This window comes from Eublepharis macularius, chromosome 6 (genome assembly GCF_028583425.1).
Source record: "Eublepharis macularius isolate TG4126 chromosome 6, MPM_Emac_v1.0, whole genome shotgun sequence".
Lineage (NCBI taxonomy): Eukaryota > Metazoa > Chordata > Lepidosauria > Squamata > Eublepharidae > Eublepharis > Eublepharis macularius.
In genome coordinates, this window is record NC_072795.1 from 91,009,361 (window position 1) to 91,297,718 (window position 288,358).

General features: G+C 42.3%; 1 protein-coding gene across 1 annotated transcript; it reads right to left on the reverse strand.

Moving 5' to 3' along the window:
• Nucleotides 1-1,117: 1,117 nt before the first annotated feature.
• C6H10orf90 (chromosome 6 C10orf90 homolog) lies at nt 1,118-166,413 on the reverse strand. Its single transcript, XM_054982518.1, is given in 10 exon segments — nt 1,118-2,110; nt 11,773-11,872; nt 14,203-14,266; nt 66,330-66,531; nt 72,538-72,734; nt 77,432-77,458; nt 77,461-77,718; nt 97,357-98,470; nt 104,669-104,763; nt 166,254-166,413. Coding segments are annotated over 10 exon segments (2,256 nt in total). The 3' UTR covers nt 1,118-2,071.
• Nucleotides 166,414-288,358: the final 121,945 nt, after the last annotated feature.

Below are 288,358 nucleotides of genomic sequence, written 5' to 3' on the forward strand. Positions count from 1 at the left end.
GTTGTCATGCTGATGTACCTGCTGCAAGTAGGGTACACAGGGAGCATCACCACAACTCTAGGTGACTACTAGCTACTAGAGATGGGCACGAACTGAAATATGAACCAAAGTTTGTGACCAACTAGGCTGGTTTGTGGTTCCCAAACCGGCGGTTCGTCAAAGCCCATTTCTGACAAACTGCCAAAAACTTTAGGCTGGTTCGTTTGGTTCATTTTTGGTTCATCACTGCAGACAGCCTGCCGCTGGTCAATCAGTTTCCTAGGCAACAGGGGATGGACTTCCTGCAGACCTTCTGTTGACCCAGAAGTGGCCTTCTGCTGGCCCAGAAGTGACGATTTGCTGACCTGGACATGATGTTTTCATGAACCAAGTGAACTGGTTCGTGAACCGGGGCAGGTTTGTGAAAGTTCGTGATTTGGCTATTTGCTGCTCTTATGGAACATTACTTATTACTGTCCTTGTACTCTTTGCAGGCAGCTGTCCACCAAAGTTGCACAGGATAGACAATTTGTATTCCAGGGATTCTACTGTTTGTGTCACTGTGAGTGTGTGGGGTGGGGAACTATGCTTCCTTTGCCCCCTCAATTGTTGCTTTCTTCGTGTGGATTGCAATAGACTAACAGGGAGGTGTGCTGGGATTGCTGTATTGTTTGGCTCCTTTCATCTATGTTGTCATGAGGGTCTTGCCAATATGCAACTCCACAATTGGTTGGGTTGCTATGGACTCTGCTGCTCATTGCACCTTAGAGATGAACTTTTTTTGTACCTATTTCCTGTCTGCTGAGTGAACATAGGATACTTAGCTTAGGTCTGGGCTGCCTGCCACATTATGAAAGTAACTGTGAAGCAATAATCACTTCACGTTCAGAAGCAAGAAAAAGCATGGATATTTTTTTCAATTGGATGGATAGCAACATTACTATACTGTCAGAAGGATATGGATTTTGTTATGTTTTGTAACAATGGCTTTGAAATTAACAATATCAAATAAAACTGACAGGCTCTGGAGCATTTTTCTATGTAGATTTTATTATTTCCTTGTATAAAACCTAGTTTTCTGTATTTTGGAATGTATAATTTAAAATATTTTTGGAGCAAATATTACAGACACTTTTAATTATGTAATCTTTACACAAGCATTTTTCTTGGTAGAAACCACTGAGTAGCTTTGTACCATTTTTTAAAAAAAATGCACTTCTATAAATACATTATGCCATGTGAAACCAGGCGAAATTATATGGTGCAGCAAAGAACATGTTTCAAAAAGCAGAATTACTACTTAGATTCTAAAGAGCACTTTTTAACAGGTAACCCTCTTATTTGGGTTCCCTGTACAAACAGGAATGTGGTCCTTCAGAGGATAAAATATTGGTCCCTATTGCAATGTGAACCATTAATTTAAAACTGCAGCCTAAATGATTAGCTAGTATTGCTATTTTAGCTAGTTTCTAACCATAACAAAATGATATTCATGTTTCCTTGCTTTCAAAAGGAAAGCAGTGAAGCAGTTGGGAAAAATGGGAAATATAGGTGGGATCCAGAGGACTGTGAGTGGAGTTCCGCTCAAGGAATGAATTTTTCTTTTCTCTCTCTTCTTGCTGCTGGCCATGCCCACCCCCCAAAGCAGCCCTAAATTGTGAGGAACCCTCAGAAACAAAGTGAGATGAGGTATAGAGAGCTGCAGTGGGAGGTGGGAGTCTGCAGCAATTGTAGGCTCTTCTTCAGCTGAGGTGGCATCTCCTTGTGCATGGAAGCTTGGATCCAACCCAGTATATGTATATTGTATACATGCATGTATATATTTGGAGTGAGGGTTAATTTACACACAGGAAATAAATGCCTCATTATCTGAATAAAGCTATTATTACATGGGTCATGATGAGCCACTATATTCCAGTGATTTTGCACAACCACTTGGATTTTTATTTTTAAAAAATCAAGCTATCTTTGTATACTGGAATCAAGTGAATGAAATCTCCATATAGTGACGTTCATCATATAAGTTTGTATGGCTTTTTAATTATCAAAGGCATTCAAAGTCCAAGAAGCATGACTCCCAAGGAATTGTTAGTCATTCTGTATTTCTTTGAAGAAGCTGGTCCAGTAGTTGCTACGAGTAAAACAAAACAAAAAATTAAAACGTTTTAAACATATTGCTTTGCCTAGTTGGAAATAAAATACTAGAGGCAACAGTCATGCTATATACCTGTATTTACACAACATGTCCTGAATGGAACAAGACTCACCCAAAAGTAATACAGAAAAAAAGGTTTTTTACTACTACTACTATGACGATGACTACTACTACGACTACTAGGGGTGTACAATTCAGGTTCGGAATTCGGCAGAAATACCAGATTTTACCCAATCTGGTAAAATCCGATATTGCCAAATTCAATCCGTATTGCTGAATTGATTCAGAAATACTGTGCTCAAGTTTGAGAGCCGTGGCAGTGTGCTGTTCCTTTGCTAAGGAACAGCAAGAAACAGTGCTTTGTGAAGTCCACACTTTTTTTTACCTGATGTGAGGAGGGAAGGGAGTTTGAGTGAGTGAGAGAGAGAAGGGGGAAAGTGGAGGGTGAATAAAGAAGGGAGGGGGGGTGAGCCAATCCTTGCAGCAGCTCTCCTTCACAGGGCCAATGGGATTCTTGAGAAGGAGAATGCCTTTTTTAAACTGCTGCAAGGAGTTGAATTGGAAGCTTGCCTCCATTGGCTTGGAGATCGAGAAATAGACTGCTGGTTCCGCTGGCTTGATTCTTTCTCTCTCGTGGTCTGGGCTGGGACTCTGGCTAGCACTGGCCTGCTTTTGGACTTCTGTGACTGCTGCCTGGATTTTCCTGCTGGTACTGTGCTGAGACCTGCACTTGGACTTCTATGCTTGACCTAAAGAGGACTGTATCTGAAGGACTGGTTTGAGAGTCATTAGACTCACTGGGTTTTTTCTCTCTTGGGGGGAGGGGGTTGGCTTGGTGAGGGGGGAGTGAAGAGAAAAGTTTTTTTGTTTGCATTTTAAAAACTGCTTTTTTGCTGTGTGTGGGGAGATGCTTTGGTTTGGCTTTTACTTATAGTTAGTGTTTATTTTGGTGTTCTGTTTTATCCTATTGTCGTGATGCTTCGTTTTATAGGTTTTTCCCCTGCAGTTGTGCTGTAAATTTTTGCTAGTTCTTTGGGGGGGGGGCTGATTTGCCCATATTGCTCTTTCTTGGTTGGTGTTTCTGTTTTCTGTTGGCAGAAATTTGACTTGTTCAGTGTAGATTTCTGTTGGTTGGTTCAAGTTGTTCTTCTTCTGGGGGGTGTTTGTGGGTTTGTTTTAACCTAGCAATGTTTGTGGCTTCATTTTTACCTAGTGATGTACCTTCAGTCTTGTGCTGTTGTCTTCTGCTGTTGGCTAGGTACTGCTTGCTTCTGTTCTGTGGTGTCCCCCTACTGGCTAAACCCAGCGCCTGGCTGCTGTGAATAACAATGTTTCTGTTGGGCTAAGTTGAAGGAGTGTCCCTTGGTTTAGTTTGATTTGGGTGGGATAGATGTGATTCTCTAGTATGAATTTGGTCCCCTTCAGTTCGGTTCTGGGGCTGGGGGGTCCATTCCCTTGCTTCAGTTTGCTTCTAGTTGCAAGACTTTCCCTTGCTTCATTTTGGTTTGGGTGATTCTTTGGTGTGATCTTGATCCTTATAGGGAGAGTAGCTGATCAGCCTGCTCAGGGGGCATTGGATTTTTGGGGGAGCTTCAGTTTGGTTCTGTTGGGCTTTGCCAGGGATGAGTTTGCATTTGAGAGCATGCCTTGGCTATGACACCCTTGCCTTGTGCATATGTGCCCCTGGGAAAGAACTTTTAAAAGTTCTCATAGTTTGGGACAATGGACAGTGGCTGATTAGCCTGCTCAGGTGGTGCTGGGGTTTTTGGAGGCTTCCATTTGGTTCTGTTGGGCTGTCTGTGTGTGCAGCTTTATTTGGCAGTGTGCTCTGGCCATGTCAGCCTTGGTCAATGTGTTTCTGCAGTGGGCTTCAGCTTTGAGTTTTTTCCCAGAATAGAAGCAAATGGAGTGGCTGGGGGCAACTTTGGAGGGGGGCATAAAGTGGCCCCTCTGGGGTCCAATCTCCCTGAAACTTGGGGATTTGTTAGAGGACAGTTAGGAGTAGGTCCCCTCCAAATTCAGTGCATTTTGCTTGCACTGAATTTGGACATTTTGCTTTCCTAGGGCATTTTGCTTGTCCTAGATAACCCCTATAGTTTTCCCCATAGAGAATAATGGAGATTGGAGGTGGTTGGGGGCACTTTCTTTGGGGGGTCATAAAAGGCCCCCAGGGCCCAATCAACTTGAGGAGTAGTTAGAGGACAGTTAGGAGTAGGTTCTCTGCAAATTCAGCCTTAAAATGACCCCCATGACCCCAGAAAGCTTCAAATTGTGTGGTTGTGTTTCCCTTTGGAAACAATGGCCAAATTTTATGGAATTTGCTTTCTATTGCTGAGCCGAACTGGGGAATGAATTTGGCATTTGGAGAATGCTGAGGTTTTTTCCTGGTTCAGCTTTACCAAGCCAAATCAGCTGATTTTTTTATTTTTTTATTTATTATTTATTAATTTTATTTGATTTATACCCCGCCCTCCCCACAGATGGGCTCAGGGTGGCTAACAACATTTTAAAAATTCATTAAAAGTCACAAAAACATAAAATCAATAATAATTTTTTAAAAGTCATTAAAATAGTCCAGGAGCAGGCTATTTAAACAAATATTGGGAGTCCATATACGGGCATAGCAGATGGTCGAGGGCAGCCCCAGAAGAAGTGGTAGTCTTAGATGGAAGAAGGAGGACACCCGCTGGCACTCAGCCAAAGGCCAAGCGGAACATCTCCATTTTACAGGCCCTAAAAAAATGTAACAGGTCCCGTGGGGCCTGGATCTCCACCAGGCCGGGGCCAGGGCAGAAAAAGCCCTGGCCCTGGTTGAGGCCAGACGGATGTCCTTTGGGCTGGGGACCACCAGGATTTGCTTGTCTGCAGAGCGGAACACCCTGGAGGGGACATAATGGAAGAGGCGGTCCCGCAGGTATGCAGGTCCCAGTCCGCGAAGGGCTTTAAACACCAAGGTTAACACTTTGAACTGCATCTGGAACTCCACTGGGAGCCAGTGCAGCTGACACAGCACAGGATGAATGTGTGCTCGGATTGGTGTTCCAGTAAAGACGCGTGCCGCTGCATTCTGGACCAGCTGTAACTTCCGGGTCAGACCCAAGGGCAACCCAGCGTAGAGTGAGTTGCAGTAGTCTAGCCTGGAGGTGACCGTTACATGGATTACTGTGGCCAGGTCCTGGGGCAAAAGATAGGGTGCCTGTTGCCTGTCGAAGATTAAAAAAGTCAGACCTGGCAACGGTCGTGACATGGGCCTCCATCGAAAGTGTGGCATCCAAGGTCACACCCAGGCTCCTCACCATCTGCGAAGGTTTCAATTGTACCCCGTTGAGGGCTGGGAGCCGGATCCCCAGCCCGATCACCCCACGACCCAAACACAGAACCTCTATCTTCAGGGAATTCAATTTCAGGCGACTCTGATGTAACCATACTGTCACAGCCTCAAGACCCTTAGCCAAGGAATCCAGAGCAAGATCAGACTGGCCATCCATCAACAGACAGAGCTGAGTATCATCCGCATATGGTGACAACCCAGCCCAAAGCTGCGGGCTGACCGGGCAAGGGGGCGCATATAGACATTAAATAGCATTGGGGAAAGAATCGCCCCCTGAAGGACACCACATACCAAAGAATGGCGAGCGGACATCTGTTCCCTGAGTGCCACCCTTTGTCCCTGATTGCGAAGGAAGGAGTTCAGGCATTGCAGGGCTGTTCCACGAATCCCCACATCAGCAAGGCGGTGGGTCAGAAGATTATGATCGACTGTGTCGAATGCTGCTGTAAGATCTAAAAGTATCAGCAGTGCCGCCCCGCCCCGGTCCAGGTGTCGCCGCAGATCATCTGTGAGGGCAACCAGAGCCCTCAACGTACCATGGCCAGGCCTGAAGCAGGATTGGAATGGATCCAGGATAGAGTAATCATCCAGGTATACCTGCAGCTGTTCTGCTACCACCCTCTCAATTACCTTACCCAGGAACGGGATATTCGAAACTGGGCGGTAATTGGCTGGATCAACAGGATCCAGTGATGGTTTCTTTAATAAGGGCTGCACCACTCCCTCCTTCAGTGAGTCTGGGAAAAACCCAGAACTCAGAGAAAGATTAGTGATGTCAGCTAATGGTGCCCGAATCCCATCACCGCTAGTTTTCACCAGCCATGATGGGCACAGGTCCAGTGGGCATGTGGTAGGTTTCACAGCATGCAGGACCCTGCCTACCTCCTCCTGGGAGAGTGGCCTGAATTGATCAACCCTGAGGACGACCAAGGGGCCTCCAGTACACATACTGCATCAACCGTGGTGGACAGATCCTGGCGGAGTGACAAGATCTTATCCGCAAAATAGTCTCAAAAGATGTATTGTCGAAGGCTTTCACGGCCGAAGAATGATGGTTGTTGTGGGTTTTCCGGGCTGTATTGCCGTGGTCTTGGCATTGTAGTTCCTGACGTTTCAAGCAGTATTCAGACCCACCCGAAAAATACAACAGATGCTACAATCAGCAAAAGACAGTAGAGACCCCCTCACCTCTGCAGGAGTATACCGTATACCCTGCAGCTGTGGACAAGTGTACATCGGGACCACAAAGCGTAGCATCCAGACAAGAATAAAAGAACATGAAAGACACTGCAGACTTGGACAACCTGAAAAATCAGCAGTGGCTGAACATAGCCTAACTCAAACAGGGCACAGTATCTTATTCCAGGACACCAAAATACTGGACAACACTTCCAACTACTTTGTCAGACTGCACAGGGAAGCCATTGAAATTCACAAGCATAAGCAAAACTTCAACACCCTGGGAAAATCTTACAGGATGACTCAGCTCAACCCCACCCCTCCTGAGTAGATATAAATGACCTGCCAACATCTTTTCCACATTGTGACACTGAGAGATCTCTATCTTTTGGTGCTACACCTCTGAAGATGCCAGCCACAGCTGCTGGCGAAACGTCAGGAACTACAATGCCAAGACCACGGCAATACAGCCTGGAAAACCCACAACAACCATAGTCTTCAAAAGCCTCATAGCTTATTACCGAATGTACATTTTTATTTGTCCCATGTGTGAGGGACATTAAAGACCAAATCACTCTGGAAAGTTGTGCTGGGCGAGAACTAGTGGATGCAATGGAAGCTGCATAATAGTGTCTTTTTGCAGCTTTCACTGCCATCTCATAGGCCTTCATAAACATCCTATAACGTCTTGTCACTTCGTCATGGAGTCGCCACCACAGTCGCTCTAGCCATCTCAGCTCCCGTTTAATTTGCCGAAGCTCATCAGTATATCAAGAAGCTACTCTAGTTCGGGGGTAGAGAGGGCGATGGGGAGTGATCTCATCGATAGCTTCATAGAGACGGGCATTCCAGTCCTCTATCAGCTCATCCAATAGATCCTGCAGAGTGTTCTGGAATTCAATTGGATCCATTTGACTCCACAGGCGAGCATAAATCAGCTTGTCACCCAAGCGGGGGGGGGGGGGTCATGGTGCCCAGACAAGTCCTCAGGACAAGGTGGTTTGACCATGGCACTGCTATAGGTTCATCCAGATCCACCTGTATCCCCACCACAAAGATCAAATCCAGCATGTGTCCTGCTTGATGTGTGGGCGTCAATACAAATTGGGAAAGTCCTAATGCCGCCATGGAGGCTATCAGGTCCACGGCCTGTGAGGAGGTAGCATCATCGGCATGGACATTGAAGTCCCCCAAGACCAGAAGCCTGGGGTACTCCAAGGCCCAGCCAGCCACTGCCTGCAACAGGCCAGGCACAGCATCTGCTGGTGCGCTGGGTGATCAGTACACCAGACAGATGGCTATACTCCCATCAGCATCCCACACCAGGCCCACACACTCAGTGCCAGCAATCTTTGGCATGGGGAGCAGCCTGATGGAGAAAGACTCTTGAATGAGCACTGCCACCCACCCACCTAGCCACTGTCCCATGACTGGTGAACGACCGAGAAACCTGGGGGGGGGGGGAGCTCTTTCAGACTGACAGTTTCACCTTCCCGTACCCAGTTCTCAGTCACGCACACCAGGTCCACCTCTTCCATTGCAAAATATTGCTGAAGGATTGCGGTCTTGTTATTAATGGACCTGGCATTGCACAGCAGCAGTAACGGTAGAGGGCATTGAGTCCTAGCCCCACTACCAGCATCCCTTGGGATGGGGCAAAGGTTGGAAGGAACCTGAGCATAACCATATCTCTGGCTTCTTCCCTTATAATACCTAGCCCCACCGCCATACCTCCTTCATCCCATAACCACTGGGATCCCCAACCTCATATTGACCACCAATTCAAATGACTGCCACCCTCAGCCATTAATCCCACAACACCTATTGCACAGTAACCCGAGTCTATATAGACAATAGTTTTATCCCTAATAACACTAATGCTATCAGTAATGTGAAGAATTCAATTCTAAATTTCCCACCCCCTTTAAATTATTAATTTCCCAGCTTCTCTGCTAACTTCCTATAAGAGAATGTTTAGTTTAAACATTCCAGCAAAGGGCTATACCTAGTGCAGTCTGCCATTCAGACATGCAGTACAAATGGAATTCCCACTACCCAAACCACCCACCCCAATAACAGTAACAATCATAGGGAGGAGAAGACAACAATCGGGTAAGATAGGGAAAATAAACATAAAACAATCAACCCTACTTCCTCCCAATAGCCCAGTACAACCTGGCCACAACAGTCACAATTGGCAGTCAATTCAAATTCAACAGCAGAACCACCCCATCCACTCAATAGAATGTACAACAATTACAAGCCATGGCAGTCTGGGGGGTGGGGCTGAGCAGCTGAAAAAGCTCACCCCAGGTGGAACAGCCTCCCCAGCAGCAGCAGCACAGGTAATCACCCTGCAGTCACAGGCAGCACACCCTGTGCACACCCTTATTGTTGTTGTTGTTGTTATACATAACTGTAACTTGTTTGCAAATGTAAGATGACTCCTCTTTTTTATGGCATGCTTGGAGAGAGGGCCATACATTTTGAATATGAGTAAGTACAGTAGATTAAAGTCCAGTTCTAAACACATTTGCAGTCTGAGCTTAATCATGTTAACTCAGATGCATTGTGGGGCCATTGATGCTTCCAAGAAAGTCTGCTCAGGACTGTAGCTTTGCTGGCATGCAAAGGCTGCAGTAGTCAGTGGAGCTACTTGTGCCACTTCTGTATTCAGAGGGGAAGACATTTGCATAAGCACTTGGGTGGAACCTGAACCTCTGGAGAGAATGTTTTCAATCCAGCCTTATTTCTGATCTCTATGGATTTCACATGGGAAATATGTGGAAAATGAGTGGGCAGAGCCCCCAACGTGTTAGATGCTCCAGCTGAGATTGCACTAAGTGCATTTGAACAAGTCTTTTCTAGTCATTCAAATTGTAAGGCTCTTTGACCCCAATTGTACTGTTGGAGTCCTAGAAGTTCTTTACCCCCTATAAGGCACTTCCAAATTATACAGTTTTGTTGATTTAGCTTTTCTTTTTTTTCTTTCAAATATCTGTTATTCAGTGTCTCTTAAAAAAAAAACCTGAATTTTTACAACTGGCAGCAAAAATGTAAACAGATTGTCTCACAAACCCATTTGAAGTGTAATTATTTCATAATGTACTTTCTGCCTGGGGCAAGAAATTAAAAGGGACACATGTGGCTGCCATTGAAAGCAGCAGCCCCATGTTGTCTCCTCCACTCTCTGTACTAATACTGAGTAGCTCCTGCACCACTTCATTGGCTGCCAGGAAAAGAGTGAGAGCAAGGAAAACTCACAATGCGGTGAAATGGAACCATGTGTTTTGTATTACTAGACATTATGGAGGAGAGGAAAGGAGACAATACTGGGTGGCCTTTAAGCAGCAGCTGAAAATACATTCACAACATTGCTCCAGACTTTAGTTATCTGCTAAAGCCACTTCCACCAATACCACCACAATTCTATGATTATTTACCAATAAAGTAAAAGGTAAAGGCAATCTCCTGTGCAAGCACCGAGTCATTACTGACTAGAGATGGGCACGATCCGAATTACGATCCAAAAAACCCCATGATAATGGCGATCACGCGATCGTGACTCAGCGGATCGTGATCAGCCACGGCCAACGATCCAGCGATCGGGAAGGGGGGGCTGGATCGGGGCTGGATCGTGCTCGGATCGGGAAACCAGACACTCAGGCGCCACTAATCTATTCCTGGGGCAACGGAGCCAGGGGAATGCCTGAGATGTGTTTCCCCTCCTTCTGTCACCCTGGAAACCCGAATGGAAGCCCAGCTTTCCTTGATCAGCAGGGCTTCCTTCCAACCATGGAGCAGCAAAGCAGTCACCAGTTGGGAGAAGACACCCAGGGGAGGGAGGGGGAAGGGGGTGTTCTGTAGCCATGGGTACTCCAATCTCATCCCTGCAAACCCTGATAGGCAGCTCTGACGGCCAAACACAGAAGGCCAAACACAAACACAGATGCCGCATCACCCACCATTCTTTTCTCACCAGCGCGCTCCCTTTTGGCCTGGCGGGTGGGCACATGGGGGGTGCCACCGGCGAGCAGCCAGACCCCCTGCCCCCTGAGGGGAGGCGGCTCGTCGCCGTCTCCCCGTGCCCGGTGGCCGCCTCCAACACTCACCTTCCCATAGCTAGGAATAGCAGCGCGCCCCGCTTTGGCCTCCACGATCCATGATCCACGGATCGGGAACGGGAGATAATCGGTGTGGATCATTTAGTCGGGATCATCACCGGCACCAATCCACGATCAGCTGGATCGGCAATTTTTTTGGGATCGTGCCCATCTCTATTACTGACCCATGGGGGGACGTCACATCATGATGTTTTCTTGGCAGACTTTTTGTTACAGGGTGGTTTGCCATTGCCTTCCCCAGTCATGTATGCTTTACCCCCAGGAAACTGGATACTCATTTTACTGACCTCAGAAGGATGGAAGGCTGAGTCAACTTTGAACCAGCTATCTAAACCTGGCTTCTGTCAGGATTGAATTCAGGTCATGAGCAGAGCTTGGGTTGCAATACTGCAGCTTACCACTCTGCGCCATGGGGCTCCTCAATAAGATATTACAGAAATATCCAGATAGTTAATATTAATGAGATAGTCAACATGAGTGTCTAAGGGGAGATGAAGAGAGGGTGAAGATGGGATGGTGGTGAGTTGGAGTAATGGCAGTGCAAGTGAACATCCCTTCTTCCTTTGCTTCTTGGTGCTTGGCAAACAGGGAAAGGAAACCTGCAAGCACAAAGCTCTATTCTGTACAGAACTGGGCCTGGGAATTATGTTTCTCTCCACTAGTTTCTCAAAGTTCTGCCGTATATTACTTTCCTGCATATAAGTACATGATTAATCTGGGGACACACCTATGGGGGGGTCTTTCTTTTACTGGAATATTAGGGATCAGAGACAATGCTACTTACATTGTCCAAGATACAGAAAACAAACTTAAAACTGATTGTTAAGAAGGGTTTTATAGTTGTTTTACCTGTTTACTGAAAAGATATGATAGGGATATGACAATATGATATGGACATGATAGAATGCTAATTTTTTAAAGGAAATGCAAGAGAACATAGCCCAGCCTCTCTTTTATAGAATATGATGATTTTGTACTACGGCCATTCATAAGAAAATCATTACCTTCTTGAAGACTTCAACTCGCAGCCTGTTGCTTTGTAAGATGACCCGTTTTTGTTTTTCTTCTTGTTTCTTCTTCACTTCGGGCAGGTTATTATAAATCCTGGAATACACCGTCAAGCTTAATTGGCTTTTGAAAATATGAAAACCTCTTCTGGCAGTATATTTTATGGCACATTTCAAAATATATTGTAATTATATGACAATAAGTATTTCTAACATACCCCTTCATAAAAGGGTTGGGCAAGCAAAAGCACTTGAAGCAACAACCATGAAACCAATAGATTGAAATATCTATGATCTCATGAAGACTCTCTGTTAAGGATTAATGGAATTTTTATTTGGGGGGAATGTCTTGTTTTCATTATGGAAGGCTCTGCCACACTACTTCCTCCAGTGGCTTTCTTGTCTGTCTTCTCCATATAAAGAATACCAACCACGGAGACTTGCTTTCAGAGGCCCAAGCTCCTGCCCAAGAGAATGCCTATCCATGGCTTGCCAAAGCTACTGCTTGCAACCAGGAGGGGATCAATGCATTTTGCCATCCCATGTGCCCTCTTCCCATGTCACCTCCTACCAGCTTAGGTGGGTTCCAAATGCAGCACCTCTGCAATCCACTTTGGAGCCAAGTACTTGGCACAAGTACACTGTCCCTCCCCACTTGTGCTGTCCCTGAAGGCTCAGGCAGGCTCTAGAGGCAGTGCCTCTGCAGCCCATCTTGGAGCCCAGCCACATGGAATGGCATGGGTGAGAGGGCATGCACTTTTTCCCATTCTGCCCCTGACAATACGGGGCCCCAAGTATCCGCTTGAATCACTTAAACATTGAGCTGGCCCTGCCTGCACTTTAATCTTTCCAGATGTAAGAGAAAAAATACAAAAGGCAGATTGTGCAACTGCTTGTTGGAGCCTCTGACCATTGTGAAACTGCTTTGAGAGTCATTTTGCATGGCCTCATTTTACAGCCTTAGCACAAAAAAAATGGAATAATTAAGAAGGTGTTAATACTAAAAGAGAAGACAATAAGAGAGAAGACATTCTCTAAGGCATATATACTTAAAAGTACATGTTAATTATGATGTAGATATATAAAATTATCACTGGAATTAGAATACTATCACTGCTATCATTCATAGAATTATTGCCTATTGTTAGATATCAAAACAAGAATACAAGTATTGATTATTTCTTCCTTGACTTGATGTACTAAGCATATTATGCCAGATTATCTCAATTTATCTAAGCAAGTCAAGATAAACATCATGGAGAACTTGAATTAAAACATGGAAGAATTAATAATAGATATATGGAGTACATGAATTGATACATGGACATAGATAAAAGTACCACTAGCCCATAGAGTGTATAGATGTCAGTTAGGCCTACGCAGCTCTCCTTCTGCTAAGTTTCTTCTCTCTGTATAGGGACCTCCTGCATTTCTTCCACTGAATTCCAGGAAATTAATCTTGGATTGTGATAATATTTGGGTGTGGGAGGCCAAGGCTGAAATTCCTTCCCAGCTATAAAATTGAGTGGCCATGCAGATGGAAGCAGGTTGGATTGGTAGCAGCTCCAACTACCACACCAACTACCAATTTAGTTAAACACTAAATAAACGAACTGTAATCAACATTTAGCCGTGGACCACTTGTATGCCTGAGCATGTATGTTGCATTCCCCAGTACAAATGAGTACCTGCCAACCACTCCTATGGGAAGTGAAGCACCTGGAACACCAGTGCAAACTTCTATGCAGTTTTTAGTAAAGGCTACGTGTAGCACAAGCAAGGAATTGTATACATTTGTTAAAACAAAAAGCTTATGGTGATTCAGACCAACTCATGTGAAAGATTTCCCACATTCAATGCACTGAATTCTGTTCATGCAAGAATGTCTTGTAAATAGCATGGAATTAGAAATGGCTGTTACTGACCATTTTGGGCCTATATCCCACAAAAAGCTCTGGATAATCATGCAGGGCTGGGTCAGCCATAAAGGCAAACTAAAAAAGTGCCTACAGTGCCAAAATTCTATGGATGCCCATCTTGGCACATCTTGGGGTCAGAGATGCTGCCTGAGTTTTTGGAGGAGATCCACAAAGGCATCCCACAGTTTGTTGTCTGGGTGATATTCTAGGGCATACAACTGAGAGGCTTCTGATCTCCATCAGGTGCCCAGGGCATAAACACAGAAGAAGAAGAAGTAAAGAGGCAAAAGCCATTACAATGAAAATGGAAAAGCACAAAGAGCATTCCAGCCAGTTCAGTCATTTATTACGCTACTGTTATACCGCTTGGCATATAAAACAAAAGAAAAGGGAAATTTCATGAGTCAACAGTAGCATTTTTGGCCTCTCCCCATCATTAGGGGGAACTCATGATTAAGTGTAGAAGAAATACAAATCAAGATCAATGCAGAATTCAGATGCTTCCTACCTTTTTGATCGCATATGCATCTCTTTCTCTGATATGTACCTTTCTTTTGGCTTAAATAGGTTATCTAGTAACAGGAAAAGAAAATTAAAATTGCACCATCGATATTCAACAGAACTAATAATTCAATTACTTTTCATATGAACTCACGCTAAAGCACACTTTGACCATCGATAGCCTATGCCTGTCAAGCCAATTGGCTCTGCCCTTTGTGGGTAAAACAGTCCCACAGTACTTCTGTGAAAGTCAAGTGCATGCTTCTTTTCATGGGTTATCAGTCACCAAATGTTACCTACTTGAAGAAGGACAATCCTCAACCTATAGCAATCCATTTGGACAATTCTTTGTGGATAATATTGCTCAGCCTCGCATGCAATAGTCCAATAAAAGTCTGTACCAGAAGTATCCAAACCACCTGCTTGTCACAATTGCTTACGGTTGTTCAGTCTTGTCTGGCTTGAGGATGCTGACAGGCTACTTACAGTGCAATACTAAGCAGAGCGACTCCACTCTAAGCCCACTGATTTGGTACTCTGGAGGCCATCAGGTACAATCTAAATCTTTGCCCATCATGGCTGATGGAAGGTAGCCAAAAGTGAACTTGGAAAGCTCTGGCAAGAACTCCAAATGCCTTTCTGGACACTGAGACAACTCTCATCTTCAAGTCACTGTGAACTGTACATAAACACTTTTTTTTAAAAATGTGGCAAGTACAGGAAGGGGAAGGAATTGGAATCGGGGGCTGGGGACTGCTAGAATACAGTACAAGATCTAATATGTGCAACTGGCTTTTTAGCAGGTTGTTTGAACGTTGGTGAATAGTTTGTTGAATGTACACCTATGATGCTTATAACTGGTGAACAGGGCATAAGCATTCCTGGTTTTAAGTAGAATTTTATCCATTAGTTGCATTCAGGTTATGGAACAGTGGCCTATAAATGTCTTCAATTAATTGATGGTGAGTAGTTTGTTTGAATATGAAGCAATCTTGCTTCCTACACCCTCACAGTTTTATACTTTCCTCAATACCCAGAGCTTGTTCAGAAAGGGGAAAGAAGGATTACACATAACCCTCAATATCCATGTGTCTCCCACATATGCTCTGCTGAAGAACAGTTACACCTGGCAGCCTGAAAGGGTCACTGCCACAGAGAATGTGTCTATCAAAGTAAAGTTACACCCCTTTTTCCAATTCCTCTATTTCTCATGTCCAATTTTACATTATCTCTTAACAACAACAACACAAAAATTGGCAATGCTAGAGGGATTATTATCTCCACTCCACCCATAACAGGAATTTGGGCCATGATATTGGATGATGATATTGTGCATTTCTCTCAGAAAAACAGATACGTTTAAAGGGGAGTAGGAGAAAGGATTGTATAGAGTTCAGCTTATGTATTGTATTAGGGTGGAGGGAGCCCTTGGGGAAGATTGGCTTTGTCACAAAACATGATGCTACAGTATCAGAAAAGGTCCTAACGGACACTCTGAACTCTAGCCAAACAACAGGATTTTGGTTCATTATTCCATGAATCAACATGGCCATGGATTGAAAACAAAGTTCTACATCACTAAAAAGCTAAGAGCACAGTGATGTATTTTAGGACATTTTCTGGCTCTGAAGTCATTGAAGAATTTTACATTGGAATCCAGAGAACCATCTCCAAAAGTTAACTCTAGGGACTGTTTAACAGACAGCAAAGGTGAGGCAAGAAGATAACTGGAATCTATAGTCTTATAAATAATCTGTAACAAATCAAATCTCTTTTTACAACAGATGTATGAACTAATTTTATAATGTTTATTTATTTACTTTACTTATATCTTGCTTTATTTCTCTCCAATGGAGATCCAAATTGGCTTACATTGTTCTCCTCTCATTCATTTTTTTCCCTCACAACAACCCTGTGAAGTAAATTAGGCTGAGAGGGTGTGACTGGCCCAAGGGCACCCAGCAAGCTTCCATGGCAGAACAGGGATTCAAACCTAGGTCTCCCAGATCCTAGTACAGCACTCTAACCACTACGAGACACTGGCTCTCAGCGTGGCTTTTATGAGAAAAATACTGGAGAGCAGTCCACACTATATAATTTTGACAGCCTGTGCCTAGTTGAATGTTCAATGGCTGTTGAATGTTCAATGAACTTCCAAGTAAGTCTGTTCAGAGTTACAGCAATGTACATGCTTCCTCTGAAGAAAGTTCCACTCAGTTTAATGGGGCTTTCTCATGGGCAAATGCATTGTATTGCAGCCATAAAATACAGTCATGTGCATGCTTTCTTGAAGTGAATGCAATAGAACTTAATTCTGAATCAATGTCCATAAACTCAGCCAGTAGGGTTATAATCCTGTGCATGTATGGAAGGGAGTAAACCCCCATAAACATAATGGGGCTTAGCTCTAAGTAAGCTGGGCAGCAAATTTAGTAGCCCTAAGCATACTTGCTAGAAAAAATACCATGGAACTCAGGATTAAACTGGATGTGGCATTTCCCATGAGCTGGGTAATGTTCTCAAATGTTGTGGTCTAATTCAGCATGGCAGCACAGCACCAGGGGAGGAGGGTTTTCAACTTCCCCCCACTGTTTTCCCAAACTGAAATGGCTGAGCAATTAGCCCCCCCCCCAAGGTGTTTCAGTTTGAGAAAATGGTGTTGGTAGAGACTAAACTCCCATCTCCACCTGTGCCACACTTCTGAGCAGAATCAGTGCCCAGAGCACTTGGGAACATGAGTCCCCCAATGGAACATTAATCTAAATTCCCAACCCAACTCATGGGAGATGACCCACCTAGTCTGGCCTTCAGTGTAACCTTTTCTGAGTAGACATGCACAGGATTAGACTGAAAGGCCATGATCCCAAACAGCCTTAAATCGTATTGAAATCAGTAAAACTTACTCTCAAGTATTTGTGCTGATCATGTCATCCTGATCCAAATCAGTGGAACTTTGAAGAAATATGAAAAATGCCACACAGTTCTTGTTGGCTTAGTTTTATACAGATTTCAGTGCAGCAGATCTGTTGCCATGAATACAGATCATCTATCTGCAGATTCTGTTCCCAAATTTTACAGACACCACATGTACTTCGTGGATATTTATGGAGGTTGCACCAGGCAACCACATCTAATATCTCAATTACATTCCATTTACTATTTTTCTGAGGGAAGACTGCTTTTTGTTGAAGAACTTAGCATTTTGCACAAACCAGTGTATAACAGTTCCTACCTCATACTGATAATGTTTAATAATAAGGAAAAGGAAGTGGAAAAAGAAGTCCTGCAAATCAAATAGTTCTTCAAATCCTTCTTTAATAGTATGGAAATTCATGTTGCAAAAAATCATGAATCTAAAGTTATCTAGCTGTTTCATGTTATAAACTATGTTTTTTCAGGTGTTTCAGTTCAGATACATTTGTACAAACTTGCTAGAAACAGGCAAATGGAAAACCAATGTCCAAACATCCCAACCCTGCTAAGTAAGTTGTCTAGAACCTCCATTCCTAAATGCTTTGGTTTGGGTTTTTTTTTGGGAACAGTGCCTGCAAATTAAACAAATGTTTATTAATGAGCCATGTTTTACATAGCCAACATGATGGTCTGTGTGACTGGAAGCAACCCTAAGTAGGTCTATTTGGAAGCAAGTCCCATTTTATTCAATGGGACTTTCTCCCAAAAAAGTGGTTTACAGCCTAAAGGCTGTCAGCCAACCAGAAAACATTCATAACCCAACTTAGTTTTACGTCAATGTTGCCAATGGAGACCACTGATATGGGGGATATCCAGTGGTATCTTTTCCTGAGTTTGAAAGGATTAAACAGCAATGTCCATTGTCCTATGTGCCAGATAGTTCCGCCTAAAGACCCATTTTTAAAACAAGGCTTTAAAACTGGTTTTATGATTAGCAGAATGAAAATATTTGGATCCAGTAGTGCACTGATTGCTAAGCCGTGCAAACTGACTAGATAATTTGGGGTCAATCAATAGAAACTAGGACAATAGGAGACATGGATTTTATCTCTTTGTTAGGTAGAGAGCATGAAAACTGAGAAAGTGAGGATAAAAGCAATAATGTATGAAAATGGCAAAAAACTCTGCCTCTTGGGAAAATAAATCAGCTATTTTGAGATATATTTATAATCCTGTAGCTTTAACATTTAAAAGATGTAATTCTTGTTTCTGGTAGTATCTCAGTGAGAGATCAGTATGCTATTCAAGAAAAGAAAATTATTAAGGAAATGCCTGTACAGTAAGGCTAAAGCATGAGTGACTATCCAAGAGGTAGAGTTGCCAGGTTTCCTGGAGCCCAACCTGGAGGATGGGGGTTTGGGGGGTATGTGGGGGGCTCATGAGGGGGGAACCGGAGCTCTTCCTTGTTGTGTCAGGAATGATGTCATTCCCTGCGTGGGGGGCCTTCCCTTCCTTGTTGTGCTGGGAATGACGTCATTCTTAGCACAAGAAAAGCTCTGGAGCACGCTCCCACATACTCCAGATCTCCTGGGCCCATGTCCCATGCTCCCACCCCACCCTGCTGGTCAGTTTAGTGGTGATGGGGGCAGAGGCTGGGAGTGGAGGATCCCCAACTCCCACCAGGAGATTGGTAACCCTAACAAGAGGGAATATATCAAGTGCTTCTCAAAAAGAAAAAGAAAGGCAATACAAATTCAACTGTAAATTGCTACATGTATGTGCTACACAAAAATTTGGTATCTTAGCCAGTCCATAGCAAAATACAAAAACAAAAGCTATGTGCAAACCTTTTTATTAAGACCAACCAAAATTACACAAAACCATGTGCAGGCTTCCAAATACAGTTCTATGCTCCGTGCAGTTTAAACAGGAATGCATATATAGGGTCAAAACAGGTGAGTGATCATTTGTTCGAAACTGGAAATAAAACTCCCATGTTGTGAAAACACAAAGAAGACAATGTCATCCACAGAGGACACAAATCATTTTCTAAGAAATGGCATTATTATCACAAGCAGGTTTCTTTGAACATAAAATGAAAAAAGGAAAGGAAATAGCTTGGACATTGACACTTTAAGACATTTATTTAGAGACTTAGGCAACATGTAAACAGGAGAAAGTTACCATGTTTCATTCAAGTTCTTTAACTCTGCTGAGATTCTGATTTTTAACAAATACTCTCAATTAATAGTTTATTTGTGACAACTGGCCAGTGAGGCAAAGAAGCAACACCAAGAAGCAGATTAAGATAAATAGCTTATCTTTATAACGTGTTTTAACAAATGCTAATGTTGGCCCTGAAGAATGGAGATGAATGTGGTTCAAAGCACATTAGCTAGTGGGGAAACCACTTAAAGCCACAGAGAAGATGGGTTGGAAAGGAGCAAAATAGGAGGAGGTTTCTGGATTCTTGCCCTCTGTCAAAACTGCAGACACAGAGAATGAGGACTCACTATATTTACTTTCTGCAAGAAGAGCTACAAGTGTTGAAGCAAGTCTTGGCATTGCATTCTTTGATCTGGAGGCCTTACTTGTCATTATAATTATGTAGGGGACTAGCTGTGGTTATTCCATGATGTAGGAAAGGTAATTTGCATGTGTTCTACCACACTCTCCTTATTGTTGTTATTTGGTATGTCTTTAGGACTTGGAACTGAAACTCAAGTTGTTAAGCCATTGGCCATCTTAAGCTCTAGTCACATCATGGTTTGTTACACTGCCTAGGCATACTGATCGTAACAATCATCTCATGCTTTCTATTGGATACAATACAAGCTGATTCAGTTGTGCATTAAAAAGAGAGGAAAGCAGAAACATCAGTAGCTTATCCTGACTCCCCAGTTCTGCTGTAATCTCAGCCATGGATGGGATCATGAAGGTCTTCCTTAGACCAAATAAGAAGTGCTAATCAGTGGTGCCTTGTCTAGCACAGTGGTGACAGTCACGTGCAACCTGTGAAGACCTGCATAAAAAATTAATGAAAGCCATGCGAGCTTAAAACCCTCTGAATGATCCTAAGAGTTCACCAGAAAAGCTAGATCATGGCCTTCTTTGGCCTTCTGTGGCTGCCAACACCATGCAGTCAGGAGAGTGTGGTAGAAGGATATGGAAAACACATGATCAAATACTGCTATGAAGTAGCATGTCTCTAGCATGTCTCCCCTCAATTGTCTCTTTCTAACCTGAGAAGTCTCAGAATCTTCAGCCTTTCTTCATAAGAAAAACAAATCATTCAAGTGCACGTGCACAACTGGAAGATTCTAAAGTCAACTGATGGTCATTAAAGTTTGTAAGCAACTGCAGAACAGGGAATAAAGCCAGAGGGTTGGGTGGGGGGAGGTTGAATGGGAATGAGAACACTCTAATTTTGCACAGACTGTATGCCCAAGCATTGGTTAGTTAATTGACACTATAACAATGTGGGTTTTTTTTAAAAAAAAATCCACATGCCACTAGTGATTATTTTATGAATGGAAAGATTTCCAGATCATGTGAGGAGGGTTCTATGCAGATTTATGTTTGTTTCTTAAATCCATGTGCTGCCAGTCTGCATCAACTGTAATACAACATCATAAGTACTGGTTCCTATGAATCTGTTTGATGGTTAGTATTTAGAAAACTCAGGACTGTAAATCATCATAAATTAAGAGGCATTAGTACAGAGCCAAAATATTCAGCAAGAGCATGAATTTTCTGATGGGTACTAGCAAAGAATAATACTTGCCTTTTCTGCTATGATGTGCTACCTCCCAGGTCTTTTCCAGAGGGTAGGAAGGCGAGGTATTTGACAGGTCCCCAAGACCACTAACAGCTCCACTGAATCTACCATGGTCACTTTGTGTAGAGCACCCAAGGAAGTCCAAAATAGCGAGAAAGAAATCTTGCTTTGCCTACTCTGTTTCTTCCAGATTATGCTTTTTATTTGTATGTTTGGAGTGTGTCAAAACCTTCACTGCCAGTTTTAAAAGTGTCTCTTAGCTGAGAACAGGTAGAGGGCAGGAAGAAAAGCCAGATGCTTTCCAAGCCACACCTAGCCTTAGGCTTTAGTCGTGCAGATGTGGCCAGAAGACTTTCTGTTAAAAGCTTACCCTCCTAGGGATGGGGCAGGGGAGGGGGAAGAGAACAGAGACTTGGAGGGCTAAAATGCCAGAAAGGTTTCTTTCTGGAGCCTCCAGGAAAAACCTCTTTGAGTTGTATGTTTGACCTGCCCAGCAGGTGGGCAAAGGGAGAGAATAAAACTCCTGGGCAGGAAGGAAGGTCTCTTTGGCTGATTTGAGCTGGGAACTGAAGAAGCTGAGACCTGGCTCCTTGCAGGCACAGCGGCCGTTGACCATGTGGAGGGCAGAGGCCTGAACCAAGAAAGGTATGTGGACATCTCAATGAGTTGGAACTTTCTAACATAGAGAACCTGCCTAAATAGAAGATCTATGCTAGGCGTGTACAGCAGGAGGGACAGAGGAATTGCGTTTTTATGCATTTCTGTTTGAGTTCCCTTGCTTGCTCTGGTGCTGTGCTTAAAAGTGTATGAAGGTTTTTTCCTTTTCTTTAAATTATGCTTTTTAATTCTTAAATACTGGTAGAAGTTCACTGTACTACATAGACTCCCATTGTTCAACCATGCTACCTAAAATAGGTGCCATGGGAAAAGGGTGGTCTGTTGGCAATTGGCTGATCTTCCAGTGATGTACAAGTGAAGTAGCCAGTCTTTGCAGTAGCCAAGTGCTGGGTAGCAGGAGACTGGGCAGAAGGCAGGGCCCAGAGTGGTAAGCCTGCCTAGGGGAGTGGGGAGTCTTGGTCCTCTCCATAGGCAATTCCCTCAAAGGCCAAGTGGTGGTGGCGGGTGCAAAAGAGAAGGATTGAAAGCCCCTCTGAGGGTTGGTGGGACATCACATGGGTTGCACACCCCAGAGGGAGACTTGGGCTGTCACTGGGTAGCCCTAGGCACCCTAGAGGGCAAGGAGGAGCAGGCCCCTGGGTCAGTGAAGCTGTTCTGCCACACAGATTAAGGTGATCTACTGATGGTCCTTTGCTAACATCCCTCCAAATACAGGATACAACAAATCATAAAGGAATCATACTCATAAAGGAGCACAAATCATAAAAGAACATACAGCAGAGGCATACAATTGCTGGGGGAATCTCTTCCTTAAAAGACTGTGTGTGTGAGCTGTACATGACAATCAGATCCATGAAGGGTAACTCAAAACACCTCCCCGAATTTCCCACAAGTAATTTATCGCATACACTAATGGAGGCTATCAATTCAGTTGTTTCTAAGTACTCAAGTAAATATGTATCTCCAAAACCCACAGTCAGATAAATCCATAACGAGTCAAGAGACACTAACAAGCATCAAATGCAGGGTTGGATAGCAGCTTTATGAATCCCTATATTGTGCTTTTCAATAAAGAACCAGACTCCAAGAGGGAAAAAATGAGGTATATTAACATATAAAATAGCACAGACATATGCTCTTGCAAATAAAAAAAATCCGTAAGTGCTTGTGTACACTAAGATCACAAGGCTGTTCATTACATGGATTTAAAGTACTATAAACAGCTGGTAGCCTTGTCACTAAAGTAATCACATCACCATTTCTGAGATTTAAATCCAGTTATTTGAACATTGTTTCTATTCAGTTCATCACAGTAGGATCTCTAATTTGTTCAACGTAGTCAACAGCAAAGTAGTGTATCTTGGACTAATTAGCCTTCTTGAAATTAAACAAAAAATTATACAATACAAAGGCTACTAAAAGAGTTTCAGGTTGTTTGCCACTGGAGTGCTCTTATGATGATAAAATCTTCTGCTGACTAAACATGCTAATTTTTCTCAAATTACTTTTGGCATCCTGTGAAATCCTCTACATGGATTACAACTATATTTAATAAACAGCTTTCTTGTAGAGATGAGAAAGTAAACCAGAATTGCACAGATGTTGTTACTTACATGGAAATAAGATTCCAATTGCCATTCTATGAAGAATGGGCCGTTACATTACAGCATTGGCCAAAGAAATTGTGTGATTCAATGATCCTGTATTCTTAAGAAGTACTTTATCTATTTAGAACATTTTAAAGTTGTCTCTCCAGGGAGCTAGCTGCCCAAGGTGGTTTGCAAAATAAAAATAATAAAAACAAAGTATTAAAAGATAATTATTAAAATCCAGTATCAAAAATCCTCACTCCAAAATAAAAACAGAGATTATTAAAACAAACCACAGGCATCTTAAAACAACAACTTCCATGTTAAAATAGTGTTAAAAATCAATCCCTGACTGAACAGAAACATTTTAGCTTGGTACCTCAAAGAAAGCAGTGTAGGTATGAGGTGAGCCTCAAGGGGACAGGTATTCCACAAGCAAGGTGCCACGGCTGAAAAAGCACTGACTCTGCTTGCCACCGACCTCACCTCTGAAGGCGGGAGCACAGAAAGCAGGGCTTGTGAGGCAGATCTTAATTGCTGGGCTGGACAATGTGCAATGGCTCCAGGTCATTTAGGACTTGGCGTCCTCCTTGTGGAATCTCCCGACTGGGGGCTGGTCATTGGAATGTGTTCATCATTTGACCACCGTGATTAAGTAAAAAGGAGTGACTCGCTTCATTAAGAGACAATTTTGGGACGTCTTCCCCATAGGGGAATGTGGACTTTCTGTTTGTGCAATCCTTGTGTTCATTTTGTATTGAAAAGGAACAGTCTAGTGGCCTTTGTGATTAATATTGTTCATAAAAGTGGTTAGTAACTTACAACATAAGTGTGTGCTGTACTTTGTAGACTTTATGTTAAGTTGCTAGTCCTTACTGTTGTGGGTCTTTTGATTTGTAGGCCAGGATGCAGCAGTAGCCCCAAGCTTGCAAACTGTATGGGCTGAGCTTCAGTTTCTTAGCCTCATCCCTCCCATTACCATCTCCAAGCACCTGTTCAGGATTTCCACAAACTCAGCTGTTTAGGAGAAGTGGAGTTGGGCATCATTAACGTATTGGTGACACCTTACTTCAAATCTCCCAGTAATTTCATGTATATAGCATGGGGGACAAGATGGAATCTTGAGGGACCACAAAGACATTTCAATAAACATGTAGTAGGGTATACACATGCAAGTTTGGAAAGATGAAAATCAGCAGAAATCGAATACAAAGCTGAAGAAATGCTGAAACAGAGCATAAGCAATTCTAAGACTGACGTATTAAACAACACAAAAACTACCAAGTAGGATTATACTTATAGTAACAGTAATAGAGTCTAGGGTCCATCGTACTTACAGCAATAGTAGTAAAGTCTTTCATCCCTCTGTATCCCTTGGCTGATGGAACTCTTTCCTTACAGTAGAGCCTTCCTATCTGAGTAAAAAGCCCACTTGAATAATTCAGTTTGTCATGGTTTGTGGAAAGTCAGGAGAGTGGGAGTTTTCCTAACCTCTTCAGGTAGACCATTCAGTAAACTGCAGGCCACCAAAGAAAATACATGTGTATAGGCATCTGTTGATTTTGCCCATCTGTAAGGTGGAACCTACAAAAGGCCCTGTTCAGATGAGCAAAGCTACCATGGAGGAACATAAGAGAGAGAAGCAGTCCCATAGATATGATACACCAAGTCCATGAAGAGCTTTGTATGTGATAGCCAATATATTAAACAAAGCCTGGTAACTGATAGTTACCCAATGGAGTGACTGCAGAATGGGAGTAATATTCATGCTCCTCCTAGTTCCCGATAATAGCTGAGCTGCAATCTGCACCAACTGGAGTCTCTGAGATGAGTTAGAGGGGAGACCTATGTACAGTGCATTACAGTAGTCATCTCGATGTTGTCATGGCATGGATCCAGGTGGCCAGATTGGCCATATTGAGGTAGGAAGGCTATCTTCCAGGCTGGATTGAGTTTATGGAAAGCACTTTTTGCAGCTGCCTTAACTTGATTTTCTAGCAGTAGGGCTGGACCCAGTATAAACCCTAGGCTCTTAAATGAGTCCATCAGAAATGGGAAATACAATGTCCTTCAAAATCTCTGCCTTCCAAACAAGCATTACTTCTGTCTTGTCTGGGTTCAATTTCAGCCATTTGACCACAGCCATTAAGTAGTAAACTAAGATCTCTACTGCATCCTGTGGTTTGGATAGCAAGATATAGAGCTGGGTATCATCTGCATACTGAGAGCATTCAATTCTAAAGCTATGGATGAGTTCACTTAAAGGCTTTTACAATAACACGGGGGATAAGATTTCATCCTGTGGAACCCTGCAAGATAATTCCATACTGGGGACAGCTGGTCTCTAATAGCAACCTTTTGTGTCCATTCCATGAGAAACGATTTAAACCAGTCCAAGACTTATCCCTTGACACCCACTTCTGCCTCCAGACACCTCCATAAGATAGGATGGTCTACTCTTGATCTACTGTATCGAAAACTGCAGACAGATCCAGGAGGTGAAACAAAGAAACATGGCCTTTATCTACATTCACCACCAAAACAGTCTCCATCCCATAGCCTGGCCTGAATCCAGACTAAAAAGAGTCCAAAGCACCAGAGTTATCCAAGAAAAGCTGGATTTGGTCAGCTACTGCTCTCTCAAGACTGAGCCAGCACTACTGTCTGGAATCAGCCTGTCAAGTAAGAGCAAAACCACCAAAACGTAGCGCTCCCCGAGGCAGGCATCCTGGAATCCCCATCAGGCCCCCTAAGACCCAGAGAGCCTGGCAATGCCCATCCAACTCACCAGGAGAAGGAGTGGCGGCTAAGCAGCAAAAGTGGTAAGAAGAAGGTGCTGAGGACCCGGAGGGACGAGTGGCCTGACACTCGGGTGGCAGCCGCCACAGGAGAGCCGCTATGGCCACAAGGAGGGCACCGGCCCGCTGGGGCCGCAACAGTGTGGGGAGGAGGAAAGGGCGCGGTGGCTGCACAGAAAGCCTACCCGGCAGAGCAAGGCTGGGGAAGCGACGCGGCACCCTCCACTGAGTCCGGCAAACCACCACAGCTGGGCCCAGCCCAATCCAGGGGTGGGGCTCGATGGCCGCCCGCCCACGTGCCTGTGGCCATGGCAAAAAAACCCAACACACCCAGCCAAGGATAGGCTAACGGGCCTGTCTGACAGGTGGGCCTGCGACAGGGACCCATGGGCCAGTCAGGGGGAGGGTTCAGGGACAGGAACCAGGGATAGGAACTCTCAGGGATCCACACCTGAGCACAGGTGATTGGGCTCACCTTGGGAGCTGGCAGCTGGGGAGCAGGGAGGAGCATCCCTTAGGGGGAGGGGATAAAAAAGGCCAAAGGTGTCCCAGCCAAGGAGGAGAGACAGGGAGGCTGACCCTACTGTGAGGGCAGCTCCCTGAGGGGAAGGACGGTTGACCAGGCTTGCTACCCTCTGCTGCAGTCCCCAACCCATCTGAGGCCACTTATGAAGAGAGAGCCCTTGCCAGCACATGGGCTGCTTGAACGGCTTTGCAGGGAACCCCACCTGTGGACCCACCGCTCAAGCCTTCCAGCCACCGGTACCATGATGGACCCACAAGGCCCCGGCTTGGGCAAGGGGCCACTTCACATCTCCCAACTCAACTAGCTTTTCAAGAAATATACCATGGTCAATTATATTGAACATTGCAGAGAGGTCCAGGAGACTCACCAAGGTCATAGTTCCCCCCATCCTTCTGAAAAAGATCATCCATCAGGGTGACCAAGGCCATCACAAACCCAGGTCTGAATCCAGAGTGAAATGAGTGTAGATAAGCCATCTCCTTGAAGACTACTTGAAGCCACCACCCACACCCAGCACCTTTGTTTTTGTTGCACAATGGCACTAAAATAAGAAATATGGCATAATTTTTACCCCAGATTTTTAATGATCCCACACAATGAGCTTTCAGTGAAAACAGCCGTTGCCCTTTCACTGTAATGTCAAGCGAGCCCCTGCATGGACAATGCCAGGGTACCTTCAACAGCTATCAGTTTGCTGAGGACATACTGAAATATGCAATACAGACAAACAATAATTATATTGGCAAAGATGGGTATTCAATGTGTAGCAATGAGGCCAGCAGTTAGCACTGCAGGCTTTAAATGGCTTCCTTTCTTACAAATACCTTTCTCAGACCTTTAGTTAAATCATTGATCCGTCTCACTATTGAAGGGTGCACAACAAAATTCATGGGTTATATGTACACACAAACAGCCCTTCACAGTCATAAGAGCTTCCAAACATCATAACAATATGTTGTGCTAGCAATCTAGTTTTAGGGGATATGATAAAGAAACCAGAAGTGCCTAAGTAGGTGTGATGGACTGTACTTTTTAAAAGTCTAGAAGTGCTGTACAAACAGTTGAAAGACTGGTAAGAGTCAACTCCTCACAGACAGCTTTGAGTGACAGGCTACTCCAAGGAACTTGATTGGGTAGCATGAGCTGGAAAGAAGAGGGACTGTTTTGAGCCCTAGTGTTAGCAGTCAGACCCCTCCTCCCACTGAGGGGTTGTTTACAGACATTAAATCATAAACACCCTTCCTCAAGTGGAAAAATACTTTAGAGTGGCTAACTGACTAATAGCCCCCTCCACACCTTGAAAAGATGCATTACTTAGGACAATGAAGCTCCCAGGGAACTCCTGACTCATCTCATCAACACCGACCTTACTTCCCCTTATCCGTTTCCCTTAATCAAGCAACACCCAAGCTATTCAACAAACCTGGGAGCCTTTCCCATCCAGTACTAAAAAGGTAATGAAGCACCATTTTCACCTATAGTCCACCTCAGGTAGACCCATTAAGTCTCTCAACTCCACTGTCCATCTCTGGAGACAGCAATCAAGTTATTATTTCTGGGGCAAAGAAATCAGCTTGCCCCAGGGAGCTTTTTGCCCTATACCTGGACTCCCTAGCCACTAGTGAGTGTGTGTGTGTTCTGGATCTGTCCACACATCCCCAAATCCATTTGGGCCTCTCTTCCTCTTCATGAAATGCTGGTCATTTTGCTACTGCCTTCTATAGACCTCTGAGACTGGTAACTATCGCCTTCCCTGAAACTCCTTCCTCCCTGATTTTCTCTTAGCCTTGTATGTGTGCCGTGTGAGATTTTCTGTACATCTGCCCTTTTATTTCTCTTTTAATAAAAAAAACCTTTCCAGTGGAACATCTGCTTGCTTTATTTCGAGAGTTCTCTTAAGGGAACAATCCCCATAAACATAGGTGTTGAATCCCAGTTACCCCTCTCACTGGTCTCCTTTAAGCTAATTTCCCCAACTGATTAGGAGACCACCTATTTGGGTAACACTAGCTGAGAGGACTTGAGTGTGAACAGTTGGGAGATGGAGTGCTAACTGAAAGCAGTTTAACACTGACAGGAAAACTTGGGAAAGGTGGCAAGGAAGTTTGGGAAGTAGGTGCAGAAAGGGGATAGATCTTCTAAGAAGACGAGACTTTCCCTACCTAGTCCAAACAGGGAGTGAAGAGATCCCTCGTCGGGTGTGGTTGGAAACTGCCTTTGGAAACCTTAAGATTCAGTTTTTAAAAACTGAAGGAAAGCACTGCTATTTGAAGAGAAGGGGTTTGGGGTACTAGAAAGTGGGTACCACAATCTTAAACCCAAAAGAGAAAGAGAATCCTGAAAGAAAGTGTACTAGAGCGTTTGGGGGAAAGATGGAAACAAACATTTCCAAATATAGGAATTTAAGTATCTATGAAGAGCATAAGAACTGAAGTATGTGCATGTGCTGATCTTACCTCAGAGATTTTTATGTTGAATTACTTCAGAAATTCCCAATCCCTGATTTCACCTGACTTTTCCTCTCTAAAATAAATACGATAGTTACCCTTGAATTTTAAATCAGCCTCTGGTGCCATTTCTACTGTTTAAGAACAAAAAGAGGGAAAGAGGAGAGAACGTCATAGCAAGAAATAGTGAAAAACATATTCCTCCCTAGAAACAATTAGAAAGATTGCACCTTGGAACTACAGGGTCCACTGAGAGAGAGAAAGAGAGAGAGAATGTACATTATATAAAATAAGCTGGTTTCCATCACAACATTGTAGAGGTCTCTGTTTTCTGAATACTGTTTTACAGCTATTGTTTGGAAAGAACATACAGCTCCCCAAGGACCAAGAAACCTGCAGACACATCATACTTGGCACCATCATTTTAGTTTCCCCCAAGTTGCCATGAAAATCAACACAAGGAAGAGGTTGGGTAAGAGTAAGGAGCAAGCTGCTCTACCCTTGAAAAACATGTCCTCTCTCTTTTTCTAAAATTGTCCTTGTTGCCTCATTGTACAGTCTGCTCAGATTCAAGAAAACAGTTATTTTTTAAACATCTAAAATACCATGGTTAAGCGCTACCAAGGTGTAGAGTTTCTGCAGGAGGATATTCACTTCGAGGAACACTGTGGAGTAGGAGGTGATTTCAAAGGTATACTTTTCTGTTCAGCTCAATAGTCAGATCAGAACTGAGGTCATTAAGCTATTGCCTCACATATCCCACATGAGCAGCCAGAGCTAATGCAACAACCCAGGGGAAAGTCAGTGCATTTTTAAAAGGAAAGGGACCAACCTGATTGTTTGTTTTTTGTCTTGCCAAATACCAAGTGTATTCACAGATTATTTTGTCTTTAAAAGTTTGGTTTGAAAAGTATAAATGGGAGAGAGAGAGAGAAATGGAAGAATAAGCAAAAGTCATTCAGACAGATCAAAAGGCTATTTGGAAACACAGAGCATCCCCTCCACTTCAATGGAGGTAGAATGTGTTAAGCACAACCTGGTGTCTTGAGTGTCCCTCTAGCCAATCACAATGAGAAAGATATGCCGCGTTTCACACAGCCCTCTAGAGTTGCCCCAAAAATGATGCATAAAAGGATCAGAACCACTGACAAAGAGTCTTCCTGCCATTATTACCTACCTATGTATATTTATAAAAGAGAACAAGGAAGACATGTGAACTAGCTGCTTATTAATGCACACTGACTTATTTCTTTCTTCTTGTGGACATATTTCTTCTTTCTTCATGAGGACTTATTTCTTTCTTCTATGTGGACTGTTCCCCCCTGCTTCTTCAAACATCCTTTTCACAGATAAATCTGCTTCAATGATTATGAGAACTTTTCAGGTTAATTAAACTGAATTAATAACCAATATGAAAATAGGCTTGTGAGAATGCTATCATAACAGGGCTTTTAACACTCACACTGTGAAAACACAATAGAAATTTATACTTAGCAGAAGTGGCAGATAATATGGACTAGTGTGTGACTGAGAAACCACAGAGTAGATTCATTTAAAGAAATCTGGGGAAATGTGATTTTTCCCCAAGATGGAGAGAATTCTAGACACTGACACTATGTCAGCTTCCCTCAAGTTTTGATGGGATATGTAGGCAGCTTGGCGGAATGTTGGACAAGTGACAGTTGAAAAGTCCATTGGACAGCAGTCGGAGAGCGAAGCTGCGAGACCAGGATGCCTACATTTCCCATCAAAACTTGAGGGAAGCAGACAAGTGTCCAACCTGTGCCTTTTGTCACTTATGGTTCTGCTCTGAGGTACATAAAATTTCCCTTTCTTACTGATACTGGTCAAGGTTCCAAAGGGGCATTCTTGGGGTGTGCATGTGCGTGCGCGCGCAGAGCAGCTAACAGCCATTCTGGACCTGTGGAAGGCTGACCTAGCCAGATGGGAGGAAGGAAAACAGAAAAATCTGTTACATTATCAGCTCATTTCAGATAGAGTCTGAGCCTTCAAAGAGTGAGAGATCATCTCTGAGCCTGGCTTTGAGTACAAAGAGGCTAAAACAGTAAATGGTTCAAAATTGAACCTCCATGGACAGAGACTGGAGGATTCCTGTCTAGGGATATTTTATAGGTTTCAGTGCCTGGCTTATGAGAGAAAGCATGCTAATTTCAGTGAATACTGAAGAGGAGACTGTTGTCTCACAGCCTAGTTTCTGGGGAAAGCTAGGTAAAGAACTAGAATTTTCAGAAGGCACTTGCACTTATATTGTAAGATTCCTAATGTTGGGGAAAGGCCAAAGACTCATCTCAAGAATAAAAGCACGGCTGTGTGTTATACTTGTATATAGTTCCAAGCCTCTTTGCTTAACAATCTTATTCCATCCAAGAAAGTTAATAAAGGTTATTGGATATTTCCCTTGTTTATCTCAAGCCTCATCTGAAACAGCAGCATTTAGAAGCCACTGGAGTTCAGTCTGTCAGGTAGAGGTTGGAGAAGAGACCGCACTGGTCAAGCTTCACTTCACGCTACTGCTATTCAAACATCATTTAAGACCCCAGCCTTCACAGCATGATCTTGATTGTGTAGAATCCTGAAAATTATGGCTTTCACATTTTGGTTCCCAAAACAGAGAACAGCTTTAACATACTGATGTGAACCTTTGTGGCAAGGTCAGGTTTGTAACATTAGAATACTCCTGTCTCCATAGCTGTTCCTGGAACATCAGGCAGTAGCAGTGGCCAGAAATGCTTTTTTATAATCCCATTTTGTAAGAAGGCTGTGACCCTTTTTATCTGCTCAAGACCTGGCAACCAGTATCCATGTTTGTTGTAATGCATTCTCTATGAAGCTTGGTGATTGTCCAGAACCCATCTCATGCAGAGCTCAATGTTCTGCCTCAAAGAGCATATTATCTTCCAGGCACAACTTCCCAATTCCAGTCCTTGCAGAAATCTGTCAGCTTCGGCTCCTCATCCCTTGAAAGTTTATATTGAGATCATCTATGACTCACTTAATTTATAATCCTGTGTTTGAAAAGTTATGATTTGTGTATAGGGACTCCAGGATACTAAGGGCTGATTCACACAACACAGTCATATATGCAGTGAATGAATCCTGCTCTGGTCCTTGTGTACAATAGATGTTTCAACCTATCTTTGCTTTTTCAGATAGCTATCTTCTTTACACAGTTGGTGGGATAGCTGAATGAATGACTGTGCAACCAAACAACCACTCACTGATGGGCCAGGTTAGAAAATGGGAGTAATAATTCCTTAAGCAATGGAATTGCAGTAATGATTATGAAAATCAGAAAGAATTTATGTACCACCTAATTGAACCAGTCATTTCTGCTATTCTGAGAATAGTTAAAAGCTCATAAACAAAATATTATAAACAAATTTATTTGAAGAACTAAGTGAGATAAATGAATGATGGGAAAGTTTCTTGTCAGACACATTCATCATTAATAACAATTACAGGAGGGAAACAACTGCTGTTTGAATAATTAATAAATGCATTCAATATTACATTTTTATTATTCATTTAAGGAGATAAAATTTATCTTCAGTTGTAGTACATAAAAAGAGTAATTTTTCTTAAGAACACCTTTCTATATTTGCAATTTAAAGGTTTTGCAAAGCAATCTAAAAGCAATCTAATTGTTCCTTCTCAAATAATGTTTTATATTTTATTGAGTGAAAAGGATATGCATCTTAGATGCCTTCCTTGACTAAAAATAGATTTTAATGTTCTTGATTTGTGTATTATAAATTATTGCCTCTTCCATTTTCTGTGGGAAAAGGCTTTCAAATAATACAAGTGGTGGCTTAAGGGTTACCAAACAGAAGTGATTTTAATAGCCATCACATGGGGCCATAAGGTATGAAATGACATCAATCGGACCTTGTAATCACTCTTGCAGAGACCTCTTCCTGCCATACAATTTATTTCATGTTTACCACGGACTTAAAAAAAAAAGTTATGCAGCAATGTGGAAAAACTTGTCTCAGCAGTGGCATCCACGTGGTAGCTGTATCATCATAAAGCAGTTACCTTAAACGGTTTGTCCAACAGTTTTTGCTCTTGAACATATGGATGAATTCAGTTCTCTATCTCCTGTGCCACCTTAAAGATTAAGGTCTGGATCTTATACCTTTCCCTGACTGTACACTTTACTTCTTTTACGAGTTCTCCAAGGAGCCAACCTGTGCTTCACATAGACACACATCAGTTCTGGGGAATGGCTTCTATAAAAAAGGAGAGTACAAATGGGTTTGTAAAGCTGCCACTGGGGAGGGAGAACTCCTGCCTTTCTCCCAAGCTTTTTCCCCCCATGCAAAAACAGTGTGTGTGGGGGGGGGGGCGGAGTTTTGCCCTTTCTGCTGCTGAACATGCACACAATACCTCCACGTGGAGCAGCAGAAATGAGAATGTCTCTCCTCTGCTCTTTTTTTGCATGGGGGAGGGGAGCTTAGAAGAAAGACAGGAGCTCTCCCTCCCCAGTGGCAGCTTTATGAGCCCGTTTGCACAACCCTCCCCTTTTTTTTTTTTTAACAGAAACCAATCCCTGGAGCTGATGTGTGTCTGCAGGGAGCACAGGTTGGCTCTATTAAGAACTTGTAAAAGAAGTAACATGTAGCGTGACTCTGACTCCCTTAATCCACTCTTCTAGTCTTAGGAACTTCTGCTTGCACAAGACCACAATATCTGAAGGTGCTGAAAAGTGCCTAGTGCAAGGGAAAGATGTGCCACAAGATTACCTTTGCTACAGATAAAGAAACAAAATAACAAACGAACAAAATATAGGATCCAAAAACAACACATTTATTGTGGCACAAGTTTTCATCCTACCAGAGCCACTTCACCAGATGCACAATAAAGTCATTAGTTTTCTAAGGCATCACAAAATTCTGTGCTGGTTTAGTCTGTGCAACAGACTAACATGGCTAATCATGAATTTGTCAGGATAGACTGCATTACACAACTTGGGTGGGGAAGAGGGACAGACAGACCTATGTACAATGTAGCAAGAGGTAATATTCCTTTTTATGAAAAACTAGCTCGATACTCGTGCTTCGCTACGGTATTTAACTACTTTAAATCCAGTTATAATACTTATCGGTATGTAAGTTTTTTTGGTTTGTGTTTTTTCAAAAGTTGGTTTTGTAGTATAATAGCATAGTACCCGAGTTTCACAAAGCTGTTTGAATGAAGTGAAGCGTGTTGATGCTGAAAACCGATGAAGTGAATTTTGAAATGTAACATTTATTGAAGACATTTTAAAAGGAAAAGATTGTAGTGCAATAAATAAAGCGAAAAATATATACAACCAGGTTTTTTTCTACTGAAGGACGTCTTTGCCACATCAGTGGTTTCCCCCTCAGATGCTAGCATCGCCAGGCTGCTGGGTGAGCTCACTCTGCAGCAGGCCCCAGAGAACTGCCCATGTGAGAAGCAGTCCTCCCTCAACTCAATTCCTGCCACCTTAAGTGTCTGCCCCGGGACTTATTGATCGATGTCTGCTAGGAGGCGTCTTGGGGGCAGTAAGAGGTTATGGCTGCAAGAGGTGTGAGGTGGAGTTGGACTGAGAGAGGGGTGGTGTGTAGGATTGTTAGGTCCAAGCTGGGAAATTCCGGGAGATTTTGGAGGTGGAGCCTGGAAAGGGCGGGGTTTGGGGAGGGGAGGGGCCTCAGCGGGATATAATGCCATAGAGTTCACCCTTCAGAGCAGCCATTTTCTCCAGGGGAACTGGTCTCTGTTGATTGTGGAGAAGAGTTGATTGTTGTACAAATTGTTTTGGTTTAATCTAGATAACATTATATTGTTTCAGGTGTAACTTCTTATCAACAATCATAATTTATAAGCTTGTAATTGGGGTGTGATACAACATAACATTACTTTAGCTGCAACCACACGGCTTATAGAGAAAGCCTTTATCAAAATATTGAGAAAGCCTTTAACTCACTAGAAACATCATACTTACAGACTCTACTTCAATATATGGGCTTTGGAGAAAATTTCCTTCATTTAGTGAAAACCATCTACTCTTGCCCAACAGCACAAATAAAGGTAAATGGTGTAGCTTCAGAACCTATCACACTGCATGGAGGGACTAGACAAGGATGCCCTGTATCACCTATAGTTTTTGCTATTGACTTGGAACCTCTAGCTGCAGAAATATGAGAATTCCCAAATACAAGGAGTGAACATAGCCTCTCATGTCTTCAAACTTAGCATGTTTGCAGATAATATGCTTCTTTACATCACAAACCAGAACAATCCCTTCCCCATCTGCAAAAAACCATTACAGCTTTTAGTCAGATTTCAGGTTTGAAAATCAATCAATCCAAATCCCGCCTTTTACATGTAAATTTATCTTCTATTTCTGAAGCGCATTTATATCAACTATATGTATTGCAATGGATGAACAGACATCTCTCCTATCTTGGGATACACATTCCTCTGAATCTTAATCACCTTCTAAAAGTCAAACATTTTAGGAAATTCCAAGAGATAAAATTGGATCTACAAAAATGGGACAGATAATTGCTTTCTTCAGGGGTCATTTCGTAGAAAAAGAGCTGGAGAAACTCATTAGCATAACTCATTAGCATATGCCAGGCCCCTTGACATCACTGGAAGTGTGTCATTAGCATAACTGATTTGCATATGCCACACCCCCTGAAATCATCTATCCTGGCTGTTTTGGACCCAATCCTGGCCATTCAGGGCCGAAATTGGGCCCAAAATGGCAAAAAGAGGCTGAAAATGGCCAAAAAGGGGCCCAAAATGGTCAGGATCGGGACACTGCTGAGTGGAAGAGTGATCCACCACCTGACAGAGGCCCGATCCGGGCTGTTTTAGCCCCAATCCTGGCTGAAACGGGACCAAAATGGCCAAGGGTCAGGTGGGCGGGGCCACCTGACATGTGACCTCTTTGGGGAACTGCTGGAACTGCATTCCTGTGCATTCCCCCTCGAAATCAGCCCTGGCTTTCTTGGTCAGACAGGTTCCATCTGATCAAATCTTTTGTTTTTCTTAAAATATTGTTTCTATTCCGAACTATTCTCATTGCTATACTCTCCAAAACAGTGCCAATCAACAATTAATAAATTCCTGTGGCATCATAGAAGACCAAGAATTGGCTTCACTATGCTACATCAACGCGAAGCAAAGGGGGGGGGGGTTAAATGATCCTAATATCTCCACCTAATATTAAAAAATACGTCTTTCAAACATAGTACAAAAGTTGTGAATAGGAGACCTTGCTGACTGGATAAAGACTCTACATCCACTCATCACTCCCACAACCATTCAAGAAGTGATATGGAACAGTCAGCACTCTCATCCAATCTTGATAGAACAGAACATTTTTCTTAAAGCCATGCTTAGGCTGTGGGACTCACTTAGGTCCAAACTGGTCCCCAAAATATCACGATTTTCCTCATTCTTATTCCAAGAATGGTTTCCTGTGGGCAAAGAATCTGCTGTAGCCACCATATGACAACAAGCTAAAATCACACACTTGATTGATATTTCCTCAAAGCAGGGTATTTTAGCAAAAACTGAATTGGAACAGAAAATTCATCAGAAAGTTCTGTGGTACTTCTACTTACAACTTATCCATATGATAAACTATCTACAAATCCCAAAACTTCTGAGTACTCCTGAATCAGACTGAATGATTGCTGAGCAACTCAGAATCTAAGTGCAAAGGCTAATCACAAAGATATATGATATATTACTCCATATAGAAAAACCAAAACCTTTAAGTTATCAATTGAAGTGGCAACATGATTGCAAATAACGGCTCCCAGACTCACCTGGGGGCCTGAGTTGCGGGCGATGCGGGGGGAGGCGAGCGGGGAAGCAGCATGGTGGCCGCCATGTTGGGGAGGGGTGGGGAGTGTCCAGGGGCCAGGTATCTCCGCCCAGGCACATCCGGCGCAGGCCCCTGGTCAGATGGCTCTTCCCCACCCCTCAGCACTTGGCCCGTGGCGGCATCCCGCCCAGCCCTCCCTTTTGTCACAACTTTGGACTGAGCAGGCTGCGGATTGGGGCATTGGGCACCGATCTGTTTGGGGGAAAACAGGGCCCTCAGGCTCAGTTTCCCTATTATGGGGATCCCCATAAGGGGTCTGGGGAGTGAGGAATGGCCGGTGCATGCCCAGACGGGGGGTGTCAGTCCGCCGACAGGGGATGATCCACACAGGGGTGTACACCCACCTGGCATCCCACTGACTGTCATCCCATGGTTCCCCCCTCAGCAGGGGTCTGAGGGGGCGTGTGGTTCATCGGCTTGGCAGGCGGGTCAGCCGATGCTCGGATCTGTGCCCTATGCGCGCCTTTGCTCCCGAGCTGTAATCTCAATAAAGTTGTGGCCTCTTTACCTCCAGCACTGTGTCTGAGTGTTTCTTGTCGCCGTGCCCCCTCCCCACTCTCCTCCCCCCATTTAGCACTCGCCTGCAACATCACCCTAACAGCAGACCAGTGGACAATTATATGTTCCTCCACATTGTTCAATTCCTCTGTCATAAGCACCAAACAACAAGCTTATAAAATATTGTAGCTTACCCCCAAGAAATAATTACTTCTTCACGGTCACCTCTTTGTTGGAAGAATTGTGGGGAAGTAGGTTCCTATGCACACTGTTGGTGGAGCTGTGCATATATTCTGGAACAAAGTTCTTTCACAAATAACTCAAATAATAGGACATACAATTTCATTGCTTCCTGAGCTTATTTTTCTAAATCACTGGCAAGATAACTCTATACCAAAAATTAGATGTGAATTAATCATCAGCCTCTTAGTGGTAGCAAAAACAGCAATTGCTCAAAAATAGAAGTCACAATCTGCTCCAACTATATCCACATGGTATTTGAAAATACGGGTTCATCTGAGAATGGAAAAGATCTCAGATAGCTCCCATTTCTTAAGCGCATTACCAAGAAGATATCCTATCCTAAAACCCAGTGTATCTGAAACTCTTATATCCATAAAATTTAACTATCTTAACAGTATAAGATATCTAAGGTTACTCTCTGTTGTGGGCAATGTTCAGCTGTGGAGTACATACTGATATCATTAGTAGATTGTTACTGTTCATATCTCTCATTTGCAGCTTGTGTTAGCTTAAACTACATTTTTTAAATTAGCTCCGATTAGGGGTGTGCATGGGGGGGGAAATTCAGTTTTCCCGCTTCAGGTTTACCCGAAGCAGGAAAAGGATTTGTAATACCCCGCTTCGGCTTTGGGTATTTAAATCACTTCAGTATGCTCCGTAAATATTCGAAGCATACTGAAGTGAGGGGGGAAAGCTGTCTCCCTGCCCCCCACCCTGCCCCCTACTTAGGCTGGCCCAATCGGGGAAGAGTGGCCGAGCTGGCAGTGGGCGGGGGGCGCAAGCAGGCAGCAGTCTGCAAGCCCCACGGGGAAGCTGTATCCCTTTGGGAAAACACATTTGACCCCTTTTTACCCCCTTAGGGGGTGAATTTCTTAAAATCCCTTCTTAGTGGGTGTTCACATCATGAAAGGAATGTTCTTCCCAAATTTAATGTTTCTAGGTCCAGGGGTTTGGGCTGGGTGTTGAGTCAGGACACTTGTCTTTATATAGGGAGAAGATTATTGCAAAGGGATAGCTGTGTTAGTATATTGTAGCAAAATCAAAAACCAGTAGCACTTTAAAGATTAATAACGTTTATTTAAATATGAGCTTTGAGGGTCACAACTCATTTCTTAATTTTAAAAAACTGTATTAAATTTTTTAAATGTAGTATTTATTAAATTTATGCCATCATCCTGAGAGGCAGAACACATGTGGAATTATGGGGGGCAGGGACTTCCCCAGCACCTACGTTTGCTTAACCCAAATGCCAGTGATAACTAATTTGAGATGAAAGATAAGATGTTTAGATTTCCATCCATTTGTAACTGTTGCAGAGGGCACCTTGAAACAATTTCCTTTAGGGAGTTCTCCTGCCAAGTTATATTAGTGACGATATAATGATTCAGTGTGTATTATCTCCCTTCTCTGCTGAATTAAAGAATGAAAAAGGATTCACCAAAATTACACAGGAAAGGGGAAAGGGGTTTTTCACCTTTTACTTACTGCAGGAAGGCCACTTTAAAAAAATTCAAAATTCATTTCTAGGTATTGTATTATGCTTCTTCATAAAATATATCTGTCCCTAAACAGCCAAATCCTGCTAAATTTAAAAGAAATCAGGGCTGTTTTCAACATAGGTTGTGTCATGCACAGAGAATTATTCTGCTCACATTAGGAAACGGGCAAAGTAACGTTCATGCAGAGCTTTGTATATCCACCAAAGACTGCAGCACTTATGTGCTACCCATCCATATATTTATATCAGTTGTGGCACTTACGTATCTCTCTTCCTCCATGTACATGAAGACAACAGCAAATTGTCTGAATTTAAAAAAATCAATTGTGTGTGGACAGGTCAGGCAAACTGATAGTGACCATTCAGTCAGCATCAGGGCTGAATGAGGATTTGAATCTGTTCTCCATACATCCTCCTAACCTCAAAAAGTTACTCACTTTATCACACTGGGTAAATATACAGGAAACTACAGTCTCACTCTGTGATCTCTTGAGTACAGAATTAATTAGCTTGTAAGAAAAACATCTGCATTTTCACTACGTAAAGCTTTGTCAGCAGAATGAGTCAAGGCAAAATCCTCATAACATATTTCTTTAATGAGGTATTTTTTCTCTAACTTGGCATAATTTTTTATTTCAGAAATCAAGACCTTTTAAAACAAACTAAAAGATAAAATACGGAAATTGTAGCCAAGGTAGTAAATTATATGCATTTTTAAAAGTACACAGTATCATAACAAATTCAGATGCCCCCCTCCTCCATCTGAATTGGATTGGGGAAGTCAAACTATTTGCCAAAATCCTGGGAAATAGCTCGGCTCTCCAAGCCCTGTTCTGGGCTCAGAATAACTCACCCACTACTTTCCTTTAACTTGGGGCAATTGATGGTGCTGGCAGCTCTGATGGCCAATCAGCTGGCAGTTGCTAGGCAAAAAGATAGCATCTGACTCTCATGTTTCCATCATTGCCCTTGTCCCTTCACCAGTACATTTGACAGTCTCCAGGGTGTACCTGAGGGATCCTGGGAAATGCAGTATTCAGGGTGCCAGATAACTAAGGGTGAAGGGACATGAAGGACAAGCTGGGAGGAAGTGAGATTGCTTCTGCACATTAGCTGGCTAGGTGGCAAGCTGCCACCACTTGCCCGCTCCACCAGCATCCATGGCTACACTAGCAAGACCTATCAGAGTCAGGCCAACTGGATTGAGATTGGCATGAGGACTCCCCTCCTCTAAAAATGTTACGTTTGAAATCCATTGTGAGTCACGAATCCTAGAGGAAATTTCCAAGCACATCAGCCAAGAGGAAGAACCAACCAAGGAACCAGGGGATTTAAGTACCAGCAGCTCCCAGACTTGATCAGTCTGCCTTTAGAACCACCATGATCATCCCTACAACCCAAGACTCAAGAGTCTCTCTACATGAAATCTCTTACATGAGAACGTTCAAGTGTAGAGAGACACAATGTTAGACAGGAAGGAGAGGTGAAATTGACAGAGGCTTTGCGGAGGCGAAGATGAAATTAACAAACCCTCTGAGGAGCGATCTCTAAGGCCTTTGTCTTTTTACACTACCCTCCTGTAGAGAGGTGAAATTGACAGAGCCTTTGTCTTTGTCTTTTTAAACTACACTTCCTGGCTAACACTGCATCTCCGTACACTTGAGCGTCCTCATGTAAGAGGTCTCACGTAGAGAGACTCTCCAGCATGTGCTGATTCCATGCAACTGTTTGGTCCACATGATAAAGAGTGCGTGCCAAGAAACATAGGGCTTTCCACAGGAGGAGATCACTGAGTCTTTTCAGGACCAGGACCGCATTCAGGACAGCAGGAAGCAAAAGACAACCAGAATCACTATAATTCTCCTCAGGTAATGTCAAGAAATTGACTTGTCCCAGGCTGTTTCTTGGTTCAGGTCAGCCTTTGGGTCTAATAGAAACTTGCAAAATCATCATGACTCTGCAGTTTCAGAGCTGGGACTGAACTACGCAGGTGCAATGTCATAGCTTCAAGGTCTCTGCACCTGTATTGCATCATTCTAGCAAAGGACCTTGGGTGAGAGTATGCACTGTCTTGATTGGCTAATTATGATCAGGCCAGTTGCTACATTTTTGGATTAAACAAGAGTTCTGAGAGCCAAGCTACAAGTGACGCCTGACACAGGTTGGACACTTGTCAGCTTCCCTCAAGTTTTGATGGGAAATGTAGGCGTCCTGGTTTTACAGCTTGGCTCTCCATTACAGCTGCAAGACCAGGATGCCTACATTTCCCATCAAAACTTGAGGGAAGCTGACAAGTGTCCAACCTGTGTCAGGTGTCACTTGTAGCTTGGCTCTCATTCTAGCTTGTGCCTTTGAGTTCTTTGGATCCCTGTGGCTTTTGGATTCTGCATGGTTACTGAAGGAATTTCTGCTTCCTGTTTTGTGCCCTGGACCTGCTCACCTGGACTGGTGCCAGCCCAGGATTTGTGTGTCTGGACTGGAACTCTGTGTGGATTCTTTTAGTTTCACCTAAAAGGTAAACTTGGGCTAGGAGACCAAAAGTCTGCTTAAGTGTGCAGGGTAGACTCGCTAGTTTTGTTGCTTTCACCTCTCTCTGCAGAATTCTGGCTAGGTTTGTGGGGGTGGTGGTTTGCACTTTTGTTAGTAAACTCTTTGGAGTATAACTTTATTTGTTCTTTAGGAATTTGTAAGTTTCAATCTGAATCCAGTATTTTGACCCACTTTGGTCACAGCTACCCAAATAGTTGTTTAGTGGAATTCAATCTGCAAAGTGGCCTACCTTAGAGGGTTGACTTCCTGTTTAAAACCTGTCGAGACTGGTAACTTGCCCCGCTGTTCTACAACTGAAGGTTTAGTCAAGAAAGGCTGGCGGCAGATTGTTACCCTGGAAGTGAGGATTCACTCCCAGTTTAAAGTGTTTTGCTCTTGACTTCACACTCAGGGTGGCTTGCGGATACAGCCATCTGTGACAGGTAAAGTCTCACCTTTGTTAGTAAAACAATTCCTTTTGACCAGTTCTTGCCTAGTAACAACCTAGACAGCCTTTTTGCTGACCTTCTTCCCATTCATTGAATTTTATAGAAAGTTCAAGCAGCAGCTAACTGCAAGATTAGGGCAGGACTGATAGATTCAGACTCTCAGATGGGTTGTGGTGTTCCATCTTATTAGTTGCAAGCCCCCTGTAGTGCTGCCAATTTTGGTTGTTTTTTGAAAGGTCCATTCTGCAGTGCCATCCCTTTTGCTTCTGTGCACGTGGTGAAGAGAGATCACTTAGTGGTGAAGAGGTCATCAGGACTCCTCTATTGCTCTGTCCCTTGGCTTGTTTCTCTCTATGATAAACTCCTGGTGCCCAGCATATATTTCCTGTGCTTAAATCTCTCAGTCTGCTGTTTATAGTTCTGGCCTTCTACCTGTTTATTGAGTACATTTTCCTCCTGCTCTTCCTCAAAAGAGTTCAGGGCAGTGTGCTTGGTTTACCTTTCTCCATATTATACTAAAGATCCTGTTGAAATTTAACACGGGTAACAGAATTTCCCCCTATGAGTATGTGACTGGCCATAAGCCACTCAGAAAGCTGCATGACAGAGTAGGGATTTGAAACTAAATCTTGCAAGCCTTACTCCTGCACTATAGCCAGTACATCATACTAATCTTGACCCTAGTGAAGTAGTAATTCTGCATTCCCTCTTCCTGTCACATGATTCTGATGTCACATAACTTATGTGCATCTAGCTCACTGGTTTCTATGCTCAGTGGTTTCCATATCTGGAAAGACAGAAGGCCAACAAATTAACGGTTTTGAAAGGCATGTCTCTACAATACTTTTTTTAAAAAAATGAAAGCTGGGAATTCAGAGAACCTGCTGCACCTATTACTAGGAAGGTAAGTCAACATATTACTATGAAACTGACAATTTTTTTTAAAAAAAACAAAACCAGGAAGGAGTAAAGGAAGGTGGGGGAAGAGTGGTCTGATGATGACAAATGTTCAATCATCAAAAAGTGAGTTGGAGGTGAGTGAGAGTGGGCAGGACAAAACAAGCATTAGGCACAAGTAAAGCATAGACTCAAAATCAGATTCCAGAAACAGACAGGGTTAAAAGTGTCCTCAAAAGAACTGGGGGAAAATGGGGGAAACCCAAAAAATCAGAAACAAAAACTAAAGACAAATAATGAGTATGGAAATCAGGGGATAAATCTAAGCAGCACAGGGCCAGAACCAACGGAAGAAAACGTGCAGTAACCCTCAATGTTAAAAGATCAAAATTAGTTTCAAAACTTGATAAATGTGTATATCCCTGGTAGAATCATAAGCTTAGATCCTGTTGAAATTTAACACGGGTAACAGAATTTCCCCCTATGCAGCATGTCTTTCTCACCTTCCCCTCCCACTGCAGCCCCAAATACCCTCTTAAATGCTCGTCCTGGAGGAAGGGGGACCACCAGGATGAAGAGAGAGTTGCAGGGGGAAATTGATGAAAATTGTATCCCCCCATGTATTTGTTTGATGGGTTCCAGCCCATATAGCTCTATTTCATTATTAAATCAGGATTACAAAATCCTAACAACTAAAACAGGGAGTGCCTGAACTCAGCAAAGAATAATTATAAGCACAGAGATTAGGCTATTTTTTTTTTAAAAAAAAGCAAAACCACTTAAAACATCAGTAAAGAAATAATTACCAAATCTTAATGCGTCTGATAAAGTGAACTTGCTTCACAAAAGTTTACGCCACAATAAATTTGTTGGTTCTTAAGGTGCCACATGACTCTAGATTATTATGGACACATTTCCAAACAATTTCTACCCTCTTGTTGATTATATGAAACTGCTTTATCCAACCACACTGCTCCATCTAGCTATAGCTCACCAGTGTTTCAGGAACTGAAAGGTTTTTCCCAATAACTGCTACCTGAAATGCTTTACACAGAGATACCAGGGACTGAAGTGGTGACCTGCTGCATGCAAAACAGATGCTTTAACACAGAGTCATACCCTCTCTCCATACTATATTTTACAAGTGGTAAATAGCTTGTGCTGTGACTCACAATTAACTTATGGTGACTCCAGCAAGGGGCTGTCAAGGTAAGTGAGAAGCGGAGGTGGTTTGCCATCGCCTTCCTCTGCAAAGTCTTTCTTGTGGTCACCCATCCAAGTACCCACTCTGCTTAGCTTCTTGAATCTGACAAGATTGGACTACATCATGCCGCCTTCCCTCCCAGTAAACAGCATAGGTGGACACAATTTTATGTTTAGCTGGGTAGATTTGTCTTATAGTACACCAGTAGCAAGTATTGTTGTAAATGGACAATTATCTCAATCCTTTTAACCTAAAAGCAGTATAAAACAAACCTGTCCCCTCTCTTCATTAATACTTAATCTCTATATAAAGTCACAATCTATTGCATCTGCTCTGATGAGAAAATTCATGGGTTTTTGAGAAATCCTGAAGTATTCATGGAAAGACTGATAGGATTATTGAGTTTGTAAGAGTGGCAGATGTAAAGTTGATCAAACAATTGGACCTGCTAGGATTTCATATAGATTTAGTGAGAAAAGAAGCAATTAAAAGAAAGTGCAACCCAATGTGGAAAGACAGAGATAAAATACGTAAAGACTAAATTCATGACAGGCATTAATTATTTAACAGTTATATTGATCAACTAACAAAAAAAGAAGGCAAAAATTAACTCAATGGTCAAAATTAATGTTGTCAAGAATGGAGAGATCTGCAGTAGTAAATTAAGAGTTTGGCGAATACCTTCTTCTTCATGTTAAAAAGTAAATGTAGTGTAGCGAAAAAGCTAAATTTTATTTGATCTATAACAACTCATTTTATAGAGAACAACGAAGGTCTAACAATAAAAAAGAATGTATTGCAGAAGAAAGCTGTGGAAGTTTAGCCCTTCCAAACGCCAAAGAATATTACCACACCACAGTATTAATTGTTCTATATCAATGGTGGAAGATAAAGAATGGAAAATTTTACTGGTACATAAAATATGAGATTGGATCCAGCCAGTATTTTCATTCAGTCTTGCCTAATTCCCCTCCATATTACAGACTATACCCACACATCTTTTGCCCATGTAGGTTCCATGACCATGACCATATCTTTTGCTAATTCCCTTCTTTTCCAGCAGAAAAGCTGGTTGGATCCAAGCCATGATCATCAGTAGACATGGGCACAGAACAACAATAAAAAACAAACCACGAACCACGGAACTGGACCAGTTACGAACCAATTCATGGTTCGTAGTTTGTGGGGTTTAAATGCCCCTTTCTGGCCTTAATAGAGGCAGGGGAAGGGGCATTTAACAGTTTAAAGGGCCTTTTCCTGCCTCCTGCCAGATTAAAGGGCCATGGCAGGGCCCTTTAAACTATCAGCTGGCAGGTGGCGGGGGGAGATCCCCCCTGCCGCCTGCCAGCTGATAGTTTAAAGGGACCTGCTGTCACTGGGCCCTTAAAGGGGCAGTTTAAATAGCCACTTCCATGGGGAAATAGCCATTTAAACTGCCCCTGTAAATATGACCCAACAAACGAGCATGGAAAGGAGCTTCCACGAACCCTGGTTCGCGAACCCCGAACCAGCCTGGTTCGTGGTTTTTTTTTGGGTTGTATTTAGGTTCGTGCCCATCTCTGATCATCAGTACTATTCAGACAAAGGGATTTGGGTAGATTAAAGTCAAAATGAAGACAGAACAAAAGATAATATAATTTGGATCAGTACTCCAAAGATCTGGGACAAATATCAAGAAGAATTAGTACCATCACATTCACTGATAGCCTCAGTTTTTTAACATTGAGATTTTCAGACCATAAATAGTTTTAAAGTTAGGCTTAGGGAAGGGTTAATATTACCAGTTATTATAAATATATACAGGTAAACCTGCATGGCATATCAAGAAATACAAAACAAGATCCACAGGTACCCTCTTACATGGTTTCAGTACCCTCAAAGAAAGAACTGGAGTACGAAAGTGGTTGTGAAGAATTTGACCAGTCTGGAACCAGTTCTGTAGCAACAGAAAACTTATAAAGGCATTTAATTAAAATCTGTAATATACTGATAGTCGTAAAACCATGTTGAGATAAACGTCAAAGGCAAGCAGCAGAGAGAGATTTACAGAGCAATATACCTGCTGCAACATGGAAATATATTTGTATGACAGGTCCCACAATTTTAACTAATGTAGCATTAAAAAAATTTTACAAAAATTTGTCATGGTGCTATTATACACCTGCAACAATTTTTTTTTAAAATGTACAATATCATGTCATGGAAATAGTGGATAGGCCAAGAATGCAGGCTTCTTACATATATAGTGGCAGTGTAAAATTGTAAAAAAAATATTGAAACTGTTTAAAGCTGATCATATAAATTAAGGGAGATAACTAGAGTGATTAAAATAAAGGCTTTGTTTTTATCCTTAAACATTTCTGGTTAGCTCAGGACAGAACATCAAAAAACAACTGGGAAATCTCTTTTCTCTAGGGTTGGAACAGACCTTTCCCGTATAGAAGTGGCCTCCTGCCAAGAAGAATAATCTGAAAGGGAAGCTGTGTGTGTAAAGTGCCATCAACTTGCAGCACCTAACATATTCTTTTTTTTAAACTGCACTTCTATACCGCTGTTCTACACAGATTAGTGCCCCACCCAGAGTGGTGAACAAGCTAGTGTTATCCTCAAGTTATTATTCATAATACATCCTCAAGTACTTAGGAGCAGACCATAAACACAGCTTTAAAAGATGAAACTCTGAGTAGAAGTCTGTGTAAAAAATGTTTTGGCTTAGCACCTTAAGGTAGGTGCCAGGTGAGCCTCAAAGGGGAGGGCCTTCCAAAGGCAAGATACCACCACTGAAAAAGCCCTGTCTCTGGTCACCACCACACACCTAATTTCTTCAGGCATGTGCACAGGGAGCAAAGCTTCAGAAGAGGATCTTATCTTGCCAGTTAAACAGTATAGGAGGAGAGAGTCCTATGAGTAGACTGACTCCCAACCATTTAGAGTCTTAAAGGTAAAAATCAGTATTTTGAAGTGCGCCCAGAAACCAGAAGGCACACAGTGCAGATCTTTTAGCACAACCAAGGAGAAACTTGGCTACATAACAAGTACCAGAAGAAACAGCCCATAACACGGGCAACTAGAATAACCAGAAAACTCTGAGAGAGCTCACCTGACTATGAAGAAAATTAACTCCAAGGAGAAGTTAAAAACTCCCTGAACATGGAAAAGTGGGTCAGGATGTCCTCCCTGTCTAGACCGGAATTTTTTTTACAAGTAAGAGAAAAAAAATCCAATCTCAGTCAAAATCGGGAGGATATTATAAAGCCTCTCTCCCCTACCCCCTGTATAAAAAAGCTAAGTTCCATGGATGTATATTCTGAATCTCAGACTAGTTATGACTTGCAATACCTTCCCGCCAAAGATCCAGAGGAGTTAGCCGTGTTAGTCTGTAGTAGCAAAATGGCAAAGAGTCCAGTTGCACCTTTAAGACTAACCAACTTTACTGTGGCATAAGCTTTCGAGAACCACAGTTCTGACAAAGAGAACTGTGGTTCTTGAAAGCTTATGCTACAGTATAGTTGGTTAGTCTTCTTGCCAAAGGCATACGTACAGAACCCCATGTTCATTTCTTTTCTCATTATAAAAACTTTATTCAGTTTTTAATATAGAATTGAAGTTAGTTACATTAATTAATCAACCTGAAGTCATTTCCATTGGTTTCAGTGAGGAATATATTTCTTGGAGTAACAAACTCTTCTTCCCAATTGGAATAAAATGATCAAGGACAGTATCTTTAACTCAAGGGCTCATCCCTCCAAAATGCCATACACATATAAAATAGAAATTAAAATTCGCAGTTGCAAAATAAGCACAGGAAAGCATGAACAGGTATGCTTGCCCCTCATTTCTTGAGATCCTAAAGCTGGAAGTGGTAGAATCTATCTTTTTACAGAGATGGGGTGCTATCTATGTTGTACTTATTTTTCAGGAATGTAAATAAGATGGGGAAATACACCAGATTTTTTTCTGGTACTGGACTGGCTCCACTCTTTTAAACTACAACTTATCTTCTACGGGTTATGATTTCTTTATAGATTCTTCTGAGGACCTTTTGCATGCTGAGTAAGTAGCACTGATATGTGATGAAACTCTTGGAGGGACCCTTTTCTCACAGTGCTGAAAACTGACAGTCCAGTGTTACTTATTCCCATTGTGTTGTTGATGGCCAATGCACAATTACAATATGGAAACTATATGGGAACTTCCTGGCATCATAGGACCTTATGGGATAGGAGGGGTGGGGAGGATTAGATCTATAGCTTCTACAAAAAGCTTACAACCCAAGAAGGATGATACTTCCTGATTATTTTTTGATTTGGAATTCACTAGCAATACCCAGAGCCACATGTTTTTTTCAAGTAATTACACTTGTAGTTGAGACCTAAACAGCATCTTGAATGTAAAAAGGCAATTACGAAATCTAACTTACAAAGGATTTTTGAAGAAGCTGATATGTCCGCAAATGTGCTGCTCTAACAAAACCAGACACCCAAAGAACAGTGCCCAGAAGGTCAATGTTCTTCTTCTTCAGAACTAATTCTTCCCTTCTCTCACTGGAATCTTGTGGGGGAGGAAGTTTCAGTAACATCTGGGACCCTAGAACTATGGTGGGAGGTTGACTCTGAGTACTGCCATGACTTCCATAAGGTCATTTGGGAGGCTGTAGAACCTACATGTTACTTGAAGCTGACACATTAATTTTGCAGTCTGTGTTCAATCTCCTTTAAATAGCTGATGGAATGTTGTTAGAAAGCAAACATGCACTGTCAGCTGTGAGGAACTTTAGGGCATCTCCAAGGAGCTGATGGGCTGAGCAGGATTGATAGGATACTCAGCCTGAGTGTACTGCTGAGGAGAGAGCTGAGGACGGAGTGCAGACGGTTTTGCCTAGAATTCTCTCAAAGAATGCAGGAGGAAAACTCTATCTTGAACTAGCAGTGCAATCCTGTGCACACAACAGATGTAAGTCCCACTGAATACAGCAGGATTAACTTCTCTGAGTATACCTGGGCCGTTTCCACACGGCTTACCTTATTCTGCAAAATAGTGAAATCTTGTGCGAAATCTTGCGAGAAGACACTGCTATCGCATCTTCTCGCGTGATAACAGTGTCTTCTTGTGAGATTTCGCACGAAATGTCACTATTTTGCAGAATAAGGCAAGCCGTGTGGAAATGGCCCTGCATAGGATTACACTGTAGATCAGCTTTTACCCTTTTTAAAAAAAAATATTGGATGGTTAACATAACATACATAATGTTATTACATCTTACTTACTAATTATCCCCTATATATATAGTATATGCTCCCCACCCCTCCCCTCCCCCTTTCCTCTATTGACTTCTAACAGCACTTCAACGCCCTGTTTCTTGTTACAAATACTATCTCTTAGTTGTCATTTTAAACTTAATGGTAAAGATTTACATTATATCTTATCTTCCTTAATAACACTCAAAAGACCATAATTGTCCTTTAACATCCCATCTTTTTTCTAAGTATTTTTTCAATTTCCCCCAATCCTCAAAAAATTCCTTTGGATCTTGCTCTCTCAATTTCCTTGTTAATTTGTCCATTTCCGCCATATATAACACTTTTTGTATCCACTCTTCGGTTTTTGGTATTTCTTCTTTCTTCCAATATTGTGCATACAAAGTTCTTGCCGCCGTTATCATATAGTACAGTATTACTCTGTCTCTTCTATCAATGCCCTCTAAATGCAAGGATAACGATAACATTTCTGGATTCTTAACTACATTATTTTGGAGTATTAAAGACATTTCAGTACATATTTTAGACCAGAAGTTTCTAGCCTTATCACAAGTCCACCACATATGAAATATAGAGCCTTCATGCTCCTTACATTTCCAACACTTGTTGGATAGCTGCTTATTAGCAATGGCTAACTTTTTCGGTGTTAAATACCATCTATATATCATTTTATAGCCATTCTCTTTGATACTGGTACAAGTTGAAATTTTTAGAGTATTTTTCCACAACTGTTCCCATGCATCCATCATAATCTCATTATTACAGTTTATTGCCCATTTTATGATTTGAACCTTAATCGTCTCATCTTCAGTATACCATTTTAACAATAATTTATACATGTTAGAAATTATTTTATTATTATCCTCCAATAATAGTTCTTCTAATTCTGAGTTTTTATTTCTAAAACCTGCCTTTCTTTGATCTGATTCAAATAAATCTTTAATTTGTCGATATTGCAGCCAACCGTATTTAAATGGTAATTCTTCATTCGATTTAAGTTTCAACTCATTGTTTTCGGTTTTTAATAATTCTTTATAAATAAGCCATTCATCTCCTTTATATTCCAAATTCGGGTTAATTACTTCTGCCGGGACAATCCACATTGGTTTCTCTTGCTCTATAAATTTTTTGTATTTTAACCAAGTTGACAGTAGATTTCTTCTCAAATAATGGTGCTGGAACATTGCGTCCATTTTATACTTATCATACCATAAGTATGCATGCCATCCAAAAAGTCTGTTATAGCCTTCCAAATTTAACAACTTATGATTGGATAAGGACACCCATTCTTTTAGCCATACCAAACACATTGCTTCATGATACAGACGAAAATCAGGTAGTTGCATGCCACTTCTTTCTCTTGCGTCACAGAGCACTTTCATTTTGACTCTAGGTTTCCTTCCTGCCCACACGAATTCCGATATTTTCCTCTGCCATTTTTCAAACTGTTTTTTGTCCTTAACAATTGGTATCGTTTGCATCAAAAACATAACTCTAGCAGCACATTCATTTTGATTGTAGCAATCCGACCTAACCATGATAAATTCAATTTGTTCCATTTTATCATATCTTTTTCAATTTGAGTCCAGAGCTTTTCATAGTTGTTTTTAAACAAATCAATATTTTTAACTGTCAGCTCTATTCCCAAATACTTTGTTTTTTGTACCACCTCGCAATCTGTTACTTCCATCAGTTCTTGTTGCTTCTTCTTCGTCATATTTTTTGTTATTATTTTCGACTTTTTATTTATATAAAAGCCTGCTAAATCTCCAAACTCTTTGATCTTACCTAACAATCTTGGCAGAATTTGTACTGGGTCTTCAACTATAAACATCACATCATCTACAAATGAAGACCCCTTTAATTTAATCCCTTTTATATTCTCATCTTCTCTTATCTGCCTCAATAATATTTCTAAGACCATTACAAATAACAATGGCGACAGTGGACAACCTTGGCTGAATCCACATTACCCCCGCGTGTCCCGGTGTTGCACTAAATGTTCGCTAAACACCTGGAAGTATAGCGTCTTTCTAGCGCGATTCAGAAATCGTGCTTGAAAGACGCTATACTTCCGGGTGTTTAGCGAACATTTAGTGCAACACAGGGACGTGCGGAGGTAATGTGGATTCAGCCCTTGTCTTGTTCCTTTCCTTATTTCAAATTTCTCCATCAGGTCATCATTGACACAGATTGCTACTCTTTGGTTGTCATGGCCCAGTCTGAGAGTGAGGTCTCCTCTGGAGGAGAGGAGCCTCGTGTAGCCAGCCAGGACTCCTCTGGAGAAGAGGAGCCCTGTGTAGCCAGCCCTAGCCCTGATTCAGCAGAAGCCAGCAATCAGGAGCAACAGCTGCTGGCTGATCAGAGCTTACAGCCAGCAGCTGAGGCACCAGCACCCTCAAGCTCCAATACTACAGAGGAAGCTCAGCCAGGGACTTCTACAGGTGCAGCGCAGCCAAGAGCCTCCACCCCCCCAGGTTCACCCACGCCCAAGGAACGCCGCAGGCAGCGCCAGAGACTGGAACTGCAGGAGAGACGGCGCAGTGCTCGCCTCTTAAGCCAACGCCAGCTGCTGGAGAGTGATGATGAGTAGTGACAGGATAGAGCCCCAGCAGCTGGCTGAAAACCACGCCTGGCTATAAGAGCCAGTCTGGAGGAACTGCTGGGCGTGGAAGCAACGTGTCTACTGCTTGCAACCACTCCGTGTTTCGTGAACCTTGCCCGTGCCTGCTTTTGGACCTGACACTATCGGTGACTGACCTTGGACTGTGCCTGACCTTGCTTTTGGACTCTGGACTCACTCCTGGCTTTATCTCGTGCTCTGACCACTGGTTTGACTTGGCTTTTGCTCTTGGAGCTCCCCTTTGACTTTGGCTTTAAGGTTTGGACTTGAACCACCCTGCTTGGGCTGGCCCAGCCCGTGACAGATTGCTTCCACCCAAAACTCCCTGGCATGGACATGGCAACACCCACCCCAGGGAGCCTGGCAATGCTGCAGGACCAGGTACTACAACTAACCCAAGCACTGGTGACTTTGCAGCAGCAGATTGCTACTCTCCTTGCCGCCCCTGCTGCACCTCTGCCTGCAAAATGCCCAGTGAAGCCTCCTGACAGTTTTGAGGGCAATGTGGAAGAATTCCCAGCATTTCTCGCCCAGTGCCAGCTATATATTGAACTCCGGGCTAGAGACTTCCCCACAGATCAAGTCAAAGTCGGCTTCATCCTCAGCCTGTTAAAGGGGCAGGCAGCAAGATGGGCCACACCCTTGTTACTGGCCAAATCCCCTTTGCTGGGGGATTTTCCAAGCTTTGTGGCTCACATTACCGCTGCCTTTGCAAACCCACTGAAAGCTGTGAAAGCAAACCAGAAAATACGTGCCCTCACCCAGGGAGATGGGACTGTGGCCCAATATACCACTGAATTCCAGCTACTGGCTCAGGACTTGGACTGGAACGAAGCAGCCTTAGTCGACCAGTACCTGGAAGGACTGTCTGACGCAGTATTGGATGAAGTGGCTCGATCTGAACGACCAGGAGGGCTGCAAGCACTCATTCTCCTATGCCTCCGTATTGATGGACGACTGGAGAGCCGGCGGCAAGCACGTGCGCTACGCCAGCCACCCCCGCCCCAGACCTTGCCTGAAAGGACAGCGGAACCCACACCATTGAACATGCCTTCTACCCACCTGCCTCCAGAGGAAAAGGCGAGGCGTCATGCCCACAACCTCTGCTGGTACTGTGGTGGGGTGGGCCATTTTGCCGATGGGTGCCCTGCCAAAAGAAGGACCCGAGCTATAGTCCAGGAGCAGACTCCCACTAAACAACTTGTGGGAACGGCCAATGCCTCCAGTGTTCCTCCTGAACCCTTCCTGGTGCCAGTAAAGCTGTGCCTGCCTGATGGCCGATGGCTATTTGTGTATGCCATGATAGACTCAGGGGCATCCCGCTGCTTCATGGACGCCAAGTTTGCCGCACAGCACCGAATTCCCTTGCGGGCAAAAAAGACCCCCACCGTAGTTGAGGCCATTGATGGGCGACCGCTACGTTCTGGGCCCGTGGTCGAGGAGACCCAGGACCTCCTCTTGCAGATCCAGCAGCACCGTGAACGGCTCTGCTTTGATGTGGTAGGCATCCCTCAGTTCCCGCTGGTCTTGGGACTTTCCTGGCTTTGCCACCATGACCCGGTTATCCGGTGGGGCCAGTTGGACCTCTGCTTCCGGGACCCATGCCCACACGAAAATCAATGCCCAGGTCCCATTGCAGCCGCTGTACAGGAGGCCTCTGTGATGCCAGAGGAATACGCAGAGTTTGAAGATGTGTTTGAGGAAAAGGGAGCAGACCAACTTCCCTCTCATCGGCCATATGATTGTGCCATAGACTTGATTCCTGGAGTCCCCCTGCCAGTGGGACGCCTGTACTCGTTATCAGAGCCTGAGTTGGCTGCACTCCGGGACTTCCTCACCACCAATCTGCAGCGAGGGTTCATCCGGCCCTCTACCTCGCCTACCTCTGCCCCAGTCCTCTTCGTCAAAAAGAAAAGTGGAGAACTCCGGCTGTGCAATGATTACCGGGCCCTGAACAAGATCACCGTTCGCGACCGGTACCCACTGCCTCTGATCTCCGACCTCTTGGAGCAAGTCAAGGGAGCCCAGATCTACACCAAGCTGGATCTTCGGGGAGCCTACAACCTGGTGCGTATCCGAGAAGGCGATGAATGGAAGACCGCCTTCAGTACCAGATATGGACAATACGAGTACCGGGTAATGCCCTTTGGCCTGACTAACGCGCCAGCTGTGTTCCAGAGACTGATGAACGACATCTTTCGAGATATCCTGGATCAGTTTGTCATTGTTTACCTGGATGACATATTAATCTATTCACGTGATGCGTCGCAACATACTCGGCATGTGCGGACGGTGCTGCAAAGACTCCGGCAGCATGGCCTATTCGCCAAACTGGAAAAGTGTGCATTTCACCGGCCTACCGTGGAATTCCTTGGCCATGTGCTATCACCCCACGGAATCCAAATGGACCCAGCTAAAGTCGAGGCTGTACAGACTTGGCAAGCCCCCCGTTCTCGGAAGGATGTGCAGCGATTTCTGGGGTTTGCCAATTACTACCGGCAATTCATCCCCCAGTTTGCATCCATAGCCGTCCCTCTCACTCGACTTCTCCGGCCTCGAGAACCTTTCCGTTGGACACCGGAAGCCAGCGAGGCATTCCTGACCCTGAAGACACGCTTCGTCACGCAACCAGTCCTTCGATACCCGGATCCCCAGCTACCCTTTCTAGTTGAAGCAGATGCCTCCAGCACCGCCATTGGAGCGGTGCTCTCACAACGGGCAACCCCCTCTAGCTCTCCACAGCCTTGCGCCTACTACTCTCGCCAGCTGACCCCCGCTGAAAGGAACTACACCATCTGGGAGCGGGAGCTGCTGGCAATAAAGGCAGCCTTTGAGGTTTGGCGGCATCATCTGGAGGGGGCTCGGTACCCAGTCCAAGTGCTCACTGACCACCGGAACCTCGAACACCTCCAAACTGCCCGCCGTCTCAACCAGAGACAGATCCGCTGGTCGTTGTTCTTTTCCCGTTTTGATTTCAGGATCACCTATGTTCCCAGCTCCCAGAATAAGAAGGCCGATGCTCTGTCCCGAAAGCCAGAGTACAACACATCCCCCGACCTGGAACAACCTCCAATGACCATCCTGGCTCCAGAAACTTTCGCCGCCACGCAACCCCCTCCGGGGCTGGTGGAGGAGATACAGACTCAACAGCTGCTGGACCCCGTTGCCCAGAAGTACCTCCAGAACGTCCGGGGATCTCCCCATCCCCAGGCAGAGGGATTTGCAGAGGAAGAGGGGCTACTGACCCACCGAGGCCGGATTTATGTACCCCCAGGCTCTCTACGAACAAAGGTACTGCAGCTGGTCCACGATTCTAGACCTGCCGGGCACTTCGGCCGCCACAAGACAATTCATCTCTTGACCCGTGACTTCTGGTGGCCCCGGGTGCAATCGGATGTGGCCCGGTATGTGGCAGCCTGTGAAACGTGTAGACGGGCCAAAGACGTCCCCGGCAAACCTTCTGGTCTCCTGCATCCACTCCCCACACCCACTGGGCCATGGAGGACTATTTCCATGGATTTCATTACAGACCTGCCCTGCTCCAAAGGCCACACCTGCATCCTAGTGGTGGTGGACTTGTTCACAAAGATGGCCCACTTCGTTCCCTGTTCTGGACCCCCCACTGCTCAGGAAACGGCACACCTGTACCTTCAGCACATCTTTCGACTCCATGGGCGTCCGGATCATATAATTTCTGATCGGGGAGTTCAATTCACCTCTCGGTTCTGGCAGGCCCTGCACTCCCTTCTTGGCACCCAAGTCCACTTATCCTCAGCACACCACCCCCAATCTGACGGGCAGACAGAGCGCACCAATGCAACCCTGGAGCAATATCTGAGATGCTACACAAACCATCAACAGGATGACTGGCTAGCTCTACTGCCTTTGGCCGAGTTCGCATATAACAATGCAGTGCACTCCTCCACCCAGCAGACCCCCTTCATGGCAAACTATGGCCACCACCCTCGTTTCTTCCCTAGCACAGCACCATTGTCGGGAATTCCAGCCGCTGATGATCGCCTCCAGGAACTCCAATCCATGCATGAGCTGTTGCGGGAACAACTCCAGCTTGCCAAGGGAAGCTACAAGGAGGCTGCGGATCGGAAACGGCAACCTGGTGTTCCCTTGTCTGTGGGTGATCGGGTCTGGTTATCCACCCGCCATATCCGCAGCCAACGGCCCTCCAAAAAGCTAGATGCCCGGTTCCTTGGACCTTTGTGATCACAGACCAGGTGAACCCTGTGGCCTACCGCCTGCAACTACCGCGAACCCTCCCGATCCATCCTGTGTTTCTCCGGTCCCTTCTAGTCCCGGCTTCACCCCCGGACCCGCACCATCCCGGGCCACCGCCCCCTCCGCCTCCGATTACCGTCGAGGGGCAAGAGGAATATGAGGTTGCCCGGATCCTAGACTCACGTCGCCAGCGGGGGCAAGTACAGTACTTGGTGGACTGGAAGGGGTATGGGCCGGAAGACCGCTCATGGGAGCCTGCCGTGAACATCCATGCCCCCCGTCTAGTCCGACAGTTCCATCGGGCCTATCCTCAGAAACCGGGGCTGCCCGGGCCGCAGAAGAGGGGGGGCCTTGGGAGGGGGGATGGTGTCATGGCCCAGTCTGAGAGTGAGGTCTCCTCTGGAGGAGAGGAGCCTCGTGTAGCCAGCCAGGACTCCTCTGGAGAAGAGGAGCCCTGTGTAGCCAGCCCTAGCCCTGATTCAGCAGAAGCCAGCAATCAGGAGCAACAGCTGCTGGCTGATCAGAGCTTACAGCCAGCAGCTGAGGCACCAGCACCCTCAAGCTCCAATACTACAGAGGAAGCTCAGCCAGGGACTTCTACAGGTGCAGCGCAGCCAAGAGCCTCCACCCCCCCAGGTTCACCCACGCCCAAGGAACGCCGCAGGCAGCGCCAGAGACTGGAACTGCAGGAGAGACGGCGCAGTGCTCGCCTCTTAAGCCAACGCCAGCTGCTGGAGAGTGATGATGAGTAGTGACAGGATAGAGCCCCAGCAGCTGGCTGAAAACCACGCCTGGCTATAAGAGCCAGTCTGGAGGAACTGCTGGGCGTGGAAGCAACGTGTCTACTGCTTGCAACCACTCCGTGTTTCGTGAACCTTGCCCGTGCCTGCTTTTGGACCTGACACTATCGGTGACTGACCTTGGACTGTGCCTGACCTTGCTTTTGGACTCTGGACTCACTCCTGGCTTTATCTCGTGCTCTGACCACCGGTTTGACTTGGCTTTTGCTCTTGGAGCTCCCCTTTGACTTTGGCTTTAAGGTTTGGACTTGAACCACCCTGCTTGGGCTGGCCCAGCCCGTGACATTGGTTCTTATAGATTGTTTTTACAGCTTCTATAAGCTTTTTACCTAGATCCATCTTTTCCATCGATGCAAACATAAAATCCCAATTCAAGTTGTCAAAGGCTTTCTCTGCATCCGCAAAAAAAAACCTGACTTCTTTATCTGGACGCTTGTCATAATATTCAATGGCATTTATAACCACCCTCAAATTGTCTTTTAACTGTCTGTTCAGTAAAAACCCCGCCTGATCGTCTCCTACAAAATCCATTAACCATATTTTAAGTCTATCTGCTAGTATTCTTGCCAATATTTTATAGTCATTGTTTATTAGCGAAATTGGTCTATAGTTTTTAACATCAGTCAGTACCTGTGACTCTTTTGGTATCAAGGTAATATTTGCCTCATTCCACGTATCTGGAAGACCCTCTCCTTTCAGTATATCATTCATTACAACTCTTAAAGCTGGAGCTAGGTCTTTCTTCATTGCTTTATAAAACTTTGCTGTAATCCCATCCAGTCCAGGTGCCTTACCAGTCTTTGCCGCATCTATAGCTTGTTCAATTTCTTCATCTGTTATTGGAGCATTCAGCTTCTCCTTCATACTAGGTGATATGGTTGGTAAATCTATTCTCTGCAAATATTGATCTATATTCTCTTGTGGTATTGCTTTCCTTTGAAACAATTTTGCATAGTATTTATAAAACACTCGTTTAATTCTGTAGTGTTCTTTAATTTCTTCTCCTTCTTCAATTATTCTACTAATTATTTTCTTTTCTCTTTTTTTCTTTAATTGCCAGGCTAGATACCTTCCAGGCTTATTCGCTCCTTCAAATGATTTTTGTTGCAATGTCCTCAATTTCCATTCTAATTCTTTATTTTCCATTGCTCTTACTTGCTCTTGCAATATTTTAATTTCTTGTACTATTGATTTTTTCCCTGGTTTCTTCTTTAATTCTTGCTCTTTTTTATGTAATTTCTCTTGAATTTCTTGAGCTTTCTCCTCCTTCCTTTTTTTTATCTCTGTTGTTTAAAGTAATTAATATTCCCCTTATTACTGCTTTATATGTATCCCATACCACCCGGGTTGAGACTTCATTATTTTTGTTAGTTTGAAAAAATATTTTGTTTCTTTCTGTAGGTATTACATATTTTCTTGATTATGCAGTAGGTCTTCATTTATTCTCCATCGTAATTTCTTCTGTCCCATTGCAGCTTTCCAAAGCAATGGATTGTGGTCCGAGCTCACTCTTGGCATTATTTCCACTTTTTTTGTCCGTAATGCCAATTCTTTGGTTGTCCAAATCATATCAATTCTTGAAAATGATTGATGTCTCGCCGAATAATACGTATAATCTTTGCCTTTAGGATTTTCTTTCCTCCAAATATCCTCCAGTTTTTCTTGTTCTACTAGTTCAAAAAATGATTTTGGTAGCTTGCCCGATTTCTGTTTTCCTCCTCTTATTTTTCTATCCAATTGCAAATCTACAACCCCATTGAAGTCTCCCATCATTACAATCTGTTCATATACATCTTGATCTAATTTGTCTATTAATTCCCTATAGAATTGGACTTTAGCTCCATTGGGTGCATATATACCTATTATTAAAGTCTTCTTGTCACACACATTAATTTCCACTGCAAGATATCTCCCATTTTGATCTCGAAATACTAATTTTGAGTCCAAATCTTCTTTAATATACATCACTACTCCTCTTTTCTTTTGTTTTGCCGATGCAATAAATTCTCTTCCTAGTTGTCTATTTTTTAAAAACTTGACATCTTGATCTTTAATATGTGTTTCTTGTAGACAAATTATATTACAATTTTGGTTTTTTAGCCAATGAAAAATAGTTCTTCTCTTCTGTGGTGAATTTAGTCCATTTACATTCCATGATATTAATTTGTACTCCATCATTCTATTTTCTTACCGATTTAGAAAAGTCATTTGCTTTCTCAGAGAGAAACTCCTCCATTTCCTGTCTTGATTTAATTATGACTCTCAAACCATTAAAGTAGAAGCTCAACCCTTCTGGTATTTCCCATCTGTATCTAATGTCTTTCTCTCTCAACTTCTGGGTCAATTCTCTATATTTTTTCCTCTCTTGGAGAATTCTTCTAGGTACCTCTTTCATTATCTTGATCCTAGTTCCCTCCAATGATAGGGGATTCACAAAATGTCTTTGGATAATCTCTTCTCTCATTCTTTTCATTATTAACTGCACAATGATGTCTCTTGGTAGGTTCTTTTGTTGTGCATATGCGGAGTTGACCCTGTATACTAGATCCAAATTTGCAGTAATTTCTTCTAGTTGTTTATTCAAAAATTCTACTAAGATATCCGTCATTTGGTCTTGTACATTTTGCGCCATCGATTCTGGAACGCCCCTAAATCTTAGTTGTCTTTCCGTTGCCTTACATTCCATCACTGCCATCCTCTCCTGCATTACTTGATTTTCCATCTTCACATTTGTAGCTAAATCATTAGTCTTCTGTTCCACTTCTTGCACCTTGTTGTTTGTTGCTTGTAGTTCATTTCTAATTCCATCTATATTCTTAGCCAATTCTGCCACCTCCATTTTAATTACATCTTTCAAATCTTTTACCAATGTTTCATGCATCTTTTGTATTGATTGGTTCAGTTCTTTATAACCTTCTGTAACTTTCTTCTCCAGTCCTTCAATCACTGCGTCTACTGAGGCTTGCCACTCTTTATCTAATTTTTTCATCATACTTGGACTTGGCTTGGTGCCCCCCCACATGTCCGCTCTCTTTCTTAAATCCGTTTTGCTTTTTTATTGTTTTCCCCTTAATATTACTCACTTTGCTGGTCTCGATAAAAGAAAAAAGTTTTTCAATTTGGATCCAAAATGTCGGGGGCAATTTCTCTATGGTAACTGGAATTGCTTCTTCCCTCAGCTACAGTGGCGTATTTCCTGTTCCTTTAGTCCCAATTTCTTGTGATGCTTACTTTATTTTGCTTCCGGGTCTTCTTTCTTCTCGCTGTTCTTCCTGCTTCCCGCTTATTCTTGTCTTCTCTAGGCACACATTGTCTCCTCCTCTCCCAATCTCCTCTCCTCTCGCGATGTTTCAACACTGTTTCCCAGCTCCCTCCTCCTCTCTCACGCTGGTTATCTCTCTTCAAACCGCAAGTATGCATAAACAATCCTTTGTATCTCTCTTTTTGTCCTTAAAAGCTTGCCAGATTAGAGATTTCTTACTCAAATATTGTTCCTTATTGTTTCCTCTATTTAATTCTTTTTATTACTTTAGTATATGGTCTTTTTTCTGCTTTTTCAGTTCAAAAGTCCGATAACAATCTTTACCTTATGCTGCTTTCTCGGGTTGTCTGTGCTGTTTCCTCCATTTCTAGTTGGTCAAATCTGGTACTGAGGCTTGGTTTCTGATGATCTTATGTCAATTCAATGACTCCAGAGGTACTGCAGAGTTAGTAGCTCGTCCTTCTCCGAGGGGACCTCAAGGTGGTGGGGAGAATCCTTGATTCAGAACCCCCCCATCACCGAGATCACAAACTCTTGGGGCCGCGTAGCATTCAGGATTCCCTTCTCCCTGAAGGGGGGACGGTAGCAGGCATTTGAGCACCTCACTTCCCAAAAACAGTATCTCAGATAGCCCAGCTCCCTAGGCTACTTCAGATCACCATTAATCCCAAACCGGAAGTCCAGCTTTTACCCTTCACACTAGGAAAGTAATTCTTCCTTCATCCCAAAGATTTCAAACTTCCCTCCAAGTCTGGGTTTCTGTCTCTGGACCTGGCAGGTAAAAACCCCTGCCATGAACCTTAAAACCTGGACAGGTAATCTCTCTTTGGGGGAGAAAATCCAGACACCCCCACAATGGAATAACCCAGTTATTTGTGATTCTGTGGGAAGAATGGATCTTATGAGGAGATTAATTTGTTTCCCTCATAAAGCCTCAATACCAATTAATAACCCTTCAGGAAATACTGCCAGAGGGCATGGCAAGGTACTACAGGCTTGGAAGAGGCAGAACTGGAATCCCTGCAATTCATGCTTTTTCTTCTTTACTCTGTAAAGAAGCTACTCTTTTTGAAGAGCTAAAAGAGGAAGAAAAAAAGCTGAATTCCAGTGGCACCTTAGAGACTTAAGGGCAAACTAGATGTTTGGATTTTTAAAGCGTTGTGTCTGGGTTCTCTGCAACCACACAGCAGTTGCAGAGAATGGGGTATGAAAAGTAAAAGTTAGCCCAAATGGGCTCTGAATGGTGCCATGAGGGGGAGGAAGCCTCCTGCCTTCTCCCCCAAACCATTTTACCATGCTGAAACAGCACTGGCGGGAGGGAGAAGTTCCCCATTTGTGCTGCACCATGTGCAAAGAATCCTCCAGTTAGCTGGTATTGAGGGAATCCAGAATCTAAACTCAACTCTTTAAAAAACTGAATATATAGTTTGGGCCACAAACACCTTAAAAAGAGGAAGATCCTGTCTTGCATGGAAAATTTTACTCCTAACCTTCTGCTGCTACCCAGACCTTTCATTGTCACCAGCCATCAGCCATGAACCCTAGAGTTTTCAAAGATTCCCAGGTGGCCAGAGGTACAGTCAGACTCCATGCTGTATCAAACCAGAAAATCATGATCAGGCCTACATGTACTATACGCACTGATCAATCAGCCCCAATCAAGGCTTTGTTTGCAAATCTCAGGGATCTTCACACACCCAGGCCAAGATGAATGACCAGTGTTTGCACTGTTCATTCCACACCATTCGAGACCCCCTTACAATGCAGATCCACCCAGTAACCCCAATGAGTGATTCTTCAGGCAGGTAACCTCATCACCTAAGCATTCCTGATGTAGACTCTGAATTGCGCGGATGCCCGACTTACTGGGCGGACGGTTTGCTGCCGTGGGTGGTGAGGTCAGACAGAGCATGGTAGCTGCCATGTTTCCTGTTCGCCCAGGGTTCCCCTGGGTGAGCCAGCGGCCAATAGAATTCAATAAACACAAACACACACAACACAAAGAACAAGAAAGAGGGCCAATAACAGTTATTGGAACTTGGAAGTATACCAGACAAAACAAAAAAGTCTTCCTCTGCTAGCAGAAGACAGAAACAAAGGGGGACAGAGGACTCTCCCTGGGGAGGGAGTGCCAAAGTTTTGGTGTAATAACTGAGAAGGCCCTTTCTAAGGGTTGCCATCCATCTAGAATCATATGGGGGACACCCCAAAGCAGGGCCTCCAAAAATGATGGGAATGAATGGGTAGGTTCACATGGGAGAAGGTGGTCCTTAAGGTATGCTGGCCCCAAGCTGTATAGGGCTTTAAAGGTCAATACCACTACCTTGAATTGGGCCTAGAAGCAAATTGGGAGCCAGTGTAGATGGAACAAGACTGGAATGATATGATCCCTACGACCCACCCCAGTCAGAAGAAGAGAGAAAAAGTAACGTTGCCTGCTCCTGGTTTCAGAGTGGTGAGGGAACAACCCAGGTAAAGTAGTCATAGTAGTGGAGGGACAGCCTTGGGGAATAAACTGGACCTAAAAGGTGAGCTCTGAGAAGCTGTTTAAATACTAAAGGTTCACAATCTTTTTGGACAGCTGGTGGAAAACTGATTGCAGCCTACTGCTGAAGGCGAGGAGGGAGGAGGAGGCAAGGCGACAAACTCAGACCACACAGTTGGAGTAGGAGCATGGCAGTCATGGGGGTCGGATCCCCCAAAAGCATCGGCTGACCCACCTGCCAGCCAATGACCCCTCCCCCCTCTGCTGGGGATACCAAACACACACAACACAGGAAGTTCCCATTTTTGGACTAGCTTTGGGCGAATACATCTAGCTTAATGGACAGCTTCCACTAATCAGTGTTTAAACTGGCTGTTGATTGCTTATTCCCCAGTTTGTATGATTTGTATTTATGTGATGTATTGATTTCAGCATATTTCCCAACAATAGTGAAGTTTTATTTTACTGCCCTTCTAGCTACCCTCTTTCCTTGCTTTCTCTTTCTGCATGTGTATGTCCAATAAAGATAAAACCTAGTTCCATTCAAAGTTCTCTCTTTCTTTCTCATTCACAGTTCCACTCAATATACAATTCCAAAGATTGTGTCTGTGTATATACAGGTTTTGGATTCCTTGTTTTGGTGTCAAGAAGTACGCATGTAAAAGCTACATATGTGTAGTCCCTTCAGTCCCTGGGTAACAGTGTCCCAAAGAAAGGGTACTTCCCATTTTTTTCAGGCTGTGCTGAACCACAGTGAAAAACATTTGCTAAGGAAAAACATGGAATGTAATGATGAAGTGGAAATCATTGGCAATTACTAAGGTGTGGCTGGTAACAGGACCGGGGGAAAATCTGCAACAAAAATAACTCTTCCACTGGAGCAAGGCTCCTTGTGCAGGTAAAAGCTTCCATGAATAAGAAGAAAGTTTCACTGATAGTGGAATTGGACTTTGGATTCAACCTTGAGCTTTTAAATGTCATTTAGAGACAAATGTTTAATAGACACACATTTTCACCTTTGGCCCCATTGCTTTGAATGTATTCTTTTCCTTTTATTCAAAAAGGGAAATGCAGAAGTAAAAGGACTAAAGAAGCTTACAACTAGAATCCCACCAGTGGGTAACTACCCTGTTTACTGTGGTAAAGCACAGGAATGTTCTGAAATTTTATGGCAAGAAAAGCTATAGAACCTCTTAGAACCTTGTTGATTCCTATTGCAGAGGAATAGGGATGTGCGTTTCGGCTTTCTGAATGCCAAAAGAAAGCCGAAACAGAAGTGTTTCGGCTTCTTTCGGGTTAGCCGAAACATTTCGGAGAAAGCCGAAACGTTTCGGCTAGCCGAAAGAAAAAAAGCCGAAACGTTTCGGCTTCTTTCGGCTTTCTTTCGGCTTTTCAATGGGAAAATGCCTCCGTCTTCCCGGACGTCTGGGGGAGGCATTTTCCCACCGAATCAGCCCAAAATTGGTGGGGACCTTCCTCTAACCCCTCTCTAAACCCCCCCCCCCCCAAGTTTCAGACCGATTGGACCGATTGGTCCCCCTATCCTCCCATAAGAAAGCGAAGGAGCAGCATATTGTTAGCATGCTGCTGCTCATCTTCTTCATTATTTCCTATGGGGAAAAAATGAAGAAGCAGGCTTCCTTTGCCAGGGGTGGCATTTTGCATGCAAAATGCCCCCTTACCCTCAGGGGCCCTTCTCCCACCCTTCCTCCCACCCCCCACCAAGGCTCAGCCTGCTCCCACTTGGGGGGGCCATTTCATGGCCTCCCCAAGTAGGTGCTCTGCTCTCATCTCTACCACTGACAGCTGGGGGAGGCTTGTCTTGCCAGGGGTGGCATTTTGCATGCAAAATGCCCGCCAGCCCTCAGGGGCCCTTCTCCCACCCCTCCTCCCACCCCCCACCAAGGCTCAGCCTGCTCCCACTTGGGGGGGGCATTTCATGGCCTCCCCAAGTAGGTGCTCTAATCTCTACCACTGACAGCTGGGGGAGGCTTGTCTTACCAGGGGTGGCATTTTGCATGCAAAATGCCCCCCAACCCTCTGGGGCCCTTCTCCCACCCTTCCTCCCACCCCCCACCAAGGCTCAGACTGCTCCCACTTGGGGGGGCCATTTCATGGCCTCCCCAAGTAGGTGCTCTTTTCTCTACCACTGACAGCTGGGGGAGGCTTGTCTTGCCAGGGGTGGCATTTTGCATGCAAAATGCCCCCCAGCCCTCAGGGGCCCTTCTCCCACCCCTCCTCCCACCCCCCACCAAGGCTCAGCCTGCTCCCACTTTGGGGGGGGGCATTTCATGGCCTCCCCAAGTAGGTCCTCTCAGCCCCTAAAGTCCACCCCTTACAGCCCCACACAAACCCAATTCCCCCCCAGCTGCCACACACAGACCCAAATCCCCACATTAGCCCCTCACAGACCCAAATCCACCCCCACCTGCCCCACACCCATAACCCCAGGAACAGGCTGGCAAAGGCCAGCCCTCTCCCTTTGTTCCCTATGCTGGGAACTTCTAAACTCTCTTTCCCTGGGCAATTCTGCACAGCCCAGGGGTGCCACAATGGTGGGCACACTTCTGAGTGCCAGCTGGTCCCTGTGAAAGAGCACCTGAACCACAGACACCCTCCCTCAAATTCCCCCACCACCTACAGAGAAGGCTGGCCAGCCAGCCCCATTGCTCCCTATGATGGGAACCAACTGCACAACAAAGAATAAAACACGAACAACACAAAATAAAGTTTTTTAAAAATTATTTTCTCCCTTTCAAAGTACAAGTAGGCAAAGCATTATGACACATTACGCCAGCAGTCCCCCACACAGAAAAATTAAAACACAACTCACTTAACATCAGAGAATCACAAAACACGATTCCTGTCAAAAACACTTTATTTCTTGAACAGCTTTAGGTTACACAGCAGGGGGGCACACCAAAGGGCATGGCAGCAGTATCTTACACAAAAATAACACAACTCACTTAACATCAGAGAATCACAAAAGCACAATTCCTGTCAAAAACACTTTATTTCTTGAACAGTTTTAGGATACACAGCAGGGGGGCGCACCAAAGGGCATGATAGAAGTGTACTACACAAAATAATACAACCCACTTCACCGTTTTGATAGCAGTTGTGTTTGTGTGATTCTCTGATGTGAAGTGAGTTGTGTTATTTTTATGTAGTACACTGCTTTCATGCCCTGTTGTGCCTTCCTACTGTGTAACCTAAAGCAGTTAAGGAAATAAAGTGCTTTTGACAGCAATATTTTGGGGTGATTCTCTGATGTTAAGTGAGTTGTGTTATTTTTGTGTAAGATACTGCTGCCATGCCCTTTGGTGCGCCCCCCTGCTGTGTATCCTAAAGCTGTTCAGAGGTTTCTTCATGGGGTTAGGGGGATTGGCAAAAATCCCCCTGCACACACCTACAGAAATCCGAGTCAGTATTCTTGCTTTTTGTGACTAGCTACATTATACATCAGTACAGGAATGAAGAATAATGTAATCACCCTCCCTCCCAGCTTTCGAATTATATAATTTACACAAAAAGTTAACATAAGAATAGGGTATATTACCCAGCTCTTTGAATTCTGTGTAGGTATCACAGAGGAACTCACCACTGAGAGGATGAGGAACTGTATATTGCTTCTTCTTGCTTGTTACTGACAATGAGGAAAGTTTGCGAGGAAGAGAAGCTCCTTGTTTGTTTCCTGACGCATCACCCTGCTGGGCTTTCCTCAGCTGTACCATGTGTTCAAGTTTCTTTAGCCGTTCTTGGGAGCGAGAAATAAACTGAGGCTTGTGAACTTCCAGAGCTTCCTAGAAGAAATGGAGGAAATAAGTTTGACAGAGGAAATAGTTTTGAAGGGCATAGTCCACCCCCGTTGCTCTGCCATGCCTGAGTGAAAAGCTTGTTTCTAAAGTGTAAGGGTCCAGCAATTTCTCTTACAACTTGGATACAGAAAAAAATTGTTTGGCCTGAAAAACTGCTAGCATAAACAACAGTGGATATTTTTGCAAAATCTGAAGGAAGAAAACATGTCTCATTTTTACTATTACTAGCTCATGTGTATTGTGTAACTTGTTATTTATTTGTCCAAGTGTCTAAACAGAGAAACAGCAGGACATAATCAATGGTTTTTTTAGACAGTTTTGGTATTTGGGTTCAGAAGAAAGGCCTCTATTCTGCTTTATCAGACTGGTTAAAAAAGCAGCATAATCCCTTTATCATTATAACCAGGGAAACCCACAAAACAATTTATTCTGTCCATTAAAAGTTCGAGTTTTTTGCTGTCCTGCCTATTTTCTCCTGGACTCAGAAATGTTCTGCAGTAGTTTCATCTCCCCTAACAAAACAAGATTCAGGTCTGGCCAGGAGAAAGCTGTTTTAACCCAGGGCATCTACTTAGCTCTTTAGCATGTGACGTTTAATATTTTAAAAGGAGAATGAATTTTATCAAACCTCAGCAGGTTTGCCTGTATCAGGCCCATCGGTGTTGCCGGCCTGCGCACAGCAGCAGCCCCCCCCCGCGTTTGGGGGCGGATTGCCGCTTGCGGCTGCGGGCTGGCCATATGGGTATGGCTCTCAGTTGGGGACTTTTCCACCGGTGTATGGCACTGGGCCTGCTTATGGCACTGTTCCATATAGTGCCTTGCCCCCGGGGGATACGGCATTGCCCTTGGGGGATCATTTGACTCAAGCTACCCGAGAGAAAATTATCCGGGGCGAGTATGTGGACGTCTTTACCCTTCTCTTCAGGGAACTGGAGAAGAAGGATAAGGAGGATCTGGACGACAGGGATAAAGAAAAAATCCGTAGGCGGCGGATTGACAGGTCCTGGGCTCACTGGCTGCCCGGTTTCCTGGTCTACGCTGGGATTTTAGCCAGGGCTCAGCCACATAGGGCTCTCCCCCTATTCCAGTATATGAATATCATATACAGGGGGTATACAGATTTCGAAGGGGTCGCGTGGCTGCGATATGATGAGGAGTTCCGCATGCGTGCGGCCTTGACCCCGAGTCTTCCCTGGGACCAGATCTTAATTCAGCTTTGGGTGCAGGTCATGGGTCCCGCCAAGTCCTCTGCAGGGGACAGGACCGACAGCGGTCACATGATTATTTGGCCCGCCCCAGGTTTTGGTTCCCGCACCTCCGCGGGGCAGCAGGTTCAATCACGGCTGCTCTGCTGGGACTTTGCATCCAGAGGGGTGTGCAACAGGAAGTTTTGTAAGTTTAGGCATGAATGCCCAGTGTGCGCAGGACCCCATGCACATACAGCTTGCCCCAGGGGAAGACAAGGGGGAAAACGCTTCGGGGGTGGCGGCGGTCAGCAGGGGCCTGGAAAAGGGGCCCAGCCCAGTAAGGCTGAGGGTACTTGAGCGGTTGCTACAAGTATACCCAAGGCGCAGGGACGCTGACTATTTGCGTTTAGGTTTTAAGTTTGGTTTTCGAATCCCTTTTCAGGGCCCCAGGACACCTTTCATGGCAGCCAACCTTAGGTCAGTGGCTGGCATGGAAGAAGTAGTCCGCCATAAGATTTTGAAGGAGTGTGCTGAGGGCAGGGTATTAGGGCCTTTTAGTACCCCACCTGTCCCGTCCCTGAGGGTTTCTCCTTTGGGGGTGGTGCCAAAGAAGGCGCCGGGGGAGTTTCGCCTCATTCACCACTTGTCTTTCCCCAAAGGGAGATCGGTGAATGATGGCATCCCTGATGAACTCTGCTCGGTGCATTACACGTCCTTTGACCAAGCGGTCAAGGTTGTGCGCCGCTGTGGGGTGGGAGCTGAGATGGCAAAGTGCGATATCAAGTCTGCCTTTTGCCTGCTCCCTGTTCACCTGGAAGACTTTGATCTTTTGGGTTTTGCATTTGAGGGCAAGTTTTATATGGACAGGGCCCTTCCTATGGGGTGTTCCATATCTTGCTCTGCTTTTGAGCGCTTCAGTTCCTTTCTGGAATGGGAGTTTTTGGGCATTGAACTGGACACAGTTCAACAGACCTTGAGGTTGCCACTTGAGAAAGTTGTAGACCTTAGAGCTAGGTTGGAAGACTGCTTGAGTAGAGACAAGGTATCTCTCCTCGAGTTACAGCAATTGGTTGGCCATGTAAACTTTGCCTGTAAGGCTGTGGCGCCTGGGAGGGCTTTCCTCAGGCGGCTGTGCGATGCTATGGGGAACTTGCGGTTGCCCCATCATCGCTTGCGAATTAATAAGGGAATGCGGGAGGATTTATTGGTGTGGAAGGAATTCCTTGCCACCTTTAATGGGGTGACCTTCTGGAGGGAGGATCTGCTGTTAGAAGCAGAACTCCAGGTCACCTCTGATGCCTCTGGGTCCACAGGCTTTGGAGTCTTTTTCAGAGGGCATTGGTGTGCTGACCAATGGACTGCAGATTGGTTAGCCCAGGGATTGTCCAAGGACCTTACGTTTTTGGAGTTCTTTCCCTTGGTAGTGGCCGTTTGGCTTTGGGGATCGCAATTGGCAAACCAAGCGGTCCACTTTTGGTGTGACAACTTGGCTGTAGTGCACGTGGTCAACACCATGGCATCTAGATCCCCCAGGGTGATGAGGCTGGTAAGAGCCTTTACATTAAAATGTTTGCAGAGGAACATTTTGTTTAGGGCCAGACACGTTCCTGGGGTTAACAACGGGGTGGCAGACGCTTTGTCTCACCAACAGATGGAACGATTCTGGCAGCTTGCCCCCTGGGCCGACAGGCAGCCGGCGAGGATGCCTCAGGAGCTGTGGGAGCTTGGACGGCGGAAGTAAATAGAGCAATCCAGCTGTCCATTGCCCCCAATACACGCCGTGCCTACGACTGTGCGGTAGGGCAGCTGTTCCAATTCAGGGCGTCAGCGGGCCTTCAGCAGTCGTGGCCATCCCACCTGGGCACCTGCTGCACTTTTGTGTTGTGCAGCGGGGCCGGGGCCTTGCCGTGAAGTCCATCAGAGGACAGCTGGCAGCTTTAGCTTTTGCCAGCAAAGCACATGGCTTTCCTGAATTCACGGGTGACTTCAGGATTAAGAAGATGCTGGAAGGATGGGCTAGGGAGATAAAGACACCGAGTGACCAGAGGCAGCCCATCTCCCCATCGATGCTGAAGGGGCTGGGAATCGCATGGGTGGCAGTCTGTGCATCCGTTTTTGAGCAGAAGCTTTTTCATGCCGCTGCCTTGACGGCATTTTTTGGGGCCCTGCGTGTCAGTGAGCTGGTGGTGTCATCGCGTGCTGATGCATCTGGCCGGGCCTTGAGCGCCCAGGACATTAAATTTGTCGGGGCCAAAGTTAGCATTGGAATTAGAAGGTCCAAAACAGACCAGAGGCAGCGGGGGACCACCTTGCTCTTAGGCCCCTGCGCTGAGAAGGAGTTATGCCCTGTTAAGGCCCTCAGGGAATATGTCACGCTTCGTGGGGATGCCCAAGGGGTCTTATTCCGCCACGAAGATCAAGCCCCGTTGACTAAATATCAATTTTGGGCTGTGACTGAGAGGGCTCTTAAGAAGTTGGGCTTGTCAGGGGTAAAATTCGGAACCCACTCCTTCCGGATTGGGGCGGCCTCCACAGCAGCTGCTATGGGATACCCTCAGCAGGCGATCCAGAGAGTGGGCAAGTGGCGGTCAAGGGCGTTTTGGTCCTATATCTGGCCCCTGCAACCATTTTAAATGGCGAACTAATTGCTCTTTCCTCAGGTGCCGTGTCGGGCCATGCGAGGAAGAGGATATTGATTTGTGGCCACAGCATGGTGTTCTGGGCAGCTTACCAGGCCAGGAGAACGGCGAATGGATCCCAGCTTGGTTTGAGCGCTGTGGCCACAGTGGAGTGGCAGGGCCGTAGGGGCCTCAGATGGCCCAGCCTGCTGCCCCTCTTGTTCCAGGACCGAAAGGGTCCACCACCGCATGTTGTGGTCATTCACCTGGGTGGGAATGACCTTGGTTTGATGCAGGGCAAAGCCCTGTCGTTACAGGTAGCTGAGGACCTGAGCTTTGTAAGCAGCCGATGGCCGGGTGTGCTTATAATGTGGTCAGAGATGCTACAGAGACGGGTTTGGCGGGAAGCCTTAGATCCCAGGGCAATAGAGAGGGCCCGACGCAAGGCTAACCACGCCATTAAGAGGTCTTTGGGACAAGGCTTGGGCATTTACCTGCCACACCCCAAGATTAGGGCCGAATTTGCCCACCTCTACAGAGGAGATGGCGTACATATGTCACCAGAGGGCAATGAGTTATTCATAGACGACCTACGGCAAGGGCTTCGGTTGGCTTTAGGCCACCTGTGGGGCGCGAGGGTCTAAGCCGAGGCTTGGCCCTTGCGTTGGCAGGAGATTTTGGGAATAGGGTGCGGGATGGTGAGCACCCAGTGGCGTTTCCCCAAGTGTGGGGAACAGGGTCTGCCATTTATTGCGGTATGCTTGTTGACGGCTACTGTACCACTGGCAGAATCCTGCGGGGATCCCCAAACACAAGGCCTTCCCTCATGCCGTACGGCTGCGGCGTTAGGTGCTTGCTGGGGGGATCCATTGCCTGGCTGGCCGGGTGGCAGCCATTCATGGAATGGCCTATACCCGGGGCGATGGGGCTCGCCCAGGCAGGTCAAGGCGGAGGTCCAGGTGCTGACCCCAGGGCTTGACCTGTACCGCTTAGTTGGCCCTTGCCTTGTTAAGTTATGGTCTTGTTAATAAACGGCCCTTTAATCCAAGCCTGTGTCTGCCTCTTCATTCCGGTTGGGGTTGCAAAGCTGTTTTAACCCAGGGCATCTACTTAGCTCTTTAGCATGTGACGTTTAATATTTTAAAAGGAGAATGAATTTTATCAATACTAGTTTAAAACAGTCTAATTTCAAGGTATAACCCTGTCCAGATTTGATCTATATATTTATCCAGCCTTTTTATTTGGCAACACTCCCACACTCTATTCTTGTTATTAGCAACAAGCTGTCCCTTCCTCCAGGCCGTATCAGAAGTATGTCATAAAACTGCTTGCCTTCAGCTGTGAAGGATCCCTGACAACGATGGTGTAAGTTATTTTAGGAGCTGCAACTAGTAGATCAAAGGCAGCTGAACAAACTGCTGTCTTTTAACACAGAAATGAACAAATCATGATTTTAAATTTACTATACTAAGATTCTTTAATTCTTTCACAGAAGTTCTGAGTAAAGTTGAGCTGGGGGGGGGGTATCACCCCTCCCTTCTGTGTAGACAGGTTTTTAGGGAAGAACCTCCAAACGCTGCCCCTTCCATACATAAAATATTCATTTTCAAATATTTTGTACCCCTTATGTCATGATCTAGTACAACCACTCTGCTCTTCATCAATCTGTCATACCATTTAAGCCTAAGCCCTTCATTCACCATACATAGAGAGTGCTACATAAAAATCATTATGGATCTTGTGCTCTTGGATCTTAAAGCTGTGCCAGCAGCTTCTAAAACAGGAGGAAGCAGCATTTTCCTCTACTACAGAGTAACTCAAAAATACCAACCACAGTGAATGATCTCAGCCTCTGCAATAGCTCGGCTGCAGCTACAAGATCAGTAATCTGGTTTATAAATGGGGAGGGTACGATAGGATTGGTAAAGGCTGGACAAGGCAGGAGGATTAATAGGAGCATTCAGGACACTAGATATTGAGGTTACAAATGACTTCCATTCTCAACATACCCTCTCTAGGTAAGCAAAATAATGTAGCAATAATGAATAACAGATGTAAGCAACTTTACTGCTTTGCTGATTTAAAAATAAAAAAGAGGAAATTTGACTTTCTGCCTCCACAGGATTCCCAGGAAAATAACCGTTGCAGGATTGAGAGTTCACAGAGAAAACATTTTGATATTGTACCCTGAGAGTCAGTGGATTTGAAGGAATGTTCTCAGGCTCAGAGCAGACCCCTGGCTGCTGGAAGGCTTCATGCTTCTCACGATTAACATCTGGTCCATGAACTGTAGAGGTTGTTACCCCCCTGACCATCTCTTTCTTCTCACTTGCATTATATTCTTTCAGTTTTTCAGCAGCATCACAAAATTTGTAATCACCTTGAATGAGATAAATATTTATTCATAAGACACAGTTAATCGGTATTGGGCACTTTATATCTTTGGATATGGAGTGTAGCTTCTTCCACAAGCATGTACAGGAATATATTGGGGCTTCGTTGAGTTGAAGAGGTCAGTCCATGTCATGCTTATGTGACCCAGGAAGTTCATGTCAAACAAGATCTCATGATGAAGCACAATGACTCCTCCACCATCTGCTGGGACTTGTGTGTCAAAAACCAAAATTGCTATGGCTATAAAAACTGAGATAGCAGAGTTTATGTATATAGTTTATGCTATTTCTTCAACCTGAATGTTTATTGATTGTGTATTTTATTTCAATTTAATAAAAAATCTTAAAAATTAAAAAAAAAACCAAAATGGTTGCCTAATATACTGCTGATTAAGGGGGGAAAATAGATATTGTTATAGTTAAGAATTGTGCGTTTGATTCTAATTGAATTTTCTGTGGACAGAAGGCGTTTCTGCCCGCCGAAAACAAGGCTGATCATTTATATCAGTTTCCCCTCCCTTTGCAGACCCCCACTAGGCTTCTTATTCTGTTCTCAGAATTCCATGAACTCGCAGGGGCAGGATTTCATGGAGGTAGAGAACAAGAAGTTCCCTTCGGTGACTGTTGCTATGCTCCTGTATTATAGGCCCTAAGCCAACGCTTACCATTAACACAGTGCTTTTTGAATATTCAAAACATTTTGTTCACATTACCTCAAAAATTCTTATATCAGCCTTGGAAGGCAGGCCACTATTATTATCCCAATATATTTATTCCAAAGTATGGCCTGAAGGCTTAAGATACTGCAGCTGCAAAGCAGGTATGGGTTTGGTAAGTGCCTAGATGAGGGACATCCCATGAATTGAGTAGCCATCTTTGGATTTGGAAATTCCTGGAGTTTTGAGAGTAGAGAGTGCACGGTTTGGGGAGTTGAGGGAGGTCAGCAGGGATTTAAAGTCATTAAATTAATGTCAACTGCCATTTTCTCCAGGGAAATTTATCACTGTAGTCTGGAGATCAGTTGTAATCCTAGGGGAAATCCAGACCCCACCTAAAGGTTGGCAACCCTACCATATGCATGCCGTCTTGAGTTTCATGATAACAGCAGGGCAGGAAATAAAAATATTGCAAATGAGAACCTGAGGCTGAGAGTGATTTGCTGGCAACCATCTAGTGAGCTTGAGGAAGAGATGAATCTGAACCAAGGACTCTGCTCAAACTCTCAAAATATAATCCTATATATACACTTCTTTGGAAGTGAGCTTTGTTAAACACAAGAGCTTTATTTCTTTGTAAACATGCTTAAGATTCCACTACATGACATTGTGTTATTTCAGCTTTTAAATGCTTTGAGACTCTTTAGGTCTCTACTACATTGATGATGGAGAGTAACAGAATATAATTACATACTGAATTTTTCACCAGCCAAACTAAGATTTTTTTTCTACATCTTGAAGTTATTTTTTTCAGTGCTACTGTATTTATTTGCATATTCAATAGTCCTATTTTTGTGGTATTACTATTCTCTAAAAGACTAATAAACACAATGCTGAAGTATAACTCAATTCATTATAAAAGCAATCCATCTAGTATGTTTTAAAAATGTTTTCCTTATTTATAATCATCCTTGATTGCTCTTATGGTCAATATTTCTTGCATAATTTATAACCCAAAAAGAGGTGTTTGTGTCCAAAATGCAAATAGCAGTTTACAACATATTTTCCCAGCCATTCACTAAGAATACAAGATTAATCCAGAATAGCAAATTAAAATCATAGGAACACTCAAATGAACCACTTTAACAAGTGTGATGATAAGGAGAGGCTCTTCTGCCAAAGAGCATGATTTGGGGCATTAAGTATCTGGGAAGAAAGCCTACTTCATACTATTTGTTTCCAATGAACATTTTTTCTCTGGTATCAGGCTAGAAATTTGATGCTGCTTTCCCAAAAAGAAACCAACAAAGAAACATCCAAAGTTGGTTTCTGCACCTGTTTTACAAAGCTCTCAATCCACTCTTGCATTAATTATTTGCTTTACTTTAGTACATTTATAGCGAGCCAAGAAACTTGTTCTCCCTGAAGTGATGTTTGAAAAGAACATTTAAAACTGACTTTTTAAAAAATATTTCCCCAGACACAAGTCCCTTCTGCACTGGGGACATAATTCCTCACTATCCCCGAGGTTAAGCTGAAAGGCATGGAATCAGCTTATATGTGGCTGTTCACACCTCTCATATTTGGTACGTGTGTCCCCATTTGTTGTTGTTGTTGTCGTATTTGGGCAGCTCTCTTCTGGCTGGTTCTCAGGTTGAGAACTGAGGGGGACATGGAAGATGACAACCTGTCCACCCTCAACAAGGAGGCACTGTTAAAAATCTTTCTGTTTGCAACAGGTGTGGATGAAAATGGGGTGAAATTGACCAGCCTCTTCTACTTAGCTAGGTGGTGAAATTGACAATGGTCAGTCAATTTAGGTAGTATAGTCTCTCAGCAAAAAGAATGAAAAGGGAACTGGCCTTTCTCTGCTTTCAAACCAGCGATTCATCGATCCTGCGCTGGACGTTTTTTTTTAAAAAAAGGAAAGAGAGGATGGGAGGGGAGATGGAAAGGAGGAGAGAGGGAGTGGCTGGATAGATCAGAGTAGCCAATCACAATGAACTGGGCTGGCAGGAGATGGGAGAGGGAGGAAGAGGGGGGAATGCTCAAAAACGAAATGAAGAGTGTCCACAGGGAAACACCAGATCACAAAGCGGATTTTTTTAAAAAGTCATGGTATAAGCACTACAAGGAAAGCTGTGGAAAAGCCACATAGTGGCAGGAGTGACTACTCGAGTCATGGTGGCAAATCTTGTGCAAGACAGTTAGGAAAAGAACACTGCAGTATGGGTACTGCTGAACTGATGAAACAGACCCATGCAGACTCGGCTACAAAGCTCCATAGGCATTGCAGTGTGCATCTAGTGATTCCCACAGCGTTCATCTATGTGCTGCCATGTTAGTGTAGCTTCATGTGCATATCTTCCCACTGTACATACAGATTTATTCTTGAGACTACAGAGAATGGAGAAGGTTTATGCATCAGAGCTCCCATCTATATGCAGCATGACTGGATTGGGGTAAGGAATATCTGTTAGGGACTATTATACTGAAACAACACTTTAACCCACGTTGGAGCCCAAGGAGACCATGAGCAATGTCCATAGAGGAGCACTTTTGTAGGCAGATACTGAAGTAGGTCAAAGTAAGCAATAGCAGCCCAATGAACTCAGGTTCCTAGGATTCACTGAGAAGTGTAGAAAGGAATGAATAAAGTATGGATTCTAATCAAGGAGGATGAATGACACCCATATGGAAATTAACAGTGCAATCCTCAACACACCCTTAGTTTAGGATCGTCCTGTCTTTCAGCAACCAGCTGTGGGGTGGGGGGGACAGAACTCACCCAGATTTCCCTCATGCATGCTCCTGACCCTGCAAATGATGTTGCTTGGGGATGCTCTGATCTTTTGCCAAAACTATGGTTTTACCATAGAGTCTCTCTGAAATGTCAGTGTCCCTTGCCACTTCCCATTTAAATCTGAAGTGGTGCTGGTACACTGATGTGCCACCAGCGTATGAGCCCCCCCCCCGCCCCGCTGTCCAATTTTTCACACTGGTGCCTGAGACACTGGGAGGCATTTGAAGACTTGACAAGAGAACACCACTAGAAGTGAGCACTTGACAAGCCTACCTAGAAGGAAAAGAGGCCAGCTGGGAGAAGCTGGTGCTGAGATCAGAAGGTTTTGGGGCACAGATAGCATCTAGGGGATTGCAGGCTCCTTTTGAACACAAACACCACTGGTGCTCTGCTCCTGCTTTCCCAGTAAGTCCTATCTCTCCTGCTGGAGGAGGAGGGAGAGGAAGACAGGGGAGGCAGAGAGAGGGTGAGGGAAAGAAAGCATCAATTTAAATACACAGGGAAGTGCCTAAGTAAAAGATGGCCTCTAAAAAAGCAACTATCCCCCACCAAATCCTACTAATTATGCCATTCTTTTAGGATGGAGGGGTTCTTCTTTCACCTCACCATGGAGCCAAGGTGATCCAACGTATTTGGGGAGGGGGGAAGTTATATTTCTAGATGCAGCGTCTTTCTCTCTTCATCTCCAAGTGTAAGTATCTTTCTCTCTAGATCTCTCTAGGGCTGAGACTCACCAAAGCTACAAAAATGTCAACCCCCCCCCCTCCAAATTACTAAGCACTTTGGAAGATCTGTACATGCAATAAAAAAGAAAGAAACCAACACCTTTGCTATCCTGTAACATTCAAAGCAAGCAAGGATGGGGTCAGAAGCCAGAGGAGGAAGGGTGTGTGTGTGAGATTAATTTCCATGTGAAAAGCAGTAAATTGTTTCTAAGGATACTGCATTTTTATTTCTTGTTTGATTTTATCTACAGTTTATACCAATGCATTTAAATGAAACAGTGCAATCCTAAACATGTTTACTTAGAAGTCAGTCCCATTAAGCTTAAAGGGACTTACTTTCCAGTAAGTGTGCTTAGCACAGCAGCCTCAACCTGTCTCTGAACTACTCTTCTGCAGCATTTAAAAGCAGACAAGTTCCTCATTAAATCAGCTGTAGCTTTCGGTTTGATCTCATTTTAACATTCAAAGCTGTACATCTAAAAGCTAAGGATGCAGCTTATCTTTTGGAAAATGATCATTCCTGTGGATATATTCTCATCCAGTGCTGTTTTTAATAAAGCCTTCCTATGGCACCCATAACCAGAAACAGATTTTTGGGGTTTTGGAAAGCTTTGGGCCTGAATCTCTTTGGACTTCAAAGTGCCTTTGGATGGATATTTGTCTTTCAAAAAACTCCCACCTTTTACTGTGAGTTCGTGCTTGGATGATGGGTCCAGAAAAGAGGCAGGTGTTTCATGGTATTCATCTCTCTTGCGCTGTTTTCTGTTGCTTCTCGAGAATACTTGTGAGTCTATTAAAAATTAAGGGGAGGAGGAGATCAAAGCAAGAAATAGGTAACAATGTTTAAAATACCCCTTTGCATTCAAGGTTCCTTCTGCAGACTTTGGTCTAATGTTATTTGTAGTGCTGCATGTATTGTTTTTATTAAAAGGTTTAAGCCCTTAATATATCCTCACATATTTGCAGCACTGATGCTGTGTCAATGCCACCAGAAAGCAGTGTGAGATCATTAGCCTCTTCACTTTCCTGTTCCCTAAACTGCTTTTAATCATGTTATCTCTTCTCTAACAAGACTACCTGTGATTACAAATTAATAGCTTCCTAATCAGCATATGTACCAATACCTTACTTCCACAGCACTAGATTGTATGCTGTGTGACTTTAAGAAACCCACTGGGAAAAATAATTGTCAAGAGCACAGCACACGCTTCATAAAAGGCATGCTGTCAGTAAGTCCAAATTTATTTTGTGAGCAGATTTCAGCGGTTCATTGTAGGTCTGATCTAGGCACTGAGCTGCAATTTGCCTTTCTCCAGTATCTTACAGGCAGAAATTTGTCACAAGAAAAAGCTTGACTTGTAAAGCTGTCATGTAGATTTTCATGGCAAAGGATGCCGGGAAGGTTAAGTGAACAATATTTATATATTTTAAAATGTGTAGCCCCGATTTACAGCCCCTCAAATCTTTCAAAGTGGCTTTCAAAAATCCATACAACCAATCACCTTAAAGACAAGTTTCAGGAATAGAAAGAAGACGGTTTCCACAGGATGTTAGTGTCACTTGGGAAAAGTTTCCGTGCCAATATTTTCATGGCATGTGGTCGTCACGTAACCCGGGAGCACACGTACACTCTGCACATGCACAATGACATCTCAGAGATGAGTGCCAGGTCTCCTATCTCCCATCTGGAGGATAAGGGGTCCTAGTAACCCTATTCCCATCCTTATCTTTTTCATGAATATTATTCCAACAAGAGCCACAAAGAGTCACTGGCGGCCAGTTCAATTCTCTCCATTCTATCTGGATTATTTGCCCTTAATTACAGAAACTAAGCTGAAATAAAACTTTTTTTAAAAAAAAACATGAGCAGGCTTTCTCTGCTTGGCAATAAGAATTCTTTCATGCTGTGATTTCTATTAAATTGTAATGGTTTCGCTGCAAACTCTTTTTGTAAGCAGGGCTAGTTCAAGTTCTCTGGAGCCACTCAGCTGGAGCTCCATTCCATGTAATCATTCACTTCCCTCTCCTGTGTTAAGACCAATTCTATAATTAAGCCTGCACAATTCACATATCTTTCACAAGACAATGGCTTTCGGCACAGAGGAACAGACCAGTGGGGCTCACTGAGAAAAGAAGGGGAGCAGAAATGTGTACATGAGAGGCTCAGTATGGTGAACAATTGCAAGTCTGTCAAGTTAGCGCAGAAATCAGCTTGAGCATAAAGCTGTGGTAAGTGGAAAACATGGGCCCATAAATATGCAATTTTTAATTTCTTTTAGCTTTCATACGTATTAATTGCAACTGTTGTATTCCCACTTATTTTCTTTGCTAGTTTTCCAGTTTTGTTTCTTTGCAGCATTTTACAACATTTTTATGGCATTTCTACCTTTTGTGCTGTTTTAGATCACTTATACACTAGACTAAGCATATACTTTAATGTTTGTTTTACAAATGAAATGCATTTGCTTGATCAGCAATGAGATGACCAGAATGCTTTGTCAAGTGCTGCAAAACCATAAATGAAACTCACAGCATTTGAGTCAAACCAGAGGAGTCATGAAGTTAGGCAAGTTTCCCAAGATACCTATAGAATGTGGTTGGAAAGTATTTATTTGAAACTTGTTGACGTTTCTAAACAGGAGACAGTGGCATGGCGGACACAGTCTGATAACCTACAGCTGCTGGTAAAAATGGCATAATATTATGGCTTGTAACATTGTGCTGGTACAGCAATCAAATATATCTCCCAACCTCAGAATTTATTGGAAGATGGTAAGAAGGGTTGTTATATTTGTCCCAATTTAACGTTCAAGTGATTCATCTATTAACACTAAGACTTCAGCTGGACATTTCTGATCTGTGTACTGAAGTCTCTTGCAGTGAGCTGCTTGAGGCTTTGGAGTCCATTTAAATGGGTAACTCTTCTTAGGATTGCAATGAAAGTCTTCATTGCTGTAATTAGGCTTACTACTACTGAGAGCCAGTTTGGTGTAGTGATTAACAGTGGCAGGACTCTAACCTGGATAACTGGGTTTGATACCCCATGCCTCCACTTGAAGCCAGCTGGGTGACCCTGGGTCAGTCACAGCTCTCTCAGAGCTCTCTCAGCCCCACCCACCTCACAGGGTGATTGTTGTGAGGATGATAATAACATACTTTGTAAACTGCTCTGAGTGGGCGTTAAGTTGTCCTGAAGGGCAGTATATACATTGAATATTATTATTATTATTATAGTACTACTGTAGTAGAACTGATGATACTGATTTGGTTAAGGTAATACTGTGTGAAAAGAAGAACATAAACTTCAGCAAAATTAATGCAACCACAAAGCCAATCTTTTTTAAAAAATTGAAGAATACATTTCCTAAGAATAATGAATTGATAATGAAAAGTAATGAAACACCAGAGGCAGGAAATCAGACACGGAACCATCAGCTTACAAAGGCGCAAAGTGACTACTGGAGGAGAACTGGAATTTTCAGACAGATTAACAATTCCCAAACCATGTGCCATGAGATAAGCTGAAGTGTGTCTTGAAAGATTAAGTCACCATTTTCAATGCGCTATTTAATCCCCTCGAGGGAGCAAGCTCTGTGAAGCATTGATGTTCCATCACTCTGCCATAATATGGATGATGATATTATTTTAATATAGCAAATACGAATGTACTGAGATTCCCTGATGCCTTCTATACTATAGTTGACAGTAGTGGGGGGAATCCCAAAGCATCGCCATCGTTTTGCCAGAAAAGAACACTGGAAGCAGGATGCCAGGCGCTGGCATTTAACTAGGGCAAAGAAGAGGCCCAGCCATTTCCCCAACAGCTGATTAAGAATATCTGTCTAGGTTTTTTGAGTGTCTGATCACTGAAGTGTTCCTTGAAAGTGTGCCTCCAATTTTAATCCAGAAAAACCTGTTCCTAAGTACCACAAAGTCTGGGAAATGAAATAAGTCTAAAATTTCATTGAGCTATTAATATAAATGTAAGACTCTATTGTACTCAAAATTTAGTAAGGAAAATGTCTAGTAGTGATTAGTGAACAGTATATCTCCTAATCTGGCATGAAAAAAATCTAACTGATCCCTGAGAAGTAGACTTGGACAGTGGACAGAGTAAACAATATGCATCCATTGATAGTACAAAATGAAGATTCCTATTATGTGGCTGTTTAGCTTCTGAGTAGTAATGCTACAGTGGTAGTACTTAGAAATATCATTGGAGTAGTCTAGGCGATAGCCACAGCAATTTATGATGTTAATTACAAACTCTGCCTAAAATCAGTCAGTGCCAGTTATCTGGCAAATACAAGAATAATTTATGCAGTTGCATTTGGTAAATATTTTCCTTTACCAATAGACTTTCAAAAACAACCAAAGTCTGGCTCTTCCCTTCATATATATACAGTGGAAATAAACCCAAACAGCTGTCAATTAGTTATGATGAAGTATGCAGATGCAAATGACATACAGGAAACAAAAAAAGAGAAAGCCGCTTAGGAAGCTGAGATCACGTTTTCATATTCTGGGAACATTTTCAGTGTACTCTTTGGGGAATAAGGAATGAATCTCTCATTAGGACTATCTAGAGTGGTATTTCTAGCTCTTCAAGCAACAAACTGGAAATATATGCAACCCACAGAGAACAGCTAGAATTGCAATTGGATGGATATAGGGTTTTGCTATTATCCCAGTTGAAGAAAGACTTTCAAGCTAATAAAAAGACACAAAAGTCTAATACAGTGGGAAACATATGAGAACAAAACAGCTAAGAGAAAAAACAGGATACTTCCATTAATAAAATGTTGAAATTATATAAATGAAAGAAAAACAAAACTTATGAACTGTACAAACTGCACAGTTTCTTGGTGCAGTCTGATTTTCAAGTTATTTCCAGTTCTCTAACTTAAATTCTAAACATCTTGGGCTGGATCCAGGCATCCCTGAATTGGATTTTTCCTACCTTTCCTTCACTCAGCACAAGTCAGCAGCCTTCTATGAATGCTAAGAAAAGCTGATGCTGACCTGTCTGAACATATGCCATGTTGCAAGGATGACTGACAGAAGGGAGAATCAGGCAACACCAAATACCCCCTCTCTTGTTTGAGTAGAGCAAGCTTGGCTCTGATGCTTACTTCCCTTTCTTTCTGCAGCTCTCTACCTAATGATGTATGGCATTCTATTCAAAAGGGTCTCCTGACCTTCAGCAGAGATCTTTTAGGGGGGCACCAGGCAGCTGCAAGAAAAAGGGGAGATCTGCTTCTGCTAACTCCTACAATTTGTGGAAGATCTAACCCATTTTTTCTTTTGGAATCGCAACATTTCCCCCCCAATTAATTCTTCCAAGTTTATGTACACCAATACCTTGAACTATCCTTGTGGACTTCTCCAAGATGGCTTTTGATCATGCTGTAGAAAAGCAACGTCTTTACAAAGTGAACATTTTCAGGCAGCTGGTCCTTAGGTTGTGGAGGTTTCTGTTGAATGTTTTGGAAGGAAAATACTTCATAAGCAAATGACTGCAGCTGACTGCTCATTTATGGATCTACGTAAGAGTTCAGTGTGAAGTTAGATTATTCACACCGTATTAGCTGTGGAAACTGTTGAACTAACTCAAAAGTATGTTTAAATTATATCCCCAAATGCTTGATACACGAAGGGCAGCTTAAATGGAAACAATCAACAAACTGGGCCAAAACCATGCCCTACAGAATTTTCTTCTTTTTAAAAAAACCACTTAAATAATCAAACTTACAAAGAGTTAACTCAAAAGCTTATACACATCTTTGTGAATCTTGATTGATCCTAATAATGGTATAGTTTGGTGTCCTTGTATTTTTCCTCATAGATTGACTTGGCTGAATCTGTAGGTCATATAATTTTATAGAGCAAGTATCGACTGTACTGTTCTCATATAAATCTATTTTCTGCTATTCTACAGGGGGGGGGGACCCTGCTCCTCAAAATACCTTAAAATACTGATCCCCAGTGGCTTGGGAGCCACATATGCTTCTTTAACATGTCCCCTGTGGCTCTTCTGAGCACTGATCCCCAATGTGACAACTGTCCTACGTTTCAGGAAAGTAGATATGGCCATTGCCCAGTAGATCTTGTGATTCACAGGTGGTTCCCACCTCCAAACAGCAGTTGATAGATGGCTATAGCAGACAAACTCCAGGTCTTCTTGGATAACTCATCTGCTTTGGACCTGTTTGAGTCTGGTTTCAGGCAGGTTTATGGGACAGAGATAGCTCTGGTCGCTTTAGCTAATGACCTCTGTCTGAATGGAGACAACGACCCTGCTTCTTTGTTGCTCCTATTGCAGACTCTGATACAGCAGATCATGCCATTCTGTTGAGTTGTTTGGAATAAGAGATCAGTATGAGATGTACCTTGGACTGGTTTAAATTTTTACTTAAGGATTGGTCTCACAGGTTGCCACTGAAGACCAGCTATCTTCAGTGTGGGAGTTGTCTTGTTGAGGTTCCACAGGGCACAATCTTATCCCTATGTTATATAACCTCTAGGTTATATAACCTTTAGGAGAAATAATTCATTGCTATGGAATTTGATGTCATTGATATGTTTATGACACTCAGCTCAATATCTCCATCCAAATCCACTGTTGATCTCCCTCTCTCCACAACAGACATCCTGTGAAGGAGGTGGGGCTGAGAAAGCTCTGAGAGAGCCATGACTGACCCAAGGTTACCGAGGAGTGGGGAATCAAACCCGGTTCTCCAGAACTTTGAGTCTTCAGTTTTTAACTGAATCTTAAGGTCTCCAAAGGCACTTTCTAACCACATCAGACCAGGCGTCTCTTCATTCTTCAGAAATAACTCCTTTTTTGACTGGGTAGGGAAATTCTCCTCTCACTAGAAGATCTATCCACTTTCTTTGGCCTAAATGGAAATCTTCATATACGTCCCAAACTTCTTGCCAACTTTTCTCCCAGTTCTCCTTCTGTGTTAAACCACTCTCAGTCAGGGCTGAATCTCAAAACTGCCAGTACTTGACTCCTCTTAGCTAGGGCTGAAATCAGACTCCCCTCTCCCCAGCATCCAGTTCAGAAGTCTTTCTCTGTTCAGCTCATGCTACCCAATCAGATTCCTTGGAGTAATAACAACAACAACATCATTCAATTTATATACCGCCCTTCAGGACAACTTAATGCCCACTCAGAGTGGTTTACAAAGTATGTTATTATTATCCCCACAACAAACACCCTGTGAGGTGGGTGGGGCTGAGAGAGCTCCAGAGAACTGTGACTAGCCCAAGGTCACTCAGCTGGCTTCAAGTGGAGGAGTGGGGAATCAAACCCAGCTCTTCAGATTAGAGTCCCGTGCTCTTAACCACTACACCAAACTGGCTCTCAAGCTTCTCTGTTTCTGTGAGGAATTAACCCTTCACTGTCCTTCAGCTGTTTGTACAACACTTTTTAAAAGATTTTTAAAAATGCAATTCATCACACATGCATTCTCTGCTGTGCCCCTCCCAACTTATGTAATGGCCTGCATGAAAAGGTTAGGAAGGCTCCCACTCTCCTGGCTTCCCACAATCTATGCAAAACTGCATTACTCAAGAGAGTTTTTTTTACAACAAGTAATAAGGCTGTACTGTAATGAAAGCAGTCAGAATGCTGTGGTAAAGGGACAGGGAATTATAACTGCCTGTTGCCTCATGGAATCTATGATGCTTTATGGCTTGAAGACTGAACAACTATGGAATACATGTCGAATGAGAAAGGTAGCATACTATGCTTACAGAGGGTATCAGAGACATTTATTTCTAGGCCATGCAAAGCTAGGTGGGTTCATACATGCATGTTGGTCATTTAATAACTGCATCATCAAGAGGTAGCTTGTACATGTTCTGGGGCAAGTGCTCTGGGTGCCATTCTCCCTCCAATATGTAGGGGTGAGATTGGCTGGTCTACCCCCACACACACTCACTTCACCCCTGAACCATGGATGACAGCATGGTGCCACAGTAAGTAGTAAGCCCAAGGCAGGGCTCATTTTGAGGGGGGAACACACAGGAACACAGTTCTGGTAGTTCTCCAAAAAGGTCACATGTCAAGTGGCCCCGTCCACCTGATTTTTGGCCATTTTGGGCACGTTTAGGCCTGTATTGGGCCCAAAATGGCCAGTATCAGGCCTAAAACAGCTAGGATTGGTCCCAAAACAGCCAGGATCAGGCCTCTGATGGCTGGTGGATCACTCTCCTGCTCAGCAGTGGCCCAATTCTGACCATTTTGAGGCCCTTTTCAGCTATTTTCAGCCCCTTTTTGCCATTTTGGGCCCAATTTCAGCCCTGAATGGCCAGGATTGGGTCCAAAACAGCCAGGATAGGTGAGGTCAGGGGTGTGGCATATGCAAATCAGTTATGCTAATAAGTTATGCTAATGATTTCTTGCAGCTCTTTTTCTATGAAATGACCCCTGGCCCAAGGTATTGTGCCGACATCACTACTGCTATGGGCAGGCCAGGGCCAAGGTCTTCTCCTTGAGCCCCAGAGGCTGGCTGAGGTACAAGCAGTAGCCCTGGATTACCATATGCCCAACACACTGCTATAGCTAAGTCAGGGCCTCCCCCCACCATGACCTGGAGGATGGCTGCAGCAGCAACCCTGGGCTGTTGCATACCACACCAAGAAGTAGCACTGGGCACTGAGGCTGCAGGCTGCCATTGGGATCCCTGGTGCCCAGTAGTAGCATCCACCTGGTAGTTAGGTGTCAGGCAACTGTCTTCAGTGACTGGTAGGAAGTTCCAAACTGCTGGAAATCACCTGCCACTGGCAGGCACCCCCGCATGAGCACGGCACACATGCTCCCAGCAGAAGCGATGATGTTACTTCCAGAAGTGCACATGCACTTCACATTCACCCAACAATAAACATCCTGGTGAGTACTGAACCTCCACCCACCCACTGGGAGGGTATAGGAACCTGCAACCCTAGGCTGGGTGGAGTGAGCAAACAGTAGCTGGCTTGGTGGCTCAGGGTGTGTGCCTAGGCCAACTGGCCTAGGATGTGAAAAGCTCTTGGGTTGATCCTGCACATGTGAACAAAACCACACAAGTTTAGCAATATAAACACAACTTTCTTTAACCCCCACCCCCGGCAAGGAAAATAAACCCAACTACACTATTTTGAAACAGAGGTCAAAGTGACCCCACATTACAAAAAGAATAATGGAAACCTGATAGCTCTCTCGATCATGGCATTAGCTACTAAGAAAAAAATCAGCCCTCAAGAATAACTTTCTTCATCAATGCAGGACAAAGAAAAGTAACATTCAGAATTGGGATCAAAAATATCCCTCACTGAAAACGTTAAAAACCCACAAAAATATAAATGAGGCCATATTAACCCCATTATTTTTAAAGCATAAGACGCAGTTGGGAATCTGTAAGACTGTTTATTTTTAACAAAGCAATCATTTTTAACTGTTACAATACTGACAGTGCAATATGGAACAACAGATAATGCACAAGCGAGGTCACAGGTGACATAGGTAGAATATTTTCAGAACTGTTCATAACAATACTTCTGGATATCTCCAGAAAGCACTGTAGGGAAAACAACACAACACAATTCAATCTAGATGGAAACTAACTGATAGAGTGCACAAGGCTAAGGGACCAAGGAAGGAATGGAACAAACTAAGATTTATACAGGGTAAATCAGCAGTTTCAGCACTGGGCAGCTGGTAAAGAAGATGACAAAACCTTACTGCAATTATTGTTGGGTCGTTTCGTGGTTCGCAAACTGGTGGTTCGTCAGAGCCCATTTCTGACAAACCACGATGAACTTTAGGCAGGTTCTTTTTTCGTTTAATCGCTGCAGACATCCAGGCACCATCAATCAATTTCTTAGGCAACCTGAGATGGGCTTTCTGCAGTAGAAGTGTTCACTGGACTGCTTTTCAACTGATAGGAGGTGTTTGAAAGCAGCAACACTTTTCTTACCTGCAAGAAAAGTGTTGCTGCTTTCAAAGGGCATGCTACTTTTTTCTGCTGAGAGGAGGGGCATCCCCCTCCTATCACCTGAGGTCCTTTTAGCATTGGAAATTATTCGTTCTGCTTCCCATGTTTGCAGGAGCTTGCTTATTCCCTGCTGGCTTCAAAAGCCAAGAAAGGGTTAAATGGCTGGTCTTTCTCTTCCTCCTTTGGGGTATGAACAATCTCTCTTTTTTTCCCCCAAAGGCAAGAGAGGGTTGTAATGTTGTAACATTGCAACATTGTAATGTTACTGCACATTCCTCCTGGCTTTAAAAGCCAGGAAAGGATTAAATGGCTCCTTTTCCCTCCCTCCCAGACATGTTTCAGGCTTTGAAAGAGAGGGGGGGAAACCCCAAGCATTTTGCACAGTCCTTTGGAAACAAAGTGGCAGGGAAGCTGGTGCTTCATCCCCTCCCAGCTTCCCTGCTACTTTGTTTCCAAAGGGCTGTGCAAAACGCTTGTTTTTTTCTCTCTTTTTCAAAGCCTGAAACATGACTGGAATGGAGGGGAAAGGAGCCATTTAATCCTTTCCTGGATTTTAAGGCCTGGAGGAATGTGCAATAACATTACAGTGTTGCAATGTTACAACGTTATAACCCTTTCTTGCTTTTGGGGGTGAAAAGAGTGTGCATACCCCAAAGGAGGAAGGGAAAAACCAGCCATTTAACCCTTTCCTGGCTTTTAAAGCCAGCAGGGAATAAGCAAACTCTTGCAAACATGGAAAGAACTGATACTGAAACGCTTTTAAGTCTCAGTGTGAAAAGGACCTCAGTTGATAGGAGGATGCCCCTCCCCTCAGCTGAAAAAAGCAGTGGGAGTTTGAAAGCAGCAACACTTTTCTTGCCACGTAAGAAAAGTATTTCTGCTTTCAATCCGGCAGCTTTTTTCAGCTGATGGGAGATCCCCTTCCCATCCGCTGAAAAGCGGCAGGCATTTAAAAGGGGGAAACCAGAAGCGCAAAACCGTATTCTGCAGACCTTCTGCTGCCCTGAAAGTGATGTTTTCATGAACCAAATGAACCAGTTTGCGAACTGGGGCAAGTTTGTGAAAGTTCGTGGTTTGTAAAATGTGATGAATCACGAACCACATGGTTTGGATTTTTCCCAGTTCGTTCCTATCTCTATTCGTATATTCAAACCACAAGGCCAGTAATATATGCTCCAGTAGATGTGTGAGTGATGCTGAAAACAGCAGCTTTATCTCTCCTCCTACTCTCTCTCTCCATAATATAATGAAGTCACACCATGTTACTTCTTACTTGGGTAAGATGGAATGTGGCTGCCATTTGATCTTTCAGCAGATATGAAGTAATGCCTTCCTCCAGTTATCTCATGTTTCTGCCACTACTGCTGCTGTCCTATTTCTGTGGCTTCTGACTGCCATCCTGTGCTGCTACTAAGTTGGGAATTAAATTATGCATGTGTGCACCCAGTGCCATCAAACAAGAGGCAACTGACAATAGAGGCATAGGTCGCAGCAGTGGCCTGGTTTTCATTTTTTCACTTACAACAGACCAGGTAGCTTGTCCCTTACCTTTCGACCCATGACTTAACTACAGTGATCCAAGCAACGGTCAACTCTGGATTACTGTAACTCGCTCTACGCAGGCCTTCCCTTCAGTCTGGTCCAGAGCTTACAGCTGGTTCAAAATACAGCTGTGTGTTTTACTACAGGAGTCCCGAACAGGGCACATATAACACCTATACTGCGCCAGCTACCCTGGCTGCCAGTGGAGTGCCAAATCAGTTTCCTTTTGGTATTAACCTATGTGGACTGGGACCCTATGTGGACTGGGACCATCATATTAGCAGGACCGCCTCTCCCTATATATACCCCAGAGGACACTTTGATCAGCGAAGAAACAACTATTGGTGGTCTTGACTCCAGGGAGGCCTGCCTGGCCTTGACCAGAGCCAGGGCCTTTTCTGTCCTGGCTCTGACCTGGTGGAACTCTGTCTGTTGAAACCAGGGCCCAGCAGGATTTGTTATCTTTCTGTCAGGCCTGTAAGACAGAGATGTTCTGCCAGTCATATGGTTGAGGCTGGGCTAGCCTCCACTGGCCGTGTAGGAGGAAGAGGTGAATGAGTCAAATGTCCTTATTAGATCTGTCCACCACCCTGTGCGTGTGTTTTTAAAAGTAACTAAGCAGTGACTGCCACCATTAGGGGAAGCTATCTATTGTAATTTGTGTATCAGACTGTAAGATTTTATAATGCTTTTATGTGTTTTTATGGAACCGTATTTAATAATGTATTGTGTTTTAAAGGGTGTGATCCTTCCTGAGCCCGCTTGTGGGGAGGGCGAAATGGAAGCTGAACAAAATAAATAAATAAAAATAAATAAAGCAGAAGCAACAAAAACAGATACTGGCAGCAGTGAAAAGGGCAATTTCAAACCAATTCTGAATTCAGGTTTCAGGTATTGGATCAGAGACTTGGAACCACCACTGAAACATTGTGCTCAGCCCTTGCAGGAGTACAAAAAGCGTGCTGTAAATGTGGCTAGCTACATCATGGATCAAACTTCTATCCATCATTCAACTTTCATCTTGTTGTGTTGTCAAAGCACATGATTTGAAATTGACCCTAAGAGCGGAACTACAAGTGACAAAAGGCACAGGTTGGACACTTGTCAGCTTCCCTCAAGTTTTGATGGGAAATGTAGGCAGCTTGGTGGAATGTTAGACAAGTGACAGTTGAAAAGTCCATTGGACAGCAGTCAGAGAGCCAAGCTGCAAGACTAGGATGCCTACATTTCCCATCAAAACTTGAGGGAAGCTGACAAGTGTCCAACCTGTGCCTTTTGTCACTTGTAGTTCCGCTCTAAGGCAACCTTTAAAGTCCGTCTGAAGCTTTGTAAGTGCACCTACATGAAAATATTTTGTGTGTCATAAAACTTTCAGTATGGGGATATTAGGAGTTCACTGACTATAGTTATTCAGTTATAATAAATCCAAATGGCCACTAAATAGGATCTAGTTTCTTCATAGGTGACTTGAAACATTTCTTTTGCATTCTTTTCTTTGCCCTTGCCAGTGAATTTACAGGATTTTAAATTGTAGGGTTCTGTAAAGCCAGGAGATAAAAGTAAAGCTAAAGAGACGTTATCATTCTGTTCATCACAGTCTTTAAAGCCCTGGCTAGAAAAGAACACTAGCAATTCGGCCCAACACTGTTTAGAAAAAAGAGGACACCCTTACAAATGCATCAACAGCACAGCATCAAAGCTTTAAATTAGTGCTAATCAGCTCCCAACTAACCATGTAACCTCAAAAAAAAATGAAAGACAGAGAAATGAAAACAGCAGAAATAGCATTTAAACTTCCCAAAAATTCAATGTTCAGATAATTATATTTTATAGCAATATTATTAAGAAATTCAAGAAGCCAGCAGAACTATCCAGGTGCATATGGTAATTATATTCAAAAAGCAATCTTTGTTATATAATTAAAAGTTACATGAAAAATGTGTTCTTGGTTCTGTTTACTTCATTTTAAAAATCCATCTGTAGAATAATACATAAAATACAAATTACCTGTAAGCTCTTATGTTTATTTTTCTATTTAAATTAACAAAAACAAAAAACAAGCCTTAAAACTATCCTTATCACCCACAAAACAATTATTCTCAGAGAGCTGGTATAGCTTACCCAGTATTTCCTAGGTATCTGGTAAGCAACATTCCAGTATCCAGATTTTAATTCTTCTCTATAGCAAATCTATGTTAATTTAGGGCAGGTCAGAAAAGAAAGCATCATCCATTTGGAGCAAAGATTATAGCATAAAAGGATACTAGTGTCGATGTGAAGGAAGATGAAAGAGTTTATGATGTCATCCATAAATGACAAAAAGGTGACTTGTAGACAAATCTTAACTATTTTGGCTTGGAAATAAGTTCTATTGAAGTGAAATGCTAACTTTCTCCATGTAATTGTTTTCCTTGCCTTAAAAGTTACCTATTTGGGTTTATGTCTTCTACATGATGATGTACCAAAGGTACCATTTTGTATTTTGTTGTATATAGAAATAACAACGTAAACTAAAACAAGGTGAATTGTCCACAATGGTACAAATGATCTCTGGTGCAGTAACTGTTCAGTTAATTTCTGCAAAGACAGCTTCTTATTTGGCAGAGATATTTGTCTAGTTATAAAATCACACCATTAATTGTAGGTTAGCATGAACATCGCAACCATCTCATCCAGCCCTTAACAATGAGTCATGGTCCTCTTCTAAACTCAGCACACCTGGTAAGAATTAATCCATATTATCCGGAACGCAGCGTGGCCAATATAGAGCCTAAATTATGAATGTATACTTGTATAAGCCTACTATAGTATAATGTAGTATACTACATTATACTATAGCAATAGTATCAGTCTTCACAAAGTACTTTTGCCTTTTCAAAGGGAGGCATGACAACTTCAGGGCAGAGTACGAACTTTGTACTTAGAATGCTCCACGATCTATCCCTAGCATCTCCAACTGAACTAGATGAGCCAACTCAAAATAAGGCAGCTTCACATAGGTGACCAGCAAGGATATAGGAATCAGGGCTACATGTTAACTCAAGCTGTTCCGAGTAGGGGTGTGCACTTAGATATTTCAGATCTGAAACAGGGCCTGAATTTTCCTGTTTTGTTCTGGATTGTAGAAAAGAGCAAGAGTCCAGTAGCACCTATAAGACTAACAAAATTTGTGGTAGGGTATGAGCTTTCATGAGTCACACAGCTCACTTCTTGGTATCTGAAGAAGTAAGCTGTGACTCACAAAAGCTCCTCTCCTACCACAAATTTTGTTAGTCTTAAAGGTGCTACTGGACTCTTGCTCGTTCCTACTGCTACAGACAAACACAACGACCCAGCTTGATCTGTTTTGGACTGGAAATACACGATCTGAAATAAAACAGGAAATTTCAGGCACTGTTTCAGATCGGAAATTAACCAAATGCACACACACAGTTCAGAGTCCCTGTATTAAAAATACTGTGTTATCCAACAGATACTTCAGAGTCTTTGTATTAAAAATACTCTATTATACAACAGATAAGGTACTTCATGTACTATTTTAGTTACCCATATCTTTCTTAACACATGCTTTACCTTTTAATATTATAAACATCGGGGAATTTTAAAAAATAACTGCAAAGATGCTAATCAGTGCATTCATATTAATGCTTAATATGACTTCAATATTTTAATGTCACAGTGGCTAGAACTGAGTTATGTGTTGAAAACTTTCTTATGTGTCCAGTTTGGTACATTCTTTGGATATTATGCAGGTTGGACTACCAATCTGATTCAGTGTAGTAGCAGGAGATGCGTAGTTAGGCTACAGGTGATGATGATCTGGTCAAAGAGAGGATCTTGAAGCGATCTGATAGGAGCTATGTACAGCAGGGGCTTGTGGGAAGAGTTTATGGGCACAGCCAGAATTTTAGAGAAACAACCCACACTGATCTGGGAGAAAATGCATTCCTTACTCTGGCATAAATGTGGTGATCCCTTAGGATCTGAGTATAAAAGCAAAGTTCTCCAAGCCTTTCAAGGAAAAACAAACTCTGAGCTTTTTAAGAGCAATCTTTGTCCCAACCCAGTATGTCAATACTTCCCCTCTACTGCAGATGCCTTGAAGCTTCAGATAAACTATAGTTACCATTAATTTTAAAAAATCCCAGGAAAGGAAATCCAAGCTTTCTAATGTTTTCACTAGTAAGAAAAAAAAAAACCTTTTTGATTAAAGGGGGCATTTCCATTGCCACTTTTCAATTCTATATATGCGTCTCACGGATACATTCCAGCAAAATCTATCTACCCATGCCATACAAAAAATGATCCGGACTTGGAGATCAGTCACTTTATATCTTCTACAAAAGCAGCAAGATGTGTTTTTAACTGACAGATCTTCAGCTGCCACCTGCTATTAAGCTTCACTGTTCAATTGTAAGTCAAACTCCATTCGCAACCTGCAGAGTCTACTGTCAAGAAATGTGACAATAAAAATTAAATGGAGAGCACAGGATGAAATGCAGTTGTATAAATTCACCACTTATGCATAAATACTTGCATATTCAACAGCCTAATACTTCTGATTCAGAATATATTTAAGGTAGTTTCTGAAGCTGTTACACTCAACAGTATTCATTCCAAAGTGTTTCAACCATACTCTTGCTAAATAGGTCACTGTTCTGTTCTTTACTAACCTCTACATATTAGAGATAATACCCAATCTACTCTTAATACAAGTAGTTACATTGAGGCTAAACAGACTCAAACCACTGATTTTTCCAGCAGTTCTTTCCATTTCAGCTCATTTTAGCTTCCAATTCAATGTCCAAATGATTATATGGATGAAAGCAATTTTAAGAGGTTGTTATAGTAGATCCTGATGAATTAAAACAGGAATTGGATAACAGTCACGACAATATCTGGCCTGTCAGCTTAGCAAAACCATATGCTAGTTGAATTCAATATGGCAATTTTTGGATCCTTATTCTCCTAGCTTTAACTAATTAAAGCTTCCTGACTATGGCACTAGCATGCAAATTTACTACGGACACTCCACCCTCATGCCCTAGGTCTCTTGCGAAGGAGCATAGGATATGGTTTCATTACCATAAAATCATGGATCAGCTCCACCTAGTCCAGAATCATGTTGGCGGACCCAAAGGGCATGGAGACCTCAACATTCCCCTGCTGTAGCCTCCCAGCACTGATATTCAGAGATTTAATGCATCTGAATGTGGAGGTTACCTTAAGTCATCCTGGTGAGTAGCCATTGATGGACCTTTACTCCATGAATCTTTCTAACCCCTTTTAAGACTATCTATGCTAGAGGACACCATTTGATCCAACAATAGTGAGTTCCGCTATTTTAATTACTCATTTGAAAAAAGAAGTACTTCCTTTGTCCATCCCAAATCTACTGCCCATCAACTTCATAAAGTGCATGCAGGTTCTAATATTATGGGAGAGGGGAAAAAGGGTTTCCGCATCCACTTTCTCCACCCTGACATAATTGTATACAATTCTGTCATGCCTTCGTTGGTCATTTTTTTTCTAACCAAATAATCCCAGACTCTTTAGCCTTTCCTCGTAAGAAAGGTGCTCCAACCTCTTAGTCTTCTTTGCTGCCCTCTTCTTCACTTTTTCCAGTTCTGCAATAACTTATTTGGGACACGGTGACCAGAACTCTACACGGTATTCCAAATGAGTCCACACCATAGATCTATTCAGGGGAATTAATACATTGGCTGTTTCATATTCAGTTCCTTCCCTAACAAACCACAGTAATGAACATGCCCTTCTTTACCACTCCCGCATACTGATTTGACATTTTTATTAAGCAGTCTGCTACAACATCAAGATCTCTTTCCCACTCAGCCCCTGCTAGTTCAGACTATCATCCTCCAAAAGGGTTTTGGGCTGTGAGGGATGTATAGTTTTAAGCTACCAGAGAATGTTTAATGTTTATGTTTTTTCCTGACTATTTTAAATGCTAGTTCCTATTCTGTTTAGTGTTCTCATATTATTGTAAGCCATACTTGGGTCTCTGGGGAAGTGGTCAGAGGATTATTAGATACTAGGTTGTCAACTGCATGCTGAAATCCGCTATTGGAAGCTCTTGTTTGAAAACAATGGATGCAAGCCTCCTGGAAACCTGTGTGCCTTCTGAGGGGATCTGACCTCTAATGTTAAATTAGCGTAATGTTTGTCTTTCTCAATAAATATCTTTAAAATCTGCTCTTTCCTCTGTTCTTATCCATAACTAATTAACACTTACCTGTGAGTACATAAGCTTTCATGTTTCACAGATCTTTTCCACCCCCAGGAATCTCAACTGCAATAACAATATATGAAACTGCAGTGTCACTTTGTGGACAAATACCCAAAGATTCTACATCACAAGGAGTACATTTGTCTCACACGCTCAACATCAGTCTGTATTGTTCTAAGGTATTAAACAGTAGAACTATGCTGCATTTTTATGCAGTTGGATTAGATGATCTAATAGATCTTTCCTATCTTTCAATCAAAAGTATAACTCAGCACCAATCTTAATGGTCTCATGAATATTAACTTATTTCCTATGATTTGTCACTGCTAAATGGTTGACAGGTAATTGAGTACTCATTATTTTTTGGATCCCAGCAAAAAAGACCATGATCCTTTGGGTCATTATTAATTAGTTCTATTTATAACTTTCAAATATGAAAAGATGTAATAAGGTTACCGAAAAAAATGTTACCAGATGGAAACCACTCGAGAAGCACATACACATTTCTATAACGCGACCACTGGCCTATCGGATCTATTATTTTGTCTGACAGGCAGCATTTTTCCAAGGTCTCTGATATATAGCTTTCTTACCCTTTATATCCAAGATCTTTTTCATTGGTGATGTCAGGAATTAAAACCTGGAAACTTCTGCAAGTAAAGCATGTGACCTCCCCCTAAGTCACAGTCACCTCATACTTCCAAGAAGAATATAATACGCCCTCAACTAAAAATGAAGGTAATCAACTAAAATTTTATAACTGTTTTCTATGATTATTCTGAAGTCATAAAACTTACAGTTGCAAGGTACGATGGTATCAAAGGAAGTCAACGAATTCACCCTCTTATCTTTGATGTAGCACTGAGGGTTCCTTTATGACCACATATGATGTGAGAAATCTTGCAGACTTCTATTTGTACTTAAAAAGCAGCTATGTAGAGGGGACTCTGAATGCATCAGGACAAAAGCACTAGGGCTCCCATGGCAATTTTCCCTATGATGCTCATGTTTGCCCCAGTGGAAAAAATGACTGCTTTATCAGGAAATCTGACCACAGATCTCCTACTCCACGTGCAGTTTGCTCTAGGGGGTGGGGTGTCAGTTTCACTGTGTTCAAGTTTCTTTTATTTAAATTGCAAGCTGTCAAACAAGAATTATTTTAAGATTCTTTTTTTTTGTTACATACTCTTGTAATTGCACCAAATAGCAAATCTGTGACATGTGAGAAGAAATCCTGCAGCCACACAGATTTCTCTTAATAATGTTTAACATTAGGGGGCTAAAGGGTGCAACCGCTGAGATCTGAGCTCAGCGGTATACATTGGACTGCAGCCAGTATTCATGCTCACAACAGTGTATCAACATTATTAAAAGGAACAACATTCTGAGGCTACTTTCACATCCATCCATTACAAAAGGCATGGTAGGCCAGAACAAGCTGACACTGAGAACTGTGGAGGATCTGTTAATACGGTGTTTCCCAACCTGACTGCACATGACCCAGATTAATTCCAGGTCACTCAGGCAGGAACATGACTTGTCTTTCCACTTCTCCTGTACCTAATGTTTCTTTTCCTTTCCTTAAAATTGCTCACACAAGTCAGTAGATACCATCAAAATGTTCCCTGTACTTTCTTCTTCCAACTGACTGCTCTCTACAGCTATTGCTGTGCACTGTAAAACATGCACTACATTCCATGCCAGCTAGTGGAAGGGCATAAGGTGAAACTGAAAGCCACAGGAAGCTATCAGAAGCAAAGAAGGGACTTCTACTGGGTATTTTTCTTACCTGCCTATATCACAGGCATGCTGTAGATTATTTTGTGACAGGCACAGTCTTCCAGGGAGCAAAGAAGGCCCATTGCCCCATTTTGAATGAATGCCCAAGAATTTGACTTTCATTGCAATGAGAGCCATCCATACAATTAACTAAAAAAAGATGGCTTAAAAAAGTTACATGTAATTCTGGCTTTTCTACTGGAAAAGAATTCTAGGAGACATGAGCCGATGTTCGTTCCTTAACCAGAAATGTGGGTTTCAACTTATGTTCTGAATGTATTGGTGTGATATCTTGTGTAGCCAACTTTCTACTATGAAAGTAGGATCCCTTCTTTCTTGATAAAATACTTTGAAATAAATTTAGAGAGTACTGTCAAGACCACAAGTTTGCCCATCCACCTGTTCCATCACCACAGCTCTGTACTTCATCCATGCAGATCTTACAATCCCAGGAATAATTTTCTTTTCAGGCATCGCAAGCGGGGAGAGAAATATAGAGGAAAGAGTACATTCCGCTAGCACTTGTAGAATACAAACCCTGTCAGCTGGACATTTAAATATGCTTTCAGGGCTATTTCCTATTTTTTGTCTTAGGATACTAATTATAACCTTTCCCATGAATATTACACAAGCAAAAGAAAATTACGTATTTGTTTGGGTGCTATACAGAATTGTTATGTTTATGTGTGTGTTGCTGTATTTGAAAATTGGCTTTCAAGTACAAAAGGAAATGGATCTAAGAGTTACCATACATTTATTTTTTTTTACAAAGCCACTTTTTCTAATTACCGGTCAGTACAGTTAAAAAAAAGTATGATGGATTTACTCTGGCCTAGATATCTGATCTAATAATGTTGAGTTTATTTAAGGTACTCACCTTCATTGTAAGTCCAATGAGGCATGAGGGGAGACAATCTAATGTGATTGTCATTTGGATTTTTGTCATTACAGTTTGTTAGCTTTAAATTACTAAGTCTTGGAGGGCTATCCACAACCGAGGGAGTTTCAGGTGGAGAGGTACATTTCCAGAGATATTCAGTCTGCAAAGATTCAGTTTCCAAAGTCTGTTTTCTATCCAAGTAGTTCTCCTTTGGATCTGCATGCCAAACATCTTGGAGCGGAGTCTTACTATCCTCTGGGAGCTTTGTCTTAAGTAGTTCTGTGATTAGTTTTCCATTAACTAAACCATCTACTCCATCTGGCGTTAAACTGGGAGAACTGCAATTTATATGGAAAGACACTACTGACCTATGAATTTTTTGGTTGTCACTCCGAGTTTGGTTGATAGGCACTGAAAGAGACCTGTCTATATAGTACATTGTATTTGGACTCTGCTGGGAAATACTAAAATGAACACTTGAAGTGTAGGAAGAGGATGTCTTTTTGTTATGGCTGTTTTCTGGGCAGACCATTCTGTTCTCTTTGTTCTCAGTGCTAGAAAGCCAGTCAGAGGACCCCCTGCACAGCTGTGAACGTAGTTCAGAAACCTTCATTTTAGAGGCATTTCGGTTTTGAGATCCTTGTTCATGCAAAGATCTGGAGACCTTACTGAGCCCAGACACATCTGAAGCAGTAGCAGTGTTTGTTAGCAGTTTTCCACCATGGCCCTGCAAGCAAGAAGAGTCTGATGCACTTGCCCGTGTTGGCTTGTGAAAAGGTGGAACAACACGTCTAGCAGTGATTGTGATAGAAGTAAAGCCTTTCTTCTGGTTATGACATTGTTCCTTCTCTTTGGTTTCAGAATCTGTTCCAAATACATTGTCATCTGAAGATATCTGTACTCCTAATCTTCTGGGAAGCAGTATGAATGCTCTATTAATGTTGACTGAGCTACAATTAAACAAAGATTGGTTCATGTGATAAGCATCAGATTGGGTGATTACAGACTGCATAGGGAAAGCAGCCTTATTTTCTTTTGATTTATTCTCATCAATCATCTGTGAAATGACTATAGATGAATTCATTTTTGTGTTTTGTGCTGGCAGAGCATCCTGAAAAGAAAAGATCCAAATAATTATTAAAGTGCTCCATAGTAATACCATATTAATTATATCTGTGATAACATCTAATAGGCTTTTATGAGGTTCTTGTTACATTTCTACTTCATGCAGTCTCACTTCAGGCCATTTCTAAAAGACGTGGATAAAACAAATTCAGAAATGCCTACACAAGCACAAATGAATATATGGCCAATTTCATGTGCAAATGATACATTCAGAAAACTATTTGCTTGAAACGATTGATTTGCTCCATTGCGCTATATGGTCATGTGTTTGCTTATGCTTAACAATGCACGTGCCAATAGCAACTGTCAATTTCAGATTATAACCTACGCCACACTGTGCTTTCATGCCGATCTGCTGAAATATTAAAGCGCTTTAAGCATTTACAGCCTCCAAATGCATTGCAAAATGAATTACGTAGGTGGGTTGTGATATTTTTGTGGAGTGTTTATATGGGAGTTGGGTCAGTGCTGTTGCACAAAAGCATTAAGAATGACCAGGGGGGAAATTCCTCCATTCTAGGCTCCCACAAACTACATGGAAACATTTTTGTAGTCATTTGGGGTACCATTTATTTCATTAGGTCCTTATTGTTTAACATCCTTTGCTCCCCCACCCCCACCCCAACTGTGCATTTGAAATGCAGGATAAATCATTTTTAAACCAGAATCTGTAGCAGGAAATGTGCCTTTATTTAACTGCATGTTCTACACTGAACTGTGATTCTGACTTTTATCTCTGATTTTTTGTCTAGGCAAATCACCTCACGTGTACCAAAGTACATTCTCCAGATTTATATTCATTTTACAGGGTTCACACAGTCACTACAGAGGAAAAAGATGCCAGTCTCAAGACAGCAGCACATACACAATTACTACTCTCTGTAGCATGCTTCAGACATAATGGCAAACCATGGTTTGCCACTACATGAATGTGCCTAGTGAATCCCAAACTCACAAGTGCCTTCCACCCACAGCTTCCCCTCATGCACAGCAATTTAATAAAGACTTCTGCTAACACAGCAAACCATGGTTTCTTTGCAAAGAAAAGTTCCAAATCACAGTAACCCGAAGTGAACGATACAATCTGAGGTGTGGACAGAATGGAAAATTATGGGTTGCCAGCCACAATAGCAGAAATCTTTGATTAGGCAGCTGTATGTGAGAAGAGTAGGGAATGGGAGTTCAAGATCCCTCCTGTTCACAAAGCAAGAAACCATGAATTGCCATTATGTATAGTTTATTTTAATGTATTTTCTTTAAAACGTTTTTCTTTAAAATCCCACTTTTCTGCTCATGTACAAGACTCAATCATTTACCTTAAGTTTAAAAACCACAGAAATACAAAAAGATACAGAAATACAAAAGCAAGCCCTTACTCATTGCCAGACTAACCTTCACTCAAGCGTCTCTAAAAGCACATCAGAAAAGCTCTACTTTACAGCCCCCAGAATCTTTGCAAGGCTAGGGACTTCCTCACAATGTCAGGAAGATGGTTCCATAGAATAGAAGGGGCTCCCAGAAAACTTGAGTCTGAGAAGAAGCATTTAATAATCTCTATCTGATGATCAGAGCTGCCATATAAACCATACGTTGGAGGAGGATGTCCCAGGTCAACATGAGCACCTTGAACTGAATGCAGAAGCAAACTGGCAACCAGGGTAATTATCTTAAACTCGGGGTAATATGTGTTAAACGCTTAATCAATCTGGCTTCAGTCCTGTGTTTGGGACAGAGGGGCCTTTATTGGCATGTGTGGATGATCTCCGTCTCCAAATGGACAAGGGAAATGCTTCTCAATTTTGTTGTCAGCAGCCACTCTTCTAATACCATTGCCATTTTCCAGGAGCCTCTGAAAAAATATATTATTGTATCAAAAGTAGCTTATAAATCCAGCCTTAAGCAAGCCAAAATATCTGGAAGACTTATACCACTTTGAGAGCTTGATCTGGCTAAGAAGTGGGTTAGAAATATAAATACATAAATTAATGTGATTCCTTCTCACCTAGGGCAACCATTAGCACACAAGCTTTCTCTCTCCCCAAACAAATGAAAATGAACAAGTATATATGCCTGCATATTTGTTAAACAATAATCTGTATTTCTGATTCTCCAACTATTCAGCAAAATGTGGATAGACTGGATGATGTTACTTATATCTGGTTCCTTCTCTGGCTCCACGGAAACAATTCAAGGCAATGAATTCTGACATAAAAGTTAGTAATTCCTGTGCAGGCAGCAGGTCCAATGCCTTGGTGATAGATCAGATTAATAAGTCATCCGATTTTTGGGAAATCACAAGGTGCTTTGCTGCAAAGGTACACAAAAGCACATATGATACTGAAATCCACCTTGTGCTTTTGATTTTGTTCCTTCTGCCTGTTTGGAAAACAAGTGCTTTCAAATATGTGTGATCCCCAATAGCAACAATAGCAACCTATGTGTTTGTTACAACTAGTGGGAAAGACATTTTAAAAAGTATTCTTGTCCTTCTTCCCAGCTGCACTGAAAAGCAGATAAAAGCAATGTAGCTTCCTCATGGGGATATTTATTCTATGTTCTACAGTGTTTTTTTTAATGAAGACCTCCAGAATGACAGCTAACACACCTAAAAAAAACTCAGAAACTGTTTTACAAGAGGACTGGCAGTTTTAAAATCAGCTATTTTAATAGAAGGAATAATTATTTCTAGCCCTACATCCTTCTCATGCTTTTTGTAGGGTTGCCACTTTTTTGGACTCCACACCTGTGCCTTTAACAGTATCATGACATACAAACATTTGCGAAGAACGCTTTGTATGGCATGCCTCTAAATGATGGGGAAAGCTTCATCTGCTTAAGTTTCGCATCTCTGGCTGCTGAAAGTAAGGAGGGGAATAGTTAAATGGAAGCTGAACGGGAAACACAAGAGAGTTAAACCTAGGGCTGCCATTCCACTGCCCAGGACGGGAAAGCCCCTGCTCCCACTTCCTCCCCCCCTGACCCCACTTACCTGGCCAGCGGGGGGGTGCCCCCAGGGTGCCCCCGGTGGCGCGCCCCTCGGCGGCACGGCGCGCCCCTACACCCTGCCACAGCAGACTCCCGTGCCTCGTAATGGGCCCATTTTGGGCTGAATCGGGCCCATGGGGAGCAATTTAACACTTTGACGAGTGTGGGAACGCATGCTGGGCTGCCCTTTGACCCACATGATGCCGCCACTTCCCAGAGGTGACATCATCACGCATGCCGGGAGCACGCACGTGCATAGTGCGCATGCAGCAAGAGACAACGAAGACCACAAAGGGTAAGTGCCAGGTTCCCAGTCCCCCACCGAGGGACTCAAGGGACCTGGCAACCCTAGTTAAACCTTTTAGAGGATGCTTGGAAGCTATTTAAAACCACACTCATTGAAGCACAGGAAGAATACATTCCCCTGGTTAGTAAAGGTACTGACAAGTCGAAGAGAATGTCTACATAGTTAACAATCCAAGTAATGGAAGCCATAGAAAGCAAAAAAACCTTTTTTTAAAAAAGTGGAAGGTCTGCCTCAATGAAGTGAACAGAAGGAAGCACAGGATCTGGCAAAAGAGGTGTCAGTTATTCATTAGGTTTGTGAAAAGAGAATTTCAGACGCAGATTATTAAAAGCATCAAGACAAATAATAAGCATTTCTTTAAATGTATCCAGAACAGAAAACCAGCCAGAGAAGCAGTTGGGCATATGAATGACCAAGGAATAAAAGCACTGTTAAAGGAAGATGGGGAGATGGCCGAGAAGCTCAATGGAGACTTTGTATCTGTGTTTACTGTGGAATGTGTAGGGTCTGTACCCACGCCACAGTCATGATTTTCGGGAAGAAAAGTTGAAGAACTGATTCAAATTGAGGTGATGAGAGATTAAGTTATAGACCTATAGGGGAAATTAAAAACCAGTAAGTCTCCAGGTCCTGATGTCATACACCCAAAAGTTCTTAGGGAACCCAAATTTGAGACTGTTGATCTACTAACCAATATATGTAACTTATCACTAAAATCAGCCACTGTATCAGAAGACTGGAGAGTAGCAAATGTTACAACGATTTTTCAATGGGATTCAGGAAATTACAGGCCAATTAGCCTAACATCTGTCCCAGGCAAGTTAGCAGAAACTGTAATCAAAGATAGAATTATTAAGCACACAGAGGAACAAAGCTTGCTGAGGGAAAATCAGCACGGCCATTACAAAAGATAGTCCTGCTTCACCAATCTTTTGGAATTCTTTGAGAATGAAAACAAGCATGTAGGTAACAGTAACCTAGTAGACGTTTGTATATATGGGCTTTCAAAAGGCTTTTGACAAGGTTCCTCACCAAAGACTCCAGGAAAAACCAAGGCCAACTGTGAAGAGCTCCAGGACGATCTTCACAAACTGAGTGAGTGGGCCACAACGTAGCAAATGAAGATCAATGTAGGCAAGTGAAAGGTGATGCACACTGGAATAAAAACTCTCATCTTCAAGTATAAGCTAAATGATGTCTAAACTTGCTCAGACTAGAGGGAAAGAGACCATGGGGTCACAAAGGATAGCTCAATGAAAGTGTCAACCTAGTTTGCTGCAGCAGTGGAAAAGGCAAACTCAATGCTGGGTGGGGAAGGGACTGAAAACAAAATGGCCAGTATTATGTCCTTGTTTAGATCTGTGGCGTGGCTCCATTTAGAATATTGTATGCAGTTGTGGTCACCATTTTCTCCAGAAGGACATTGCAAAGATGGAAAAAGTACAGAAGAGGGCAACCAAGATCATGAGGGGTTTGGGGGCACCTTTCCTATGAGTGAAGGCTGAAGAATCCAGGACTTTTCAGTTCAGAAAAGAGACAACTAAAGGAGCCATGCTACACATAAAATGGTACTCCCAGAGTGCGAAAGACGTGCATCACCCAGGTGCCGCCATTTTCCTCTCCGCCTGGAGAGAAAGACAGACCCTGCATTTTCCCGGGCATCTGGGAATTTTTTCAGCAGGGGCTGAGCCCATAAAGGCTGGCCCTGCCTCTTCAGGGCTGCAATTGGCTCTGAAAGCTCACCCCGCCCACTTCACCCTACGACAGTACAGGAGTAGCTGGTTGCTGTTTTACAGGACCAGGTAGGAATTTTTCCGCCTCTTTCCTAATTGGCTCATGGGAAGGGGTGTTTTTTGCCTACCTTGTACTGTGTTCGAGGGTTGAGGTTTTAGTTTAATTGTAGGCCATTAACTAGGTTCCTGGCAGGTTAGTTTGGGTAGGTAGAGTGGGCTGGTGAGCATCCGGAGGCATCTCCCCACTGGTGGGAAATGGGCGTCTGTCAGGGATTGGCTGGCGGGCTTCACAGCTGCCAGCTGAGAGGACAGACTGCCTGTGGGATCCCCTGTACAAGTCCTTCCCTCGGGTATCATGGCTGGGAGTGTATGGAGCTTTAAGGGAGAACCAATGGCCTGGCTGGCCAGGTTACAGCCATACAATTGTATGGCTGGCACCTGGGGCAGTGGGTGCTCACCCAGACAGGCCAAGGAGGTGGTCCAGGGTAGACCCCTTGGCTCGACCTGTACCACTAGTTTGCCCTTGCCATAATTGAGTTAATATTGGTCAATAAATGGCCCTGTTTTTCACCCAAGCCTTGTGTCTGTTTCTTCATTCCAAATTGGGGGGGGGGGCAGATAAAATTATGCACAGGGTAGAGAAAGTAGACAGAAAGAACATTTTCTCCCTCTCCCTAAATACTAGAACATGATTCCTCCATTGAGAGGGGGGGGGTGTCTTACATTTGGTACGTGATTGGCCTTCAAATATTACATCAGAAGAGACTGAGAAAGAAGCACTTTGGAATTTGCAAAGCTGAGTTAAACCACTTCTGAGCAAAACAGGGATCCCCTAGGCGAAATTTCTCTGCAAAATAATCTACAATCTGAAAAACAAGCCAAGTTCATTGACATGTTATGTTGAACCAGTGATGCTTTTTTAGACTGTGTTTCTCCTTCATGCATGCCTGTTCCACAAGAATGTGAGAAGTATATGAGTTAATAAATATGCTGCCACCAGAAATGTGACTTTTTACCTGCCACTTTATTGACTCTTTTGCTGAGTAAGTAAAATCAAGCTAAAACAAAAAACACTGCATTCAGATAAATGATCATTTTTTAAAGCTCAGTGCATTTTGCTGACTACTATGGACGCTCAATGGAAACAATTTTTTTGTACCTTTGGGAAGCTTGATTTATCCTCTGCTGCATTATTATAGTGAATACTTCTGCATGCTTTCCAAGCATTAATTCCATACAGATTTTCTCTTCTTCCTAAAGATAAAAAGATGAAACATAATAAGTAACTTGCAATCACATGAAAGCATAGTTAAAACATGAGAAAGTTCGATTCTAGCAAAGGCCTGAGAGTGTCCCTGCTTAATTAAGATTAAGTAGGAACTGTTAATCTGAGACAACATGATATCTTTTTGCTCATACCTGCAGTAGCTAAAATTGCACTGGGAAGCCATTGCTACCATTTTGAAGTTTGGTACCAAAAAACCACCACATGAGCCAAGAAGAGTTTCTCTTATGGGGTCTCACTAGATGAACTTTACTACAAATTCATGGTCTAAGCAACTGCTCTATTTTGCGTCTGTAGCTGAATATACAATGCTGCCTCAAAATGTCAGTCTATTTCTGTTTATTTAAGATGTTTTTATTCTACATGCTCAACTAGAAGCTCACAAGACAGTTCAAAATTAAAATAATAAAACAATAAAAGAATGAAATTTAGCAGGATAAAATCAGCAGCTATAACTAACAATAAAAACCCACTGCATAAAAATAACAATCATACTTTCAAACCAAAGCAACAAAATCCAATAAATAGAAAAGAAACAGTAAATGGCAGCACTGTAGCAGAGCTGGTAACACATGAAACTCAGCAAGTTTGGCTCTAAACGAATCACTGCAAGAAAAAAGATCCAAGAGTGAGGCAGAAAATAGCTGACTCTCTGGCAGCCACACGCTTTCCCTTTGAAAGTGGGAGCACAAGTTAAGAGAATTTAAAGATGTCAATTGCAAGGCTGGTCCATGTGGGTGAAAGAGACCATTTAGATATCCACTCCTAGTCCATTTAGGGCTTTGATAGTCAAGGTACTTGTGCCCAGAAACAAAATGGCATTCTCTCAGGAGGCCTATCACTGACAATTTTCCATAGCCATCTCATATAAAGTTTATAGCAGTAATTTAACCAGGCCCTAACCCATAATGTCAAATGTGACTGGCAGGAGCTAGGTCTCAGGTAGCCACCTGAGAATTTTTTAACTGGAGATGCCAGAGAGTGAACTCAGGATCTACAGTATGCAACACATGACCTGTACTGCCTGAGCTGAAGCCTTTACCTAAACTGAACCTGCCTCCAGGTCCCATTGCATTGTAATCATGGAAGTTTTTTTAAATTACCTGTTCCCTGTAACATGTAGCATAGCTCACTTGCTTGAGCTTTCTCAATGATTTTACTACTTTTTTTCTCTAGTGTATCTCTCTATCATATGACCTTTCACGCCCATTTTGCGTTGCAGAGCACTATTCCTGGATTGTGCCCATTCCCACGAAGTGATACACTCATACACAGTAAATGGCCAACATTTACAAACTTACCACAAATCTAGATTTGTCACAAGCTAGGGTTCCCAGTCCTCCAGTGAGAGTGGGGGGCCCTCCCCTCACAGCCTCTGTCCCCCCCCCCCATTCTTACCTGGCCGATGGGGAGGGAGGTGCAGGGAATAGGCCTGGGAATTCTGGAGCATGGTCCAGACTTTTTGTCGTCACGCTGGGAATGATGTCATTCACAGCATGACAACAAAGGGAAGACCCCTGATTTTCCTTAAAACCAGCCAAAATCGGGAACGTCATTCCTGGCACAACCACAAAGGGCCCTGGAGCTCCTGTGCAGTGGTGTAGCATGGTCCAGGCGCGCCCAAGGCAGGAGTTGGTATCCTCCCCCTTGCACGATGTAACTTCCGGGAAGTGACGTCATCACGCAGGGGCATCCCCCCTCACTCGGGAGTGCTCCCCCAGTTCGGGACGCTCACCATCCTTTACCACTTCTCCGCAGCTGCCCGCACTGCCACTGGGTGCCAAGCTGATGGCAGCGGCATGAGTAGCTGCAGCAAAGAGGTAAGGGGCAGGGAGAATTGCCTCCATGCCGCCTGCCACGCCGCAGGGGCACACGACAGCACAAGCAAAGGGGCAGGGAGGCGGCCCACCTCCCCACTCATCTCCCCCCTTGCCTTCCACCTGCTGCACCGCCAGGGCCCCCAGCAGGGGCAAGGGTGGGGAGGTGAGCAGAGAGGCATCCCACCTCCCTGCTCACCTCCCCTGCTTGCCTCCTCACCACCTGCCATGCCACTGGGTCGTCTGGCAGTGCCAGTGAAGGGCGGGGAGACAAGCAGCTAGGCGGCCCACCTCCTTGCTCACTTCCCTGCTTGCCTCCCTGCCAGGGCGCTCAGCTCGCTGGGCGCTGAGACATGCAGCAGTGCTGGTGAAGGGGCAAGGAGGTGGGCCACCTGCTGCATGCCTGCCGTGCTGGAGCACCCGGCTCGCTGGGCGCTGTGGCAGGCAGCAGTGGCAAAGGGAAGCTCCCAGAGGGGCGTGGACGAGGCACCCCCTCAAAATTTTGTGCCCAGGGTGGCTGCCCCCTGCCCCCTCCCGCACACTACACCACTGCTCCTGCACACTCCAGACCCCAGGCCCCTGCACAGGAGTATTTTCCTTAAAATTGGCCAAAATTGAGAAGGTCATTCCCAGCGAGACAACAAAGAGTCCAAAGGGTGCATACTCCCTAAGTGCACCACCCCAGACACCTCCCCCCTCCCATCCCCCAGTTTGGAGTCCTGGAAACCTGGCAATCCTATCACACACACAAAGCAAGAAGTAATCATTCATATAACTTGAGCAGGCAAGAATACTAAGAGTCTCTAATTGAATAAATAAACCCATAGCAGAGAAATCTAGTGCTGCCACCCTGCATGGTATAATACATAAAACTCAACAAAGCAACAAATCACTCAAGAAAGTAAGCCAAAACACAGAGCTTGTGAATCTGTAGAACAGGAAACTCAAAATCCATGCAGAGTAGGTCTCTCAAGGAAATGGGACAAGCTGCAGCAGTATCAAAACAATATTTAAAACTATTGTAAAGTAGCTAATCGTTCACAAAAGTGAGCCCTGATGGACCCAGTTCCTTGATGAAGGGGGAGAGGGAAAAACGCTGGCTCCCACCACCACAAATTACACCCATCCTGTCCGGGGTTTGAACTTTCAGCTCATGACTGCCACTTGTGTCTGTCCCATCTAAGGCTTGGGCCGCAGGTCAACAACAGCTGTTTTCCCCCACTCCATCCAGGACTTCCAGTGACAGCTCCTACTTCCTTCTGGAAGCTGAGGGCCACCACTTGCTTGGCCCAGCAGGGGTGGTGATGAAGGGACACCAGATGAGGACAGGATTCTGGAGCTCCATCCTGGACTTTTGCCCAGGGCTCTAGAATCACTAAGACAGCTCCTGATGTTTGTGCTATCTACTATCTCATTCATTATGAGCAACTACATATCCTCAATTGGCCCAGTTACTGTCAACATAACACCGTGAATACATGGACCAGGGGCTAGTTAACTATAGTTAACTATAAAGTTCAATCTCACCACAATATTACCTTTGACAATAACATAATTTCTAGACTAATTAGATTGGATGATTTACTAACTGTGTTAATGAAGGGGAAATATTTCTTTAATAAATCAAATTTCTATTCTGCCACAAGCACAAAGGAACGCTGGCACTTACAAATAAATGAATCTAAGGTAGCATGGCTAGGAATGACCTGGAGTTGAGAGACCCTAAAATCCTCTGCTAATCAGTTTAGGGAGTGTCCTCATTATTGTTGAGCCTGTGGTCACTTTTAGTATTCTGAAAACATGGAGTGGGTGCCACCACAAAATGGTTGCCATGAGAACCAGGCCAATCAGAAAATGGCTGCTACAGGGTTTGTGGGCCAGTCACAAGTTGTTGGGAAGCTGCAAGTCAAACATCCTTCCACCATGAAGTCATTTATTTCTGGGTACTTCTGCTACCACGAGGTGGAGGAAAGCCAAAATTGGCTCTTTGCCTTGGGGAATAGGTATTTGGAGGAAGAATCAAACAGGTATCAGGAAATTCATTGGCTGGCACCATTGTGCCCATGGTTGCCATGCTGGCAATCACTGGGGTAGATGAACAAAAGATGAATTTGTTCATAGGATCCCCAGGTCTCCCACTAGAGCAGGAAGCCTCCTACCAAACCTGTATTACTATTACTTACAGCGGCGGCAGCAGAAAAATAAAACAAGAAAAATGCTGGCACCTTTCATAGTGGCATATCACTTCCAGGGACATACTGGAAGTGGCAGTGGTAGCTCTAGGAATTGCTAAAATTGTTGTACCGTAAGTGATGCAAAGGTGTTGGCATGAACCCCGCATGTCCCCACCCCACAACCCTATCTACTTAACAACAACAACATTTGATTCATATACCACCCTTCAGGACAACTTAACACCCACTCAGAGAGGTTTACAAAGTATGTTATTATTATCTCCACAACAATCACCCTGTGAGGTGGATGGGGCTGAGAGAACTCCAAAGAACTGTGACTGACCCAAGGTCACTCAGCATGCTTCAAGTGGAGGAGTGGGAAATCAAACCCAGTTCTCCAGATTAGAGTCTCATCGCTCTTAACCACTACACCAAACTGGCAGTAATTCTATGTACAGTTATATAGAATGAAGCTGCATTAAACCCAATGGGACTTACCTCTGAGTAAATATGTGTTATGATTAGACTACACCCCCCAAGAACTCCCTTGCCCCTGCATTTGGGAAAGCTTTTTTAATCAAAATCAAAATCAGCTGCAAAGCACAGATTACAGTTTTAATAAAGAACAACTCAGTATTCTTACCTGTCAAGCAAGCCAAAACCAGTTATACAATACTGGTGTTCGTCTCTCTCCCCCTCCCCCCCCCTACCAATTTCTTTCTCTTTACTCCTTCTTTCTGACTAAGAAGATATCAGGACAGAAAGTGAAGCTGACTTTTGATGCACAAAAAAGCATCCATTAAAAATGAAATGAAAAAATTTCCAGCAAGGCTAATCTACAAAGCTCTTAAGGCACCGTGCAGAAAATTCGTTTCAGTTTCTTGATTTTTTTCCCTAATGTTTTTTTATTGCCAGATATGATTATTAGTCGTGCAATCTTCAAATTCACTCTGTACTAGTAACTAAAAAGACTAACAACTGTTTGTGAGATAAAATGAAAATATGATGCATTGTACTAACTAAGCAATATAGATGAGGTAATTTCTGAGACAGGCAGATATGGAAATGAGAGAAAAAGCGATGCTTTGAAGGACTTTATCAGGAGTTTCTGATCCAGCTAGATTATGTTGTATCCTCATCACTAGTAGTGCACTCAATTGTAAACAAAGGCTTTCTGGGAGCAGGGATGCCAACTAATTCTGCCCCACCTCCACCACTGGAGTCAGAGGGAGAAATAGCAGGCAGCAGAAATGACTATGTTATATGCCATCAGACATCAGCCAACACTTTAGAAACTCTATGGACATGACATCAGCACATAACATGATTATCGAGTCTCCCCCTGCCCCGCCTCAAAGTTCTCAGGGAGTGCCAGGCACCAGCCTGGCATCCCTAAACCGGAATGATGCCATTGTGCCAGCACCATACATGATAGATCCTGGGCACCGGTATGGAGGATTCAAAAAGCCTGAGTGAACAGACAGATGACATGGATATGGAGGACTTGTCTTGGCCACTGGAGACAGGAGAGAAAAGGCAAGAGGCCCCTGCTGCCAGGTTAATACTTCCAACATGCCTGGCTCTCATACAACGGGTCCAGAGAAACTCACCATACTATAGTAGTTAAGAGTATTAGATGAGGATCTGGGAGATCCAGGTTTGAATCTTCCCTTTGCCATGGAAAGTCTCTGGGGGACCTTGGGCCAGACATTCTCTCTCAGCCTAACCTACCTCACAGGGTGGTTGTTGTAAATATAAAATGGAGGAAGGGAGAATGATGTTGTAAGCTGCTTTGAGCAACCATTGGGGAGAAAAGCAAGATATAAATATCTAAATAAATAAATAAATAACCTTGGCTCAGTGGAGTTCTAGCAGTTTGCCTAGTATTACTTCAGGCACTGCATATAGTAACTGCACTAAGGGCCAAACTACAAGAGACGAATGACACAGACTGGACATTTGTCAGCTTCCATCAAGTTTTGACGGGAAATGTAGGCAGCTTGGCGGAATGTTGGACAACTGACAGTTGAAAAGTCCATTAGACAGCAGTCGGAGAGCCAAGCTGCAAGACCAGGATGCCTACATTTCCCATCAAAACTTGAGGGAAGCTGACAAGTGTCCAACCTGTGTCATTCATCACTTGCAGCTTGGACCTAAGTTGCCATAAGAGAAAGGCACAGACTCATAAAGAAGGAAGGTTTCTTCCACAGCCATGCCAAAATAGCCAAGGGTTAATAAGGTAAAACATGTCAGCCAGTGAACAGGTGATTGTTTTACTTTCACTGACAACAATCCCATATTGTGGCCTTTGATCCTGACACCCAGTAAGTGAGAGAGTTCTAATGGACTGTCAGCATCACCTAACCTGAGAGTACCCCAAGACTCAAATTCAATTAAGAGATTCTGAACCAGTAATATGTAACATCAGTGCAATCATATTTCCGATAAGTATTGTTTCTGGAGAGAAAAATATATAAAGGAGATTAACAATAGCTGTTGCATTAAATATCACCCCGAGTTTCTTCTACAGCAGTAAAGAACTTTTGTCAACAAATTTTTCACATGCCGCCTTCACTCTACTCTCAGTGGAAATGACGGGGCTATAGCATCCTCAGTTTAAAATCAAGAAACTATAGATCAGGCATGCTGTGCAAACGACTCAAAGTACTTCCAACTTCAAAACATAGATTCATTTGTAGGTAATGGGCACAATCCATCCCAAAATTCTCCTGCAAAAACCTCAGTGAAATTATTTATTCATTACATTTTTATGCTGTCTTTCCTCAGGCAGCAAACATAAAAACATTTTATTTGTTTGTTTGTTTGTTTGTTTGTTTGTTTGTTTGTTTGTTTGTTTGTTTGTTTGTAAATGAACAAACAAACAAACAATCTGCCTTTCTCACTAAACACAAGGTGGATTACATAGTACAAGTCAAAATGATCCAACAGTTAGGACATTCATTGAACAAATACATTAAAGCAGTATTTAAAATAAGGTATACATACATAATAAAGACCATATAGACATACAAACACACAATATCACAACCAGGGAGGAGGGTCAATAAGAGTTACTTGTGACATTCACATTCATTTAAATGGACTTTTACACAGGAAAACTTGCTTGTGTACTCTAAATAAGCAGAATGGTTATCTTTCTTGTGGGTTCATATTTACCTCACTTCATGGTGGTCTATTTCATGTAACAAAGAAAACTGAAGACCTCAGCATCTTCCCTCTGTGATATTGCTCAGATGGGATATTTGCCTGTCAACTTTTTTTTCCTATGTAACAACATCCTCTCAGTAGCTCAAAAAATCTCAAGCTAGGAGGATACTTGATTTATGGACAGTTGTGTAATATGATTTCAGCACTGGCTTCTCCTCAAAAGTTATGGCAAAGCTGTCATCAAATGCTACATAACTGGTGAAAGATATCCTGCAAATTCTGTCTTATTTCATGTGACCTGTGAGAAAAGCAGTCATATAAACAGTGACCTTATAAAAGGAAGTTTGAGACTTCTTGTTTAAAAGGAAGCTAGTGTAATAAAAGAATAACCATTTTCATGTTATAAGGCAAATGTCAGAGGAACAACGATGAGTCATTCTTCGTGATATAATGTGCTTTGCCATAATAAATGATGTGCAACAAACAGCCTCAGCAGATAGAAGTCAAGGAAACACAGTTAGTCCTCCTGGTCTTCTCCATACATTCTCAAGCATCCCCACCCCCCAAAGTACTTTCTGCTTTTGAAGGTGGGTCAGAGCTAGAATTCTCTTCTCTTTCTCCACTGTCACTCATGACTTTGCTGCCCACTTGGCTGTTGCTAGGCAACCCTGGGCTCCATTTCCTTTCCTCACCCACCACCTACTCCTAAACAGGAAGGTACCAGACTGGAAGACTTTCATGCACAGGAGTGCCTGTCACTCTGAACAAATTATTCCTTTTTTTTCTCATAAATTTTATTGAAGATTTTAAAAGCACATACAGATTTTAAGAGATAGAATAATAAAAAGATAAAGAAAAAAGAAGCATAGAAGAAAAAAGAAAAAGATATATATATATATAGGAATCACTTTCTCTATGTTGGCATAATTGCATAATTCTCAGATGTTGGCATAATTGCAAAGTTCACACTTGTACTCATGTTATTCGCATAAAGCTTCTCGATTTTTACACAGTCCTCCCCCACCCTTACACTTCAATACCACAAATCATCAGTTAATTTTCAGTTTCACACACAAAGTCAGTAAGGGGTTTCCAGTTTGTTATAAATGTGTACAATGTCTTATGTCTGATCGAAGCTGTAAGTTTAGCCTGAACAATTTATTCTTGAAAGTGGATGGTAGTTGATTATAAGGCTTCCCAACAGGGATCCAAGTAGCTGCCTTACTTCTATCAGGCTTGTCTTCAAAACCCTGCCTAGTTGATATCCTACCCCAAACCCTGTTATTCTGGGGGAGGGGCTTCCTTTAGACTCCTTTGCACTCATTGCCAAACAGCATGCATATTAGAAGTTTGCATACAAATACTGGCTTAGGTCAAATTGATTTGTAATAGTCAACCTTATTACCACTACCAGTGCTGCTTATTGGCCCATGTTGGCCCCTTAGGACTGCCAAGTCGTAATGCTGTAGTGACAGTAGTAGCCACAACTGACAGAATTCCTCCTCTTTAAGTGACAAAATCTAATAACTGTACACCACCATAACTCCTTCCCTTGCTTGCCTTCTTTTTCCCCTCCAAGCTTTATGCATAACTTTGAGCCAGTCGTACTTTGTTTCCCCTTTCTTTAAGGCTTAGGAATTTAAAGGAATTTAAAGAATTTAAAGTGTGTGAGCTTTCAAAAAAAGTCTGAAAAGCATGCGCTCCCAGCAAGCACAATGACATCACTTCTGGGAAGTGATGTCATCGCGCATGCGGCCTGGGAGTGCCAGTGCTCCTCAGGGGGCTGATTTGGGCCTGATGCATGCTTCTATTTCTCCCTGTCTGGGGCTGATGGCCCATTCCCCCCCCCCCTGGATTCACTTATTCAGCAGGCCACGAGGCAGCCCCCCAGATTCACTTATTCAGCTGGCCACGATGCAGTCCCGGTTGGCGCCCCCATCAGAGTCCCCGAGACGGGCAGACCTGCCACGGAGACCAGCTGGGTGGCAGCAAGGGAGAACGCCACCATGGAGACCAGCTGGGCAGCAAGCAAGGAAGCTGCTGCAGCACAAGCCATCTGGCAGCTAAGCCCCAGGGCAGCGGCAGAGGCCAGAGTGGAGATGTCCAAACCCCAGTGGGGCAGAAGGGACAGGTGGAGACTGGCCAGCCCCGCCTTCCAATGGGGCTTTAAGAGCCCGGTAGGAGCTAGGGGTGGCAGCCAACCCTGGATTGGGCTGCTGTGGAGCATGGGAGTGATTTTGCACACCACAGCAGCCCAATCTTGGCCAAAACGGGCCTGATCTGGGTGACTGCGGCAAAGGGGAACGTGCCTATGCCACCTGGGAGTGTGCGCGGGAGGCATGCTTCCCCCTGCCAGCCAGATAAGCAGGGGAGGGGGGCAGGGGACTGGCAACCCTAAGTTGGCCTAAGATGGCTATACTTATTGTTTTATGTCACATTGCTCAGTAGTTTTCTATCAACTTTTACTCAATTACATGTTTTTCCATTTTTTAACTTCTGTATCCAGTCATTTTGTAACTAATGACTGAATACAAAAGTTAAGCTAACTTAAAGGTGATCTTTAATTTGAAGATAAGTCTCTCAAGAGACAGACCATCTCAGAATCTCTCTACACAAGACATCTTACATAGGTATGCTCAAGTGACTTAATTTCTGTGTGGTATTATAATCAAGTGTACTCTGTCTGCCTAGCAATGAGAGAACAAGTTCTTTCAATTGAGCTTGTGTCAAAGAAATCCTCTGCACTGGAGGTAGGGCTGTCAATTCTGGGCTGGGAAATGCCTGGAGATTTGGGGGTGGAGTGGGGATAGAGCTGTCAGGCCCGTGCTGTGGCAGATTGGCAGAAGGTCTCCTGATGGCAACTGTCCTTGCAATGGTTGCCAGGTCTCCCCGTCAGTGGGAGGGTTGCCAGTGGGAGGGCAGATGCCCAGTACTTTCAGGCTTCTGCACGACAATGTCACTTCCAGAAGTGATATCATTGTGCTGGCTTTGGGAGTGCTCCCAAGCTTTGGGCAAGGCAAATTCTTTGAGAATCTGCCTGTTGGTGACAAAATTGGCTCCACACAAAGCGCAGGAGTGCTCCTGTAGCCAGAGTGATGACATCACTTCCAGAAGTGATGTTATCGCATCCCATGGGGAATGCGTGCACTGTGCGTTTGCCCAACTTGCCTGCTAGTGGCAGGTGATCACCGGATGGCAAACTGCCAGGAATTTGCTTGCCATCAGCGGGAATCTAGTAACCCTAATCCTTTTCCATGGCTACTCCAAGCAGTAGAGGGAGTGTTTTTAAAAATCCTGGCATCCAGTGTACCAATACATCACTTCTAGGGAAAAACCTGAAGTGACTTTGGGTAGCTGTGGTTTTACCATAGAGTTTCAATTTCTAGAGCTACCCTACCCTAGAGCTACTCCACCAGACCCAGCTGCCTGGCCACCCCATGAAAGCAAACCTTATACAGCAGTTAGAGTTTCAAATTAGGATCTGGGAGACTCAGGTTTGAATACACACTCTGCGTGGAAACTCACTGGGTGACTTTGGGCCAGTCACACGCTCTCAGCCTAACCTACCTCTAACAACAACAACATTTGTTATATACCACCCTTCCGAATAACTTAATGTCCACTCAGAGCAGTCTACAAAGTGTGTTATTATTATCCTCATGACAATTGCCCGATGAGGTGGATGTGGCTGAAAGAGCTCTGAGAAGCTGTGACTGACCCAAGGACTTTCAGCTGGCTTCAAGTGGATGAGTGGGGAAATCAAACCCAGTTCTCCAGATTAGAGTCGTGCTGCTCTTAACCGCTACACCAAACTGGCTCTCAGGCTTGCTGTGAGAATAAAATGGAGAGGAGAATGATTTATCCAAAGTGGATGGAAAATAAAGACATTAGCCCTAAATGTGTTTTGAGTTTATCTGCACAATGAAAAGCTTTATAAAATTTCAGTCTGAAATTTTGCAGGTAATATCCTTTCTGGGTGGGGTACAATCCTTTGAAATTTGATCCAAGCTGGATGTGGAAAGTTACTGCAGAAACATATTTTCCATTTGAAACCAACAGAGACAAAAACAAAAGCAAATCAAGTACAAATTAATAGATTTTATAAAAGAGAATGAATATGGAAACAAAAACGCATTTGTGTACCTGTACCTAACATGGATGAAACTGAACCTATAAAATGGGTGGGGGGTGGGGATTCAAGCATAACATGAGGGGAGTGAAGATGTGAATGCTGACCTGTTTTCTACCCAAAATGACTTCTCCACAGTCTTTTCTCTCCCAATGAGCATGATTACTTCCCCAAATTAACCCCTGCCAGTTAAAAATGGCTGGAGAGAAGCAAATTAAAAGGAGAAAGCACAAGAGGGGTATGGGCTAAGTACCTCTTCCTGCTTGCCTTCTGTGATTTAAAATATGACCTGGGTCCCTGTTTATGGTTTCAGCAGTGAGATTCATGGATCTGCTGCTGATTTGTCCACTTTAGCCTTAAGTCCTTGGCTCAACAAATAGTGAGTGGCTGAAAGTGATGAAGATTAATCTTCAGGAAAGAAATAACATGAATTTTGCTACCTCTCATATGTTGAAGGCACACTTGTAGCTGTTTCTTTTCCTGAAAAAGGCAATTTTTATAACTTTATGTCCTCCTGCTTTTGTTCCTTATTGCTAAAATAAGTTCTTTCAAAAACTGATATCATGCCTTGCCTCAACAAAGCATTTGAACTATATGAATAAGTAATCCTAAAAATCCTCAATCCTCCTCACTCCAAGAGAAAACATTCCTTTCCTTGTCTGTCAAAACTCAAAGATTGTGGACGCTTAATAAATAATTGAAGTAAAAAAGCTCACCTTCATATATTTCGTGGATCATATTTCACTAAGGATTTAAAGACTACACAAGGAAAATAAATTGTACATTCACTGGATGTACTGTCACGGTTAAAGATCTGGGATGTCACCAAGACAATTCAGGGTTTCAGCCTTTCACTGCTGTGGTAAAAGCGTATCAGTGAGGTTACGTTTATCTTGGATTATTTACACTAAATGTTGCCATGACATTCAAGCTAAGATTCCATCTTCGGAACTTCCATGAAAAAAGGGCAATTAACTTGAGGTCCATTTTTAAGTCTCAGGAAACTTTTAAACTTTTAAACTTAATTCCTCAACAACAAGACAGTCAAACTGAACTTGAATTCAAATAGTGTGCCAAATATTCATTTTATCTAATGATGCAATATATGGTTAATCAGTAAATTGAAGGAGTACCCCCAAACAAATAAGGTGGCAGGGTTTTTAATTGCTTTGCAGAATAACAGTTAAATATAGTTATGCTATTTTCAGAGAATAATGGATTGTTAATGTTCTTAAAGCATATTTTTTTTCTACAGAGCAAATGCTTTTATTCACAATCAGATTTATATAAAAACAATTGATTACTATTAATCAACTAAGCTTTATTTAAATGGTAGTCTAAACATGGAACAGAACTCGAACCAATAGTTGAAAGTCAACATAAAACTAGAGCAGAACAACCCAAACAAAAGTTCAGGCTGCCAGTTCAGAAATTGGGGTCCCCCCCCCAAAAAAACTGGATGTGCTGGTAAACTCACTGGTCCCTTCAAGAATTAATCAGAAATATATAAAACCAATATTTGAGAGGGTTTGTATATATTTGAAAACATTCAGACTCTGATACTCTGCCATCTTCCAGAGCTGGGAAACAGCAGGCAGGCAAGAAAACCACAGCTTTAAAGGTAAAACCAGCCACAGCATATAGTCTGGAGAGTAGAGAACCTTCCCCATACTATAGCATTCAGCCTGTCTATGTAGCTGTTAATTTTCCCGCCCAACTTACCTTTTTTTTTTTTTTGAGCACATGTGGGATTCCGCTATACCATTGTCCCATCTTTCAGCTTCTGTAGAAACTGGGCATGTGTAGTACAGCATTCTCTTCTGTTTATTTCCCACTCAAAGTTTTAAATGCAAAAGTGTTTCATAAATATGCAAACAGTAGAGTAGCACAATTGCACAATTCCATATCCTACTATATAAAAGGCAAACTGTGTAACTGACCACTCACTCCTTATCCCCATGCAGGTGTCGTATGCAGGGATAAGAAGCGAGTCGGGGGCAAAATGGTTTGCCTCCTTGCTGCCTCCTCAGGCTTCCAGAGACATGGAAAGGCTCAGTGCGGTGGTGAGACCCTCCCGAAGTCCTACAGCAGCCGGCGGCAGGGCTCCCAGCCGCCTCCATAGGGCCTTGGGAAGGCCATGCACAAGCCAAGTGGCAGCCAAGGGACCAGAGGAAGAGAAGCCCCTGATCTCAGAGAGGTAATGGCGAGAGGCGGGGTTGGAGATTTGTGGGAAGGCACTTCTGAAGTGAAAAAAAGCCTCCAGATTCATTGAGACAGTAGATAATTGTGCAAAAAAAGCAGCATCAAAAATGAATATTGAACAAAACACGTTTCACAAAAAACGCTTAAAAACTGGGATCTTCATGACCTTCTCACGCATGGGAAACAATGACGTATGTAATGAGTAAAATAACCCGCCAGAGTTCCATTAGCAGGCCGTCCCATTAAGGTCATGTGGAAACAACCATTGTTGCTGTAACTAAATTACTAACTAAAACATTTCTCACTGTTAATCAAGAACATATGAAAATAAGCTTCAATGATACTATTTTGCCTGTTATAAGAAAGGTATTCTGTAATACCAACAGAATTTTACCTCCGCATTTCCATCCCCTGACTACTCTTACTCAATCCCTGCCTGTTAAATAAAGTTGTTATTTCTTTTTTGATGTTATACAGTCTGTAGTACCATTTCCAACCAAAAGGAAGAGGGCTCCTCGTCAAGTTCCTGGACTGGGCTAGAAAGCCAAAATTATATCTGTGTGTCAGGGTGTGAAAAACAGACTTTCAAAACCACAATATTAACACTCTACTTAGGGCTGCTAAGTCAAAGCAAGGAAACTGAATTTGGTGGGGAAATCTGCCACACAGAAGGGAAAGTGAATGGGTCTTCCATCACAGTGGCCATCATGAATCACACAGAGGAGGACTGGACTGGATATGGGATGGGTAGAATATCCTCCACAGAAGCAATGCTGTGGTGTGTGGTTTATGGAAACCAGTAGAATAAAATTAAGAGAGTCAAGGGGTGGGACTTGGAGATTTCATTATGTCCATCCCCTATAATTTGACTACTGGATTCAATCACTTGTTTTCTATGCCCCATAACTGTACAAAACAACTCTACAATCTTGCCCCAAAGTAACTTGATGTATGTAGTTTCAGGTGGGTAGCCAGGTTGGTCTGTAGTAGAAAAGCAAGATTTGAGTCCAGTAGCACCTTAAAGACCAACTAAATTTCCAGGGTATGAGCTTAATTATAGCATTTCAGCAGTATTTTCCAGCTTGCATTGTTACCAGAATTGGTCTCCTTGCGAGTAAAAGAATTTGTGGGGGGAATCAGCATGCAAGGAAGACAGCTATGCAAGAGTCCAGTAACCACAGGGATCTATCACCAATTTTTACGGCATCCTTTCCGTTTAACAAACAAGGCTAGTGCTTAAAGTCAAACAACAACTTTTATTAAAGAACAAGACTTCATACACATACACACACACAGTTATAGGGCAAAATGGTTCCACACACACAGAGTCCTAGGAAGCTTAGCCAGAAGCTGGGAATAGAGAGAGGGATATCTACCTATCCAAAGAGTAGTCCAGTCTGCGGGAGAAGAGAGTAACTTCAAACGTCCAGCATTCTTGGCCAGGAGAGCAAGGGGCTTAGGGCAAACCTCAAGAGAACAGTGCTTTGGATCTGGTAAGTGTGCATAATTTGAATGAGGCCAAGGCTCTACCTTTATAGGTTAAACATGGCCTGAGGTGGGAGAACCCACCTAGCTGTTAGAACAAAGACTCCAACAGTCAGCTCCCTTGATAGGTAGCTGCCGGGGCATGTGAAAGCAAATGCAAAACTTGTTCTAGCGCTGTACAAAAGGGATAGTTTGTTAATGAACTCCACCAGAGCTAAATTGATGAGTTTAGGTGGGGACTGTACTTTCCCAGGAACAACTGTAAATACTTATGAATGTCAAATTTTTAGCTCTTCAATTAAGGACAGGAGATCTCATCACGGAAGGAGAGAAAGGAATGTGTTATGTAGAGATGACTGCAAGACCTTTGTTGCACTGGATTCCTTAGGGGCTGAAGAGACTGCAAATCCAATAACCTCTAATCACTCCGCATTCCTATGTGGCATTCCATTCATGCCTGGATCTCCCAGGTGGGACTCAGCAACTGTTAGCTGGAGATTCTCTGGATGCAATACAAACTGCCATTTTAAATCCAGAGGCCTGGTGCCATTTAATATCACTGGCAGCCATGTTGAAATGGCTATTAAAGATGGTGGAGACTGGGCCAACTGCTTACATCATTGCCCATGGTACACAGACACATTTCTGTTTTCCAACATGGACTTTGGTTCTTCAAGCAGTATTCTTGGAAAGCCAAAACCTGCTCCAAAAATATATTCTCTTACATATCGTCCACTGCCGTGTTGCCAGGCTCTAGTGTGTATTGGAGCTGTGTGTGTCAGAATTTGAACACTAGGCAGATATTCCAGACTGTACTTCCTGTGACGGCTGTGACTGGGTTGGGGCTACCTGGATCATTGGTTTGCCCCACTTGACTGTCTAAATAACAGGCTTTTAAATTTGTCATGAGCGATTCCACTGAAAGAGCAATTTGCTATAAAATAGAAGCTTCCTAGTTAGAAACAATAAATGGCAGTTGTTATCCTTGAAAGTCATAGTGCATCACTCCATACCCATTTGTCCCATGTATGTCATTCCTCCTATTTTATTTTGTGCTTGAGGTGGAGTTTTTGAAGGTCACTATCATCCTAAAAAGGAGGGAACGGACAAGGGTTCTTCATAAGCAGATAAAGCCAGTGTGGTGTAGTGTCAAAATCTCTGACTAGGATCTGGAAGCCTCAATTCTTATCTCTACTTTAACACAGAAGTTTTCTGGATGATTTTAGGCCAGTCACACTTTCTCAGCCTACCCTACTTCAATTGCTGTGAAAAAATGGGGGAATGGAGAATGGTGTCGTAAGGTCCTTTGTGTCCCTGTAGGGGAGAAAAGCAGTGTATAAATACATTTTTAGTTTTATTCACAACAGCTTCTTAATTTTAAAGTACTGTTGTTGATATGTTTCTAATATGATCAATTGAGAGTCCTTTCTAATGAAAGCTCTATTTATTTTGAAGCCTCATTTAGAAATATGGCATTCCCACCTTGCATAGAAGGCAGACTGTACAGCTCTACTGCATAGAATGAATCTGGAATGCTAACCACCAATGTCTGCTTATAAGCAAAGTCCAGAAAGCCCTTAAGAAGAATAAGTGTCAACAACAGGAAAATGGACGATGCATGTGACAGGTGAGTTGTCGAAGTGGATTGGGAATAGACATGGGCACGATCCAAAAAATAATCCCGATTTAGCTGATCGTGATTCCGCGGCGGTGCCAAATGCAGGTACCCTATTCTAACCGATCAAGTCTTGTTTCCAGTCCAAAATCCGATCCAAAATCAGAAATCGGGGAGGCCAGCACCCAGAGCAACCATAGTCAGGCTGTTGTGCGCGCACACGCACGCGTTCCTGAGTCGCTCCCGCCCATGCAGCAAGCCGGCTGTCCCGGTGCGCTGCAGAGCTGGCAGCAGCGCGAGTGGCTCGGAGGCTGCCCGCGCCATTCACCTGCCCCACAAGACAAGGGGCGTCCGGCTTGCCTGCGCGCCCCTTGTCCTGGGGAAAGGCGAATGGCGCAGGTGACCTCCCAGCCTCCCGTGCTGCCTTTTGCCTTTCCCCAGGACAAGGGGCGGCTGGCTTGCCCACGCGCCCCTTGTGGGATGTACTAAAACGAATGACAGAATTGCCCATTGAAAATAATGGGAGAGGCTTGAATGCCTATTGGAAATAATGAGAACCTGGAATGCCCATAGACTTGCATGGGCTCCATTGAAACACATTAGAGCAAAAAAAAAGGTGCAAAGAAAACGTGGAATGGATTTTGAAGGAAACTCTCTGGGCCCAGATAGACTGTTCTGGGACTGTATTGACAGGCCCCTGAGTGCAATGACGGCCCCTGGGTGTCTCAGATGGGCTCTGGGACTGGAATGATAGGCCCCTGACTGGAATGACGACCCCTAAGTGTGACAGAAAGGGTCTGGGACTGGAATGACAGGCCCCTGACAGGAATGACGACCCCTAAGTGTGACAGAAGGGGTCTGGGACTGGAATGACAGGCCCCTACCTGGAATGACAGCCCCTGGGTCTGCCAGAAGGGGTCTGGGACTGGAATGACAGGCCCCTACCTGGAATGACAGACCCTGGGTCTGCCAGAAGGGCTCTGGGACTGGAATGACAGGCCCCTGACTGTCACCCAGGGACCATCATTCCAGTCTCAGAGCCCTTCTGACAGACCCAGGGGCCGTCATTCCAGCATGGGGCCTGTCATTCCAGTCCCAGACCCCTTCTGTCACACCCAGGGGCCGTCATTGCACTCAGGGGCCTGTCAATCCAGTCCCAGAACAGTCTATCTGGGCCCAGAGAGTTTCCTTCAAAATCCATTCCACGTTTTTTTGCTCTAATGTGTTTCAATGGAGCCCATGCAAGTCAATAGGCATTCCAGGTTCCCATTATTTCCGACGGGCATTCACGCCTCTCCCATTATTTTCAATGGGCAAACCTGTCATTCATTTTAGTACATCCCCCCCTTGTCCTGGGGAAAGACGAATGGCACGGGTGGCCTCCCACACTGCCTTTTGCCTTTCCCCTGGACAAGGGGCGGCAGGCTTGCCCACACGCCCCTTGTCCTGGGGAAAGGCGAATGGCGCAGGTGGCCTCCCAGCCTCTTGCGTTGCCTTTTGCCTTTCCTTTGTGCCCACCCCCTTCCCCCTCCCTCCCCTGGGTTGCTGCTCCGTGGTTGGAAGGAAGCCTGCTAATCAAGGAAAGCTGGGCTTCCATTCGTGTTTCAAGGGCGACAGAAGGAGGGCAAAGACAGCTCATTCCCCCCCTGACTCCGTTGCCCCGGGAATTAATTACTGGTGCCTGAGTGTCTGCAATTCCGAACAGAAACCGATATATCCGATCAAGTCCCGAACAAGCAAACTCCCGACTGCTGGATTGGTTTCCGTGGACAGAACCGATTAGCTGAGTCACGATGGAGCAAACGCCATAATCGGGGACTTTTTGAAATCGTAATTCAGATCGTGCCCATGTCTAATTGGGAAGACGCAGCATTGGGACAGGGAAAACCCGAAAAAATTAGAGCATGTGGAAGTGATCAATGTTTCTTCAGAAAGTTTCCTATGACCATTCAGGTTTTCTGAAGTTAGTCATTTTCTTTGTGCACCTAAATGGCTCCTTTCTTGAACTAGAGGATATTTCTCTCATAAGTAACCATTTCTCTTCAAAGCAGACCCAGGGTCAGAGCCAAATCCTCTTCAAAACTGGGCTAAAGTTAATCTTCTCCTCAGAAGACTGGCTTGAAAGGGAGTCTCAAACCACTACCTAAACACTCTTGCCAAAATACACTCCCAGTTCTCTGATGTCTGTGTAAAATGTACTTCAGTTTATGCTGACACTTAGACTTTGAATTTTTAGATAGAATTCTTCCTCAGGACGGAAATACTACAGTTAAAAGAAAGAAGCCTTCTCCATCACTCTAAAGGTGAACCTGTCTGACTTTTCTTGTCAGACTCCTTGACTCCAAATCCTGTCAGAAAAGCAACTGACTGCCTTCAGACTGGTTCTAACTGACCACTCAGAGGAGAGGGAACAGCCTGTCACTCAAGCTCTCCATTCTAGGGAATAGTAAACCCTTCCCCTCCTAGCTCTCTGATTTTGCTGCACTTTAGAAACCTGCTATTAAGTGCTGTCAGTCACAGCCACTTAAGATGGACTTCTACAAATGCTCTTCTGCTTATTCCCCTGTAAGAGTTGAAGTAGGGTTGCCAACCTCCATGTGGTGCCTGGAATTACAATCAATCTCCAGAAAACGGATCAGTTTCCTTTGAGAAAATGGCTGCTCTGAAGGGTGGACTCTATTCCCCACTGAGGTCCCTCCCTTCTCCAAACTCTGCCTCCACAGGTTCCACCCCCAAATATCCAAGAACTTCCCAACTAGAGCTGACAACACTAAGTTGAAGAATGTACCCTGCCCACCTTGGAGCCAGGGATCTTCTGGATCCTAGAGTTAACCCAGAGATACAGGAAGTATTACGACAATTAGTGAGGCACTTTCCACTTAGCTGACAAGTCCCCACAGTCATCATATACTCTGCATATACTGATAATGTGAATCAGTTGGGATCCTTGCATGTGACAAGAGACTCCAGTTGACAGGAATGGGTATTTGACCAAACCCAGGAAATACAAGCAGGAAGCCAGCAGTCTAAAAAGAGACTTTTGGTGAAAAATAACATGGGTAGATTTGGATAAAATAAAAGCAATGCAGAGCTGGAGATAGGCTTACCAATTGCTCACTGGTGGTAGGCAGTCTCCCAAGGGCTTGCCCGGTTGCCCACCAATCACTGGCAATCGGCGGGAGGTGGCAGCCCGCCCCCCCCCCCAGCAATCACCCACCACCAGCAGACAATCTGGAAAAGTGCACACTGGGCGTGATCCTGGTGGGGTGCAATGATGTTCATTCTTCATCACGCCAGCCGCAGGCATGTTCCTGCACTTTGCTGGGGCCATAATTAGCCTTGTACAAAGCGCAGGTGCACACCCATAGCCAATATGTCACTTCTTGAAAGTGACCTCATCATGCCTCTACAGGAGTGTGTGCATGCAAGGAGACTACAATAGGTATGTCCCAGGATCCCCCGTCCTGCAAGATGGGTATAGGACCTGGGAACCCTAGTTGGAGATCAGGCTGATTTCTTCAGTGTGGCAAATAGCCATGCAGAGACAAGGTGATGAAATCTGGGAGATGAATCTTGAATAGACAGAGGAAGCCAAATCATGCCTTCTAAAACAGTACCTAAAAGGGGTATCATAACAGGTACAGACTGCCAGTCTCTGTGGATTTGCTTATATGATGCAAACTGAAGCAAAGCACAGGAATAAACATGGTGAACCATGTCATACAAGAGCCTTTATGAAAAGTAATATTGTAAAATACATGCAGGCATTTGTGATGGGAAAAGAAAATAAAAGGAAGGGAATCCTCAGTATTTTGTTTTTTAAAAGAGAAGTGTCAGAGATCACGCCTAAGTGGAACTCTCCCCAGAAAATCTTCCTCCTTAATCTCGGTCTCGAAGTAGTAACCGGATTTGTTGTAGATACTTAATGATAAGGGAAGGGCCACCTGCACCTATCAGAAGTACTCTATACTTTTTCTATTTAAATATTAATAATCTGAGAAGTGATATAGTTTTAGTTATGAAAAAGGACGTCCTCACATTTCAGCTCACTTGTGCCTTCAGCAAACAACCTCAGGGATCCTCCCTACTCTAATACTAGATTAATACTATAGGGTGATGAAAGGATTAGTGAGATAAGATAAATGAAGTACTTGTAGTATTCCAAAAGTGTTATGTAAATACTAAGTGTTGTTAATGCTTCATAAATTCCAAAACTAAATTCTGGAGTGGAAAACAAGTTCTGGGCTAAATCTTCATAAGGGTGGAGAAATCATCTTTATGTTACAGGAAATGAAGCTGAAATGAGTTTTGCATATTAACAAACTCACATAAAGAAGCAGAGGCATGTTTCTGTGAGGAAGATGTGCAGTAGATGAGTTTGTTTCTGTTCTAAAGAACATCATGAGATCTGTTAATGGGGCTTGTGCAACTTGAAGCAATAGCTGACTGCCTGCAGAGATGATTATAGGATCCACTGTGAAACAGACGAATGAGCTCTGTTCAGCTATCAAAAACCCAGGAGTTGTAAATCTCTTATTATAGGCACCATTAGAGGACAAGCTTTTATCAGGGGGCTACCAAAAATGTTATTGTTCTTTCTAGAAAGCCCTGGGCAGAAAGACATATCTGGTCTTACTCTACAAAGCCATTATCCTTTATGCCTATTTAGTAAAATGAATGGTACACTTTACAAAAAGCACCAGCAATATGTCTGTCTCCCCAGAAAATCTGACAAGATAGCTACTCATTTTTCTGTTTCCATATTTATATATATATTTTTATAATATATGTAATATATTTTGTAATATATGTGCTTTGCTTAATTCTCACTCATTTACAAAATTACATTCCTAGGCTATTAATTGAAAATTTAAACACAGAGAATAAAAAATAGGAAGTTTGTTTAGTAGTGATGGTTCCAGTAGTTGCCCAGTTTGTGTGGAGGAGGAAGGATATAATGGTCAAATCATGATATATTGCATGCAAATATGTACAACTTTAGTCCAAAGGTCATTTGTTAGCTTGAGGAAAGAAAGAATGAAAGCAGTTCTTGAAGTAGGGGGAAGACAAGGGATTTAACCGTTAACCCATCAGCAATTTACCTGAACTGGCCCTCACCAGTTCAGAGTTGCATTTGAAAACTCATTTGAAGGATTAAGGAAATGATGAGCACAAAAGAATAAAGAGCCTGTTTCCCCTGTGTGTTCATTCATACCCTCCTGAAGCAGATTTTCAAGCTTTAAAAAAAGTGACACGCAATAGGTTGTGACACAAAGAGAACAATACGGTGCAGTGGTTCTCCTATGAGCTACTATCCACTTACATACTACAGCAGTTCTGAACTGCAATCTGAACTGCACTTGACAAGAAATTAAAGGACAAAGGGATTTTGAATAGGTTCTCGTAAAAGCAAAGTCATTGGAAATGATTTCTGATGATTATTTGGTTCCTATACTACCACAACAAATTCTTGCAATTCACACTTGGAAATTAAAAACATATAGTATAGATTTCAGGAAACAGTGAGTGGGTCTGGATTGGAACAACTCAGAGGTGCTCTGTCCTATCTAACCCAAAATGACTTCAAGACCAACATGCTGTTAATACAGCTGGGGGAGAAATCAGCCTGGGATAAAGCACACAAAATTTTGTAATTGTCTGTGTATATCCATAATCTTATTACATGGAACAATATTTTCAATGTAATAGGAATACTTCAGTACTTTCTTAAGTTTCATGGGAGTGATAAAAGCTGGTTGCAGTTCTTCAAGCAGAAGCAATACACCCTCACCCCGGCAGACAGCATCTGATCTCTCTGCTCAGTACTGTGATCGTTTTCCATTTGACAGCATCAGCTTATGCATTCAGTCTGTAGTCATGGCCCCTGAATGTCTAAATGCCTATGTGAGAGCGGTGTGCAAAAAATTATTCAAGTTAAGCCAGTATGCACTAGCTTTCAAGCTGGCAATTGAGGTTTCTTGTTTTTAAGGGTTTTTTTAAGGACAGAGGTCTTAGGGCAGGGAAAGCAAAAGACTGATGCTCTGTCCAGGGCCCCTAGATGTTTTTCTTGTCTTCTCTCTAGTTTCTGAGCTGGAGAACCAAATATGAGCCTCTTATTTTCCTGTTTTCCACACAACACAAAAATGTATATGATCCCACTGTAACCATTACTTACATATTTAAAGAATTTATGTGTCACCTCTCCAGAGTCTTGCTCGAGGTGTTTTAAAACTTAAAACAATACCAATACCATAAATCATAAAAACATCATATATTATTAGGCTTCCCAGTTGCCCACCAATAACAAGCAATCTCCTGGGGGTTTGGTCCATTGGCCACCAATAATTGGTGATTGACAGGAGGTGGCAACTGCCCAGCGATCACCCACTACCAGCAGGCAACCCAGGAAAGCATGCACTGGATGCTGACATGCTCCCACAGTTCACTGGGGCCAATTTTGGCCCCAATGGGTTAAATTGGCCCTGTGCAAAGTGCAGGAGCACATCCATGGCCAAAGTGATGACATCACTTCCTGGAAGTGACATTATCGCAGGAGCGATAATGCACGCACATGAATCTTCTGGTAAGTGCCAGGTCCCCCCCTCCCACTGGGAAGGTAAAGGGACTTGGCAACCCTATACATTATCTTTAAAAACACTCCAAAAACAATACTAACCTTATTGGCTGTATGATACATCTGTACAGATTCAGAAAGCACAAAACCCTTGGAAGGTGTGACCTTAATTACACAATTTTCAAAACCATTCAAGGTGTTATGTTTCCCTCAGTCTTCATTGAGCACAAATACAAGTCCTGTGTAAACATCCTATCTGCATGTTCACTCACTGCATGAGGTGGAAGAACAGGAATGAGAGTGCTAGCCCTGCCCCAACCATGCAATCACCAAGTGGTCGGCACTGGGTGAACAGGCAGAGGAAGAGCCTGCATGCACATCCTGCATGTAATTTTCCAGAACCAGAGTCTCTGATCACAGGGAGGAGGCACAGAACTAGAGTCTTTCTCAGATCATCCGCTCTCAAGCAGATTTGAATTGTGGATCTAGAGGGTAGAATTCTAGTCTAGCCTTTTGAAGAACTGAACAAATGACAGGATACCCATTTATTTACAAGGTTCCTTTGCAGATGTGTTTTGCTTTTAAAATGCAATGTGTAGTTATGGATTTGCTTTATCTTGGAAATCATCTATTCTTCTCCCATTTCACTGCAACAGGTTAGGAAGCACAGATGATCTCCAAGATTAAACAAAGAAGAATTGTATAAAAGTAAAGCAGCATGTAAGCAGATTTTGTGCTTATCCAGAGTTTCAACAAAAGATAACTGGTAATTGCTTTTTTATGACTTGAGCTTTACATTTCAAAGCGGAGAGCACAGAAAAGCTTGGTATTACAGCTTAAATATGAAGGTCCCCAGATCCTTAACTTTCTATTCTAGTAAAGAGATATATCATCAACCAAGCTTAATTTAAAAAAATAGATTCATGAGTGACAAAAGAAGCAGCAAGGGATAATGTTTCAATCTCCAGAAATCCGGAACAGAAAGTTCTAAACTTTTAGCCACACTGCCCCTGTCTGAGCAAGACTGCTCATGCTAGGCAACAATGCTAGCATTTCCAAGAAGCAAAAAACCTGTTGCTTGGCAACAAATAAAATCCTCATGATCGTATATGCTATCTTTCACACAAACCAAAGAACCCAGAACTCACAATCAATGTATTCAAGAAGTAAAGGACTGATGCAAAGAGGAAAAAAATAACCCATTTGCCTTCTTGCAGATTTACCTTGTGCATAACATGCTGACATAGTCATGAAACTGAGGGATTTATTCCATACTATATAAAATTTAGCTCCTAGATTTTGTTGCAATTTCAGAGTTAGATAGCAAAAACATGGGTACAATAGGCAGGGGATCCCCCGCTCACACAGCCCTACCACCCTGCTTACCTGGATGGCAGGGCGAATGCGGCACGCTCCTGGGCTGTGCACTGCGCTCTTGCGCGCCACAACAGCCCAATCTGGGCCCGGATCAGGCCTGATTCAGGGCCTGTGAAGCACGGGAGCACTCCCAGGGTGACCCGCATGATGATGTCACTTCCTGGAAGTGATGTCATTTGCAGGCCGGGAGCGTGCATGCACGCTGCACATGTGCGACCACCACGTAGCAGGTAGGTGCCAGGCCTTCCATCTCCCGCCTAGGGGGGTGGGGGGTCCTGGCAACTCTAAATATACATGTGGTTGTTTTGTTTTTAAAATGGAACTACTCTAAAACTAGGATGTTGGCAATTTCTCTCCTGCTGGCTGTAGAAGAGGTAGCTCTCTGACTTTCAGTCCAGTCCTATGTCTCAGAAACATCTATTGAGCTCAGGAGGACTTATTGCTTGATAAATATGCTCAGGATGGAAACATGCCTTGTATATGCTGTGGAAAGCTATCTGTGAGCTTCTGTCTTGCTTCAGTACCACTCTTTGAAGGTGTGTACTCTCAGAAAGTTCATGACATTTGTGCCTATACCTTAAAGTTGCTGTTGAACCCAGAGGCTGAAGAAAATAGAGAAATAAGGCCTATGTAGGGCTGCTAGTCCCTCAGTGAGGTTGGGGGATCCCCTGCTCCAAGCCTCTGCCCCCGCCACCACTCACCTGGCCAGCAGGGGAAGAAGGCCTCAGGGAACAGACCCAGGAGGCAAAAAACTTTCTCAAGTGATGTCATCACACCTCCTCCCGCTGGGAAGGTAAGGGAACCTAGCAACCCTAGGCCTATGTGTTTTTTACTTCCACAACAATTCAGGTAAACAGGTTTTTTTATTCACGGTCAATGACCAACACTAAAAACATCAGTAAAGGGTACCACAAGAAAAAATAAAACATCGTAAAATCATTCACAATAAAACCATAATACAGTAATTTAAAATTTAAAATGCTTAATGGTACAATAAAACCTAAGATTCATTCACATAACCATTAAAGTTTTCCTGATCCTAAAAGCAAGCCATCCAAAACTGGCCACCTGTTGAATGATCTCAAGGTGCCTGTCTGAAAGAAAACTTCTCAGAGTACATAGTCTTGGTTATGGGTGAGGGGTAAAGTCAAAGAGAAAGGGAGAGATTCATGAAGATTACTGTACGCCTTGCAATCAAATATGGCATGTTCTAAAGATTCTATCAGTTCCTCAAAGCAGGGACAAATCCTTTCCTCATAAGGGATTTTTTAAAACTTCTCATCGAGGACAGCTGAGGGAAGAACATCACATCGCATTAATGTAAAAATTCTCCTATACTCATGGTTTGATGGGTTGAGAAGATAAGGCATAGGAGTTACCCTACTAGAGGGCTCTAAAAGGACTCGCCATTTCTCTGTTCTGTTTAAGTCATGTTGCTTGCAATATCTAGTATCCCCTATTTTACTATATCCTTTGCTTTCTCATAACCCACAGAGCACAGATATTGTTTTGAAAAACCGTATAGGGGTAATTTCTTATCCAATGCCCTAAGCCACGGAGGAGCTAAGGGATCTAAATTATTAGACTTATCAGCCCTTTGGGTAAAAATACTAGTTTTAGCCAGTATTCAGAATTATTGCAATCCACAACCTTATCTCTACTGTAATCATGCCAGTTTCAATTAGATTAAGTGCATTTGGGTCACCATACCTAGCCAGAATCGTTCTCAAGAATTTGGATTGACCCGTATCCAGCTTTCTTAGATTTGAGGTGACATTAATGGGGCCCCATAGGTAAGCTGAGAAAGGGATTTAGCCTTGAATAATCTAAGAGCCGCTGTCAGACATTTACCCCCTTCATGCCAATAGAATTTTTGCATTGCCCCCAAATTCCTTTAGACATCTAAGACAACAGAGTTTACATTAACAGTTCTCTTTTTTTTTTTTTGAAAATTTTTTTATTGGGTTAGAATCCATTATTTTTTACATTTACATTCAATTTTCCCCAATTTTTCATCTCTAACCCCCTCCCTTTCCCCCCCTTTTGTTGACTTCCAACAGCTTTCCGACCCTTTGTCCCCTTTCCCTTACTTCTATTAAATTCCTCTATCTAAAACAAATATATATTCTCCATTAATCTAAGCAGTGCACCCTTAACTATTTTTAACATTATATGCCCAAACTGTAAGTCTTTGTTTCCATCTTAGATAAACAATTTATCCCATTTTTCAATTTCAAATATTTCTATATATCATGAACCATGTAAATCATACATTCATTTAAATCAAAGAATTTGACTTATTCTCTATATATTACTCATTCTATCTTTTTGTAATAATTCTACATAGCTCTCATCACGTAGTCAATCAATTTGACTCGTCTGTTTCTTCAAACATTCAGTTTGGTACATTTTACAAATCTTACCAAAGAAAAAAAACATTGTTGGTTACTCAATCCTTATATTTAATCCTTAAAGTTACTTGTTTTCTATCTATATTCTGTTTGTTAACCTATATATATCTATATGTATATCAATCTATTAGTCTAACTGCTTATTAATTCACATTTATCTCTTCTCCCCCCGGTAAAGTCTCCCCCCTCTACTTCAGTACTTCAGTAGTTCTCAAACTGCCACAGTTTTCCTCCCACCTCCCATTTCTTCTCCAGATATTGTTTCAGCTTCTCCCAGTCTGTGTTAAACTGCCCTGAGTCCAGATTTCTCAGTTTTCTTGTCATCTTGTCCATCTCTGCCATGTACAGCAATTTGTAGATCCAATCTTCAATAGTTGGCACTTCTTGTACTTTCCATTTTTGCGCATACAAAAGTCTAGCTGCTGCTGTCATATAAAATATTAACGTCCTATGATGGGCTGGAATTCCCTCCATTCCCAAGTTTAGTAGCAGGAGTTCTGGGTTCTTATTTATTTGAAATTGTAAAATTTCACTCATTTCTCTTATTATTTCCCCCCAGTACTGCCTGGCTACCTCACATGACCACCACATATGATAGAGGGAGCCCTCATGCTTCTTACATTTCCAGCATTTATTAGAAGTGTTCAAATTCCCTAGAGCAATCTTCTTTGGTGTCATGTACCAACGATAGATCATTTTGTAAATGTTCTCTTTAATATTAGTACATGTCGTTGTCTTCATTGTAGTTTTCCACAAGTATTCCCATGCCTCCATTGTTATTTCTTTATTAAAATTTATAGCCCATTTCACCATCTGTGTTTTAACTGTCTCGTCCTCGGTATACCATTTCAACAGTACTTGGTATACCTTGGATATTCTTTTCTTGTCTTCTTTAAGAAGGGTCTGCTCTAGTTCCGAATTCTCTACTCGTATACCCCCCTTTACAGAGTCCGAGTTATATAAGTCTCTGATCTGTCTATACTGGAACCAGTCGTAATTAGGTGATAGTTCCTCTTGCGTCTTTATTCTAAGTTTAGATGCTTCAGTTTTAGTTATTTCTTTGTACGTTAAACATTGTTGTTCATTATCAACAGCTCTCGGATCTATCACCTCATATGGAACCACCCACAAGGGAGTTCCTTCTTGTAAGTAAATTCTGTACTTCTTCCAGATTATGTATAGACTTCTCCGTACAAAATGGTGCAGGAACATCGAGTTGACCTTTACTTTGTCATGCCATAGGTATGCATGCCATCCAAATATTTTTTTATATCCCTCTAGGGCTAATAGTTTCTTGTTCTTTAATGTCATCCACTCTTTCAACCAAACTAGGCAGATTGCATCATGGTAAAGTCTCAGATTGGGAAGTTGCATTCCGCCTCTTTCCTTTGCATCTTGTAAAACTTTTACTTTCACTCGAGGCTTCTTGCCTGCCCAAACAAAATCTGATATTTTCCTCTGCCATTTTTCAAATTGTTTAGAGTCTCTGATGATTGGTATTGTCTGTAGCAAAAACATTACTCTTGGTAACACATTCATCTTGACTGCTGCAATCCTGCCCAACCATGACAAATTCAGTCTATTCCATTTGATCAAATCTCTCTCTATCTGAGTCCATAGTTTTTCATAGTTGTTTTTGAATAAATCTATATTCTTTGCAGTCAGTTCAACTCCCAAATATTTCACTTTGCTTGTTACTTCACAATCCGTTGTTTCCGTTAACAATTGTTGTTTCTGCTTAGTCATATTTTTACATAATATCTTTGACTTCTTTTTGTTGATATAAAAACCTGCCAAGTCTCCAAACTCCTTGATCTTATCTATCACTTTTGGCATGTTCTCCAATGGGTCCTCTACAATTAACATTATGTCATCCGCAAATGCTCTGACCTTATATGAATAGTCCTTTATTTTTATTCCACGAATTTCCTCATCTTGTCGTATTTGTATCATCAGAATCTCCAATACTAAAATAAACAACAGTGGAGACAACGGGCAACCTTGTCTTGTTCCTTTACTAATCGTCAGTTTCTTAGTCACTTCATCATTCACCACAATTGCTGCAGTCTGGTCTCTGTAAATTTCCTTGATTGCTCTGATGAATCTTTCTCCCAATTGTAGCTTTTCCATAGTGGCAAACATAAAGTCCCAGTTTAAATTGTCAAACGCCTTTTCAGCGTCAACAAAGAAGAAACCAACCTCTTTATCACAACGCTTGTCATAATATTCAATAGCATTGATCACTGTCCTTAAGTTATCTCTTATTTGTCTGTCTGGCAAAAAGCCTGCTTGTTCCTCTTCTATAACTTCCGAGAGCCATCCCTTCAGTCTCTCCGCCAATATCTTCGCAAAAATTTTATAGTCATTATTAAGTAGCGATATAGGTCTATAATTTTTCACGTTAGTCAAGTCTTGGCCCTCTTTTGGGATCAATGATATGTTCGCTTCACTCCAAGTATCTGGAATCCTTTGATCCCTAAAAACTCCATTCATCACCTCTTTTAGGAATGGTGCCAGTTCATTAGCCATTGTCTTATAAAATTTAGCCGTAAGTCCATCTGGCCCTGGCGCCTTTCCTAGATTTGCGGATTGTATTGCCTTGCTTATTTCCTCGTCAGTTACTTCACTGTTCAGTTTATTTCTCCAAGCTTCCGAGATTTCTGGAATTTTGGTTTTCTCCAGATATGTCGCTATTGATTCTTTATTTACTTCTTTCTTATTGTACAGCTTAGCGTAAAATTTATAAAAGGCTCTACTAATGGTAGTCTGTTCCAGATACGTTTTGTTGTCTTCACAAATTTTGTTTATTATTTTCTTTTCCCTTCTCTTCTTCAATTGCCATGCCAGGTACTTCCCAGGTTTATTGGCACCCTCAAACGCTTTTTGATTCAGTCTTTTAAGATTCCACTCCAATTCTTTATTACTCATTGCTGTTAGCTGCTCTTGAAGTATTTTAATTTCCTGGTATAATTTCTTTTTCCCTGGTCTCTTTTTTAGCTGTATTTCTTTGGCTTTTATTTTCTCCTCAATCTCTTGTCTTTTCTCCTCTTTCTTCTTTCTTGCTCTACCATTTAAGTCCATTAGTATGCCCCTTATAACCGCCTTATAAGCATCCCAAACTTTATTGGTTGGTACTTCTTTATTCACATTATATTGTATAAAAAACTTTGTCTCTCTTCTCAATATTTCCATATTCTCTCTTTCCTGTAACAAGTCCTCATTTATTCTCCATGCTTTCCTTTTTCTCCTTTTTCCTAGTTTCCACATAATTGGATTGTGATCTGAGCCTACCATCGGCATTATTTCTACCTCCTTAGTCCATAACGCTAAGTCTTTTGAGGCCCAGATCATGTCAATTCTTGATAATGTAGAGTGCCTTGCAGAATAAAAAGTAAACTGTCTACTTTTAGGATATTCTCTCCTCCATACATCTTCGAGAGTCTCTTGTTGAATCAACTCAAAAAAGAGCTTTGGCAATAGTCCTCTTTTCTTTTGTGCCGTTGTAGTCTTTTTATCTAGTTCCAAGTCTGTCACTCCATTGAAGTCTCCAGCAAGAATTATCTGGTCATATGAAAGATCGTCTAGATGCTTCCTCAAATCCTCAAAGAAGCTTTCTTTTGCACCGTTAGGTGCATAAAGTCCGACTACCAACACTCTCTTTAAATTCCAAATACATTCCACTGCTACAAATCTGGCTTCCACATCTCTCATAACAAATTTTGGCTGTAGCTCCTCTTTTATGTACAACACCACTCCTCTTTTTTTCTTGTTGGAGGCCGCTACAAATTCTTTGCCCAATTTTCCAGATTTTAAATATTTTACATCCTGCTTTCTAATATGGGTCTCTTGCAAACAAACAATGTCACATTTTTGTTTTAGTAGCCAGTGAAAAATATTTTTCCTCTTATTCGGTGAGTTTAGTCCATTTACATTCCAAGATATTACTTTACATTCCATGCTCATAGTCTTGTTGGTAAGTCTTTTTCATTGTCCTTAATAAATCGCTCCATCTCTCGCTCAGATCTGATACGTTTTTTGACCCCTCCAAACTCAAAGGACACTCCTTCTGGTAACTCCCATCTATACCTAATTTTCATGTCCTTCAAGATCTGAATTAACACTTTATATTTTTTCCGGTCCAATAACACTGACCTAGGTAGTTCCTTCATTATAATGATCGTCTTGCCATCAATCTCCAATGGATCTTGAAACTGTTTTGTCACAATCTTCTCTTTCATATTTCGTGTCGTAAACTGCACAATCACATCTCTTGGTAGTTTCCTCTGGGTTGCAATTCTCGAGTTCACACGATATGCCACATCTAGGATAGCCACAACTTCCTCCTCCTCCTTCCCCAGGTATTCAGCTAACACCTCAGTCATCTGTTCTTGCGCTGACTTTCCTTCCACTTCTGGCAAGCCACGAAAACGTAGCTGCTTCTCCATATGTTTAGTTTCTGCAACTGACATTCTCCCCTTCACCAGTCTCATCTCTGTTTGTTGCGTGTCTGCTAAATTCTCCATCGCGTCTTCTACTGTTTTAACTCTCTGCTGCGTTCCTTGTAGTTCACTTTGTATTGTTTCCATACCTTTTTTCACTTCTGACAGCTCCGATTTTACTGTCTGTGTAACCTCTTTAACCTCTTTAATCAGTTCCAGTTTCGTGTCCTTAAGTTCTTTAATCACATCTAAAAGTTTTTTGTCCAGGTTTTCTATTGCCGATTGCCACTCTTTTTTTGACATCGTGGGGCTTGCTTTAGCTCGCTCCCACGAGTCCGCTCTCTTCCTTAACTCCGTGGCGTAAAATTTAAAGTCTTTTTATTTTAAATGTCCCGGTCTTCTTGCAAAAATTAAATTTTAAAGAGTCCAAAATGTCGGGCGTCTTTTCTCTATGGTTTCTCTATAATTTTGTAATCCAAGATGGCCTACTTCCTTTTCCGCTGAAGCCGCGACCCTTCCCCTTTCAAAGATGGCGATTCCCTTCTTCCTGCCCTCCAGCAAGGGCCGCTTCTCTCCAGCCACTCTATTGTTATTACGCACTTCCTGTCTCCCGTCTTCCCACAGCAGATCTCGCGATGGTGTCTTTTTCTCACAGCTCCAAAGCCACAGGTATTCAAAACAATAGTCCGTTTTCTTTAATAACTTCTTTAAACTTAGTCTCTTTTCAAATACAACTCCTGCCGAGTCTTCCCCTCCTTTTCACTAGTCTGTTGCAGTTTAAAAATCTACTTTTTTTCCTCTCTGTTTTTGTCAATCTGTCCCGTATCGGAAGATAATGATCTTTACCTTCTCTTCACTTTTCTCGGGTTGTAATCGCTGTTTCGATTTTAAGTTCTCCTCTCAGCTTCTTCCCCCAATCGAAGCTTGGGTATGTAGGTCTTATGCCAGCCGAATTGGCCCCAAAACTGCCGCAGAGATTGTAGCCGACCCGTCGCAAGGTGGGACCTCAAGGATCGAGAGGGGACCCGTTGTGCAGAGCCCCCCCTCGTCCGAGATCTAACTCACCCTAGGGTCTTGAGCGTTCTTTGCCTGCTCTCCGCCTGAGAGCAGTCGGCCGCGGGCTATTTTCACCCCGCCGGCTGGTTAAAACGGCAGTCCGGTCAGCTCCGCAAATGGAGCTGCGTTAGACCTCCATGAATCCCAAACCGGAAGTCTACATTAACAGTTCTCGAGCTATTCGCCTGGAAGAGGACATCCAAATACTTAAAACATGAAACTTGTTCAATAGGGGTGGAGTTTAAAGACTTTTGGGGTCTTATCTTTTGCAAAGGCCATTACTTTTGTTTTAGAATGATTGACTTCTAAGTTGTTTTGTCGACAGACTTGGCCAAAAGAACTCATAGCTCTCCTAAGTCCAATTGGAGTCCTTGAGAGCAAAACAGGACAACAAATCACAATACAAAGTAAAGTCACTCATATCCATTAACACTTCCAGTGTTTCCTTCAGCAAAAGTACTCTCTTAAAATACAGGTGACTAATTTAAAGACATATGTGGTTGGGTGGGATTATTCCATCTCAAGGCAAACATGTGCTGACAAAATAAGTACAAGAAATTCCTAATAAGGCAACAGAGAGTATTTGAAATGTTGACCAAAAATGTACAGCGAATACATGGTCCACTTACAGCTGAGCAAAGTACTAACTACTATAACAGCCAACGAAGCTGTGCTAATAAGCCAATAGTGCCTTAAGGCAGCTGAGTATTGGTTTTTAACCCATTTCTGCAGACTCACAGAGCCTTGGGATGGAATAACTTTATTAATCATGGACATTCTAGAGTTTCATGAGGCAGTAAGGTCACTTACACAGGTGCAAAAATTCTTTCTGTGAGGAACTAAATACAAAACAGTACGTTTCAAAATACTGATTCTTGGATTCCATTTTATGGACAAATGTGTCAGTGTATATAAAAACAAGAATGCTTGAATTTGCAATACCCAGTACTATATCCAATTGCATTACAGTTCACAGGGATTTTCAATATCAAGATCTGAGCATCTGACTTGTGCTATGATATTCATGGAGAAGTTCAGATAATTCCCTAGGCTTTGAAGCAAATACTATCCATCTAGCTTGGACAGTTCATCTGAGTATCATGATGCTCTCTGTATGTTTTTATAATGTATGTTACATTCCCTGTTTAAGATGTGCATTGGGAAAACAAACTTACACATACAGAAAATATGTAGACGAGCGATTTTTTCTAGTGTTCTAGTGCAGTGATCCCCAACATGGTGCAATCGGGCCCACCAATGTTTCCTAGCTGCTGCTGGCTTTTTGAGTTTTGGGGTAAAATCCAAAGGGACTTGAATGGAACACAAAAGCAACAGGGAACTTTGGGTTGTTCCTTACGTCCCTGATTGAATAGCAAAGCTCTGGTACTTGGCTTAGAAACTCCCAAAATTTTATGGACCCCCCCCCCCGCAACAGTTTGTGATTGTGGTTACACCTGATTGTATTTTCAAATATATTTATTGGTCAGTCACTGGCTTTTTGCCATGCAAAATGCTGTATATGAATTTTGATATATAAGCTTGTATAGCTACTGAACATTTGTGGTCAAACCTGATTGTATGTTCAAATATTTATTGGTTAGTCACTTGGTGTTTGCCATGCAAAATGCTTTATATGTATTTTGATTTGTAAGCTTGTATAGCTACTGTAAATTTCTGTCCATTTACTCTGTGGTTACTCAAGGTGACTTTGTGGGGCGTGCAAGCATTGACTTTGCATATTGCAGCTGTATTTCACTCGCACAGGGCACTTGTTAGCAATTAGTGCCAGCTTTTGACCACTTAGAGTTTATTTTATATTCTATTAACTTTCTTATAAAGCAACTTTTGCATTATTTCTTTGGATTTGTTTTTCATTCAGCCTTAGTTAGTTGGTCACGGCTATAGCTTCTTTCCTGGGTAGCTGATGGCTGGCAATCCTATGCTAAGGCATTTTCCCCCTTAGCACTTTGGGCTGATTTTACCTTCTGATTGGAAACTAACAACTTGATACATTGATATTCAAGCCATCCCATGAAACACAAATGTGTGTAGCTGGGCTTGTAAATTTTCTGTAGGTTACAATTTTTTGAAGGTTTGCATAAGTTGATGTTCATGTAGGCCACTTCCACATTTCCATTTTAACACAGTTGTTATCCATCGTTGCTCTGACTTCATGTAAAACAATGCAGGGAGGGGGGGGGGGTTCAAACAGCATTTACATCTGTTTATGAGCCATATCTGAATCCTTGTGGCCATTTCAAACAGCGCTGCTTTTTCTGGTGTGGAATGTGGCTACCCCCCTCCCCTGGGTTATCAGGCCGCCTTTTGCATTTTATTTTTTAAAAATTGCACAAATATATCATTGTAGTACTCTAATGCTGTAATGATAGGAGTTGCGGGTTCTCTGAATTTCTAGCTTTCAATTAAAAAACAGTACGTTTCTAGCTCCTGCCATTGTAGAGATATAAGGGGGGTGGAGGAATGGATATCTCTGCAACATAAGGGGCTAGAGACTTACTTTAAAAAAAGAATGAAAGCTGGAAATTCAGAGATCCTGCTACATCTATTGTTACAATGCTATAGCACCATAGCACTAATGTAAGTATGTTCAAAAAAAGAACGTACTAGAATTGGGTGGGAAAATATAAAGCAACACAGTCAGAAGAGCTATGGACATTTCAAAGAGTAGGGTTCCTTTGGAAACTACAGTGTTACAAAAATGTGCTTTTTCTGGGATTTGCAAACAGATTCCAAATTTCCTTGTGAAACGTCACTAACAACTTTGTTTATCTTTCCTGTTTTATTAGATTGATCTTCTCTCTGTTCCTACTAAGCCTTCTATGTCTTCTGTCTTTATGTATTGTCGAAGGCTTTCACGGACGGAGAACGATGGTTGTTGTGGGTTTTCCGGGCTGTATTGCCGTGGTCTTGGCATTGTAGTTCCTGACGTTTCGCCAGCAGCTGTGGCTGGCATCTTCAGAGGTGTAGCACCAAAAGCTTTTGGTGCTACACCTCTGAAGATGCCAGCCACAGCTGCTGGCGAAACGTCAGGAACTACAATGCCAAGACCACGGCAATACAGCCCGGAAAACCCACAACAACCATCTTCTGTCTTTGCTTACAATAGAACAATAAATATATCATAGACCATACCTTCATATTGTCTCTCATAACAATAGAGTATATAACATTATTCCATTCTGAACATTTGTTATTATGTGCCTGTAAATGTACCTTTTAAATGCAGGACCTTTAAAATACTAATTTCCAAATCGTGACCGATGACCATAAATGGCATCATCAGATGTCATAAGTTAAGTGATAGTTTAGCATTAGAAACATTACAGTAAGTAAGCCTATCTCGTAAGATATCTTTGAGAGCAGCATGAATATTCTGAATAATTACAAATGATTTTGTCATTCAATGTGACATTGAATTGAGAGATGTATATAATCTTAAGGGTTCTATGCAGCCAGTAGGGGTAATGATGATTCATCATAAACTATAATCTTAAAAGTGTGAAATAGAGACATGTTATCCCTATGGGATTAGTTCAATGAACCTTAATCTTATTTTCCTGTATAAGATATCTTTTTCAAAATAATTTGCTAAAGGCACCATCTGTATTCAATTATGGACATCTTTTGATGATGTGACATTTGATCCTTTACATTCTCTCCCTGTTTCTGTGCCCATTTTTTCTTTGTAGACTGGCACTGGCCACATAAATTTACACCTAAAAGCAATTAGAAAAATTACGGCTTTAATTAAGCCCTTCTGAAGCCTCAAATCCCACTCTTGGGATGCATTCCAATAGTTTAAAAGTTCTTCAGAGCTGAGGGTATAACTATTTGTATTACAAATAGTATTACTCTGTTCAAGGGACAACTATGTCGAATCATGATTTAAAATTTCTATCTTATAATATTTTCATTATTCATATTTTAATTATTAATGTATATTTCTGTGAAATAGAGGTTCTTTAATGCTTCTGATTTGCATTAAAATCAATAAAATGTACATTAAAATATTATCAGTGGGTATCTTTCGCTTTAATTCTTTGCTAGTAGTTTTACTTGTTATGCAACATTCTTACCAGTGTACATAATAGGTATAGAGATGGGCACGAACAGCAATATGAACAAAAAAAAGCCATGAACAGCCCAATCTGCTGTTTGAGAACAAGCTGTTCATGAGGCCCCATTCTAAATGAACAGGTGGTCGTTGCAAGCCTCGTTCGTTGCTGTTCGTCAAGTCAGACAGTCTGGCACCTGCAATCAATTCCCTTGACAATTTAGGCAGGGATTGTCTGAACTCTGTCTGAACTCCTGCTGTTGCCCTGGAAACCCCAATCTAAGCCCAATTTAGCTTGATAGGCAGGTCTTCCTTTCAAGTATGAGCTCCAAATTTGTTACAAGGGAGCAAAGACCAGGGGGGAGGGGGGCTCCCAGCTCTGGCTTAGTTTGCAGACAGAGAAAAGGGAGAGAGTTGCTATTGGAATTTTGATAGAGTGCATTAGAGCTTGAATTTCCTTTGTGTGTGGTGCGGTATGGATCTACCTCTTCAAGTTCCAGGGCTGCTGCCAGGCTCTGAGGCCAAGCTATTATTTATTATTGGTACCTTTCCTGGTGCCTGCTCAGGTCAGGTTTCTGGGAGTGGTGCAGTAGGGATCTTGACTTGGATGATGGCTGGAGGAGAGCCTGCTGGCCCCCACAAACAGCCAACCACAAACATGTTCGTGAACATGTTCGTGGTTGTTCGTGAGTCCCTGTTCGTGGATGGCAGTGAACAACGAACATCATGTTGGGGTTTTTTTCTGTTCATGCCCATCTCTAAATAGGTACACTCAAGACAAGAAATACACAAAGGTAAACATTAGTATAACACTATCTAAAATATTACGTTAAAACCTTATAAATCAAAACAAAATTAAAATCTCCATTGCAATCTTTACTTCTTGTCCTGTCCTTTTCAAATGGAAACATAAAATACCTCCTGCTCTACTACATCAAGTGAAAATGATGAGGGTGAAAGGGGAAAGGACAAATATATGACCACCCATCTACAGTATAAAAAAATAAGTACAATCTTATGCCGATCTACTCCAGTCTAAGTTCATTGATTTCAATCAACTTAAATCAGAGTAATACTGCATAGTGCTTACAGATGTGTTAAAACACAGGAGATGAGTTTTTGTTACCAGGGGTCCCAGGAGCTGGGGAACAGGGGGAGTGGGGCTGGGGGAGAGCAAGGGGCTGGGGAACAGGGGGAGTGGGGTACTTACACAGGCTTCCACATCACACCAGAAAAGGAGGAGTTGCTGGGCTAGCTGAAACCAAGCTCAGTAGAAATTTGGTAGCAATTTCTTCTGAGTTCAGATTCAGCATGCTCAGCAGCTCCTCCTTTTCTGGCGACAGAGGAACACAGGAACACATACATGCATTTCTTCCCCCCCATCATGCCTTCCCCCCTGCCAGCCAGGTTGAGCAGGGCTGGTGGATAGTAGGTGGGGCAGGGGTTCCCCAACCCTGGACAAGGGGATGGCAAGCCTAGTTTTTGTCCTTATAATTAACTCAGGAAGGAGACTAGGTTGCTCACTTGGATGTGCTAGACTTTTAGCTGCAGAAAATTCCTTTGTGTTCTGTAATATTTGTCCTTTGTTGTCAACTATTACATTTCTTGTGGCAGGAATCTGAAACAATCTTAACAAGTTAGGATTGTTTGCCTTTAGGATGAGCTTTCCTGCAAAGGAGACTGGAAACTTCCTTTCCATTTTTACAAATTTTGGCAATTATTTCCTTGGAGTGTGATCAAGCTACTTCTTCCTTTAGCCTTCTAGCTTCTCTTCTCTGGGCATGAACACAAGGTTGGGGTGTAGGTTAGTTACCCTTTTTCTATTTTTCTGATACAGCCTGAGGCTCTGGACAACCATAGCAGTGCTGGCATAACAATAGGATTGCATTGTTAATGACATAAACTTTTAGCAACTGATCCTAAAGCACTGAAGTCCTTAAGAATCCCCAATACCAGCAGACCGACTTCAAATGTTAATGGGCGGTAGAAAGGTGGAGCAGAACAGACTCCTTCCGCTCAGGACAGTTACACTGTTACAAAGCCACAGTGGCCTGTTGGGAGACTAGGTGGAGCTTTCATTGAGCTCGCTCACTGTGAACGCAGGCTTACAACCCATCTTTCCAGCCAAACTCTGATAACCATTACTTATAAAATTACAGTCTACACCATCAAAACTCATCAGAATTATTACCGATGGAGAATTTTGATAATGTATTATAACAAGAGCAATAGGGTATTTCAAACTTTGTTTATAAATTAATAAACATATTTTAGCATCCTTCTATGATGGATCAATAAAAAGGAGAAAAGACATACATTCACATTCTGTTCCCTGGGTTATAGAAGAGATTACAGGGTGTTAGGTGCCATCGGTCTGTATTGTCTAGAGTTTAAGACCTTTCCTCATATCTGGACTCTGTTGCTCATATCCTAACACAGTGTTCATCAAATTGGGGTCCAGGGATCCATGATAGTCTGAGAGAGAATTCCAGGGGGATCCATGAATTATTTGTAAGAACACAGGATAAGTCCCTCTCACATTCCTCTGGCTTATGTGAAAATGGGACTTTCTCCATTTTCTAGGAACATGGATTCTGCCACATGGGCTGGGGACAAAATCTTTCAAAGAACAGGACCTCAGAGAGCCCACCACCTGACATTTCCTTGTTTCCAGATCACCTCAGATCACTAACCAAAAAATATAATATGTAACGATTTGCTTCATTTTGAACACTTATGTTTTTAAATCTTGTTAAATCTTTGCCTTTGGACCTTTCATTCAGTTCCTCCTTATGTTACCTTAAACATACCTCAGGAGGACCCTGGTCCTAATAAACACTATTTATATTTCCACTCATTCAGTACTTAGGTATTCTCTATTTTACCTAAGCTTGTACCTCAAGAACACCTTACCTTTTATGTTTGTGTAACCTATATATCGCTACCTATCTGACTCCCTCAAAAGGTTTTCACTGCCACAAAAGGCTTTCACCTTAGATCCCCATTGTTTAACTTGTAATATAAGAAGGCTAGTTGTTATAGATGGTAGTTTGACAGAACAGTCAGCATTTGAAGGTGGTTGTAAGGTTATAAGGGATCTTCTACTTAAAGAAAAGTAGAATACATTTGTAAGTACATAGGCTTGATGGCTACAGAGTTTTGAAAAGTGACTTTCAAAAGTGGATTTGAGGTCAAGCCACATCTCATCTTACGTTTTGAAATGCAATACCAGAAATGGTGTCTCCCTGATTCTCAATCTCCCATGTAATAATATTGAGGAACTAATACCATTTGGTGTGCAGCTCTCATATAGTAAATATCACTTAAATATTATATTTACTATCTCATATAGTAAATATAACTTTGTCAGACTGCACAGGGAAGCCATTGAAATTCACAAGCATAAGCAAAACTTCAACAGGAAAGAAGAAACCTTAAGAATGAACAGAGCATGGTTTCCAGTTCTGAAAAACACCAGGCTAACAAAACATTCTATCCCCGACAATAGCCCTGCAGAGAAGATTAGCACATCAAGTACCAATCCATATGCAAAAGAACCTCCTCAGGATACAGTGAAGCCTCCCGCCATTAGCATTCCACACCCTGGGAAACTCTCACAGGATGACTCAGCTCAACCCCACCCCTCCTGAGTAGATACAAATGACCTACATCTTTTCCACACTGTGACACTGAGAGATCTCTGTCTTTTGGTGCTACACCTCTGAAGATGCCAGCCACAGCTGCTGGCGAAACGTCAGGAACTACAATGCCAAGACCACGGCAATACAGCCCGGAAAACCCACAACAACCATAGTAAATATCACGTAGAAATTATCCTTGGTTCTATGTCCACTATGACTTCTGCTGAGGGTGGGGATTACATTGTTGCACCACTCCATTCTAAAGGTGAGAGATGAGCAGTTTTCTATAGAATCTATATGGCAGCAAGTCAGGTACGCCCCAGCTCTAAGACTACTCAGGGCCTGACACAAACCTTTCTCTGCCCAATTAATCCCTCTTTGGTCTGAGTTGTGCTAATATGCATATCCAACTAGTTCTCTCAAGTCCAAAATGGGTACTGACAGAAAATATGTGCTAGTAGTGATTGTGGTAAAGTACTTCATTGTTCAGAAGAGCTGGAAATTAAGCACTGTTTTCTGCAGTGGCAATATTTGCTGCAAATTAAAATACCACTAATTAAAGCCACCTTGAGTGGATTAACCTAAAGTTCAGGCATTACTTGGATTTTAATTAATCATAAATACTGAGTTCAAATAATGTGACTTCAGTAGAACAGGAAAATCCAAAGCTTGCTATGTGTTGTTCAATCCTTAATGCATTCTTCTCTTCCTAGTCCTGACAGCATGTAATAATGTTATGTAAGGTCACAAATTCTTCAGCTTCAGTTACAAGAACAGATACAACAGAAGAGTTAAGGCTGAACCTCAGCCATAATAAAATTCCTTTGCTTTTGAAGGTACATCACCTCCTAAACATAAACATATACATTTCTTCATGATTGAAAAGGTGTTCTATAAAAATACTTGCTTAGAATGTGTGTGTTTGTATGATATTCTTACATGCACATTCTCATAGATACAAGTATTTGACATCTTATTCTCTCACACAGCCAAATTGTTTGAGGGATGTGAATGAACTGGCAAATCCAGTCTCTCTCTACTCAAAAACACAAGCTGCTTTCATTGTTTTGTAAACAAATCACTGGTTTGATGGCAGAGTTGGAAGAAAATGTATGGGGCAGTCAGCATTCACCTACTTTCTTTTAGGGATCTGTTCAAATTAACAGAATCCATCATCAGAGGAAATGTGCTTGCTACAAAAGACAGCCCCCAGACTTACCTGAGCGGCCAGGTTGCAGCCCATGTGGCATGGCAGCCTCTGCTGATCTGGAGCCTGTTGATGGCTCCTCCTGAGCAGCTGGCACAGCTGCCAAGAGCAGGAAGCCAGCCAAGGGGCGTGTGGCTAGATGGCTGCATACCAACAGCTCCAGTGGCTCCAGTAGTCCAGAGCCGTGGTGGCCCGCCAGGAAGGGGGCCCACTGAGCACACAAGAAGGCACTGTGATCCAGGCAGTAGGATAAGAACTTAGACAGTGAGGAAACCACAGGTGAGTCCTCTTCATCTGACGATGCCTCAGGTCCAGGGGAAGATTATTGGGATGTAGCAGCCCATGTAGCTGGCCTTCCGGCCTGGGTGTTGCAAGAATGCCAGGTGTAAAAGAGTGGAGGCAGGCACCCAGGAGGTATGAAGAGCAGGGCAGGCTGAGGATTTCCTCCCCGCTCAGTTCATCCTTCATGGATGATGAGGATCATCCTGGGATTCACCTCAACCATAAGGTTCAGAAGCGGATTTTGGACAGCTATTACATGGATGTCTTTTTGCTTATAAAGCCCTAGGTGGAAGACAAAAGGAGCACCCCAGACACATACACAAGAGGGACAAGAAAGGGTTCAAAAAGGAAGCGGCGGAATGCACCTTCAGCTATTAGCTGAGAGCCAGTTTAGTGTAGTGGTTAAGAGCGCAGCACTCTAATCTGGAGAACTGGGTTTGATTCCCCACTCCTCCACTTGAAGCCAGCTGGGTGACCTTGGGTCAGTCACAGCTTCTAGGAGCTCTCTCAGCCCCACCCACCTCACAGGGTGTTTTGTTGTGGGGATAATAACGACATACTTGGTAAACCGCTCTGAGTGGGCATTAAGTTGTCCTGAAGGGCGGTATATAAATCTGTTGTTGTTGTTGTTGTTGTTGCTGCTGCTGCTGCTGCTGCTGCTGTTGTGTTGTTGTTGTTAGCTGGAGGGCTTTGGTGTTTTGATGGGGGTTGTGCAGGCAGTCTACCCTGACAAGGGCTGGCACCTGACCTGGGTAACGTACTGCGGGCGCGGGGCCATGCAATATGATGAAGTATTCCGAAGAAGGTCTCTCATAACATGAAGGCCATGTGGGACCTCATCAACCAAAAGTTGTGGCTGCGCCTGATGGGGTTCCACATTAAGGGTAGGGGTGAGGCTCTCAAAGGTGGGAGGTGGTCTGGAAGGCCACTCCTCCGGACCCGCAGCACCCAATAACCCAAGCCATTCTGTCCAGCATCTGGCAGCAGGTCCCAGCCATTTGCTGTTATCTGCTTGCCTTTCTGCTAGCCTTTCAAGGGACTTTCTCATGGGGGAGCTAGTCTCCAGTTCCCGTGCGGACTTCTCTGGGCATGCCCTGGAAAGCCGGGACGTTGCCCCATCGGCAACCAGGGTTTCTATCTCCATTCACCGTTCTAAGACTGGCCAGAAGGGGCAGGGGGAGTGTGTCCACTTGAAGGCCGTGTCCGACAGCACCCTCTGCCCAGTCCAAACCACCAGAGCCTAATTCGCAATTTGCCTTTGTAACCCCTGTGAGGTTAATTGGTTTAGCCTAGTGGGGTGGAGTCAGAAGCTAGAGGCAGGCTGCTGAGGAGGATGCTGTTTGCTGGGGAGCTTAATAAATTACAACCTCTTATCACCTTGAATAAGGTAATCAAATGTTGTACGTAAAATATGATTTAAAGTGGTGTTTCTGTATTGTGTTTAGTTGGTGTTACTGCGATTATATTATTTTTGCAGGGCTATAATTCCCAACAAGAAGACAGAAGCCTGGAGTACAGTTGCTTCAGATGGATGAGAGAAGACTCATCACTTCTTGAATGTTGAACTGTTTGGCTTTTCAAGGACATTGTTGATTTGGAGTTTTTTTAATGGTTGCACTTAAGAGTTGATTGTTTTTTTTTAAAGTTGTATTTTATTAATTATTAAAAAGTTTAAAGAAAAAAAGTTATTTCTTAAAATTTTGTGTAAGTTGCTTCCTAAGCCCCATAGAACCCATGAAAAGAGAAGTCACACCTGCAGCACTCAGGCCCTTTCCTTGTGCATGCAGACCTTTCTCCCATGCCACATTATCAGTTCTCTTGCCTCCTCAGAGCTTACTTGGTGGCAGCCAGGCTCAAGGAGCCAGGCTCAAGGCAGCCAAACTCAAGGTGTTTGGCACCCACTCCTTCTGAATAGGGGCTGCCACCACAGCTGCAGACCTGGACCTAGTGGTATCACGGATTCAGGCCACCAGGACCTGCACTTACAGGTCCGACATTCATCCAGAGTCTGGGGAATCCCATGAATGGCCTTTTTTATAGTTCTTACAGGTCGACACAAATCATTTTGGATCTGTGGGCACAGCATCTTGCACTGGGCTGGCGGCTTTGCAGCATTGTCTGGTTGGGGGCAGCAGCTCAGTCTGGACAGTTTTGTCAAGATTGCCTGGATCGGTATCAGGGAAATGCTCCTGCATTATTGAAGCAGCATGGAATAAAACCATAGGGATATTACAGTCATGCTACTTCTGTAATGTAACAAGTGGCCATAACACTGCTTAGAATACTTAATAGCAAAATAAAAAATTTGTATCACTTTAAATAAAAACTAATAATCACAAAATAAAAGAATGTAAAACAGACACTAAAGCAGTAGGGAGGCAGATCAGTACTGATATCAGCAGTGCCCAAAGTAGAGCGGGTTGGATTATATAGTTGTAAAAATGTGATTAAAAAATCAGCGAGACTATCCCTCCCTGCTTCTAGGCTCTGAATGCAGACCAAAAAGAAAATAATATGTGTAAGGAGGGATCTATGTAAACATTATCTGCTGAAATTTCTATTTCTAAGGCACACTTCAGTAAAATTATGGTGAAATTCATTCCTTTTGTGAAGGAATAACAATCCACAAAGGTCTACCACTGAGATTTTATATGGCACTGAAATGATGAGAATGTAATTTTACCTCCTTGGAACATTCAAGATAGTCATTTCATCTCCTCAGCGCTTGAGATAAATAATAGAAGGTGAAGCCAATCAAAGAAGAGATCCGTTGTGTTATTTATTTTAAAGCCATAATCAACACTACAGAACTGGGGTTTTCAGTTCTCATGTATTTGCAGATACCTCCCCTGATCCCCTCCCAACTCCCTAAAAGGCAGGCTGAGCTGTGAGTAAGTAATGCTGGATAGAAATAATGCAATGCCTTTAACAATCAGTTTTTCAAACTCTCATTTGTACGCCCTCCAACAATCCCCTTTCTTAGAATTGGGATTATTTTGTTTTTCTCCTATTAACTTTAAATCCTACATATTTTCCAAAATTCATGACCTGTTCCGTAACATATTGAATTGTACCCTGTAGGTTCAAAATTGTCAGGACCACATCATCTACATAGCATTTAAGTTTAAATTCTTCATCATCCACTTTCAGACTTTGAATTTTAGGGTCTTGCCTTAACTTTGAAGCAAGAATTTCCATAGCCAAGATAAATAATTGTGGTGATAGTGGACATCCTTGTCTAGTGCCTTTTTCTATTTGTAATTCTTCTGTTAGTACTCCATTAATTAAAATCTTCGCTTTTTGCTTTGCATAAATTCCTTTTAACCAGTTTTAAAACTTCAAGCCACAGTTTTGATTTTGTATTAGTTTGTGTGAAAAGGTCCAGGAAAGATTATCAAATGCTTTTTTTCAGCATCTAGGAAAACGAATGCCAACTTGTGTCCTTTTCCCCCCACTAGCTCCATTGCATCAATTACCAATCGGACATTCTCTTTCATATATCTCTTTGACACAAAACCTGTCTGGTCAGGATGTATTATGTTCATTATGCATCTTCTAAGTCTTTCTGCCAAAATGGAGGTGAATATTTTATAATCCACATTCAACAATGACATAGGTCTGTACGACTGGGGCAACATTGGATCATTTCCCTCTTTATAAATCAGTGATATAGCCTTGGCTATTCAGTGTTTGTGGAAAATGCTCCCTTTGCATAAAGTGTGTGTTCCTCTTGATTCTTTATCACAAAGTTCTTACTTGTATATACATGGCTCTGCAGATACGTGCTATAGTTTTGATATATGTATCGCCTGGTTGAGTCTTACATTGCCTATTGGTGCGCTGACACTGTCTCTCTAATTGGAACCCTATCTTTCATTGCAGCTGTGTACAGGGGACAGAGGGGTAGATGATTATCTTGGACTCTCCATTGACTTCAGTGGGAAAGCAATATAATCTTGGAATTGGAATGAAATCTGAGCAAGCACAGGATTCTAAGTCCACCTCCCCTGTCATACCTCCAGCTTTGCCTAGCTTTCCTTTTCTGTGCATGTGGCATCCCCTCAGGCTAGGTTTTACTTAAGGTTACCAATTTCCTGGTGGGAGTGGGGGATCCTCTGCCCCCCCCACCACTCACCTGGCCACTGGGGAGGGAAGTAGGGGAATGGGCCCAGGAACTCTAGAACATGCACGCAAGATAAGTTCCCCCTACGTGTGCTCTCTTACGACCCCTCCATCCCCTGGTTTGGGCTGCAGGGGACCTAGCAACCCAAGTTTTACTGTTGGTACCTGTTGGCCTACTACCAGCACAAGAGAATGACTACACTGGAATAGATTCACTATGCCAGGGTATGTTTGATACACATAATGTACAGTCTTCTCAGAGCTTAAGTGCTTCCATACAGATGCACCTTACTCCTAGTGTCACCACTGAAATAGCTGCCTCCATCTTGAGACACTGTTCAGCAATGTCTTAGAGAAAGGTAAGCTGGAACATTTAACCAAGCTGACTTTTTATGGTAGGCAAGAGAAAGTTACCCCAACCAGTTAAGTAATCTTAAACATACAGATTTTATATTTTACTTTTTAAAAATCTACTACATTCAGCATATTTTATTTCAGAAAACCCACATTACAACACAGGTTATATTTTACAATGACTGTTAGAAAAGGTACGCTTGCCAAATACAGGATGAAAAAGAACTGGAAATCATTAAAAGATTCTTTGGGCCATGGTACATTCTACATTATTCAGATATGCAAAAGATCTGCGCTTCTTTCCCCTTTCGTTTTTGTTAACAAACTGATATGCTGCTGCTTGAATAGAATGGAATATCATATTAGGTGATACTGATTACATTACAGACCTCATAGCTTGAGAAAAGATGCTGCACAAAACTTCAAAAAAAATTGCAAAAGAAAAAGAGTGGGGGAAAGCTTACAGCTCTTGAAAGTAGAATTCTCAGAGCTATTACAAGAAATTACTGAAGCACTTGCAATGGTAAAGCATCTTTTAAAGCATTAGACATTTTCTTCATTCTTTGTAGTAGGACAAGAGACAACCAAATGAGCAGTGATTGGTCTGCCTTGTATGTTATCTACTTTGTCCACAAGCACTATGGAGAACAATACCTGATGTGTGGCAGCAAAATAAAACAGGAATCCAGTGACACTAACAACATTTATTCCAGCATAATATTTCATAAATCAGAGTTCAGATGCATGAGCTGTCCATCCTCTAAGTACATACATTTATAAAAACCTGCCAACAGAAAGGTGGAGGGATGTGTGTGAGAGATGTTAGTATGTCTCACCCCCTTACAGATATTAATTAGTTCAGCTATATAATTCTTTACACTTTTTCTAACTGAATCTGCTAATCATGTTTCACTTTGCACTTTCCTTTATTCGATCCATCCTTATGTTAATCCTATTGTCTGAGTGGACTGATAACTTTTTTGATGTTTTAAACTGCCCTTCTTTGTCAGCAGCTTTTAGTATAAATATAAATATAGGACAACTATAAATATCATTGCCTAATGGATGACACTTCCTGTGTCCAATGAAGCTGACTCACAAAAATATACCGAATAAATCTGGTTCATCTTTAAGGCATCACCTTTTTCATAGAGGACAAAGGTATGATAGGAGCAGATGGATTAGCCTTACTAGCCTGCATTTTATTTTGTAACAAGTTAACATTATCAGGGATTCATCATTAAATTGTCCGTTGCAGTAACCCTCACAGCCAGAATCTGAAATAATACAACACCTATCAAAAAGAACAAAACATTCAGATTAAAACAGTCTTAAGGTGAAATGCCTGAACCCTTGCATAACTGAAACAACCTGAACTGCTTCAAACAGGTAGGTGTGCCAAGGTAGAATAAAATTAGCACAAAATGAAAATGGTGGTTATTTTTCTGTTTCTACCTGGCAAGTATCTAATGTCGCAGGAGATACTTGTCATGCATCATAAATGTGAATAAGGGAAATTGCAATAGAAATAACTCTTCATCTGTACTCAAGTCAATTTCACATTCTAATCTACCATAAAACTGCTATGAAATTATACAATATTTGTGAATGCCTGTAACGTTGTAAAAGAAGAGATCTATATTTCATCCAGAAGTGGTGAAAGGACACCATGCTCAGCCTCTAGCAAGGAATAAATCTCCATAACATTATCCCTTACAATACTTGTAGACCAATAGTACAGCAACTCTCTCTGCAGTATGGCCAAAAGCATATGGGAGGGGGAGTACACTATATACTACTCTGTAGGGATTCCTTATTTTACATAAGAAACCTTAAAGCAACAAACCCCATGTTCACAAGAAGCTTCTTTTCACTCTGCAAATCTGACATTTCATTCCTTCACATTAGTTCCCTGTGATGTGTGTTCCAAGAGTTATTTTTCTAAAAAATCCATCAGAGTGAATTTAAAGTAGCAATATTCTTTGGAACAGAGTACATAGATATAATGCTGTCACATTTTAAAGAGAAAGGTAAAGATAACTTCCTACTTTATTCATGTGCCTCTGTTATTTAATTAATTTAACCATTTGTGATCCAATTAATTTAACCAGGTGATCCAATTCTGGCTACAAGCATACCCATAGCCAGGTGCAGGATTATCTCCTTCTTGTGATCTTTTGGGTTCTTCTCCAACGAGGTGGAGGAAAGCTGGAGACCATTTGCTTTGGGGGAAAGATACTTAGGGGAGAAGCAAACGGGTACCAGGAAACTTATAAGCAGGCAATGTGGCACCCATGGCTGAAATGTTGGAGGATCACTGATGTTTATGTTCATCATGAGAAGAGGATTGAAAAACCTCTCTCAAACTGACATGGAGTAATACAGAGTAATGCGGACTCTGCTCCTGATTCTCTACAAATACCAACAAACCTACTGCATGAGTGATTGCAGAGGCATACTGTGGTAATCCCACAAGTCAGAAAGCCAATGTGTTATAGTAGTTAGTAGATCAGCATCTGAGAGACATAGGTTCAGCTCTCCACTCTGCCATAGAAGTCATGAAGTGACCTGGAGCTAATAACAGATTAGCAGCCTGAACTACCTCACAGTGTTGTGGGGATAAAATGAGATAAAACCATGAGATAAAAATGTATAAACAAACTTAAATTAGCTATGAATCAGACAAAAGACATTGCATCAGCTATGCATTAGAACAAACCACACTGGTTGTGTATCAATAACAGTTGATACAAAGCAGACAGAGTACCAGTATGAATCCATGCAAGTACTCCAACAAAATTAAATTCATCCAGGACTTCAGGGGGAACTAAGTCAATGCAGGCACTACATAGATCCCAAAGGGCAAGCCAGGAGAAAAAGGTATGGGTAGCACTGGGTAAAGTTGATTGTCCAAGTATTTTCAAGGTGAAGATAGCTTTCATTGTGATGTTACCCTGGGTCCTACTGTTTTGGGAGAAAGGGAGGGTTATAAATATTTCCAACAAATAAATACTTCTCCAGACTTCTTGGAGGGAATATCTTTTTTTTTTTTTTGAAAAATTTTTATTGGGTTAGAATCCATTATTTCCACATTTACATTCAATTTTCCCCAATTTTTTCATCTCTAACCCCCTCCCTTTCCCCCCCCTTTTTGTTGACTTCCAACAGCTTTCCAACCCTTTGTCCCCTTTCCCTTACTTTTATTAGCTTCCTCTATCTAAAACAAATATATATTCTCCATTATTCTAAGCAGTACATCCTTAACTATTTTTAACATTATATGCCCAAACTGTAAGCCTTTGTTTCTATCTTAGATAAACAATTTATCCCAATTTTTCAATTTCAGGTATTTCTATATATCATAAACCATATAGATCATACATTCGTTTATATCAAACAATTTGACTTATTCTCTATATATATTACTCATTCTATCTTTTTATAATAGTTCTATATATCTCTCCTCACGTAGTCAATCAATTTGACCCATCTATATCTTCAGACATTCAGTTTGGTACAAAACTTGTCAGAAAAAAAAGAAAATATTGTTAGTTAATCGCTCCTTATATTTAGTCCTTATAATTAATTATTTTCTCTATGTTCTGTTTGTTAACCTACATATATCTATATATATGTCAATCTATTAATCTGACTGCTTATTAATTCACATTTATCTCTTCTCCCCCCGGTAAAGTCTCCCCCCTCTACTTCAATACTTCAGTAGTTCTCAAACTGCCACAGTTTTCCTCCCACCTCCCATTTCTTCTCCAGGTATTGTTTCAGCTTCTCCCAGTCTGTGTTGAAGTGCCCTGAGTCCAGATCTCTCAATTTTCTTGTCATCTTGTCCATTTCAGCCATATACAGCAATTTGTAAGTCCAATCTTCCATAGTTGGCACTTCTTGTACTTTCCATTTTTGCGCATACAAAAGTCTAGCTGCTGCTGTCATATAAAATATCAACGTCCTGTGTTGGGCTGGAATTCCCTCCATTCCCAAGTTCAGTAGCAGGAGTTCTGGGTTCTTATTAATTTGAAATTGTAAAATTTCACTCATTTCTCTTATTATTTCCCCCCAGTACTGCCTGGCTACCTCACACGACCACCACATATGATAGAGGGAGCCCTCATGCTTCTTACATTTCCAGCATTTATTAGAAGTATTCAAATTCCCTAGCGCAATCTTCTTTGGTGTCATGTACCAACGATAGATCATTTTATGAATGTTCTCTTTGATATTAATACATGTCGTTGTCTTCATTGTAGTTTTCCACAAGTATTCCCATGCCTCCATTGTTATTTCTTTATTAAAGTTTATAGCCCATTTCACCATTTGTGTTTTAACTATCTCATCCTCGGTATACCACTTCAACAGTACTTGGTATACCTTGGATATTCTTTTCTTATCTTCTTTAAGAAGGGTCTGCTCTAGTTCCGAATTCTCTATTCGTATACCTCCCTTTACAGAGTCCGAATTATATAAGTCTCTGATCTGTCTATACTGGAACCAATCGTAGTTAGGTGATAGTTCCTCTTGTGTCTTTATTCTAAGTTTGGATGCTTCAGTTTTAGTTATTTCTTTATACGTTAAACATTGTTGTTCATTATCAACAGCTCTCGGGTCTATCACCTCATATGGAACCACCCACAAAGGGGTTCCTTCTTGTAGATAAATTCTGTACTTCTTCCAGATTATGTATAGACTTCTCCGAACAAAGTGACCAATATATTAGGGGTTTGTTTTATTACTTGCAGGAGCCTTTTTATACAAGACAGCATTCACCAATGATATTCCCTCCAAGTCCTCCACTTCTTGGAGGGAATATCATTGGTGAATGCTGTCTTGTATAAAAAGGCTCCTGCAAGTAATAAAACAAACCCCTAATATATTGGTCATAGAGTTTGCTGCTAGTAATGGCGTCAAAATTAAAAAATGGAGGCTTGTACCATAATGGGTTAATTTTTTTAAAAAAATCTGGTTCTGATTGCAAGTGGCCAATATTATTAACTCACAACATAACACACACTGCAGAAATAAGAACTGTGCACAGCCAGTCAGCTGGATAGCTTAGTCCTACTCCACTGGCCATTAGAAACTCTAGCTTAAACTCTTTTGAAAGCTATTTCTCAAAAAGATGATGTAGTTCTTCTGTCTCCCAGACACATACACCTTGGTACAGACAATCAAAATCTTGACTTGAATTCTGCTGATGGAAGGGATTGCTATCAGTGAAACACAATTCTCTCATCCCCAGAACAGCATAGGGAAAGTCAGGTCTGCAGTGGGGCAGGGGGTGCAAAAATCACCCCTTCTTTCATTCATGGAAAAGCTTTACTAGATCCAACTGCTTGGTTCAAGGATAATTTTAGGTGAGTAGCCATGTTGATCTGCAGTAAGACAGCAGGATTTGAGTCCAGTGGCACCTTAGAGACCAACAAGATTTTCAGGATGTAAGCTTTCAAGAGTCAGAGCTCCCTTCTTCAAAGAGGCTTCTAGCTCTTTTACTGCGACAGACTTTGACCTAGTGAATTAGAAATAAGTTATTTAAGTCCACTTCTCACATGGTCTGAATTATAATGCAGTACTCTGGGGAAAGTTGGGGTGGATCCAACCAGCCTCCAAGGAGTCTTCCTTCAGCTTCAGTTGACTCCATCCAGTTTAAGTGGCTCTTTCGCCAATAGAAAATCCACTTAACAAAGGCTGTGTAGGCTGAACAAAGGCTTCAAATTTTGTTCAATGGAGATGTAGGGCAGGGATAGGATACACTTCATTAACTGAATATCTACTTGGGTCTTGGCAGGTTTACCATAATCCATTTTGGTTCCCAGAATGTCTGCAGATCTTTTTAGTCTAGCATAGAAATCAAAAAGGTGTCCCACCATAATTGTAATGTTTATTCTTTGAACTTAAATACTTTTAAACATATGAATATAAGAAGATGCCTTATACTAAATCTGACCACCAGTCTCTCCAGATCAGTATTTACTCTGATTGATAGTGATTCTCCAGGGTTTTTGGCAGAACTAGCTCCAGCTTCCTAGTCCTGCTGCCTACTAGTAACAGAACCCCTTCATCACACTGTATTTCACCCAGTTCCCATTTCTAGAAATTATATAGAGGCTTGAGAAATTCCCTCTGATTGTTATTATTTGTTATATACTTTCTCTGCTGACAAAATTTGAACTACACAAGTCGGTGTCTGGATTTAGATACCCAGACTTAAGGTGTTACTTCTTCAAATTTTGTCCATAATAAGAAACAAGTCACTAAATATTACAATGGCCATTAAATTAAGACCCAAATAACACATACCTGATCTACTGATTCAGTCAATTGCTTTTGGACTAATTAGCCACCTTGACAAGACATTTACTAAACTCAATCCTTGCTCATCTACTGCAGACCATCATGGCTGTCCACCGGAAAATATCTGGGGCCTGTATTTAGCAAGGTATCATCTGTGCCAGCTAGACTGTTTAGAAATACACTATATAAACCATGGTAAATGAGACATAAAATAGGAGGTTCCACATGCTTTCAAAAATATTTCAGCAGCCTACCAAAATATAAAAATTGTTTCACTGAGTAGTACTGTGTGACACATAATAGTTTCCTACTTTATTTCCTCTTTCGTTTCTTCATATCCATTTATCCTTGACCTACAGGGTGATCAAAGCCGCTGACTGGCAGTTTTGTACACAAGTTAACTGCCAGTTACCTTTTTCCCAGTTACTGAAGACCACAGCAGGGCTACCAACTCCTGCTGCTTCACCAGAAGAACTCTGTTATCATAGCACTTTGGAATGCACAACCATATTCTTACTCAGTTGTGCTTTGGAAGTAGCACTGCAGGGAGAACACTTATGCTTCGAAACTCAGCACTGATAGACTTCTACCACGGCGGCCAGCCTGATTCAAAGACACGGTTAGGAGAAGAAAGAGGAAGGGGAAAGGAATAAACAGAAGGAAGAGATGCCAAAAAGTTTAAGGAATAAACACTGGATGGAAAATCACGTGTAAGAAGATGTCTCAAGGACAAGAAGAGCACGAGAGGGATAAGGAATAGACAAACAAGGAAAGGTTTCAACTTCTTTTCCTCCAGCATTTATTCATAATTTCTACTAACACAGTAGAAGCATGTAATGGTTTGATAATATCTCTTGTTTTTTGCAGGGGATTCCACTAACGAAATCTTCTGAACTGCTGCGGCTTTCATAGAGGTTAATTATTTTGGGCATGTTATCATGATTAATGATATTATCTTGGGTTTGTTGGAAGCTTATGCTTCCTGTGTCATTATTTCTTGAGCACTTTTGGGTTATTCTTATGATTCCCCTTCTGCCCCATAAAACAAGGCTGCATGGCTGAATCTCCATACATTATGCTAAACCCTATCTTACATGCAAGTGACTTAAAAGACTTGAGTGCTACTGTAAAAGAAGGGTTCCATGGTGATGAAATTGTAAAAAGCCAAAGTACCAGGAATTTTGCAGTCAACTAAGGATCTTGTGGGTGTGAAATTGCAGGCAATTACATTTGATCACTGTGTCAGACATTGGTACTGAATTTATTCAAATTTGCTGTAGAAATTGTTCCCAAGTACTTCAGAATACCAAGGGCCCTGATTAAAGCAAATTGTGTCTACAATATGGAGTGCTGCAGAAAGAGAATCTAGTCCAACAAGAGTTGTACATGATTAGAAAATCTCAAACACCAGAACAACAACACCAAATTAACGCAAAGAAACATCTCAGAAAATATTACTTTAGAGTTCTAAAGTCTACCCAGATTTCAGTTACCAACTACAGAAACAGAAATTGGTAAGACATAAATTATAAGAAGTCAAATCAGCTCAAAAAAGGGTGACATAAATGGCAACCTACATCAAGATGGGGACAGATTATGCTGATGAAGAATGAGCTATTTTTTTGCAAAAAATGGTAATCTGACAGTTATCTTTAGGAAAGAAAAAATCTCAAAATAAGAAAGGTGATGTCTTTTATTGAATCACCATCTTATAGGATGCCTTGGCTGTGATAGCCTAGGCAAGCCTGATCTCATCAGATCTTGGAAGCTAAGCAGGGTCAGCCTTAGTATATACTGCTTGGTATATAAGCAGAGATCCTCATTTGGGTATATAGCAGAGTCCAGTGGAGAAGGTTCTGATGTGAGATTGGATCTGATATCAGAATTGTCATCAGAGTGCACAGTTTGGTTCAATGTTGGTTCCAGGGCAAGATTATCTTCTGGAACCATGGCTGGAATCAGTGCAGTTTTCAATTTTCATCTTGGTTCTGTACAAATGGAAAGATAGAGTTCTTCATCATGGAAGAATTAATGCCTAGAGAAGCTTCAAACCCATAAGAGTAGTAATGGTATGGGGAGCCATATGGAGAATACTGGAACCGATGACATCTATGGTGAGGAGCCAGTTCCAATCTATGGTCATTCTCGGATGAGAGGAACTTTTTGGAGCCTTTTGGCTCTTCTACAGGCCATACTGGCAATGGTGGTAGTGGAGAGATAGCTGTTGACGGTTCCGTAACTTCAAAAATCTCACCCCCAGAAAGGGACAGAACTGACACCGAGCACCATCTAGGAATTGGAAATGGAGTTCTCAGAACCCTGAGCAGACTTGATGCAACCAACATGTTTGGAACTGAAGAGGAGGCCTTCTTCCACTTATGCAACTTTAAAGTTAACAAGTTATCAGCATGCTTCGACTTGAGCTTAGCCTTTTTCATAGGTGGTTCTGATGGGCACCGAGGTGGAACTGTTGAGGGCATGGCTGGAACTGACTGGTTCTGACCAGCAATAGGCGCCGAACATGCTGAAGGAACTGAAGAGGCCTGTTCTTGGCACTGCGGTCCAAAATCTGTGATATTTTGATCAGAGACTAGAGCTCTTCAAGACTGAATCCCACAGAGCCGTTTTAATCCTCAACACCCTTTCATGGCGTGCTTTGGGTGTAAATTGCTTGCAGACTGCACACCGCAAGTTGTCATGATCTTTGCTCAGACAAGGCAGGCATTTGTCGTGCCCATCGGATTGGGCCATCTTGGTTCCACATTGTGAACACTTCTTGAATAGTACCTTCAAAGCCATGGAGCCAAAGGCTTGAACTTTCATCTATCGATGGAGTCAAGAAACGACAAACATGTCCTTCAGCGGCAACTAAACAAGAACTGAGGGAAGGAGTTGCTCATCCTGCTTTTTATAGCCACATTGAGGGGGAAAGCAAGCAAAAAGGCTAGGTGAGCATCTCATGTGTTTAGGAGCTTTAGAACATGTGCAGCTGTCCAGCACATGCATAGTTCCCATGTGGGACTGCACAGAAGACACAACAATGAACAATCCCTTGCAAAAATAAATAAATAAATAATAACACATCCAAGACAAAGTTCTATCTTAGACATTTGTCCACTGGCCTAATTTTTCACTTTCAGGAACGATTCATCTAGAGGAATGTTGTCCTCATTTGTCATCTGCAGTCCATTCTGCCACCTTATTACCACTACATATGGCTGGCTATATGTGTGGATTGGATCTTATAACAACTTTAAAGTGCCTTCAGATTTTATGCTTTTGCTGGCCTTGTCTCATGTTCTAGGCAAGTGGTAAGATGCCCACCTCCTTCTCTCTGGTTCTAGCTATTATAAATGGGCTTACTCTCATTCTAAAATAATACACATTTATTTTCTGGAATGGGCAATCAGATCCCCAGCTGCACTCTGAGAAAAGCAACAGATTTTGTGTGATGTATGTCCTAAGAAAGTTAAGGCACAGGCAGTGAAGCATCTGCTTGCTTTTATCTTTTCTTGAATGGAAGATCTTGTTCTTGCCTTGCAGGTGGGGAGAGCCAAATATATCCCAACTCCAAACTGGGGGTGTGGGTTGACAACAGCAAGCTTCTGATAAATAACTGGGGATATTATTGATGACTGTTTAGACGGTGGGAACTAGAGAACAATCCCAGATGTTGTCATTGGTTCTAATAGGTGGAAACTCACAAACTGCAGTCAGGTAAAAGGGTCATGTAACCAAGTGCTTTTTCTTTAGTCCTGCAACACTCATGAGTGCAGTCCTCAGTAAGTTCATTCAAAGGAGCACAGTGGCTGGTCCATCTCCTCACACAAGGAGGACTAGGGGATGTTCAACAGAGTGTAAGTTACTAGCTAACACTGTTTTTATGTCTGTTTCTCCATTGAATCCTGCTATAGTTCCTTTTTTTCTGTAAGGTAGTTCCCAACTATCTGTGCTTCCTGCTTAAATAGACATTTAGTGAGATAAAGTTCTTTTTGCAACCCAAACTGACTGATTTTCAGGGAAAAGGGCATGCCCCAATACTGCTTATGCTACTCAAGGCTACTTCAGGAGAAAGTCCTGAAGGATTCGGTTTCGTTTTCCTGGCCATATCAGACGCTCCTCTCCGTAGGTCCGGGAGGAAATGTCCGAGCAGCCTGACCGGGCGGTTGACCCGCGAGGGTTAACCCCCAGGACTCCCAGTGAGGGAGACGGGGTCCGGAGCGCGGCGGGAAGAACCCCCTGAAAGCAATGCAGGGGGTAAATTGCCCATTTGCTCCAACGGAGGCCGGCAGACTTGCACAGCACTTCGCGTGCTGCCAGGTCATGGAGAACGGCAATAAGCAGATTTAAGGTGAAAACCTGTAAGTAAGCGAATCCCTTCTGATTTCTAAGCGTATGCGAAGGATTGGTGGGAGTTGAAGCTAAGAAGGCGCGGATTTCTTCCCCTTCACGGAGTTTCGGAACTTAGTTGGCGCCCCCCCCCCCCAAGATGGCAACGAGAAAGCAGAGCCCAGCAATGAGTAAATCGGTGATGGCGACGTTACAGGGGAAGGGGGAAACTTTGGAAGAGATGGTGAGATGAGCAGTCTTTGATGCTGTGCAGCCCTTTGTAGCGAAACTGAATGAAATGGGGCAAAAGGTTGATTCAGTGGAAAGCGAAGTGAAAACCATTAAAGAAACAGCGACCAGAGCAGAGCAGTCTGCACACGAGAATGCAGTACTCATGAAAGCAACAAGTAAGGAAGTGAAGCTTTTGGAGAATCAAATAATAGGATTGCAAGTGGACCGGGCCCAAACGGTACTGCGTTTTCAGAATGTAAAAGAGGAGCAAAGTGAAAATTTGAAAGATCTGGTGTCTGGACTTTTGGCGCCATTCGCAAAGGCAACTAAAGAAGAGTTAAAAAGCGATATTTTGGAAGTCCGGCGGATATCTTCAAAGTATGTAATGAAGCGTCAGCTGCCTCGTGAGATTATTATTGACTTTTCATCTAAGAAGACTCGGGACACCATCTTATATAATTCGTATAATGTGGACTTGGATTATTTGGGCAACAAGGTTAAAATATTGAAGGATGTTCCATTTTTGGCTCGTAAAAGAAGATTTAAGTATAAAGGACTTGCGGCTTTCTTGAGGAAATGTGATGTAAAATATAAATGGTTGTTTCCAGAAGGCGTCTGGTTTAGATATAAGGATCAAACCTACAAGATTACATCGGAAGCGCAGCTGACAGACTTTTTGTTCAACCATCAGGAGTTCCAGCAAGAAGAAAGTACGAAGTCTGAAGGGGAAAGTGGGGGGGGGGGGAGGAGAGAGTGGGCGCAGCTGCTCCAGCTGCGCAGAGAGAACTGAGACCGAGACGCAGGGGGGGGAGAAAACCTGATCCTGAATATAGTCGGTATTGTATGAGATCTGCCAATATGATAGCATATTAGAAAGTTAACTTTTAAGAAAAATTGCAGCATGAAGGGAATACAAGACATGTAGTGTAGCGTTTGTTGTTTATATGTTGCTCTTCCCCTTTTCCCAGTCCCCCCTTCCCTTTCTTTTTTTTCCTCTCCCCCTTATACTTTTGTAGTCTTTTGTAGTTTTTTATGTTAGATATTAAAAAAAAAAGGAGAAAGTCCTGAAGAACATCCCCATACAAACACAAGGTGGGGGGAAAGGCAGAGAGATCACAGAGAAGGGGAAGCCAGGCATTCTCTTTCACACACACATCCTGAGGTAAAAAGCGAATTAGCAACCTCTCAGTAGTGTTACTGGAAAATCCATAACTAGAGATTCTCTGGTCCAGTTTGGACAGGAGTCCAATCTAGTTAAGGTTTCCCATGAACCTTGCCTTCTCGGTGGCCTGGCTCAGGAGCTGAGTTCAATGGCGAGCAGGTGAAGGGGATGAGCCAAGGGCTGAGGAGGCCTGGATCATCATGATACCATCTACATTACTCTGTGTGGAAATTTACATGGAGTTAAAAAAGACTGGCAACTGGCCAGCTGTAGCAAGCGGTGATCATTCACCAACCAATGCTGACTCCACAAAGGCCCTTAAAAGCTGATTTTTTCTCAAAGATCCCCCCCCCCTTTGGGTATTGGCTGGCCCATAATACCTACCACAGGCAGGGATGGGATACTATGATAACTATCCTTTACAGGCTAAAACATCTACCAAAAAAACCCTCTAAAAGAATGGAGAGATTCTGGAGAAGAAAATTACAGTTTTCCTTGACTGTACAGTCTTCCCTGTTTTATTGTCTGAAAATTTCAAGCAAAAACACTCAAAAGCCAGAGCACCATAATACCTTTATCAGGATCGACTAAACACATACAAAAAAGAGAGCAAAAGTATTATGCTACTGTAGCTTTAGGTTTAATTGTTCAATTATGATTCAGAGGCATTCTGATAGGATAGAGGCTCAAAAAGTTAATAAAGATCAGCATTGTTTAAAAGGGCACAGTGTAAAAACAAAACTCAACACTGGCATTAAGTTTTATATCAAGGTAAATGCCAACCCTTGCCACTTAAGCAATTCTCCTGTAAACAATATGTGGACAGGTTGGATAATCCACATACTGACTACAAACAAATACATAATGATCATATGCATCATTTTAAGCAGGGGAGACCCACATTCAGTAGGACCTAAAGTTAGCAAGCTGCCTTTATGAAGATGAGAAATTGCTCATTGCACCTGCCAGAAAGGAATCAAGAGCAACCTCATTATCTTTTGCAAGGACCCACAGGCATTTCAATAAAACCTCATGATCAGCCCTATGAAAGGATACTAAAATATCTAATAAAATCAGCATGGATAGTTGACCTCTGCCCACTGCCAGAAGGATAGTATTAAACAAAGATAGGAAAGAATTCAATATCCATAATGCAATTACTATGAAATGAACCTACAGCTGTGCCATCTTCACTGACAGCCATACAGTCACAGCATGATTACATCTCCCCAGGCAGGGAAATAAGTTGTCCAATGGTGAGTGTGCCTCTGCAGTGCTGAACGATCACAGGTTGTCTGTGATGTCATGATGCAAAGATATACATGTACATTCTTGGGTATTTGAAAAAAAACACCAAATGATTTCCAATGAATGAGTGAACGAAGATGTGTTATGAGGTAATGCAAATGTCAGGTATGGAGAACTGCCTGTTGCAGCCTTTTCTTACATTGACCGGTACCCCAACGCTTGCTAAGGGAATGTGGCTTCACTGGGGGAAAGGCATCCATTTAACTTCCTCCACTGAAACCCACATGATGATGGGTTGGCACCTTAAAGACTAACAAATTTGTTAATCTTTAAATTGCTGCTGTGCTTCTGTTTCATTTTGCTGCTACAACACACACATTGGATAGTGCACTTTTGCAATCGTTTACAAATGATCCCTGAAGTGCACTAAAACTGCAATATTGAACATGTGTGAAAGCAGCCTCACACAGCTACCCGTCTGGAATCACCTCATGATACTGACATGCATACTACAAAACTAATGGCCAAAGTGGTTCTCAACTCATCTGATACCTGGAGTATTATTTTCATGCAACTAGATGGAAAATTAAAGGAATGCAGCACCCCAGGAATACAAGCAAGATGATGACCTTAGATATTACACTGTTCATACATTCTCAGATTTCACACTATTTTCCACCCTCACTTCCATGGAGACAGTTTTAAATAGGATAGTGGAATGGCCTGCCTGTGGAGAGCCCCTACTCTCCTGTCTTTCCGCAAACGGTGCAAAACTAAATCATTCAAAAGGGCTTTTTACTCATATTGGTGGGCTGTATTGTAGAGAGGGGGTTCTCAAATACTTCACTAACGTGTTAGAACCATAGATCATGTACAGATATGACGTAAGGCACTATGTTGCCTTATGTCCTATCTGTTCCTTTAAGTCACAAACTCAAAAGCTGCATTTTCAAATGATGGTGCCCTATTATACACAATGACCTTATGTTACTTTACTATACAATCAGTCGTATTTTCAGTCCATACATCTGTTCTTGTAAAAATCAAGTTGTCTTTGACACAAAGAAAGAAAATTGCTATAAATCACCAACTTGGAAGAAAAGCAAGTAAATTTGAAGCAAGACATATGCTAATACTGTTTTCACATAAGAAGATTAAGCCCGTTTTGATTTGTCTTCTTGTCTTGGAATTTATTTATTTCAGGTTTTTTTTTCTTTTCTTTTTTTTGTAATGGGATAAACATCTATTTTGCATGTTGGCATGCGAGTTGTTCCAAATTAATGCAAACTCATTATTTACATTTTGAGATACTTGTCTTTGCTGCAGCAAGGCATATGGGAAAACGTTAACAATTTCACTGATGTTGACTAACAAATCAAAACTTTCACGAGTTTTTAATACCCTGACTAATGGAGATAGATGCCTAACACCACCCTCCTACTGTTTTGTGTCTTACAGACACAGCATCTGTCTTTTTTGCCACTGGAAAAACAAGATTCATTAATAATGTTGCTTTCAAATGATGTATAGCAGAACATACGTCCTGCAAGACAATCGAACTAGAAAGCAGTATTCAGGCTGCACAACAAACACCCTAATACATTCAAAAAATGTTTGATAGCATCCACTTGGCACTAAATATATGTTAAACAGAAAATTTCACAGATATAAATGAGCAGAAAGAAAAAAAATAAGAAAAACCTGGATTCATTTTGGTTTCTTTTAACTGCACCAGTGGATTGAATTTGCTGTGATTTTGGCTTGCAAGAAATTGAATATTGAATTAAAAGTTTCCTTTACTTATTGTGTTAAGAACATGTTTGCTTTCAATTGACAAGGAGAAATATTTAGAATTTAAGAGTCTGCTGTTATATTTTTATTCCATTGCATTTAATATCAAGGTACTTTAAATAGTGGTCTTGAATATCTGCTCTTTAAATTGTTCTGTATACACAAAATCCACCATGCCACGCACAGACTTTTCAAAGTTCAAACACTCCAACCGACACAAAACACTGTTCAGTTACTGAGAAACTTAAAATTTTGTCCGAAACTTACCAAGGCTATGCTGTTCCCCCCAGCAGGAATGGTTAATAATGAAGTAAATATGAGATATAAATGACTTTCTTTCCTGATTCCAGGCTACCAGGGGCGTTGCTTTTAAATCCGTTTGGCTGTGTGAGATGTAGAACATGGGTTTCCTCTCCTGAGAAGGCATCTTGTCTCCTTGAGTTCGAATGTTTTCCTACCTTGCCCTCACTAGGCCGGCAGTCACACTTGTTGCAATGGTAACAGGGAAAGCCAGGATCTGCCTTCTTTGTAGGCTGGCATGAATAATTAACTTTTTTTCCACCTCCCCTCATTAGCATTCCATTCAAGAGCCACAAATGAAGCAATTCATTTCTTTCTTTTGTCCTCTGAAGCTCACTGGATTAATGAGGGTTATCTACAAAGATAAGGCTTGGGCCTGCTGATTCATTTAGCCTGATTGGTTCGAATCTGTCTCTCTAAATGCAGGGGCCCCATTGCCTGCATATAAATTCTGGCTGCTGCATATTTCAGCCTTCTGCTGGCAGGAGATCTTGCATTCAGCCACCGAGAATATGTCTCTGGCTGAAGCACATGAATCTTTCATTCTTTCAACTTTAATATTTAAAGTGGTGGTATTCTTTGTTTCTGGATGCCTTGTGGAGTGGATGTAAGGACTGATCTAGCACATGAATACTTGTTTTATACTTTATGTAACTTGCTTTCGACCTGAATAATATACAGGTAGATGGCACAAACTGACTGTCAGGGTCTTTTGTGGAAACTCAGTAGAATAAGCAGAAGCTTCCCAAGAAGCTATCTGTGGCCATTTCCACACACGTTGAATAATGCACTTTCTTTCTTTTTTTTTATAAAAATTTTTATTGGATTAGACACATATAAAATTTATTACAATCACATTCCCTTAAATTTTCCAATTCTAACCCCCTCCCTTCCCCCCCCCTTTTGTTGACTTCCAACAGTTTTCCAACCCCTTGTCTATTCTCCCTCTACTCATTTCAAACTTATTGTACTTATTATAATATACTTTCAAACTCTTCTAAGCTTTTCTATAGTAACATAGTGCTATCTCTAATTTCCTTCCCAAATGGGTAAAAGTATGACAATCTTAACTTATCTTTTTCAATAATAGTAATAATAATCATTTTGGTATTCTGTACTCTATCTTACTCTTTCTAAGTACTTCAAAATGGGACAAACAATTTGTCCCTCTTTATGCATAACTTCACATACTTCTATAAACATTGCATACATTTATTATAAATCAATCAACTTGACTTGTACTCTATGTGTTACTCTTTACTTTCTTTTACATGTCTTGTCCTTTTTGATTAACTAATTTCTCCATTGTAAAACTACACAACAAACAATTCATGTACACATTCAACAAAGGTCTATCAATTAGACCTATATTATGTATGCTAATGTATATTAATTCTCCATTGTACAGTTATCTGCTTACTTAAAAAAATTAATTAAATTCTATCCTTATAATCCTTATAATAGTAACACTATTGATACCCAACTATTCATACTAATCAAATAAAATAATTGCTTAGAATTTTTTCCACTTTACTCTCTCCCCCCGGTATAGTCACTCCCCTCTCCTTTTGTTGTATTTCAGTAATTATCAAACTGCCACAGTCCTCCCACCTCCCATTTTTTCACCAGATATCGTTTCAGCCTCTCCCAGTCCGTGTTAAACTGTCCAGGGTCAAGGTCTCTCAATTTTCTTGTCATTTTATCCATCTCCGCCATGTACAGCAATTTGTAAATCCAGTCCTCAATAGTTGGCACTTCTTGTACTTTCCATTTCTGCGCATATAAGAGTCTAGCTGCTGCTGTCATGTAAAATAGCAATGTCCTGTGTTGTGCTGGAATATCTTCCATTCCCAAGTTCAGTAGCAGGAGTTCTGGGTTCTTATTAACTTGAAATTGTAAAATCTCACTCATTACTCTTATTATTGCCCCCCAGTACTGCCTAGCTACCTCACAAGTCCACCACATGTGATACAGAGATCCCTCATGCTTTTTACATTTCCAGCATTTATTAGATGTATTCGAGTTCCCTAGAGCAATTTTCTTTGGTGTCAAATACCAACGATAAATCATTTTGTAGAGATTCTCTTTAATACTGGTACATGTCGTAATCTTCAATGTATTTTTCCACAAATATTCCCACGCCTCCATTGTTATTTCTTTATTAAAATTTATAGCCCACTTCACCATTTGCACTTTAACTACTTCATCTTCCGTATACCATTTTAACAGTACTTTGTATATCTTAGAGATTTCCTTTTTTTCTTCTTGTAGAATTGCTTTCTCTAAATCTGACTTCTCCATTCTTATCCCTCCCTTCGCACAGTCCGAATAGTAAAGATCTCTAACTTGTCTATATTGAAACCAGTCATAATTTGGAGACAACTCTTGTTGCGTCCTTATTCTTATTTTAGCAAGTTCTATTCGCGTTATCTCCTTGTACGTTAAGCACTGTTGTTCATTATCAACCGTTCTCGGATCTATTACTTCATATGGAACCACCCAGGAGGGGATTCCTTCTTGCAGGTAGTCTTTGTACTTCTTCCAAGTTAAGAAGAGGCTTCTCCGAATATAATGGTGCAAAAACATAGAATCTGCTTTTACTTTATCATACCATAAGTATGCATGCCATCCAAATAATTTTTTATATCCCTCTAAGGCCAGCAGTTTGCGATTTTTCAGCTTCATCCAATCTTTCAACCATACCAAACAAATTGCATCGTAATAAAGTCTCAAATTGGGCAATTGCATTCCACCTCTTTCCTTTGCATCCTGTAATACTTTCATTTTCACTCGAGGCTTCCTGCCTGCCCACACAAACTCCGATATTTTCCTCTGCCATTTGTCAAAGTGCTTAGAGTCCCTAATGATTGGTATTGTCTGTAACAGAAACATCACTCTTGGCAACACATTCATCTTAACTACTGCAATTCTTCCCAACCATGACAAGTTCAGTCTATTCCATTTAATCAAATCCTGCTCTATTTGAGTCCATAATTTCTCATAATTATTCTTGAATAGATCTATATTTTTTGCAGTCAGTTCAACTCCCAGATATTTCACCTTATTTGTTACTTCACAATCTATTAGTTCCATCAATTGCTGCTGTTTTAACTTAGTCATATTTTTGCATAATATCTTTGATTTCTTTTTGTTTACATAAAAACCTGCCAAGTCTCCAAATTCTTTAATTTTTTCTATTACCTTAGGCATGTTTTCAATTGGATCTTCCACAATTAACATTATATCATCTGCAAATGCTCTGACCTTGTAGGAAAAGTCTTTTATCTTTATTCCACGGATTGCATTGTCTTCTCGAATCTGTACCATTAAAATTTCCAAAACCAAAATAAACAACAGTGGAGACAACGGGCAACCTTGTCTAGTACCTTTGCCAATAGTCAGTTTTTTAGTCAACTCGTCATTCACCACAATTGCTGCACTCTGGTCTCTGTAAATTTCTTTCACTGCTCTTATGAATCTTTCTCCCATTTGTAGCTGTTCCATAGTGGCAAACATAAAGTCCCAGTTCAAATTGTCAAATGCTTTTTCAGCATCTACAAAGAAGAAACCAACCTCCTTATCACAACGCCTATCATAGTATTCAATAGCATTTATAACTGTCCTTAGGTTGTCTCTGATTTGTCTGTTTCGTAAAAAACCTGCTTGTTCTTCCCCAATAACTTCGGAAAGCCATCCCTTTAGTCTCTCTGCCAAGACCTTCGCAAAGATCTTGTAATCATTGTTAAGTAAGGAAATAGGTCTATAGTTTTTAACATTAGTCAAGTCCTGTCCTTCTTTAGGGATCAATGATATATTAGCTTCACTCCAGGTATCTGGAATTCTTTGATCTCTCAAAACACCATTGATCACTTCTTTTAGAAATGATGCCAGCTCATTGACCATTACCTTGTAAAATTTAGCTGTGAGTCCGTCAGGTCCCGGCGCCTTCCCCAAATTTGTTGACTGTATTGCTTTCCTTATCTCTTCCTCTGTTACTTCACTGTTCAATTTAGCTCTCCAATCGTCCGAAATTACTGGAAGCTTAATTTTCCCCAAATATGTCGCTATTGAATCTTTATTCACTTCTTTTTTGTCATACAATTTAGCATAAAATTTATAGAAAGCTCTACTTATAGCAGTCTGTTCCAGATGCACTTTATTGTCCTCACATATTTTATTAATTGTCTTTTTCTCCTTTCTCTTCTTCAATTGCCATGCCAGGTATTTCCCAGGTTTATTTGCACCTTCAAACGACTTTTGATTCATTCTTTTAAGATTCCATTCCAATTCTTTATTATTCATTGCCGTCAGCTGCTCTTGAAGGATTTTAATATCTTGATAGATTTTCTTTTTCCCTGGTCTTTTCTTTAATTGTATTTCTTTTGCTTTTATTTTTTCCATAATCTCCTGTCTCTTCTCCTCTCTTTTCTTTCGAGCTCTTCCATTTAATTCCATTAGTATGCCTCTAATTACTGCTTTATATGTATCCCATACCTTGTTGGTTGGTACTTCTCGATTCATGTTATACTGTATGAAGAATTTAGTTTCCCTTCTCAACATCTCCATATTTTCTCCTTCTTGTAACAAGTCCTCATTTATTCTCCATCCTTTCCTCTTAATTCTTTTTCCAAACTTCCACATTACTGGGTTATGATCTGAGCCTACCATGGGCATTATTTCTACATCCTTAGTCCAAAGCACTAAGTCCTTTGAGGCCCAGATCATATCGATTCGTGATAGGGTAGAATGCCTTGCGGAGAAAAATGTATAATGTCTACCTGTGGGATTCTGCATTCTCCACACATCTTCCAGAGTTTCCTGTTGCATTAATGCAAAAAAAGTCTTTGGTAATAGTCCTCTTTTCTTTTGTGCAGTTACTGATTTTTTATCTTGTTCTAAATTTGTAACTCCATTGAAGTCTCCTGCAAGGATTATCTGATCATAAGAGAGTTCATCTAAATGCTTCCTTAAATCCTCAAAGAAGCTCTCTTTTGCTCCATTTGGTGCATAAATTCCAATCACCAACACTTTCTTTAAATTCCATGTACATTCCACTGCTATAAATCTGGCTTCCGCATCTCTAATCATTAGCTTTGGCTGTAGCTCCTCTCTTATGTATAATACCACTCCCCTTTTTTTCTTTTTTGAGGCCGCTACAAACTCATTGCCCAACTTGCCCAATTTAAGATATTTTACATCCTGATTTCTAATATGGGTCTCTTGCAAGCACACAATATCACATTTTTGTTTTAATAGCCAGTGGAAAATACTTTTTCTCTTATTAGGTGAATTAAGTCCATTTACATTCCAAGATAGTACTTTACACTCCATATTCATAGCCTTGTTGTTGGTAAGTCTTTTTCATTGTCTCTCATAAACTTTTCCATCTCAAATTCAGATCTGATGCGCTTTTTCACTCCTCCGAATTCGAAGGATATCCCCTCCGGTAATTCCCATCTGTATCTTACTTTCATGTCCTTCAAATTCTGAACTAAGACTTTGTATTTTTTCCGATCAAGCAGCACCGATCTGGGTAACTCTTTCATGATGATAACCGTCTTGCCATCAACTATCAATGGATCTTGAAACTGCTTACTCACTATCATTTCTCTTGAATTCCTTGTCGTAAATTGCACAATCACATCCCTTGGTAGTTTCCTCTGGGTCGCCAATCTGGAATTTATTCGATACACCACATCAAGGATAGCCACAACCTCCTCCTCCTCCTTTCCCAGGTATTCAGCTAACACCTCTGTAACCTGTTCTTGTGCTGTCTTTCCATCTATTTCCGGCAAACCTCGAAACCTCAGCTGCTTCTCCATGTACTTACTCTCCGCCACTGCCATCCTTCCCCTCATCGCTCTCATATCCGTTCGTTGCGTCTCTGTAAGATTCTCCACCACCTTCTCGACTACATTGACTTTTTGCTGCGCTGCTTGCAAGTCATTTTGTATTGTTTCCATTCCCTTCTTTACTTCTGCCAATTCATTTTTTACTGTCTCTTTAACATCTTTGACTTCCCTCACCAACTCCTGTTTTGTCTCCTTCAATTCCTTTAACATTTCCAGAAATTTTTTATCCAGGTTCTCAATAGCCGTTTGCCACTCTTTTTTCGACATCGTGGGACTTGATTTACCTCGCTCCCACGAATCTGCACGTTTCTGCACGTTTCCTTAGCTCCGTGGCGTTTAAATTTATGTCCCTCTAAATTAATTTGACTGTCCCGATTCTTAAAAAAAGCAAAGGATGTTTCAAGAAGTCCAAAATGTCGGGCGTCTTTTCTCTATGGTTTTTCTGTAGTCTTTTTGCAATCCAAGATGTCCTACTTCCTCTCCTGTTGAAGTCAAAGTCCTTCCCTTTTCAAAAATGGTGATTCCCTTCTTCCTGTCTCCAATAAGGGTCGTCTCTCTCCAGCAGCTCTATCACTGTGACGCACTTCCTGTTTCCCGTCTCTCCACTGCAGCTCTCGCGATGATAGAAATTTTCTCACAGCCTGCTATCACTCTCTGACCACAGGTATGAAAAACAATTGTCCAGTTTCTTTAATAGCTTCATTTAACTTAGTCCTTTTTCTAAACTATTTCTTGCCGAGTCTTCCCCTCATTATATTCCGTCTGTTGCAGTTTAAAGTTTCACTTTAAAAGTTCGTTACTTTAAGCAATCCATCCCAATTCGAGAGATAGTGATCTTTACCTTTTCAAGCGTCTTTCTGGGTTGTAATCACTGCTTCGATCTCAATTTCTTTTCCACCTACTTTTCCCCTGTTGAAGCTTGGGCATATAGGTCTTATGCCAGCCGCACTGGCCCCGGTTAGCCGACCTGTCTTAGGGTGGGACCTCAAGGGACGAGAGAGAATCCTTAGCGCAGAACCCCCCCTCACCCGAGATCGACGCGCCCTGAGGTCTTTGAGCGTTCTTTGCCTGTTCTCCGCCTGAGAGCAGGTGGCCGGGGGCTTGAATAATGCACTTTCAATGCACTTTCGCAATCCTTTTGAAGTGGATTTTTTGTTCCACACATGGAAAATCAGTTTCAAATGTTCACTAAAGAGTATTGAAAGTGGATTATCCAATGTGTGTGGAAGCGACCTGTGGCTGATTCCGCACACGCTGGATAATGCGCTTTCAATGCACTTTATCAATCGTTTGAGGTGGATTTTTTGTTCCGCACATGAAAAAATCCGTTCCAAATGATCTATAAAGAGGATTGGAAGTGCATTATCTAATGTGTGCAGAATCAGCCTGTGTCTAAATTTATGCACATCTGAGCTTAGAGTTGTCAGTTTTGCATCAGTAGTGCTGCTGGCTCTTCCACGGTGCACCTGGAAAGACAGCAGATGGCAGGGCAGAATCTGGCAGTTCACAAGAAAGGGGTGGAGGCTGTTAGGGGTGGAGGCTGGGGAAATTTTGGTGAATCAAGGTGGAGCCGGCTAAATTTACCAGTAGATACAGTGTGGGCCTTAGTGGAACAGGTCTGGCTAATTCTGACAGGCAAGGCATGAGGAAAGCCCAACAAAAACTTGGATTTGCTGTCTTTTCAGAACCAAGGGCTTGCTTCCTGCCAAATGCGTTCTGCTTTAATTTCATGAGACCAATAAAATACAGGCTTGTTAGCAACTTTATCTGTGTCCAAGGACATGTGGAGGAAACAACAAGACTTCCAACATTTTGGATAAGGAAACATTTGTTTATCTTATCGTCATCATTTTACTAGAATATGTTGCTTATGCTAACACAGGTATACAGAACACAGCATAGAATTTATCCTATGGTGTTTTATTCTCATTGTCATTATAATGTTATTCTTACTATATTTTTGAATAAACTTATTTTTAAAAATATTCTTGAGGACACAGTAAAAGTTAAATTGTGTGATTTATTTTGTTCCTGTTTTTAAGCTACTTTACTCAAAAAGTGGTCTCTGTAGGACTTTTAGCTATTGAATATATTGAACAATCATCATTCAGTATTAAAGCATGCAAGTACAGAAAATGACATAGGGCATTAAATTCAGAAGACTTACAAACTCAGCCTTTATTTTTAAATGGAAGTTTCCAGCCCCTAAGATGAGTTGTTGAAGAGTGGGGCAATGCTCACCTTATGGAATGGCCTGCCTGGGGAGGTCAGGAAAGCCCCCAATCTCCTGGCTTTCCACAAACTATGCAAAACTGAATTAATCGGGAGGCTTTCTACTAAGTTTATAGGGCTGTGTCTTAAGAAATAGCTCAAAGAGATACCTTGGTAAGGGACAGGGACAACCTGAATAATATACAGGTAGATGGCACAAACTGACTGTCAGACTGGTTACAGTCTACTGATATGCTCCAACTGGTTAGTTCTATGTTGCTAAGATGTCATGTTAATTAATTACACTTTATTTCAGGAAGGTTTTGTTTCGCTTTTCAAGTGTTCAAGTTTTCTGCTACCATACCCTATTGTATCTGTTTTTCATTTAATGTCCTAACTGTTGATCATATTGTATTTTGTTCAGTGAATGTCCCGGTTATTGGTTGTTATATTCACTTGTAGTGTGTAATCTACCTTGGATCTCAGTGAGAAAGATGGGCTATAAATAAATAAAGAAATGAACAAACAAACAATCTATTAGGCAACACTAATATACCTCCACAAATAGAACTGTATCTCAACAATACTTTACCAATCCCTACTACTTACTATCAAGACAACCAAGAGTTGCATAGCATAGCATAGCATATGCACAAAACAGAAATCAATGGGTAATTAACCCAGAACCTACCAATGATAAACAGCCAGCAATCCAGCAATACAACAGCCCAGAAAGTTTTATTTCCATGTTCCACGCATATTCTATTAGAATCTACCAAACTCTGCTTAAGTCCTGACTAATTCTGTACGGCTCTTCTACAATGGCACACATCACTTGTCCTGGACAGATGATCCAATATTATCCACTATCCACTATTATTATCCAATAAATAACTGGCAAAGCTTATATGCTCTCCTGTCACTCCGAGTAGCCCTGGATTCTACACAATACTAATAGTCACAGTAAATGCATTCACTGGAGAAAATGTCACATTTTTTTCCCAGTGAAAAAGTGTTTGGTATAATTTGAGTGCTGAAACATGTGTTCCCCCCAACAGGAGTGCTATCTAGAGAAATCTGTATTCTTATCTGAACCTATCAACTGCACAATTATTGTGCTAAAAAACAAACAAACCAGGAAGGGCTGTAAAATGGGTTGCCCAGCTTTGGCAGCAGAAAGGCAACTAGCCCTGACTTCCGTAGAACTCATGAACAGGACTGCCTTGACTCATAACAACAGCTGCAATCAAGAAGCTCATTGTGACTAGCTTTGAGAGTATGACCTGTTCAGTCATGACTCATGAGTCCCCTGAACAAAGAGCAGAATCCCAAAGGCTTAAAAGAAAAATTCATAATGCAGCACTCACTTTGCCAAATTATGGGGAAATACAGCTGTGAACGTTAGAGTGGTATAATGGAACACTGTTTCTTTGAGATGCATGGATTTTCTGCAATGCTCTGTTAAAAAAACGCAGCTCTTTCAGGGGAGGTTGGGATGTTCATGTATTCTGCCAAGAAATCAATTTTTGGTGTGTAAAGTGCTTTATAACAACATTTGGTTAATTCATTATGTCAATAAGCCTCTGAAAAAGACCCCATGGTTGCTTGTCATTGGTCTGTTACAAAAAAAGTTGACTTCTATATGTCGAGTGGCAGTCCCAGGCATACCAGACTTGGGGTGCACATGACTGGATGTTCACTTATAAGTGTTACCTTGTTTGCGTGGCCAGCTTGATACAGCTGGGTTCAACCAGCAGGAAAAACATTCCAAACCATCTTTGGAAAAAACAGGCCACAACTTTATTGATTACAAAATGAAGGAGCCCTGGCAGCATAGGGCATGGATCCCAACATTGGCTGACCCGCCTGCCAGCGGATGACTCCTCACCCTTTCAGCCCGTCTGCTGAGAAGGGAAACCATGGGATGACGGCTGAGGGAGCCACACTGGACAGTAGCCTCTGTGTGGTTTCCCTGTCACCTGGACACAGGCTTGCTCTGTCAGCCCCCCGAGCTGGGCTTCCCACTGCCAAGCCTGGTCCAAGACCCCTTATGGGGATCCCCATCTATGGGGAAACAGTGCACGCAGGCCCTGTCCCCCCCCCCAGGGATCGGTGCCCAATGCCCAAACCACCCACCTAAAGTTCTGACAAATAATTGATCAAAGTATTGTGTAAATACAAACAATACATCAAACCTGCCATGAACCTGTGCACTTATACACTGCTGTGCAACAATCATATCTATCTTAACAACCATACTAAGTGATACAACTTGCAACATAAAACCCAAGCCTTAATTCATGCAGAGGGTGGATGGGGATGCTGTTCTGGAACTGACTGAAGAAGCCTCGGCCGGCCCTGCCTTTTACAGATGGTGGGAAGACCTGAGTGAAAACATGCTCACTCAGGTCGGGCAATGGCTCCCACCCTGTAAGCTCCCAGCCAGCTCTTTTAATTGGCCAGCTGGGAAAATTCAAACCGCGCCTCCCAGCACAATGCTGGGACGCACGTCTTTGCAGGGCTGGCGAAGAACTGCTTCTGCTTTCTTCTCCTGGCCGTGCGGGCCAGCAAACGCTGGCCCAGGTGAGTTTGGGGCCGGGGACGTTCACCTATAAGTGTTACCTAGTTTCTGATCTTTTCAAGATCTGAGGTGAGGATCTGGACTTGCAACGCAAGTAGCTATCTTTCAGGGGAAATCTATACTAGTCCTACTAGTCTATATAGCTTATTATACTAATCAACTTGGAGAAAAGAGGTTGTTGCTGCATATGAAAACATTTGTTCCTCATGTATGCTTCACAGGAGAAAAATCACTGTATGCTAGTAATGCCTGGGTTGGGATAAACAAATGGATCAGTTTAGTCAAATCCGTGTTTTAGACAGTAGACATGTGGGAGAAGGAAGTAATTTTTCTGAGGTAAACAAACACATTCTTCTGCAGAATCGGAAAGTGAAGAATACCCCCTGTGGTTTCCGTTTGACAGGACAGGCTTTCGTCCCTTTCATGGAGCCTGGCTGTTCTATTACAGCTTGCGAAAGAACACTGGGAGGTTACAGAGCTGTGTATATTCTGTATTTATTTTTAATTTTTTAAATGGTAAACTGAATTCTGCAAGCTGTATCTAGTGGAGATATTAAGCAAACTGCTTATTTGTGTAATTCATTCTGTTTCTCCTGGCCAGGTAGGAGGAAGATTTTTGTTAGATGATACGTTGGATGGGTTTGAGCTGGGAGCTATAGGTGACAACCAGTGGTGTTCTATCTATATCTATCTATATCTATATCTATATGTGCCCCCTTGCCCAGTTGACCTGAAGATTTGGACTGGGTTGTTATCCGTATGCTGATGACACCCTGTTGTATGTGTTGATGGATAGCCAGCTGGTTGCTGCCCTGGACATTCTGGCCAAAGTTTTGAACATTGTGACTGTGTAGATGAAGTTGACTGAAGCTGAACCTTACAAAGACGGAGGTCCTGTATCTGGGTCAGAGGTTGTTGGGTTCAGGAATCTGACTCCCAGCCTTAGACTGGGTTCTTACTGGAGCCGTGTTTAGGACGTATATTAAACTTGCATTGCACCGGCTGCACTGGTTTCTGGTTGACCCCCTTAGTCTGGGGGTTCCCCTTAGTCTTGGGGGACCCCCTTAGTCTGTATCCCAGTTGGCACCTCGATTCTTTGTTCTGGGGAGCCACTCACCAAGGCTTGTGTAGATGTAACACTAAACTCACTTTCCCTAGTGATAATCTGACCTACTAACGTAGATAGACACCTTTGTATAGACAAGATCTTAACCAGTATTGAAGGTTTATTTTAAAAACAAAAGAGATACAATAGTAGCAGAACAAGGCTCTGAAACTGGGCCTGTCTGCCCTTAAACATTTCCAATGGTTAGTAAGACTGATAATGACATGGACATACAAGCATGCAAATAGTAGTACTATAGCATATAACCCTTATATAGACCTAAAAGAATATTAGCACTATAATATAAAACCTTATACAAACCTATAAACAAAACAAGAATAATAGCTCTATACAAACCTGTAAGCAAACAAAAATAACAGTTCTATAATGTAAACCCCTATACCCACAAGAGATCTCTTGGACTAACTGTTGAAAACCCAAGGACCAGGCAGGTCACTTATGAGTTCCCAAGAGGCAGTGCAGTGACTGACCGTTGACACACACAGGCTCAAACAGGGACCTGTGTGTTCCCAAGGGTCAGTCAGTGACTACCGCTGGGAGGCACAGAACCAAGCAGGTCTGAGTGCCTCACCAAGGGGCAGTGAGGAGAGCTCTTCTGCCCAACACTTTTATAGACCAATTCCCTGGATCTCTGACGTAGTTTGACACTTGATCAATTACATAGTGCCAAGCTACACATGACAAATGACACTTGAACAGCAAGTGTATTTCTCCCTGTTCACTTGCCCTCCACTCAATCCACTTGCCGTTCAAGTGTCATTCGTCATGTGTAGCTTGGCCCACAGGCTGTGTTTTACTTTTCAGGTATTCCTGACACAGGGATGTTAGGGGACACAATTTAAACCTTCTCTTCTCCTAATACAGGGATGTTATTAGAACATTCTCTTCTCACATGGTAGACAGTTTACTTGATATACATATAGGCTAAAGCTGTAAATAACAGGAATGTTTGCATTCTTTCCCGTCACTAGCAGGGTCAAACTGACCCCAAAGGGTGATAAGGTGTCCCCTCTCTTGTCCTGTTGTAATTTACATGTGGAGGCCAAAAAGGCCCTCGCCAATTAGTCTTTACTTTATGACCCTCACTGGCTCTTATTGTGATTTACATGTTCAGGCCGATTCGTCCTCTTTTATAGCCCTCCCTGGTTCTTGACAGGGGAAAGTGCTGCAACCTTCAGCCAGCTCTCTCAAGAAACAAACTTACATGCAATGAAACTTCAAATTCAGAGAGAGCCTTAGGAAGGTCCTATCAAGCCAGGTCTGGTTCTATGCTATAGTTTTGGGCTTTGCCTTGATCCAAACTACAGGATTCTTACCACAAAGTTCAAGGTGTTGCTGTTAACCTTCAAGGCTCTTAGCAGACTGGTACCTGCATATCTATGGGACTGGAGGGCATTACACTCTGCAGACCAACATTTGCTGGTGGTCCCTGGCCCCAAGGATGTTCACCTGGCCTTGACCAGGGTCAGAGCCTTCTTGACTCCAACCTGGTGGAATGTTCTCCCAGTTGAGATCTTGGCCCTGCAGAACTTATTACAGTCCCGCCAGGCCTGCAAAATGGAAATTTCAGCCAGGCCTATGAGAGTGGTTAAAGAGCTGGCGAACTATCCTCCTGGTTCCTGGCCTGGTCTGCTCCCCTTTCAAAGCCTAACAGATTTGTTGTGCCTACCTGCGGTGATATGTATCTGAAGTTATCATTCTGCCACATCTTGGAGGTCCTTGTTGGACTGTGTTTTATTGTTGTATATGGTTTAAGTTATATTTTATAGTATTTTATGGTATTTATATATTGCTGTAATTGCTGTTAATATGATGTTGTGACCCTCACTGAGCCCATGTGCAGGAAGGGTGAGATGTGAATCCAATCCAATAAATCAATCAATAAGTAAATAAACAAACAAACTTTATAGATATGGACACAATCTTTGGGGGCAGGTATTGAAGGTCTGTTAAGTCATAGCAGAACAAAAACCCCTTGTTAAGCAGGCTTCAAAGTTTTCAGGCTTTTCAGAACAACTGTCTTTCAAAAACATGGTTTTGCTCATCAGAGTATAAACCATGTGACAATCTTAGGGTGTTCCTATAATGTCCATGCAATAAGGCTGGGTATGTATTCAAAATGACAGGAAGAGGTAATATTTGATCTTGTGACTGTAAAACCTCACCGCAATCCTGCTTCCTTTGTTCAATAATCAAAAAGTTGAACGCAGCATAGCTTACAATCAGGCTGCCACTTGCCTTTCATGCATGCACAAATACTACTGCTTTTTCAAAATCAAAAAGAGTCCAGTAGCACCTTTAAGACTAACCAATTTTATTTTAGCATAAGCTTTCGAGAATCAAGTTCTCTTCGTCAGATGCCTGATACAGATACTGGCCAAATACAGAAGAGCAGGAGAGAGAAGAGAGGCGGCAATTAGGGGGGGAGGGGGAGGGAGCAATCAAAACATTCCTTTGCTAGTATATGTAAACATCTCCTTTTGGTGTGTGTATCAGTTGGCTTCAAAGGAGTTTGCCCTGTTAGTTTGTAGCAGCCAAACAGCTAGACCATCCAATTCCAATGTAGTATGGGCCTTCGACAACCACAGCTCTCCCTGCCAGATGCATCTGACAAAGAGATCTGTGGTTCCCGAAAGCCCACACCAGGTGCCACTGAGCTCCCCCAGACCCCACCTCTGTAAAGGAAATCTGTTACCTGTGGTAATGTGATAACCGTTCATAGTCCCTATTCAGTCCCAGCTTGACAGAGTCAAATTTGCATATGAATTCCAGTTCAGCAGCCTCCCGTTGGATTTTGTTTTTGAAAGGTTTCTGTTGAACTACAGTGACCTTTAAGTCTTTGATGGAATGTCCTGGTAGATTGAAGTGTTCTCCCACTGGTTTCTGGACATTTCCATTTCTAATGTCAGATTTGTGTCCATTTATTCTTTTGCGTAGAGGTTGGCTGGTTTGTCCAATGTACAGAGCAGAAGGACATTGTTGGCACATGAGGGCATATATCAGATTGGAGGATGAGCAGCTGTAAGAGCCAGAGACAGTGTAGTTGATGCCATTGGGTCCTGTAATTGTATTCCCTGGGTAGATATAGGGGCAGAGCTGGCATCTGGGTCTGTTGCAGGGCCTGGTACCTGTGCTGGTGATTCTGCTGGCCGATTCATGATTGTAAGTGAGAAGTCATTTAAGATTGGGGGGCTGTCTGTAGGCAAGGAAAGGTCTTCCACCCAGGGCTTCTGAGAGAGAGGTATCATTTTCCAGGATGGGTTGTAGCTCACTGATGATACGTTGGATGGGTTTGAGCTGGGAGCTATAGGTGACAACCAGTGGTGTTCTGTTGTTAGTTCCTTTAGGTTTGTCCTGGAGTAGGCTGTTTCTGGGTACTAGTCTGGCCCTGTTGATTTGTTTCTTCACTTCATTTGGTGGGTACTGTAGTCCCAAAAATGCTTGTTGTAAATCTCTTAAGTGTGAGTCTCGGTCGAGAGCACTGGAGCAGATATGGTTGTAACGTAAGGCTTGGCTGTAGACAATAGACCGAGTGGTATGTTTAGGGTGGTAGCTGGAGGCATGTAGATATGAGTATCGGTCTGTTGGTTTCCGGTATAAGGTGGTATTTATCTGTCCATTATGTAGTTGTACAGTGGTGTCCAGGAAGTGTACCTGTTGTGTAGAGTGGTCCAGGCTTAGGTTGATAGTAGGGTGAAAGTTATTGAAGTCTTGATGAAATCTCTCAAGAGCTTCCTTCCCATGGGTCCAAATGATGAAGATGTCATCCAGGAATCTTAAGTATAGTAGTGGTTCCAGTGGATGGGAGCTGAGGAAGCGTTGTTCCAAGTCCGCCATGAATATGTTAGCATATTGTGGTGCCATGCGTGTGCCCATGGCTGTGCCATTAATCTGTAGATATAAGTTGTCACCAAATTCGAAGTAATTGTGAGTGAGTACGAAGTGACAAAGTTCAGTGGCGAGGTGTGCTGTGGTTTTGTCCAGGATAATATTCCGTATGGCTTGTAGTCCATCCGCATGTGGGATATTGGTGTATAAAGCCTCCACATCCATGGTTGCTAGGATGGTGTCATCAGGTAGGTTGTCAATGGACTGTATTTTCCTGAGGAAGTCAGTGGTGTCCCGTAAATAGCTGGGTGTGCTGGTGGCATAGGGCCTGAGGATAGAGTCCATGTATCCTGAGACTCCTGCCGTGATAGTGTCTCTTCCTGAGACGATGGGGCGTCCTGTGTTACCCGGTTTATGGATTTTGGGTAGTAGGTAGAATTTTCCTGGCCGTGGTTCCTGGGGTGTGTCCGTATGGATGCATTCTTGTATGTCCACGGGAAGAGTCTTCAATATTTTATTGAGTTCTCTTTTATATTGCTCCGTAGGATCAGCAGGTAGTATTTTATAGAATGTTGTGTTGGAGAGTTGTCTTTCTGCTTCCTGTATATAATTCTCTTTGTCCATGATGACCACTGCTCCGCCTTTGTCGGCTTCCTTGATTACGATGCCAGAATTGTTTTGGAGGCTGTTTATGGCATCTCTTTCTGCATGGCTGAGGTTCTGCTTTAGGTGTTGTTGTTTGTCAATTTAGGTGTTGTTGTTTGTCAACCAGCCAACCTCTACGCAAAAGAATAAATGGACACAAATCTGACATTAGAAATGGAAATGTCCAGAAACCAGTGGGAGAACACTTCAATCTACCAGGACATTCCATCAAAGACTTAAAGGTCACTGTAGTTCAACAGAAACCTTTCAAAAACAAAATCCAACGGGAGGCTGCTGAACTGGAATTCATATGCAAATTTGACTCTGTCAAGCTGGGACTGAATAGGGACTATGAACGGTTATCACATTACCACAGGTAACAGATTTCCTTTACAGAGGTGGGGTCTGGGGGAGCTCAGTGGCACCTGGTGTGGGCTTTCGGGAACCACAGATCTCTTTGTCAGATGCATCTGGCAGGGAGAGCTGTGGTTGTCGAAGGCCCATACTACATTGGAATTGGATGGTCTAGCTGTTTGGCTGCTACAAACTAACAGGGCAAACTCCTTTGAAGCCAACTGATACACACACCAAAAGGAGATGTTTACATATACTAGCAAAGGAATGTTTTGATTGCTCCCTCCCCCTCCCCCCCTAATTGCCGCCTCTCTTCTCTCTCCTGCTCTTCTGTATTTGGCCAGTATCTGTATCAGGCATCTGACGAAGAGAACTTGATTCTCGAAAGCTTATGCTAAAATAAAATTGGTTAGTCTTAAAGGTGCTACTGGACTCTTTTTGATTTTGCTACCACAGACTAACACGGCTAACTCCTCTACTGCTTTTTCAGTTTGCTTACAATCGAAAGAAATTTAAGATAATTAGGAAGCACACAACAGATACAAAAGTTTTTATACCAATGACATTATCCCAACATATTTTTAATAATGATTTATTTTCAAAATGCAGAATACAGGCATATTTTTACATTTTTATATTTTTTACATTTTCACTTTCTAACTTATCTAAATTACTCTAATAACAAATTGAGTATTTGCAACAGTTCTGTTCTTATTGTTACCATTATATTTTATAGAATACCACTTGAACTAACTAAAAGCACAAGATTATGTCTGATTCCTCATATAATACTTGATGTTATTGTGAAACTGATTTGAGTTTCAAATCTTTGTTTTGGTTGAAATGGTGTTATTTGACTATTATATGCTTAGAATTGTTTGGTATGATGTTGTCTGAGGTTGTATATTATTGACTATAATAAATTCGAAAAAGGGAAACCATTTCTCCAAGAATCCTGTTGTGTTATCCCAACATATTTGAGCATAGCTGTTTTTCATTAGGGGGACCAGTTCAATACACGTTAAATAATTTTTTCCCCTTTGAAAAAAGGAACTTGTACCTTTTGCCAGTTTTCCCTGTGTTTCCTTCAGCTGGTGCATCCCTTCTTTGCCTCACATCAAAGTTGTCCACTGCTTGGGGGAACTAGCTCAATTCTGACAGATCCTTTTTTATTATTATTATTATTAGAAACTTTGTCCTGATTCATACATTTCTCAGAAGCCAAGACGTCCATGTTAACAGTTGGCTGTATGGATGTTCTTTTTTATTTTATTCCCCTCAAGAAATGTGGAAGAGGCCTGTTGAAACAGAACATTTACCTGGTTAGCCTGTTACGCAAAGGTCCCAGATCACATAGGAGAGTACCTATTTAGTAAAAGGAAAGTGGCTCACATTTGCCCTAGTACTATGCTGTTTCATCATCAGCTCTTGGTGTGTCAAGGCAGCATCTGGTGACTACACCAGACAAGGCATTCTGGTCTGGAAACATTGCACTCTTACGGCATTATGGCATTGTCTGTTTCTCAAAGAGTATGGGAGAGCATGGTGTTCTGAAAGTTTGTGTATGGATTGCTCAGAGAGCTTGAGCTGTTGCCAGGTCCCCTTACCCTCCAGGCAGGAGGGAGGGTAGCCAGCACTCTTTTTTTTTTTGTCGCTCTTTTGTTACTCAGCAGACTTGGGAGCGTATTTGGGGCCCAAATCAGCCTGCTGCGAAGCACACACACTCTTGGGGCAATGGCAGTAGAGTGGTGGAGGGGGGAGGAAGGGATCCCCCACCAGGGGACCTGGGATCCCTTGGTCAGGATATGGATCCAGCAGTGGGCTTTATTTCTCCTGGGAATTTGTGATCACCTTACCCTGTCCCTTGAAGCTTCCTGATGCAGCATGTTCAAAATCTGGGCGTTTGTGTCACTGTTCAGGCTTAAAGACATAATTGGGAACTTCTTTACCAGTGTGAAAATAAGCTGATGTGAGCTAGTATGGCATACTGGAAAGAACGTGGTGAAAGTGTTACCGTCCTTCTTCTGCTTTAAGGCTCTTTAGAGCCCCACAGTGCAATCCTAAGCAAGTCTACTCAGTTTCTTTGTTAGTTTGAGTTAATGGAGCTTACTCCCAGGAAAGTGTTCTTAGAATTACGCTGTCAAAGTAAGAAATTCACTTTCACCCCTGTTCAAACAGCTCTGCCCTGCTAAGAGTTTCACAAATCTCATTCTGTACTTCTTCTTCTACAACCATTGTGGGAAATAAATAGCTGCAGCCAGTAAAAAAAATCTCTGCTTTAATTTAATCAAAGAGAGTATTTATAAAGCCGTTTGCAACCTCCCAGAAGACTGTGACACAGAAATTGGGCTAAATCAAATTAACATTCTATATAAAGAGACATGTGCCTGCCTACCACTTAATGATTATGCTCATAAGCCATTTGTACAAAAGAAGATAATAATTTCCTTTTTGTCTTGTTATAGCTTTCCATAATAAATAGGAAAAACATAAATCAAGTCAACATTTATTGTCTGAAGAGATAAGGCACCTGAAATAGCTTCCATTTATAATTTTTTTTCTCCTGAAAGCCTTTAAATTTAATACAAGCCATTTAATTGTCTAGTAAACATTTCCTTTCTAATTTGCTCACAGCTATTTAATAGAAATATATGCTACAGGTAAAAACTGGAATGAAGGCCAAGCCGTATGAGAACAGAACACATCTTGGCTTTGGGGGTCGTTTTTCTCCCCAATAGATTAATTTTTGTTGTATTTAAATGACACAAGTTGCTTGTGTTTGTGGCATTTTACATCTAGAAATGTTGTATAACAGACTTCCTTCATCAAAATGTGATATGAGAAGGGAAAATGTACATCTGATGGGCTTTCCTTTTCTCAGTCACTTCTTTAGTCAGTGCTGCACTGGCGGGGGGTGGGTGGGTTGTATGTTTGAAGGAGGGGAACCACATACATATGAAAAGAAACCAAACCACATGCATACAGGGCTCTCATGTATAATGATAAGGTCATACAGTAGTTGGGAAGAAATAAAACTGAGATCTTGATGTCACCCAAAGTGATTGAATGCTCAAAAGTATGCCAGAAGGTACCAAGATTAAACTGAGGCAAAACACATGGACTGCAGTATGCTGTACTGATAAATGCTAATACAAGGAATGTAAATACACATTCATCAAAAAGGAAATCTGAAAACACATATATTAAAGAACTTCGTTTCATTAATCTGTGCCTACAAATATCCCCTTTATCCTCCCTTCTGCACTTAATGGAGTTTTTGCTATTGAACGGCAAGATGCACTGTACCTGAGTTCACACAGGTAGCCCCGAAAGCTATAACAGTGAATAAGTAATACTGCTCATAGTTCAAGGAAGAAGCTGTGACCCAAGTGTAGCGCCATTATTGGGTTGCCTTTTGGTCATTCTCACATAATTCAATAAAAATAATTTGTTTCTGATAGCTTAGGCATCTCTAGTCACTGAAGTAACAGGTAAGGCACACAATGCAACTTTTACAACCTTTATACTCACGTCATTTTCAGTCCTTGCTCAAAAATCTTACTGACACAACTCAGAGCTCAGCTTAGACATAGCTAGGTATTCTGTACATCCTTTCTGAAAACAAATTGTAAACAGAGTTTGTGTTGTAAATTTGTGACGCACTGGGTTATCCCCAGTGATTGAACCTAGTAACAACCACTACCCGCTCATACCACTTTAACAGAACAGAACAGACAGAACAGAACAGAACAGAACAGAACATTTATTCAATGTGCACACAGGCCCAAAACCTAAGTTCAAGGACCCTGAGAAACAACATATACTGCCTTTTTTAGACACAGGTTTCCAATTCTCACTAGCCAATCATTAAAGGGAGCCAGATGGCAAATACTAATCGGTCCAAACTTGTCAAACGCTGATTTGTCAAAAACTTGTTACTAAGGTAAAACATGTACAAAGCAGACTAGAATACATAATCTTCTCACTTGTGGAAAATGGCTTCTGAACCAAAGATTTCTAACACAAGCTGCACCACTACTAAAGGCCAAAATATACTCCATTACAAAAGACCAATCAGCCTCTTCTTCAACTTTTCTCTTATCCAATATCATTAAAGCACCATTCATAAACATATTGTTTTCTAAGGAGCTCTGAATCATAGCCCATTATCATCTTCTGTGTACAAACTATGAATGTGAAAAGGTGTGTCTGATAGAGAATAGGTGTGTTTAATAGAACTCAAATTCATTTCAATGGAACAGATAAAAATATTCTAATTGTTCAGTCCCTTGATTATGCAGAGAAGTTTGTCCTCTGAGAATGGCTGTAGTATGACCTCAGGAAAAGACTTCCTGAAAAAAATTTGCCTTCACACCCCTCCCAGTTCCTTAATTCTGATCTTTTAACTTTCACATATACTGAACCCCAGTTAATTTAGGGAATTTCCCCCATAGCCAAAGGTAGCTGTACTGTGATTTGCCATCTTTTGGGCGTGGCGCAGAGATCACTGGGGGTGTGGGGAGGGGAGGTAGTTGTGAATTTCCTGCAATGTGCAGGGGGTTGGACTAGGTGACCCTAGAGTGCCTTCCAACCCTATGATTCTATGATCAAGTGACTCTTGTACTTTTTGATTCTTTCAAGCATCTCTTGCCAGCTAATGAGTTCAGACAACCTGAAGTCAGCTAAAGCTATCTCTCTCAGGGTCTCACCACATGAGACAAAATACACTTGAATTACAATGGTAATTTGAGTGTATTTTGTAATTCGAGTGTATTTGAGTGTAATTCGAGTGTAATTCAAGTGTATTTTGTCTCGTCTGGTTTGACCCTCAGTGATTACAACAAAAGCGACTATCATAGGCCTGTCTCATATCATGTGAAAGCACTTTATATGTGCCTTTTTTCTTTTTACCTGCAGTGAATCAGAGGAATCTCTCCAGCCAACCCCCTCCCCATGAGATCTTTTGGCAGTGTTAGCATGATCAACATTGCCTTACAGCTTTGATGTTTTTATCACTTGCTGATAGTCTATTATGGTGACCAAGGTAGCCTCCGTAGAGTTGCCAGGTCACCTGGAGCCCAACTCAGGGGATGGGGGTGTCATAGAGGGGCATGTATGTGAGGAACTTACCTTGCAGACATGCTCTGGAGCTCCTTGGCCCATTCCCCATGCTTTCCTCCCCTGCCATCCAGGTGATTGGGCGGGAGCGGAGACTGGGAGCAGGGGATTGCCTGCTCCCACCAGGGGACTGATAACCCTAAACCATCTAATCAGAAACAGTAAACTATAAGTACTTTATTGATCATGAGAACAGGGGTTTCAAAGTTATGGTTGCCAATGTGACAGAGCCATCAGGGCTGCACTTTTGTGGTGCAGCCCTGATGTGACAGGGGAAGGAGAAGAGCTCTGAGGTAAAAGGCTCTCAGATTATCCCCACACTTTGGCCTCTACTTTCCTTCTGTTTAAATTGCAGCCACCACAATATCCACAAAAAGGGGACACACGATTTTATTTACTGGAGGGTAGCACGTAGCTTTGTGTTCCCTAAAGAGCTTTTATTTATGACCCTAATAATATGGTACTCAATAGTGAGATGATCAGACAGCACACAGTTGGACCAGAACAACCAAATATTTATTTACCGGAAATAAGTTGTCAAAACAGTTAAATATATAGTGTATAATGAATAATAAGCACAAATGTACAACTACTCCACAGAGGTTATGCTTTTCCTGGCTAAGAGATTACTAGCTGAAGCTGAGCCTACATTAACAGCCCAAGCACTGAGGGGAGAAATTATGCTTTTCGCCCAGACAGGGCTTCTCAGCATGTAAGGTTTCTTGGTAACCCCTTTACCATAGCTAACAGGCTTCTCAGCAAGTACTAGGCTCTTTAAACCTTCAGAGAACATGGCCTCAGTTCTAATGGCAGAAAAGTTCAATTTTGGATGGGCCCTTTACAGGGTGCCTGTTTAATTCCTTAGAATAAGGGTCCCACCCTGCCCTAAAACCCTAACTAAAAAGTCCAAAAGAAAAGCCTAACTCATCTTATGCTCTATCCAGGGCTCTGACCAGTCTCTAGGACTTGCTTGAGGCACAATCCCCAGAGTTCAGAGCCCTAGAGACAAGCAGAACTTGGGGGTCGGTTGCCACACCAACCACCCAGCGGGGGGAAGTCCTCTCTCTTAAAACAGAGCTTAAAATGAAGAAATCTTCAACTGAAGGTTTTCATGGCATGGAGTTCAGTAAGGTCACCTGTTAATTGCTGCAGATCAAACTGGTATTAAAGGGACAGCAAGAGTGATCGGTTTAAGAGTTAGCAATCTTATTCAGAGTTGTGTCTTGCACCATTTTGTACAAAGGGAGGAGAACAGAGGCAGAAATCTATCATTTGGCGCTCAATACCTTGCCTTCTGACCTGGAAAACTGGTAACCTGTGAAATAAACTGGTGGGGAGGGCGCCTTAACTGAAGGCGTTACTAGGTAGGGCAGAGTTTCCCGGGGAGTTCAGATGACTGGAAGGCCTGTTGTAAATTAAAAGCTTAAAACCTTAAAACAGGTCAATTAGGCTGACTGATAGGATTATGTGCTGAGAGCTACAAAAACAAAACAGCAGTTTTAAGACTGTAATGCACACATGCAATTCCCAATCTTATTGGAAGTTAATTTGAGAATGTCACAACTTTCCTTTCCTAATATTATTTCTACAATGCATGTGATGTATTTTTTCTCAATTGGAGAAAAAAATTGATATATTTTAATCTATGGAAAGAAAAACAAACCTGGGAGGGAGCATGAAGATCATGGGGAATCCCCCAACCTGTCCCTTAAAAATTCCCTGGCACATTTTCTGTCATAAATCTAGCCGACAAAGGAGCCTCTCTGACCCACAAAAACTCACATTAAAATAAATGTCAGTCTTTAAGGTGCCACTAGATGTTTGTTTTATTTTGGTCAGGAAACAGCCATGGTTAAGCATGGTCTTCTTCCCACAGTGCTTAAAAATCTCCATAGTTGCATTTCAGAATGAGGAAAAAAAATAAGACATTGTTGGTGCAGCTCATACATTAGCTTTACCATAAATTTTGAGAAAGCAAAAGACAGAGGGGAAGGTAACAGCAGAAGAAGATGTACAAATACAGTTAAACATATTTAAGCTTAATTTCTTCAGGAGGTGGCGGTTCAAATCAAAACTTCATAGATTAGCTGATGAGGTGGGTTTTGTTTTTCACATCCATTTTGGTTCCCAAAGCAGTCAAGGATATACAAGTCAGGAATAAAGAAACATCAAGATTACGATGCCTTTCATGTGAAGGTTAGCTTGATGTTATGCTGTCTCAGGGCTCATGCTGAAAATGGCAGACCCACGTTGAACTCCCTGACTACCTTTTAGGCAAACTGACCCTAAAAATCCTGTAGGTTAGTCACAGTTCACCAGTAGTGTATAGTGATTAGTGTTCCAGAGTGAGATCAGGAAGTCCCAGGTTCTAGTTCTTACTCATCATGACAAATTCATTGGGTGACCTTGTGTTATACAAAGGAAGTTGGGGGGAATTAGCAGCAAAGAGAAGGCAGTGAGAGGGGATAACTGAGCGATCTCCACCAATGTATATGAGGATTTTCCCAGCTAGAGAACTCCTTTCAATAACCAGACAGATATTTCAACCAAAAAGGAGATTTTTATTGAATATAACAAGGATCAATAGCATACCAAACACACACAACATGCTAATTAGAAAGCAGGGGTGAAAGTTGGATAGAGTCAGAGGGATTGGGAGATATTTACCATCCAGATGTCCGAGAGAGAGGAGGAGCATTGAGCGGCCTACGCTTCAACCCAGAAGGACTCAAATGGAGATTCAAGAGTGACTGCTGAATCCAAAGCATGCACACAGCTTATGGCAGGGGGATAGTCTATTTTATACTATGGATCCTTCCCCAGGGCAAGATTGCATCTTCTATCCCCAAAACAAAGACTTGAGTGGTTGTTCCTGGGGTGGGACAAAGGATTGAGAATTTGTCTCCAGGATTAGACAAAGAGCTGGCGAACTATCTTCGAACTGGGACAATAAGCCGGTAAACCATCACCAGGGTGTAACAGTGAACCAGGAAGGTTTCATGAGGTCTTCCTGGGCGGAACTAAAGTTATCAACTGTGATTGATGACCTGCACGGTGGAGGGATGAGCCTATCAGTTCCCCGAATCACCTAAGAATAGGAAAGTGGTTAAAGAGAGATTGATAGGGTGTGTTGCGTTGATTAATTCAGGAACTCTGGGAAGGCCCTATTGTATCAGAATCCTTAGCGCAACTCCAGGGCATCGGAGGAGGTGAGCTGGCCTTGCCTGTCATCCCCATGTTTAAACATTCCATCTCCAAGCCGGGATCTGACTTCCATGTTTCTGCCTGCTTGGGCGGCAGCTTCCATGTTTTCTGCCTGCTGGGCAGTAGTTTTCGTGCTTGAAGCACATTCAGAGAAGAGACTTATGGCATATCCAAAACCATAAGCCTTCTAATATTATGGGGGCAAATCTGACCACTAACACTTGGGCCAAGCTAACACATCCACTTCTGTTACAGTTCAGCTCATGGACACCAAGTGCTTAAAATTGCTTTCATCATTTCTTCACAGAGAAGTATATCAGGATGAACTGGGGTTTTTTTGTGTTTTGGAGAGGAGGGGTGGATTTTGTAACAAGAATAGGACTGAGATTTTGAGGAACAGGACAGAAGAGAAGAGTCTCTCTATACCAGTGATGGTGAATCTTTTTGAGCCCGAATGCCCAAACTGCAACACAAAACCAACTTATTTATTTCAAAGTGCCAACACTGCAATTAAACCTGAATACTGAGGTTTTAGTTAAGAAAAAACAACTCATACAGTTGTCCCAACTAATTAACATCTCTCTCTCTCTCTCTCTCTCTCTCTCTCTCTCTCTCTCTCTCACTCACTCACGAGCCACGAATGAAAGTAAAGCAAGTTAAATCAAAGCAGTTTGCTCTTCTTTATACCAGCAGCCGGCTTGCAAGCACTCTCACTCTCTCTCTCTCTCTCTCTCACTCTCTCTCACTCTCACTCACTCAAGAGCCACGACTGAAAGTAAGCAACCGACGCCCGACTTACCGGGCAGAGGGTTTGCGGCTGCCGGCACGGAGGCTGGGACGGGTGCGGCTGGCTGCTTCCTTCCCCCGGCGTGCTCTGCTTTCAGGGCGGCCAATCAGTTTAAAACTTGGCCGCCCAATCACAGGTAGCCGGGGAGGAGCTGCCGGGGGGCGGGGCCAGCTGCTGGACCTGAGAAGCAAAGTTCTCCCTCTGGTCCGGCAGCTCTGTATTTAAACAGGAGCCGGCCCCGCTCTCCCTCACTCTGCTTTCCGACGCAATTCCCACCCTCCGCACCCTTTTTTGCTTATGGTTGTCACAACTTGGCGGGTAGCATTGGATCGGATCTCTTTCCGGGTTCCAGGGCCCCGGCCCTGGATCCCCGTTGAGGGGATTCCCATACGGAGTCTTGGGAGTGAGGGGAGAGGCATACCCAGTGCTGGGTGGATCGCCGGGGTTGCCTCACTCCCAGGTGGCAGGGGAATCATCCAGGGGTATACACCCACGTGATCCCCCATTAATGTCACTCCTCGGTGCCCCCCCTTCAGCGGGGGTCCTGAAGGGGGGAGGGCAGGGGCTGGCAGGCGGGCCAGCCATTTACTGGGATCCGATCCATATGCTTGCCAATGCTCCTTTTGTTTGTTTGTTTGCAATAAAGTTGTGGCCAATTTTTTCTCCAGCTGTGTAGTCTGTGTGTGTTTGTCAACACACCGTCCCCTCCCGCCGGGCCTTAGCATAAGCCGCAAAGCAAGTTAAATCAAAGCAACTTATTCTTCCTTAGAAAGCCAGCCCCAGCAGCCCAGCTGCTGCCTCCGCTTCCTGCTGCTAAAGAGACGGGCAGCAGGGAGACAGCCTTGAGGAAAAGGAATCATGTGGGCAGGACCAAAACCCATGTGATCTCTTCTCAGAGCTACTGGAATGCCATTCCAGGCGTTTCCCCTCCAAATGAGCCCAGGTCCTAGCGATTGGCGACTTGGCTCGCGTGCCCACAGAGAGGGCTCTGCGTGCCAGCTGTGGCACGCGTGCCATAGGTTCGCCATCGCTGCTCTATACAATACTTTTGACACATGTTCTTCACATGTTGGGAAACGTAATGTTAGCCAGGAAGCATAGTTTTAAATGACAGAGCTGGTAGATATTGCTCTGGAGGGAATGGATTCTCTCACAGCCCTCCACCACCTCTGGAGTCTCCCCTTCTGGAGCCTTTGCCCTGCCAAGGCTAGGTTAATTCAAAGTTTAAGCAGTGAAAGCAGTAGGATAAAAGCTCCAGAAGGGGAGACAGTCCAGCATGCCAGAGGTGGTGGAGGGCTGTGAGATAATCCATCCCCTCTGGAGTGATCTGTGCCAACTCTGTCTTTCAAAATTACACCTCCCGGCTAACGTTGCATCTCCCAATGCTTGACGGACACATGCCCGTTTCATGTAGAGAGACTCTAAGTTTCTAGTCTTTCTAGCTATGTGGTTCTAACTCGAGATGGGCACGAACAGAAAAAAACCCAAACATGATGTTCGTTGTTCGTTGCCATCCACGAACAGGGACTCATGAACATTTATGAACATGACCTGTTCACAAACACATTCGTGAATGGATGTTTGTGGGGGCCAGCAGGCTCTCCTCCAGCCATCATCCAAGTTTGGTCAAGATCCCTACTGCACTACTCCCAGAAACCCGACCTGAGCAGGCAGCAGGAAAGGTACCAATAGTAAATGATAGCTTCGCCCCAGAGCCTGGCAGCAGCCCTGGAACCTGAAGGGGTAGATCCTTGTCCCACCACACACAAAGAAAATTCAAGCTCCAATGCACTCTCCCTGTCTCTTTATCAAAATGCCAACAGCTGCTGTCTCTCCCTGTCCACTGTCTGAAAAGTCTAAAAGCCAGAGCTGGGAGCCCTCCTCCTCTCCCCTGGTCTTTGCTCTCTTGTAACAAATTTGGAGCTTCACACTTGGAAGGAAGACCTGCCTATCAAGCTAAATTGGGCTTAGATTGGGGTTTCCAGGGCAACAGCAGGAGTTCAGACAGAGTTCAGACCATCCCTGCCTAAGTTGCCAAGGGAATTGATTGCAGGTGCCAGACTGTTTGGCTTGACAAACAGCAATGAACAATGCTTGCAAAGACCACCTGTTTGTTTAGAATGGGGCCTCACAAACAGCTTGTTCTCAAACAGCAGATTGGGCTGTTCGTGGCTTTTTTTGTTCGTATTGCTGTTCATGCCCACCTCTAGTCCTAACTAGCTGAGAGAAGCAAAATGCCAGCTCTGTGTGAAGTGTAGTGTGAATTGGAAAACAGATATATAAGATGGGAAGCAAAAAGATATATCTCTCCTGTTCTGCGTAGTAGGAGGAAGGAAGGAGGAGAAATCCAGTGTGTTGGCAGCCCATTTCAGTCCCAGCAAAGCTCAGAACAGATCTCGGAAGCTAAGTGCGACTATAGGTACAAAACCAAGTGAACTCACAGAACAGAGACAAAAGCTGAAGCCAAGAGCAAAATCCATAACTGACTTTTCAAATCTATGTACCTTTGGTTGTTGTGGATTTTCCGGGCTGTATAGTTGTGGTCTTGGCATTGTAGTTCCTGACGTTTTGCCAGCAGCTGTGACTGGCATCTTCAGAGGTGTAGCACCAAAAGACAGAGATCTCTCAGTGTCACTGAGGAATTACAATGCCAAGACCATAGCTATACAGCCTGGAAAATCCAAAACAACCATTGTTCTCCGGCCGTGAAAGCCTTTGACAATACATCTATGTACCTTTGCCTAACAACCTGGGGACCTGCAGTGAAATGTGAGGTTGATATTCTGCAGTTACATCAAGCCTATGGTTACACTGCTATGAGAATGTCTTCTGGTGAGGGCCACAGCTGGATCAGATAAGCTTAATTAGCTAGGGCACTTCAGCCTTCCCTCTGACCTTGAAGGCATCAGTAACAGCGCCTGGCTGCAAAACTGCAGAATCCTTCTCACACTAGTACTCTTCATTCCCAATGCATTTAGACTCTCACCTGTAGGCCTAACTCTTGTTTGGCCAAGCAAGCTGATTTCTTTACTGTGTCAACTTCAAGCACCAGTTTGTAAATATTTCTCTGTGGTTTTCTAACAGTTAATTGTTACCTGGGAGGCAGCCAAGATACAGTCTGCTGTGTTAGACCAGTCTAGCGTTGTTTCACACAGCAGCCATCCAGTTGCCCAGGAGGGCCAAACAGGGCACAGAGGCCAAGGTCTACCTCAGTGCTGCCTCCTAGCATTTGTATTTGGAAACTGGCTGCCTCTGTATATGGAGGTTCCCTTTGGTCATGAAAGGTAGAAAACATTGATAGACCTCTCCTCTGTGTATCTGTCACAGTTTACTGTATCTCCATGTTGGTGGAATTTAAAGTAGTCTTCATTATACACGTTAGAGGAGGGGATAACCATGGATACCATCCTGAGTTCCTCAAAGCAAGAGCAGGATAAAATTGTGATTGATAGACAATTATCACAGCTGTCCCCTCATCTCTAACCATAACTCTGCTTCCCAAATTATTCATTCTTGTTCAGACCATGTGACTCTCCTCCTTAAATCCCTATGCAGATTTTCTCTCCATATCTGCATTCAGATCTGCACCATGCCCTTGTCTCTTATCTTTTTGCATCATATTTTGATATCTCCCTGCCCATTACCCTTGCTTCAGCTATGCACTACTTTCACCTGTCTGAAGATCTTCAGCTTCCTCCTCCTTATTAGCTATTATGCTTAGGATTCCTTCCGAGAACACCTATGTAAGGCAATGTCTCCCTTCCTCTTCCCCTTTCAAATCTCAGCACAAAGCCTACTTCTTTTTTAAAGCTGTCTGCTTAGGTCCTTCATTGAAATGAAGCCTAAATGCATATGTCTGCATTTTTGCAAGTTAGTTCCATGTTACTCCAGCTTCATGCCCCTCTGGTGTAATTTGCATTGCAGAAATTCACGTTGCAAGGCAGAAACCTAATTTAATGCTTTTTACCCTGGATAAATACCCTGCATTATGGTGCTGAATAAACACACTAACAAGCATAATGTTGATGCTGAGGAATTGACTTGGGCATATCATGATCTAATTTACCGGGTGGTTTTAGAAATGGCCAGTTAAAATCAGTTCCAGTAGCCATTGCCTCTTATATAGTTTCACTTTTTGCACATCACCCTGGGGCTATATTCACAAAAGGCTCATAAGTTATAACTTGTGTACCAGACTGCCAAGGAATATGTGGCATATAAAATATAAAAAACAGGCATTGTCATGGATGAGAGCAGGAGAAACTGTTTCATCTTAGGAATTGCTGGCATTTATGGAGATGGACTGGTGGAGAAAGAGATAGCTAGGCTGGGGGAAATCCCATTGGTCCAGGACAGGTTCCGTATATTTTTGCAACCTACAGAGAAAATAATGAATCCCTCTGATGTGTGTAACACCAGCCCATTTGCTGCTGTATTCCGGCAGGTTCCTGCAAGCAGGCACCTAGATCCCACTGTCATTGCCACACCTGGGAAGAAAGGTTGAAAATGGAAAAGGAGTTATTCTCTCTTCGTTTCTCTCTCTGTATGTATGCACATGTGTGTGTGTGCGCACACATCAGTGTGTGTATGTTTGACAGCAGGAGAACGTCATTTACTGTACACCTATTTGCTCCTGCCAGAAAGGGGGAGAAAGCGAATACCAAGTAACTGTATTTTCCTAGTTAGGTTAAAAAATCTTTCTTTGTTTTTACTTCCTTTCTTAGAATCTGCACTCCCATTCTGCAGCTTGTACATACTTTCTAGAGATGTTGCAAGTGGAATAAAGTTTTGAACTTGTTTAAAACATACATACTGCCATGATTCCTACCTGCAAGCCTTGACATATCCCACATTATGGAACAGCCCTATCTGAGAGTCCTCTTGGCATCAAACTAGTAAGAGTGAATTTCCAAGGTTGTGGTTATTAATGAAGGGAAAGACCCCCACCCCAAAGCTTTTAAGAGAATTGCTCCTCATGCACCTTCTCGCTGGCTAGTTGCACAAGCCAAGAGTTAGAGCCAAGCTACAAGTGACACCTTACACAGGTTGGACACTTGTCAGCTTCCCCCAAGTTTTGATGGGAAATGTAGGCATCCTGGTCTTGCAGCTGTAATGGAGAGCCAAACTGTAAAACCAGGACGCCTACATTTCCCATCAAAACTTGCAGTAAGCTGACAAGTGTCCAACCTGTGTAAGGCGTCACTTGTAGCTTGGCTGTTAGAGTGACGCAAGAGTTTCATGGGGAAGGTATATTACAGACATAACAAAACATGAGGACACTGTGTGACATGTGCTGTATAAAAAAAAAGAATTAATCTGGGTTTATGCACATGTGCTTTCCCCTTCCTTCCTTTTTTTCTCCTTTTTCCCCCCCTTTCTTTTACCTCACTCTTGTTTTTGTGCTCCTTTTAAGTATCATCTTTGTTATATGTATAGAGATATGAATGTGAAATATGAGAAGGTCATGAGATCCAAGGCACATAATTGGAAGGACCTTTTAGGGAAAGTTGAATTTCTAAGGGTAAATGGAAGGGGAGAGGGGCTGGTAAAGGGAAAAATACACATGTAATTGGACTACTTTTTATTGACACATTTGTATTAAAATTAATATAGTATAAGAGGGAGAAGGGGCTCATAGTGTTATGTTATCCCCCACTTTCTCAGGCTGTGAAAGTTCCAGGGCCAGAGGTATCCATTGGGTTTCTTTATATGAGAGACTGGAGGCTGCTAGCATTTTGCTAGTATTTGCTTTGTTTGCGTATATTCAGGTAGAGCACAGGTGGAGGCACAGAGGCCTCCCAAAAAGACTGCAGATCTGCTACCCCACATCAGAGCCCCAGACAAAGAGAGAAGGATTTTGCACTATCGAGAAACTTCCCATGAAGTTTTCTCTCTTCCGAGTAAGCTGGGTTTTTTTTTTCATATTTATGAACACTTGCCTTTTCTCCTCAGCTGGGAGGGGTCCCTTCTATAAGCTATAACAATCAAGAGGCTTGTGGCTCCTTAAAGACCAGCAAATTTATTGAGGAATAAATTTTTTGTGAGCCGGCGTCAACTTGGTCAGAGGCATGGAGATGAAGTACGCTCTGGCTCATGAAATCTTATGCTGCAATAAGTTCACTAGTCTTTAAGTTCCCACAAGATTCATTAGTTTAGCTGCCATAGACTAACAGGGCGACCTCGCTGTAATTTGTCTTCTCCAAACTCTCATTCAAGAACAGAGCAATCAGGATACTATCTCCTAACTATTAGTTCCCATTCAGGAACTTTAAAATTAGTTTCTTACAGGTCCAGGCTCCAGTCCCTTTAGGCTAAACCACAGTGATAAACCCACCTGGCAGTTGCACAACACTACATAGCAAGGCTTGTGATGTTAACTTTAAAATAAGAGTTGCCACGTTTTTCTGACAAGTCTCAATATCTACCAGATGGGAAGGATGGAAATGAGTTATACTTTCTCCAGCAGCAGAAAGTTCACCTTCTCCCCACCCTCATTTTTTTATAGGTACAAAGGCTTTGCCAGAACAGAGGGTAATAGCCCTTGAATAAAATGTGAAGTTGTGCCTGTCTTACCAAACGTCTTTTAATAATTTTGTGTTTGCTTTCGGCTTTTAATGTCTGGAGACTGAATCAAAATTACATGTGATTCAAAAGATGCTTCCTATATTTTAAGGAGTAGTTGAAGCAAATAATATTATGTTGACAATAATACACATCTCTTTCATGTGATCCTGTTTCCAACCCATCACATCAAACTGCCATTGATTGCAATAACTACAGCTGTTGCTGCTCTGGATAGAAACTGGAACGCAATGTAATTTTTTTGTATTGCAAGGAAAAGCTTGGTCACATTCAAAATCTGCTTTTTTTTTTTGAAAGACACAATGGTTGCCAAATGGATTGGAAAATATACAGGGAAAAAATAATGGCTGGTAGTTTTACACAGCCCCCATCTCTTCCTCTGAGATGGAAGAACAGACAATTGTCTACTGGCTCCAACTGAAGTTTTTAAAGATTTTAAGTGCTTCAATGATAGCTTGGTACACAATTATAGGTGGATTAGAGAAACTGCTAATAGGGGATTTTTGCTCTAATCTTCTTTCAATTGTTAATATTAATTAAATTGTGCTTTCTCTCTTCATTATGCAATAAATGTGAGCAATTTCTTAGAAAGGAGTCTTTTAATTTACTAGATATCTTGCACTGGCTCACCAGAATTGAGAGAAGCTTTAGCAAAAGGGTTAGGAAGAGATTCAAAAGGACCAAGGATGATCTCTCATTATATTGTACACTCTGTACAGTTAAAAAAGACTTTCTGGCTTCCCTGTATTTTCCCCAAACCATTCACACTTAAAAGTGGACTTGAAATATAGTCATTTTTCCCTGGATGACAACTCCTGAACTCACATCAACCTTTGATTCACTTATATCTTCATAAATTGGGAGTGAGTCGTAAAAGAATTAGCATCTGGTAACTAGATTAGGGGCCCTTGACTAACCCTTTTCACTCTGGAATGAACATCCGAGTAAATAATAGCAGAGCTGTTCACTATAGTGAGTAGAATCCAGTGGTTCCTATAGAATGTCCTTTGCTGAATATATATCTGGCACTGTCAGCTTTAATGGGGTTGCAAATCCCACACAGTATTCTTTGGTCATGTGGGACTCTTTCTGGAACAGCACCTGTTTCTATACTCAGGTCATCTTTAAGTAAAGTAAGAGATACTAGACTACGACAACAATTGTGAAATATTACCACCATCAGGTTATATGAACATGATGATACATGAGCACAATACATTTCTTAGCTTCCTTGAAAACCTAAACCAGGCAGGCAATTTGGTTTTATTGTCTATTGCTAAAGCTTTTCTACTTTTTTAAAATTCTCAGTAACACTAATGCCTGGTTTATTGTGTTTTAACTATGCTTTTTATTCAAAAATTGCTCCCAAAAGCAGCTCACTGCAATTTAAAATAAATATGTAAATAAAATGATTAAAAATGCTTATTTTGATGGAATTTAATATCCAAATCACTTCCTGGAGTATTAATTGTCATTTAGAAATTTCCTGACTGTATGGCAGGTCTAGAAAATGGGTATTTTTTGCACTTATTTATTAGGAACTGTTCCCACAAAATAAGTTATAATTGCATATGGCCTTCACATGCACATGCTCTGACTTATGTGTCAAGACCTGATCTTTGAGCTTATATATACACAAGAGTGTTCAGGAAAAAAAAGAGAAAGGAAGAGTGGGCAATTCTTAATTCAAAAGTATATTTTATTGGCTACCAGGGACAGGAAAAAAGGTAGAAATGACTGTAAAATGGTTTACAGCAGAGTTTTTTAGTAAGCTGTATGTATTAATACATAGTGTACTGCAGGGGTCATTTCCTAGAAAAAGAACAGCAGGAACTCATTAGCATATCTCATTAGCATATGCCACACCCCCTGACATCACTGGAAGTGTCAGAAGGCACCAGCCACCCCTCAGACCCCTTTCCCCCAAAATATCCAGGTATTTCCTTAAAGCAGAATGAACTCAAAGCAGCTTACCCTCCTCTGGAGAGCCAGCCCTGCTTGCTTATGTATGCACGCACCCGCTCTCTCTCTCAAGTCACAAATGAAAATAAAGCAGCACAATGAATTCAAAGCAGCTTACCTTCCTTTGGAGTCCAGCCCCACCCGGCTTGCACTCACTCACTCACTCATTTTCTCTCTCCCTCTCTCCCATGAGTCACAAATGAAAATAAAGCATGCAGCAGAGCAGAATGAATTCTAAGCAGCTTATGTTCCTTTGGAGCCCAGCCCCACCCGGCTTGCACTCACTCACTCACTCATTTTCTCTCTCCCTCTCTCCCATGAGTCACAAATGAAAATAAAGCATGCAGCAGAGCAGAATGAATTCTAAGCAGCTTATGTTCCTTTGGAGCCCAGCCCCACTCGGCTTGCACTCATTCACTCATTTTCTTTCTCTCTCTCCCCACCCCTCATGAGTCACAAATGAAAATAAAGCAAGCAGCAGAGCAGAATGAATTCTAAGCAGCTTGCATTCCTTTGGAGCCCAGCCCCACTTGGCTTGCACTCATTCACTCATTTTCTTTCTCTCTCCCTCCCTTCTCTCATGAGTCACAAATGAAAATAAAGCAGCAGAACCTGCTGCTAAAGACAAGGACAGCCAGGAGGAAAAGGAATCACATGGGCGGGGCCAAAACCCACGTGACCTCTTTACAGAGCTACCGGAACACCGTTCCGGCGCGTTCCACCTCCAAATGAGCCGGTACCTTTTTGTTCAGTAGAGGTCAGGAAGGTTGAGGCTGCAGTCCAGAGGCTGACAGAGAGGCAGCAGACAGGCCTAAGGCAATCAATCTGATAATCCTTTGTACCTGCTGACATCATTAATAGGCATGACATGAGGATGAAGAGAAGAGCCCAGGAAAAGAAGGACCAAACCCCACTTGAGTGATCAGCCTGGCCCCTGGCATACCTCAGGCTCAGGAGAGAAATTGGAGAAAGAAGGTTTATTGGGTGGCAGAGGGACCTGGGATAGGGAGGAGTCCACTGACAGCTGGGGGCATGGCTGGATGTATGAGTAGGGAATTACTGGCACCGTTTAAAAAAAAAAAGCACTGATTTACAGTATAAGCAGCACAAATTCCCAATTGGAACCAGCCCAATAGACACTTGCTGTTATAAAGAGAACTTGACAGTGCCATCTCCTTGTAGGGTTGTGGGAGAAAAGTAGGGGGGCAATATTCTGGGTTCCTAAATGGGAGAGGTAATACAAAAGTGCTATTGAAAAGAGACTTCCGGTTTGGGATCCATGGAGGTCTAACGCAGCTCTAATCGTGGAGCTGACCGGGCTGCCGTTTAAGCGGCCGGCAGGGCAAAATCAAGCCCGCGGCCAACTGTTCTCAGGCGGAGAACAGGCATAGAACGCTCAAGCACCTCAGGGCGCGTTGATCTCGGGCGAGGGGGGGTCCTACGCAACAGATCCTCTCCCGACCCTTGAGGTCCCACCCTAAGACAGGTCGGCTATAATCTCTGCGGCAGTCCTGGTGCCAATGCGGTTGGCATAAGACCTACATGCCCAAGCTTCAACAGGGGAAGGAAGAGTGGATGGGAATCTAAGATTGAAACAGTGATTACAACCCAAGGAAAGTGAATGAGAAGGTAAAGATCACTATCTCTTGAAACGGGACAGATTACTTAAAGTAAAGAAGAATTAAAGTAGACTTTTAAACTGCAACAGACTAAGTATAAAGAGGGGAGGACCCGGCAAGAATTATATTAGAAAAAGGACTAAGTTAAACGAAGTTATTAAAGAAATTGGACTATTGTTTTGAATACCTGTGGCTATAAGGAGATATCAGGCTGTGAGAAAGTTTCACCATCACGAGAACTGCTGTGGGAAGTCGGGAAACAGGAAGTACATAACAACAATAGAGTTGCTGGAGAGAGGCGGCCCTTGCCAGAGGGCAGGAAGTAGGGAATCGCCATTTTTGAAAGGGGAAGAGCCGCGGCTTCAGCGAAAGAGGAAGTAAGGCACATTGGATTACAAAAATCATAGAGGAACCATAGAGAAAAGACGCCCGACATTTTGGACTCTTTAAAAGTTTTTTTCGGAAAGACCGGGACATTTAAACTAAAAGGACATTAAATTAAATGCCACAGAGCTAAGGAAGAGAGCGGACTCGTGGGAGCGAGCCAAAGCAAGCCCCACGATGTCGAAAAAAGAGTGGCAGTCGGCGATAGAGAATTTGGATAAAAAACTTTTAGAAGTGATTAAAGAGCTCAAGGACATGAAACCGGAGTTGGTGAAAGAGGTTAAAGAGGTTAAAGAGACAGTGAAAAATGAGCTGGCAGAAGTGAAGAAAGGTATGGAAACAATGCAAAATGACCTGCAGGGAACACAGCAAAGAGTCAAGGTAGTGGAAAGCGCGGTGGAGAACTTAGCAGATACGCAACGAACAGAGATGAGGGTGATGAGGGGGAGAATGGCGGTTGCGGAAAGTAAACATATGGAGAAGCAGCTGAGGTTTCGCGGCTTGCCGGAAGTGGAAGGAAAGACAGCTCAAGAACAGATCGCTGAGGTGTTAGCTGAATACCTGGGGAAGGAGGAGGAGGAAGTTGTGGCTATCCTAGATGTGGTATATCGTGTAAATTCAAGAATTGCGACCCAGAGGAAACTACCAAGAGATGTGATTGTGCAATTCACGACCAGAAATATAAAAGAGAAGATTGTGACTAAACAGTTTCAAGATCCATTGGAGATTGATGGCAAGACGATTATTATCATGAAGGAATTACCCAGATCGGTGTTGTTAGATAGAAAAAAATATAAAGCTCTAATTTAGATTCTGAAGGACATGAAAATAAGGTACAGATGGGAACTACCAGAAGGAGTGTCCTTTGAATTTGGAGGAGCGAAAAAGCACATTAGATCTGAATCAGAGATGGAGCAGTTTATAAGGGACAATGAAAAGGACTTACCAGCAACAAGATTATGAATATGGAGTGCAAAGTTTTATCTTGGAATGTAAATGGACTTAATTCACCGAATAAGAGAAAAAGTATTTTCCACTGGCTATTAAAACAAAAATGTGATATTGTATGTTTGCAAGAGACTCATATTAGAAAACAGGATGCAAAGTATCTAAAATTGAATAAATTGGGCAGTGATTTTGTAGCGGCCTCTAATAAGAAAAAAAGGGGAGTGGTATTGTATATAAAAGAGGAGCTACAGCCAAAGTTAGTGATGAGAGATGCGGAAGCCAGATTTTTAGCAGTGGAATGTATATGGAATTTAAAGAGAGTATTGGTGATTGGAATCTATGCACCTAACGGAGCAAAAGAAAGCTTCTTTGAGGACTTGAGGAAGCAATTAGATGAACTTTCTTATGACCAGATAATTCTTGCAGGAGACTTCAATGGAGTGACAAACTTGGAACTAGATAAAAAGTCAGCAACTGCACAAAAGAAAAGAGGACTATTACCAAAGACGTTCTTTGTATTGACGCAACAGGAAACTTTAGAAGATGTATGGAGAAGACAAAATCCCAAAGGCAGACAATATACGTTTTTCTCCGCGAGACACTCTACGCTATCAAGAATTGATATGATCTGGGCCTCAAAAGACTTAGCGCTTTGGACTAAGGATGTGGAAATAATGCCTATGGTAGGCTCAGATCATAATCCAATTATGTGGAAGTTGGGGAAAAGGAGTAAAAGGAGAGGATGGAGAATAAATGAGGATTTGCTGCAAGAGGGAGAAAATATGGAGATGTTGAGAAGAGAAACAAAGTTTTTCATACAATATAACATGAATAGAGAAGTACCAACCAACAAGGTATGGGACACCTATAAGGCAGTAATTAGGGGCATATTAATGGACTTAAATGGAAGAGCCAGGGGAAAAAAAGAGGAGAAGAGACAGGAGATCACGGAGAAAATAAAAGCCAAAGAAATACAGTTAAAGAAAAGACCAGGGAAAAAGAAAATCTACCAGGACATTAAAATTCTTCAAGAACAGCTGACAGCAATGAATAACAAAGAATTGGAATGGAATCTTAAGAGAATGAATCAAAAGGCGTTCGAAGGCGCAAATAAACCTGGGAAATATTTGGCATGGCAATTGAAGAAGAGAAAGGAGAAGAAAATAATAAATAAAATCTGTGAGGACAATAAAGTGTACCTGGAACAGACAGCTATTAGCAGAGCCTTTTATAAATGTTATGCCAAATTGTATAATAAAAAAGAGGTGAATAAAGACTCAATAGCGACATATTTGGAGAAAATGAAGCTCCCAGTAATTTCGGAAGCTTGGAGAGACAAATTGAACAATGAAGTAACGGAGGAAGAAATAAGAAAGGCAATACAGTCAACAAACTTGGGAAAGGCGCCAGGACCGGATGGACTTACAGCCAAATTTTATAAGGTAATGGCTAATGAACTGGCACCATTCCTAAAAGATGTGATTAATGGTGTTTTAAAGGATCAACGGATCCCAGACACTTGGAGTGAAGCTAATATATCACTGATCCCCAAAGAGGGGCAAGATTTGACTAACGTGAAAAATTATAGACCTATATCGTTACTTAATAATGATTACAAAATTTTTGCGAAGATACTGGCGGAAAGAGTGAAGGGATGGCTTTCTGAAGTTATTGAGGAGGAGCAAGCTGGTTTTTTGCCAAATAGACAAATCAAAGACAATTTAAGGACAGTTATAAATGCTATTGAATACTATGACAAACGTTGTGACAAGGAGGTTGGTTTCTTCTTTGTGGACGCTGAAAAAGCGTTTGACAATTTGAACTGGGACTTTATGTTTGCCACCATGGAAAAGCTACAAATGGGAGAAAGATTCATAAGAGCAGTAAAGGAAATTTACAGAGACCAGAGTGCAGCAATTGTGGTGAATGACGAGGTGACCAAGAAATTGACTATAGGTAAAGGAACAAGACAAGGTTGCCCGTTGTCTCCCTGTTGTTTATTTTGGTTTTGGAAATACTGATGATACAGATACGAGAAGACAATGCAATCCGTGGAATAAAAATAAAGGACTTTTCCTATAAGGTCAGAGCATTTGCGAACGATATAATGCTAATTGTGGAAGATCCAATGGAGAATATGCCAAAAGTAATAGAGATGATTAAGGAGTTTGGAGATTTGGCAGGATTTTATGTAAACAAAAAGAAGTCAAAGATATTATGTAAAAATATGACTAAACAAAAACAACAACTATTAATGGAAATAACAGACTGCGAAGTAACAAGTAAGGTGAAATATCTGGGAATTGAACTGACTGCAAAAAATATAGATTTATTTAAAAACAACTATGAGAAACTGTGGACTCAGATAGAGCAAGACTTGATTAAATGGAACAGACTGAACTTGTCATGGTTGGGAAGAATTGCAGTAATTAAGATGAATGTGTTGCCAAGAGTGATGTTTCTGTTACAGACAATACCAATTATCCGAGACTCTAAGCAGTTTGAAAAATGGCAGAGGAAAATATCAGATTTTGTTTGGGCAGGCAAAAAGCCTCGAGTGAAAATGAAAGTGTTACAAGATGCAAACGAAAGAGGCGGAATGCAACTGCCCAACCTAAGACTTTATTATGACACAATTTGTTTAGTGTGGTTGAAAGATTGGATGATGCTGAAAAACCAGAAATTACTGGCCTTAGAAGGATATAAAAAAATATTCGGATGGCATGCATACTTATGGTATGATAAAGTAAAAGCGGACTCTATGTTCTTACATCATTATATTCGGAGAAGCCTACTCACAACTTGGAAGAAGTACAGAAATTACCTACAAGATGGAATCCCCTCATGGGTGGTTCCATATGAAGTAATAGATCCGAGAACTGTTGATAATGAACAACAGTGTTTAACATACAAGGAGATAACCCGAATGGAATTTTCTAAACCCAAAATAAAGACGCAGGACGAGTTGTCTCCAAGTTACGATTGGTTTCAGTACAGACAGCTCAGACATCTTTATAATTCGGACTGTGTGAAGGGAGGGATAAGAATGGAGAATTCGGAATTAGAACAGGCACTTTTACATGAGGATAAAAAGGAAATCTCTAAGGTATATAAAGTGCTGCTGAAATGGTATACTGAAGATGAAACAGTTAAAGTGCAAATGGTGAAGTGGGCTATAAACTTTAATAAGGAAATAACAATGGAGGCGTGGGAATACTTGTGGAAGAATACAGTGAAGATCACGACATGCACCAATATTAAAGAGAATGTCTACAAAATGATTTATCGTTGGTATATGACACCAAAGAAAATTGTGCTAGGAAATTTGAACACGTCTAATAAATGCTGGAAATGTAAAAAGCATGAGGGATCTTTGTATCATATGTGGTGGACTTGTGAGGTAGCTAGGCAGTACTGGGGGGAAATAATAAGAGTAATAAGCTAGATTTTACAATTCCAAATTAATAAGAACCCAGAACTCCTGCTACTGAACTTGGGAATGGAGGACATTCCAGCACAAAATAGGACATTGCTATTTTACATGACAGCAGCGGCTAGACTTTTGTACGCGCAAAAGTGGAAAGTGCAAGAAGTGCCAACTATTGAGGACTGGATATATAAATTGCTGTACATGGCGGAAATGGACAAAATGACAAGGAAACTGAGAGACCTTTATCCAGGACAGTTCAACACGGATTGGGAGAAGCTGAAACAATATTTAGTGAAGAAATGGGAGGTGGGAGGAGAACTGTGGCAGTTTGAAAATTACTGAAATACAATAAAAGTAGAGGGAGGTGACTTTACCGGGAGGTGGAGAGTTAAATGAGAATTTCTAAGCAACTATTTTATTAGACTATTATATATAGCATTAAGTATTATAGGTGTTATTATAAGAATTATAATGATAGAAATTAACTAATTATAAGGATAGAAACTAATTAATTTCATTTCTGGCAATAATCGTATAATGGAGATAATTTTATAATTGCAATGAAGGAATTTAAGTAAGGTGGGAAAATATATATTAATGTATAGATCATGTATTAAATTGATTGAATTAGTTTGGAGGTATATATGGGTCAAATTGGTTGACTATTTTTGGTGGATAGTTGCATAATGGAAGAATAATATAATTATATAATTAAAACAGTATGAAGATAAGATATGTAGAAAAAGTAATATATAGAGTATAAGTTAAATTGGTTGACTTATATTGAATGTACTGTTTATAGAAGTATCTAAAATTATGCTAAATGAGGGATAAATTGTTTGTTCCATATTGAAGATGAGATTATAACACAGAGTATAGAGTACCAAAATTAGCTAAATGATTATTATCAAAAGAAAATATGCCAAGAATGTATTATTTAGTTATGCATTATTTAGTTGTTAAAGTAAGTAGGAAGACAGAAGGAGCATTGTGTTATATAGATAAGCTTAGAAGAAAGTGAAAGTTTACGTTTGATAGATAGAATAAATTTGAAATGAGTAAGGGAAAAGGGACAAGGGGTTGGAAAACTGTTGGAAGTCAACAAAAGGGGGGGAAGGGAGGGGGTTAGAATTGGAAAAATTAAAGGAAACTGATTGTAATGTACAATTTAATGACATCTAATCCAATAAAAAAAAATTTAAAAAACAAAAGTGCTATTGAAAAGAGAATGCCACAGCCATAACTCAGAGTGAGAGGAACTTGAAGGCAGAATGGGAGGAGAAGGAAGTTTATGAGAGGGTAGGAAAAGCACTGGAAGGAAATCCACCAAATTAAAACCTTGAGTAGGAGTAGATTCCATGAGGAAAGGGAAACAGAGCCTGTTAGAGAGTAGGCAGGAATAAAGAGAAGCAGCCAGAGCTGGGTCTCTTCTCAGAGAAAGGAAAGGGGAAGGGGAAAACAACAGGGAGTAGAGCCTTAGCAGGGTCCAACTGGGATGGGGAGAGAGAGAGTTTGAGCACCTGTTGGAAGTTACCCAGGATAGGAGGGGAAGTGTGGGGTTGGTGGGGAGCAGAAATACTAGTAAGCAATAGAGAAAGAAGAGTGTATGTGGAAGGAGGCAAGGGGCAGGAGTTAGAAAAATATCATACTCCTATATTGAAGTATGAGTGTTGTGTTAGTGTTCAGATACAGCACTGTAGTTGTAGAGAAAAGTTTTGAGGTAAACTAACCAATTTGAACATTTGAAACTAGTTGTTTTAACATTAGTATCTTGGGCATTTGTTTATGTGGTTTGAGAGGAGGAGTAGGGATTACCTCATTGAGGGTTACTTTGGAGTTAGTAGTCATTGGGTGCTGAAGAGAGCCCTTCTTTGGTTATTAGTTGCCTTACCTCATTGCTCTCTCTCTCAAAAAAAAATCCTTTGGGGGCGACATAACAGAAGGCAGGAAAAAAACCAAGTTTTTTTGCGCGCGAGAGAATCCCAGTCTCTCCCATTCTTCTTCTCCCAGTGAGGAATCGCATCATGGATTCTCTCTCTCAGCTCTTTTCCTGCCTCCTGTTACACCCCCCTGGTGCCTCTGAGCTCCTGGAGAAAAACTGAGCTAAGTAGATTTTCTTACAAAGAACAGAAGGTCAATAATTGTTAGCTTGATGTTGTGTACATCATTGTTGATTAAGAGATCTTGCTAGAGCATTCAAATGTGGATGTCATTTTTTAAAAAAATACTATGAGTGTGAGTGGAATAGATTGTTTACAAGGGGCAGGTAGACATCAGGAACTAGTTACTGGAATTTTTTTGCTATCAAAGAAAAGTGAAATACTTCATCAAGTGATATTCCTGATGGTTTCTTCAGTAAGCAGTATAATATATCACACACACACACCCCCACACACACACACTGGCCATGAATTCCACCAGTGTAGGGCCCCAGGCAGTTGCCCAGACTGCCCCATAGGTAAGACTGCCCTTGAGTGTCGTGTATTCATGAGAAAGAGGAATATTTTAAAGTTCTGCTGACCCATACTGTTATTTCAATTACTCAATACATTGCCCTGAACAGGAAGTATGAACAGTCCAGGTAGCTGAAAGTATACCAGAATAAAAATAGTAAACTGATCAATACAATTTAATTGTATTTACTTTTGTCTTTTTCCCCCCTTTAGATATTTAGCAGGAGGCAATAACTTCACTGAGGACTATAAGATGGGACTGGAGGGGATAACCTCCATATTTACTATATCTTAAAAGGCACTAAAACAGAACCTCAGCTCTGCTTTCTAATCTAATCCCATAGGAAAGTGTAAGTATAATCTGTTCTTTTAAAGGCATGTTTGCGAGTTTCTCAATAAGAAGTAAATTGTGAACTGAACTTCATTATATGTTCATTCTTGATAAATATAGATTTTACCCTTTGGCAGATCAAGCAAGCAATACTATTTTCTTTTGAAAACGGTAATATCCCCAGTGGTATAATATTCCCTTATCATCTTGTCCTAGCCAAAGTTTATAACCACAAAGAGAAAAATCCAGAAAGCAGCTATAAAAGAAAACTAAAATCTTTTTAGATTTAATTATTAAATTGCAAACCTGTCAGCTAAACACTCCCTTACTTATACAGAACAGTACAAGAATTGTTAAAATACATTTTTCACAGGCAGAAGTCCTGTACTTATTTACCGGAGTGTAACTTAAGGTAAAAACAGTCCCCTGTGCAAGCACCGAGTTATTACTGACCCATGGGAACAGGATTCGCATGATGATGTTTTCTTGGCAGACTTTTGTTACAGGGTGGTTTGCCATTGCCTTCCCCAGTCATCTACACTTTACCTCCAGGAAACTGGGTACTCATTTTACTGACCTCAGAAGGATGGAAGGCTGAGTCAACCTTGAGCCGGTTATCTGAACCCAGCAACTGCCATGACTGAACTAGGGGTGTGCATTTCGGTAATCTGATTACTGAAAAATTACCGAAATATACCTGTTTCGGCTTGTTTCGGCATTACCGAAACGTTTTCTGATTACCGAAACGTTTCGGTAATGCTGAAACAGTGATTACCGAAACGTTTCAGTATGTTTCGGTAATCGTTTCGGCAATCAGAGAATCGCCATTTTGCTAGCCATTTGCATTTGCAAGCAGCTAGCAAAATCCTGCAGGAAGCTACAGCTACAACTACAGCTACAGCTTCCTGCAGGCTCTTTGAAGAGGGGAGGGGGGAGAAGGAGTGAGTGACTCACTACCTCCTCTTCACCCCTCACCCCTCTTTCTAGGAAAGGAGGGAATCCTTGCTTTGCAAGGTGCTTGCTTGCTACTAGCATTGCACTTTGCAATGCAATGCAAAGCAAGCAGCAAAAGATTCCCGCCAAAATTCCCAGGTAAGAGAGGGGGAAGCAGGAAGGAGTGATAGAGTAGGACTCCAAGGGGGGATGTGGGGGGGGGGGTAAGGCAAGGGAGGGGGCACTTAGGAGTGTCCAATCCCACTGCTGCATCCTTCTTCCAGTCAATAGATTCAAATTTTTGGCAGAAGCTGCAGCAGGGGATTTAAATTAGAGGCTGGACTGGGACATCCTCTGTTGCTGCTGCTGAGGAGAGTGAGAGAGACTGCTTCTTTGCTGCCTTGGACTTCTGGACTGCACCGGGTGGACTTCTGCCTGTGGAGTGGACTTCTGCCTTGGAGGAGCAACTCAGGGCTGGACATTCATCAGGAGAGGACTGGTAGGATATATTATTTTTTTTTAGGGGAGAGATGGGAGGAAGGGAAGGCACAGAGTTTGTTTAAATTGATGCTGGGCCAATTTGCTGGCCTCTGCTAAAAAATGTTTCACTGTGTGCATTGCAGGGTGGGCCTTGGTTTTCTTATGGCTTGGATTACTGTTTCAGGTTGAGAAAGAGGATTATTTTTATTGGGGGTTGAGTGGGTTTCAACACTGCTTATTTGCTTGTTTCCTTTTAACTCTCTGGCCTGGCTCTGCACTGTGGCTGTGGCCTGTGGGCCTGCACTGCAGGGTGGGCCTTGGTTTTCTTATGGCTTGGATTATTGCTTCAGGTTGAGAAAGAGGATTATTTTTACTGGGGGTGGGCGGGTTTCAACACTGCTTGATTGCATGTTTCCTGCCTTTTAACTCTCTGGCCTGGCTCTGCACCGTGGCTGTGGCCTGTGGGCCCGGCTAGGCCAGAACCAGGCCTGGCTCGGCACTGCAGGGTAGGCCTTGCCTTTCTCATGGCTTGGATCACTGTTCCCTGTTTCATCTTTCTGGGCCAGCACAGTGGAACTGTACTGGGAGCATGTTTACTGGGGGGGGGGGGCAGGTTTGCACAACTGCTTGCATGTTTCCTGCCTTTTAACTCTCTGGCCTGGCTCTGCACCGTGACTGTGGCCTGTGGGCCTCGCAAGGCTGGAACCAGGCCTGGCGCTGCACTGCAGGATAGGCCTTGCCTTTCTCATGGCTTGGATCACTGTTCCCTGTTTTATCTTTCTGGGCCAGCACAGTGGAACCGTACTGGGAGCATGTTTACTGGGGGGGGAGGGGGTTTGCACAACTGCTTGCATGTTTCCTGTCTTTTTACTCTCTGGCCTGGCTCTGCACCGTGACTGTGGCCTGTGGGCCTGGCTAGGCCGGAACCAGGCCTGGCTCTGCACTGCAGGGTAGGCCTTGCCTTTCTCATGGCTTGGATCACTGTTCCCTGTTTTATCTTTCTGGGCCAGCACAGTGGAACCAAACTGGGAGCATGTTTACTGGGGGGGAGAGGGGGTTTGCACAACTGCTTGCATGTTTCCTGTCTTTTTACTCTCTGGCCTGGCTCTGCACCGTGACTGTGGCCTGTGGGCCTGGCTAGGCCGGAACCAGGCCTGGCTCTGCACTGCAGGGTAGGCCTTGCCTTTCTCATGGCTTGGATCACTGTTCCCTGTTTCATCTTTCTGGGCCAGCACAGTGGAACCAAACTGGGAGCATATTTACTGGGGGGTGGGTGCACTGCTTGCATGTCTCCTGTCTTTTAACTCTCTGGCCTGGCTCTCCACTGTGGATGTGGGCCTGGCCAGGCCCAAAACAGACCTGGGCCTTGACTTTTGGAGGTTGTTCAGTTTATGAATCTCTGTTAACATCCCACCTTTCTGTTCCCAGCCTCGAGAAGGAGAGGACTTGCTGCACGCCTGTCTGCCTGAACATCGCTGGACTGCAGGACTGGTAAGTGAGTCTGTGGGTTTACATTTGGGCATAGGGGTGGGTTTTTGCTTGCCTGGGAGGGGGGAGGTACATTTTCAGAACACCGCATCCACACCCCACACAGACACACCACAGAAAAGTTTTCCCTGTTAAATAGTGTCTTAGGAAGGTAGGCCAGGTTGTAGGCGTTCAGTGGCTAATTGCCCTCAACTTAATCGATAGGGAACCAAGCGTAGCTTGTTTAAAACAGTAAATAGGGATCAGTAGGACAAGCAGTAGTTAGAGTTAGGTTATATTTGATTTCTATTCATATATATATATATATATATATATATACATATTGGTATAGCTGTTAATAGGCTTCCCGTTAGTGCCCCCATAACTAGGGTTCCACTGCCCATCTCTGGCACCCGTGGTGGAGCCAGGCCGGCCCAGGCATACTAGTCTTGTAAGTGTCTAAGGTTTTCACTTGTTATTGGGGTTTAGGGCCAGCTCAATTCCGGAGGAATTCAGCTGTTTGGCAGGCTCAGGTCCCCCAACATAAATAGGGTTGTTTAAAAAGACATTAGATTGACCGTCTCCAAGACAAGTTACAGAGCCACAAGAACAGATTTAGAAGTAGGTATATAGGTCTTGAAAACAAAGTTCAACTTTGTTTTCCCTTGATTACGGAATAGTCAGAGTAGCTTCCGCGAGGGGAAAGCATGGCAGAAAGGAAAGCAGAGAGGGGCCCCGGGGGAGAGGCCAGAGATAAATCTAGATGGGAGGAGGGGAGGGAGAGGGGGACTGCTGCGGCAGCCCCCCCATCTGAGCAGAGGAGGCCCTCCCCTGCGCTGCTGCCGTTCATCAACCTGGCTTCTGGTGACAGGAAGAGGATTTGCAAGGCTCTCTTTCCTGAGGCAGCTGCTGGAGGACCACCCCCAACCCAGGTGTCTCAGGCAGGGGCTGGCACTGGGCAGGGGCCTGCTGCTGAGGCTCCTCCTCCTCCAGTGGTTGCGAGCCAGCTGCTGGAGGAGGGGCAGCATGTGGTGTCTCCTGGGATGGACGTGGGGCATGTGACTTTTCCATCCCTCACAATCACCCCAGGAACACGGAGGATGTTAATGTTGGGTGTGCTTGGTGGGGTTGGGGGACAGTTGGGGGAGAGTTGGGGATGGGCACCAGCTGACGATGATGTCTCACAGATGTTTCCAGGTAGATGCTGAGGCTGGTGGAGGGGGGGGGGGAACCTCTGCAACACTGCTCCGGAAATGCCACTGTGCAGTGCCCGTGGCAGTGCCCGGTCCAGCTTTGTGTGGCTGAACTGAAAGCATAGCTGCAGGAAATGACAATGGTTCTGGTGGACCTTGTTGTAATGGTTTCCCCCTATTGAGTTTTGTTTGGGATGGATTGGAGATGGCCTCACGCGCCAAGAAATAAAGAGATTGTGGGGGAAAAAATGTGTGTGTGTGTGGTTTTTGTTATTCTGTTCTTGTTTTCTGAAAAGGAGGATGTGTTATCTAGAGGGGTTAAGCTAATAAGTTGTATTTTTCAGGAATGGTGTTGTGCTTACTTGATGTGAAGTGAGTTGTGTTATTTTTTGGCTAGGATAATGCTGGCATGCCCTTTGGTGTGCCCTACTACTGTGTAACCTAAATCTGTTCAAGAAATAAAGTGTTTTTGACAGGAATTGTGTTTTTGGTGATTCTCTGCTCTGAAGTGAGTTGTGTTACTTTTGTGTGGTGAACTGCTTTCGTGCCCTATTGTGCCTTCCTGCTGTGTAACCCACATCTTTTCCAGAAATAAAGTGTTTATAATGGTTATTGTACTTTTGGTGATTCTCTGATATGAATTGAGTTGTGTTATTTTTGTGTAATGAGCTGCTATCATGCCCTATTGTGCCCTACTGCTGTGTAAATTAAAGCTGTTCAAGAAATAAAGTGTTTTTGAAAGGTCTTGTGTTTTTGGTGATTCTCTGATTTGAGGTTAGTTGTGTTAATTTTGTCAAGTAGACTGCTTTTTTCATGCCCTGTTGTTCCCTCCCACTGTGTAACCTAAAGCTGTTCAAAAATTTAAGTGTTTACAAAAGTTGTTTTTTGGGGGGGATTATTTCATGTGAAGTGAATTGAGTTATTCTTTTGTGTGAGGGACTGCTAGTGTGATGTGCCATGATGCTTTGCCCAATTGTACTTTGAAAGTGAGAAAATAATTTTTTAAAAACTTGATTCAGTGTGTGTTTGTGGTTCATTCTTTGTTGTGAAGTTGGTTCCCATCATAGGGAACAATGGGGCTGGCTGGCCAGCCATCTCTGTAGGTGGTGGGGGAATTGGGGGGAGGGTGTCTGTGGTTCAGGTGCTCTTTCACAGGGACAAGCTGGCACTCAGGGGTGTGCCCACCATTGTGGCACCCCTGGGCTGTGCAGAATTGCCCTGGGAAAGAGAGTTTAAAAGTTCCCAGCATAGGGAACCATGGGGGATGGCTGGCCAGCCTGCTCCTGGGGTTCTGGCAGGTGTGGGGCTGCTGGGGGTGGATTTGGGTCTGTGAGGGGCTGCTGGGGGGATTTGGGTCTGTGTGTGGCTGCTGGGGGGGATTTGGGTCTGTGTGGGTCTGTGTGGGGTGGATTTTGGGGGATGAGAGCACCTACTTGGGGCGGCCATAAAATGGTCCCCCCAAAGTGGGAGCAGGCTGAACCTTGGTGGAGGGTGGGAGGACAGGTGGCAGAAGGGCCCCTGAGGGTTGGGGGCATTTTGCATGCAAAATGCCACCCCAGGCCACCTAGCAAGATGAGGACTTATTTTTCCCCATAGAGAACAATGGGAAATGTAGGCGGATGGGGGCACCTTGTTTTGGGGGGCATAACATGGCCCCCCAAAGTCCAATCATTCTGAAACTTGAGGGGTAGTTAGATAGGAGTTAGGCGAAGGTCCCCACCACGTTTGGCATGATTTGGTGGGAAAATGCCTCCCCCAGGCTTCCGGAAAGCCGGGAGAGGGTTTTCCCATTGAAATCTATTACCGAAACAAGCCGAAATACCGAAACAATTACCGAATTGTGAATACCGAAATGGCTGTTTCGGTATTCACGATTACCGAAACGGTTTGCTGTTTTGGTAATAAACGAAACAGGAATACCGAATCTCTCTGGCCTTGCACACCCCTAGACTGAACTCAGGTCATCATGAGCAGAGTTTGGACTGCAGTTCTGCAGCTTACCACTCTGCGCCACGGGGAATTTGTTGTTGTAACTTGTTGGGAGCTAAACATGCCCAGGGTCAGTAGGTGGCAAATGTATTGTATTTTACTGCATAGGCAATCTTTATTTGAAAACTTTGCTTGAGACAAATTTTCCAAAGCTATTGAGATCCAAGACCATTCTTAGAGCCTAGGGTTGCCAACTGATAAGTCTGGTCTATGCCTCTAAAGCCAGGGTTGCCAAGTGGCCTGAAAAAACTGTCCTGTCCTTCTAATAGAGGTTTAATGTGTGGAAATTGGTAATTGAGGGTTTTAAAGGCATGGAGATTATCTCCTAGTAAACAACACCCCATTAATCCACTAATACAGAGACAAAACATTTTTCTCCAGGTCAGTTGGCAGCCTTATCTGAGATGGCTAAGTTTGGACACAGAGGAAAACAGGGGATAAGTATCTAAATAAGTAAATAAACAGACAAACAAATGTTGCAAATTTAGTAGTAATCTTATCCAGAGAATCAGTCTTACTCATCACCATCACCTCTGCCCATATGCCCAAGAGTGCATCAGAGCTTTTAAGTAATAAGCAGGTAAAATCCCACCAGGTGTGGTTTCCTCCTATCATTAGGATATTATAAGGAATGACTCACATTCGGGGAAATTTCTCTTCTTTTCACACGAGACTCACCATCTCACTTCGTAACTTTGCCTTCCAGGCAGGACATATTATTATTACCTATTATTAATAATAATTCATAGTAGTATATGAATAATTATTTACTGTATATGAAGTGGCTTGAAAAGGCTATCTCAGCAATCCTTACAACAACCCTGCAAGGCAGACTAGTATTCTTATTATTCCAGATTGCATATTTGGGGGAGCGGAGAGGGCTGATGTCCAGAGATGGTGACATCTTATGCCACCTAGTGAGTTTGTGGCAAAGGCAAGTGTTTAGCTGGAGGATTTAGTTGGTTCACCACTCAGTCTCTTAGCTATTGCTTATCATGCATTCACTTTGGCTATAGGGAATTTGTCCTGACTTAGTGCTATATGTAAGAGTGAAATCTGGTATCCCACACAGAAATAACCATTCAGAGCATTTCAGCTCCTATTTTACACAAAAGTTGGCGGGGGGTGGGGATTTCAAGAGGCAATGAAACATTACATGGACAGATTCCTATATCCTATAATTTGGGGGGTGGGCAATGTGGTGCCATGTGCAGGACTTTTGATTGGCCATTGGATATTTTATCAACTGTGGAGATTTGTAAAAACATTGCTTTGGTAGAAGCTGCTTCCACAATACAAGAATCTTCACTGTGAATGAAGGTAAGCGGTTTCCTGCAGCAGCCATTTTGCTGCTGTACCAGCCACACTCTGTCAAACTTCCAAATGTGCCTGCAGGCTCTAAATGGTTGGGAACCCCTGATATAATTGCTCAGTAACTTTAATAGCTAAAAGTAAGTAGTAGCTTCCCTGCATAACAGCATCTGCATACTAGGTAAAAAGGCGCCTGTTGAATTTTTCCATTTAATGGAGCAGCTAACGACAAAAAAGACATAGCACTTCAGTTGTTATTGTGGCATACACTACCAAGCTCTATGGAAAGCTCAACTGTAGCCCTCACAAGAAAGATGCACATAACTATTATAAAAACCATCTACATTCCATTGAAAATCTGAACTCCTTTTTGCCTTCCTATATAGACAGTGGCACACACAGCTATTTTTAATTAAAATAAAGTATTCCTTTTGGTTCACAAATCACTAATATTTTAAGAGAGACGCAATCTCCTTTCCAACCAGTGTTCTCAAGAGCCTGGTGTTCTGCTTGCTCTGGGAGATTTTCCTTATTAAAAGAATAATTAAAGTTGGATTTATGGAGAGCTATGCTCTGCTAAGTGGAAAGTGAGAGAGCTGTGTGAAAGAGGGCACTGCACAGAACAGGTGGGTGGGTTTCCAGTGACTGGTTTTCCTACAGTAACATTTGTTGGCTCATGTTGTGCCAAATTAATCGTAGGAGATTCATTACATTTGGAAGAACTTGGAGTCTTGATTGTTGTGAAAAAAAATCTATCTCCAGGCAACTAATGGCTGGCTAGGGACTTTCAGATAAGAACATCAAGGTTCATTGATGGCTAGAACTCTTTCCCCGCTGCCTTTGGTAAGCAAAACCCTTCAACATACAGGGGAAGCAGAGAAGCAGTGAATAATAGTTTGATTTTGGGACAAAGGGAATGATATAAGGTTATTGCAGGCATTGGCTCTGTTTGGGAACTTGGTAAAGGAGTCACAGTTATTTTGTTTGTTTGTTTTATGTTATTTGTAGTCTGCTTTTCTCACTAGGACTCAAGAAGGATTACACAGAGTAAATTAATACAATCAACAGGCTGGGACATCCAATAAACAATGCAATAGGATTTGGATTGTAGAAATCTGGAATCAACCAAAACTCTGAAAACAGAACTGAAGCAAAGCATAAGTTTTAACACAATGTGTTAAAACAAGGCAGACAGTACATAGTAGGAACCTACTTAAAGCAGCAAGTCATATAAGATACGCACAGTAAACCATCATCTCCAAACCTTTACCCAAGTAGTTTTCTAAACCAACCTGCACAGTACGACCCTATTACCTGTGTAGAAAAGCCTTCTTAAATAATTCAGTTTTGCATAGTTTGTGAAAAGGCACTAGAGTGGGAGCCTTCCTGATCTCAGCAGACAGGCCATTCCATAAGGGTGGGGGGTCACAATGGAGAAAGCCTGTGTATGAGCATTTGTAGGTTAGCACCAGTAGAAAGCCAAGCTTGGATGAATTAAATTGTCATGCCAGAGTATAGGGGGAGAGACAGTCCAGCAGATATGATGGTCCATGACTATGAAGGGCTTTGTATGTGATAGCCAATATCTTAAACTTAGCTTAGTAACTGATGGGTAGCCAATGGCGTGACTGCAGAATAAGAGCAATATACTTGCTTTTTATAGCTCCTGATAATAGCCAAGCCATGGCGTTCTGCACCAACTACAGTTTCTGAATAGATTTGAGGTGAAGGAAGACCATGTAGAGTGCCTTACAGCTGTCTAGTTTCAATGGCACCATGGTGTGGAATCCAAGTGGCCAGCTTGGTTGTGTCAAGGTAGGGTGCCATCTTCTGGGCTAGACTGAATTGGAAGAAAACTTTTTTTGCAGTTGCATTAAATTGCTTCTCTAGCAGTAATGTTGGATCTAGTATGACCCCCAGTCCCTTGACTGAATCAGTAAGAGTTAGCTGAACCCCATTGTTGTTTAGCTTGTTTTGAGTAGGTTGCATGCCTCCAGTAGGTTCTTTTTGTATATTTGTAAATAATTTAAAAAGCCATAACTGTGCAATCCTAAGTACAATTTCCTGGGAGTATGCTCCACTGAATACAACTGAGTCATGTTGTGAGTAGAATTGCTTAGCTTTGCTCTCAGAGTCTATTATCCTGACAACACTTTCCTGGAAATAAGCTCTGTTGCATAACATGGGGGCTAGGATTTCTCCCTAAGTCTTCCATGCAGTCTCTGTGAAAGGAAAAATAAATTTCCTTTGAAATTTGCAAATTTCTCTGCATTTCTCACTGCTCAGGATAGTGAAGCATAGGCTTCATCACTTGCATATCTTAGAAGATTTGGTCTATTTAATATTTAAAAATGAGCTACTAAACTGTAACTAGTGGTATATGTAAGGAGTAGCATGACTGAAAAATTGACTTCCTTTTCCATTCTGATCCCATGGGTTGGATCTAAACTACACTGGAAATTTCTGCCTGGTCTCCATTCTTGCTGCAGCCCCGCTCAGTCATTCTACAGGACTTCCCATTCCTCCAGAGCAGCATTTCTTGGAGATGAGCAGCCTGCAGTGGGAGGGTAGAGGCAGGAAAGTTCCACTCTGCCCCTGGAAAGTTTAATCTGGATGCAACCCAATATCTCTCTCAAACCACTTCCAGTTGCCTTACAAATGATTGTCTCCAGACTTCTTTGGAGGCATTCAAGACTACCAGAGTCTTTGTGTTGCAAGGGGCAAGTGTTAGTTGTACCTGTTCGTTTTATAAACGATAAGTTTTCTTTGGGGAAATGCAGGGATGTTAGTTCTGATTAGAGAAAATAGACACCTGTGCCCATCCAAATACAGGACATGCTTGGCCAGCTGTCCCTTTTCTGTCACAGTCAGTTCCAAGTGTTCAGAACCATGATGAGTGTTTGCAGTTCTAAAAAAAGTGTTCCTCACACTACACCCACTCCTGCCTCAGACACTGTGCATTACACAAAAATGGCTCAACCCAAAAAGTAGAACTCTCACATTTCACCCTGACTTTAGCTTCTCCTATAACTAGGGTGTTCAGATGTTCTCCCATAAGTGGATTTCCTGACCCAGATAGCCCAGGCAAGTCTGATCTCATCAGATCTTGGAAGCTAAGCAGGGACAGCCCTGGTTAGTATTTGAATGTGAGACCTTCAGAGAAGATGAGGGCTGTATGCAGAGGTAGGCAATAGCAAACTACCCCTTTTTAGTCTCTAGCTTGAAAACTCCAGCAGGGATTGCCTTGAGTCGGCTACGACTTGGGATCACTTTCCACCACCACAACTAGGGTGTAGCTCATAATGCCATATTGATGCAAGAATGAGAAACGATGAGAATTTATAAGCCAGCCATTAATATTTCTAAATGACTCTGAAAGTTGTGGGACCATTTCTTCCATTGTTAGCTTGCCTCCAACATTCCTAAGAGCAGTATCTAGCCATTCTAATGCTGGCTTCACACAAAGCTTCTTTTCTGCTTTCAGTGATGGAACTTCCAGCATTGCCTTAAGTCTTCTGCACTTCAGTACTTGCAGTGCCTCTGCTGTAGGATTCTGATGTGCATAGTCTTGTAGGACAGACCCATGACCACAATCCATGTGAATTTCAAAGCTGGAGAAACTGACAGCCAAAAGCACCACTTTGCAATCAACAATAGCTACCACTGATTCAGTGTATAAGTTAGAAGACAAATAGCACTAGACACTTCCACAAAGACCTAATTAATAGTAATTTGTTCAGCAGTAATTTTTGTGTCAAAATGAAATGGTTGCTAGCGTGCATATGGATTTATCAGTCCAGGTTGTGCTCTTAATATGAGCTTCTCAGTCAAGTGAGCTACTGCATTATTTTATGAATCCATGAAATGGTTAACAGCACCTTCATTTATTATCTGTTTATTCAGTCATTATTTCCCTGGAAGGAAAATGTTCTTGTTGCTTTGCCTTGTGTGCATCTTTTCATTAAGGGACTGGTGGGCCTCTCAAGTTGACAGGTGTGTCTGATGCACAGATTTCCACAAATTCAACAATCTTGACATTCATAGTCAAGGTTAGGAGGACTTCATCTCCATTTAAAAGCATTTCAGAACATTCAGACTTTTAGATCATCTTTCACAGAGGGGGAAAAACAGTTTTCAGAGAAAACCAATATATTTCCTCTGCCACACTCCCCTCCCCCTTCTCTTTTTCTATTCCGTTGTTTTCATCAATCACCACAATTGTGCCAGTCAACCTCTTCCCATTGTGCTATCTCCTGGGGGGTGGGAGTTACACCTTTATCTTTCAAGTCCCCTGACCTCTTCTGTCAGATAGCGGCTCTGTGCAGCTTGACCTCATTTCACTGTCAGGCTGACACAAGATCACCTAATATTGCCTGTCGGCTGTCCAAACACCTGCTGTGTGTTGCATTCCCACTGAATCAGCATTTTATCTCCCTTGCCTCTGTGGAAGAAAAAGCACAAAGCGCCGTGATCAACTAACTACACAACAAAGTTAATTTCAATCTAGCAATATTCAGTCAAGGAAATCTTATATCACAACGTCTTCAGTCTCATATATTCATTATACATGCATAATGTATAATGCCAAGAAATACAGGAAAACTCAGAGGCCAGCACATCCAGTCAACCAATAAACAGTAACCGTATCGGTCACAAGCTTACAATAATAAAGTGAAGTATTACAATAAAGTGCTAAATGCTCAAATATAATAAATTACCATAAATAGTAAGAAAGTGACCAGTGCTTATACATATAAACTGCCAGTGCCTCGAGTATAAACGAAGTACAAATTATGCCATAAATACAAAATTCACAAGGAAATGTCCATTCAATCCAAAGGAGGGGATATTGCTCCAAATATGAGGTATAACTGCAACAGGGGTAGTAGTACTCATGTCCCATTTCTGATATCCTTCTTCCAGGCAGTTACCACTATGGAAAACAATTCATATTTAAAAGATAATAATATAAATTTCATACATCATTTTACAAAATTTAAAATGATAACATACAATAGAAATTTACAATTCAAGATAAAGAACATCTGCAACACGTATCAGGCATACATTTCAGGCAGCAAAGCAAAATAGTAAGGCACCTACAATTAAAGTGAGAAAATAGCTGTGGGGAATAACCCCACCTTCACTATTTTAAAGAGCCAGGATAGCAGATCCATACAAAGTCAGCATTCAAGTCAGGAAACAAGGGAAGTCCATATTGACATTCAAGCCTGCTGGGAAAACTGTATTGAGTCTAAAGATCCACCATGCCTCCTTCCTAAGTAAATCCCTTCTAATAATTTCAAGGTTTGTGGATCTACTAACATATAATACTGTAAACTGCAGGTCCCTATCTTGATGTCCTACTTGTGAGAAATGCAGCACCAAAGGTGCATCTATCACATTTCGACATATGCTCTTGAATTTTTAATCTAATAACAAGGGTTGTATTGCTAACATACAACTGGCCATTCGATCAAATAAACTAAATTGTCTGTATTGCATGTAGAAAACTGGTAAAAGGAAATTCCCATGTCAATTACTGCCTGGTTATTCATTACTAAGGTGCAAACAGAACAACGCCCACAGAAAAAAACGGCCACATGGATGGTCCTCAATAGCTGCGGCCAAATGAATGTCAGAATGGACTAATGTCTCTTTAAGGTTACATGTTCTTCTATATGCTATTCGGGGCAGCATGGTACACCCCAGCAAATCCTGCACCAGGGGCCAATATTTTAAAACTGCCCTCTTTATAACATTAGACAATGGAATAAAGTCTACAGCGAAAGTGATTCTTTTATCATGGCTTCTAGGATGTGGTTGTAAAATTTCATTCATACTTCTGATACTAGCTCTATATTTACAATCAGAAACAACTTGATGAGGATACCCTTTAACTAGAAAATTACTTACCATATGAGAACAATTTGTCTGAAAATCTATTGACTGTGTGGAATTCTGTTTTATTCTTAAAAATTGGCTATATGGTAAGTTTTTTCTTAAGTGCACTGGATGGAAAGATTGATATTGTAAGTATGCATTTTTATCTGTGGCTTTTTGGAAAGGACGAACAGCTAAAGTATTGTTTTCAGATCTGTAGACAGTTACATCCAAATAGTTAATGGACTCCTCACTAAAACACCAAGTAAATTGAATATTACTATTTATAGAGTTCATCCATTCACATAACGTCTCAATATTTGATTGATCTTGAGCAATAGAAAGAAAGAGGTGTAAAAGGATCCACATGATCATTCAAAACCATCTCCACAGTATCACATGCATCTTAATGTGGGATGTTTGTATATAGAGAAACTAGTAACAAAGCCCGTTGTGGGAAAAAATACAATGGGCTCTAGAAAGGGGAGGGAGGACAAGTGGGCATTGCCTCCTCCTCCGTGACTGATCCCAGACAGGTGAAGAGGGATGGGCATTGCCTCATGCTCCACACCTGATCCCAGCCGGGTGAAGGGGGTGGGCATTACATCATGCTCCGCTCCTAATCCCGGCAGGTGAAGGGGGGTCGGCATTACCTCCTGCTCTGCACCTGATTCCAGCAAGGTAAAGGCAGGAGATGGCCACTGCAGCCTGCTCCATTCCTGACCCCAGCCAGGTGAAGGCAGGGGGTGGGCATTGCCACCACTCCTGATCCAGGCTGATTGAAGTGGGGAGCGGGCATCACCTCTTGCTCCACACCTGATCCCAGCCAGGTGAAGGCCGGGGGTAGGCATTGCCACCTGCTCCACACCTGATCCCAGCTCGGTGAAGGCGGACAGGCATTACCAGCTGCTCTGTGCCTGATCCCAGCTGGGTGAAGGTGGGGGTTGGGCAATGACACTTGCTCTGCTCCTTATCTCAGCTGGGTGAAGGCAGGGGGTGGGCATTACCACTTGCTTCACACCTGATCCCAGCCAGGTGAAGGCAGCAGTCATTGCCTCCTGCTCTGCGGTGGATCCTGGCTGAGTGAAGAGAGGTGGGCATTGCTGCCAGCTCTGCGGCTGATTCTGGCTGGGTGAAGGGGGGAGTGGGCATTTCCTTCCATGCCTGATCCTAGCCGGGTGAAAGCAGGGGTGAGTATTGCCACCTGCTCCACTCCTGATCACAGCTGGGTTAAGGGGGGTGGGCATTGTCACCTGCTCTGCTCCTGATCCTGGCTGGGTCATGCTGGGGGATGAACATTGCCCCCTGTTTCACTCCTGATCCCAGCTGGGTGAAGGGGAGTTGGGCATTGCCACCTGCTCTGTGCCTGATCAGAGCTGGGTGATGGCGGAAGCGGGCTTTGTCCCTGGCTGCACTCCTGATCCCAGCTGGGTGAAAGCGGGGGGCAGGCATTACCACCTACTCCGCACCTGATCCCAGCCTAGGCGTCACACCATAGCGCACTTTCTGGAGTGACGGGCTGCCTCGCTTGGTCTTCCCTCCATGGCAATGCCCTCTGGTTGCACACCAGGGTAGGAAGTGAGTTGTTTGGAACACGTTTAGCCATTTATATAGTAGGATTACATCCAGTGTTAAAAACACTGAATTCACATGGAGCACCATGCCTTTGAGTGCAGCAATAAAAGCACAAGAATCCTGTACATAAGATTCAAGGTTTTTTTACTGCAGGTTGTAAATATGAATCCACATATTTGACTAATGGCTCTAAAATAGAGCCTGAGCCTAAAATGATCAGCTGACCAGGAGGGGGACTTCCTGGTTTGTGGATCTTTGGTACCAAATACATAACCAGAGTGCATGGATACAAATTTAAAAGAGCCCAATGCACATTGTCAAAGAGGTAATCCAGACACAGTCCCTCATCTTTAGTAGTTCTGATTAAGAGAAGGATATGTTTTATAGGGTCACCCAGGATCAATTTATAATTTTCCCATATCGCTAGTTGGCATTTTTCCTCATCCATGTACTCTCTTTTGTTAAGTACAACTATAGCACCACCTTTATCTGCTTCTTTTATAATAATATTGGGGTCAGAAGATAAAGTTATTAAAGCTATACGTTCTTCACAATTTAAATTTTTCCACCTAGGGACAAAATTTCATTCTTTATTTTCAATTTCCCTCAAGACCACGGATTCAAAGGTTTGCAAATTATGATTTGTACAATTAGGAGTGAAGCTGGAAAATGGACGAAAGCCCGAATTATTGGTCTCTGGTGGAGGAGAGTCTCCAAAACAAAATTCTAAGTTTGAGTAAGCGAATCAATTTAAAGAGATCTATACGTGTTTGGAAGTTGTCGTAAGAGGGGGTTGGGACAAAGCCCAAACCTTTATTAAGGACTCTCCATTCTATTGTGGAAAGTGGACAGGACTATCAATGCTTCTTCCCCCTGTGTGGGGGAGCCCGCCATAAAAAAATCCCCCCTCCCTCTATTTCTGGTGAAACGGGCTCCTCTACCCTTAGCGAGAACCCCTTCCTTGGCTGAGGTGTCCGGGTCATCTCCCTCTGTTGTATCTCATTCATAATAGGTCTCCAGTGGATTGGACCATGAATCTTTTTTCTTAGTAGAGTCATCTGACCAGGCATATACTCTCCCTGTTGAATAGTCCCATGTATCATGGTAGAATTTTTAAATTTTAACTTCCCTTATTTTTTGTTCAAATTCTTTTAACTGGGCGTCTATTTCCCCAATTTTAATCTCAACAGTCTCCTTAGTCTGATGTTACTTTATAGAAGTTTCCATATCCTTTATTTCCTTAGTCAGTTTTTCAATTTCAAGGTTAGACTGCTCTATAAGAAGCATTAGATCTAGTGCGCATTTATTAAGGACCACGGCCCAACGGCTCTTAAAGTCCTTGTTGTCTTGAAACATGCTGGGCAGCTTGTGTATTCTGAGACCCCGGGGGGTTCCAAAATTGTCATTTACATAATCAGTTAAAGAGGACCCATGCAGTGTATATCTAATGAATTTCTTCTTAATAAACAGAATTTTTCCCCAATTGTCCTCAATAGGAGTAGTATTATTACCCATAATTGAGGTCATGCTAGCTGTTATCCTGGCTTTATCATGTTTTACATGTTTGTACCTTGAAGCTTGTTGTGTGACCTTGAGCCAGTCATTCTCAGCCCACCGTACAGGACTGTTGTATGGGCAATGCAGAGGAGGACAGAACCCTGTACGTTCCCCTGCAATCCTTGGGGGAAGGGCAGGAGGGAAATGAACCAAATCAATCAATAGGGCAACATAGTCATATCCCCATACTGAAGTTGGGTGGTGGTTAGCTGAGGACTGAGGTGAGGTTGCAATGGGAGGTGTTGTAGCTCACACTTTTGTTCCTTTCATCACAAGTGGCTTCCTAACATGGCACAAATCATGGCAGGTCTATATTTTTCTCTCTGCCTTTATACAAAGCGATAAAAGGAAACAAATTCTCTTTCCCAGGGAGTGGTTAATGACAATAATACCAGCTACAGCTTGTCTGCTGAAGTTGAATAACTCAAGAATAATAAAATCAAACAGAGTCCAGTAGCACCTTTAAGACTAACCAATTTTATTGTAGCATAAGCTTTCGAGAATCAAGTTCTCTTCGTCAGATGCCTGCTACCACAGACTAACACGGCTAACTCCTCTGCATCAAGAATAATAGCGACCCCTACTCCCCAGCTACTGTTGTGAGGCTGATGAAAGTCCGCACAGCCACAATAGGTTGTGACAGACATACCATATCATTTTCCTGCAACTATGTCTCTGCAATGCAAGCCACATCTATTTCCTGCTCCTGCAACATCACAGTAATACATGCTCCTTTGTTCCTTACAGATCTGTTATTGCATAGTATTAGTGTAGCAGTGGGGGAAGGAGTGGTCCTTGCATTGTCAGCTCTTAAAAGACTAGAGATTAGATAAGCAGCAAAAATCTTTGGATGATACTGGATACTTTGGATAAACACCATCCCCACATTTGCCAGCTTCCATCTACACTGGAATAGTAAATTCACCACATCCTGCCCCTCCCTCCAAAGAGCTCAAGGCAGAATGTATGTCTCGCCCCATCTCTTTCAGATTCCTCACAACAACCCTGTGAGGTAGGGTAGGCTGAGAAAGAATGACTGGTGCTCAGTCACCAGGTAATCTTCTTGGCTGAATAGGTCTCCCAGGGCCTATTTTGTGGAATCTGGTGACCTTTAAGCACCTATTTCCATGCAAGAGTCTTTGCGTTATCATCCCATATCCATTTGCTTCGATACATCTTGTTTTTATGCTCCTAAATCTGTCACATCAAGACTCAAGAGAAGCTCCTTTTAGTCTTGCCCCTTCCATGTTATGATAACCTTTGGGCTTTCTTTATTCTGAGTGCAACTTTTCAGTGATACCTTTTAAAACTTTGCTGGGGCTGACAGTCTCAGACTGGGTTGCAGATCTGGGCCGCTCCCCTTTGCAAACTGAGGGGCGCTGTAGGGGGAATTGAAGGGGGAAAGGGGTGGGTTACATACTCTGGAGTCTAATCAGCATTCTTCTTCCTGCAGTGCCCACAAAATCGAAAAAGACACACATCTTCTGAATTCTCTTCTGTTGTGGCTAGAGCAGACAGCAGGCCTAAAAAAGACAATTTGCTTCTCTACCGGAATCAATGGGCTTCTTTTCCTGCCAACACTGGAAGAAGGCATTCTCTGGCTATTTTGCAGACAAGAAATAACTGACAGACACACCAGTGATCAAACTGTGGAGTGGTCCAGATACCAGGTAGCCAATGAGGTTGAACAAAGAAGAAATACCATGTATGTGGAAATATCACAGTCAATATCAAAAGCTAAAGACATTAAATCACACAATCTCTGAATTTTACAGATTAAAAACTGTGCATTAACTATCTATTAACTTTGGTTGCATGTATACTTACCTTCCCCAGTGTACAACATTTTTGAATAATTACACTTGTACACATTGGAATGTCACACATTTACAGGCATCTTTCCACTCCCATGATTATGAGTACATTTTTTTGTCTCTGTAGTTGTTAGTTATAATAATGATTGAGAATATTGTAGGCTTTATTGTTGTATTCTTCTTACGATAATTATTAATATTGTTGTGCTTATATTATAATATTATTATTGCTGTGCTTATTATAGTTTATAAATTATTATTATAGTTCAATTATCACCCATTTTATTACTTAATTTATTGATTAATCTAATAAAACTCTTCCTGAGTTACTTTATCTGATTGTTCTGAAGGATAAAAAGTTGCAAGCTAACATTTTTTGCAGTTATGATGATCAAAAATTGCATATGTTTTTCTATTTTTCTGATTACCCAACTTTTTTCTTGGTTAATGAGTAAAATAAATAATAAGAGGTTTTTTTTTAAAAAAAATGGATACTTACTCTTCTGGTTGCTTGGTTCAGTCGCTTAGATAGAATTCCATTGATTTTTAGTGAGTGCTCTGCATACATAATTCTTTGCAGGGCTGCAGTGTAAAACTCTGGCTCAAAACACATTATACAGAAATAAGTCCAATTTATTTGTGAGAATTACTTCTATGTAATATGCTAAGGTATTCACAGGTTTTTCAGTCCTCCTGGATGCTTGATTGCTCTGCATCTCCAAAAGCAATCAAAAGAAGTGGGGGAGAACAAATCCTTCTCAAAGTGTTAGTCCCAGTTGTTCACACACACAAACTAGTTAGAAAATCCTGATGCATTGACCACCTCTAGACTGATTATCCTGCATCACTGATGCTCCTTGGAAGGATATCAGAAATCACTGTTAGTCAGTTTTTCAATCACTCCTTCCTTCATTAAATATTGAACTTTTTACCAGTTTCAAGGAGTTCACTGTTCTGTTTACTTTGCTTCCCTCCTAACTAATGTAATGCAGGCACTCTGACCTAATGATCAGTGAATGCTGGTCAGACTCAGTGTGGTATGCTGTGAAAGTCACCAAACCCTTCCTAAGGGTTTTCTTCTCCCCTTGTAATGAATTAACCTGCTCCTAACCTCTGCAGTTTTTGTCTACCCCACTTTTCTTAATTTCATTGGCTGGATATGAAAGACCAGTTGAATTTTTGCTTGCCTTGTATCTGTTAAAGGCATAAGAACCTAGTCATCTATATTGTATCTATAATTTTATTGACTTTATTTAAAACATGTTTAAAACATGGCTCTGTAACTGACAAAATCTGCAATGCAGCTAAGATTATTTTTTTTAAAATCCATAAAATCAAATAGCACTATTCTTAATGATGGGACTGGATTAAAGCTGAAAGGACATCCAGTTATGGTTGTAAATAGACACAAAAGAAACATCAAAGATGTGCAAGTCATAATAGGAACATGGAACATTAGAAGTATGAAGCCAGGTAAGCTAGAAATCATAACACATGGGATGGAACATTTAAACATTGCAGTCTTGGGTGTGAGTGAACCTAATGTGGACCGACTCAGGACATTTTCAGTCAGAAAATCACAAAATGTTTTACTGCAGAAATGACTCAAAAGAAAACTCAAAAGAAATGGTGTTGCTGTAATAGTGAGGCAAGACAGCACAAGCAGTCAAGAGCTACAACGCAAAGTCTGACCGAATAATATCAATCAGACTTAACCATCATTCAACTTTATGCTCCAACTACAGATGCTGAGGAGGAAGAAATCAAAAACTTTTTCACAAGTGTTCAAAAAGAAATTGATCATACACCTAAACAAGATATGCTGATAATCCTAGATGACTGGAATGCAAAAGTAGGAGACAAAGCAGAATCAAACATAGTTGGAAAATTTGGACTAGGATCATGAAATGAGGCAGGAGAGTGACTCATAGAATTTTTTGAAGCCAACAACCTGTTCATTGCTAACACATGCTTCAAGCAACCAAAAAGACGATTGTATATGTGGAAATCACCAAGTGACCAATACAGGAACCAAATAGATTACATAATTGGAATCAGAAGATGGAAAAGCTGTATTCTGTCTGCTAAAACAAGACAAGGAGTGGATTGTGATACAGATCATGAGTTGCTAATATCAAAAATTAGAATAAAGCTGAAGAGAAACACTAAAAGATTCATAGTACCAAAATACAATCTAAATAATATTCCCGAAGAATTTAAATACCATGTAAAGAAGAGATTTTCAATACTAAGTTTAATTGATCATGAGCCAGAAGAATTGTGGGCTGAAACTCTGAGATATTATCAAGGAAGAATGTGCAAAGACTATTCCTGTAGCCAAAAGAAAGGAGAAACCTAAATTGATAACTGAAGAAACTTTTAAAATTGTTAAAGATAGACAAGAAGCAAAAGCAAAAGGTGACAGAAATAGGGTCAAAATTCTAAATGCAGCTTTTCGGTGACTTGCACGCAGAGACAAAGAAATCTATTATAATAACCAATGCAAAGAAACAGAAGTCAACAACAAAAAAGGAAGAACAAGAGATCTGTTCCAAAAGATTTAAGAAATCAAAGGGAAATTGAACATGGAAATATAGTACCTGATCAGGCCACGAAGAGCTTTGTATGTAATATCCAGTATCTTGAACTGACTCAAGTAACTCATGGGCTGCCAATGGAGTGACTTTAGGTTAGAAGTAACATGTATGCTCCACCCAGATCCTGTTAACCAAGCTGTGGCATTCAGCACCACCTGAGGTCTTCAAAATGACTTTGAGAGGAATTCTAGGTAGAGAGTTCATCATAAAAGTCTAGTTTTAGTGCTACTGTGGGTTGCATCCAAGTGGCCAGATCAGTCAGGTCAAGGAAGGGTACCATCATACAGGCTAAACTAAGTTGGAAGTGGGGGGTGGGTTGCATAACTTGCTTTTCTAGCAATAATATTGGACTTTTATCTGAGTCGGCAAGGGTCAGCTGAACTCCGTCAAAGGTGGGAATTTCTTCCACTGAAATCAACCAGACTAGGTCATAGTGTTTTATGTATTTATTTATTGATTTGATTTGATTTGATTTATACCCCACCCTCCCCACAAATGGGCTCAAGGCAGCTAACAACATTCATAAAATACATTAAAAATCACAAAACCATAAAATCAGTAATAATCTTTAAAAAGTAATTAAAATAGTCCAGGTGCAGGCTATTTAAACAAATATTTGGGAGTCCATATACAGGCATAACAAATGGCCGAGGGCAGCCCCTGAAAACATGGTGGTCTTAGATGGAAGAAGGAGGACACCTGCTGGCACTCAGCCAAAGGTCTGGTGGAACATCTCCGTTTTACAGGCCCTGTGGAACTGTAACAGTTCCCGCAGGGCCCAGATCTCCAGCGGGAGAGTGTTCCACCAGGCTGGGGCCAGGACAGAAAAAGCCCTGGCTCTGGTTGAGGCCAGATGGATGTCCTTCAGGCCGGGGACCACCAGAAGTTGCTTACCTGCAGAGCGCAACACCCTGCAGGGGACGTAATGGAAAGAGGCGGTCCCAGAGGTATGCAGGTCCCAGTCCATGAAGGGCTTTAAAAACCAAGGTTAACACCTTGAACTGGATCTGGAACTCCACTGGGAGCCAGTGCAGCTGGCACAGCACAGGATGAATGTGCACTTGGATTGGCGTTCCAGTAAGGACGTGTGCCGCTGCATTCTGGACCAGCTGTAACTTCCGGGTCAGGCCCAAGGGCAGCCCAGCGTAGAGTGAGTTGCAGTAGTCTAACCTGGAGGTGACTGTTGCATGGATTACTGTGGCCAAAGATACTGGGGCGAAAGATAGGGCGCCAGTTGTCTGGCCCGTTGAAGATGAAAAAAGGCAGACTTGGCAATGGTCGCGACCTGGGCCTCCACTGAAAATGTGACATCCAAAGTCACACCCAGCCTGCTCACCATCGGCGAAGGTTTCAATTGTACCCCATCGAGGGCTGGGAGCTGGGTCCCCAGCTCGATCGCCCCACGACCCAGACACAGAACCTCCATCTTCAGGGGATTCAATTTCAGGCGACTCTGATGTAACCATACCGTCACAGCCTCAAGACCCTTGGCCAAGGAATCCAGAGCAAGATCAGACTGGCCATCCATCAACAGATAGAGCTGAGTGTCATCCGCATACTGGTGACAACCCAGCCCAAAACTGCGAGCTAACTGGGCAAGGGGGAGCATATAGATGTTAAATAGCATCGGGGAAAGAATCACCCCCTGAGGGACACCACATACCAAAGAATGGCAAGCTGACATCTGTTCCCCAAGTGCTACCCTCTGTCCCTGATTGCGAAGGAAGGAGTTCAGCCATTGCAGGGCTGTTCCACGAATCCCTACATCGGCAAGGCGGTGGGTCAGAAGATTATGATTAACCGTGTCAAATGCTGCCGTAAGATCTAAAAGTATCAGCAGTGCTGACCCGCCCCAGTCCAGGTGTTGCCGCAGATCATCTGTGAGGGCAACCAGAGCCATCTCCATACCATGTCCAGGCCTGAAGCCGGACTGGAATGGATCCAGGATAGAGTCATTCAGGTTGCAATCATATGGACTAGCTTATATATTTTACTTTCTTAGGGATGCTTCTCATATTATATTCTCAACCATAAACTTATGGAAGGACACAAGTCTATATGTCATGAAAAATGGTTATGTATGTATCCAGATGTTCAGTGCATCTGGAAAGCTGTTCCAGTATTACCTTCAAGAAATGTATACCAGCTTACAAAACAACACATGCACAGCCACTGCCCCGATTACATAATTCATGTGTCTCCATACACTGGCATGTATCTACCACTCTTCATCATTCTGAGATAACAGTTATCCAAATTTTTCACCCCAAATTATTATTTACCCGTTTGACCCATCTGCCTCACAATTGTACCAGCAATCTAGAACATCTTCTCTCTGTTTTTTTACTATCTGTCATCACATACACATTTCCTGTCACATTTTGAAACTATACTGAATATGCAATCACTCCATCTGCCATGATGAATGTGCTTCTTCTAGGTAGCGGCATCCATGTTCTTGTAAAAGGGAAATGCACTTTAAGTTTAGATTTCAGTAGAGGCAACAAAACAATGTTTTTAATTCATTGATTTGTATTGTATGAATTCCTGATAGGGTTATGCATGTTTTGAAATAATCTTTCACAAAATAATCACTTTGGCATATGAATCCCAGAAATATACAACATCAGCTCATCAGCAACTCTTTCCAGGCAGTGGAATATTATTAACATTTCATTAAAGCAAGCAATAAAGCTGTAAATAACAGAAGACTTTTTAATGACTCAAATACAGTAATTCCCTCACTCTTCCCTCTCCCCCCAAAATGTTTGAGAGAATGAATCAGCTACGTCTGAAGCCTCATCTCTGCAAGTAAGAGTTTTTCCCTCCTCAGCATTTTTTTTTTACATTTTAACAGCACTTCTTCAGCCTATGGGGAATGAGTCAGAGTATTTTTGTAAAGGTAAAAAGATCAGTTTTGTACAGCTCAGTAAGAATTGTTTTCTGATGATGTAAAGTCACCTACACCCTTTAATTAAACCCTGTAGTACGCTGGAAGAACTAGGGCAACGGACTCCTTGAAATTTACAAATGAGTAGTCTGCAATTCAGAGAGGATTATGGCCCTAACATGAAATGTACTACTTGACTAGCACTTAGAATTTACATAGGTGTCTTTAAGTAGTAACTGCTTAGTGAAACACATCAGCTTACTAGTTATTGGGGATGGTTTCTAACATGGTGACTTGTTTTGTGAATACTTCAGCAACCTCTGGAAGTACAGCAAGATGTTAACACTATGATATGTGATTCTATCTTTAAAAACTGCTGAAACACCCAGTGGAACAGTCTCTCCCAACTTCCTCTGTGTTGCTCTCATTCAGTTATAATCTAGGCTGTACATTAGATGGAATAAAAATTCTTATTCTGCTAAGATCTTGGAGCATCTGCTTGATTCCAGATTCTGATGGCAGGTATTTGGAGACCTAAATTATATGTTGGGTGGATCCAACCCCTATCCAACCACTCCAATTTTGCAGGCTTCTTCCAGCCTAAGGGGGCTTCCTCCAACTTCAGTAGCATTTAGAGTGGAGGAAGGATCCTGGGTAGATGGGCTGGATCTACCCCTGTTACCCTAAAGGGAGGGGTGGTCCTCATGAGTTAGGCAAGATGCAGCGAGAGAGGGTAACTTGCAGAATCTCCACCAGTGTATACCAGGATTTTTCCCTTAGAGGACTCTCTAATAAACAGATGGGTGTTCATCAGGAATGGATTTTATTAAGGGAGCAGAGCAAAGGCACAGCACACACGCAGAGCTAACTAAGAAAATAGGGAGGGAGAGGGAGAGAGATTCAGGGTTGGATGATATTTACCAGTCTAGGAGATAAAGGGCGTCCGTAGAGAGTAGCAGTTTAAGTGACCAGCACTTCATGGTAGGATGGAGAAGGCTCAGACTTTAGTCTGAGTGTGTGCATGTGGATCCAAGGACACACACATGGCTATGGTGGAGGGCAGCCCAATTATACTGTGAAACATACCCTGGGGCAGGATCACGCCTTCTGCCTCATGAACAATCGCTTAATGGCTGTCTCCGGAAGTGACACAATAAATTGAGAACGGCTTCGTTGAGCATATCTGGGTGGAACTGTAAGTAAAAAAGTGATTAATGACCTGCAATTAGCGGAAGGGAAGAGTTATTAGGTCGCTGAATAACTGATGAGGAAGGGGAAAGGGTGTGGATGAGATTAACTCAGGAACTCCTGGAGACTTCTTTTGTCTTAAGTCTTTGCACATCTTTGGAGTGTGAGGCAGCTAGCCAGTCTTGCCTCATGGCTCATGTTTCAGTAATTTTTCAAGTCCAGCTGGTTTGGGAACTGTTCTGCTTAGCCAGGCAGAATGTCTTATGCTCATGGAACATAAGGAGACAGAGTTTATGATACTGCCATATTCATAAACTGCCCTTTCAGTGTGAGGGAGGGTCTGACTGTTAACACTCCAGTATGTATTTCCCTGAACTCACATTTGAATGACAATATCATATAGTGTTAGAAGTAGGCCTCTTGCCTCCCTGAGGGCTAAAATAGACATTATGGCATCCACAGATGCTTTAGCACTTGAAAAAGTGTGGGGTGTGTGTATGTGAAACAAGATGGCCAGGTTGTACTACACTATGGGCCAAATCAGGATTGGGCCATTGTGGCCTTTTAAAGTCACTGAGTTCACTTCTAAAATGGTGTTGGCATCCATGAGTCACAGATGCCAATGCCTAATGTCAGTTTGGCCTCATGTCAGCAGCACTCAATGTCTGCAGCCCTACTGCGGCCACCAGGAGAACTGTGTTAAATGGGCATCCTGGAAAACTGGAGAAGGTGGAAGCTTCAAATCTACCTAACAGGCCCCAAAAGAAACTGACACATGGTAAAATTGCTATTATGCTCCATTGTGCTGAAAAGAGAGTTTAGAAATGTATAACAATATGGCGAACATCTATTCAAATCCTTCAAACAAAACCTTTGTGGAAAGTCTAAAAGCGGTCAAGAGAGTTTTGTGAACCAAGGAAGAACCCAATTTAAGCTACACAAATTTCACAAAGGAGAAGGAATAGATAACTTCATCTTTGTGCCAAGTCAAAAAGGAAGAGATTCTGAATTTGGGGCTGTAGAAGATTTCCCCACTTTGTATGCCCTTTTCTTCACTGAGTAAGCTCCCTGGAACACCCAAAGCATTCAGATGCTTTTGGGTCTGTGAAGGCGTAAATCCCTCACCACACTGCTTCCAGACCAGAACTCTCATCACTGACAACTTTGTTGTCCCTTCCTGAACGCAGGAACCTAACACCCATCAAACCTCCCCTTCCCAATCTCTTTCAAAGAGGGAGAAAGGATGGGAGCCCAGAGAAAGGAATGAGAAAATTCTGTGCTCACTTTGTACAGGGTTCTAACAGAAGCACTGAGTGGTGCCTGTGCAATCTGTCACTTCGCTGAGCAAGCAAGAGACAAGCTGCCAAGATTATTGGGAAAGTACATTTGGAACCACTAGGGAAAGTATAGCTAGTCATGTTTAGAGATGGGCACGAACAACAATACGAATTTTAAAAAGCCATGAACAGCCCAATCTGCTTTTCGCGAACAAGCTGTTTGTAAGTCCCCATTCTAAACAAACAGGTGGTCGTTGCAAGCCTCGTTCATTGCTGTTCATTGCTGTTCGTCAAGCCAGACAGTCTGGCACCTGCAATCAATTCCCTTGGCAATTTAGGCAGGGATTGTCTGAACTCTGAACTCCTGCTATTCCCCTGGAAACCCCAATCTAAGCCCAATTTAGCTTGATAGGCAGGTCTTCCTTTCAAGTGTGGAACTCCAAATTTGTTACAACAAGGGAGCAAAGACCAAGGAGAAGGGGGGCTCCCAGCTCTGACTTTGCAGACAGTGGAGAGACAGTTGCTGTTGGCATTTTGATAGAATGCATTGGAGCTTAAATTGTGTGTGGTGGGATAGGGATTTACCCCTTCAAATTCTAGGGCTGCTGAAACTGAAAGATCTTGATCCAGGAGAATATATTGCAGACTGGGGGAAATTGAAACAATATCTAGAAAAAAAATGGGATGTGAAAGGAGGACTGTGGCAGTTTGAGAATTATTAACGCGTGATTTTACAAAGGGGAGAGAGAAGTAACTTTACCATTAATGGGGAAATTTAGTTATTAACCAATCTAAGCTAATATTAGTATTAAGAAGAATGTATTAAAATAGATAGGTTAAACAGGGAGACGTAGATTGGATACATTAGTAAACTGGAGATATAGAAGAATTTGAATATGCTTAGAATAAGTGATACAATATATATAAGATTTAGAAAAATTATAGTTGAGTAATTTAAATAATAAGATGGGCTAAGGGTTGGAAAGCTGTTGGAAGTCTATAAGGAGGGGGGAAAGGGTGGGGGTTGATATAATTTAGGTAAGATGGGAAATTTGTGTAATATTTTATGTACTCACCAATAAAAATTAAAAAAAAAAATTCTAGGGCTGCTGCCAGGCTCCGGGCCAAGCTATTATTTCTTATTAGTACCTTTCCTGGTGCCTGCTCAGGTCAGGTTTCTGGGAGTGGTGCAGTAGGAATCTTGACTTGGATGATGCCTGGAGGAGAGCCTGCTGGCCCCCACGAACAGCCAACCACAAACATGTTTGTGAACAGGGCCATGTTCGTTAGTCCCTGTTTGTGGGTGGCAATGAATAACGAATATCATGTTTGTTTTTTTTCTGTTCATGCCCATCTCTAGTCATGTTGTTTCCCCCTTTTGTTTGCTGCTTGCATCCCATCTGGGCAATCCTTCATACCAGACCCTTCATCCTCAACCCATTTATCCTAATCTCTCCCTACTCCTTTACATAACTTACGCGCCATTGTCTGGTAACAAAGGACTCATGGAGGACATCTCTGGCTGGCTGCTCTGTGTGTGCATCCATGTGTTTGGGTGCATGCTAACCCCTTACTTGACAGAGTAGAGGCAGTAGGTTACCAAATAATTTCAGCTGTTTCCTTTGTCCAGCAGAAAGAGAGGGGAGAGAGAAGCTGAAGCATGGGCAAGGGAAACCCTGAGAAGCCTCTGGGAATATTTTTCTCCTCCTTTTCCATTACAGCGCTGCATTAGAAGTCAAAACAACTGGCTCAAACAAGCTTTTTTGAACCAATAGAGAAACTAGAAGTGCAAGCTGATACCTAGGTGTTCGTTTCTTTTAGAAGAGACACCCTGAGCCCTCACAATGGTTCAAATACAAAAGGCACACACAGAGACCAATCTGTTGACTTGAAGGATAGATTCTGCCTGTGGACCTTTATGCTACATTATTATGCCCTCATGCTGGCAGTTTACCCATAAGATTTTCATTATGTCCTGGGTAAAGTCTAAGAAATCATGTGGAAGTCACTCCTGTCCAAAAACTTCGTCAACCCTGCTGGTGATACTAAATGGTAACCTTACAACTTGTCAGAGGCTTGAGGGCTTCACCATATACATCATGGATGGACATCCAATAGAAATATCCAACCAAAGTATAGTATGGATTTGATCGAGTTTGTCCTTGTATTTGAGATGCTTTTATTAAACAATTTAATGAAAATTTTCAAGCTGAATTTTGTTTTGAATGAAGTAACCCCAGTAATATCATCCCTGTAATTAAAATAGTGGTTCCCGGCATCTTTGTCGCCACTGGAGACGAGGGTTTCTAGTGGTCTTTGAAAGTCGTGGTCTTCCATGATCATTCAGTTACATTTACTTGCAGCCTGCCCCATGTCCCATATGCCCAGATATTTTGTACATTTTATGCCCGAGAATTCCAGCTAGCCTGGGCCTTTAGTAGGTGTCTAGACTATGCATTATACCTTAACTGTATGCCAAAGAAAAACTTTTGTGACATAGGGTCAGAGAACCACAGCTGCTTGGGCAACCTTATCTGTAAACAGCATGTAAAGGTGGTTGTAGAGTATGAATTCCGGTGGCATAGTTTAATTAAGGAAACATTTCCAAATACTTTTAAACATACACTACAGGGTAAGGAAGAAAACTCTCAGGTCCACCATTCACATAATAGTGTGGGGCAAAATTCCTTTTCATTGCCTAATAGAGCAATCTATTATTATTCATTGACGTAAAGGGAATAGTAGCTGTAACTCCTATTATTGCTCACAGAGACGATGGCATAAAGTTTTCTCACCTAGTGTGCTGCCAGATTTTAAAGGCAGCTGCGTGTCACCATGTTCAGAGGAACAAAAGAAATACAGCTTATATAATGAGCTATTTCTTCTACATAAAGACTATAGGACCAATCCACCCTATAACAGCTTACTTTGCATAAGAAATGTATAATAACCAAGAACATGCAAGAGAAATGACCAAATGCAATCTGAATCCTGCATTTAAAACTATTCCAGGGGAGCTATGTTCCTCAAGATGTTAACTCAATCTGTGCAATACATTATATAATTACAAAAAGTAGGCCAGAAATTATATCCACTCTTCTGAACACACTGCTGGCCTTTGTCTTTGGGGATTTAGTAAATGGAAAGGGGGCACAAAATGAACTGTTCTTCCAAAGCCAGAATGAGAATATTGCAGACTCTGGATTTTACTGGCACTGGAATATTTCTAAAGTTCAGTGATGTCAAAACCATGTTTGGAATTAATGTGAGGTACGATGGGCAGCAGAGAAACTCAGTCTTCTGGGATCATTTCACAAAAAGGACAGATAGAGTGCTTCATAAGGAAACTGGGATTTTCGCAGATCTGGTATCTGTAGCAGGTACTCAGGCATTGTTATAACATAATCTATTGTATACTATTACATATTCCAAGAGAAGTGCTGTTACCTAGGTTACTTCCATTTAGATGAAAGAGCACTATAAAAGCATTGTAATACTTGCTTTATTTACAAATATAGATGGCTAGGAGGATGCAAGGAGGCACCCCTACAGGACAGCAGGTTTGCTATGAATGGGGAGAGAGATCCTGCAAACCACCACTACCCCATGCTTCAGCCCACTCGACACAACTCTGTCTGCTTCTCTCTTCCAAACTCTAATCTGCTGTTTCTTCACACACGCTCATACATCCACTCCCCACCTGGGAGCAGTTTACCCTTTCCAAGCTCTCACGGGCAACAGAACTATTAGGGGACCATTTCCTAACCATGTCTGACTTCTGGGGAACATTATGTTCTCATGGGCTCTGGATTCTGGCAAGTATGTCACTTTAGGTCATGTTAATTCAAAAGTACACAGAAGAGCAACATCATAGGATTAGTGTTCCTGTTAGTCAGTATTCCTATTTAGCTATGTAGGGCTGTTTATAAAGATAGTCATCAGGAAGTGGTCCAGTAGAGGTATGAAGAACCATCTTCAGATAATCAACAGTAATTTTACACTGCGCAAATCAGTTTATACATATGAGTATAATGATACCCACGTTATAAGGAAAATGTTCTTTATATAAGATGCATTTTAGGTTATCAGATACATGATCCATGATTTTCAAACTAATCCTATGACAGTAGATATACTAATCTCCTGAAGAAAAAGAAAGGAGGATGATCTGGCACCTTAGATACAAACAGCCCAATCACATGTATATCTACTTGGAAGCAAGATATAGTGATATTCAGTTCAAAATCAAAATCAACATTCATATGATTTCAGGCAGACTTAGGTGTTACCTACACACCAAATGGTTACCATGTGAAAAAGGCTTCCAAGAGACAGGTTTTCCAAACAATATAACAGGATCCAGAGTCAGTGTGGTGTAGTGGTTAGAGTGCTGGACTAGGATCTGAGAGATCCCTGCTCTGCCATGGAAGCTCACTGGGTGACCTTAGACAAGTCACGCACACTCATCCTAACCTACCTCACAGGGTTGTTGTGAGGATAAAATGGATGAAAGGAGAATGATTTAAGCCGCATAGGGTCCCATTGGAGAGAAAGGCAGGGTATAAATAAAGTAAATAAATAAAATATTACACAATTTTCTTCATTTCACTAAAAACTACTTAGAGGAATATTTTGGGTTATAAAGAAGCAACTGACAAGACTGGTACAACCATTGCATCAGGTAGTTCTCAACCATCCCAGTTGTTTAAGATATCTCAGCATCTTCTGATTCCTAAATCTGAACCTTTATGGGCTCAAAAACAGACAATTAGATGTGATGCCTTTGGGGGAAAAAATTGCCTGTTAGAATAGCCCAAATATGCTCTGATCTTGATGCTGGCTGTAATATAGGCAAGGCAAAAGAAATGCTTCATACACTGGCTGGCTTCCTTATGGACTATTTTGACCCAGTTACCATGATGGATATTGACAGAATCTTGGCATCTGTGAAAGCCACTACTTGTGTATTGGATCCTTGCCCATTTTTGTTGTTAAATTATGTGAGAAACACGTGAGTGAGCCCTTGATGTATGTCATAAATCAGTCACTAACTCAGGGCACCTTCCCCTGACCACTCAAAGAAGTAGTTACCTGCTAGCTACTTTAAAAATCATCCCTAGACAAAAATATTGTGGCCACTTATTGCCCAGTCACTAATCTGCCCTTTCTGGATAAAGTGATTGAGGGAGTAGTAGCAGACAAACTATAGGTCTTCTTTGATAACTTGTGTAGGGATGTGCACTTTGGGTTTCTGATTCGGGTTTTCAACCTGATTCGTATCGCTTCAGGAAGTTTTGGGCAAAGTAGCAGCAGCCATGCCCACAGCACTTTTCTTGCGGTTTGCATTGCAAACAACAGGAAAAATGCTTGTTTTCAAATTTTCCGGCCCCCCCCCCACCCGAAACTTGTGTGCTCTGGACCCTTTTCAGTCTGATTTCAGGCTGGGCTATGGGATGGAGATGGCTCTGGTGAGTTTAGTAACTTTAGTAACTTTAGTGGATGACCTTCGACATTGTTTCCTGTTAAGAAGAGCCAGTCCTGAACTGTTTTGCCTCTGCTAGGGAACTGCTTGGGCAGCAAATGGTGAAAATGGCTTGTGATGGCTTTTTCCAGCAGAAAAAATGGCCAGGGAAGAATAGCTGGAAGAGTTTATCCTTCCACCATTCTGCACTATGTTGCACAGTTTACAAGAAATCTATTTACAAGAAATGAAACTTATATGGCAACAAGAAAGAACAGGCATAGGCTTGCCAGTCCCCTGGTGGGGGTGGAGAATCCCTGCCCCAGCCTCCGCCACCTCTCACCTAGCCGGTGTGTGTGTGTATGTGAAGATGTGAGCAAAGCATGCTCCCATATGCTCTGGGCTGCCCCTATATCGTGCCAAGAATGACAACATTCCCAGAGTGACACAGAAACAATGGGTCAAGCTGAGGGCCAACTGAAATTGGCCCCCAATTTAGTGTTTGGGGTTGATGTTTTACTCAATCAGCCCCTGGCACAATCCATTACATCCATGTTACTCCGGAAATGATGTCATTCCTGACACAACACTGGTGTAGCGCGAGATGAGTTCCCCCATCTCCCATTTTGACCCTCAGGGGACCTGGCAACCTTAGCAGGCACTTTTTGCAGCAGAGAAGGGTAGAAAAAAGCAAAGAACCCCCAGAAATCCTGGTTCCCAAGGAGGCCTGTGGTGCCTCAGACTGTATAAGGTTTGGGGTGTGAGTCCATCTATGGTTCATCATAACTGACACAATTTTGGCATAATTTTTCATAGGTGATTGTTTAATTTATCAGAGGCAACTTCAGAAAACTGGTTTTCAGACAGACATGTTTTACTACCTTATTTACTTTGGAATTCTTAAAAGAAACCATCAGACGGCCCATCAAAAAACAGTGGGAGAAGCAGCAACTAGGCTCCATAAAACAGCAACTGAGGACAGCATGCTGTTTTGCCAATGGAAAGGGAAGATGAGGTATAAAACGATTATTATTTAATAGCAATCACTTTAACTTTTATGATAATTGGCCCTAAATAATCCTCAAAGGACATGGATACATGTTAAAGAGAGTGAAAGCTGAACTTTGTGAAATGCAAATACAGTAGATGTAACATGAGAAACCATAAAGGGTGCCATGGAAACTGGATTTTGGAAATGATACAGGAAAAAGTATTCTGGGCCCTTGATTATCAGGTCAGTGTTTAGAACTAATAAATGGATCCTCATTAATGTCCTGATTATTTTGATACTAAAATGCTGGGGAACCACTATGCTAAGGATTCCCATTGATTTAAAGGAAGTCAAAATCTTTTAAAATTCAGCACTGAGAGACTCTAGCTGATTGTGATTGATCAGCTCTTTGATCTCCTTTTTAGGGATGTCTGCTCCCAACTATTAAGACAAGGGGTGGATTCAAATGTACTACAGCCTCAGGATCAATCCTTGTCCAGTGACCCCATTTTCAAAGGAATGTGTGTTATGCAAATGAGCCATCAATTTGCCTGTAAAATGGTAGATTCAATTCATGAGGCATCCTATCAAACTGTATATATAGCCCTCCTGCATATCACATTTTCATGTACATATATTTTCATTACAAGAAGAAGATATCACACAATCTTGTGCTTGAAATCCATCCCCACTTTGGAATTGTGCAATATTTTAACACCTAGGGTTACTGTCACATACTATAAAATTGGTACAGGATCAGGCTATTAGATTTGATCTTAGGACTGATTTCATAGCACATAGCACATGGAAACATATCAAAATCAAGAGGAAAGGATGTGGCCACATTATATATCCCCACTTTGGATGCACCATACCTCCATTGCTCCTACATGCTTGCCTATCAGCACCATTGAATTCTGAGCAGGTTTCATTTTTAAATTGATTTTTGGCTTTATATCCCACTTGCAAGCTATGGCTTCCAAAGCCTCTTACAAATAAAAGCAGTAACCAATAGAACCTGCAATAAAATCTACAAAATAATCACAAATAATCAGGATGACAGCAGGAGTGTCCAGGGTCTGAGGCTCAGCCCCCGGACTTGCCAGGAGGAGGGGATGGGAGGCAGCTGGGAGACAGGTTCCCAGCCACCCCAACAGACACCCAGGGCCAGAGCCCACCGGCACCAGAGGGAGGGAAAGAAGCACCGAAGTCTCAGAGGATTAGATGGGGCAGGTGGAAGCCAGCTAGCCCCACCCTCTGGTGGGAGGCTTAAGAGCCCAGATAGGGAGAGTGGGGGCAGCCAGGAGGGAATCTGACCAGAGGGAAAAAGCCCAGGAAGCAGGGACAGCCAGCTAGCAGCAAGACAGCCAGCAACCTCACTTGCAGTAGAGGAAGGGCAGCACAGGGCCACGCCCCAGCCTGCAGGTAGGCTAGAAGGAATCAGCCAGAACCAGGTGGGGCTGAAAGCAAAGCAGCCACAGGTGGGGCTGCCTGAGGCCCTTAGTAGAGAGAGCTTGGCAGCCAGCCAAGGAGGCACAGGTGCGACAGCTCAGGGCAGCCAACAGAGCAAACCCAGTTGTGATTGCATGATCCAGCTGGGGCTGTGGCTAGAGTGCAGGAAGGGGGCATGGTTGACAGGTGGAGCAGGGAATGGGTGAAGGGATAAAAGGGAAGTCCACCCACAGGGCAGGGTAGGTTGTTGTGTAGGAGTGTGGTGGAGTGGAGGAGAGAATGAGAGAGCGACGGGGACGGGGACGGGGACGGGGACGGGGACGGGGACGGGGACGGGGACAACTTACAGTTGGATGGGGACAGCTTTCATGGAAGGCAGCCGAGACAAGGTCAGGATGAAGGGACCTGCAAGTGGACTGAGAGGGTGTGAGGGTGAGGTATACCCCACCCTCTTTCCACAGAGCAGGATCCTGCATATTCCTTGAAGGTCCTTTAAGGCTGAAGTCAGGCAGGCTGGCATCTCACAGCGCAGTGCCCTTGGCAGAACCTGACAAGGAGCTATCTGCAGACTGCTATGGAAATTTGCTGGGTCACCTTGGGTGAATCACAGGCTTTCAATCTAACCTACTTCACAGTTTTTGTGAGGATAAAATGGAGAGGAGAATTATGTAAGCCACCTTGGATCCCCATTGGTGAAAAAGGAGTATAAATGAGTAAGAAAATAAGTAAATATTTTCTGAGGATTGAAAATGTATTAATTGAAACATGCCTTTCTTAACTGATCTAGATAAACATAATGAAGCAAAAGTAAATATTTCATGGTGCCATGTCATTTCCCACAATTATCTTCCAAACCGGATAATGGCTAGGGAAAGGAGAGATTTGCAATGCAATCCTAAACAGAATTATGCCATAGGGCTTAGAAGGGTTTAACTGTGCTTGGATGCAGCCAAACAGGAGCACAATGAATTGAAGGGGGAGTATTTAGGTGGGAGGTGATATACAAATAAGGTGGTTCTATCAAATACTAAGTTCCGCAAAAAAAAAAAGAAGTGAAATCCAAGAGATTAGGGAAATCACATCAACTGAAAGCTATAATTTACCGAGCTTCAGCCATCATCTTAAAACAAGGCAATCTGCTTGATCAGATTTCTATAGATGTACATGTTATCAAGCTACATAAAAGAAGGATGAAGGCAGAGAAGAATCTGCTAGAGCCAAAGGGAGAGCCAAATCAGCATTTATTGGAGGCTTCCTGGCCTCAAAGGTTTGCACAATCTTATGATCAGCAGCTTGTCCAATCTTCTTCCTGCTGGTTAGGAGTTTCTTAACATATATTAGGAGATTTTTTCATATACTTCATAATGCAGCTCTGCAAGTACAGAAAATTACTGTACCCAAGTGTTAACTAGTAGCTCATTCTATGTGATTCTGTGCTGGCACAGCAGCTATTCAGTCTGGGTTTATAATTCCCAGTTAGAACGTACAGGCGTAAGTGGTGCTTTGTGCCAAGATGAGCAGCTGACCCAGTGCCAGTATAGCAGCAGCCATTAGTGCTGCTGCACCAAAAACTGCAGCACTCACTATCATGTATAAATGCTACCTAAGCAGTCTAGCCCAGCAGGCAAGATTGAGTGAGAAAAGGGCGAAAGCCCACAGTAGACTGATACTCAATATTCTACAGCAGTCATGAGCGATTCATCCTATTGATTTCTGTAGGACTTAGGTGCAGCTAGCTCGTGTCTTTTTCACTTTGGCAGAAGGTGTGCTCAGACGGGATGCTCACTACTTCCTCAGTCCACACCTCCCTATCACACATGCAATTTTTTCCCAGTAATAGGTTCAAATACAGCACAAACCTTCTCCCTGTCTTCAGTCTTCCTAAAGTTGCTTTTCTGATTATTTGTTTATTTTGATATTTATACTCCAATTTTCTCCCCAATGGATACACAAAACAGTTTGCAACATTTTTCTCCTCTGTTCCATTTAAACTGTTTAAACTGTGAAATGTGATTTTAAACTTTGTTGTAATCCGCCCTGAGCCTGCTGAGGTGGGGAGGGAGGTATACAAGTTGAATATAAATAAATAAATTTTATCTTTCAATGAAGACCCTGTGAGCTAGGCTGAGAGAACGTTTTTCCCCATGGTCACCAAGCAAACTTCCATGGCACAGTAGAGATTCAAATCTAATCCCCCAGATTCTAGTCCAACACCCTAAGTTCTATACCACACTGACTCTCTAAATATACGTGTAATTAGTTCCAAAATTTCTCAGGTTTGAGGATACAATCTATTTTGTTTCAAAAAGAGACTGAATCAACTAGGCGAAAATAGAACTTTTTTGATCCTTTGATCTGAAAATTCCACCTAAAGTATAAAACACTCAGTATATTTTATGTTGATAGCTGGTCTGAATCCACTACACAGGGAATTAGTTGCCATTAATTGCTGCAAATGAAAGCTCATTTCAGAAAAAGCTAGGTATACCTACACTGATCAGCTCATGTTACGGTAATAGGATCTTCTTTCAAAAAGGCTAAATATGTTCACTGGCTGAAGCAAGTCATCTCAAAATGACTGTGTTTGTTTGGTGCATGCCTGCACGAGCATACACACACACACAAAATCAGTATTCCAGAGCAGACCCTAGTCTGTCACCTTAAGAAACCACAAAATGGAAATGCTTTCTATATCAATCATCTCCCTGTCCTGCTGCTGTGCGTCATCCATGTTTATTCTTCCAGGAATCCCTGAACTGAGAGATTTCATTAACCTAATAACAACAGATGAATACACATAAGATGGTATGGTCCAAACACCTTGGGCACACTCATTAAAGGCAGAAAGCTTGATTTGCAAATAATTTATACCTACACAATCCATGTACATTATTAATAGTTATCCAACAACTCATGTTGCTACAATTTCAAGATGATAAACTGGCGCCTCAGGACTTTTTACAATCTTTAAAATAAAAAGACTTTTATTGTGACCCATACATTGTACACAGCTAAAATGGTACAGAATTTCATTGCTCTGCGTGACAGATAGGCAACCTTGATATTTAACATGAATTTCTGATCCAGTAAAAATTTCCCCTTGCTATAGGTTATTTTTATTCCTACACAATATAGGACAAAGTGGTTAGTAAAAATGTAGCCTCTATCCTGACCCCAGCCCTACTACTGCCATTAATAATATTTCAACAGCATTTTGAGTGCACAAAGCACTTCACATACATTTTCTCACCAATCCTAATCACCTGTAAGGTATTAATGGTATTAATTGTTTATTATGTTTCTATCCAAAACCGAATTATTCAAAGGGACTTATTTACTCAGATGGGAGGGCTCTATTGTAGGGAGGGGGAGGGTCTCAAAGAGATGCTTCAATAATGAGTCAAGGACCATGGACTTTACCACTATGTTGCTTCTAAGGTTGCCAGGTCTGGGTGAGGAAATTCCTGGAGAATTGGTGGTTGGCACCTGGAGAGGGTGGGGTTTTGAGGAGGGGAGGGACCTCAGTGGGGTATAATGCCTTAGAGTGTACCCTCCTTAGCAGCCATTTTCTCCAGGGGAACTGATGTCTGTCACCTAGAGATCAGTTCTAATTCCGGAAGATCTCCAGCCACCACCTGGATCTTGAGGAGCGCAGAGTTGTGACCTCCGATATAGACAAACACCAGTCCCAAGAAGAGGGGTTCTAATGCTTTTGAGCCATTTGCCGACGGGATGGTGATGCAGAGCAACTTTATCAAATTCCCATTTGGAAAATCTTCATCTCCGGGCAAATATCTGGTGGTCTGAGTGGGTACACATATGTTTACATAACTGTTTACATAATTCATACATATTATGTACTACATAATCATCTCCCAAATAAACATTGAATGAACTACTCACACATTGGTCGCCTGCGCTTCAGCTCCCTCTGTGCTCTACCAAGTAGCAAAGGGGTGTGTGGTATGTGACTCAACTGCCTACCATTTCTTATTTAACCATTTAACTGCTGTTTAAGTTTTGCAGGGAGACACACCTCATTTATCAAGGGTCATATGCACAGCTAACAACTGCTCCTGTTCTAATGACCAATAAAGCAAGACAGGTCTAATTCATTATTAAGCCCATGCGGCACTAAAGTCTTAAGGTGAAATATCCATCTAGACTCAATTTGTAAAAGTTTCTTGGAGTTATCTGCCAAATTTCGTTCCTGCACCACTTCCAGTACTGAAACTCTAAATTGTTTGTAATCCTGGTGTTTCTTTAAGAAGTGTGATACTAACGGAGCTTCCTCCACCCCATGACGGAGGCAGGAAAGGTGTTCCTGTATTCGGATCTTTAGTGGGCGAGAGGTACTTTCTACATAACATAAATCACAGGTACATTTTATGATATAAACTACATTAGGGGTCTTACAATGAGAAAAGGAAGGTTTCATACGGTAAGTGATCTTCATATTTTTGATTTTTTCCATATACTGGCAAACATTACACCCTCCACATGGGTGATGTCCAGTCGGCATATGTAATTGCCTTCCGATGTTTTTAAACTCTGAATGTACAAGGAAATCTTTTAGTGATCTAGTTCGGCGTAGACCAATTGCCGGTGCCTCTTTACAACCTGGAATCTGAGGGCCAAGCTACACATGACGAATGACACTTGAATGGCAAGTGTATTTCTCCCTGTTCACTTGCCCTCCACTCAATCCACTTGCCGTTCAAGTGTCATTCGTCATGTGTAGCTTGGCCCTCAGAGAGGAGGTGCCAGTGTTCCCTAACAATATTACAGATAGAAGCTGCCAGCGGTGTGTTATCAAGTGCCCATGCGATGCCTTCTTTTTTGGGGCGCTCACGTGGCTGCAATTCCTCTCATGATCTATCTAAAGCTCTCACCCGGGCAGTTTGTATGCAAGATTGGGGGTACCCCCTGGAGGCAAAGGCTGCGCTCATTTCTAAGCTGTTCATATAAAAGTCCCTTGTATCTGTGGAGTTCCTTCTAATTCTCAAAAATTGCCCGTATGGAATATTTCTTTTTAAATGTCCTGTGTGAAAGGATGTATACTGAAGGTAGGAGTTCCTATCGGTCACTTTCTTAAAGGGACGAACTCCTAAATGATTGTTATTTTGTTTGTAAATAGTGACATCCAAAAAATTAATGCAAGTGTCACTACCCTGCCACGTAAATTTAACGTTCGGGTTAAGCGAGTTCATCCATACACCAAACTGTTCCGCTATCTGTCCATTCTCCAGAATAACCAGAACATCATCTATGAAGCACAGGAACAATAATATATGATTTTTATATGGATTATGATTATTAAAAATCCATTTTTCTTCCAGGTCCGCCATGTAGAGGTTGGCAATGCTGGGTGCCGCCGGGCACCCCACTGCCACCCCTTTGGTCTGGTAATAGTACCTGTCTGCAAATTTAAAGTAGTTCCGTTCTAATATTAAATCTAAAATATTCAGGAGGAACGGAGTAGATGGACACTGGGACGATCTGGTAAACAGTGTTCGTTCGATGGTAGCTCTGGCCTCCTCATGTGGAATGGAGGTATATAGGGAGGTTACGTCCAACGACATGAGATACATTGAGTCAGGGAGGGACAAGGCTTCCAGTATAGTAATTAACATGGTGGTGTCTTTTAAATAGCTTAGTTCTAATGACCAATGGTTGTAGGAAGAAGTCCAGAAATAAAGACAACGGTTCTAGTATTGAATTGGACCCCGACATTATTGGGTGACCCGGAGGTGGTCGGTCTTTTTTATGAATTTTTGGGAGTACATAAAACACCGGGGTCCTCGGGTTCTTATTTATTAATGCCTCATAAATCTTATGGAGGGTGGAGGAAGCTCCGTTAGTATCACACTTCTTAAAGAAACACCAGGATTACAAACAATTTAGAGTTTCAGTACTGGAAGTGGTGCAGGAACAGAATTTGGCAGATAACTCCAAGAAACTTTTACAAATTGAGTCTAGATGGATATTTCACTTTAAGACTTTAGTGCCGCATGGGCTTAATTATGAATTAGACCTGTCTTGCTTTATTGGTCATTAGAACAGGAGCAGTTGTTAGCTGTGCATGCGACCCTTGATAAATGAGGTGTGTCTCCCTGCAAAACATAAACAGCAATTAAATGGTTAAATAAGAGATGGTAGGCAGTTGAGTCACATACCACACACCCCTTTGCTACTTGGTAGAGCACAGAGGGAGCTGAAGCGCAGGTGACCAATGTGTGAGTAGTTCATTCAATGTTTATTTGGGAGATGATTATGTAGTACATAATATGTATGAATTATGTAAACAGTTATGTAAACATATGTGTACCCACTCAGACCACCAGATATTTGCCCGGAGATGAAGATTTTCCAAATGGGAATTTGATAAAGTTGCTCTGCATCACCATCCCGTCGGCAAATGGCTCAAAAGCATTAGAACCCCTCTTCTGAGGACTGGTGTTTGTCTATATCGGAGGTCACAACTCTGTGCTCCTCATGCTCTAGTGATGGACTCTGTTTACAAAATTAGTTCATGAAAATTACAAACTGTATTGGATGACTTTGTATTGTGTGGCTTGCGGATATTTGTAAAATTTGAATATTTATTCTGTATTTATTAGCACATTATTTATTAACACTATTGCACTCTGGCACTTTAATATATATAAAAAGTGTAAATTATTGCCTTGAGCATTTATTGTTTTTCCTGGTCTGCATTTGTTCTAGTCAGTTGGTACCGGTGAACTCCCGTGTTTTGTTTCTGGCTACCACCTGGAGCTTGGCAACCATACTTACATCCTATCTGTTGCTTTAAATATGTGCTCCTATGTGCTGCCTGTGCTCTAAGTATGATCCTACTGGGTAGTTATATGTCATCTAAAGTCAGTCCTAGAATTGCTTATGCTCTTTTTCAGCATTTCTTCGACTCTGTATTGGATTCTTGCTAATGCTATGTCTTTATAAACTTGTATTTATTTACCCTATGGCATTTTTATGAAAATGTCCTTGATATTGATTGTACTAATCTCACACTATGTAATCCACCTTGAGTCTTAATGAAAAAGGCATACTATACAAGACATAAATAAATAAATATTTCACATATTTAACCAGTGTGCAACGAAAGATCTTAATTAGGCAGATTTATACACCTTTTGGTAATATAAATGTTATAAACTGTTCTCTATTTAGTTCTTGTCTATTCTCCACTCTCCTTGCATAGTGGAGATGGAAAATGCTTGTAGACTTTCAAAGACATCTAGTCACTACTGCTAACAGAATGATGGACTAGGCAGACTTAGTTCTCACCTCAGGGCTGTCCTTAAACTGCAGTTGATCCCAGAGGAGAGCAGAGATGGGTGGGAGAAAGCACAGAATGACCTGTGGACAGTGTGCCCTTCCCCAGCTTTGCCCATTTGACTATCACAAGGATAGTCCGCCTTGGCTACTGATCAAGCCTTCAGAGCAGAGCAGCATGTGCACAAGCCCTGAGCCAGCTCCATGATAGATGGGGAAATGCTGTCCTAATCACCTCCCACCTTCCCCAGCTTTATTTCTTTTCTCTCACTGGCTCTTGAGCTGAGCAGCACGAGCATGATTGACCCCTGCTAAGGTTTTGTTTCGGTTACATGCTTGGGCTGGGCCAATGGGCTGCAGCTCCCCCAGGAATCAACAGAGAACTGGTGCTGCCATAGCAGGTGCCTCAGCAGCCAAAAAGACAATAGGAAGGAGCAGCACAGCAGGCAGCCTGGGAAGCTGCTGTCTGGCACCAGGGCTATGGGGATGTTGGCTGCTGGAAAGCTAGAAGTCTTTTGCAAGAAGAAACAGACACTGAGATTTGTAGGAGCTGCCTGCTGACATTTCAGGGCAAGGAGGATTCCCCCACAACCGGCCATAGCCAGCAACAGGAGTGTTAGGAGGAAGAGCAAATGAGGGCTGCTTCCACACAGAGGATTTGCTCTCAGTTGGCAGTCCAACTAGAACAGGTTTTTTACATGACAAACATCTTCTTCCAGTCATTCTCCTTCCATGCCATCCCCTGCTTTGTCCTGGTATTTCCCAAACCTGCTTCGCTCTGATTTGCTGTTGTTTGCATTGACGTATACTTAGTAATCTGCCTCAAGTATCACAGAGAAAGGCAGACTATAAATAATGTAAATAAATAAATAAAATGGTGGAACATATATGTTGCCCTGATGTTCTTGAAAAAGGGGTAAGATGCAAATATAAACAGATAAATTATGTATTACATTTATATCCCACTGTCCACCATGAAACTCAGTTACTGACAAAATCTGTCCCTGTGTAGCTTCTATGAGATTATAGCATCATGTAATTTTAGACCGTACTCTGGGACCTGAAGTTATATAAATAAAGAGGGCATTTTTATTCAGTGACCAAAGTGCTCCATAGACAATGGGTTGGAGCCAGTACACAATTTCTGCTTGCACTAGAGCTCATGAACAAGCAAAACAATCACAGTAACTAGGACAAACTTATTTTATCCCCACTTGTGCTTGTGCAAAATCGTGTGCAATTTATGGGCACTATAATATATTGGGAGGAAAGCACTAGGTGTTGCACAAGTGGAATTGTGTTAAATCTGTTGATGTTTCCACAGTACTGGATCTAGCAATTTGTATCTGCAATTTCTACTGCAACACTATATAGTAGTCCTGTATTAATGTCCATGCATTAAAGATGGGTAAATTAGTCTGAGATACAACTTAACATGCCATCTGTTGAAGAAATGGATGAGCTGAGGTTTCATCTGAGGATATTCTAGCCCTTACAATCCATTTTCTTAACTTCTGAAGTACTCCAGAGCTACAGTATAGAATAAATGAATATATGAAAACCAAAGAAAGTGCACTGAATTCAACAAAGCCACTCCAGACCAATTCCTTACAGGCTGCTCTGACTGGGAAAGTAACAGGGAAGGAAGTCGTTTATTACTGGTGTCACTGGAGTTCATGACAGCAGAACCAGTTCCCCATTGCTCTGTCACATCCTCTGTCCACAGCACATTTCGTTCATTCCTCTGATTTGATATTAATGTGGTGGCAAGAATAGGGAAGAGGAATATGATCTTAAGAGAGAAGGGTCTGAGACCTTTAGCATGTGATATTGAAGAACTGTAAAGTGAGGCAAGAGAAATTAGTCTTGTTGAAAACAGATAGCATTGTCTCTGGCAGGAATATGTTTAAGTGGTTTTATTTAATTATTTGATTCAACGTACTGATCTTCTTATCCATATTTAGCCCTCTTCTCCTATAATGTCATTGCTAATTATTTCCCTAATAATTCTTCATGGATGACTGAGCAACGCAAACATGATAGTAAATCTTGCTTTTCTACTACAGAGCTACTCACTTGAAACTATGATAGTAAATGATGATTATGATGGAATCTCCATGAGCATTTGGAGAAATGTTCAAATAAGATGTTCAAGCAAGTATGAAATAGCCAAGACTTCTCTCCCCCACTTTCATCTCCTTCTCATTGGAAAGCTTTTATGTTGACTTAGAAATTCTACTCTGCCTCATACCTGGCGATTACAATAGCACTGCATTCAGACTACTTCAAAGAGTACATCTCATTATTAATAGTTAAAAAGAGCAGAGGTAAATAAATGTTTCAGGAAATATTTTTCCCCCCACAGACAGAAAGCGATTATCTTTACCTGAATGAAAAAAGCTTTCTTTTCTTCTCTACCAAGTGTGATCTTTCAGTGATAAGAAACTGAAATATGATACTCACTCTTACAAAGCAAATGCTGTCCTGCAGCGCTTCAGCATTTGGAAACTTTCATTCATTAAGAATGACAGGATCAGACCCAAAGAAAGCATTTCGCTGAGAAATAAAATGCATGATTTATTTCTTCTTTCCCCCCTGAGCTAATTCTGCCAGAAAATGAAATTGGGATACTGATGACTTCAAAGGAATGGTGAAGACTAAATAACAAGCTGCAATCCACCAATACATTTAAATACGTTGTAATGAAGATTATTCTATTACAGTCAAGGCAGAAGACGTTTTAAGTGCTTGGCATTTTTCTACAAGGTGTAATGAAGTTAGTAACCACATGCAGATCTGTGTAATACTCTGCAGACAGCAGCATCATAGTGGTGGGACTGTTTACCCCCCATTTCTCACTGGATGCAATCATTACCATAGAAGTCACTATATTAATCTGTCCATGAGACCACTGAAGATGGTGGTTGAGGAGAAATTTAACATAAAATATACAAGGAATCCCAGGCAGGAGGGCTGGGAAACACTGTTCCCTGCCAAAGACTATGGAAGGCATCTGCCTGATCAAACAACACTGAGAGCGGGACCACAAGTGACGCCTGACACAGGTTGGACACTAGTCAGCTTCCCTCAAGTTTTGATGGGAAATGTTGGCATCCTGGTCTCGCAGCTTCGCTCTCTGACTGCTGTCCAATGGACTTTTCAACTGTCACTTGTCCAACATTCCGCCAAGCTGCCTACATTTCCCATCAAAACTTGAGGGAAGCTGGCAAGTGTCCAACCTGTGTCAGGCGTCACTTGAGGTCCCTCTCTGAGAGTCTCTCTAGAGACAAATTACATAAGGATGCTCAAGTGAAGGGAGGCGCAGTGTTAGCTGGGAAGCTGAGTTCTAAAAGACAGATTGGAAAGCTTTGTTAATTTCCCTTTCTACAGAGCCAGCAAAGAAGATCTCTGCTTAGAGGGTTTGTTTATTTCCTTTTCACCTTCCAAAAGGGGAGGTGAAACTGAAAGAGCCTTCAGGGAGAGAAGAAATAAACCATCTGAGCAGCGATCTTCTTTGTCAGCTCTATAGAGAGGGGAACTGACAAAGCTTTCTGATTTGACTTTTAAAACTCGGCTTCCTGGCTAACATTATGTCTCCTTTCACTTGAGTGTCCATTTGTCTCAATTAGAGAGACTCAGTTAAATGAACGAATGGTTTGACCCTGATGTCGTCCCCTCCAGTGTTTTGGTCCAGTTTGGGTGCCAATGTGCACAGCACTATGGTGCATTTGTGCAGTTTCTGGCTTTCCCCCAGCTTTTCTGAAATCTTTCCTAAAACTGCTTTACTACAGTGTTTGCTGCAGATTACAGCAAAGCCAAAGTGGCTGTTGTATAGGCAAGAAAATCCAGCTCTTTTTTAGCTCACCCACACTGGCACCATTTTACCAGCCCTATTTTCTCATGGTAGCCACACACAAACATCCCACATCAATGGAGAGCTATATTTTTTTAAAAAATCAGCAATTGACATATTACTATAGCATTGCAACACATTACAATTGATTTAAACCCAAAAGCCCTCTGGTGTACAGAGGGGAATGGTGGCAATGAGGGGCTAGAGCAGGGACAGTGCAGGGAATTTCAGCATGTGGCCACCCTGTTGCAGCTGTGCTTAATCAGCAGCCACTGCAGCAATGAGATTACTCAGAAATCATTGCCATATGGTAGACCCTTCTGTACATGGCAGCTCCAGTACAATCGTAAACAGAGTTATACCTTTTAAATTTACTGGAAGTGATAGTTTTAGAAGGGTTAATTCTGTTTGGGATTGCACCATAAATATGTTGAGCTGAGTCTAGATTACGGACTCTAAGTGTATCATTACCTCATTACTTCTTGGTTATACTTTATGAGGCTTTCATTCATGTTACTTATTCATTTGCCAATGGTCATCTGAGTCTTCTCTTGTTTCCATGTCTGTGTATTTGCATGGCTGGGATATTGGACTGTCTGAAAGACCGATACCTTTCAGAAAGCCTCTGTCATATCTTAAGAGAAAGCCCAAAGTTCCTATCCCTACCTAAATATCTCTCTGCCTTCTTTTTTCCCTACCTAGACAGCTATGTTGTAAATGATCCTGTTACAAGCAATAAACCTGGTTGTCCCTGCATGCCTCTCTTGATTTTTGACTATGTCAATAGCTTTTGTGGAAGCTCAGTCATGAAAATGCATGACTTTTGTATCCACAAGCCAGTGTGGATTACTATCAGCCTATGACAGATGATATCACTGCCAGTGAGAAAGAATATTGTTGGAATATTCAATAATATCAAGAATATTATTGATTAGTCCTTTTTCTTTTTCAAATCTCTCTTCAGGGTTGTGCAAGTGTGTATTCGTAGATACTGGAACTATTGCAAATTTACATAATTACAAAGAAAAATAAGAAAAAGGGCAAACGAAGTGAGCTAATAAGGTTGTCCTTGGTAGGCTCATCCGCCAGAATAATTTCTTGGACAAGACTTCTGATTCATAGATCTTGTTTCCCATCTGCAATACCATCTGTGCTTCCATTCTACCTTCACTCTCTTCCATTCACATGATCCACATTATTCATATAACATGCTACTTGCATACAGACCAACATTTTGATAGACCTTCCACTGTTGAACTTTCCCCACAAAAAGCGGAAGACCTGGTACAACACCAAAGCTAGAGAAAGGGCCTCCAAGGCTGGAGATCAAGTCCTTGTGCTAAAGCCCCGCAGAAAACATGAAGGACATGAAGGGATTTGCTGGTGCCTGGCTCTTGTGGCTATTTCTAATTTGCCAAGGGTAATGCCAATTGCCATGTTGGGGCCAGGAAGGAAATGTCTTCCAGGCCAGACTGGCCAAGGATCATGGAGATTTTTTGCCTTCCTCTAGGCATTGAGCAGAGGTAATTGGGAGAGTGGGGGGAAAGGTAGCAGTGAATTTCCTGCATTGTGCCTTGGGGCACCTTCTAGCTCTACATTTCTCTGTTTTCTGTGTTTCTAGCTCTTCCACCATCCTGGTTAAATATAGAGCTAACCTACAGGAAACAGAAGGTAGAAATGGCAAATTCAAGTTCCAGAGAAGGTGAATTTGATGGCAGTTGTGTACTCCATGTAATATTATTCCTCAAATCTAGGAGAACTTGTTTTGTACACTGTGATGAATATATCAAAGGCTTTTGGAAAGTTCAGTGGCACATGAAAATGCCTTATTCTTAAATAATTAACACATTACAATTGATTTCTCATTTCTCCTTTCAGAATCCATTCTATCAGCCTATGACAGACCATATCATTGCTCAGTTCCATTTCAAGGACATCATCTTTATCACCTAAATAAGTCTAGTATTGTTCCTTAAAAAAAAGGAATATTTACATGTTAAATAATACTTCACACTATTTGCTTTCAGTCATAATGATATTGGTAAATGTGATGGCATTTATGGTTTTTGTGTGATCCTATTGCATGGCAAGAGCAGGAGTCAAACCCCGCTTGACAAAGGAGTCAAGCAGGGTTGTATCCTGGCCCTCCAGGGTTGTATCCTGGCCCTTTTACTTTTTAACTCCTATATCAACCCCTTGGTGCAATATCTAAGAAATCCAAACTTCCATTTGCCGAAGCTTGCTGATAAAACAATTCCTGTCTTACTATACGGAGTTGATACTTTCATCTTATCTTATTCACAAGTGGGCCTCAGGAGAGTACTTCGTGCCTTTGCTATATACTGTAAAGAGAGGCAGTGTGCAATAAACTACCAAAACATAAAAGTCCTCCTCTTTACTAAAAAAAAAAATCAAATCCATAGATGGCAAATAGAAGACCACAACACTGAACAAACAAAAGCCTTTAAATACCTTGGAATAGTCTTCCAGTCATCTGGACATTGGGGAGCTCAGGCATTGCTAGCTGCAGAGACTACGCACAGAACATCCTCCACTATTCTAAAATTTTATTTCGCAAAAGGAGCTTCCTTTGTCCCTGCAGCAATCAAGGTTTTCCAAGGACAGATTGTATCTCGGCTTTTATACAGTTCCCAGCTCTGTATTTACAAAGAAAGGTGCTTACTGGAAGCAGTTCAGTCCAAGTTTCTTCGAAAGATCCTTGGAGTTTCTCAGTGTATCCCAAATGCCCTCCTTAGATAAGAGACTGGGTTGATCCCATTGGAGACTCATATGTGGCTACATGCATCCATTTATTAGTTAAAACTCATCTTCAATCTGGTGGGTCTGGTACCCTGCCCTGATCCTTGCCGATAGTCACTGCTCAACCTGGCAAAGAGCAATTGAGGGGAAACTCCAGGAGAATGGCCTCTCCCCTCTTACTGCATCTTGAGTACCAAAAAGCAAAAAAAACCAATTAAACAGCAGTTCTGGGATCATGCTCTACAATCAGATAGGGCACAGATACAGAAATATCCAATCATCCTGCGGTATGCTAAATGTTTTCAACCAGCAGATTATTTTAGATCCCTTGAGATCTCCAAATATCATAGAATCTTTACCCTTGCATGTTTCAATGTTCTAACTTTAGCCCTCCTGGAAGGCAAATACCATTGTGTCCCACTCCCTCAATGGCTCTGTCTATGCCATACAGGGAAAATAGAGTCTACTGAGAGCCATTTTGGTGTAGTGGTAAGAGCAGTGGGACTCTAATCTGGAGAACCAGATTTTATTCTTCACTCCTCCACTTGAAGCCAGCTGGATGACCTTGGGTCAGTCACAGCTTCTAGGAGCTCTCTCAGCCCAACCCACCTCACAGGGTGATTGTTGTGAGGATAATAAGAACACACTTTGTAAACTGCTCTGAGTGGATGTTAAGTTGTCCTAAAGGATGGTGTATAAATTGAATGTTATTATTATTGTTATTGGACACATTCTGCTGCACTGCACATTCTATAACAACATCCAATCTCAATATATAGCCCCAATCTTTACAACTTTACCAGGAAAATCAGAACAACTTTCTGCATCCCTCCTCCTAATTTAGCAACTAATAAAGTTGCTAAATTTTGCCTTTGGGTGTGTGGGAGACACAAGCAGCTGACAGAGCTTCAATAAGTTTACTTCTTTGCTGAGGAAGGTATCATCTCTTCGTCTCTCCTATAATTTGAGTTCCCTATTTTGTGCTAGTTGCACTGTGTAAAAATATTTCTGTTTTTATGTTATTTTTCTTTATTTCTTATTCTTATTGTTCTCTTTCTGGAGGTGATTTTGTATTGAAATAAACTTTGAACTGAACTGATGTTCCCAAACCATGGAAGCAAAACCCTCTCATTTTCACAGGAATTCTAGTCATACTTGCATTGGGTTTTTGCCAGTCTAAAGTCAGAGTGCAAAAAGCATTAGATTTTTCATTTAGATTGTCAATTGCTTTCTATTACACAGATAATATCCCTTTTTTGAAATTAGTGGCAGTATTCCCTTGCCTGTATATAAATAAAAATGCTATGGTTCTTTCATCCTTGTAGCTGTCCTTCTCTTTGTAGGAAAACTGTGACTTTCTTTTTTATTAAAAAAAAGACTGAAAAACATAATGTACATTGCAACCACCATCCAAGTGGTATTTCACATATAAGCAGACATTCCCAGTTTGTTTGCTGAAAGGGGTACTTTAAAAAATGTTGCTGCTAGGCTGTGATGAATTCTATTACATAATCTGTATTTTCTAGAAGTTTTGCAGACCTCAATAGCTGTTCACTTCAGCACAAAATATACTTGACACAAAATATGCTTTCCTTTGAGGTGAAATGAAGGCTTTGCGGCAGATTATTCACTTTCCTGAAGAGCAGAGATCTCTTACCCCACTCTAAGTTATTCAAATAGGCTTCATTCTTGCAATGATCTGAACCCTGGACTTGAAATTCACCCAATATGCAATAAGATCAATCAAGGGCAGCACTTTTCCTGGTTTGCTTTCTTGGCTTGGTAATAGGCTAAAAGAGATATTTGTTCTTAAATATTATGCATAATTTACAAAATGAAAAAGTGGACTGTTAAAAGATAAACCTCAAAAGACTTCTAAACAGTTAGGATGCAATTCTCTGCACATTTAGGCTGCTTAAGACCCTTTGCCTTCAATGAGATTTATACAGCCAAATGGTGTACATGACTACAGTCTACATTAATAGCCATGCATTGGCACACAGAACAAACAATTGAAGCCTTTTATCTTCTCTTTCTTGACAGAATTAGTCCTAACTTCAATAATATATTCCCTGTATTAATGGTGCATAAGTAAACCCAAAGTTTTGAAGAAAATATCCATTAAAATACATTGAGGAAGATACTGTTTTTCATGATTGTCCAGAATTCTGCTACTTAATTGGACAAAATTATTTCTCTTTTGATTCTTGTCAAGTTCACCTTCAATGGATAAAAACAAATATAAATTGATAATGGTCTAACCATATCTCTCATAATGATTGACTTCCACCCATGTAAAGTGAAATGGCTCCTCCCCTTTGGTTTTTTTTTTAAGGTTCCTCCACTTTGGACACCATTGAAGCTGAACCTGAAGGCTGAGCACCCATGCATGATAAATGATAACACAGGCAATGATAAATTGACTGTGTTCCCATGTACCCTTACAGCATAATCCTAAAGGGGGGTGGTGGTGAAGTGCTCAGGAAGCTGACTAGAGGTATGGCCATGTATCTCTCGTTTCTGCCATCATAACCTCCTCCTATGACAATACATCAGCCTGGTGCCACTCTGCAGGTGTTCCCATCACCGCTTGGTCACGGCAGCTGGGCATGGGCAGAACTTGGGGTGGAATTCCTTGTGCTGCAGGCCGGGGGCGGGGCACAAGTTACTCTGCTCCCTAAGCCATTTCAGGCACGGGAACGATCCCAGCAACAGCAGAAAGTTACACCTCAAAAAAAGGTGGCGTAGCCCATAGACACTCATTGTAAAGGAAAAGTTGTCTCCCACCCCATGCCCAGCCCTGCCCAAGCGGCCCAGTAGAGCATAGGCTGTTGACTACTGCAGTGACCAATCCACTCGTTCCCTCGTGGTGGCCAAACCCCTCCGTGGTGCCCAATCAGTCCCCTGCCCACTCTATTTAACCTCCAGCCAGAATGCTCATGAACTCAGGTAAGTAGGGGTGCAGTCTGTAGCTCCCCTAGATTGGTCCTTCCACGTGAAGTACTGATCCAATGAGATTGGAGTGCACGTGCGTAGTTGCTCGAGCACATGACTGCTTTTTGTCAGTACTCAGGCATAATCCAGCTACCCAGACTGAATGAGCTTCCCACTCCTGCATCCACACCATCTCTGGGAGCAGCCCTTCCACCCTGGCTTGGAGGAGCTGGCTAGCAGCAGTGGGAGGCCTCAGAGTGGCTGTGGCAACCACCAACCTGAGATGCCTATTACCACCTCCTTGGCGGGGATCCCGATGGAGGTTTTTGGCTGGAGGTTCCTTGCCCTCCAGCCCTTGCCCTCCAGCCACACGACAAGGAGGCAGTTCAGGCCAGATGCCGTGGAGATGCCCTGGTGGTTGCAGGAGGCCGGAACATTATCTCTTTAAAAGCTGTGGTAGTTCTGGTAGACCTAGGGTTCCTCCTGGGGAATATATAGAGCTATGTGCATGCATTCCACGGCACCCATTACATTTGGGGACCCCATAAGGAAAGCAAAGCCATCCTAGATGGGGGCCAGTTCAGCCTCCCCAGTTGGGAAGCACACATGCTCCTGGAGGTGGTCCAGCATGGCACCCAGGAAGTCATGGAGGTAACGGCTTGCCACAGTTTGGGACACCTTCTGGAACCTCAATCATGACCCCTTGGAAGGATCCAGTGACCAGGAACCAAGGGGAGAGCAGCACCTTCTGCAGGAAGGGATTGGCTCTGGGGCCAGAGCCTGACCCTGGAGTGCTGGCCTGAGCTCATCACAGCGGTCCAAGATGGTTACCCTGTCTCAGAGGAAGCAGTCCCAGCAGGTGCTGTCTGGGATCAAGAGAGTGCTGATGAGCTCCCATAATTGCCTGGCCTGGAGCCTCCTCCGTTACTAACACACCACACAAACATACAATGCTGGCAGAAGGTGGATCAGGTAGACTGTTGGACTCGATGGCGGTAGCAGCAGGCACCAGGTAAGGGAGACCAGTCTGGAGGCTGTGGGGCAGGGGGGTCATGTTAGTGGGTGCATGGAGAATGGGAGAGCCCCCTGCATCCCACCTAGTGCAGCCACCATCACCTACTCCCTTTCCCCAGGCCCATGATAGGGAGTCCCTAAGCAGGCTTCAGCTGCCGTGTCCATTCTGTGCACTGCTGAGAGAGTGCAATGAATGCAAGACTTGGTGGCAGCTGTGAACCACCTTGAGGATCTGCTAGCTGTCATGCAGAAGGGCTAGGCATGCATTGAGTGGTTGCTTGGGCTGCTGGAGGCTGCAGCTCATTACCTGCTACCATCCCCCTTTCTTATCCCCCCACTTTCAGAGGTGGCCCAGGGCATACCATGAGGTCACCCCTGGTGACATGGGAGGCCCACCAGTAAGCCCTCCCACCAGTGAGTGCAGCACAGCTTTGGGCAGATGAGTGCCCCCTCCTTGTCTACCTGGAAGTTTGTGCCCTCCAGTTGCTCCAGGGGTGCTCCAGGGGTGCCCCAGCTACATGCCCCCCAATTTGCACATTCCCATTTGGCAAGGCAGTCACCCGATGCCTCCCTCATAGCAGCCCATGCCTTCTAGGGAGGGGGCATGAGACCATGTCCCAGAGCGACAGCAGGGCAGAGGGGCCCTCCAGGTGACTGGAGCATTAGCTGCTGGCCTCAACCTGACTGGATGTGGGGGATGAGCATGCACCCTGCCTGTCACTTTGCAGACAGCACCTGGGAGGATGTCAGTGAGGGGGTGGTGCCTTGATGGCCCACCTGACTCCAGTGGGGGACAAGGAGGCCTGCCCCACCAGCACCCAGGCTCCCCCCATGGAGGGTTTCCCCAGAGCCGGGCACCTTGATAAAGGCACCATGATAATGTGGGCCTGTTGTCCCCAGCCACCTGTTTTCTGGAGGGGGAGGCGTTGACAGACGGTGGAGATTGCTACCCACACATTTGCTTGCCACTCCCAGGCTTGTCAAGAGGGATGGTGCAGCCATCGCGGGATCCTGTCAGGGTTCTCAAGGAGATGGGGGGGGGGACACACACTCCATGCTGCAGCCTCACTGCACCTTGTCAGGCCAGTCCACTGGCCTAGCTCTCCTATGAAAGTCCTTAGAGAGGGGATAGAGCCACAGATCAGCAGGCGTGTGGGCACTGGCAGGGAGGTGAGCCTTAGGATTGCACTGCCCAGGCTGTTACACAATCTGGCTGCTTCATCCATTACAATAGAGGCAGCAGGTCTACATGTGCAAAGATGCATATGATGTGGATATTTTGCCTCCACTGAAATTATCAGAGCAACCTTTGAGGAGAGATGAGATGCATATCAGTTCATACAACCATAAGAAATTATTGGATAGAGGCAACCCCTTTTCCTTTTACAATTTATAAAAAAAGTATCCTCTGATGCTTTGAAAGCTGTTACGATGGAGCTAGGAGCACCTTTCCTGTAACAGCATATGCTTACGGTGAAGTAATGTTTCTGGGTAAAGGCAGGTGACAAGACTTCTTTTAACTGCATGAGTGATTATTTTCTCCCTTGCAAGGCAACAGTCATCATGGTACAATTGTGATATCCTCCAAGACATTTTGGTCGAAAGGCTTACTTGACAGCTGCAGTGGAGGAAATAATATGTTCTTGTAATTCAGCTTGGATTCCTGACCCAGAAGACTTTGCAAACTTCCACCTGCAATGCTTCTTGCTTTGTGTTATGCTTATCTTAGCTTCTGCAAAACCTTTTTGAAACAGGAATCAATTGATTACCAGATAACACCATTTTTTAATGAAATAAACCTTCTCTTTCAATTAGTATTTGTTTTCCCTATTAAAGGATTGATCCAAAGCTGAGGGAACTTTAGAGTGATTCAGTGATGAACTATAATTGTTCAAAGATGCATTAACAGTGCAAAAAAGGTACTCCACATTTGTGAAGTAGGCAGTTAAGCATTGTACAGAAGGAAAATGTATCCATCTTAGCAGTAAATTATGGGACATGAATGGCTCAAAGGCATTTGTATGTTTGGGGATATCTCTTGTAATATCTATGCTTTCTATGGAGGCAGCTTTTTTTTTTAACTAGACTGATTTGTTCCCCCATCAGCCATCCAGAAAGAAGATCTGAAAATGTAAGAACAGCCCTGCTAAACCAGCACCGTGTCCCTCTAGTCCAGCATCTTGTTTCACACAGTAGCCAAACAGTTGCTGTAGAGAACCAATAAACAGGACCCAAAGGCCAATGTCTTCCACTGATTTCAAGTTTCAAGACAATTGCATGATTAATCATGCTGAACTGTTAATAAGGCAGCATACTTTCAGCCAAGAGCAGTTTCTTTCTTTCTTTCTTTCTTTCTTTCTTTCTTTCTTTCTTTCTTTCTTTCTTTCTTTCTTTCTTTCTTTCTTTCTTTCTTTCTTTCTTTCTTTCTTTCTTTCTTCTTTCTTTGATTTAGGAAGAGCTGTTTTCCTGCCCTCACTCGTGTAATCACTTTTGGTATGGCCTCTGGATCCAGTGCTGTCTCCCCGTCACCAAAGACCCATTTTCATTACTTATCTTCAATGTTCTAAGGAAGCATATTTTCAAAACTGAATCCTAAGCACTTTCAGAAGATCTAGGTACCCGTAAGTATGTGCCATCAAGTTGCAACTGACTTTTGGCAATCCCAACAAGGAGTTTCATGGCAAGAGGGAAGACGAGGTAGTTTGCCATCGCCTTCCTCTGTATTTTCTTCATCGGGGGTTCCCCAGCCAAATTCTGACCCTGCTTCCAAGATCTGATGAGATCAGACTATGCCATGTTGCCTTCCCTTCATAGTTCTCTTTAGAGCTCCAGAAATTCTTGGTTCACCTCTACCCCTACCCATGTATAATCATGTACTATGGTGTTCAGCAGTCACTGGAGTAAAAAATATTCTGGCTTTTCTCAAAGGCCAGATCTCTTCCATAGTGTCCTTAATATTCCATTATTATAATTAGATGACATGATGAAGAATGAAGATTTTTAAAAACTATATCATTTGGTGCTGATTAAATTTCTTCTCGGCTCCAAGACATGTTTTCTTCCCAAAATAAAAGTACGGTCTTTGAATGTCAATGTAACGTGTATTTGTATGTGCCGTCAAGTTGCAATCAACTTATAGCAACCCCACAAAGGGGCTTTTAAGGCAGAGGTGGTCTGCCAGTGCCTTCCTCCACAGAATTTTCCTTGGCGGTCACTCAGCCAAGTACTGACCCTGCCTAGCTTTAGAGATCTGATGACAGCAGGCTATACCATGCTGCCTTCCCCCCTGTCAAATGTAATACAAATACTGCCTGTTACCTTGCTGAGAGCAGGTGAGCAAGCCACGTAACAGTCTATCCAATTGCAATGCCTTGCATAATTTAATCCATATACAAAGGAATGCTGATCAGATTTCATCTGTTTTTACTCTCTAGAAGAGAAATGCCTGGCTGTTTCAACTAGCTGTAGAGTACAAATATGGTTCAGATTACTGTATTTATCTGCTCAACATTTTAATAATTGCACTTGGTTAATTTATTTCATTATTGTTTTGTATACTGATTTTAGTATTGTTGTTTTCTTGTTTTTATTGATTTTAACTTGTTCACCGCCCAGAGCCCCTGAGGATGGGCGGTATATAAATTGAAATATAAATAAAAACAAATATAAATATATAAAATTACTCTTTGAGTTGCTTTTTACATTGGTTTTTGGATTTATGCAATAAAAACTTCCTTTAAACATTAGTTAAAATGCATTGCCTAATAATACTATACATATAAACATACAGTGTTGTTTATATATGCTTTAGAACTTCCATGTAACTCCTGAAAGTATTAAAGGAATTGATGGAACCTTTAACAACAACTGAATGTAGAAGCTGTTTTGGTTTCCTTAAGGCCAAAATACACAGGATGCTGGGAAATCAGTAGCTGAGCTTGTGGTTTTTTGTTTTTTTTACTAAATGCTGCAACTGCAGGAGAAATGAGTGGATAAGGGAAGCTGTGCAGGTGGTAGTAGCTTTTAACCTAACCTTTTCCTGATCTAATAAGCAGAGCTACAGCCTTCAAAATCCTTTGAAATCAATGGTAGTTAAAATGGTGCAACTCTGTTTAGGATTGCATTGGAAATCACCTTAATCATAAGTGGAGATTTGCTCAGTGGGGAGGGGGATATATTGGTTCCTCTATTCCTTCCTACCAAAGAGCTGTTTGAAGAGAACATATTTAGAACAAGTAAATAGTGCAAGGGAAGAGGTCAAATGTCACCAGCCTGTACCAATACTCAATAAAATTGCGGGGGGGGGGGGCTTATTGCTAATGCATTTAGTTTAAAAGGTCAGCAGATAAGTCATGGATTTTCTAATATAATATGCAGTTTGGCCCTTAATTTAGAGATGTTAATCTGATCACTTATTCTGATTTACACCCAGTTTTCATTGATGTAGTAAACACGTGTTTGCATTGTATCATTTCAGACTTCCATATGAAAAAGCTGATATGCTTTCTGGCCTATGCTCAAGGATATTTTTTAAAAAAAATAAAGGAGCATTCAACCATTTAAGACTCCACCTACAATCCAAAGTGCTAAATCCCATACAATAGATTTATTCAGGCTGATTCCACACACATTGGATAATGCACTTTCAATGCACTTTATCAATCGTTTAAGGTGGATTTTTTGTTCCACACACCAAAAAATCTGTTCCAAATGATCTATAAAGAGGATTGGAAGTGCATTATCCAATGTGTGTGGAATCACTTTATTTTAGCAAGCAATAGGCCTTCAAGCAAGACTACACATTTCAGACATAGGTCTCTGTATCTTTTATCTTTTGGAGTGAAAAATAGCTGGGAAATGTTATTTTAAGCAAACAAATGATTGGAATGAAAAGAGTTAAATGTTCCCCCTTTCTGCAAGTCCTCTATTTAATCTGAAGCCACCCACAGCTAATCAGTGAAAGAATAATGAAACAAGTTTAACACGTCCTTGCACTCTTACTGCACTGCCCTAAGCAGGGTTACAAGTCCACTGAAGTCAATGGACTAAGAAGGATGTATCTCTGCTTACAACACACTGTTAGGCACACTTACATCAAAGAAGCAATTTGCAGCTTGCGTCCCAAAGTGCAGGCTCCATTGTAGCTTCCCTTGAATTACCCTGACATGAACATTCAAGGTAGAAATTGGAAGGGTCTGAATCTGTGCAATCATTTGTTCCAGCAATTATATTTCACATTGAAAACAAACGTACTTACTTCTGTAGTAAAATATGTAGATTTTAATTTCTTCCAAACAGAAACCTCTCTCTTGTTTCACTCTATAAGATACTTACGTATGTATGTATGTCATTTATAGTCCACCTTTCTCACTAAAACTCAAGGCGGATTACATAGTGTGAGATTAGTACAATCAGTATCAAGGACATTTCCATAAACAATGTCATAGGATTTTTACAAAGACATTTGTAAAAGAAGGATTTTTACATTGGCAAGGATCGAATACAGAGATGAAGAATTGCTGAAACAGAACATAATCATTTCTAAGGCTGACATTAGATAACATGAAGCACAGGTAGTATATAGGAGTACATATTCAAATCAACAGATAATATGCAAGGCAATATAGTGGTGAAGTCTATGGTCCTTAACTCATTAGTGAAGCATCTGAGATCCCCTCCCTACAATACAGCCCTCCTATCTGAATAAAATCCTTTTTGAATAATTTGGTTTTGCATCATTTGTGGAAAGCCAGGAGAGTGGAGGCTCTCCTGACCTCCTCAGGCAGACCATTCCACAGGGTAGGCACCACCACAGAGAAAGCCTGTATGCGGGCTGCTGTTGATTTTGCCTATGTGCAGACTGGCACCTGCAAGAGACCCTGTTCAGATGAGCGAAGCTGCCATCATGGGACATAAGGAGTGAGGCGATCTCATAGGTATGCTGGGCCAAGGCTGTGAAGAGCTTTGTATGTAATAACCAATACCTTGAATTGAGCATGGTAACTGATAGGTAGCCAGTGGACTGACAGTAGGATGGGAGTGATGTTCATGTTCCTGCTTTAACAGTTGAGCCGCAGCATTTTGCACCAACTGGAGCCTCCTAGTTAACTTAGATGGGATACCAATGTATAGTGTATTACAATAGTCAAGTTTTGATGTTACCATAGCATGGATCCAGGTGGTCAGGTCGGCCGTGTCAAGGTAAGAAGCCATCTTCCAGACTAGAGTGAGATTGTAGTAAGCATTTTTTGTGGCTGCCTTAACTTTTTTTCTAGTAGTAGTGCTGGATCCAGTATAACTCCTAGGCTCTTAACTGAGTCTGCAAGGGTCAGACGAACTCCATTGAAAATGGGGAGTACAATGTCTTTCAAGATCTCTGCCTTCCCAACAAGCATCACTTCAATCTTGTCTCGGTTCAAGTTCAATTTGTTATTTTTCAGTCATTTCACCACAGCTGTCAGGCAGTGATCTAAGGTTTCTATTGCATCCTGTGGGGACCTGGATAGCGAGATATAGAGTTGGGTGTCATCTGTATATTGATGATATCCCACTCCATAGCTGTGAATGAGTTCTCCTGAAGGTTTTATGTAGAGGTTAAATAACATGGGAGATAAGATTGCACCCTGAGGAACCCCACGAGATAGTTCCCATTCTGGAGACAGCTGATCTCCTACGGCAACCCTTTGAGCCTGTTCCATGAGAAACAATTTAAACCAGTCCTGGTAAACCATGATGCTGGCTTCCGTCCCAAGAGCCGGAGAGGTTGACAAGGAGCAATGGTGTCAATAGCTTCAAGGAGCTTTGTGTTCAACGCTCCTATAGCAGCTTCTGTGGAGCATGTGTCTGGAATTCTAAAATTCCCCAAGGCATTTTGGAATCTAGAAAAGTCAATGAGCCTTTGTGGGCGAATCATTTTAACTGGACTTCTCATTGAGGGGTGTTGGGGTTATATTCACTTTTGCCCTCAGCAGCTGATGGTCTGACCATGGTTCAAGCTGAATTTCCAGTGCTGAGCCAAGGTTTTCCTTTAAAGGCTCAGTGCAAAATATTAAGTCTAGTGTGTGGCCTCTTTCAAGTGTAGGGCCTGACACTATTTGTGAGAGGCCCAGGGTTGCCAGGAAAGCTATAAATTCCTGCACCAGGCCTGACTTTGAACACTCAGCATGGATGTTGAAGTCTTCCAGAACAATAAGTCTAGGCGTCTCCAACACCATGTCTGCTAGCAGCTATGCCAACTCATAAAAAGTGCTTATGGGGGAGCTGGGTAGCCTGTAAACAAGCAGAATACCCAGTCTATCTTTAATTCCCAGAGACAGGAATATGCAGTCAATACCAGCTTGTACTGGAGATCTGCAGAAATTGAAGGACTTGAGAAGAATAATAGCAACCTCTCTGCCCTGGCTACCATAGCGAGGTTGGTGTAGGTCTGCATAGCCAAGGGGAGTTAGTTGAGATAGACACACCGTGTCATTTTCCTGCAGCCATGTCTCTATTAGGCAAGCCACATCAATTTTCTCCTCCAGCAACATCCCAGCAATGCAAGCAACCTTGTTCCTAACAGATCTGGTATTGCATAGTATTAGTGCAGCGGGGGGGGGGGGTGGAAGTAGCTCTGTTGTCAGCAAGTGGAATACTAAAGAGGTTGGATAAGCAGCAAGCAATGCAAGATACCATGCATTTTTATCATAAGTTTGTTCATTATTTGTTTCTTAAAATTTATCATCTGCCCTCAAGGTGTCATATATTTAACCATGACAGATCATAGTTCAATAAAATACAAAAGAGACAAAAAAGAAGAAATGCCAGCTTAAACAGCAGCAATGACCAGCATTTCAGTATCCAGTTGCAAATACTTAGAGTCTTAGACAGAGTAATTATGTAGAAAATAAACAGCTTTATTGCCTGCCTAAAACCAAAACAAGGCAAGTCTCTGATTGGGAATGCATTCAGAACTGGAGAGCTAAAACTGAAAATGTTCTCTTCTCCTCAACCATAGACCTGCTGAATGAAGTATAAAGATCTTAAGAAATGAAGTATGAAGATCGTAAGGACTACAAATGTTTAGAAATGAGAAACCTTTTTCTTCAAGTATGCTAGATCCAAATATTTAAGAGATGTATAGATCAACAACCGCAGTTTGAACTGTACCTGGTGCTAACTATTAACCACGGTGATAGTAAAATTTGTTTCCTGCATCCAGCACTTATCAGAGAGCACGCTACTGCATTTTATACCAGTTGCTATTTAGAAGAAGAAGAAGAAGAAGGCCCTATCTTCCAGGAGGAGGCATGGCCAACATAGATACCAAGAGAAAAATGCACTCCCAGCTGTGACCACAATTTGCCCAACCAGAAGCAAATGAATGCTCCCATGTTGCATTCTCCTTGAAGGACCATGTCAGTCTGAACAGCTGTCCAACACACCTTCTCATGCTATCATTACTGCCATATTTTCTAGATTAAGGCTCAAGTTGCAAGATATTATCCAACACAATTACAATTACAAACATTGGTTCAAAGCCCCAATTACAACCTTCAAACATCAGATCAGAGCCCAAGCAGCTGTTCCTAGGTAGACAGGAAAGGCAGCAGTGTTGGGTGTCCTACTGATGATAAAGCACTGAATACAGCACCTTCCTCTAGATAGTTATGCCTGTAGCAGTCTACAGGATAAATCCCAGAAAGAGGACCAGCAATCACCTAAAACTACCTTCTGAAGCTATTCCGTAAGATTGGAATGGAATGGCTGCAAAGCAGTGCCTTGAATTCTAAAGCTCTGTTAGATAACACAGCACCATTTGATGGTCAACACTATCAAATATCTAGAAATAAATATGATCATGCTCCCCTTGTCCTATTGCTAATTTCCGTCTCTGGGCCAGGTCTGAAACCTGATTGAGTTGTGTTCCATAGCAACAGAAGCAGCAGCAGCAACACTTAATACTCACGCCATGCTTTCTATTTCTGTTCTTTTCATTCACTCGCCTTGCAGGTATGGATGAAACATTGTGGGGTTGTGCTTTGCCTGGCAAACCAGTTCTTTTCCATGACGTCTTTTATCATTACATGCTCTGTCACTCTGGTGCAAACGATTTTGATCTGACACATCTTGACCACATCTGATGAGAGATCTTCTTGTCACTGGTGCAGATTCGGGGACAGTGCATGCAACTATGAATCTCACTGTTCAGAGGTCTGCCAGCTGTATAGAAGTCTCTTTGTTCTTGTTTTAGGATGCTGAAAGCGGCTTTAAAAGCTGTCGCTGCTCAAACGTCTATTCTCTGAAATATTTCCAACCTGTGAAGTTATGTGTGCTGTTAAATCCAATGCCATGAAAGGGAATATATAATATAAAAACCTCAACTGCAGCATTATTAAACTGTTCTAGGAAGCCCCTTCATATCATGCAATGTTCTCTGTTTCATCTGCTTGCTCACAGGCTGGCCCCATTGTACAATAGCTCCTGAATAACTCAAATTAAACTCTGATTCCAAAGAAGTTGTTTATTCCACATAACAGCAATGCGTTCTTTAGGGGGAAAGGTCACAGTTAACAGGTGCTGCAATTTTTCCACCCCAAGCCCTTAAATCCAAAGAATATTAAGGAACCTCGTAACAGAATCCTAACTAGCCATGTGAAACTAAAAAAAACAAAACAAAAGAAACCCCCTTTTAAAAAAAAATCCCAAGTAATTGAGAAGCAGCTTTTTTAAAAAAAATCCAAAATAATTGAGAAGGATCAACATTGCAGACTTAGTCACAATTGATATTTTCAGTGATGAACAAAATAATGTGATTGCATCACATTGCTGACTCCGGTGATCTACTAACCAAGAGAGTGGGCGAGAGGGATTCTTGCGCCCCTGCTTAATCCACATCTGTACTGCCCAGCTAGAACTTCTCTATGGAACCAATATAGACAGCCCGGGCTTGAATAAGAAGAATGGTTGTCATCAGGGCTTTTTTTCTGGGAAAAGAGGTGGTGGAACTCAGTGGGTTGCCCTTGGCGAAAATGGTCACATGGTTGGTGGCCGCACCCCCTGATCTCCAGACAGAGGGCAGTTTAGATTGCCCTCCGCACCGCCAAGCGGTGCGGAGGGCAATCTAAACTCCCCTCTGTCTGAAGATCTGACACATCCGACACACCAGCCATGTGACCATTTTCAAGAGGTTCCGGAACTCCGTTCCCCCGCGTTCCTGCTGAAAAAAAGCTCTGGTTGTCATACTTAGGCCAAAACTCAAGTCCCTGTCACCCTCAGCAAAATACAAGCCAGCATCTTGCATCCACTGGGCACAGCAGTTTGTATGAAGGACTCCAAGGCAGAAAAGCCAAAAATTCTTGCCACAAAACCCAGTCCCATACCCTTTTATGCAAGCCAATGCAATCACTTTCCTTCATCTCTAGGTGCAGAGAGGAAAGAACCAGTCTGCTTATACCTGCCCCATCCCCATCTATCAAATGGATCGACATGTAGTTAACTTGTAATAAAACTATGATGGCAAATCCTGCACTTTGATTTGGACTGGCTGGTTCATAATACCCTTTCCACACTACATAACATTATATAATCTTTCAAGCTGCTATTTTTACAGAATAAGAAAAATGAATGATGACAATTTTTACAAAAAAAAATTGTTTGAAAACTGAACCTAGCTTGTTTTCAATGATTACTTTCTCTCAAGTATGGTATCCCATACAATCATACTGAGGATTTGTTCACTATTCAGAATTAACAATTTTTTGTAATAGTTTCATGCTTATACAATTGGCAGCATTCAGCATAAAGTAGCCATGGTTAGCACATAATCATCATTTACTAGTTTGGATTACGTAAGTCCTAAGATCATCACATCATTCAAAATGAGTTATGTTTCCTTTGTACTGGCGTAGCATAGTGGTTAAGTAACTGAGCGGTGATAAAGCAGTTCACTGGTTCAAATCCTACTACTGCCAAGGAGTACTACAGCATACTCAAAGCCACCAGGTGGCTTTGGGTATGCTGCTTCTATCAGCCCCAGCTCCCAGCTGCATTGTGGGGATAATAATACTGCCTTTCTTCACCGCTCTGAATGGGCACTATTCTGTCCAGAACAGCAGTATACAATGAACTGTTATTGTTGTTATATGCTTGCAGCTTTTGCACATGTGCGATTGATAGTATTCATCATCATCAGTCAGCACACATTCATCATGATTTATTGATTGCTTTATTTATATTTTTATTTACATTATTTATAGTCTGCTTTTCTTACTGAGAGATCAAGGTGGATTACATAGAGAATCAGTATAGTCAATTTCAAAGTCATTTCAATGAACAATGCAATAGGGTATATAAATGCAAATTAGCAAAGATTTAAAGAGAGCAGAAATCCAAAATAGAGTTGATACAATGCTGAAATAGAGCACAAGCTATTCTAAGACTGTATTAAACATAGAAACTACCCAATAGGATCACAATTGCAGCAACAGATAATACTTAATAGTAGTCTATTACTCCCTCCTCTCTCCTCCTCTATATCTGACCAGTTTCTTCTTGCCCTCCATGCATCTGATGAAGAGAACTGTGATTCTTGAAAGCTTATGCTGCTACAATAAAGTTGGTTAGTCTTAAAGGTGCTACTGGACTCTTTTTGATTTTAATAGTAGTCTAGAATCCCCCTATTCCTTTACTGATGGATGTCTTTGGACCATTTCCTTACAGTACCACCCTCCTTTCTGAGCAAAAGCTCTCTTGAATAATGCAGTTTTGCATAGTTTACAGAAAGCCAGGAGAGGGGAAGTTTCCCTGACATCTTCCGGCAGATTGTTCCATAAGGTGCAGGCCACCATAGAGAATGCACATGAACAGTCAGCTGTTGATTTTGCCCATGTGCAAGGTAGCACTTGCAGAAGGCTCTGTTTAGCTGAGTGAAGCTGCCACGGTGGAACATAGAGAGGCGGTCCCATATGAAGAGTTTTGTATGTGGTAGAGCTTACGGTGCTGTACTACAGTTCCCAGATATCAGTGCAAGAATGCACAAAGTATTTGTGATCTGGTATAGAACACTAGATAAACATGATCAGTGTGGGAGTCAAGCTCGTAAAATGGGGAAGGATGGACTACTAGAAAGATGAGCCATGCAACTTCCAGTCTAGCATTATTGGCATTGTGGTTTTGCATGGAGTAACCATGCTGCACAGCATGAAACATGGCATTAATTTTCCATGGAATGGATATTCCATATTTAACATTTATATTGAGCTACTTATTGTGCTAGAGAGCTATCTAATAATATGCAGCTGGAGTACAATACTGTTGCAAATTTTATTAGGTTGCATCTGAACCTATATAAGCCTGTACTGGACTATGATGTCCTGTGTTAGATGTAATAGTTGCTTTAGAAATACAGTCTAAATACAGTTCATTGCAACATTTCTAGGAAAAATTCTATTGCTGCTTCTGCTTGTCTTGTAAAAGCACACAAAAAAGTCTTCAGTAAATGGGAGCATACCAAAAAGGAGATTAGTTTCTGCTGTACTAACAGTGGGCCCTTCCACTGGTACACGGAGCCTTGCCCTGGTGGGAAAAGTACATTCCACTAGTAGGCATCACCTTATACCTGTGGAAGGCTTCTTATGTCAGAAGAAATCTCCACGCAGGAGTGAAAGTAAGCCAGATAGGCAAATATGGAGCGCTAGTAAGCACGTGGTCAAGGCGGTAACTTCTATCTTCTGCTTCAAGCACTCCTGCCCCAAGATGGTACTGATAAGAAATCTAAATTACTTTCACTCATTAGTAGAAGAGAAACTTCATATGGGGACCCAAAGGGCCTTACATTTGTTCTTCTCTCCTCCATTTCATCCTCACAACCCTACCTGGCACTATTGTGCAAAAGGATATTGGTTTTGCTGTCAGTTCTCTTTCTTAATAAAGCCAAACAGAACTTGAACCGTCTCACCTACAATGACATACAAATAAAGCAAAATGCCCAGAAGAAAAAGAAGATCTATCAAGCATTCCCTCTAAGGAAGCCAAATTACCAATTCATGAATTCATTGTAATCTGTTTTATTGCTGCTCAATACTTTATTGGATCTGTACAACCCCCTGCAGATAAGCTCAGAAACATGGTGTAACCTACAGCAGAACATTTTTCATGGCTGTAAATGTTAATCTCATTATAAAACAGATTAAGAATTCACAGACATGAATTTCTGGCATCATGTATCCATGGTTCCTTTTCTTTCTGAAGAGTTTGTCTTTTAAATACCTAAATGCACATCATCTATTGCATATCTAAGTGCACACACACAAGGAAAGTCGATTAATTCCTTAGGCACTAAAAGAGAATGATTGAAGCATTTATGCTGATTATCTACCAAACAGCTACAACTGCAACAATACAATATAATTGTTTTATGGTAGCATTAAACATCCAATTCCTGGGAAATTTAGGGCCAGGCTATGCAAACACTATAATGCGCTCATTTTCCACACACACTTTCACACACTTTTTCCTATATATTTATTTTAGGACTGACTCATCTCCACTGACAAGAAAAAAAAACATAAACAGTGCAATCCTAAGGAGAGTTACTCCAGTCTAAGTCCATTGATTTCAACTCTCCCTAGGATTTCACTGTAAGTTTGCGAAGGTGAGGTGATGTTGATCATGTCATAAAAGGAAAGGCTTGGAGCTGCAATCCTAAACATGTTTATTTGGTAAATCAGTTATGTCAGTGATCCCCAATATGGTGCCTCAGGGCACTACAGCACTTGTTGATGAGTCTCATTGATGGGTCTCCTAGAACCCACTTCCTTCCTTCCCCAAATCCTCCCCACAGACAAGAGTCAATCCTGGCTTTCCTACATCTCAATGGTGCAAGATTTGCTTTAGATAATACCGGGCATCATCACCTTGAGGTCTGTACAGGTGTGTGTGTATGTGCCATCAATTCACTTCTGACTTACAGCAACCCTTTGAATGACAGACCTCCAGAACAACCTATCATTAACAGCCTTGCTCAGATATTACAAACTGGAGCCTATGGCTTCCTTTATTGATTGATTGATTGATTTGACTTATAGTCCACTCTCCCCACAAATGGGCTCACAATGGATAACATCAATATTAGATTTACATTAAAATACTATATTCAAACCATAAATAACATACAATCAGTCATAAAACAACTCCAGCCCCAGCCCCAATAAAACATTTCCATGGGGTAGGAGATGAAGAACAGCAGTGGTCCAGCCAGTAGAAAAAATGGAGTGAGATGTCACATTTCCCTCCAACAAGAGACTGATGGGAAGGCTCCCCCATAGCCTAGCCTCAGCCATATGCCTGGCAGAGAATCTCTGTCTTACAGGCCCAGTTCAAGGATAACATACCTTGTTGGGCCCAGGTTTCAGCAGACAGAGAGTTCCTCTAGGCTGGTGCCAGGACCAAAAAGCCACCTCATTTTGGATCTTCCACTTCTCCTAGCTTTATTGTCTTTTCCAGTGAGTCTTGCCTTTTTGTGATGTGTCCAAAGTAGGATAGCCTCAGTTTTGTCATTTTAGCTTCAGGCTTGATTTGTCTTTTTGGCTATCCATGGTATCTGTAAAACTCTCCTCCAGCACCACATTTCATATGCAGCAATTTTCTTCCTGTCAGCTTTCTTCACTGTCCAACTCTCACATCCATACGTAGTAATGGGAAATACCATCATGTGGATTATCTTGATCTTGGACCTCTTCCACATGGGCTTATGTAATGATTTAAAGTAAATGTGTGTACGTGTCTTTAAATGCTAGGTGTGGTAGGGATGAAGGGATGAGTGAGTGATATGATTGGTTGATGACAGAGTGTGGGTGGAGTGAATGCAGTTTTAGACTGAGGGCCAAGCTACACATGACGAATGACACTTGAACGGCAAGTGGATTGAGTGGAGGGCAAGTGAACAGGGAGAAATACACTTGCTGTTCAAATGTCATTCGTCATGTGTAGCTTGGCCCTCAGAGTGGAGAAAAAAGATTCAGTCAGGGCAAGAGAGACAAGCTGTGTGCAGCCTGAGCTTGATTATGTTGTCTGAGAGAAATATAACCTGTGTGGTAGTCTGAACTGTGTGTTTGTGAAAGAACATTCAGTCAGGGAAAAGCAGGCAAACTGTGTGTGCACCTGAGAAAAGGTCCTACTGAGAGAGAAATTAATATCAAAAGCAGGCAAGCTGTGTGCAGCCTGAGCTTGATTATGTTGTCTGAGAGAAATATAACCTGTGTGGTAGCCTGAACTGTGTGTTTGTGAAAGAACATTCAGTCAGGAGAAAGCTGGCAAACTGTGTGTGCCTGAGAAAAGGTCTTACTTGTAATCGAGAGAAAAAATAATATCAAAAGCAGGCAATCTTTGTGTGAAGCCTGAGAGAAGATCTGTGTGACTGGGTTTAAGTAAAGTAACTTTAAGAATTGAGAACTGCTCTTTTGAAATCATCAAGATTAAGAAATAATATGAAACTGATATGCTTCTTATAAAAATAAAAGTTTATTTTGTTTTTTTTTATATCCCAGAGTATCTGTCATTCCTATATCCCATTCCTATCCTCAGGGCCACATAGTACTATGAAAAAGCCTGACCCTTGGGCACGTTACTAAAAGGAGAAATTTAATTTATTCTGGAATTTAATTCCTGGTGGCAGCAATCTACCAAGATGGGCAAGAATAAAAGGCTTAAAGACCAAATCTACCCAAGAGAAAGAAAGGGGTCTCGTAACAGCTTATATTGGGCTTTCTACTTATCCAACTCCTGATGATTGGATCCACTTTATTGATCGGTTCTGGCCCCATACTTTCAGTTCTTTAATTTTACACTATGAGGGAGTTGAACCAAAGTGGTGGCCGGGTTTTATTTCTGCACTAGGAAAATGCCCCGATTCTGCTGCAAGCTGTGAGAACTACTCAGTTACTCAGTGGATTGGCTGAGGACTCATCAGTTTCCTCAGCTGATTGCTTGATTGGATGCTGTTCAATCAATCAGGACGCAAGGAGATAAAGGAGAAGGCAAAAGGCAGGGCCAGGCCTCACACTGAAGAAAGCATTCTGCACTTCAAAAAAAAAGCCCTGGTTTGACATAGCTGGGGGGAAAAAACATTGGGGAATGTGCGCAGGAAGAATAACTGCAGGGTTCTGTGGCAGTTATAGCATTACTAGAAACAACGCCCATTGTGTGAATAAATACAACAGGCTGTAGAAAACTGATTTGGCGGGCCCCCTCCTGGCATCAAGCAGGCACTTTGCAGCACCTGCTTACCAGAGTCATCAGCAATGCACGTGGGCGAGGATACGGCATGCCTTTTATATAGTAGGATAGCCTTTCCCTGGAGACATATTCAATATATTTTCTCTGTACGGAATGTTAAAAAGTCTGGGAAGCAGTTTGGAGACAGAATCAGGGTATTTTGTCCATGATTGCAGAAGTCTGGGGCCAGAACTGATGAAAAGCCCAGTGCAGAAAAGACCTTGGTATCCAGCAACACATCCTTATCCTTAAGGATCTTTTCTACTTCCTTCATGGCTGCCCTTCCAATCTCCTTCTAATTTCTTTGGTTTCAGTCTCCATTTTGGTTGGTGATTGAGCCAAGGAATAGAAAATCTTTAACAATTTCAAATTCTTCGTTGTAAACCTTAAAATTGTGTGATTCCTCAGTAGTCTTACTTTTGTCTTCTTGATGTTCAGATGTAATTCTGCTTTGGCACTTTCTATCCTTCATCAGTAGTCATTTCAAGTCTTTACTATATTCTGTAGGTAATGTGGCATCATCTGCATATCTCAAATTGTTAATGTTCCATCCACCAGCTTTTACTCCAACTTCATCTAAATCTAATCTAGGATTCCTTGTGATATGTTCTGCCTTTCTGAAATCGGCCATGTTTTTGATGAATCTGTTTACAAATCATGCATTATGTTTTCTTGTGACATCTGCATTGCTGCAATACTGACATCTTTTCATATCAGTGATATTTTAACTTTTCTGTAACAGGAGACAACAGTCTCCTGTTGTTTTAACCCTTTCACATCAATCCATATACATCCTTGTAAGCAAAACCTTTAGCTGAAGTAAGCCATTAAGAATTTTGCTAGAATGACAGCATAGATAAAACCAAATTTTAAATAGGCAGACACATTTCTCGCAAAAAATCCTGCTACTTGGAGTTTAGAACATAGAATTCCACCACAAATTGTTAATGTTCCTTCTGAAAGTTTTTACTCCCACTTCTTCTGAATCTAAGCCATCTTTCCTTATGATATGTTCTTTATATAGGTTGAACTAGGGTTCCCAGGTGCCCACCAGTGGTGGGCAATCTTCTGGCATTTTGCTCCATTGCCCGCTGATTGCTGGTGATTGGCAGGAGGTTGTAAGCCGCCTGGCGAACACCTGCCACTGGCAGGCAACCTAGCCAAGCACACAGTGGGCACGTTCCCAGAGGGGTGTGGAAACATCACTTCCTGAAGTGACATCATCACGCTTCACATGATGTCATGTGAATTGCAGGAACATTTCAGTACAAAGTGCGATGACATCATTTCCGGAGTGCAAAGATCTCCATGCCAATGAGTACTGCCCTCCTCACTGGGAGGGTATGGGAACCTGGCAACCCTAAGGCTGAACAGACATGTAGATAATATACATCAGGAGTATTCAGAAATATCTGCTCCCAATAAAAGAGATTTGGGCTTGAAATGTCCCAGTGTTTTATGCTCCATGGCAGTCAATTTGGGACTGGACCCAGCTTCCATGGCAGTTATTTTGTGATGGGACGTAATCACCTTTCTCAAAATCTCATTCTCATTCAACAAGGTTGGGGGCCCTGATATCTAATCTGGAATTCTGTTTCTAACAATTGCCCATCAGGTGAGTCCAGAAACAGGAATGAATAGCCGCCGCCACCCCACTCATGCATCCTGTTTTTCTCTAGCACTGATAATCAAACTTGTTTGGCTGGTGATCATGTTTGGGTAAAAGTTGGCAGGACTCCTCTTCTTGATCATAAATGTCTCTTAACCTTTGTCCAAAATGTAGGTATGAATATCCACCTGCACCCACCCCCAAGTCAATTGAGCTGCTCTGATATGATTCCTGAAACCGGATTTTTACAGGGAGGCTATACTTGGCAAATCAGTGTTTGATACTTTAAGCAAGAGAACTGCTCAGGCAGCATGCCTCTTAGCTCCCCATTCATTTGGTGATATATGCATGACAGCATTCATGATGACCGTCTCTTGGTTGGGATGAGGCAGCAGCTACTGCAGTCCTAGGCACACCTTTTTAGGGCTGCAGATCTTTCTTCCATTCAATCTTAAACCTTATTGCTGTCAAGGGCATAAATTATAATAATGAGTTAATTTGATGGCAGGCATTTGGGCACAAGAAATGTAATTCATTTCACATAAGACAATATAGGGTAGGTTCTTCAAGGGTATGAGCGATTTAATAAAAACAAGGCTGCATTGCAGCTCTCCAAATTGCTTATTTCAAAGTAGTCCTCCTGTTGATATAAACAGGGTTAGTTCAGAATTTCAGATTTGAGATTTGCATCCTAGATGGTTGTTCACATGTCACAGCTTCTAGTAGGAAGAAAATATCCCTAAAGTCCTGAAAGTCTTCTAACAGTGCAATCCTATTTAGAGTTACTCTGATCTAAACTCATTGATTTCAGGTAGGCTTAGACTGGATTAACTCTGCCTCTGATTGCACCATAAATGTGCTGCTTACCTCTCTGCCTGTTATATAAAGCTAGAACAGTAAGTTAGATCCATCTCGTGGTTAAAACAACATTTGTTATAAGAGAGATAGCAGGGTACAGCTGCCTAAACTGTAACCAGCAGTACTAGCAGCAGACAGGCTGTAACTCACTGATAGAGCACCTGCCTGGCATGCAGACGGCCCCAAATTCAATCCCTGGCATCTCCAGTTAAAAAGAACCAGGCCCTAGATGATCTGATCATCTAGGGCTGGTTCTAAAGATCAGCCCTAGATGATCTGAAAGACCTCTACCTGAGACCTGGAGATCGGCTGGCAGTCTGAGTCGATAATCCTCCTGGCCTGCTTTATTATAAGGCAGCTGTATGTGTTTGTGTGTACTATGCTGGCATTATAAGTACTACATATATCCCACAAACTTCTTGGAAGAGTTTTCCTGTGTTCCTCTCTATTTCTGAAGCCTCTTCAAACCTGCCAAAAGATCACTCCACGTGCTGCGGGATCAATGAACTGGAATGAGGGAGGACAAAGGAAGGAAATCCTTTTCTCAAAAAAGCTGCACCCCTTAGGTTTACCTGCCGATTGCTGGCTCCTGGTGGCACTCTGTGGGAGATTGCAGAGACAGATCTGATCAGTGACATGCTGATGCTGCTGAGTCACTTCCACTGAGAACTGAAAATGCCATTATCTCATCATTCTAGGATTGACCAAAAGCTCTATGGTTTAACAATGCAATGCTGAAATCTCCCCTCCCCCACCCTGGTTGAGCAGAGTCAGGCGCTACCACTGGAAGAAGAGGACGTCCTGCCTCCTAGTTCTTCCTCAATCCAGCCTCCATGGCTATTGATTTGTGCTAATCCCACGCCCCGAGAATGATCTTTCTAGGGCCACTGAATAAAAGAGGAACGTATGAAAGCTCCAAATTTAGTGCCTGAATTGGTAGGATACACACCATTATTTGGGTCAACAAAGTTATAATCTTTCACTTCATCCTACCCATCATTTGAAGCGAGGACATCTTTTGACCTCTTGTGAAATATAGAAAGGTTTAAAGTGACTTCTGTACAGCACAAATATGTACTCCTAGACCTTAAATTATCTGGATATCATTGTCAATAATTTAAAACCAAAGTCAAAATTGGGGAGACATTACTCTAAGATTTAATACTTACAAATTTTAAATACTTCTAATGTCATCCTATGCATATTTATTTCTGCATAAACAGGTATAAGATGTGCCTGCATTCTTTTGACTTTATGAAATGAATAGGCTTTGGTTATTTATTTTTTTTAAAGCATGACCTAATAGTCAGGGTGAATCAGTCTTACTGGGTGCACTCGGTTCCTAGGATGGCAGTCAATCACCTGTCTCCTTAATGTAGACAAACTGCTCCTCCCTCCCTTAAACTGGAGGATGTTAGGCCAGTAGGCAATCCCAGATTCTGATTTAAACGCTAGACATTACACACTTTCCACATCCACCACAGGTCATGTAAACCAGATGTGTGCTGAGTTTTGAAACAATTCTCAAGCATGGGGAGGGGGGCAATTCAGATTGGATCAGGCACAGATTGGATCAGATTGGAAAAGGGCCTTAAGCTCTCTCTCCCCCATGCCATTTTCCTGAGCCCAGTCTAGGGAGCCATTACTTACCCCATTGGGGATATTACATATACTAATGGACATTTGAGAATTAAGTTTCAACACAGAATTCTGCACATTTTGTTTGATAAGACCTGGTTTGAATTGAAATGAGTGTAATGTGTACTAAGGCTCTCAGCATCAAAGAGCCAAGTAAAGCCCTCCTCAATATTAACAGATCCTTCTATAATTACTGTATTGTTTCCTGGCTATTAGCCATTGCCTTTCATAAGTGCATTCTCAGGAATGTATTCTGTACTTAGAGGAAAATCAAAAACTCCTCTTGGTGTTCTGTATGTTTTAAATCATTTTAATTGTTAAAAGTCCATGGTTTGTTTGTGTGTGAGAGAGACTATGTATTTATGATTGACTAGTCACATTAGAAAAGATGCATCATTTAAAAAGAAATAATCCTTGTGTTACAATGGTTAGACACTGGGGTGACACAGGTTTAAATCCCTGCTTGTCAGGAAACATACTGGGTGACCTTGGGCAGATCCTGCCCCAGACTCCATGGAGAAAAGCAGGATAATAATTAAGGTGCTGGAAAGCTGGCCATGATCTTTCAGTTTAGTTCACTGACTTCTTTGGCTTTAAACTAGGGGAATGGAGCTATAATACTCAAGGAAGCTCATAGAATAAGAGCTATGTCTAGAAGAAATTAGAGCATTATGAAGACTGAAGCTTTTGATGGCTTCTTGCTTTCGATATCTTCTGTGAGACAGAGGTGAAGCGAGGAAAGAAAAATCATTTCCTCGTCTTCCTTGCTGTCCTATTGCACTTTAATGACATTTACTCTCCATTTCTCTACAGGTGACACAATATCATCTGAAGTGGCTAACCTGTCAATGGTCTTCCCTTTCAGTCATCTTACTTTCAATTCTCAGAGCTGAAGTATAAACTATTGCCCATTCTGAGGAGGAAGGGGGAGAAAAGATGACCGATTTGCACCAGCTTTATTAATAAGCCTGTACTGCACAGAGAAATTTGGTGGAGCAGAAGCCAGAGTTTTAATGTGCAGGACTAATAAGGCAGGAGACTTTGATATTTTCCACTTTAAGGCCCAAATTGTTCCTCAGGATAGGCCACTGACATACCCAAGTGGTCACTGAAAGAAAAGTTTCAAAACTCTTTATTGTCTGCAATAAATTTGTTTGTAATAAATAGCATCACATATTGCAATGGGTAAAAGAGTACATTCCTGCTAGAAAATGTTGGCACTGGGTTTTCTCAGTCTGAGAAAACATGGTATATGAATGGCATAAAAGTAACTAAAATGTTAAGACAATAAATCGTCAATGACAATAATAAAAAAGTGGTGTACTGAAGCTAATGACAATGCGTGTGTATTATGTGCTGTCAAGTTGCCACTAACCTATTGCGATCCTATGAATGAGAGACCTCCAAAATGTCCTATCATTAACAGACTTGCTTGGATCATGCAAACTGGAGAACGTGGCTTCTTTTTTGGGGGTCAAGCCATCTCACTTTGGGTCTTCCTCTTTTCCTACTGCCATCCACTTTTCCTAGCATTATCTACTTTTCCCAGAGAAGCTTGTCTTCTAATGATGTGACCCAAATACAATAACCTCAGTTTTGTCATTTTAGTTTCCAGGGAGAATTCAGGCTTGATTTGATCTAGTACTCACTTATTTGTCTTTTTGGCCATCCATAGTATCTGTAAAACTCTCCTCCAGCACCACATTTCAAATGAATCAATTTTCTTCCTGTCAGCTTTCTTCTCTATCCAATTTTCACATCCCTACATACTAATGGGGAATACCATAGTTTGGATCTTGGTTCCCAGAGAGACATCTTTAAGGATTTTTCTAGCTCCATCTAGCTTTTCTGAGTCTCAATCTTTTTCTGATTTCTTCATTGCAGTCTCCTTTTTGGTTGATAATTGAGCCAAGGAATAGAAAATCATGAACAATTTCAGTTTCCTCACTGTCAGCTTTAAAATTTTGTAACTTCTCAGTGGTCATTACTTTTGTCTTTTTGATGTTCAGCTGTAATCCTGCTTTGGCACATTCTCCTTTAACCTTCATCAGTAGTTGTTTCAAGTCTTCACTATTTTCTGCCAGTAATGTGGTGTCATCTGCATATCTCAAATTGTTAATGTTCCTTCCACCAATTTTCACTCCAGCTTCTTCTAGATCTAATCCAGCTTTCCTTATATACTCTGCATAGAAGTTGAATGGGTAGGGAGATAATATGCATTCTTGTCTGACACCCTTGCCAATTAGAAACCATTCTGTTTCCCTATATTCTGTCCTGACAATAGCCTCTTGTCCAGAGTACAGGTTGCACATCAAAACAATCAGATGTTGTGGCACGCCATCCCCCCCCCCCCATTCAGAATGAAGAGATGGACATGAGGCTTGGGTATAAATCTGGGCCATTTATTGACCAACATTAAACTTAATAATGGCAAGGGCATCACTAGTGGTGCAGGTCAGGACCAAATGATCAGCCCGGACCTGCTCCTCGACCTGTCTGGGCAAGTCACCCACTGCCCCAGGTGCAAGCCATCCATGTGCATGGCTGTAACCTGGCCAGCCAGGTGAATGGTTCCCCCCTTAAAGTTCCAAGCACCCCAAGCTTTGGAGCCTGAGTAAGGACTTGTACAGGGGGTCCCACAGGCAGTCTGCCCTCTCAGTTGGCAGCCGTAAAACCTTCCAGCCAATCCCTGACAGACCCCAATTCCTCATCAACGAGGAGGTGCCACTGGGTGCTCACCAGCCTGCACTGTCTACCCAAATCTAACCTGCCAGAGACTTAGGTAACAGCTCCACCTCTCCAAATATAACTCCCACAGGACAGTACAAGATAGGTGAAAAATACCTCTTCCCTGAGCCAATTTGGGAAAAGGATAAAAAATTCCTACTTGGCCCTGGTAACCAGCAATCAGCTAATCCTGTACTGCCATAGGGTGCGATGGGTGGGCCGAGCTTTCAAAGCCAACTGAAACCAACAGAGGCAGAACTGCCCTTTATAGGGCCATGCCCTGCCTCCCAAAGACCCAGATGCCCAGGAATGCAGGGCTGCCTCTCCCTCTATGCAGTGAGACAAAAGCAGCCCCCAGCCCAAGCGTGTTTCATGTGCAGACAGGTGTGCCATCTTCTTTTAACACTCTCCATAGCTTTTCATGATCTACACAGTCAAATGCTTTGCTGTAATCTATAAAACATAGGCTGATTTTCTTCTGAAATTCCCTGGTATGTTCCATTAGCAATATGATCTCTAGTGCCTCTTCCTTTTCTGAAGCCAGCTTGAACATCTGGCATTTCTCATTCCATATATGGTAAGAGTCTTTGCTGTAGAATTTTGAGCATCAATTTGCTTGCATGGGAAAGCAATGACAAAGACAACATATGAAATCAATAAGCAACAAAAATGAACATAAGAAGAGCCCTGCTGGCTCAGACCATTTAAGCCATTTAATCCAGCATCTTGTTTCACACAGTGGTCTGTCAGATACCCCAAAAGGCCAACAAACAGGTTGCCTCCTAACTAGAGATGGGCACGATCAGCATTACGATAGAAAAATACCCACGATAATGGCGTTCGTGCAATCAGGACCCAGCGGATCGGTGCCGTCCACGGCGACCGATCCAGCATTCGGGGGGGGGGGCTTCATCGGGGCTTGATTTGGGCCATTGGGATCTGATCGGGGATGCAGATAAACAGGCACCAGTAATCTATTCCCGGGGCAACGGAGCCAGGGGAATGCCTGAGCTGTGTTTGCCCTCCTTCTGTCGCCCTGGAAACCTGAATGGAAACCCAGCTTCCCTTGATCAGCAGGGCTTCCTTCCAACCACGGAGCAGCAACACACTCACTACCAGTTGGGAGAAGAGACCCAGGGGAGGGAGGGGGAAGGGGGTGTTCTGTAGCCATGGGTACTCCAAACCTTTTTTGCTTTTTTAAAAAACGGGGCTTTGTAGGAGGAATGGCTGTTTTTCTGTCTGTCACTCTCTGTTTTTAACCTGCTTTTAAAACACTGTATTTTGTGGGAAAACCTCATTCACAGCTCTGTGTGTGTGTTTAAAATATGCTTTTGAAAGACTGGCTGCTTGCTTTTAAAGTTGGGTGGGGAGGAATGAAGGATTCTGTCCCTGCTTTTTTAAAAAAGCTGGCTGAAACATGTTGACGTGGTGTCTCTCTCTCTCTATTTGGAGAGGCAGGGACGGGTTAACAACTTCCCCCCCCCTCTGGTCTAAGTGTGTGTGTGTGTGAATGTCTCCTCCCTGAGGGGAGGCGGCTCGTCGCCAGGTTAAACCCCCCCCCTGCTCTAAGTGTGTGTGTGTGTGTGTGTGTGTGTGTGAGAGAGAGAGAGAGAGAGAGAGAGAGAGAGAGAGAGAGAGAGAGAGAACGTCCCCTCCCCATGCCCACCGGGCCCAGCGGTCGCCGCCACCACCCACCTTCCCACATAGCTGGGAACAGCGGGACGCCCCTCCGCTTTGGCCTCCTCGATCCGATCCACAGATCAGAAACGGGAGATGATCGGTGTGGATCGGTGATTTGGGGTCGTTGCCAGTGCGGATCCACGATCAGCTTGATCGGTAATTTTTTTTTTATCTTGCCCACCTCTACTCCTAACCTCTGTTATTCAGAGATTTGTTGCCTCTGACTAGGGAGACCACCATGGCTAATAGCCATTAATGGACAAATCTTCCATGTAACTGGCTAGTTCCCTATTAAAGCCATCTATACTCTTGGCTATTGCTACATTCCCTTGCAGTGAATTCTCTAGCTGGTGCCATTTAGAAATAAGATGGATACATGTGCTCAGTTATAATTGGTTATTGTATACAGAAGACAAAAAATTTGCTTATTTATTTAAAATGATTTTTATTTATTTAAACATGTATTTAAAGTATTTTTTATTTTTTAAAAAAATAAAAATTTTAAAAATTTAATTTTTAAAAATTCTGTACCTTACAACAGTTAAAATATAGAAACATAATATAAACTAAATCAGTTTGTATACATAACATTAAGGTATGAAATATGTCTACTTCCTAACATTTGAAAGCATGTTTTTCTGCCTTACAAGTAAAACAAAGCATATATCACATTTAAATAAAAATTTCATAGGACCACCGGGACCAAATAAAATAGGATTAAGGCCAGATCCAGCCTACAGGCCACCAGTGAGTCATCCCTGTATTAGAGGAATAGCCCATTGAGTCAAATGTCTAACGCAGGGCAGCTGTTGTCAAACCATTAGGTAGGAATGCCAACTTGGTTGGAAGAATTCTGGAGATTTAGCAATGAAACCTGAGGAGGGTGGGGTTTGAGGAGGAGAGAAACATCATAATGCCATACAGTCCACCCTCCAAAGCAGCTATTTTCTTCAGGGGAACCAGTTTGGTATAGTGGTTAAGAGTGCTGGACTCTAATCTGGAGAACTGGGTTTGATTCCCCACTCCTCCACTTGAAGCCAGCTGGGTGACCTTGGGTCAGTCACAGCTTCTAGGAGCTCTCTCAGCCCCACCCACCTCACACGGTGTTTGTTTGTTATGGGGATAATATTGACATACTTTGTAAACTGCTCTGTGGGTGTTAAATTGTCCTGAAGGGCGGTATATAAATCAAATGTTGATGTTGTTGTTTGTTGTTGTTGATTTTCCTCTGTTTGCTCATGTTCAGCCTTTTAAAAGTATATATTATGAAGGGAAGCTTGGAGATTTGTTGTACTGGCATTTCACAGATTACCTTTGTAAGACACTTGTGTAAGTGTAAAATATGATAAAGTACATATTTACCACAAAGGCTGCTTTCAGATGTCACAATAAGCTGTAATTAAACTCCAATTTGCTATGACAGGCATAAGTACACCTGGTTTGTCCTGCCCCCACATTCCCCTCTCCCATCTCCTCCCTCCATCCCTGTCCCTTTGAGGGTGGAGCACAATAGAAATGCATCAACTTTCAAACAAATTCAATGTACGCATGATGTGTAAATGCAGATGCCTGGTTATCACTCACAAACTGAGATTCCATCATCTCAGTTTGTGGGGAGATTTGCAGAACCGTCTTCTCCACTCCAAACAAGCTCACACACATGGACACAATATCAGGAAACAGGATATGACTTACTGAATGAACACTGCAAACACATAATATGTCTACTACTAGCAAAGTAAAATACACATTCAAATATGCATTTGATAATTATTTTCAGTCAAGACACTGGAAATCTTTTAAAGCAAGGAGCTTCCTGAACTAACTGGGGTCTCCAAAGGCAGTGAGTGAAGATGCAGACCCAATTTTGGTAGTATTGTGCAGTTCCTGGAACTTTAGCCTTATATTTTAGAGACTGTAAGTTTTTTTAAAAAATCACCCATTTGACTACTTTCCTCAGTATTTAACATACATGG